General features: G+C 49.8%; 6 protein-coding genes, 1 long non-coding RNA gene and 1 pseudogene across 11 annotated transcripts; 5 read left to right on the top strand and 3 right to left on the bottom strand.

The window, feature by feature from the left end:
- Window positions 1-4,624: 4,624 nt before the first annotated feature.
- Window positions 4,625-20,309, top strand: LOC147090679 (uncharacterized). The gene is made up of 5 exons (XM_085977450.1): window positions 4,625-5,028; window positions 8,310-8,675; window positions 12,985-13,107; window positions 17,106-17,176; window positions 19,989-20,309. The coding sequence occupies exons 1-5, from the start codon at window positions 4,962-4,964 to the stop codon at window positions 20,184-20,186; spliced, it is 825 nt and encodes a 274-aa protein (XP_085833576.1). The 5' UTR covers window positions 4,625-4,961; the 3' UTR covers window positions 20,187-20,309.
- A 26,492-nt stretch (window positions 20,310-46,801) lies between these two features.
- On the bottom strand, window positions 46,802-50,668 carry LOC147090678 (uncharacterized; the record flags this gene model as incomplete). The annotated part of the gene is made up of 3 exons (XM_085977154.1): window positions 46,802-47,566; window positions 49,083-49,522; window positions 50,182-50,668. Coding segments are annotated over 3 exons (1,692 nt in total), but the record flags the coding sequence as incomplete, so codon positions are not given.
- Window positions 50,669-51,625: 957 nt separating this feature from the next.
- Window positions 51,626-161,084, top strand: LOC147090674 (uncharacterized). The gene is made up of 2 exons (XR_015075355.1): window positions 51,626-52,058; window positions 159,185-161,084. It is a non-coding gene; the product is annotated as an uncharacterized LOC147090674 (long non-coding RNA).
- Window positions 55,552-87,410, bottom strand: LOC147090677 (prostaglandin F2 receptor negative regulator-like). 3 transcript variants are annotated; one of them, XM_085977444.1, is made up of 6 exons: window positions 87,238-87,409; window positions 82,412-82,780; window positions 81,379-81,747; window positions 75,720-75,833; window positions 62,223-62,290; window positions 55,552-59,159 (listed from the first exon to the last, which is right to left on the bottom strand). In XM_085977444.1, exons 1-6 carry the CDS (start codon window positions 87,299-87,301, stop codon window positions 59,007-59,009), a joined length of 1,137 nt encoding a protein of 378 aa, XP_085833570.1. In that variant the 5' UTR covers window positions 87,302-87,409; the 3' UTR covers window positions 55,552-59,006. The 3 variants fall into 3 exon arrangements, 2 of the variants coding, with proteins under 2 accessions (XP_085833570.1, XP_085833571.1); XR_015075354.1 differs by having other exon boundaries at window positions 59,074-59,159; window positions 61,880-62,290; window positions 87,238-87,410; XM_085977445.1 differs by lacking the exon at window positions 81,379-81,747 and having other exon boundaries at window positions 55,558-59,159.
- Window positions 94,426-97,482, bottom strand: LOC147090676 (uncharacterized; annotated as a pseudogene).
- LOC147090675 (leukocyte cell-derived chemotaxin-2-like) lies at window positions 136,965-159,160 on the top strand. The gene is made up of 5 exons (XM_085977448.1): window positions 136,965-137,161; window positions 139,222-139,278; window positions 144,328-144,424; window positions 149,230-149,375; window positions 156,954-159,160. Exons 1-5 carry the CDS (start codon window positions 137,029-137,031, stop codon window positions 157,121-157,123), a joined length of 603 nt encoding a protein of 200 aa, XP_085833574.1. The 5' UTR covers window positions 136,965-137,028; the 3' UTR covers window positions 157,124-159,160.
- A 7,848-nt stretch (window positions 161,085-168,932) lies between the features above and the next one.
- On the top strand, window positions 168,933-212,829 carry LOC147090673 (uncharacterized). The gene is made up of 8 exons (XM_085977446.1): window positions 168,933-169,625; window positions 176,228-176,584; window positions 182,826-182,879; window positions 185,897-185,950; window positions 186,497-186,550; window positions 190,872-190,925; window positions 207,181-207,234; window positions 211,545-212,829. Exons 1-8 carry the CDS (start codon window positions 169,568-169,570, stop codon window positions 211,919-211,921), a joined length of 1,062 nt encoding a protein of 353 aa, XP_085833572.1. The 5' UTR covers window positions 168,933-169,567; the 3' UTR covers window positions 211,922-212,829.
- Window positions 212,830-257,345: 44,516 nt separating this feature from the next.
- On the top strand, window positions 257,346-270,613 carry LOC147090672 (CD276 antigen-like). Of its 3 annotated transcripts, XM_085977440.1 has the most exons (5): window positions 257,346-257,654; window positions 259,590-259,660; window positions 263,062-263,155; window positions 264,901-265,266; window positions 267,534-270,613. In XM_085977440.1, exons 3-5 carry the CDS (start codon window positions 263,092-263,094, stop codon window positions 267,611-267,613), a joined length of 510 nt encoding a protein of 169 aa, XP_085833566.1. In that variant the 5' UTR covers window positions 257,346-257,654; window positions 259,590-259,660; window positions 263,062-263,091; the 3' UTR covers window positions 267,614-270,613. The 3 variants fall into 3 exon arrangements, with proteins under 3 accessions (XP_085833566.1, XP_085833567.1, XP_085833568.1); XM_085977441.1 differs by lacking the exon at window positions 259,590-259,660; XM_085977442.1 differs by lacking the exon at window positions 257,346-257,654 and having other exon boundaries at window positions 259,311-259,664.
- The last annotated feature ends 17,745 nt before the right edge of the window (window positions 270,614-288,358 follow it).

The following is a 288,358-nucleotide window of genomic DNA, read 5'->3' as shown; positions in this document are numbered from 1 at the left end:
TGTCACAAAACATATTTGAAAGTTCTCTATCTGAATGCACGTAGCATTCGTAACAAAATAGACGAGTTAATGGCACAAATAACTACATATGGGTATGATCTTGTGGCCATTACAGAAACATGGCTGCAGGGTGACAATGCCTGGGAATTAAACATACCAGGTTATTTAACGATCAGGAAGGACAGGCAGGAAGGAAGGGGAGGTGGGGTGGCTATGTTAATAAAGGAAGGAATCACTGTAATACAGAGAAATGATATTGGGTCAAAAGATCAGGATAATGAAACAGTTTGGGTGGAGATAAGGAATAATAAGGGGAAAAAAACACTAGTGGGCGTAGTCTATAGGCCTCCAAACAGTTGCAACTCTGTTGGACGGAGTATCAATCAGGAAATAATTGAGGCTTGTAATAAGGGAACATCTATAATTACGGGGGAATTTAACTATCATATTAATTGGACAAATCAAATTGGGCAGGGCTGCCTTGAGGATGAGTTCATTGAGTGTATTAGGGATGGGTTTCTTGAGCAGTATGTAACTGAACCGACCAGGGGGCAAGCAACCTTAGATCTGGTCCTGTGTAACGAGACAGGATTAATTAAAAATGTCCTAGTAAAGGATCCCCTTGGAATGAGTGACCATAACATGGTTGAATTCCATATTCAATTAGAGGGTGAGAAGGTTGGATCTCAAACAAGCGTGCTAAGCTTGAATAAAGGAGACTATGAAGGTATGAGAGCGGAATTGAGTAGAGTGGATTGGGAAAATAGATTAAAGGGTAAGACGATACATGATCAGTGGTGTACATTTAAGGAGTTATTTTACAACTTCCAAAAAATATATATTCCACTGAGAAGAAAAGGGTGTAAAAGAAAAGACAGCCATCTGTAGCTAAGTAAAGAAATTAAGGATAGTATTCGACTAAAAACAAGGGCATATAAGGTAGCCAAATCTAGTGGGAGGATAGAGGATTGGGAAAACTTTAAAAGACAGCAAAAAATAACAAAAAGATTAATTAAGAAAGGGAAGATAGATTATGAAAGTAAATTAGCAAAAAATATAAAAACAGATACAGGTACACTATCCCTTATCCGAAAGCCTTGGGACCAGCTGAGTTTCGGCTTTCGGAATTTTTTGGATTTCAGAAGGTATTATTATAAGACTGGGAAATTTGTATTTAATATAAATTTTAAAAGTTCAGGCTACCTCTTGCGACTGTTCCGTGTCTCATTCCCCTTCCTGCTTCTCTGGAAAGCCGGATATCGGCTGACTCCTACTAAGCTGGCCCGCAAATCAGGTCAAGTGGGGGGGGGGAGAAAAGAATATCGGACGGGCCGCAGTTCGGGGGGGGGTGGGGTCCGGGGTGGGGGTTCAGGGGGGAGAAAAGAATATCGGACGGGCCGCGGTTCAGGTCGGGTCGGGAGAAAATATCGGACGGGTCGGGTCGGGTGTGGGGGGGGAGAAAAGAATATCGGACTGGCCGCCGGTCGGGTCAGGGGAGAAAAGAATATCGGACGGGCCGCTGCAGCTATCGGACCGGCCGCTGTATTGTTGGGTTCACTCTCCCGGTACCTCCTTCACACTGCCCGGCTCGGCCTGCAATCTCCTACCCAGGAGAGAACTCTGTGACCCTCTGCCCTGCTCAGCGTAAGTCGTGCGCCACTCTGGTCATGTCGTGCGCACGACTTACGCTGAACGAAAAACATTTCGGTTTTTAGAGGTTTTCGGTTTTCGGAAGTTTGGATAAAGGATAGTCGACCTGTAGTAAGAGTTTTTATAGTTATATAAAAAGAAAAAGGGTGGCTAAAGTAAATGTTGGTCCCTTAGAGGATGAGACCGGGAAATTAATGGTGGGAAATATGGAGATGGCAAAAACACTGAATGAATATTTTGTATCAGTCTTTACAGTGGAAGACACTAAGAATATCCCAACACTGGACAAACAGGTGGCTATAGGGGGGAAGGAGCTAAACACGATCAAAATCACTAAGGAAGTGGTACTCGGTAAAATAATGGGACTCAAGGCGGATAAATCACCTGGACCGGATGGCTTACATCCTAGGGTCTTGAGGGAAGTGGCGGTAGGGATTGTGTATGCATTGGTAATAATTTTCCAAAACTCCCTGGACTCGGCAACGGTCCCGGCAGACTGGAAAACTGCTAATGTAACACCCTTATTTAAAAAGGGCAGTAGACAGAAGGCTGGAAACTATAGACCGGTTAGCCTAACATCTGTGGTAGGTAAAATTTTGGAGTCCGTTATTAAGGAGACAGTAACAGGACATTTGGATAATCATAATTTAATAGGACAAAGTCAGCATGGTTTTATGAAGGGGAAGTCATGTTTGACAAATTTGCTGGAGTTCTTTGAGGAAGTAACATATAGGGTGGATAAAGGGGAACCAGTGGATGTAGTGTATTTAGACTTCCAAAAGGCATTTGAGAAGGTGCCACACAAAAGATTATTGCTTAAGATAAAAAATCACGGGATTGGGGGTAATATTCTGGCATGGATAGAGGATTGGCTATCTAACAGAAGGCAGAGAGTTGGGATAAATGGTTCATTCTCAGACTGGCAATCAGTAACTAGTGGTGTTCCGCAGGGGTCAGTGCTGGGTCCCCAACTCTTTACAATCTATATTAACGATTTGGAGGAGGGGACCGAGTGTAACATATCAAAGTTTGCAGATGATACTAAGATGGGGGGGAAAGTAGTGAGTGAGGAGGACGTAAAAAACCTGCAAGGGGACATAGACAGGCTAAGTAAGTGGGCAGAGATTTGGCAGATGGAATACAATACTGGAAAGTGTGAGGTTATGCACTTTGGCAGGAAAAATCGCAGAGCAAGTTATTATCTTAATGGCAAGAAACTGGAAAGTACTGAAGTACAAAGGGATCTGGGGTTCCTGGTGCACGAAACTCAAAAGGTTAGTATACAGGTGCAGCAAGTGATTAAGAAGGCCAATGGAATGTTGGCTTTCATTGCTAGGGGGATAGAATATAAAAATAGGGAGGTATTGCTTCAGTTGTACAAGGTATTGGTGAGACCGCACCTGGAATACTGCATACAGTTTTGGTGTCCATACTTAAGAAAAGACATACTTGCTCTCGAGTCAGTACAAAGAAGGTACACTCGGTTAATCCCGGGGATGAGGGGATGGACATATGAGGAGAGGTTGAGTAGATTGGGACTCTACTCATTGGAGTTCAGAAGAATGAGAGGCGATCTTATTGAAACATATAAGATTGTGAAGGGGTTGGATTGGGTGGATGCGGGGAGGATGTTCCCGATGATGGGTGAAACTAGAACTAGGGGGCATAGGCTTAGAATAAGGGGCTGCTCTTTCAAAACTGAGATGAGGAGGAACTACTTCACTCAGAGGGTGGTAGGTCCATGGAATATGCTGCCCCAAAAAGCTGTAGAAGCTACATCATTACATAAATTTAAAACAGAAATAGACAGTTTCCTAGAAGTAAAGGGAATTAAGGGTTACGGGGAGCGGGCAGGAATTTGGACATGAGTCTAGGTTCGGATCGGTCATGGCCCTGTGGGTAGCGGAGCGGGCCCAGGGGCCGTGTAGCCTGATCCTGCTCCTATTTCGTGTGTCTAATTCTGTTAGATTCAGGAGATGGTTCTGTGATAGTGGATTGGCGGTTAGGATCAGATCGGCCATGATCTTATTGAATGGCGGAGCAGGCTCGAGGGGCCGATTGGCCTACTCCTGCTCCTGTTTCTTATGTTCTTATGTAAAATGCTTCCACTCGTGGGGAATCCAAAACTAGGGGCCATCAATATAAGACAGTCACTAATAAATCCAATCGGGAATTCAGGAGAAACTTCTTTACCCAGAGAGTGGTGAGAATGTGGAACTCGCTACCACAGAAGGCAGTTGAGGCCAATTCATTAAATATATTCAAGAAGGCGTTAGATATATTTCTTAAGGCTAAAGGGATATGGGGAGAAAGCAGGGACAGGTGTTCTTGCCATGGAGGGAGTACAGCGAAGATTCACCAAACTGATACCTGGGATGGCAGGAATGACGTATGAAGAGAGATTGGGCCGATTAGGCTTATATTCGCTAGAGTTTAGAAGAATGAGAGGGGATCTCATTGAAACTTATAAAATTCTAACAGGACTGGACAGACTAGACGCAGGAAGGATGTTCCCGATGGCGGGGGAGTCCAGAACCAGGGGTCACAGTCTAAGGATAAGGGGTAAGCCATTTAGGACTGAGATGAGGAGGAATTTCTTCACCCAGAGAGTGGTGAACCTGTGGAATTCTCTACCACACAAGGCAGTTGAGGCCAACTTATTAAATATATTCAAGAAGGAGTTAGATATATTTCTTAAGGCTAAAGGGATCAAGGGGTATGGGGAGAAAGCAGGGACAGGGTACTGAATTTGGATGGTCAGCTATGATCGCATTAAATGGCGGAGCAGGCTCGAGGGGCCGAATGGCCTACTCCTGCTCCTATCTTCTATGTTTCTATGTTATGTGAACACCAGCATGGAGCAGTTGGACCGAATGGCTTGTTTCTGTGCTATAACTACTATGTAATTCTATGTACTGTCACCTCCTGGTATGTAACCTCAGTGACCAATCCTTTTCTGTGAAACCAGGCAGAGACTGACCGGCAGTTCCAACCTCAAGCATATTACCTGGAGCTCGCGCCATCCGCCCCCTGCCTTCGAGCTGCTGATGGCTGTGGTGAAGTTCTGACCACACCTGTTCCGATCTCCCCCTCTCACAGCCTGAGACAGCAAGGAAAGTCTTGCTTCAAAAGAACCACAAACATCCTATAAGGCTGCAGGCGACGAAAGACGCAGGCGTTGGAAGACAGAGTCAGGGCTTTTAAACACTCTCCGCGACCTGGGGCAAGGAACGTAGAGATCCAACGACAGGGCGACAAAACAGGAGGTCAGGAAACAAGAGAAGCCATCCCTGCTCACCAGGCCAGGAGAGATGACCTGTGAGGCTGTCCTGCGGGCTTTCATCGCCCTGTTCAGCTGCTTAGCCCTCGATCCTCAAGGTAGGGATACGGTCTGATTCTAAATCGACTGCTCTCACATCCCCTCCCTGTTAAACAGTTTCACTAATCTCGATCTGTAAGACTTGCACCTTTTTTGTTTTAATCTGAATTTTAGCACTGCATTTGGAGTTTGTCGGGGGGCAGGAGGATTTACAGTGGGCAGCACTCTCATCTCTTGAGTCAGAAGGTTGTGGGTTCAAGCCCCACTCCAGAGACTTCAGCACAAAAAATCTAGGCTGATACTCCCAGTGCAGTACTGAGGGAGCGCCGCACTGTCGCAGGAGCAGTACTGAGGGAGCGCCGCGCTGTCGGCGAGGCAGTACTGAGGGAGCGCCGCACTGTCGGAGGGGCGGTAGAGGGAGCGCCGCACTGTCGGAGGGGCGGTAGAGGGAGTGTCGGAGGGGCGGTAGAGGGAGCGCCGCACTGTCGGAGGGGCAGTACTGAGGGAGTGCTGCGCTGTCGGAGGAGCAGTACTGAGGGAGCGCCGCACAGTCGGAGGGGCGGTAGAGGGAGCGCCGCACTATCAGAGGGGCAGTACTGAGGGAGCGCCGCGCTGTCGGAGGGGCAGTACTGAGGGAGTGCTGCGCTGTCGGAGGAGCAGTACTGAGGGAGCGCCGCACAGTCGGAGGGGCGGTAGAGGGAGCGCCGCACTGTCAGAGGGGCAGTACTGAGGGAGCGCCGCGCTGTTGGAGGGGCAGTACTGAGGGAGTGCTGCGCTGTCGGAGGAGCAGTACTGAGGGAGCGCCGCACAGTCGGAGGGGCGGTAGAGGGAGCGCCGCACTGTCGGAGGGGTGGTAGAGGGAGCGCCGCACTGTCGGAGGGGCGGTAGAGGGAGCGCCGCACTGTCGGAGGGGCAGTACTGAGGGAGCGCCGCGCTGTTGGAGGGGCAGTACTGAGGGAGTGCTGCGCTGTCGGAGGAGCAGTACTGAGGGAGCGCCGCACAGTCGGAGGGGCGGTAGAGGGAGCGCCGCACTGTCGGAGGGGCGGTAGAGGGAGCGCCGCACTGTCGGAGGGGCGGTAGAGGGAGCGCCGCACTGTCGGAGGGGCAGTACTGAGGGAGCGCCGCGCTGTCGGAGGGGCAGTACTGAGGGAGTGCTGCGCTGTCGGAGGAGCAGTACTGAGGGAGCACCACACAGTCGGAGGGGCGGTAGAGGGAGCGCCGCACTATCAGAGGGGCAGTACTGAGGGTGCTCCACACTGTCGGAGGGGCAGTACTGAGGGAGTGCTGCACTGTTGGAGGAGCAGTACTGAGGGAGCGCCGCACAGTCGGAGGAGCAGTACTGAGGGAGCGCCACACTGTCGGCGAGGCAGTACTGAGGGAGCGCCGCACTGTCGGAGGAGCAGTGCCGAGGGAGCGCTGTACTGTTGGAGGGGCAGTACTGAGGGAGCGCTGCGCTGTCGGAGGGGCAGTACTGAGGGAGCGCCGCACAGTCGGAGGGGCAATACTGAGGGAGCGCTGCACTGTCGGCGGGGCAGTACTGAGGGAGCGCCGCACTGTCGGAGGAGCAGTGCCGAGGGAGCGCTGTACTGTCGGAGGGTCAGTACTGAGTGAGCGCCTCACTGTCGGAGGGGCAGTACCGAGGGAGGGGCAGTACTGAGCATGCGCCGCACTGTCGGAGGGGCAGTACTGAGGGAGCGCCGCACTGTCGGAGGGTCAGTACTGAGGGAACGAAGGTGCTGTCTTTCGGATGAGATGTTAAACTGAGGCCCCCGCCTGCTCTCTCAGTACTAGATCCTCCACTGAGGCCTGTATATCCTTCCTGAGGTACGGTGCCCAGAACGGAATACAGTTACTCCAGATGGGTTCTGACCAAGGCTCTGTACAACTGAAGCATAACTTCCTCCCCTTTGTACTCTAGCCCCCTTGAATGGTTTCAACAACCAACCGCTACTGCACAACATGGTAATTTATGCCCGGGGGCCAAGTTGAAAATCTACCTCATGGTCTCAAAGTAAGGCTCCCCAGTGCATGATGGGAATCGGGCAAGGATCTTACCTTCTAGTAAGACTGGCCAATAAATCAATAGTTACTTGAACAGCAAAAATTATATATAGCGCCTTTAACGTAGCAAAACGTCCCAAGGTGCTTCACAGGAGAGCGTTATCAAACAAAATTTGACACCGAGCCATATAAGATGATCAGGCAGATGGCCAGAAACTTGGTTAACGAGGTTTTGAGGAGCATCTTAAAGGAAGAGAGAGAGGTTCAGTGAGGGAATTCCAGAGCTTAGGGCCCGGGCAGCTGAAGGCACGGCCGCCAATGGTGGAGCGATTAAAATGGAGGATGCTCAAGAGGCCAGTATTGGAGCAGCGCCGAGATCTCGGAGGGTTGTAGGGCTGGAGGAGGTTACAGAGATGGGGAGGGGAGGTGAGGACATGGAGGGATTTGAAAAGAAGGATGAGAATTTTGAAATCGAGGCGTTGCTTAACCGGGAGCCAATGTAGGTCGGCGAGCACAGGGGGCGATGGGCGAACGGGACTTGGTGCGAGTCAGGACACGGGCGGTAGAGTTTTGGATGAGCTCTTGCCTAAGTTCATAAGAACATAAGAAATAGGAGCAGGAGTAGGCCAGTCGGCCCCTCGAGCCTGCTCCGCCATTCAATAAGATCATGGCTGATCTGATCCTAACCGCCAATCTACTATCACAGAACCATCTCCTGAATCTAACAGAATTAGACACACAAAATAGGAGCAGGATCAGGCTACACGGCCCCTGGGCCCGCTCCGCTACCCGCAGGGCCATGTCCGATCCGATCCGAGACTCATGTCCAAATTCCTGCCCGCTCCCCGTAACCCTTAATTCCCTTTACTTCTAGGAAACTGTCTATTTCTGTTTTAAATTTATGTAATGATGTAGCTTCTACAGCTTTTTGGGGCAGCATATTCCATGGACCTACCACCCTCTGAGTGAAGTAGTTCCTCCTCATCTCAGTTTTGAAAGAGCAGCCCCTTATTCTAAGACTATGCCCCCTAGTTCTAGTTTCACCCATCATCGGGAACATCCTCCCCGCATCCACCCGATCCAACCCCTTCACAATCTTATATGTTTCAATAAGATCGCCTCTCATTCTTCTGAACTCCAATGAGCAGAGTCCCAATCTACTCAACCTCTCCTCATATGTCCATCCCCTCATCCCCGGGATTAACCGAGTGAACCTTCTTTGTACTGACTCGAGAGCAAGTATGTCTTTTCTTAAGTATGGACACCAAAACTGTGTGCAGTATTCTAGGTGCGGTCTCACCAATACCTTGACAGAAAACTTTTACTTTTGCTGTTTCAGGTGCCCAGGCCGAGTTCTCGGTCTCACAATCGCCCCCATCTCTCACCGTCAAGCCAGGGGCAGATGTGATTGTAAGCTGCAGCTTTAATATCCCAGTCAACTCGGAAGAAGTGTTCATCGAATGGAAAAATGAAAGTGCCACACTCTTTCGCTGTGAGATCATAGAAGCGGAGAATTGCTCCCAGGTTACCGCAGAGCGCAGGTTTAACATCAGCATCAATCGGAAAACTCCATCCTCCACTTTACAGATCAGAAACAGCGAGCTGCAGGACAACGGGACTTATTACTGTCACCTGCAGGTAGAAAAGCCGCCTCCAATCCAACGTATACAGGGTACTGGGACAATCCTTATCATCGACTCACCAGGTATTATCGCTCTTCCGTAATTCTAGCCACAAACAAGGGCAAAGGAAGAAGGGAAGGGAAGGGAATATAGCACCTTTCATGATCCAGTATGATTTGGACAGGTTGGGCGATTGGGCAGAAGCATGGCAGATGCTGTATAATGTGGATAAATGCGAGGTTATCCACTTTGGTGGCAAAAACAGGAAGGCAGGTTATTAGCTGAATGGCAATAGACTGGGAGAAGGGGAAGTGCAATGAGACCTGGGTGTCCTTGTGCACCAGTCGCTGAAGGTAAGCATGCAGGTGCAGCAGGCGGTTAAGAAGGCAAATGGTATGTTGGCCTTCGTAGCGAGAGGGTTCGAGTACAGGAACAAGGATGTCTTGCTACAGTTGTACAGGGCCTTGGTGAGACCACACCTTGAGTATTGTGTGCAGTTTTGGTCGCCTTATCTGAGGAAGGATATTCTTGCCATGGAGCGAGTGCAGCGAAGATTCACCAGACTGATACCTGGGATGGCAGGAATGACGTATGAGGAGAGATTGTGTCGATTGGGCTTGTACTCGCTGGAGTTTAGAAGAATGAGAGGGGATCTCATTGAAACTTATAAAATTCTAACAGGACTAGACAGACTAGATGCAGGAAGGATGTTCCCGATGGCGGGGGAGTCCAGAACCAGGGGTCACAGTCTAAGGATAAGGGGTAAGCCATTTAGGACAGAGATGAGGAGGAATTTCTTCACCCAGAGAGTGGTGAACCTGTGGAATTCTCTACCACAGAAGGCAGTTGAGTCCAATTCATTAAATATATTCAAAAAGGAGTTAGATATATTTCTTAAGGCTAAAGGGATCAAGGGATATGGGGAGAAGGCAGGAACAGGGTACTGAATTTGAATGATCAGCCATGATCGCATTGAATGGCGGAGCAGGCTCGAGGGGCCGAATGGCCTACTCCTGCTCCTATCTTCTATGTTTCTAAAGCCCTTTACAGCCAACAAAGTTATTTTGAAGTGTTGTACTGTAGGAAACGCGGCAGCCCATTTGAGCACCGCAAGCTCCCACAAACAGCAGTGAGATAAATGACCAGATAATTTATTTTACCGAAGCTGGTTGTGCGATTAAATGTCGGGCCAGGACACCGGGGAGAACTCCCCTGTTCTTGGCTTAACGGCCCGAATGTTCCGATGCCGACGGTTGTGTACGAGCTGTGTACATACCCATAGGGACATCGCAAATGCCGGTCTCGGGTACGCCAAGCGTGTGCGCTGGAAACCGGCATTTCCGATCTGTCAAGAATGCTCTTGACAGATCGGACGCCTGCCCTTGAGAAGGGCCTCTGCGGGGGGGGCGGGGATTCCGCTTTCTGCACAACTTCCACCCACTGAAGACCCTTAGAAATCTCACAACTAGTACAAGCAGGTTGAAAAAAGTTTTTAAAAATGTTTTCACTCGTTTATAATTAAAAAATACTTTAAGAAAACTTAAGTTTATTTTTAGCCCTTTAAAAAACTTTAATTTTGTTCAAAAAGTTTAATTTTTGTTTAACATATTTAATTTATTGTAATTTTAACTCACTTTAAAAACGTGACGGTTTTTTAAAAATGTATTTATTGTTTTAGCGTGTTTTTGAGGTGATCTCCATTCAGTTTTCTGTTCCCGCCATGGCCTCGCCTCTCCCTATCTCCGTACACAGTCTAAGGATAAGGGGTCAGCCATTTAGGACTGAGATGAGGAGGAATTTCTTCACCCAGAGAGTGGCGAACCTGTGGAATTCTCTACCACACAAGGCAGTGGAGGCCAATTCATTAAATATATTCAAGAAGGAGTTGGATATATTTCTTAAGGCTAAAGGGATCAAGGGGTATGGGGAGAAAGCAGGGACAGGGTACTGAATTTGGATGATCAGCCATGATCTCATTGAATGTCGGAGCAGGCTCAAGGGGCCGAATGGCCTACTCCTGCTCCAATCTTCTATGTTTCTATATTTTTGACAGGTCTATCTGTCAAAAGTATGAAGGGAGATTCCCTTCTCCTATTGGCTGGCCTGGCCCACGTGATCCCAGGGACGCTTGCGAACCGCCTGTGATACCTGGGCCCTGTGCCTTTCGACTGTGAAGGGGCCCAGGAGCGGAAGTGTCCGCAGCTCTGGAGCCCTCGGGTAGGTTCGTAGGATGCAGGAAGCCTCCTATCGGAAATTACGGGCCAACGTCTCTTCCGAAAGACGGCACCTCTGACAGTGCGGCGCTCCCTCAGCGCTGCACTGGGAGTGTCGGCCTGGGTTTTTAGTGCTCAAGTCTCTGGAGTGGGATTCGAACCCACGACCTTCTGACTCAGAGGGGAGAGAGTGCGACCCACTGAGCCGTGACTGGCAGCTCAGGCGTCTGGGTTTGGCATGAATCAGCAATCGATGTTTCCACTCAGATGGAATACAATACTGGAAAGTGTGAGGTTATGCACTTTGGCAGGAAAAATCGTCGAGCAAGTTATTATCTTAATGGCAAGAAACTGGAAAGTACTGAAGTACAAAGGGATCTGGGGGTCCTGGTGCACGAAACTCAAAAGGTTAGTATGCAGGTGCAGCAAGTGATTAAGAAGGCCAATGGAATGTTGGCTTTCATTGCTAGGGGGATAGAATATAAAAATAGGGAGGTATTGCTTCAGTTGTACAAGGTATTGGTGAGACCGCACCTGGAATACTGCGTACAGTTTTGGTGTCCATACTTAAGAAAGGACATACTTGCTCTCGAGTCAGTACAAAGAAGGTTCACTCGGTTAATCCCGGGGATGAGGGGATGGACATATGAGGAGAGGTTGAGTAGATTGGGACTCTACTCATTGGAGTTCAGAAGAATGAGAAGCGATCTTATTGAAACATATAAGATTGTGAAGGGGTTGGATCGGGTGGATGCGGGGAGGATGTTCCCGATGATGGGTGAAACTAGAACTAGGGGGCATAGTCTTAGAATAAGGGGCTGCTCTTTCAAAACTGAGATGAGGAGGAACTACTTCACTCAGAGGGTGGTAGGTCCATGGAATATGCTGCCCCAAAAAGCTGTAGAAGCTACATCATTACATAAATTTACAACAGAAATAGACAGTTTCCTAGAAGTAAAGGGAATTAAGGGTTACGGGGAGCGGGCAGGAATTTGGACATGAGTCTAGGTTCGGATCGGTCATGGCCCTGTGGTTAGCGGAGTGGGCCCAGGGGCCGTGTAGCCTGATCCTGCTCCTATTTCGTGTGTCTAATTCTGTTAGATTCAGGAGATGGTTCTGTGATAGTAGATTGGCGGTTAGGATCAGATCAGCCATGATCTTATTGAATGGCGGAGCAGGCTCGAGGGGCCGATTGGCCTACTCCTGCTCCTATTTCTTATGTTCTAGCCAGCCTTTCGCTTTTTCCCTTCCCACACCTCCCCCAACATGCTCTCCAGATTGAGAGTGCCAGTAGGATTGTTAACCGATCAGGACTTGGTTGAACTGAAGGGGGCGGGAGGTGAGCTACATTACTCTGTGAATCTTAAGCCCGTATCCTAACTCGCACCAAGTCCCGTTCACCCATCAACCCCCTGTCCCTCGCTAACCTACACTGGCTCCCGGCCCAACAACGCCTCAATTTTAAACTCTTCAGCCTTAATTTCTGTTCCCATCACAGCCTCGCTTCTCCCTACCTCTGTAACCTCCTCCAGCCCTGCAGACCCCTCAGAATAAGGGGGCGGCCATTTTGGACTGAGATGAGGAGAAATTTCTTCACTCAGAGGGTGGCGAATCTTTGGAATTCTCTGCCCCAGAGGGCTGTGGAGGCTCCGTCATTGAGTATATTCAAGACTGAGATCGATAGATATTTGCATGTTAAGGGATATGGGGATAGTGCGGGAAAGTGGAGATGAGGTAGAAGGTCAGCCTTGATCTTATTGAATGGCGGAGCAGGCTCGAGGGGTCAAATGGCCAACTCCTGCTCCTGTTTCTTATGTTCTTATGTACAACCCTCCAAGATCTCTGCGCTCCTCCTAATCTGGCCTCTTGCACATCCTCGATTTTAGTCGCTCCACCATTGGTGGCCTGGGCCGTAAGCTCTGGAATTCCCTCCCTAAACCGCTCCACCTCTCTACCTCTCTCTCCTCCGTTAAGATGCTCCTTAAACCCTACCTCAGACCGAGCATCTGGTCATCTTCCCTGACATCTCCTTCTGTGGCTTGGTGTCAAATACCTTTTTACTGATCACGCTCTAGTTGAGCGCTTTGGAGCGTTTTGCTACATTAAAGGCGTTATAGAAATGCAAGTTGTTGTTGTTGACGTGAATTGTCATTTAACGCAAAGATTCTGTCTCTTTCAGATGAAAGATCACCTGATCTTTCCAGGAATACGTACTGGAGACTGTCAGCTCTGCTCATCCCTGGGATCCTCCTGTGCATGTCGTGTATAATGTGGCTCCTGGTTAAAGGCAACAGGCCACCTGGTGTGTAAAGCCCGCCAGTAAATGGTTGTACAATTGTCACATTACTTACGGACGTCAGTGCCCAGGGTCCATTCCTGGTTTGTGCTCAATAGGTTTCTCTCAATTTGGCCATAGTTCGGTATTCGACAATTACCCTCAGGACACTTGGGTGTGAAACGAGCAAAAATTAGCAGGGGTTCTTGCTCCTGAGACTCTCCAATCAAACACTCCCAGGGCAGGTACAGCACGGGTTAGATACAGAGTAAAGCTCCCTCTACACTGTCCCATCAAACGCTCCCAGGGCAGGTACAGCACGGGTTAGATACAGAGTAAAGCTCCCTCTACACTGTCCCATCAAACACTCCCAGGGCAGGTACAGCACGGGTTAGATACAGAGTAAAGCTCCCTCTACACTGTCCCATCAAACACTCCCAGGGCAGGTACAGCACGGGTTAGATACAGAGTAAAGCTCCCTCTACACTGTCCCATCAAACACTCCCAGGGCAGGTACAGCACGGGTTAGATACAGAGTAAACCTCCCTCTACACTGTCCCATCAAACACTCCCAGGGCAGGTACAGCACGGGTTAGATACAGAGTAAAGCTCCCTCTACACTGTCCCATCAAACACTCCCAGGGCAGGTACAGCACGGGATAGATACAGAGTAAAGCTCCCTCTACACTGTCCCATCAAACACACCCAGGGCAGGTACAGCACAGGTTAGATACAGAGTAAAGCTCCCTCTACGCTGTCCCATCAAACACACCCAGGGCAGGTACAGCACGGGTTAGATACAGAGTAAAGCTCCCTCTCCACTGGCCCATCAAACACTCCCAGGGCAGGTACAGCACGGGTTAGATACAGAGTAAAGCTCCCTCTACACTGGCCCATCAAACACTCCCAGGGCAGGTACAGCACGGGTTAGATACCGAGTAAAGCTCCCTCTACGCTGTCCCATCAAACACTCCCAGGGCAGGTACAGCACGGGTTAGATACAGAGTAAAGCTCCCTCTGCACTGTCCCATCAAACACTCCCAGGACAGGTACAGCAGCGGTTAGATACAGAGTAAAGCTCCCTCTACGCTGTCCCATCAAACACTCCCAGGGCAGGTACAGCACGGGATAGATACAGAGTAAAGCTCCCTCTACACTGTCCCATCAAACACACCCAGGGCAGGTACAGCACGGGTTAGATACAGAGTAAAGCTCCCTCTACACTGGCCCATCAAACACTCCCAGGGCAGGTACAGCACGGGTTAGATACAGAGTAAAGCTCCCTCTACACTGGCCCATCAAACACTCCCAGGGCAGGTACAGCACGGGTTAGATACCGAGTAAAGCTCCCTCTACACTGTCCCATCAAACACTCCCAGGGCAGGTACAGCACGGGTTAGATACAGAGTAATGCTCCCTCTACACTGTCCCATCAAACACTCCCAGGGCAGGTACAGCACGGGTTAGATACAGAGTAAACCTCCCTCTACACTGTCCCATCAAACACTCCCAGGGCAGGTACAGCACGGGTTAGATACAGAGTAAAGCTCCCTCTACACTGTCCCATCAAACACTCCCAGGGCAGGTACAGCACGGGTTAGATACAGAGTAAAGCTCCCTCTACACTGTCCCATCAAACACTCCCAGGGCAGGTACAGCACGGGTTAGATACAGAGTAAAGCTCCCTCTACACTGTCCCACCAAACACTCCCAGGGCAGGTACAGCACGGGTTAGATACAGAGTAAAGCTCCCTCTACACTGTCCCATCAAACACTCCCAGGGCAGGTACAGCACGGGTTAGATACAGATTAAAGCTCCCTCGACACTGTCCCATCAAACACTCCCAGGGCAAGTACAGCACGGGTTAGATACAGAGTAAAGCTCGCTCCACACTGTCCCATCAAACACTCCCAGGGCAGGTACAGCACGGGTTAGATACAGAGTAAAGCTCCCTCTACACTGTCCCGTCAAACACTCCCAGGGCAGGTACAGCACGGGTTAGATACAGAGTAAAGCTCCCTCTACACTGTCCCATCAAACACTCCCAGGGCAGGTACAGCACAGGTTAGATACAGAGTAAAGCTCCCTCTACACTGTCCCGTCAAACACTCCCAGGGCAGGTACAGCACAGGTTAGATACAGAGTAAAGCTCCCTCTACACTGTCCCATCAAACACTCCCAGGGCAGGTACAGCACAGGTTAGATACAGAGTAAAGCTCCCTCTACACTGGCCCATCAAACACTCCCAGGGCAGGTACAGCACGGGTTAGATACAGAGTAAAGCTCCCTCTACACTGGCCCATCAAACACTCCCAGGGCAGGTACAGCACGGGTTAGATACCGAGTAAAGCTCCCTCTACACTGTCCCATCAAACACTCCCAGGGCAGGTACAGCACGGGTTAGATACAGAGTAAAGCTCCCTCTACACTGTCCCATCAAACACTCCCAGGGCAGGTACAGCACGGGTTAGATGCAGAGTAAACCTCCCTCTACACTGTCCCATCAAACACTCCCAGGGCAGGTACAGCACGGGTTAGATACAGAGTAAAGCTCCCTCTACACTGTCCCATCAAACACTCCCAGGGCAGGTACAGCACGGGTTAGATACAGAGTAAAGCTCCCTCTACACTGTCCCATCAAACACTCCCAGGGCAGGTACAGCACGGGTTAGATACAGAGTAAAGCTCCCTCTACACTGTCCCATCAAACACTCCCAGGGCAGGTACAGCACGGGCTAGATACAGAGTAAAGCTCCCTCTACGCTGTCCCATCAAACACTCCCAGGGCAGGTACAGCACGGGTTAGATACAGAGTAAAGCTCCCTCTGCACTGTCCCATCAAACACTCCCAGGACAGGTACAGCAGCGGTTAGATACAGAGTAAAGCTCCCTCTACACTGTCCCATCAAACACTCCCAGGGCAGGAACAGCACAGGTTAGATACAGAGTAAAGGTCCCTCTACACTGCCCCATCAAACACTCCCAGGGCAGGTACAGCACGGGTTAGATACAAAGTAAAGCTCCCTCTACGCTGTCCCATCAAACACTCCTAGGGCAGGTACAGCACGGGTTAGATACAGAGTAAAGCTCCCTCTACACTGTCCCGTCAAACACTCCCAGGGCAGGTACAGCACGGGTTAGATACAGAGTAAACCTCCCTCTACACTGTCCCATCAAACACTGCCAGGGCAGGCACAGCACGGGTTAGATACAGAGTAAAGCTCCCTCTACACTGTCCCATCAAACACTCCCGGGGCAGGTACTGCACAGGTTAGATACAGAGTAAAGCTCCCTCTGCAGTGTCCTCCAATCCCAACCTCAGGTGGAAGTGATGTCAATAATTTAGCTGTTAGAACCAAGGTGCTGGATCCAATTTCTGCAGCCCGTATCTCTGCTCCAACAGGCTGCGTTCTCTCTCTCTTTTATATTGACACTCCTGAGATCAGTCCCTCTCTGAATCTTCCACTCTTGTTGCTCCTGAACTCCAGATATCACGCCAATCATTGTACGCACTCTCCGTGCTCCTTCCATCCTCAAGGTGTTGAAGGTAAAGACTCACTGACCTGTCGCTGACTCGTTCTACCCCAGCGGTCCTCCCCTTCCTTTCTATGTTTCTATAAACACAAAAGGCATCAAGGGGTATGGGGAGAGAGCGGGATTATGGTATTGAGATAGAGGATCAGCCATGATCATATTGAATGGCGGAGCAGGCTGGAAGGGCTGAATGGCCTACTCCTGCTTCTATGTTTCTAACCTATGGGCCTTTTAGGCCAGATACAGACCTGCCATGATCGAATTGACTCGAGGGGCTGAATGGCCTCCTCCTGTTCCAAAACTCATGCTGCCACGCCATTGCTTCTTCTGTCCAGCCCTACGCTGAGTTAGGGAAGATTCGGGAGCTGTTGAAACTGTGCGGGACTTTGTTTTAAGGGGCGGATGCGAAGACCCCCCCTCAATGGCCTTTGCCTCCTCCCCCCACCCTTGCGTTCATTCCTGTCTACTGATATTTTTACAATTCTTGCAGGAGTGAGATCAGAATCGCAGGACGCTGGAGAAGCTGATGAACATTGCGCCCGACCATTGCCGAAGAACAAGGCAAGTTTGTCTTCCTGTTTACAGAGGGCTGTTCAGGTACAGGTGAAGGGCTTTTGCTCCTAGTTTGCAGACGACACAAAGCTGGGTGGGCGTGTGTGCTGTGAGGAGGATGCAGAGAAACTCCAGTATGATTTGGACAGGTTGAGCGATTAGGCAGATGCAGAATAATGTGAATAAATGCGAGGTTATCCACTTTGGTGACAAAAACAGGAAGGTAAATTACTATCTGAACGGCAATAGATTGGGAGAAGGGGAAGTGCAACGAGTCCTGGGTGTCCTTGTGCACCAGTCGCTGAAGGTAAGCATGCAGGTGCAGCAGGTGGTTAAGAAGGCAAATGGTATGTTGGCCTTCGTAGCGAGAGGGTTCAAGTACAGGAGCAAGGATGTCTTGCTGCAGTTGTACAGGGCCTTGGTGAGACCACACCTTGAGTATTGTGTGCAGTTTTGGTCGCCTTATCTGAGGAAGGATGTTCTTGCCATGGAGGCAGTGCAGCGAAGATTCACCAGACTGATCCTGGGATGGCAGGAATGACGTATGAGGAGAGATTGAGTCGATTAGGCTTATATTCTCTGAGTTTAGAAGAATGAGAGGGGATCTCATTGAAACTTATAAAATTCTAACAGGTCTGGACAGACTAGGTGCAGGAAGGCTGTTCCCGATGATGGGGGAGTCCAGAACCAGGGGTCACAGTCTAAGGATAAGGGGTAATCCATTTAGGACAGAGATGAGGAGGAATTTCTTCACCCAGAGAGTGGTGAACCTGTGGAATTCTCTACCACAGAAGGCAGTGGAGGCCAATTCATTAAATATATTCAAGAAGCAGTTAGATATATTTCTTAAGGCTAAGGGGATCAAGGGATATGGGGAGAAGGCAGGGACAGGGTACTGAATGTGGATGATCAGCCATGATCTCATTAAATGGCGGAGCAGACTCGAGGGGCCGAATGGCCTACTCCTGCTCCTATCTTCTGTGTTTCTATGTAGAAGCCTATTCAGATATAGATTGATCTCTCCCCCACCCTCTCGACCAATTTTTACCATTTGCTTCAATGCTCTTCACTGATCATTTATTTCAGGCGATACATTTCCTGAGATCCTGGAGCCAGCAGTTTATTTCTTTGCAGCCCTTGTATCATAAGTGCTGTTGTTTGGGATTTGGGGATATCTCCGGTTGTTTTTCTGTCTCCGAGCCCTATTTACATGGCGGGGAAGGGCGTGTGTTGAGAGATTCCGTTGAATCAGCGTTTGCAGCCATTCGAAATTCAAGGAATGACAGACACAGGGAGAGACAGAGAAGTAGAAAGTACGGGGCGAGATGCACATAGACAGACAGACAGACTCGCCAAGGCTTCTTCGGCAGCACCTCCCAAACTCGTGGCCTCCGCCACCTAGAAGGACAAGGGCAGCAGGCGCAGCGGAACACCACCACCTCCAGGTTCACCTCCAACTCACACACCATCCTGACTTGGAAATATATCACCGATCCTTCATCGTCGCTGGGTCAATATCCTGGAACTCCTCCCCCCCCCCCCCCCCCCCCCCCTGAACTGGACTGTGGGAGCACCTTCACCACACGGACTGCAGTCGTTCAAGGAGAAGGCGGCTCACCACCACCTTCTCGAGGGCAACTAGGGATGGGCAATAAATGCTGGCCTTGCCAGCGACGCCCACATCCCATGAACGAATAAACAAAAAATGATATATACCAGTTCGATACAGAGTAAAGCTCGCTCTACACTGTCCCATCAAACACTCCCAGGGCAGGTACAGCACGGGTTAGATACAGAGTAAAGCTCCCTCTACACTGTCCCATCAAACACTCCCAGGGCAGGTACAGCACTGGTTAGATACAGAGTAAAGCTCCCTCTACACTGTCCCATCAAACACTCCCAGGGCAGGTACAGCACGGGTTAGATACAGAGTAAAGCTCCCTCTACACTGTCCCATCAAACACTCCCAGGGCAGGTACAGCACGGGTTAGATACAGAGTAATGCTCCCTCTACACTGGCCCATCAAACACTCCCAGGGCAGGTACAGCACTGGTTAGATACAGAGTAAAGCTCCCTCTACACTGTCCCATCAAACACTCCCAGGGCAGGAACAGCACAGGTTAGATACAGAGTAAAGCTCCCTCTGCACTGTCCCATCAAACACTCCCAGGGCAGGTACAGCATGGGTTAGATACCGAGTAAAGCTCCCTCTACACTGTCCCATCACACACTCCCAGGGCTGGTACAGCACGTGTTAGATACAGAGTAAAGCTCCCTCTACACTGTCCCATCACACACTCCCAGGGCTGGTATAGCACGGGTTAGATACAGAGTAAAGCTCCCTCTACTCTGTCCCATCAAACACTCCCAGGGCAGGTACAGCATGGGTTAGATACAGAGTAAAGCTCCCTCTACATTGTCCCATCAAACACTCCCAGCACAGGTACAGCACGGGTTAGATACAGAGTAAAGCTCCCTCTACACTGTCCCATCAAACACTCCCGGGGCAGGTGCAGATAGACAGACAGTGATAAAGACAGAGAGAGAGGTAGAGATGGACAGAAAGGGACGAGCCTGAGTTTGACTGTAAAAGCTCAGGGTCTAACTGTCCCAGCTGTCTGTTGCTGTGATAGTTAGTGCATTACTTGCTCTGCCTTCCTGTTCAGGGAACAGCTCCTATCTGAGGTCTGCTCACCTGCACTGACGTGAGACCTTTGCTGTCTCTGTGGCTAAGTGATAACATTCTCACGCTGCAGCATCGGAGTAGGCAGCTTGTAAACATGCGTGATTAACCATTTAACGCCTGCGCGATCTGCCCAGCTTCTCAGGGTGAACCGGTGCCAGGCCGATGAGGCAAGGGGGTCTGGCACACCGTCGTGCAGTGAGTACGCAGTGCCCCCGGACAATTCGGCCTCCGCTCAATGCCTAGCGGAATCTGGGAGTCGCGAGATCTACTCGATGATCCGTCACAGTCCGTCAGAGTGCGGTCAAGATTTCTACACACTAATTGGCTCCTAATAAAAAGAAAAGGAGAAAGGAACTGAAGTTCGGCTCCAGTTCATGGGATTCGCCCGCCTGCTGGGTAACATTAAGGACCACACCCAGTCCGAGCATTCAGAGCAAGGGCTAACTCCGTAACGTGGGCAATTATTGCCATCATCGTGTGCAAAAACAAACCTCCGTGCTTCTCAAAACACTTCACGACCATTAAAGTACCTTTTAAGCGCAGCCAGTATTTTATTTTTGTGGGCAAACGCGACCACCAATTTTGCACACCGCAAGATCCCACCAAACGACAGATTGCGATGTTTTTTTTTTTGGGGTGTTGCTGGTTGAATGAGGAAGGACAGCCTGGACATTGAGAGATCTCCACCACTCTTCCACCAACTAGTGCCGTGGGAATAACAGCACAAAATGCTGGAAAAACTCAGCAGGCCAGGCAGCATCCATGGAGAGTGAAGAGATCGCAAAGTCTCTGTTTGAAGAATGGACTCCGTCGAGAATATTTTTGTGGACTTTATGGGCTGAGGGTGTTTTCCCTGTGGTGGGATCGCCCTGTGCAAATGCGTGGGGGACTGGTTCGTTAAAACTCCAGAGAACGCATGGCAGTTGGCTGTGACAAAAGAACTGTCAGTCATCCAGAATGTATGGGTTCGCCCGACAGTCCTGGAAAAAGGAAGGGGGGCCATTGAACTCTAAGCCACTCTAATATGCAAAAGCACTTCTCACCTCTATCTCAGAAGAGAAGCAGAACAAAGAACCCACTGGCCTCAGCCAGCCGAAGAGGAGCCAGTTTTTTTCCCCCCAACACAAAGACCGAAAGATATGTCCCAGACTTAGGGCCATTAATCCAATACTCATGGGTCCGAGGACGACCCATCACTGATTGAAGCACCAGAGTGCTTAGAAACAAAAGGATTTTAAAGATTGACGAGAAAGATAGGGGTAGCCAGACTCCTATAAAGATAGACTCTTTTCCACCATTCTTTCTCTCACTCGCTCCCGGCTCCAACAAGATCAAACTAACAAGAAGTAACAGAGAAGCCGACGAGCGGAGCGATCGAAACCGACCGCGTGTGGGGGTAAGCACAGTCTCGAGTGTCCCAAGCCGGTAACCCGTGAGCTGTAAGGGGCTCAGAGTTTTCTCAGAAGTGAAGTTTTTGGGCTATTCCGAGGGTGGGAGCTTCGTTTGGTTCAGCCAGGCGAAGGGCTTTATGCGACTGGGTAATTCGTTGGTAGGGGTGGAGTTAGAGCCCACCATAGCAACAAGGGAATTACTGCTTGTTATAGTCCCCAGTTTTGTACTGTATGTATGTTGTTTGTAATCTGAATTTTATTCTCCACAGAGACAGTGATTTCGTTTAGTAGTGCATGTTTTAGCCAGTGTATATTAGACAAAATAAATATAAGTCTGATTTTTCACCAAAGCATTCCTGTCCGTGACTTATTCCATTTACACTCTGAATAATAATTCCCGGGTATAGAACTTTCGTAAGGCGGGGGCGATTCGAACTGTCCGTCTAGCAATTGGGCAAGGATCAAAAACCGCTTGCAAGAGAGAAACAGAGTTAACGTTTCAGGTCGAAGACCTTAGAAACATAGAAGCATAGAAGATAGGAGCAGGAGTAGGCCATTCGGCCCCTCGAGCCTGCTCCGCCATTCAATGAGATCATGGCTGATCATCCAAATTCAGTACCCTGTCCCTGCCTTCTCCCCATATCCCTTGATCCCTTTAGCCTTAAGAAATATATCTAACTCCTTCTTGAATATATTTAATGAATTGGCCTCTACTGCCTTCTGTGGTAGAGAATTCCACAGGTTCACCACTCTCTGGGTGAAGAAATTCCTCCTCATCTCTGTCCTAAATGGCTTACCCCTTATCCTTAGACTGTGACCCCTGGTTCTGGACTCCCCCGCCATTGGGAACATCCTTCCAGCATCTAGTCTGTCTAGTCCTGTTAGAATTTTATAAGTTTCAATGAGATCCCCTCTCATTCTTCTAAACTCCAGCGAGTATAAGCCCAATCGACCCAATCTCTCCTCATACATCATTCCTGCCATCCCAGGTATCAGCCTGGTGAATCTTCACTGCACTCCCTCCATGGCAAGAACATCCTTCCTCAGATAAGGCGACCAAAACTGCACACAATGCTCAAGGTGCGGTCTCACCAAGGCCCTGTACAACTGCAGCAAGACATCCTTGTTCCTGTACTCAAACCCTCTCGCTACGAAGGCCAGCATACCATAGCGAGAGGGTTTGAGTACAGGAACAAGGATGTCTTGCTGCAGTTGTACAGGGCCTTGGTGAGGCCACATCTTGAGTATTCGTCAGAACTGGGCGAAAAAAGCAGGAAATGAAATAGATTTTAAAGCAGGTTTGGGGGCAGGGGAAAGGGGGAGGGGATGAAGGAACAAAAGGGAAGGTCAGTGATAGGATAGAAAGCAGGAGAGATTAAGAGACATTGAGAGACATTAAGAGATATTCAAGGCAAGAGGAGGTGGAAATGGGGCAGGTTAAGGAACAAAGGATGGCTCTAGATGGGGTGTGAATTGTGCTGGCAGAATGAAGGACAGCTGCCACGTGGGGGAGAAGAAATAAGGCCAAACAAAAGTGTGGATAAAAAAAATATATATAGATACAGGAAACTGGTTTATCCGGAGGTTGTATGGCCGGAATCTTTGCTCTAACGGCAGAAATCAGCAGCCGTTTTGGTTAGTTTTTTTTTCACCTCCTAGCATTCTTTTAACAGGCAGGCTCTGGAAAGCGTCTTTGTAGCTTAGCAACAGCTTCAGAGACGCTTCAAGGTACGGGCCGAGCGTTTACGAGCTGTTGCTGAGCAACAGTGTTTGTTGTCAAATACGGAGATTTTCCTCTCCGTATGCTTCAACATTGACTTTGCCTGTCCGGCAATTTTGATATATCGGCAACCCGTCGGTGCCGGATATCAGAACTTTTCCTGTAGATATATAGATATAGATGCCGAGGTTATGATCTGAAATTGTTGAAATCTATGTTGAGCCCAGAGGGCTTGTGGGACTTTTGATACGGACGGGATCAGAGTCTTGGGCCCAGAAATTCGGGTCGGGGGCTTCCCGCGGGTGCAAGCCCCCGACCTGCACTTGCCTACCGCACCGGTCGTTGAGCTGTGGGCCCCCGTGGGATTCTGATCCTGGGCCTCCTCCAACTGCCGGCGCGCAGTGCTTGCGTATCCCGGGGGCGCAGTTAGTTCGAAGTGTCCCCTGGGATCACGTGGGCCATGGAGAGCCAATGGTAGCAGGGAATGCTTCATTCATAAGTTTGACAGGAAGACCTGTCAAACCTATAAATACTATAAGCCCCAAAACATCACTAAAACTTCAAATTATTTTTTTTTTAAACATATAATAACTATAAATTACATGAAATAACTTTTAAACAATAATTTAAATTTCTGAAAAAATTAATTACATTTTCTAACGGGACTAAAAATAAACTTACCTTTCTTTAAAGTATTTAAAAATAATAAGCCTGTGGGAAAATGTTTTAATTTTAATTAATTCACCACTTACCTTGTTAAAAGCAGGCCTTGCGACTGCTTTTTACATGTCTAACTTCTGGAGACTTACCCTCCCGGGAAAACCTGGAAAAAAAACGTAAGTTCGATGCGCACGCGCTGCCTCTCCCGCGCACGCATTCCACCTCTGAACCCCTTTCAGGGGAATGGAAGTGCCGGTTTCCCGCGCATGCACAGTGCATGCAGGAAACCGGCACTTCCGTTGGGCCTACGGGTGAGTACCCCGTGCGTACTCACCCGTGGAGACCCGAATTTCTGGGCCACGGTTTAACATCGCTTCCAGCAAGCCGGCGCTTTCGACGTTGCAGACGCTGTCTGTATTGTATGAGACGATAAGCCCGGACTGTGCGCCCAACCTCCGCAACAGGGCTCGGACCCAGGACTTCTTGACACAGAGGCGAGAGGTTTAACCTGTGAGCTAACCTTGAGCAAGGAGCAGCTGAATAAAGTCCCTCTGGAAAACCCACATGCAATTGTTTTCTTGAAATTAAATGGAGAGGGTATCTCATTAATCTCATGGGGGAGGGAGTTATCTCAGGAAGCTGGATAAACAAATGAGGGAGAAAGGAATAGAAGGAAATGTTGACGGTTTTAGATGGACAAGGGTACTAGGAGGAGGATCGTGTGGAGCGTAAACATAGACCTTAAGGGGCCAAATGGCCTGTTTCTGTGCTGTAAATTCTATATAATCTTATTGGTTGGTGGGGGGGGGTGTTGGGAATCTCATGGGGGTCTCAGTGATCACGGGTGGGGGGGGTGTCAGTGATCACGCTGTTGATGTACAGAGAGACCTGGGTGTACTTGTACACCAGTCACTGAAAGCAAACACAGGTGCAGCAAGCAGTTAGGAAGGCAAATGGTATGTTGGCCTTCATTGCAAGATTTCCTGCATGTGGGAGCCACTGGCCCAATGAGTCTTTTCATACAGAAAGTCGCCTACGACGGCGTCATCAATGCTGTTGGATTTAAGGCTTGATTCTTCTGGAGACTGCAAAGGCTCTGCAATTTATATGAAGGAGTTGAATTGTGGAAAATGTCAACGATCAAGCAAAAGTGTGCTCCTCGGTTTGATGAGCCCTCCCTCCAAGCTCTGGTGTACGGAGCCAGCTGTAATAAGGAGGTGCTGTTCCCTTCCTCGGGGAGAAAAAAGCCACCCCAGCAGACAAAAGCTGTGTGGCTACAAGTGGTCGAGGAGGTCAACTCCATTTCAATGAGCCACAGAACCTGGCTGCAATGCAGGAAGAGGTTTCATGACCTTCTCCGTACCGGAAAAGTGAGTATGACTTTCCCATCACCCCCAATCTGATCCCCATCGCCTCTCCTCACCAGCACTCTGCTTTGCCAACCTCTTCCTCCACATCCCACTTGACACTTACATCCCTGCACCCTTACCCATTCCCTCTCTATGGTCACATTCACTTAACTATTCGACCATGCAGCCCTCACACTTCCTATCACTGTGATGCCATGACAACAACTACTTACAACACACAGGGAGGGTCCTTTGTATCCTTCTAAGCATCTTTCTATGCATTCACTACACTCCTTCCATGGAGGAGCTTAGTCGCAAGAGTATTGAAAACATGGTCATTGTTCAGAATAGAATGACCTCTCCTGAGGAGCGATGGTCAGCTATTGGGGAAACAAAGGATTCTGTAGGTTGTTCTCCATTGTCGATGATCTGGTAAGAAGGAGTGAGACTAAAGTGTTTGATTGTGCAGGCTAAGCAAATCTGGCCAGGATGAGTGCGTCCCTTGCATCCCGGGCAGCAATGTAGTCGCGCGCTGGCGCCTTCTGGCCTGTGCATCTTCAGGTGGGTGACTAGCAGCTTGGCGCTCCTATTGACGTTCCTGCTGTCGGTGCTGCTGCCGCGGCTGGTCTTCATCCGAATCTGATGTCCAGTAGGAAAGGAATTAAATGTTCACCATGCTTCTGGTATATGCCTCAGTTGAGGAAGCGCTCAGTCAAAGTGGGGAGAGGGGTTTCCCAGGAGGTCACACTGGAGGTGGGTGTCAGGCTCCAAACTTCCACAACACTGAGTAGGCCTGCTAAAAATTCCCCCAGACCTGAAACAACAAAGTTCTGCCACCTGCAAATGATCATCGGTGAAAACTCCTTTGTAATGGTGGAGCTGCAGCTGTTCGTAAGCAATCCACCAGTGAGGCCGCCAGGATTACCTGGCGTGTTCCAGAGGAAGCGTGTAGGATGGGGGAAATGTGTTAAAATCAGAAAGGCCTCTCAAAATGGGATTATAGAGGCAATTAAGTGGTTGTTAAGGGCCTATCCCGCCTCTTGGAGGCTGGATGGAAAGCGGGTCAGAAAACACGCACTTGGGAAAATTGCATGGAGGCGGGATCGGGCCTGCCCGCCAGTTTTGGCGATTTTAACAACTCGCATGCCTCCAAACCTGCCTGGGAAAATCGAGCCCTATGACTCTATGACTCTGGGTTCTATCAACCAATTACATATCGTTACAGAGTCCTATTATCTCAGAGTTTCATTTCCTACACAAACTTGGACAGTCCAAGTTCCGAACACCTATGTTTTTTTTTAATGCACTTTCCAGACAGTGCATCTTTCAGCTCTCCAAGTCCCAGCCTTTCAGTAACACCCCTCTACTTCTCTTAGTGGGTGCCTAAGTTCTACTTGCCTTCGATGGGGTGCCACAAATGCTCACTAAAAAGAAAAGAAAAGACTTGCATTTCTATAGCGCCTTTCATGACCAGCGGACGTCCCAAAGCGCTTTACAGCCAATTGTTTTGAAGTGTAGCCACTGTTGTAATGTAGGAAACGCGGCAGTCAATTTGTGCACAGCAAGCTCCCACACACAGCGACATGATTACATAGGATATACGGCACCGAAACAGGCCATTCAGCTCAACCAGTCCATGCCGGCATTTATGCTCCACTCGAGCCTCCTGTCTTTCCTCATCTAACTCTATCAGCATAACCCTCTATTCCCTTCTTCCTCATGTGCTTATCTAGCCTCCCCTTAAATGCATCGATACTATTCGCTTCAATCACTCCCTGTGGTGGCGAGTTCCACATTCTCACCACTCTCTGGGTAAAGAAGTTTCTCCTGAATTCCCTATTGGATTTCTTGGTGACTATCTTATATTGATGGCCTCTAGTTTTGCTCTTCCCCACAAGTGGAAACACTCTCTCTGTATCCACTCTATCAAAGCCTTTTATAATTTTAAAGACCACTATTAGGTCACCCCTCAGCCTTCTTTTTTCAAGAGAAAAGAGACCCAGCCTGTTCATCCTTTCCTGATAGGTATACCCTCGCATTTCTGGTATCATCCTTGTAAATCTTCTCTGCACCCTCTCCAGTGCCTCTATATCCTTTTTATAATATGGCGACCAGAACTGTACACAGTACTCCAAGTGTGGTCTAACCAAGGTTCGGTACAGGTTTAGCATAACTTCCTACTTCTCAATTCTATCCCTCTAGGAATAAACCCTAGTGCTTGGTTTGCTTTTTTTATGGCCTTGTAAACCTGTGTCGCAACTTTTAGTGATTTGTGTATTTGTACTCTGAGATCCCTTTGTTCCTCTACCCCACCTAGACTCGCACCCTCCAAGTGATAAGTGACCTCCCTATTCTTCCTACCAAAATATAACACCTCACATTTGTCTGTGTTGAACTTCATTTGTCAAATATTTGCCCATTCTGCAAGTTTATTAATGTCCTCCTGTAACTTGTTGCAGTCCTCCTCAGTATTGACTATCCCCCCCAATTTGGTATCATCTGCAAATTTCTAAATTGTGTTTTTGACTCCAAGGTCTAAATCATTACTGTAAATTGTGAACAGCAGTGGTCCCAGCACTGACCCTTGTGGAACATCACTACCCACCTTCTGCCACTGTGAATAGCTACCCTTTACCCCTACTCTCTGCTTTCTGACTTGAAGCCAGCCAGAAATCCATTCTGCTACTTGTCCCCTGACTCCGCATTCTCTGACCCTGTTCATCAGTCTATTATGGAGTACCTTATCGAAGGCCTTTTGAAAATGTAGATAATGACCAGATAATCTGTTTTAGTGATGTTGATTGAGGGATAAATATTGGCCTAGAACAGCAGGGAGAATCTCCTGCTCTTCTTCGAAATAGTGGCCGTGGGATCTTTTACATCCACCTGAGGGAGCAGACAGGGCTTCAGTTTAACGTTTCATCCGAAAGACTAGATTCATTCCTGGGATAGCGGGATTGTCCTATAAGGAGAGATTGAGTAGATTGGGCCTATACTCTCTGGAGTTTCAAAGAATGAGAGGTGATCTCTTTGAAAAATATAAAATTCTTAGAGGGCTTGACAGGGTAGATGCAGGGAGGATGTTTCCCCTGGCTGGGGGGTCTAGAACCAGGGGTCACAGTCTCAGAATAAGGGGTCGGCCATTTAGGACTGAGATGAGGAGAAATTTCTTCACTCAGAGGGTGGTGAATCTTTGGAATTCTCTACCCCAGAGGGCTGTGGAGGCTCAGTCATTGGGTATATTCAAGACAGAGATCGTTAGATTTTTGAATATTAAGGGAATCAAGGGATACAGGGATAGTGCAGGAAAGTGGAGATGAGGTAGAAGATCAGCCGTGATCTTATTGAATGGCGGAGCAGGCTCGAAGGGCCAAATGGCCGACTCCTGCTCCTATTTCTTTTGTTCTTATGTTCCCGGAAGGTTTTGACCTCCCGCCCCTCCCTCTCGCTCTCCGCCCCCTCTCCCTCTCCCCATTCCCCCTTTCCTTTCCCGCTCTCCCTACCCGTCCCCCCTCACTCCCCGTCCCCCTCTCACTCCCCCACCCCTCCTCTCTTCCTGCCTCCTCCATGCCCCCTCCCCCCTTCCTGTCCCCCTCTCCCTCCCCCTCCGTCCCTCTGCCCCACCCCATCCGCCTTCCCTCTCCCTCTTTGAAGAGCTCAGACACACACCGACACATACATTGTCCAGCTGGGGTCCTTGGGTGGTGATCAGGAGCAGGAACCGTGGCTGATCTTTCCATTGCTTGATTCAGGGTGCTGAGGGCAATTGGAGCGCCCTCCTGCCGCCCCCCCCCCCCCCAGGTGAGCTCAGTTGAATTAGCACAAAGCGGGGGCTGGAAGCTGGGCCTCCCTGATCTCTCAGGTTATGTTATACATTGAGCAATGCCTTCAGCAGCTCAGCCCTGTGGCCATGCGGACACGGACAGGTGTGAGTGAAAGAAGGAGGCCAAAAGACCCCTGCTCTGGCCTCCTTCGCCTTACTGATAGACAAGAGACCAGCAGCTTTCCCCACACTCAGAGCTGCCAATCTCAGGAAGAAAGAGTAACTAACATTCAACAACAATAACTTGCATTTATACAGCGCCTTTAACGTAGTAAAACGTCCCAGGGCGCTTCACAGGAGCGATTATCAAACAAAATTTAACACCGAGCCGCACAAGGAGATATTAGGACAGGTGGCAATAACCTTGGTCAAAGAGGGAGGTTTTAAGGCGCATCCTAAAGGAGGAGAGAGAGGCGGAGAGGTTTAGGGAGGGAATCCCAGAACTTAGGGCCCCAATGCTGGAGAGATGGAAATGGGGGGATGCTCAAGAGGCCAGAATTGGAGGAGTGCCTAAGAGGGCGCTAATGGGGCGCAAAGCAACTAGCGCCCGGGCGTGGCGATGTTTGCACCGCTCGCGAAATTGACCACACATTTTGCGGCGGCACTAAACACTACCGCCACGATCTCCTGCGCCCGCAGATCGTGACATCAGTCGAGCGTGCAGCGCCCTGAACCGGATACTGAGTGGCGCCCCCTGCCTTACCACCTGCCACTAGCAATGACAGGTTGAGGGGAATGTTTTGCAGTCGGGAAGGGACTGGGGGAGCGCTATTTAAAGGCGGCCGCCTCCTGCCTTTTTTTGTCGGCGACATTTTTGCACCACGCATTCTGAGAGAGAGAGAGACTTCTGGAGAGATTCAACGCTGTGTGAAGGAGTTTTGGATACTGAGCAGCACTTTGCAGGTTCATTTTGATTTGCCCTTCCTTGCATCGATTTAGAAGAGACGGTGGGGGCTGCACTCTGAGCTCTTTCCCTGGGCCTCTCCATTGTTCTTTCCAGCAGATTTGATGTACAGGTCTCTCCAGGCCGAGATTCAAGGCTGCAATGAGCAGGGTGTGGATGGAGAGTGTCGAAATCTCGACTCCGAGTAAGACTCTAGACACCGGGTTCCGTCAGAAAAGTAACACTTTAATGTTTTTACTTGCACAAGGGAAGCGTGTCTCAGACAATGGCTGAGGCGACAACTCCAACGAGCACGCATTCGGGCTCTATATTTATACAGTGAAGTAAACAACTCCTGATTGACGCATCATTATCATACATCAAACCGTTTCATGCACAAGAACAATGAATAGAACATCTTGTCACATTCCTGTACGTTCATAAGTTAATTATTGCCATATACACAAAGACATCTGTTACCATAGGCTTACTCCTATTCCTCTTACATTGTTCAGTTACAGGCTGCACCTTGGGAGCGGTTTTGGTACCTAGCACATCCTGTTCTGGCCGTGTTCCAATAGTCTTGCATCAGCTAAACCAATACTTAAACTTTAAACCCCTGTCAACTCACAGAATCACAGAAACCCCACAGTGCAGATAGAGGCCATTTCGGCCCATCGAGCCTGCACCGACACATATCCCACCCGATCCCCGTAACCCCTACACCAACACATATCCCACCCTATCCCTGTAACCCCACGTATTTAATCCCCCTAACACTAAGGGTCAATTTATCATAGCCAATCAACCTAACCCGCACATCTTTGGACTGTGGGAGGAAACCGGAGCACCCGGAGAAAACCCACGCAAACACGGGGAGAATGTGCAAACTCCACACAGACAGTCGCCCGAGGCCGGATTCGAACCCGGGTCTCTGGTGCTGTGAGGCAACAGTGCTAACCACTATGCCACCGTGCTGTATCCCATCATACTTTGCAAGACTGACACAAAACTATACAGGATATTTTATATTTCCACAAGAGCAAGGTCGATCCTCCCCTTTAAGAACTGGCCGGCGCCAGTGTGTCTGTGTTCCATTGTTGACTGACATCACATGAGCTTCACCAGCGCTCTGAGGTAGCGCCTCGCTCCTCGGCGTTAGCGCCTTAAGAGAGGTGTGCAGCGCCTGATTTAGTGCTCCAATCACCTCCAGGAGCGATAGAAGCCAAGTTTGCAGTCTGAGGCGATAATTAGCGCCAGCTGCTAAACTTTGCTGCCGGCCGATAATTGCGTCCCAAACGGGGCGATACCGAATTTCTCCCCCATAGAATTTTCAGCCATTCGGCCCAACTGGTCCGTGCCGGTGTTCATGCTCCACACGAACCTCCTCCCACTCCTCATCTCACCCTATCAGCATATCCCTCTATTCCATCCTCCCTCATGTGTTTATCTAGCTTCCCCTTAAATGTATCTCTGCGATTCACCTCAACCACTCCCTGTGGGAGTGAGTTCCACATTCCCACAGTCTCTGGGTAAAGAGGTTTCTCCTGGATTCCTTGGATTCATGAGTGACTGTCTTATATTTATGACTTCTGGTTCTGGTCTCCCCCACAAGTGGAAACATCTTCTCTATGTCTACCCTATCGAACCCCTTCATTATTTGAAATACTTCTATCAGGTCACCCCCCTCTGTCTAATGTTTTTCACAGAAAAGAGCCCCAGCCTGTTCAGTCTTTCCTGATAGGTATAACCTCTCACTTCTGGTATCATCCTTTGCTGCACCTTCTCCAGTGCCTCTATATTGCTTTAATGACATGGGGACCAGAACTGTGCACAGAGCTCCAGGTGTGGCGTAACCAAGGTTCTAGACAAGTTTAGTTCCACAGACACTGACTCTCACTGGGGTACAGTTCCACAGACATTGACTCTCACTGGGGGACAGTTCCACAGACACTGACTCTCACTGGGGTATTGTTCCACAGACACTGACTCTCACTGGGGTTCAGTTCCACAGACACTGACTCTCACTGGGGTACAGTTCCACAGACACTGACTCTCACTGGGGTACAGTTCCACAGACACTGACTCTCACTGGGGTACAGTTCCACCGGCACTGACTCTCACTGGGGTACAGTTCCACAGACACTGACTCTCACTGGGGTACAGTTCCACAGACACTGACTCTCACTGGGGTACAGTTCCACAGACACTGACTCTCACTGGGGTACAGTTCCACAGACACTGACTCTCACTGGGGTACAGTTCCACCGGCACTGACTCTCACTGGGGTACAGTTCCACAGACACTGACTCTCACTGGGGTACAGTTCCACAGACACTGACTCTCACTGGGGTACAGTTCCACAGAGACTGACTCTCACTGGGGTACAGTTCCACAGGCACTGACTCCCACTGGGGTACAGTTCCACAGACACTGACTCTCACTGGGGTACAGTTCCACAGAGACTGACTCTCACTGGGGTACAGTTCCACAGAGACTGACTCCCACTGGGGTACAGTTCCACAGACACTGACTCTCACTGGGGTACAGTTCCACAGACACTGACTCTCACTGGGGTACAGTTCCACAGACACTGACTCTCACTGGGGTACAGTTCCACAGAGATTGACTCTCACTGGGGTACAGTTCCACAGAGACTGACTCCCACTGGGGTACAGTTCCACAGACACTGACTCTCACTGGGGTACAGTTCCACAGACACTGACTCTCACTGGGGTACAGTTCGACAGAGACTGACTCTCACTGGGGTACAGTTCCACAGACACTGACTCTCACTGGGGTACAGTTCCACAGACACTGACTCTCACTGGGGTACAGTTCCACAGACACTGACTCTCACTGGGGTACAGTTCCACAGACACTGACTCTCACTGGGGTACAGTTCCACAGACACTGACTCTCACTGGGATACAGTTCCACAGACACTGATTCTCACTGGGGTACAGTTCCACAGACACTGACTCTCACTGGGGTACAGTTCCACAGACACTGACTCTCACTGGGGTACAGTTCCACAGACACTGACTCTCACTGGGGTACAGTTCCACAGACACTGACTCTCACTGGGATACAGTTCCACAGACACTGACTCTCACTGGGGTACAGTTCCACAGACACTGATTCTCACTGGGGTACAGTTCCACAGACACTGACTCTCACTGGGGTACAGTTCCACAGACACTGACTCTCACTGTGGTACAGTTCCACAGACACTGACTCTCAGTGGGGTACAGTTCCACAGACACTGACTCTCACTGGGGTACAGTTCCACAGACACTGATTCTCACTGGGGTACAGTTCCGCGGGCACTGACTCTCACTGGGGTACAGTTCCACAGACACTGACTCTCAGTGGGGTACGGGTTCCACAGACACTGGCCTAGAAATTGGGTTTTGGCGCAGCGACGGCTTTAGCGCCGGAAGTTAGTGCCGGAGCTAAGTCGCGCTGGGCGGGCCAAAAATTCACTACTTCTGCGCCCAAACGGCTGCCGGCGCTGCTGAAAGCTGTTAGCGCCTGAAAACTGGCGCTATGCGCTGAATTTCGGCGCTATTCCGGCGCTGCGGCGCCCGCTGCGGTGCGGCAGATTCGGGAAGTGCAGGCCTCCTCCTTCCCTTAAGGAGGAGCTGCCTGCACCCGGCCGCGGCCCGCGATAATCTTTTTAAAAATGAGCCCGGCACCTCGGACAAGTGCCGGGCTTGCTTCTGTTCCGGGGGGGGGGGGGGGGGGGGGAAGTCCGGGGAGGGAGCTGCGGCCAGGCGGGCGGCGGGAAAGCGGCCGGCCGCCGCGGGGCCTTTAATGCGCCGGCGCAACGTTCTGTAAGGCACCTCTGCCAGAACGTTGCTTGCGGCTGCCACGGGCGAGGCGGCCGCAACTCAATTTCCGAGTTCGGGCGGGTTACCATGGCAACCGGGACGCTGCGCACACCGATGACGTCATCGGTGCCGGCGCAGCGCTACCGGCCTAACGCCGATTTAGGGCCCCTGTCAATTTCAAAACTGGCCATAACTTCGCCGCTAGGCCCTCTAGCGCCTCAAAAGCGGCGCTAAGGCCAGTGAATTTCTAGGCCACTGACTCTCACTGGGGTACAGTTCCACAGACACTGACTCTCAGTGGGGTACAGTTCCACAGACACTGACTCTCAGTGGGGTACAGTTCCACAGACACTGACTCTCAGTGGGGTACAGTTCCACAGACACTGACTCTTAGTGGGGTACAGTTCCACAGACACTGACTCTCAGTGGGGTACAGTTCCACAGACACTGACTCTCACTGTGGTACAGTTCCACAGACACTGACTCTCACTGGGGTACAGTTCCACAGACACTGACTCTCAGTGGGGTACAGTTCCACAGACACTGACTCTTAGTGGGGTACAGTTCCACAGACACTGACTCTCACTGGGGTACAGTTCCACAGACACTGACTCTCAGTGGGGTACAGTTCCACTGACTCTCACTGTGGTACAGTTCCACAGACACTGACTCTCACTGGGGTACAGTTCCACAGACACTGACTCTCACTGGGGTACAGTTCCACAGACACTGACTCTCAGTGGGGTACAGTTCCACAGACACTGACTCTCACTGGGGTACAGTTCCACAGACACTGACTCTCACTGTGGTACAGTTCCACAGACACTGACTCTCACTGGGGTACAGTTCCACAGACACTGACTCTCACTGTGGTACAGTTCCACAGACACTGACTCTCACTGGGGTACAGTTCCACAGACACTGACTCTCACTGGGGTACAGTTCCACAGACACTGACTCTCACTGGGGTACAGTTCCACAGACACTGACTCTCACTGGGGTGCAGTTCCACAGACACTGACTCTCACTGGGAAACTGTTCCACAGACACTGACTCTCACTGGGGTAAGGTTCCACAGACACTGACTCTCACTGGGGTACAGTTCCACAGACACTGACTCTCAGTGGGGTACAGTTCCACAGACACTGACTCTCACTGGGGTACAGTTCCACAGACACTGAATCTCACTGGGGTACAGTTCCACAGGCACAGACTCTCACTGGGGCACAGTTCCACAGGCACAGACTCTCACTGGGGCACAGTTCCACAGAAACTGACTCTCACTGGGGTACAGTTCCACAGACACTGACTTACACTCGGGTACAGTTCCACAGACACTGACTCTCACTGGGGTACAGTTCCACTGACACTGACTCTCACTGGGGTACAGTCCCGCGGGCACTGACTCTTACTGGGGTACAGTTCCACAGACACTGACTCTCACTGGGGTACAGTCCCGCGGGCACTGACTCTTACTGGGGTACAGTTCCACAGACACTGACTCTCACTGGGGTACAGTTCCACAGACACTGACTCTCACTGGGGTACAGTTCCACAGACACTGACCCTTACTGGGGTACAGTTCCACAGACACTGACTCTCACTGGGGTACAGTTCCACAGACACTGACTCTCACTGGGGTACAGTTCCACAGACACTGACTCTCACTGGGGTACAGTTCCACAGGCACTGACTCTCACTGGGGTACAGTTCCACAGACACTGACTCTCACTGGGGTACAGTTCCACAGACTCTGACTCTCACTGGGGTACAGTTCCACAGACACTGACTCTCACTGGGGTACAGTTCCACAGACACTGACTCTCACTGGGGTACAGTTCCACAGACACTGACCCTTACTGGGGTACAGTTCCACAGACACTGACTCTCACTGGGGTACAGTTCCACAGACACTGACTCTCACTGGGGTACAGTTCCACAGACACTGACTCTCACTGGGGTACAGTTCCACAGACACTGACTCTCACTGGGGTACAGTTCCACAGACACTGACTCTCACTGGGGTACAGTTCCACAGACACTGACTCTCACTGGGGTACAGTTCCACAGACACTGACTCTCACTGGGGTACAGTTCCACAGACACTGACTCTCACTGGGGTACAGTTCCACAGACACTGACTCTCACTGGGGTACAGTTCCACAGACACTGACTCTCACTGGGGTACAGTTCCACAGACACTGACTCTCACTGGGGTACAGTTCCACAGACACTGACTCTCACTGGGGTACAGTTCCACAGACACTGACTCTCACTGGGGTACAGTTCCACAGACACTGACTCTCACTGGGGTACAGTTCCACAGACACTGACTCTCACTGGGGTACAGATCCACAGACACTGACCCTTACTGGGGTACAGTTCCACAGACACTGACTCTCACTGGGGTACAGTTCCACAGACACTGACTCTCACTGGGGTACAGTTCCACAGACACTGACTCTCACTGGGGTACAGTTCCACAGACACTGACTCTCACTGGGGTACAGTTCCACAGACACTGACTCTCACTGGGGTACAGTTCCACAGACACTGACCCTTACTGGGGTACAGTTCCACAGACACTGACCCTCACTGGGGTACAGTTCCACAGACACTGACTCTCACTGGGGTACAGTTCCACAGACACTGACTCTCACTGGGGTACAGTTCCACAGACACTGACTCTCACTGGGGTACAGTTCCACAGACACTGACTCTCACTGGGGTACAGTTCCACAGACACTGACTCTCACTGGGGTACAGTTCCACAGACACTGACTCTCACTGGGGTACAGTTCCACAGACACTGACTCTCACTGGGGTACAGTTCCACAGACACTGACTCTCACTGGGGTACAGTTCCACAGACACTGACTCTCACTGGGGTACAGTTCCACAGACACTGACTCTCACTGGTGTACAGTTCCACAGACACTGACTCTCACTGGGGTACAGTTCCACAGACACTGACTCTCACTGGGGTACAGTTCCACAGACACTGACTCTCACTGGGGTACAGTTCCACAGACACTGACTCTCACTGGGGTACAGTTCCACAGACACTGACTCTCACTGGGGTACAGTTCCACAGACACTGACTCTCACTGGGGTACAGTTCCACAGACACTGACTCTCACTGGGGTACAGTTCCACAGACACTGACTCTCACTGGGGTACAGTTCCACAGACACTGACTCTCACTGGGGTACAGTTCCACAGACACTGACTCTCACTGGGGTACAGTTCCACAGACACTGACTCTCACTGGGGTACAGTTCCACAGACACTGACTCTCACTGGGGTACAGTTCCACAGTCACTGACTCTCACTGGGGTACAGTTCCGCGGGCACTGACTCTCACTGGGGTACAGTTCCACAGTCACTGACTCTCACTGGGGCACAGTTCCACAGACACTGACTCTCACTGGGGTACAGTTCCGCGGGCACTGACTCTCACTGGGGTACAGTTCCACAGACACTGACTCTCACTGGGGTACAGTTCCGCGGGCACTGACTCTCACTGGGGTACAGTTCCGCGGGCACTGACTCTCACTGGGGTACAGTTCCGCGGGCACTGACTCTCAGTGGTGGACTCTGAGTTATGATCTGACACACTGGGTAATTTCAATAATAGATGCGTGAGGTCTTTCATAGCAAGGTATTACAAGTCTTTATTAAAACAATGCACAAAGATAGCACAGTATGCAAAGATATCGCCTGATCACAGATTCGCTACCAGATTGCCAAGTGATCAGTCTCTGGATTCTTGCTAAGCACTCCATTTCGGCTCCGAGAACAGCACCGCCTGCCTGTCCTGTCCTTTATACACATTGAGAAACAACTTGGGGTAGCAAGAGCCTCCTTGAGCCCATGAGTCTTCTTATCGCGAGGCCTTGGGAATCCTGCTATTGTTTTTCCTTAGCTAAACCTATGTCTGGTGTCGCTTTGCAACCGGTCTGAAGGGCAGGAGGCAGGCGGGACGCAGGTGGTTCTAACCTTGCGATGCGTTCGACACCTTGGGTCCCAGGTAAGAATTATCTCAACTGCTCGCAAACTAAAAGAACCTTTCGAAAGGTCTTCGCCCTGAAACGTTAATTCTTGTTTCTCTCTCCACCGATGCTGCCTGACCTGCTGAGTGCTTCCAGCATTTTCTGGTTTTTATTCCAGATATCCAGCTGTATTTTGCCTGTCGTAATCTATGTTAATAATGCTGGATGAGGGATAAATATTGGCCAGGATAAGGGTTTTTCCATAGACACCAAAACTCAACCGAGGAACACTGCCCACCAACCAGCAACCCCCAGCAATGTTCCTGTGAATTTTATGGCAGGAATGACGTATGAGGAGAGATTGGGTCGATTGGGCTTATACTCGCTGGAGTTTAGAAGAATGAGAGGGGATCTCATTGAAACTTACAAAATTCTGACAGGACTGGACAGACTAGATGCAGGAAGGATGTTCCCGATAGTCGGGGAGTCCAGAACCAGGGGTCACAGTCTAAGGATAAGGGGTAGGCCATTTAGGACAGAAATGAGGAGGAATTTTTTCACCAGAGAGTGGTGAACCTGTGGAATTCTCTACCACAGAAGGCGGTAGAGGCCAGTTCATTAAATATATTCAAGAAGGAGTTGGATATATTTCTTAAGGCTAAAGGGATCAAGGGGTATGGGGAGAAGGCAGGGACCGGGTACTGAATTTGGATGATCAGCCATGATCGCATTGAATGGCGGAGCAGGCTCGAGGGGCCGAATGGCCTCCTCCTGCTCCTATCTTTTATGTTTAGCTATGCGGCCCATTCAATATCTCGGGCACCCGCGGTTATTTCGATTGTAAAACCATCGAGCAGCCTGCACAGGACCTCCAGACCGTAGCTTAACGGAAACAACGGCCCGTATTTTCCAATCCCTACGGGTGTGTGTACGCGCTGTGTGCACACACCCGTAGGGATCTCGCAAGCGCCGGTCTCGGGCATGCGGAGCGCGTGCGCTGAAAACCGGCATTCCCGATCTGTCAAGAATCCTCTTGACAGATCGGACGCCTGTCCTGGAGAAGGGCCTCTGCGGGGGGGAGAGATCCACTTTCTGCACAACCTCCGCCCACTGAAAAAACTTAGAAATCTTGCAACTGGTACAAGCAGGCAGAAGGCATGCTTTAACAGCATGAGTTGAAAAAATTTTAAAAAAAAATTCAATCATTTATAATTTAAAAATACTTTTTAAAAAAGGTAAGTTTATTTTTAGCCCTGTAAAAAAACTTTTTTTTTCAAAAAATTACATTTTTGTTTAAAATATTTATTTTAATGTAATTTTAACTAATTTTAAAAATGTGATTTTTAAAAAACAAATTATTTGATGTTTTGATGTCTTTTCAGAGTGATCTCCATTCATACTTTTGACAGGTCGAAGCTGTCAAAAGTATGAAGGGGGATTCCCTTCTCCCATTGGCGCCCCATGGCCCACCTGATCCCAGGGACGCCTGCGAACTGCCTGCGCCCCTCGGATACGTGGGCCCTGCGCATTTCGTCGTGGAGAGGCCCAGGAGTGGAAATGGCCGGACCTCGGGAGCCCTCGGGTGAGGGCGTAGATTTTTTCCCAGACGGGAGGCTGCCGTGCGTAGGAAGCCTTTGATCGGAAAATATGGGCCATTGTTCCCCCATTCCCCCGGTGAAAACCAGGGCTGCTGGATCACCTGTTCGCAAAAATCCCCTCAGCCCCTAAGATCGGGAAACATTAATACGAAGAATTGTGTGATTTAAATTGTCTCTGGGTTGGACAATGCTTTAAAACATACCCAAAACTGCAAAAAGGCTGCATTGAAAAGCTCATAGGCAGAGCGGCACTTGGACACTGGAATCAAAGAACTGTGTGAAAATTGCACACTTTGAGAGGAAAATCATTTTATTAAAAGATGGAGTTTTGTACTGTTTTAATATTCCAGGGCATAAAATGGCTGTCAGACTGCATGGCAGGAGACAGTAGCAGCTTGTAAGTGTGTCTGTGAGAAAGACCTGCCAATCAAATGGGGGTTTCTGTTAGCATTTGAAGGAACCGGGCTGTCAGTCACCCTGTAGCATGGGCGGGTCCGGTCAGGGGGGGGGAGTTCCCCCGCCCTCCCAATACAATCGATGTGTTTACAGATACTGATCAAACCACTTAAAGCTGTCCACAGGAAATGGCTTTGTTTACTATAGACGCCCAAGCTGTTTACACAGTAATTCAACTCCATTCAAAGCCATTCATAGACAAGGGGGGAACAGTTTAAAAGAATGGGTAATCCATCCAAACCCATGCCAGACAATGGGAGCAGTTTGGCCACTGGGAAATAGCCCATTTGAATCAGCCAATCATCGGACAGCAAGCACAATTGGGTTGATTACACACATCCATTCACTGAAATTGACTCTACTACGTGATGTCTCATGTATGAATGGAGGAAGTTCATGGCCTTTTTCTTGTGTATTCGAACTTTTCGGCGCGAATTTGCACACAGACCTTTTCAGCGCCAAAACAGCAGGAGCTCCCAGGATATAAAGATAGCTTCTCAGAAGCATATCTCTCACTTTTTCCTTGGACTGCAGGGAGCTCCTCTCTTACTCTTTGGACCACAGGTGAGCAGGTTTCTGACTCCTCAGCAAGGCACTCCAGTAAGGAGTTAGAGGGGTGGTAATTTAAGGGAAATTGCTAAGATTGTAAGACTTACATTGTAGCCATTTATCCCTCGTTTTTGCCATCTGCCTTCCCCTGTTAAGCAATTTTAACTGTTGTACTAAAATCGTGTGGTGCAGTTTATAGTTAATAAAATTTGACTTTCTCACATCCAGATCATTTGACCGTTATTAATATATCATTAATTATAAGTTCCTCCAGTCAGAACTGGAAGGGTGGGTTTAGCGATTCAAAACCGCTGTTTGGTATTGGTCTCAGTGCAGTGCAAAAAAGGGCTGCTTGACCAGGTAAATTACCGTAAACCAGGTAAAGGAAGGTAAATGACCGTAAACCAGGTTAAAGATGCCCCCCTACACCTGGCCTTGCCCAGAGTCGGCGAGATGGCGGCTCGAGAGCTTCTGTCAGTCTGACTGAGGGGGGAGCTATCCCAGGTGGAAACTTGCACCTTCCAGGTTTGAGCAGCTCAGTCACTCCCTGGACATAAACCGACTGTATCTTCGGCGCTGCCCCTTCTCCCCGCCACCCCTCCTCTCTCCCCCTCACCCCATCCTTCCGCTCGCTGACAGACAGGGTTTAGATTTGTCCGGTCAATGTTTCTGAGGTTCATTTCTCCTCATTTCCCATTTGGACAGGTTCCTGCTTCCTGCAATGAGTGAAACAGAAAGAATCCATTTAATTAATTCAGCGACAACAACGTGCATTTATATAGCACCTTTAATGCAGTAAAACGTCCCAAGGTGCTTCACAGGAGCGATTATCCAACAAAATTTGACACCGAGCCACAAAAGGAGATGTCAGGATGCCTTCATAGCGAGAGGGTTCAAGTACAGGAGCAAGGATGTCTTGCTGCAGTTGTACAGGGCCTTGGTGAGACCACATCTTGAGTATTGTGTGCAGTTTTGGTCGCCTTATCTGAGGAAGGATGTCCTTGCCATGGAGGGAGTGCAGCGAAGATTCACCAGACATACCTGAGATGGCAGGAATGACGTACGAGGAGAGATTGGGTCGATTGGGCTTATTATACTCGCTAGAGTTTAGAAGAATGAAGGGATCTCATTGAAACTTATAAAATTCTAACAGGACTAGACAGACTAGATGCAGGAAGGATGTTCCCGATGGCAGGGGAGTCCAGAACCAGGGGTCACAGTCTAAGGATAAGGGGTAAGCCATTTAGGACTGAGATGAGGAGGAATTTCTTCACCCAGAGAGTGGTGAACCTGTGGAATTCTCTACCACAGAAGGCAGTGGAGGCCAATTCACTAAATATATTCAAGAAGGAGTTAGAGATATATCTTAAGGCTCAAGGGATATGGGGAGAAGGCAGGGACAGGGTACTGAATTTGGATGATCAGCCATGATCGCATTGAATGGCGGAGCAGGCTCGAGGGGCCGAATGGCCTACTCCTGCTCCTATCTTCCATGTTTATTTGTAGAGAAGCAGAGGTTCAGGGAGGGAATTCCAGAGCTTGGGGCCTTGGCAGATGAAGGCACAGCCGCCAATGGTGGAGCGATTAAAATCAAGAGGCCAGAATTAGAGGAGCACAGATATCTCGGGGGGGTTGTGGGGCTGGAGGAGATTACAGAGATAGGGAGGGGCGAGGCCATGGAGGGATTTGAAAACAAGAAAGAAAAAAAAATGATATAATACTGAGCAAAGTTGTGGTTTAGTTAGTGGCCCATCTTCTATCGCTGGTCTGTCCAAACCATTGATGTTCACAGTTGTCCCAGAACAGAACCCCGTGGGACACTGCCACCCACTTCCAACCACTTTGAGAAACCTCCCTCAACTCTGACTCTCTGCTCCTTCTCTCTAACCAATTTTCAGTTCAATTTGCCATCTTCCTTCTAATGATGAACCCCTTAATATTCTTCAGTAATGGTACCTTCTCAAAGTCTCTCCCGCTCACACTCATGTTGCCATACTCACAAACTCACACTGGCAGTCATATCACCAACTCTCGCAGCCGTGCTCACATTCCCACACTCACACACTGACTCTTAACTCCCCATTTTAACTCAGGGTGGGAATCGGAGTGGGAGGGGCGGGGAGAACCAGCAGACCTGATGGTGTCACCAGCGTGAGGCCCCGAGGGGATTTTAACTCCCATTCTCCCATTTCAATCTGGTTGACGGGGCTGGCCGCCCGATCGCGTGATGGACCGGGGTCGCACGGCGATATTCCCATTGCGATTTCCAGTGGGCCGGGTTCAAATCGGGATGTGCCTCTTCAGGCGAGGTGACGTCCCCTGCTATCATGTTTCGCTGGAACAGTGAGGACAGAATTCTGCTGGCAGTGGCGAGTTGCTGGGCAGATCTCCCTGGAGATCCTGGGCAAGGAGGGAGGTACTGTTCCCCAGCATTTGTGGAAATGTTCTCAAGGCCAGTCCAGCCAGCCTGGATTAAGTTGCCTAACACTTACACACACACTCACCTTCTCACTCTGACACTTACATTCATACTCTTACACTCAAACTCACCATCTTACACTGAAACTCATAACTGTTAACATTCAACTGTTAGTCGACCTCTTGCCTCCCCTGGTTCCCAACGACGTGTTTCAAGTAAGTACGAGACACTCATAAACAACAACTTGTATTTATATAGCACCTTTAACATAGTAAAACATCCCAAGGTGCTTCACAGGAGTATTTTAAGGCAAAACATTTGACACCGATCCACATAAGGATAAATTAGGGCAGGTGACCAAACGCTTGGTCAAAGAGGTAGGTTTGGTCAAAGGAGCGTCTTAAAGGAGGTAGAGAGGCGGAGAGGTTTAGGCAGGGAATTCCCGAGCTGAGGGCCCAGGCAACAGAAGGCACGGCCACCAATGGTGGAGCGATTATAATCAGGAATGCTCAAGTGGGCAGAATTAGAGGAGCGCAGATATCTCGGGGAGGTTGTGGGGCTGAAGGAGATTACAGAGATAGGAAGGAGGCGAGGCCATGGAGGGATTTGAAAACAAGGATGAGAATTTTGAAATTGAGGCGCTGCTTAACCAGGAGCCACTGTAGGTCAGCGAGCACAAGGGTGATGGGTGAGCGGGGCTTGGTGCGAGTTAGGACACGGGCAGCCGAGTTTTGGATGAGCTCAAGTTTACGTAGGGTGGAATGTGGGAGGCCAGCCAGGAGTGCGTTGGAATAGTCAAGTCTAGAGGTTGCAAAGGCACGGATGTGGGTTTCAGCAGCGGATGAGCTGAGGCAATGGCGGAGACGGGCGATGTTACAGAGGTGGAAGTAGGCGGTCTTTGTTATGCTGCGGATATGTGAACAATATTCTCAGCCACGCTCTGAAGGAGATGTTTTGTTACCTGTCCTTTCTCTCTTCCAGATAGAGATCATGATGGATGTGGTCACCACAAATAGGAGCAGGGTTATAAAGCGCAACGCTAAGAACAGTACACTCACTGAAGAGACATCTGCAACACCTGGCCCACCATCTAGAAACAAAGCTCAAGGTTATAAGAGTGGTAGAGGCCCGATTACCGGGCAGAATAACACATTTCCCTTCTGCCCACCCCCTACCCGACCCACCTGCTTGGAGCAGCTAACAGCAGCAGAGAAGGTTCAGGGGAGATTTAATCGGTGTGTTCCAAATTATAAAGAGCTTTTGATAGTGGAAATGGAGAAACTGTTTCCACTGGCAGGAGGGTCGGTAACCAGAGGACACAGATTGAAGATCAATGGTGGAAGCACCAGAGGTGACATGAGGAGAACTTCTTTTACGCAGCGAGTGGTTGTGATCTGGAATGCGCTGCCTGAAAGGGCGGTGGAAGCAGATTCAACAGTAACTTTCAAAAGGGGAATTGGAGAAATACTTGAAAAGGAAGAAATTTGCAGGGCTACGGGGAAAGAGACAAATTGGAGAGCTCTTTCAAAGATGGGCCGAATGGCATGATGGGCCGAATGGCCCCCTTCTGTGCTGTATCATTCCATGAGGTCTGCCTGTATCAGTGAATGGGACTGGTGCTGATCCCATTCTTTCCAGGGGCGGGAGACTCACCAGTGATAATTTCTCTCTCTTATCACCTCACCGCCTGTCCCGGATTTTAAGGAGCGCCTTGAAGGAGAAGAGAGAGGCGGAGAGGTTTAGGGAGGGAATTCCAGAGCTTAGGGCCAAGGCGGCTGATGGTGGAGCGATTAAAATCAGGGATGTTCAAGAGGCCTTCAACCAAGGCTCCACTCTTGACTTGTTAGACACACTAAACAGATGTACACATGCACATAGTGTGTGTGAGTGTGTTGCCAAGATTAGTGGTAGGCCAGAGGATTGGGAAATTTTTAGAAACCAACAAAGGATGACTAAAAAAATAATAAAGAGGGAGAAGATAGATTATGAGAGTAAACTAGCTAAAAATATAAAAACAGACAGTGTGGGGGAAAAATTCAGTTGCTTTGCGCCTCCCGCTAGCGCCCTAAGAGGGCACTAATGGGGTGCAAAGCAACTAGCGCCTGGGTGCGGTAATGTTTGCGCCACTCGCGAAATTGACCAGACATTTTGCGGCCGCGCTAAACACTACCGCCACGATCTCCTGCGCCCGCAGATTGTGACATCAGTCGAGCGTGCAACGCCCCGGACCGGATGTTGAGTGGTACTCCCTGCCTTACCGCCTGCCACTAGCAACGACAGGTAGCGGGGAATGTTTTGCAGTCGGGAAGGGACTGGGGGAGCGCTATTTAAAGGCGGCCGCTTCCTGCCTTTTTTTGTCGGCGACATTTTTGCACCACGCATTTTGAGAGAGAGAGAGACTTCTGGAGAGATTCAACGCTGTGTGAAGGAGTTTTGGGTTCTGAGCAGCACTTTGCAGGTTCATTTTGATTTGACCTTCCTTGCATCGATTTAGAGGAGACTGTGGGGGCTGCACTCTGAGCTCTTTCCCTGGGCCTCTCCATTGTTCTTTCCAGCAGATTTGATGTACAGGACTCTCCAGGCCGAGATTCAAGACTGCAATGAGCAGGGTGTGGATGGAGAGCAAGATCGACCCTCCCCTTTAAGAACTGGCCGGCGCCAGTGTGTCTGTGTTCCATTGCTGACTGACATCACCTGAGCTTCGCCAGTGCTCTGAGGTAGCGCCTCGCTCCTCGGCGTTAGTGCCTTAAGACAGGTATGTAACACCTGATTTCGCGCTCCAATCACCTCCAGGGGCGATAGAAGCCAAGTTTGCAGTCAGACGCGATAATTAGCGCCAGGCGCTAAACTTTGCGCCTGGCCAATAATTGCGTCCCAAATGGGGCGATACCGAAATTCTCCCCCTAAGAGCTTCTACAGGTATATAAAAAGGAAGAAATTAGCTAAAGTAAACATTGGTCCCTTAGAGGATGAGACTAGGGAATTAATAATGGGAAACAGGGAAATGGCAGAGACTTTGAACAAATATTATGTATCAGTCTTCGCGGTAGAAGACACTAAAAGCACCAATATTAATTGATAATCAAGGGGCTATAGGGAGGGAGGAACTTAAAACACTCACTATCACTAGAGAAAAAGTACTAGGCAAAATAATGCGACTAAAGGTTGACAAGTCCCCTGAACCTGATGGCCTGAATCCTAGGGTCTTAAAAGAAGTGGCTGCAGAGATAGTGGATGCATTGGTTGTAAGCTATCAAAATTCCCTGGATTCTGGAGAGGTCCCAGCGGATTGGAAAACCGCAAATGTAACTCCCCTATTCAAGAAAGGTGGGAGCCAGAAAGCAGGAAACTATAGACCAGTTAGCCTAACATCTGTCATTGGGAAAATGCTGGAATCCATTATTAAGGAGGTAATAGCAGGACATTTAGAAAATCATAATACAATCAATCAGTCAACATGGTTTTATGAAAGGGAAATCATGTTTGACAACTTTACTAGAGTTCTTTGAGGATGTAACGGGCAGGGTGGATAAAGGGGAACCAGTAGATGTAGTGTATTTGGATTTCCAGAAGGCATTCTGCACTGTGGGGATTCTGTGAAGGTGCCGCATAAAAGGTTACTGCACAAGATAAGAGCTCACAGTGTTGGGGGTAATATATTAGACTGGATAGAGGATTGGCTAACTGACAGAAAACAGAGCGTTGGAATAAATGGGTCATTTTCCAGTTGGCAAACTGTAACTAGTGGGGTGCCACAGGGATCGGTGCTGGGGCCTCAACTATTTACAATCTATATTAATGACTTGGATGAAGGGACCGAGTGTACTGTAGCCAAATTTGCTGACGATACAAAGATAGGTGGGAAAGCAAGTTGTGAGGAGGACACAAGCAGTCTGCAAAGAGGTATAGAGAGGTTAAGTGAGTGGGCAAAAATTTGGCAGCTGGATTATAATGAGGGAACGTGTGAGGTTATCCACTTTGCTAGGAAGAATGAAGAAGCAAAATATTTAAATGGAGGGAGACTACAGAATGCTATGGCACAGAGGGATCTGGGTGTCCTCGTACATGAAACACAAAGGGTGCGATTTTGCCAATCCTAGGGAGGTGGGTATGGAGGCGGGACTGCAGGGAAAATGGCAGACCACTCCACTCCCTCTATCTATCTCTCCACTTTTCCTCTCACTCTACTCCCTCTATCTGGGAGTCTGCAAGGCCCAGAGCTCAGGCTGCACCAAGGCCCAGAGCTCACGCTGCACCAAGGCCCAGAGCTCAGGCTACACCAAGGCCCAGAGCTCAGGCTGCACCAAGGCCCAGAGCTCAGGCTGCACCAAGGCCCAGAGCTCAGGCTGCACCAAGGCCCAGAGCTCACGCTGCACCAAGGCCCAGAGCTCAGGCTGCACCAAGGCCCAGAGCTCAGGCTGCACCAAGGCCCAGAGCTCAGGCTGCACCAAGGCCCAGAGCTCAGGCTGCACCAAGGCCCAGAGCTCAGGCTGCACCAAGGCCCAGAGCTCACGCTGCACCAAGGCCCAGAGCTCACGCTGCACCAAGGCCCAGAGCTCAGGCTGCACCAAGGCCCAGAGCTCAGGCTGCACCAAGGCCCAGAGCTCAGGCTGCACCAAGGCCCAGAGCTCAGGCTGCACCAAGGCCCAGAGCTCAGGCTGCACCAAGGCCCAGAGCTCACGCTGCACCAAGGCCCAGAGCTCAGGCTGCACCAAGGCCCAGAGCTCAGGCTGCACCAAGGCCCAGAGCTCAGGCTGCACCAAGGCCCAGAGCTCAGGCTGCACCAAGGCCCAGAGCTCAGGCTGCACCAAGGCCCAGAGCTCAGGCTGCACCAAGGCCCAGAGCTCAGGCTGCACCAAGGCCCAGAGCTCAGGCTGCACCAAGGCCCAGAGCTCAGGCTGCACCAAGGCCCAGAGCTCAGGCTGCACCAAGGCGCAGAGCTCAGGCTGCAAGGCCCAGAACTCTGGCTTCACCAAGGCCCAGAGCTCAGGCTGCACCAAGGCCCAGAACTCAGGCTGCACCAAGGCGCAGAGCTCAGGCTGCAAGGCCCAGAGCTCAGACACACATACTCACAGACACGTACACACACACACACAGGCATAGACATGCACATACACATGAACAGACTGACACACAGATGGACACGTGTGTGTAAGCATGCACGCACACAGACGCACACAAATGCACAATCACCATTGGATAGTCTTCAGCTCTAATACACTTACCCTGTACCAGCACCATTACCGAGAGAGAGGAGGGGGACTGGGAAACTAAGCTTTCCATCGGTCCAGGTGCTGGATAAAAGGACACAAGGCTCACGAAATGGTCACTGGAGATTAAGAGCAGTTAAGAAGGCAAATGGTATGTTGGCCTTCATAGCGAGAGGATTCGAGTACAGGAACAAGGATGTCTTGCTGCAGTTGTACAGGGCCTTGATGAGACCACACAGTATTGTGTGCGGTTTTGGTCACCTTATCTGAGGAAGGATGTTCTTGCCATGGAAGGAGTGCAGCGAAGATTCACCAGACTGATACCTGGGATGGCAGGAATGACGTCTGAGGAGAGATTGGGTCGATTGGGCTTATACTCGCTGGAGTTTAGAAGAATGAGAGAGGATCCCATTGAAACGTATAAAATTCTGACAGGACTGGACAGACTAGATGCAGGAAGGATGTTCCCGATGGTCGGAGAGTCCAGAACCAGGGGTCACAGTCTAAAGATAAGGGGTAAGCCATTTAGGACAGAAATTAGGAGGAATTTCTTCACCCAGAGAGTGGTGAACCTGTGGAATTCTCTACCACAGAAAGCAGTAGAGGCCAATTCATTAAATATATTCAAGAAGGAGTTGGATACATTTCTTAAGGCTAAAGGGATCAAGGGGTATGGGGAGAAAGCAGGGACAGGCTACTGAATTTGGATGATCAGCCATGATCGCATTGAATGGTGGAGCAGGCTTGAGGGGCCGAATGTCCTACTCCTGCTCCTATCTTCTATGTTTCTATGTTTCTATGACATAGTCACAGCTTCAGAATGAGCAAATATTCAAACACCATTGAAGAGGAAAACTCAAGCCTCACGCATAAGATTCTTGAGCCACTTAGAAGGGAAGAGTCTCTGAGGTACTTTCCCATCGCCTTACTCATGGATTTTATCTTCGCAATATCTTCTCTTAGAGGGGTTGCAATCAATGCTAAAGAGTGCCAACTACTCCTACACAGGCTGCTATCTGGTGCCTCTCGAAAGCAAGCACTACCCATCCAAATGGGATCTCTGCCCTATTCTACCAAGAGACAGTGATGGCCTTAAAGATAGCAAACTCTGCGCAGTCCTGTCATTAGGCACTTTCTCTTTCTCTTCTCCTGGAGTGGGGGCAGTTGGCTGGGAGGGAGTGGGACTGCTCCTTAAAACAGCCCCCTCCCCTAACCACCCCACCCCACCACCACCTGACATTGAGCAGGTAGCTGGGTGGAAAATCCAGCTCGCAAACTATCAGAAAGAGACCTAAACAGCAATGGTGGGAAATGGGCAGATAAGTGGCAGACGCAGTTTAAATACAGGAAAAAAATGTGACAGTATATTTTGGGAAGAAAGATAAAGAATGGAAAAATAGCCGAAATGGTACCTACCCTGTACCAGCACCATGGAGCCATTTCCATGAAGGATCCGGATTGGGGCGGGATTGACAATCTTGACTCGACACCTATAGGTACCATTGTCCTTTTGAGATGTTCGGGTGATCCTTAAGACTGAGGATTTAGTTGGTAAGTGAGCGGTCGCAGAGACTCTTGGATCAGAACTATTACACTGCGACGATTCGGAAACGTGGTCCTTTACAGGGCAGGACACCTCAGTACTCTCCCCGGTCCAGGTGAAGTTGAGCTCTTCTAGGTCCATGGCTCTTGTCTGTAAGGTGCAGGTCAGATTGAGGTCTTCTCCTTCTGTTACTGAGAGAGAGGAGGGGGACTGGGATACAAAGTCTTCCGGTGGTCCGGGCACTGGATAAAAGGGACACAAACCTCAAGAAATGGTCACTGGAAATAGTCACAGCTTCAGAATGAGCGAATATTCAAACACCATTGAAGAGGAAAACTCAAGCCTCACACATACGATTCTTGAACCACTTAGAAGGGAAGAGTCACTGAGGTGGTTTCCCTTTGCCTTCCTTATGATTTTTATCTTCGCAATATCTTCTCTGAGAGGAGTTGCAACCCAAGCTAAAGAGTGCCAACTACTCCTTCACAGGCTGCTACCTGGTCCCTCTCCAAAGCAACCTCTACCCATCCAAATGGGATCTCTGCCCTATTCTATCAAGAGACACAGTGATGACCCTAAAAAAGATCAACATGCGCTCTATCTGTCAGTGAGGGCACTTTTACCTTCTCTTCCCACAACAGTGGGGCATTTGGCTGGAAGTAGGTGGGACAGCTTCCTAAAACAGCTCCCTCCCCTAACCAGCCCCACCACCTGAAATCGGGCAATAACTGGGTGGAAAATCCAGCTCGCAAGCTATAAGGAAGAGACTACAGGAGGACATAAACAGGAATGGGGGGAAATGGGCAGATAAGTGGCAGATGCAGTTTAATACAGAAAAAATGTGACCATACATTTTGGATAGAAAGATACAGAATGGAAATATACCTTAAACGGTACCTACCCTGTATCAGCACAATGGAGCCATGTCCATGAAATGTTCTGATTGGAGGGGGATTGAGAATGCTGACCTGACATCTATAGGTACCATTGTCCTTTAGAGATGCTCGGGTGATCCTTAAGACTGAGGATTTAGTTGGTAAATCAGCTGTGGCGGAGAACCTGAGGTCAAAATTATTACACTGCGATGGTTTAGGTATGTCAGCTTCTACAGGACAGATCACCTCCGTACTCTCCCCGGTCCAGGTGAAACTGAGCTCCGTTAGGTTTACGGCTGTTGTCTGTAAGGTGCAGATCAGATTGATGGCTTCTCCTTCCGTTACCGAGAGAAAGGAGGGGGACTGGGAGACAAAGTATTTCACCGGTCCAGAGGCTGGATAAAAGGACACAAGGCTCAGGAAATGGTCATTGAAACTGTACCGAAAGAGCGAAGACGGTTGAGGAGGCAGTGGGTGCCTGGATCCTCTCCGAGGGGCCCGGTTTATCCGACACTCTCACATCTGCAGCGTTTTGCTTCCTTTCAAATGGAACGACTCTCCCTCAGCATGCGCCTCACTGCACCTCCAGGCCCTCCGCACACTTCCTGTTCGTTCAGTCTGACTGTTTAACCCAGGGTAAAATGCACTAGCTTGATGTGTACCCCTCAGCCTCAAATTTACAGCGAATCTACAGCACAGAAACAGACTGTATGGCCCACAGGTCCGTGCCGATGTTTATGCTCCACACCAGCCTCCTCCCGCCCCTCTTCATCTCGCCCTGTCAACATATCCTTCTATACCTTTCTCCCTCATGTGTTTATCCAGCTTCCCCTTAAATGCATCGATGCTAGTCACTTCAACCACTCCCTGTGGTAGCGAGTTCCACATTCTCACACAATAGCAAAATACTGCGGATGCTGGAAATCTGAAATAACAACAGGAAACGCTGGAAAAACTCAGCAGGCCAGGGCAACATCCGTGGAGAGCGAAACAGAGTCAACGTTTCAGGTCGAAACCCTTCGTCAAAACTGAGAAAAAAGCAGGAAATGAAACTGATTCGGGGGGCTGGGAAATGGGGGAGGGGATGAAAGAACAAAAGGAACAAAAGAGAGGTAAAGAGACATTGAGATATTCAAGGCGAGACGAGATGGTAATAGGGCAGGTAAAGAAATAAAAGATGGCTCTAGATGAAGTGTGAAATGCGCTGGCAGAATGAAAGACAGCTCCACATTCTCACCACTCTCTGGGTAAAGAAGTTTCTCCTGAATTCACGATTGGATTTATTAGTGACTGTCTAATGTTGATGGCCCCTAGTTTCGCACTCCCCCCACAAGTGGAAACATCACTTGATAGAAACATAGAAGATAGGAGCAGGAGTAGGCCATTCGGCCCCTCGAGCCTGCTCCACCATTCAATGAGATCATGGCTGATCATCCAAACTCAGTACCCTGTCCCTGCTTTCTCCCCATATCCCTTGATCCCTTTAGCCTTAAGAAATATATCCAACTCCTTCTTGAATATATTTAATGAATTGGCCTCCACTGCCTTTTGTGGTAGAGAATTCCACAGGTTCACCACTCTCTGGGTGAAGAAATTCCTCCTCTGTCCTAAATGGCCTACCCCTTATCCTTAGACTGTGACCCCTGGTTCTGGACTCCCCCGCCATCGGGAACATCCTTCCTGCATCCAGTCTGTCCAGTCCTGTTAGAATTTTATAAGTTTCAATGAGATCCCCTCTCATTCTTCTAAACTCCAGCGAGTATAAGCCCAATCGACCCAATCTCTCCTCATACGTCATTCCTGCCATCCCAGGTATCAGTCTGGTGAATCTTCGCTGCACTCCCTCCATGGCAAGAACATCCTTCCTCAGATAAGGCGACCAAAACTGCACACAATACTCAAGGTGTGGTCTCACCAAGGCCCTGTACAATTGCAGCAAGACATCCTTGTTCTTGTACTCGAACCCTCTTGCTACGAAGGCCAACATACCATTTGCCTTCTTAACCGTCTGCTGCACCTGCATGCTTACCTTCAGCGACTGGTGCACAAGGACACCCAGGTCTCGTTGCACTTTCCCTTCTCCCAATCTACTGCCGTTCAGATAATAATCTGCCTTCCTGTTTTTGCCACCAAAGTGGATAACCTCGCATTTATCCACATTATACTGCATCTGCCATGCTTCTACCCAATCACCCAACCTGTCCAGATCATACTGGAGTTTCTTGGCATCCTCCTCACAGCACACACGCCCACCCAGCTTTGTGTCATCTGCAATCTTGGAGATATTACATCTAGTTCCCTCGTCTAGATCATTTATATATATTGTGAATAGCTGGGGTCCTAGGACCGATTCCTGCGGTACCCCACTAGTCACTGCCTGCCACTCGGAAAAAGACCCATTTATTCCAACACTTTGCTTCCTGTCTGCCAACCAGTTCTTTATCCAAGTCAGTACCTTGCTCCCAATCCCATGTGCCTTAACTTTACACGCTAATCTCTTATGCGGGACTTTATCGAAAGCCTTCTGAAAGTCCAAATACACCACATCGACTGGTTCTCCCTTATCTATTCTACCAGTTACCTCCTCAAAAAATTCCAGTAGATTAGGAGCGACATACCTGTGAGAAGCAGGCTGGAAGCGTAGAGCAGACTGAGCAGCTGATATTTGGAGACTGGGGGCATCATGTTCAGAAGGGACTGGTGTAAGTAGGGCTCGTCATGCGATCTGCGCTTCAATCCAGGATGTGGCTGTGGGGTGTCTTCCTCTTTCTGTTTTAGTACACGAGCTTTACACCACATCGTGGCTTTGGACTTGCCACTGTCCGAACTCAGAGACTCTCCCTCAGTGCATGGGTGGGGCGGGGAGAAGTAGTGACTGGAGAGCACATCACCATAAGCAACTTGCATTTATATAGCGCCTTTAATGTAGTAAAACATTCCCAGTGCGCTTCACAGGAGTGCTAATCAGACAAAATTTGACACCGAGCCACATGAGATATTCGGGCAGGTGACCAAAAGCTTGGTCAAAGAGGTAGGTTTTAAGGAGCTTCTTAAAGGAGGAAAGAGAGGCGGAGAGGTTCAGGGAGGGAATCCCAGTGCTTGGGGCCCAGGCAGCTGAAGGCACGGCCACCAATGGTGGAGCGATTAAAATCGGGGATGCTCAAGAGGCCAGAATTGGAGGAGCGCAATGATCTCGGAGGGTTCTAGTGCTGGAAGAGGCTCCAGAGATAGGGAGGGGTGAAACCATGGAGGGATTTGAACAGAAGGATGAGAATTTTGAAATCGAGGCGTTGCTGAATCGGAAGCCAATGTAGGTCAGCGAGCACAGGCGGGTGATGGGTGAACGGAACTTGGTGCGAGTTAGGACACGGGGCAGCAGAGATTTGGATGATCTCAAGTTTAAGTAAGTGCGAGATGGGAGTTTGGCTTGGAGAGCGTTGGAGTAGTCAAGTAGAATGTGCCATGGGACTCGTTGCATTTGTTTTTCTCCCAGTATTCTCTCCCGTTACCCCTCCTCACCTGACTCCTAATGGAGGTGGCTGCAGGAGGCCTTGGCCGGGCTATGACCATGGAGTGTATCACAGCTGAGCTCAATGCTGCCCTCGCCCACAAGCCAGGGTGACTGCACACTGATCGGAAGCTGGGACTCTGGCTGGTGTGACGTTCGTTCCTCAGCCCAGGGTTCCTGAGCCCAGTTATAGCCCAGAATGAGATCCGCGAGCCCAGCACGGCCAACAATGTCACCTGGGGCCGCCTGTCGTGAGGTCTCCAGCTTGGAGAGGCCTGCCCCACGCATAGAAGTGGAACAGGCAATGAGGTCTGATAGGGACAGAGGTTGAAAGGAGTGTTGCTTCTGTCTCCTTCCCTGTTCCCTCGACTCCTCCAAATCTCGGAGGCAGCAAATGGACTCTGCAGTGAAGGCACAATCATCTTCATGGTAGCAAGTTTGGTCCCAAAGTCTTCACCAACTCTGACTATGGGCTTTATTACAGCCTGAGCTCTGGGCCTTGCAGCCTGAGCTCTGGGCCTTGGTGCAGTCTGAGCTCTGGGCCTTGGTGCAGCCTGAGCTCTGGGCCTTGGTACAGCCTGAACTCTGGGCCTTGGTAGAGCCGGAGTTCTGGGCCTTGGTAGAGCCTGAGCTCTGGGCCTTGGTGCAGCCTGAGCTCTGGGCCTGAGCTCTGGGCCTTGGTGCAGCCTGAGCTCTGGGCCTTGGGGCTGCCTGAGCTCTGGGCCTTGCAGCCTGAGCTCTGGGCCTTGGTGCAGCCTGAGCTCTGGGCCTTGGTGCAGCCTGAGCTCTGGGCCTTGGGGCTGCCTGAGCTCTGGGCCTTGGGGCTGCCTGAGCTCTGGGCCTTGGTGCAGCCTGAGCTCTGGGTCTTGGTGCAGCCTGAGCTCTGGGCCTTGGAGCAGCCTGAGCTCTGGGCCTTGGTGCAGCCTGAGCTCTGGGCCTTGATGCAGCCTGAGCTCTAGGCCTTGGTGCAGCCTGAGCTCTGGGCCTTGGTGCAGCCTGAGCTCTGGGCCTTGGTGCAGCCTGAGCTCTGGGCCTTGGAGCCGCCTGAGCTCTGGGCCTTGGTGCAGCCTGAGCTCTGGGCCTTGGTGCAGCCTGAGCTCTGGGCCTTGGTGCAGCCTGAGCTCTGGGCCTTGGTGCAGCCTGAGCTCTGGGCCTTGGAGCAGCCTGAGCTCTGGGCCTTGGTGCAGCCTGAGCTCTGGGCCTTGGTGCAGCCTGAGCTCTGGGCCTTGGAGCAGCCTGAGCTCTGGGCCTTGGTGCAGCCTGAGCTCTGGGCCTTGGAGCAGCCTGAGCTCTGGGCCTTGGTGCAGCCTGAGCTCTGGGCCTTGGTGCAGCCTGAGCTCTGGTCCTTGGTGCAGCCTGAGCTCTGGGCCTTGGAGCAGCCTGAGCTCTGGGCCTTGGTGCAGCCTGAGCTCTGGGCCTTGGTGCAGCCTGAGCTCTGGGCCTTGGAGCAGCCTGAGCTCTGGGCCTTGGTGCAGCCTGAGCTCTGGGCCTTGGAGCAGCCTGAGCTCTGGGCCTTGGTGCAGCCTGAGCTCTGGGCCTTGGTGCAGCCTGAGCTCTGGTCCTTGGTGCAGCCTGAGCTCTGGGCCTTGGAGCAGCCTGAGCTCTGGGCCTTGGAACAGTCTGAGCTCTGGGCCTTGGTGCAGCCTGAGCTCTGGGCCTTGGTGCAGCCTGAGCTCTGGGCCTTGGAGCAGTCTGAGCTCTGGGCCTTGGTGCAGCCTGAGCTCTGGGCCCTGCAGTCTGAGCTCTGGGCCTTGGTGCAGCCTGAGCTCTGGGCCTTGGTGCAGCCTGAGTTGTGGTCTTTGTCCCTTTACTGAAATTTCTATGAAACAGGAAAGGCAGCTTGCTGCTCATCGATTGGAAGGAGCATGGTGTTAAAGGTGGGACAGCAACACAGGAAGCACAGGAGCCAGAAACTGCAAAACATAGTGTTGTTGCCAACTTTATTTAAAGTACATTGAGAAATGAGTGCCTAACCCCTCGGTAGCCCTCCTGGCCTACTGCCCCCACCCGCACCCCACCCCCAGCACTTGGTATGGTCTCCGCGGGCACCAGGTGTGTTCTCTTACCTCTGGGGGTGAGATTGAGGGTCAGAGTGAGGGTCAAAGTAAGTGTCAGGGTGAGGGTCAGAGAGAGGGTCAGTGTGAGTGTCAGAGGGTCAGAGTGAGGGTCAGAGTGAGTGTCAGGGTGAGGGTCAGAGTGAGGGTCAGAGTGAGTGTCAGGGTGAGGGTCCGAGTGAGGGTCAGAGGGTCAGAGTGAGGGTCAGTGTGAGGGTTAGAGTGAGGGTCAGTGTGAGGGTCACAGTGAGGGTCAGAGTGAGGGTCAGAGTGATGGTCGGAGTGAGGGTCAGAGTGTCAGGGTGAGGGCCAGAGTGAGGGTCAGTGTGAGTGTCAGAGGGTCACAGTGAGGGTCAGAGTGATAGTCAGTGAGAGGGTCAGAGTGAGGGTCAGAGGGCCAGAGTGAGGGTCAGAGGGTCAGAGTGAGGGTCAGTGTGATGGTCAGAGTGAGGGTCAGAGTGAGGGTCAGAGGGTCAGTGTTAGGGTCAGAGTGAGGGTCAAAGTGATGGTCAGAGGTTCACAGTGAGGGTCAGAGGGTTAGAGTGAGGGTCAGAGGGTCAGTGTTAGGGTCACAGTGAGGGTCAGAGGGTCAGTGTTAGGGTCACAGTGAGGGTCAGAGGTTCACAGTGAGGGTCAGAGGGTTAGAGTGAGGGTCAGAGGTTCAGTGTTAGGGTCAGAGTGAGGGTCAGAGGTTCACAGAGAGGGTCAGAGTGTCAGTGTTATGGTCAGAGTGAGGGTCAGAGGTTCACAGAGAGGGTCAGAGTGTCAGTGTTATGGTCAGAGTGAGGGTCAGAGGTTCACAGTGAGGGTCAGAGGGTCAGTGTGAGGGTCAGAGTGAGGATCAGTGTGAGGGTCAGAGGGTCAGTGTGAGGGTCAGAGTGAGGATCAGTGTGAGGGTCAGAGTGAGGGTCATTGTGAGGGTCAGAGGTTCACAGTGAGGGTCAGTGTGAGGGTCAGAGTGAGGGTCAGGGTCAGAGTGAGGGTCGGAGTGAGGGTCAGAGTAAGTGTCAGAGTGAGGGTCAGTGTGAGGGTCAGTGTGAGGGTCAGAGTGAGGGTCAGAGGGTCAGAGTGAGGGTCAGTGTGAGGGTCTGATTGAGGGCTGAGTGAGGGTCAGAGTGAGGGTCAGAGGGTCAGAGTGAGGGTCAGAGGTTCACAGTGAGGGTCAGGGTTAGAGTGAGGGTCAGAGGGTCAGAGTGAGGGTCAGTGTGAGGGTCAGAGTGAGGGTCAGAGGTTCACAGTGAGGGTCAGAGGGTTAGGGTGAGGGTCAGAGTGTCAGTGTTATGGTCAGAGTGAGGGTCAGAGGTTCAAAGTGAGGGTCAGAGTGAGGGTCAGAGGTTCACAGTGAGGGTCAGAGGGTTAGAGTGAGGGTCAGAGTGAGGGTCAGAGGTTCAAAGTGAGGGTCAGAGTGAGGGTCAGAGGTTCACAGTGAGGGTCAGAGGGTTAGAGTGAGGGTCACAGTGAGGGTCAGAGGTTCACAGTGAGGGTCAGTGTTAGGGTCAGAGTGAGGGTCAAAGGTTCACAGAGAGGGTCAGAGTGTCAGTGTTATGGTCAGAGTGAGGGTCAGAGGTTCACAGTGAGGGTCAGAGGGTCAGAGTGAGGGTCAGTGTGAGGGTCAGAGTGAGGGTCAGAGGTTCACAGTGAGGGTCAGAGGGTAAGTGTGAGGGTCAGAGTGAGGGTCAGTGTGAGGGTCAGAGTGCGGGTCAGAGTGAGGGTCAGGGTGAGGGTCAGAGTGAGGGTCAGTGTGAGGGTCAGTGTGAGGGTCAGAGTGAGGGTCAGAGTGAGGGTCAGAGTGAGGGTCAGAGGTTCACAGAGAGGGTCAGAGTGTCAGTGTTATGGTCAGAGTGAGGGTCAGAGGTTCACAGTGAGGGTCAGAGTGAGGGTCAGAGGTTCACAGTGAGGGTCAGAGGGTTAGAGTGAGGGTCACAGTGAGGGTCAGTGTTAGGGTCAGAGTGAGGGTCAGAGGTTCACAGTGAGGGTCAGCGGGTCAGTGTGAGGGTCAGAGTGAGGGTCAGAGTGAGGGTCAGAGTGAAGGTCAGTGTGAGGGTCAGATTGTCAGAGTGAGGGTCAGAAGGTTAGAGTGAGGGTCAGTGTGAGGGTCAGAGTGAGGGTCAGAGTGAGGGTCAGAGTGAGGGTCAGTGTGAGGGTCACAGTGAGGGTCAGAGTGAGGGTCAGAGGGTCAGAGTGAGGGTCAGTGTGAGGGTCAGAGGGTCAGTGTGAGGGTCACAGTGAGGGTCAGAGTGAGGGTCAGAGAGAGGGTCAGAGTGAGGGTCAGTGTGAGGGTCAGAGTGAGGGTCAGAGGGTCAGTGTGAGTGTCACAGTGAGGGTCAGAGGTTCACAGTGAGGGTCAGAGGGTCAGTGTTATGGTCAGAGTGAGGGTCAGAGGGTCAGTGTGAGGGTCAGAGTGAGGTCAGAGGGTCAGTGTGAGGGTCACAGTGAGGGTCAGAGGTTCACAGTGAGGGTCAGAGGTTCACAGTGAGGGTCAGAGTAAGGGTCAGAGTGAGGGTCAGAGGGTCAGAGTGAGGGTCAGTGTGAGGGTCAGAGGGTTAGAGTGAGGGTCAGAGTGAGGGCCAGAGGTTCACAGTGAGGGTCAGAGAGTTAGAGTGAGTGTCAGTGTTAGGGTCAGAGTGAGGGTCAGAGTGAGGGTCAGTGTGCGGGTCAGAGTGAGGGTCAGTTTGAGGGTCACAGTGAGGGTCAGTGTGAGGGTCAGAGTGAGGGTCAGAGTGAGGGTCAAAAGTACACAGTGAGGGTCAGAGTGTGTGTCCGATCAGGACGGTCAGCTGGTTGGAGGACATCAGATGGAGTGGGGGTGTCCTCTTCATTCCTGGGACAAGCACCCCTCTCCCACCCCCAGAGATAATACCGAAGCCCCGCCTGCTCTCTCAGGTGGGTGTAAAAGATCCCACGGCCACCATTTCGAAGAAGAGCGGAGGAGTTCTCCCCGGTGTCCTGGGGCCAATATTTATTCCTCAACCAACATCACTAAAAAACAGATTTTCCGGCCATTGCCGTTTGTGGGATCTTGCTGTGCGCCAATTGGCTGCCGCGTTTCCGACATTACAACGGTGACTACACTTCAAAAAGCCCGTCAGTGGCTGTAAAAGCGCTTTGGCACGTCCTGTGATTGGGGAAATACAAATTCCAGTGTTTCCCACGGAGGCCATAACTCTCACTCACAAACTCTCCAGATCGCGGAGGACTCGTCTCGGCCGGCTTGCTGGAATCTCCTGGGGCTCTTGGAAGCTCGGCCGCTGCGACCCCAGCTTCTGGCCAGCTCACTGCTCCGTCACCGTCACACCACAGCGTACACCGTTCCGCCCCACTCTCTGGGAGAACTTTCCCCCTCGGACAGATTGATTTCAACGTACGCTGGCTCCTCACTCTGTTGGGCCTGGAGAACGGCAGCGGGATCTTGAATCATCGAATATATCAGCTCTGGCGAATGCTGCACCGGGAGAAAAAGACATTACCTAACTAGCAAGCCTCTCGTGCACAGAAATAATCAGACATTTAATGCGTGAGACACCAGTCAGTGTAGAGATATCTCCCTGAGAGGGACTGAGAGACACCAGTCAGTGTACAGATATCTCCCTGAGGGAGAGGGACTGAGAGACTCCAGTCAGTGTGCAGATATCTCCCTGAGGGAGAGGGACTGAGAGACACCAGTCAGTGTACAGATATCTCCCTGAGGGGGCGCGGCTGAGAGACACCAGTCAGTGTACAGATATCTCCCTGAGAGAGAGGGACTGAGAGACCCCAGTCAGTGTACAGATATCTCCCTGAGAGAGAGAGAGACTGAGAGACCCCAGTCAGTATACAGATATCTCCCTGAGAGAGCGGGACCCCAGTCAGTGTACAGATATCTTCCTGAGAGAGAGAGACTGAGAGGCCCCAGTCAGTGTACAGATATCTCCCTGAGAGAGAGAGACTGAGAGACTCAGGTCAGTGTACAGATATCTCGCTGAGAGAGAGAGACTGAGAGACCCCAGTCAGTGTACAGATATCTCCCTGAGAGAGAGAGAGACTGAGAGACCCCAGTCAGTGTACAGATATCTTCCTGAGAGAGAGGGACTGAGACCCCAGTCAGTGTACAGATATCTCCCTGAGAGAGAGGGACTGAGAGACCCCAGTCAGTGTACAGATATCTCCCTGAGAGAGAGGGACTGAGAGACACCAGTCAGTGTACAGATATCTCCCTGAGAGAGTGGGACTGAGAGACACCAGACAGTGTACAGATATCTCCCTGAGAGAGAGGGACTGAGAGACACCAGTCAGTGTACAGATATCTCCCTGAGAGAGTGGGACTGAGAGACACCAGACAGTGTACAGATATCTCCCTGAGCGAGAGAGACTGAGAGACCCCAGTCAGTGTAGAGATATCTCCCTGAGAGAGAGGGACTGAGAGACCCCAGTCTGTGTACAGTGGCCAGAGCCAATCTAAGTTTGTTCCCTCCTACCCCTAGTTGTTCTTTACCAGCCTAGAGGTGCTGCAGTAACTGGCCCCTAGTGTAGGTTGGATGGGATCTCAAGGAATGGGGGGGGAGTGGAGTACCATTCGACCCCATCTCGCAAGTGATAGAGCCGGTCTGGGGGGGTTTGGGGAAGGATCACACCAGAGCTAGCCCACAGTTGGAAGCAGCGAGTCATTAGATGGTGATGGGACCTCTGTGGGATCTCACCGTTTCTCGTGGGCGAGCCGAGGCTATTCAACTGTGGACTGCATCACAGCCGAGCCGGATCCCGCCCTCGGCTGACGCTCAGGCCTCTGCAGTTTCCGGCAGGGTGTGTCACTTGTAGTGGTGGCCTGGGTTTTAATTAAGCGCACCCCCTTCCTCCGCCAGCCACCCTTCTAACCGCTGCTGCAGCTGTGAGACCACGTCATTCCAGCTCGCCCCATGAATCAGAGATTATAGAACGATACTGCACAGAAGGAGGCCATTCGGCCCATCGTGCCTGTGCTGGCCCTTTGAAAGAACTATCCAATTTGTCCCACTCCCCTCTGCTCTTTCCCCGTAGCCCTGCAAATTTTTCCCGTTTCTAGTATTTGTCCAATTCCATTTTGAAAGTTACTGTTGAATCTGCTCCCACCGCCCTTTCAGGCAGCGCGTTCCAGATCACAACCACTGAAAAGGGGGAGAAATTGGCCTCCTGTGCACCTCCTGTTAGGGCCTCTGGGGGGCGATAACGGGGTGCTCCCGGCTTTGCAACCGGGCGCAGCCAGTGTACCGACACCCGCGAACGTCCCCTGCAGCTTGGCGGTGGCGGTACACCCAAACACCACGAACTCCCGCGGCCCGGAGATCGTGACGTCATCCGGGGCGTAGCGCCCGGGACGCGGACCTGCAGCATCGCCGGGCCCTCAACACCGGCAGCTGCAGAGGCGATGTCACCGTGGCTGGCCGCTCGGGGGGTGGTGCGGCAGTCGAGAAATGTTTCCTCGAGCCTTTTTTTCGGCTGTTTTTCAGGTGTCGCGCTCGGTCAGCCCTGTGCTCTGTTAGCGCGCTTTGGGCTGACCGACGCCGATGGGAGGTGCCGTCGGCAATTCGTTTGCTTGCCGAGCCGGCAGCGACAGCCCTTCCCTTTACGGGAGGGGAGGAGCCTTCCAACGCGGTGGTGTTGCACGGTCCATGTTGCAGCGCTGATCACCTACTAGATGCAGGAAGGATGGTCCCGATGGCGGGGGAGTCCAGAACCAGGGGTCACAGTCTAAGGATAAGGGGTAAGCCATTTAGGACTGAGATGAGGAGGAATTTCTTCACCCAGAGAGTGGGGAACCTGTGGAATTCTCTACCACAGAAGGCAGTGGAGGCCAATTCATTAAATATATTCAAGAAGGAGTTAGATATATTTCTTAAGGCTAAAGGGATCAAGGGATATGGGGAGAAGGCAGGGACAGGGTACTGAATTTGGGTGATCAGCCATGATCTCATTGAATGGTGGAGCAGGCTTGAGGGGCCGAATGGCCTACTCCTGCTCCTATCTTCCATGTTTCTATGCCCCGCCTGCTGCCTGTTGCACCCCAGGAATGAAGTGGAGGGCTTGATTTAGTGCTCCACCTCCCTCCTGGAGCGCAAAACCAAATTTTTTAAAAGTTGAAAAGCATGGCGCTAATTTTTTCAACTTTTAAAAGTTAGCGCCCAAATGGGCCTATAACGAATTTCTCACCCAGAAAGATTCTCCTCGTCTTCCCTCTGGTTCTTTTGCCAGTTATCTTAAATCTGTGTCCTCTGGTTCCTGGCCCTCCTGCCAGTGCAAACACTTCCTCCGTTTTTGCTCTATCGAAACCCTTCATCATGATTTTGAATGCCTCTGTCAAATCTCCCCTTAGCCTTCTCTGCTCCAAAGGAGAACAACCCCAGCTTCTCCAGTCTGGCCACGTGACTGAAGTCCCTCATCCGCCCCTCCCGATGGGGGTCTCCTCCTGCTCCGTTGGGCCCGGGGTCACGCGGGCTCGCCGCCTGTATTGACTCGGCCTTCGGGGCTGGTTCGGAGGCCAAGGTCCACCCACCTGCTCGTTAGATTCCTGTTCCCACCGAGTCTCCCTGACTCGCCCAGGTGCCCTGTTCGGAGTTTGCCCTGTGGAGCAAGGTTGCAGCGATGAGCCCAGAATATTAAACGCACGCAGTCGTGTAGAAGCACAGCCAGGGTAGATACTTTTGTAATGTAGGGAAACCAAGTTGCGCACAGCACGATCCCACAAGCAGCACTGTGATTATGACTAGATCATCTGTTTTTTAAGCACTGGATAAATATTGGCCCAGGAAGGGAATACACAATAAATAGTAGGATACTGAGAATTGTAGAGTAGCAAAGGGACCTTGGAGTGCATGCCCACAGATCCCTGAAGGTAGCAGGACAGGTAGATAAGGCAGTTAAGAAGACATACGGAAGGCTTGCCCTTTATTAGCCATGGCATAGAATACAAGAGCAGGGAGGTTATGCTTGAACTGTACAAAACTCTAGTTAGGCTGCAGCTAGAGTACTGCGTACAGTTCTGGTCACCACATTACAGGAAGGATGTGATTGCACTAGAGAGGGTGCAGAGGAGATTTACAAGGATGTTGCTGGGCTGGGGAATTTTAGCAATGAGGAAAGACTGGATAGGCTGGGTTTGTTTTCTTTGGAACAGAGGAGGCTGAGGGGAGACCTTATTGAGGTGTATAAAATTGAAAGGGGCCTAGATAGAGTGGACAGGAAGGACCTATTTCCCTTAGCAGAGGGTCACGAGAAATTGGGGTGTGTACGAGAGTGTGGAATGGGTACGAGAGAGAGGGGCAGGTACGAAAGAGTGCAACAGGTACGAGAGTGCGGGGTGTGTATAAGAATGTGGGGCGGGTACGAGAGAGTGGGACGGGTACAAGAGAGTGGGACGGGTACGAGAGAGTGGGGCGGGTACGAGAGTGTGGGATGGGTACGAGAGAGTGGGACGGGTACGAGAGTGTGGGGCGGGTACGAGAGAGTGGGTCGGGTACGAGAGTGTGGGTCAGGTACGAGAGTGTGGGATGGGTACAAGAGTGTGGATAGGGTACGAGAGTGTGGGTCGGGTACGAGAGTGTGGGTCGGGTACGAGAGTGTGGGTCGGGTACGAGAGTGCGGGGCGGGTATGAGAGTATGGATCGGGTACGAGAGTGTGGGTCGGGTACGAGAGAGTGGGGCGGGTACGAGAGTGTGGGGCGGGTATGAGAGTGTGGGGCAGGTACGAGAGTGTGGGGCGGGTACGAGACTGGAGCGGGTACGAGAGTGTGGGTCATATACGAGAGTGTGGGTCATGTACTAGAGTGTGGGTCATGTGCGAGAGTGTGGGACAGGTACGAGAGTGTGGGACAGGTACGAGAGTGTGGGTCAGGTACGAGAGTGTGGGTCATGTGCGAGAGTGTGGGACAGGTACGAGAGTGTGGGTCAGGTACGAGAGCGTGGGTCAGGTACGAGAGTGTGGGGCGGGTACGAGAGCGTGGGTTGGGTACGAGAGCGTGGGTCGGGTACGAGAATGTGGGGCGGGTACGAGAGTGTGGGACGGGTACGAGAGTGTGGGGCGGGTACGAGAGCGTAGGTCGGGTACGAGACTGTGGGTCGGGTACGAGAGTGTGGGGCGGGTACGAGAGTGGGGCGGGTACGAGAGCGTGGGTCGGGTACGAGAGCGTGGGTCGGGTACGAGAGTGTGGGTCGGGTACGAGAGTGTGGGTCGGGTACGAGAGCGTGGGTCGGGTACGAGAGCGTGGGTCGGGTACGAGAGTGCGGGGCGGCTACGAGAGCGTGGGTCGGGTATGAGAGTGCGGGGCGGCTACGAGAGTGTGGGTCGGGTACGAGAGTGTGGCGCGAGTACGAGATTGGGGCGGGTACGAGATTGGGGCAGAGCGAGTCAGCGCATCCCATTATACATCTGTTTGCCTGATAATTGTGTTTAGGTGTAGATGAATCAACTATAACATATGCAATCTCAAGGACTCTTTTTGGCACCAGTCCCTGTTGACAATGATCTCATCCCCTCCGTCTCCATGGGGACGTCCAACCGGGGTCACCAGAGATCAGGCAGCGAGAAGCCCGTTTGATTTTCACTGTCATGTCACCCGACCTATTGAATGAGCCCAGTTGTTGCACTAACTAAGACCAACCATCTGGGGGTAGAGCTGGGATCGAACCTTCTGGATTGCACAGCTCAGAACCACGCCACGTACTGAATTGACTCGACATCTTCCTTCCAATAACAGCAACTTGCCTTTATATAACGCCTTTAATGTAGTGAAATGTCCCAAGGCGCTTCACAGGAGCATTAATCAGCCACAATTTGACCCCCAGCCACGTGAGGAGATTCTAGGACAAGTGACCAAAAGCTTGGTCAAAGAGGTCGGTTTTAACAAGCGTCTTAAAGGAAGAGAGAGGGGCGGAGAGGTTTTGGGAGGGGATTCCAGAGTTTAGGGCTCAGGCGGCGGAAAACAATTTCAGATCTGGGATCATTATTTCACAATTTAGTGCCCTAATTCCTGGACACATGAAGACATCTGGAGACCGAGCCAAACGGGAACTGAAACTAAGAAAGTCCAACAGCTTCCAGCTCTCATTAGCAGGGAAACAACTAGCTAACTGCAAATATATCGACAATGGGCAGCCCTGAGGAACAGGAACTTGTGAACAGCTCACGGCCTTTGTGCCTTTGAGTTTGGTGTCACGAGAGTGTGAGGAAAAAAAGATGGGCCCATCTATCTCATTCCTTCTGCAGCTCATCCAGCCTGTCATGGGCTCGACCCACACATATACTCTCGTTCCACATGCTATGTACACTCTACCGTGTCATGAACTCTACCCATCTATTTAATCGACTCCCACAGCCAATGTACAAGTTACCCTATCATGGACTCAGCCTGCCCATTTTAACTCCTTCCACAGGCCATGTACACTATAGAAACATAGAAGATAGGAGCAGGAGTAGGCCATTCGGCCCTTCGAGCCTGCTCCGCCATTCAATGAGATCATGGCTGATCATCCAAATTCAGTACCCTGTCCCTGCCTTCTCCCCATATCCCTTGATCCCTTTAGCCTTAAGAAATATATCCAACTCTTTCTTCAATATACTTAATGAACTGGCCTCCACTGCCCTCTGTGGCAGAGAATTCCACAGGTTCACCACTCTCTCGGTGAAGAAATTCCTCCTAATTTCAGTCCTAAATGGCTTACCCCTTATCCTTAGACTATGACCCCTGGTTCTGGACTCCCCGGCCATCAGAAACATCCTTCCTGCATCTAGTCTGTCCAGGCCTGACAGAATTTTATAGGTTTCGATGAGATCCCCTCTCAATCTTCTAAACTCCAGTGAGTATAAGCCCAATCAACACAATCTCTCCTCATACGTCATTCCTGCCATCCCAGGTATCAGCCTGGTGAATCTTCGCTGCACTCCTTCCATGGCAAGAACGTCCTTCCTCAGGTAAGGCGACCAAAACGGCACACAATACTCAAGGTGCGGTCTCACCAAGGCCCTGTACAACTGCAGCAAGACATCCTTGTTCTTGTACTCGAACCCTCTTGCTATGAAGGCCAACATACCATTTGCCTTCTTAACCGCCTGCTGCACCTGTATGCTTACCTTCAGCGACTGGTGCACAAGAACACCCAGGTCTCTTTGCACTTCCCCTTCTCCCAATCTATTGCCATTCAAATAATAATCTGCCTTCCTGTTTTTGCCACCAAAGTGGATAACCTCACATTTATCCACATTATAGTGCATTTGCCATGTTTCTGCCCAATCACCCAACCTGTCCAAATCATACTGGAGTTTCACGACATCCTCCTCACAGCATACCCTCCCACCCAGCTTTGTGTCGTCTGCAAATTTGGAGATATTACATCCAATTCCTTCGTCCAGATCATTAATATATATTGTGAACAGCTGGGGTCCCAGGACCGATCCTTGCGGTACCCCACTAGTCACTGCCTGCCACTCGGAAAACGACCCGTTTATTCCAACTCTGCTTTCTGTCCGCCAACCAGTTCTCTATCCAAGTCAATACCTTGCCCCCAATCCCATGTGCCTTAATTTTGCACGCTAATCTCTTATGCGGGACCTTATCGAAAGCCTTCTGAAAGTCCAAATACACCACATCCACTGGTTCTCCCTTATCTATTTTACCAGTTACATCCTCAAAAAATTCCAGTAGATTAGTCAAGCATGATTTACCTTTTGTAAATCCATGTTGACTTTGTCCGATCCAGTCACTGCTTTCCAAGTGCTCTGCTATTACATCTTTTATAATGGACTCTAGCATTTTCCCCACTACCGATGTCAAACTTACTGGTCTATAATTCCCCGCCTTTTCTCTACCACCCTTTTTGAATAGTGGGGTAACATTAGCTACCCGCCAATCCATGGGTACCGTTCCAGAGTCTATCGAGTTCTGGACGATGACCAGCAATGCATCTACTATTTCTAGGGCCACTTCCTTAAGTACCCTGGGATGTAGATTATCAGGCCCTGGGGATTTACCGGCCTTCCCTTGACCAACACCAGTTTGCCTATCGTGCAAACAGATTAACGGAGGATGCAATCACAACTGCTCTACACTCTGCACTGAATCACTTAGATGGTAAAGAGACCTACATCAGAATGCTGTTCATAGACTACAGCTCAGCATTCAACACTATTGTCCCCAACAAGCTGGCCACCAAACTCCACACTCTTGGCCTGAACACTTCCCTCTGCAACTGGACCCTGGACTTCCTAACAAACAGACCCCAGTCTGTCAAATTAGGTAACCACACCTCCCCCCCCAACCCTGAACACGGGGGCCCCACAAGGATGTGTGCTGAGCCCTCTCCTCTACTCCCTCTTCACCCACGACTGTGTGGCTGTTCATGGTTCCAACACCATCATCAAGTTTGCGGATGATACCACGGTAGTAGGCCAGATCACCAACAACGATGAGTCAGCCTACAGGGAGGAGGTCCAGCATCTCGTGAAGTGGTGTGCCAATAACAACCTGGCCCTTAACATCAAGAAAACCAAAGAAATCATTGTGGACTTCAGGAAGTCTAAAGGCGGAAGTCACACCCCCATCCACATCCATGGGGCTGTGGTGGAAAGGGTGGATAGCTTTAAGTTCCTCGGAGTCCACATCACGGAAGACCTCTCCTGGTCCCTTAATACCTCCTCTCTGTTGAAGAAGGCCCAGCAGCGCCTATATTTCCTAAGGAGGCTGAAGGGATGTAACCTGTCACCCCTGATCCTCTCTAACTTTTACCGCTACACAATAGAGAGCATCCTGACGAACTGTATCACAGTATGGTATGGCAGCTGTAGTTACTATGACCGGAATGCCCTGCAGCGGGTAGTCAAAACTGCCCAACGCATTACCGGCACCCGGCTACCGACCATAGAGCACATATACCAGAAACGCTGTTTACGGAGGTCACGGACCATCATCAAAGACCCTACGCACCCCAGCCGCAGTCTGTTCGCCCTCCTGCCATCTGGGAGACGCTACAGATGCATTCGCACCCGTACGACCAGATTTAGGAACAGCTTCTTTCCCAGGGCTGTCATCCTACTGAACTCCACAAATAAACTCTAAAGCCTGCACATCTGCCGATGCACTTTATTATGGTTATGTTTATGTTAATGTATTACAAGCCAAATGAATGTTGAATGTTTAAATGTCTCAATCTAAATGTACACTCTCGGGAACCGCAAGCCTACATTTCGTTGCACTGCACTTGTGCACTAACAATGACAATAAAGTTGATTATGATTATGATTATGATCAATTTTCCTAACACCATTTCCCTACAAATACTGATTTCTTTCAGTTCCACCCTTTCATCAGACCCTATGTTTCCCGGCATCTCTGGGAGGTTATTTGTGTCCTCCTTTGTGAAGACAGAACCAAAATATGTATTTAGTTGGTCTGCCATTTCTTTGTTCCCCATTATAAATTCCCCCGATTCTGACTGCAAGGGACCTACGCTTGACTTCACCAATCTTTTTCTCTTCACATATCTGTAAAAGCTTTTACAGTCAGTTTTTATGTTCCCCGCAAGCTTACTCTCATATTCTATTTTCCCTTTCTTAATTAATCCCTTTGTCCTCCTTTGTTGAATCCTAAACTGCTCCCAATCCTCAGGATTATTGCTTTTTCTGGCCAATTTATATGCCCTCTACTTGGACCTTATGCTATCCCTAATTTCCCTTGTTAGCCACGGTTGGGTCACCTTTTTTGTTTTATTTTTATGCCAAACTGAGATGAACAAATTCTGTAGTTCATCCATTCGGTCTTTGAATGTTTGCCATTGCCTATCCACCGTCAACCCTTTGAGTGCCATTCCCCAATCAATCCTACCCAACTCACTCCTCAGACCATCGTAGTTTCCTTTATTTAAATTGAGGACCCTAGTCTCCGAGTCAACTACTTCATTCTCCATCTTAATGAAGAATTCGATCATATTATGATCGCTCTGACCCAAGGGGCCTCGGACAACAAGATTGCCAATTAATCCTTCCTCGTTACATAATACCCAGCCTAAGATGGCCTGATCTCTGGTTGGTTCCTCAACATATTGGTCCAGGAAACCATCCCATAAACACTCCAGGAATTCCTCCTCCACAGTATTGTTACTAATTTGGTTGGCCCAATCTATATGTAGATTAAAGTCACCCATGATGACTGCTGTGCCCTTATTGCACGCTTCTTTAATTTCCCTTTTAATGCCATCCCCAACCTCCGCCTTACTGTTTGGAGGTCTATAAACCACTCCCACTAACGTTTTTTTCCCCTTAGTATTTCTCAATTCTACCCATACAGATTCCACCTCATCAGAGCTAATATCCTTCATTACAATTGTGTTAATCCCTTCTTTAACCAGTAATGCTACCCCACCTCCCTTTCCTTTTTGCCTTTCTTTCCTGAATATCGAATACCCCTGGATGTTGAGTTCCCAGTCCTGGCCTTCCTTGAGCCACGTTTCCGTAATCCCAACCAAATCGTATTTGTTTACTTCTATTTGCGCAGCCAATTCATCCACCTTATTACAAATGCTCCTCGCATTAAGACACAAAGCCTGCAGGCTTGTTTTTTTAATGCTCTTAGACCTATTAGAATTATTATTTACTGTGGCCATGTTTGATTTAAACCGTTGATTTCTCTGACTGCCACTTTTGTTTTTCTCCTTCCTATCTTTTGCTTTTATCCTTGTTTCCCTTTCCTCTGTCTCCCTGCTCAGGTTCCCAACCCCCTGCCATTTTAGTTTAAACCCTCTCCCACAGCACTAGCAAACACTCCCCCTAATCAGTCATGGACTCTCCCGCTCTACAATTGCATTGTACCTGCCCTGGGAGGGTTTGATGGGACAGGGTAGAGGGAGCTTTACTCTGTATCTAACCTGTGCTGCACCTGTCCTGGGGGTGTTTGATGTGCCAGTGTAGAGGGAACTTTACTCTGTATCTAACCTGTGCTGTATCAACCCGGGGAGTGTTTGATGGGACAGTGTAGAGAGAGCTTTACTCTGTATCTAGCCCGTGCTGTACCTGCCCTGGGAGTGTTTGATGGGGCTGTGTAGAAGGAGCTTTACTCTCTATCTAACCCGTGCTGTACCTGTGCTGGGAGTGTCTGATGGGATAATGTAGAGGGAGCTTTACTTTGTATCTAACCTGTGCTGTACCTGTCCTGGGAGTGTTTGATGGGCCAGTGTAGAGGGAGCTTTACTTTGTATCGAACTCATGCTGTACCTACAGTGGGAGTGTGTGATGGGACAGTGTAGAGGGAGCTTTACTCTGTATCTAACCCGTGCTGTACCTGTCCTGGGAGTGTTTGATGGGCCAGTGTAGAGGGAGCTTTACTTTGTATCGAACTCATGCTGTACCTGCAGTGGGAGTGTGATGGGACAGTGTAGAGGGAGCTTTACTCTGTATCTAACCCGTGCTGTACCTGCCCTGGGAGTGTTTGATGGGACAGTGTAGAGGGAGTTTTACTCTGTATCTAACCTGTGCTGTACCTGCCCTGGGAGTGTTTGATGGGACAGTGTACAGGGAGCTTTACTCTGTATCTAACCTGTGCTGTGCCTGTCCTGGGAGTGTGTGATGGGACAGTGTGGAGGGAGCTTTACTCTGTATCTAACCCGTGCTGTACCTGCCCTGGGAGTGTTTGATGGGACAGTGTAGAGGGAGTTTTACTCTGTACCTGCCCTGGGAGTGTTTGATGGGACAGTGTACAGGGAGCTTTACTCTGTATCTAACCCGTGCTGTACCTGTCCTGGGAGTGTTTGATGGGACAGTGTAGAGGGAGCTTTACTCTGTGTCTAACCTGTGCTGTACCTGCCATGGGAGTGTTTGATGGGTCAGTGTAGAGGGAGCTTTTCTCTGTATCTAACCCATGCTGTACCTGCAGTGGGAGTGTGTGATGGGACAGTGTAGAGGGAGCTTTACTCTGTATCTAACCTGTGCTGTACCTGCCATGGGAGTGTTTGATGGGACAGTGTGGAGGGAGCTTTACTCTGTATCTAACCCATGCTGTACCTGCAGTGGGAGTGTGTGATGGGACAGTGTAGAGGGAGCTTTACTCTGTATCTAACCTGTGCTGTACCTGCCCTGGGAGTGTTTGATGGGTCAGTGTAGAGGGCGCTTTTCTCTGTATCTAACCCGTACTGTACCTGCCATGGGAGTGTTTGATGGGCCAGTGTAGAGGGAGCTTTACTCTGTATCTAACCCATGCTGTAGCTGCCCTGGGAGTGTTTGATGGGACAGTGTAGAGGGAGCTTTACTCTGTATCTAATTCGTGCTGTACCTTGCCTTGGAGTGTTTGATGGGACAATGTAGAGGGAGCTTTACTCTGTATCTAATTCGTGCTGTACCTTGCCTTGGAGTGTGTGGTAAACCACTGTTAACCTGTACAAGTCCAGGCATGTCTCAGCCCCTGGCTCCACCCCTAAGCCCGGGTATAAAGGTGACTCACCACCCTTCCCCCGGGAGCTCTTAGGATGGATTCACTAGCGGAGGCATGCTCTAGTTCTTAGTCAATAAAAGCCTGCTTCATATAAGTCCATTTCGTAGTCTTTGGTATTGCTGATAGCGCATCAATTTTATTGACTAATTTTCAACATGGAGCAAATCTTGAAGCCGGAATGTTTAGACCTGGATCCTCAAGCAGCAGATGCAGCCAATAACTTTGAACACTGGCTGAGCTGTTTCGAAGCCTTCCTGGAGGCCTCCAGCACTACTGTCACTACAGATGACGCGAAACGGCTTGTCTTGAACTCACGGGTGAGCCACCGAGTCTACTCGATCATCCGAGACGCCACTACTTATGCGGCCGCCATCGCGACGCTAAAGGAACAATACGTGAGGCCTGTTAACGAGTTCTACACCAGACACCTCCTGGCTACCCGAAAACAGCGCCCCGGGGAATCGAGCGCTGAATATTTACTGGCACTGAGAGTCCTCGGCCGGGACTGTAATTGCAAAGCGGTGACGGCCAAGGAATGCACGGAAGACCTGATCCGAGACACCTACGTAGCCGGCATCAGGTCCAACTATACTCGGCAGAGGCTGCTGGAACAGAGGGGGCTCGACCTGCAGAAGACGGTGGCCCTCGCTAACTCGTTAGACGTGGCCCTCCAGAACATGGGCGCCTACCCCCCTGACCGGATGGCCACGTGGATGCCACGGGAGCAGCCAACTTGGGACCCGGTAAGGCCACAAGCCGCCAGCAGCCCAACTACAGCTGCAATGACCAGAGGCCAGAAATGCTACTTCTGCGGCCAGGCCAAGCACCCCAGACAGCAATGCCCAGCAAAGGACGCGACCTGCTCCAAATGCGGCAAGAAAGGCCACTACGCGAGTGTGTGCAAGGCGAAATCGACCCCCAATTCCAGCAGCGCCGCGTGTGAACCGTACAGGCCGCCATTTTGGACCCCACCAACCACGTGTGAGCCGTGCAGGCCGCCATTTTGGACACCACCAGCCGAGGGGGAGCCGCCATCTTGGACACCATCTCGGGACCAGGCCCTCGGCGCGGGCGAATACTACAGCGACCCACCGACCTCGACGATGGCCTCCATCACCCTGGACCAATCTAGGCTCCATCAACTAGCCAGGTCCATGATGAACGTAAAGGTAAATGGCCATGCCACAAATTGCCTTTTCGACTGCGGAAGCACGGAGAGCTTCATCCACCCCGACACGGTGCGACGCTACTCCCTATCGGTTATGCGCACACGCCACCAGGTCTTTATGGCCTCAAAGTCCCATACGGCGGACGTCGGCGGCTACTGTGCAGCGACTCTGACAGTGAACGGCGTGGAGTACAGAGAGTTTAAATTCCTCGTCCTGCCACAGCTCTGCGCTCCCGTACTGCTAGGATTAGACTTCCAGTGCCATCTGGAGAGCGTCACGATGGCATATGGCGGGCCCCTGCCCCCACTTACAGTCTGCAGCGAGCAGAATTTAAACACGGCGCCACGCAAAGTATGCAGCCTGTCCACCCTGAAGGTCAAACCCCCCCCGTTGTTCGCTAACCTCGCCAAAGACTGCAAGCCAATTGCTACTAAAAGCAGGCGGTACAGTGCCGGGGATAGGAGCTTTATTAAATCAGAAGTACAAAGACTCCTGAGGGAAGGGATTATCGAGGGCAGCACCAGCCCATGGCGAGCCCAAGTGGTGGTAGTAAAGACCGGCGAAAAACAGCGCCTGGTTATTGATTACAGCCAGACGATCAATCGATACACGCAATTAGACGCATACCCACTTCCCCGCATATCTGACATGGTCAACCAGATAGCACAATACCGGGTATTCTCGACGATTGATCTGAAGTCGGCATACCACCAGCTCCCCATCAGGCCTGAGGACCGCCAGTACACGGCCTTCGAGGCTGACGGTCGCCTCTACCACTTCCTCCGAGTCCCCTTCCGCGTCACCAACGGGGTCTCGGTCTTCCAAAGGGAGATGGACCGGATGGTTGACCAGAACGTGCTGCAGGCCACCTTCCCCTATCTAGACAACGTCACCATCTGCGGCCATGACCGGCAGGACCACGACGCCAACCTAGAAAAATTCCTCCGTACGGCCCAACAGCTGAATCTGACATACAACAGAGAAAAATGTATGTTCCGCACTGCGCGCCTCGCTATTCTTGGCTGCGTAGTGGAAAACGGAGTCATCGGCCCCGACCCCGACCGAATGCGCTCCCCCCTGGAACTACCCCCCCCCACTGCCTAAAAGCCCTGAAGAGATGCCTAGGGTTCTTCTCTTACTACGCCCAGTGGGTGCCCAACTATGCAGACAAAGCCCGGCCCCTCATCAAGTCATCCTCCTTCCCCCTGACGGCAGAGGCCCGTGCGGCCTTCACCCTCATAAAAGAGGACATTGCGAAGGCCACAATGCACGCAGTGGATGAGTCCATCCCTTTCCAAGTGGAGAGCGATGCATCCGACTTCGCCCTAGCCGCAACCCTTAACCAGGCGGGGAGACCCGTGGCCTTCTTTTCACGGACCCTCCAGGGCCCCGAAATTCGACACTCCTCAGTCGAGAAGGAGGCCCAGGCGATAGTGGAGGCTGTACAGCACTGGAGGCATTACCTGGCCGGTAAACGTTTCACCCTGCTCACTGACCAACGGTCAGTAGCATTTATGTTTAACAACAGACAAAGGGGGAAAATCAAAAATGATAAGATATTGCGGTGGAGGATCGAGTTATCCACCTACAACTATGATATCTTATACCAGCCCGGGAAACTTAATGAGCCCCCAGACGCCCTATCCCGTGGGACATGTGCCAACGCACAAGTCGATAGGCTACGGACCCTCCACAATGATCTCTGCCACCCGGGGGTCACCAGGTTCTTCCACTTTATTAAAGCTCACAACCTGCCTTACTCCATTGAGGAGGTCAGGACCATGACCAGGAACTGCCAGGTCTGCGCCAAATGCAAACCGCATTTTTATAGGCCAGACAGGGCACACCTGATTAAAGCCACCCGCCCCTTCGAACATCTCAGCGTCGATTTCAAGGGGCCCCTTCCCTCCTCTGACCACAACACGTACTTCCTCAATATTATTGACGAGTACTCCTGTTTCCCCTTCGCCATCCCCTGCCCGGACATGACCAGCGCCACAGTCATCAGGTGCCTCCATGACCTGTTCGCCATATTTGGCTTCCCCAATTACATCCACAGCGACAGGGGCTCGTCGTTCATGAGCGACGAGCTGTGCCAGTACCTGCTCGAGAAGGGCATAGCCACGAGCAGGACTACCAGCTACAACCCCCGGGGTAACGGACAGGTAGAGAGGGAGAACGCAACGGTGTGGAAGACCGCCATGCTCGCCCTAAAATCCAAGGGCCTCCCAATCTCCCGCTGGCAAGATGTCCTCCCCGATGCGCTCCACTCCATACGATCACTGCTCTGTACTGCCACAAACGCCACCCCTCACGAGAAGATGTTCGTCTTCCCCAGGAAATCCACCTCAGGGACATCACTACTGCCATGGCTGACGTCTCCGGGACCCGTCCTGCTCAGGAAACACGTGAGGAGCCATAAGATGGACCCCCTGGTCGAAAAGGTTCACCTCCTCCACGCCAACCCACAGTACGCCTACGTGGCGTATCCTGACGGGCGGGAGGACACGGTCTCAATTCGAGACCTCGCACCCTCAGGTACCACCCGAAACACCATCGATCACCATCCACTACCTCCACCCACCACCACTTCCCACGACGCACCACCGGGGTGTCTACCACGAGCTGACGACATGCCGGTGCCATTCCTACCCCGAGAGGACGACACGCCAGTGCTCCGTCCCACGCGAGAAGCGGCCGCGGGCAAAGAACCGCCGCAACCGGCACCACAAAGGTTATTACGGCAGACAAGACCCCTGGAGAGACTTTCGTATACGAACTTTTGAAACACTTCACCCCGCCGGACTCTTTTTTAAACGAGGGGTGAATGTGGTAAACCACTGTTAACCTGTACATGCCTGTGTGGTAAGCCACTGTTAACCCTGTACAAGTCCAGGCATGTCTCAGCCCCTGGCTCCACCCCCAAGCCCGGGTATAAAGGTGACTCACCACCCTTCCCCCGGGAGCTCTTAGGATGGATTCACTAGCAGAGGCATGCTCTAGTTCTTAGTCAATAAAAGCCTACTTCATATAAGTCCATTTCGTAGTCTTTGGTATTGTTGATAGCGCATCAGAGTGTTTGATGGGACAGTGTAGAGGGAGCTTTACTCTGTATCTAACCCGTGCTGTACCTGCCCTGGACGTGTTTGATGGGACAGTGTAGAGGGAGCTTTACTCTGTATCTAACCCGTGCTGTACCTGCCCTGGACGTGTTTGATGGGACAGTGTAGAGGGAGCTTTACTCTGTATCTAACCCATGCTGTAACTGAACTGCCAGACACCGGGAGCTTGTCTTGAGCCAGCACTAACATCCTTTACCTTTAACGAGCTCAACATTTGCAGAAAAATGAATCAAAAAATAAATGACGGCATGCAAAATATTCTCAGAAAAATAAGTGGACATCAATTTACCTTTCTTACGTTTCTTCACCAAGAAGTAGATCAAATACACCAATGGAAAGATGAGCAGAACCACTGAAATTGCAGCCAACGACTGGTTGAAGGCCGGAGGTGGGTTCATCCTTGCTGAAAGAGAAGTTCCATTATCTGCACTTTGTCAAATGAACATCTGATACGGGGGCCCCATCAGCCCCGGGCAGAGAGGGGTCACATTCCCCATGGACCCTGGGCATGAACAGAGGAGATACAGGCTCACCACCAACTTCTCAAGGGCAATTTGGGATGGTCAAAAAATGCTGGCCTTGCCAGTGACGCCCACATCCCATGAACGAATAAAAAACAGCCTAACGTCTAAAGATAAGGGGTAAGCCGTTTAGGACAGAGATGAGGAGGAATTTCTTCACCCAGAGAGTGGTGAACCTGTGGAATTCTCTACCACAGAAGGCAGTTGAGGCCAATTCATTAAATATATTCAAGAAGGAGTTAGATATATTTTTTAAGGCTAAAGGGATCAAGGGATATGGAGAGAAGGCAGGGACAGGGTCCTGAATTTGGATGATCAGCCATGATCTCATTGAATGGCGGAGCAGGCTCGAGGGGCCGAATGGCCTACTCCTGCTCCTATCTTCTATGTTTCTGTGTTAGGTCCAGCCTGTTTGACTTTCAGGCACTCAAGGCTGTTCTGTTGCCCACTTTTGGGGTGCGGGGGGGGGAGGCCAGAACTAGGGGCCATCAATATAAGACAGTCATTGATACATCCAATAGGGAGTTCAGGAGCAACAACTTTACTCTAGAGAAAAGAGCCCCAGCTAGTTCAGTCTTTCCTGATAATTGTACCCTCTCAGTTCTGCTATTATCCTTGTGAATCTAAGTCTCAGACGGATGGTGCCCCAGTGTATTGAAGCAGGTTCGTGAGGAGGTTGCTATTAGGACTGCATTCTTCAGAGGTGTAAGTGATGCCAGTGGACAGGAGAGTGGCAGAAGGAGGAAAGGATTCAACCAGGCAACTATCAACTGGTCCACCTTACGTCAGCAATAGCAAAATTACTAGGGAGCTTAATTGAAAATATAACAGGAATATAGAGAAAGGCGTGAACTGATTAGGGACAGTCAACATGGAGCTGTGAAGTGAGGGATGTGGTAGGTGGAATCTGCATAGACTTCCAGGAACTGTTGGATAAAGTTCTGCCTCAGAGGTTGGAGAAGGAAGTTAGAAGGGATACAAGGGGAAGCATTGGAATGGACAGAGACATGGGCGGACGTGTTCGCCATTTACTGTCACCTCCAGCTGGAGTGGTTTAGGCGCTGGGAAATAGCACCCTAACCCATCTAACTCCTTCTTGAATATATTTAATGAATTGGCCTCAACTGCCTTGTGTGGTAGAGAATTCCACAGGTTCACCACTCTCTGGGTGAAGAAATTCCTCCTCATCTCTGTCCTAAATGGCTTACCCCTTATCTTTAGACTGTGACCCCTGGTTCTGGACTCCCCCACCATCGGGAACATCCTTCCTGCATCTAGTCTGTCTAGTCATGTTAGAATTTTATAAGTTTCAATGAGATCCCCTCTCATTCTTCTAAACTACAGGAGGATATAAACAGGCAACGTGAAAATGGGCAGAGAAGTGGCAGCTGCAGTTTATTACAGAAAAATATGGCATTTGGTAAGAAAATGTAAGACAGGATCACAGTCTGTAATGAGTTAATACTGGCTCGACCAAAATTACCAGCATGACTTGAGAAGCTGAGAGCAGTGTTCATGGGTAAACCGCTTTAAACTTGCTGATCTGAAACATTCTGAGAATAACCTTGTTATTTTACACTGACTAATAAGACCAGATAATGACATCAGGCTGAGTGGAGGCCACAGTGCTACAATCAAGACATCTGTGTCTGGAAATGAGGAAACAAAACGTTAATTAACGAATCTGTGTACAATGCGCAAAGTGACCACATCTTTCGATTAGGCACTTTACAGCCCTCTGGACTCAACATTGAGTTCAACAATTTCAAACTATAACCCCTGGCCCCATTTTTCATGCTGTATGATTTTGCCATTCCCATTTGCAACATTTTATCTTTCCTGCCTCTTACAAAAACACAGATTGCTCCTTCAATTCCTCCACCCCCGCCCCCGCCCCTGTCTCTGCACCTGCTTAATATCTGTTACATCTCCAGCTTTTTCCAGTTCTGATGAAGGGTCCTGATGTAAAACCCTTGGTTTGAATATAAAACAAGGCTTTAATCAACTGTTTCAAAACCATGAGATTTCTAGTTACATCACTAGTTCCTGGTTACAGAAACATCCTGAGCAAGCTGGGCCCACGCCCGAGTATTTATACTCCTTGGACGACGCCACCAGCTGGCCGCCCAGTGTTACTTCATGAGTCATGATAAGATTCATGACAGGTCCCAGACCTGAAACGTTAACTCTGTTTCTCTCTCTCCACCGATGCTGCCTGGCCTGCTGAGTTTTTCCAGCGTTTCCTGTTGTTATTACAGATTTTCAGCATCCGCCCGTATTTTGCTATTGTGCAAAGTGACCTAACGGTTTGCTGATCACGTCTGCAAAATTTGTAACCCTCTCAGACATTGTTTCAGTGACTTCAAACATCTATTAAGGGGATAAGGAAAAGAACAGCTGACAATAGCTGGGTGGACTCAGGATGCGTACACAATGGAAGAATGTCAACTCGACCAACTCTGACCACATGCCGGAGAAAAGACAGCACGCCCCCTTTCCAGCACCCAGAGTGATAGAGATTTACTGTAAAGAACTCGAACTGTGTAAAAGGCGGTGACTGTGAAATATCAGCACTCCAGTCGGAAGAGGTGGCCTGGTCAGTTACCTCGCCTACGAGGACCTACAATCAACGACGAACTGATCATGCGTGGGTGGTTGCATCCATACTCTCTTGTGACATTGTTGCTGTATTACTCAAGCTGTAGTTTTACATAGAAACATAGAAGATAGGAGCAGGAGTAGGCCATTCGGCCCCTCGAGCCTGCTCCGCCATTCAATGAGATCATGGCTGATCATCCAAATTCAGTAACCTGTCCCTCCCTTCTCCCCATATCCCTTGATCCCTTTAGCCTTAAGAAATATATCTAACTCCTTCTTGAATATATTTAATGAATTGGCCTCAACTGCTTTTTGTGGTAGAGAATTTCACAGGTTCACCACTCTCTGGGTGAAGAAATTCCTCCTCATCTCAGTCCTAAATGGCTTACCCCTTATCCTTAGACTGTGACCCCTGGTTCTGGACTCCTCTGCCATTGGGAACATCCTTCCTGCATCTAGTCTGTCTAGTCCTGTTAGAATTTTATAAGTTTCAATGAGATCCCCTCTCATTCTTCTAAACTTCAGCGAGTATAAGCCCAATCGACCCAATCTCTCTTCATATGTCATTCCTGCCATCCCAGGTATCAGTCTGGTGAATCTTCGCTGCACTCCCCCCATGGCAAGAACATCCTTCCTCAGATAAGGCGACCAAAACTGCACACAATACTCAAGATGTGGCCTCACCAAGGCCCTGTACAACTGCAGCAAGACATCCTTGTTCCTATACTCAAACCCTCTCGCTACAAAGGCCAACATACCATTTGTCTTCCTAACCACCTGCTGCACCTGCTTATAGTAAAGTAACTCTTTAAGTGGAGCTCGTGTGTTGTTGCCACACTCGAAAAATCTCAGGTTCGAATCTTAAAACTGCAAGGTCCAGTGGTGACGTCTTACAAAAGATAAAGAATTGAAATATACCTTAAACAGTACCTACCCTGTACCAGCACCATGGAGACATTTCCATGAAGTATCCGGATTGGGGCGGGATTGACAATCTTGACCCGACACCTATAGGTACTGTCATGAATTTTATCATGACTCATGAAGTAACACTGGGCCGCCAGCTGGTGGCGCCGTCCAAGGTGTATAAATACTCGGGCGTGGACCCAGCTTGCTTAGGACGTTTTGTAACCAGGAACAAGTGATGTAACTAGAATCTCATGATTGTGAAACAGTTGATTAAAGCCTTGTTTTATACTCAAACCAAGTGCTTAGTAGTGTTTTTACATCAGGTACCATTGTCCTTTCGAGATGCTCGGGTGATCCTTAAGACTGAGGATTTAGTTGGTAAGTGAGCGGTGGCAGAGACTCTGGGATCAGGACTATCACGCTGCGACAATTCAGAAATATTAACCTTTACACGGCAGGACCCCTCAGTACTCTCTCCGGACCAGGAGAAGGTGAGCAGGTCAGAGTGACGTCTTCTCCTTCCATTACCGAGAGAGAGGAGGGGGACTGGGAGACTAAGCTTTCCATCAGTCCAGGTGCTGGATAAAAGGACACAAGGCTCAGGAAATGGTCACTGGAGATTAAGAGCAGTTAAGAAGGCAAATGGTAGGTTGGCCTTCGTAGCGAGAGGGTTCGAGTACAGGAACAAGGATGTCTTGCTGCAGTTGTACAGGGCCTTAGTGAGACCACACCTTGAGTATTGTGTGCAGTTTTGGTCGCCTTATCTGAGGAAGGATGTTCTTGCCATGGAAGGAGTTCAGCGAAGATTCACCAGGCTGATACCTGGGATGGCAGGAATGACGTATGAGGAGAAATTGGGTCGATTGGGCTTATATTCGCTGGAGTTTAGAAGAATGAGGGGGGATCCCATTGAAACTTATAAAATTCTGACAGGACTGGACAGACTAGATGCAGGAAGGATGTTCCCGATGGTCAGAGAGTCCAGAACCAGGGGTCACAGTCTAAGGATAAGGGGTAAGCCATTTAGGACAGAAATGAGGAGGAATTTCTTCACCGAGAGAGTGGTGAACCAGTGGAATTCTCTACCACAGAAGGCAGTAGAGGCCAATTCAGTAAATATATTCAAGAAGGAATTGGATATATTTGTTAAGGCTAAAGGGATCAAGTGGTATGGGGAGAAAGCAGGGACAGGGTACTGAATTTGGATGATCAGCCATGATCGCATTGAATGGTGGAGCAGGCTCGAGGGGCCGAATGGCCTACTCCTGCTCCTATCTTCTATGTTTCTATGTTTCTATGAGATAGTCACAGCTTCAGAATGAGCAAATATTCAAACACCATTGAAGAGGAAAACTCAAGTCTCATGCATAAGATTCTTGAGCCACTTAGAAGGGAAGAGTCTCTGAGGTACTTTCCCATCGCCTTCCTCGTGGATTTTATCTTTGCAATATCTTCTCTTAGAGGGGTTGCAATCAATGCTAAAGAGTGCCAACTACTCCTACACAGGCTGCTATCTGGTGCCTCTCGAAAGCAACCACTACCCATCCAAATGGGATCTCTGCCCTATTCTGCCAAGAGACACAGTGACGGCCGTAAAGATACCAAACACTTTGCAGTCCTGTCATTGAAGGCACTTTCTCCTTCTCTTCTCCCGGAGTGGGCTCAGTTGGCTGGGAGGGAGTGGGACTGCTCCTTAAAACAGCCCCCTCCCCTAACCACCCCCACCCCACCACCACCTGACATTGAGCAGGTAGCTGGGTGGAAAATCCAACTCGCAAACTATCAGAAAGAGACCTAAACAGCAATGGTGGGAAATGGGCAGATAAGTGGCAGACGCAGTTTAAATACAGAAAAAAAAATGTGACAGTATATTTTGGGAAGAAAGATAAAGAATGGAAAAATAGCCGAAATGGTACCTACCCTGTACCAGCACCATGGAGCCATTTCCATGAAGGATCCGGATTGGAGCAAGATTGACAATCTTGACCCGACACCTATAGGTACCATTGTCCTTTTGAGATACTCGGGTGATCCTTAAGACTGAGGATTTAGTTGTTAAGTGAGCGGTGGCAGAGACTCTTGGATCAGAACTATTACACTGCGATGATTCGGAAACGTGGTACTTTACAGAGCAGGACACCTCAGTACTCTCCCCGGTCCAGGTGAAGTCGAGCTCTTCTAGGCCTATGGCTTGTGTCTGTAAGGTGCAGGCCAGATTGAGGTCTTCTCCTTCTGTTACTGAGAGAGAGGAGGGGGACTGGGAAACGAAGTCTTCCGGTGGTACGGGCACTGGATAAAAGGGACACAAGCCTCAAGAAATGGTCACTAAATGGTCACTGGAAATAGTCACAGCTTCAGAATGAGCGAATATTCAAACACCATTGAAGAGGAAAACTCAAACCTCACACATACGATTCTTGAGCCACTTAGAAGGGAAGAGTCACTGAGGTGGTTTCCCTTTGCCTTCCTTATGATTTTTATCTTCGCAATATCTTCTCTGAGAGGGGTTGCAACCCATGCTAAAGAGCGCCAACTACTCCTTCACAGGCTGCTAACTGGTTCCTCTCCAAAGCAACCTCTACCCATCCAAATGGGATCTCTGCCCTATTCTATCAAGAGACACAGTGATGACCCTAAAAAAGATCAACATGCGCTCTATCTGTCAGTGAGGGCACTTTTACCTTCTCTACCCACAACAGTGGGGCAGTTGGCTGGAAGTAGGCGGGACAGCTTCCTGAAACAGCTCCCTCCCCTAACCACCCCCACCACCTGAAATCGGGCAATAACTGGGTGGAAAATCCAGCTCACAAGCTATAAGGAAGAGACTACAGGAGGACATAAACAGGGGGAAATGGGCAGATAAGTGGCAGATGCAGTTTAATACAGAAAAAATGTGACAATACATTTTGGATAGAAAGATACAGAATGGAAATATACCTTAAACGGTACCTACCCTGTACCAGCACAATGGAGCCATTTCCACGAAATGTTCTGATTGGAGGGGGATTGAGAATGCTGACCTGACATCTATAGGTACCATTGTCCTTTAGAGATGCTCGGGTGATCCTTAAGACTGAAGATTTAGTTGATAAATCAGCTGTGGCGGAGACTCTGGGATCAGAATTATTGCACTGCGATGGTACAGAAATGTCAGCTTCTACAGGACAGATCACCTTCGTACTCTTCCCGGTCCAGTTGAAACTGAGCTCCATTAGGCTTACGGCTGTTGTCTGTAAGGTGCAGGCCAGATTGATGGCTTCTCCTTCCGTTACCGAGAGAAAGGAGGGGGACTGGGAGACGAAGTATTCTGCCAGTCCAGAGGCTGGATAAAAGGACACACAGCTCATTAACATGCCAGGTGAAAAGACGAGGAAACGATCTAACTAATACAGTGAACGCTGATCTGGAGTTTAGGAACCATAAAAAGCACCTGGAGATTTCACCGCCCCAGAATGAGTGAATATTCAAACACCATTGAAGAGGAAATCCAAAAGTACCTTCTTGTGTGATACAAGACATAAGGTGCCAGATTAGGTCCCATCTGTACCAAGTAATGCGATCTCAGCCAGGACAGGAAATGGGGGTGGGCACGGGCGACAATTAGCTTCAGAACTCTTGGCCCTTCGAGGAGTAAAATGAGCCATACGACCCACCTCTGATCACAATCCAGTGACCCCTGTTGGTGGCAAAGATGTGCTGCAACAAGCCTTGGATGGATGATGGGGAATAGCCAAACCGTACAGGTTAAAACAACAGTTCAAATTTATTTACACATCAGTTATATACAGAAGCAAAAGTACATGGTACGTAAAATGTAGTAAAAGCAACATGTGTTTATATAGTGGCCCAGAAATTCGGGTCTCCACGGGTGAGTACGCACGGGGTACTCACCCGTAGGCCCAATGGAAGTGCTGGTTTCCTGCATGCACTGCGCATGCGCGGGAAACCGGCACTTCCGTTCCCCTGAAAAAGGGGTTCAGAGGTGGAACGCGTGCGCCAGAGAGGCAGCGCGTGCGCATCGAACTTACATTTTTTTCGCAGGTTTTCCCAGGAGGGTAAGTCTCCAGGAGTTACACATATAAAAAGCAGTTGCAAGGCCTGCTTTTTACAAGGTAAGTGGTGCATTAATTAAAATTAAAACACTTTTTCCACAGGTTTATTATTTTTAAATACTTTAAAGAAAGGTAAGTTTATTTTTAGCCCCGTTAGAAAATAAAATTATTTTTTTCAAAAATTTTAATTATTGTTTAAAATAGTTATTTCATGTAATTTATAGTTTATTTAAAAAATGTGATTTAAAAAAAATTTATTTGAAGATTTAGTGATGTTTTGGGGCTTATAGTATTTATAGGTTTGACAGCCCTTCCTGTCAAACTTATGAATGAAGCATTCCCTGCTGCCATTGGCTCTCCATGGCCCACGTGATCCCAGGGGACGCATCGAACTAACTGCGCCCCTGGGATACGCAAGCACTGCGCGCCGGCAGTTGGAGGAGGCCCAGGATCGCAATTCCACGGGGGCCCACAGCTCAATGGCTGGCACGCTAGGTAAGTGCAGGTCGGGGGCTTGCACCCGCGGGAAGCCCCTGATCCGAATTTCTGGGCCATTGTCTTTTACATAAGATGGAAAATTGCTCAAGGTGCCCAATAGTCTATCTGTCCTTAGGAGAGGTCATAAATGAAGTCTCACACATGGGAGGAAATTGCAGAGTCTCTGACCATCATTTTTCAATCCTCTCTGGCTACAGGTGTGGTGCCAGAGGACTGGAGGACTGCTAAAATTGTAACGTTGTTTAAAAAGGGAGAAACAGATAGACCGAGTAATTACAGGCCAGTCAGCCTAACCTCGGTGGTGGGCAAATTATTGGAAAAAAAATTCTGAGGGTCAGGGTAACTCATCATTTAGAAAGGCACGGATTAATCAAAGACAGTCCGGATGGATTTGTTTAGGGAAGGTCGTGTCTGACTAACTTGATTGCACTTTTTGAGGAGGTAACAAGGAGGGTCGATGAAGGTAGCGCATTTGAGGTAGTCTACATGGATTTTAGCAAGGCCGTTGACAAGGTCCCACAAGGCAGACTGGTCAGAAAAATAAAAGCCCATATGATCCAAGGGAAAGTGGCAAGTTGAATGCGAAGTTGGCTCAGTGGCAGGAAGCAAAGGGTAATGCTGAACTGGTGTTTTTGTGACTGGAAAGCTGTTACCAGTGGGGTTTCACAGCGCTTTTCGTGGTATATGTCAATGATTTAGACTTCAATGTAGAGGGCATGATTAAGAAGTTTGCAAGTGATACAAAAATTGGTCGTGCGGTTGACAGTGAGGAAGAAAGCTGCAGACTGCAGGAAGATATCAATGGATGGTCAGGTGGGCAGAATAGTGGCAAATGAAATTCAATCCGGAGAAGTGTGAGGTAATGCATTTATGGAGGGCTAACAAGGCAAGGGAATACACTATAAATAGTAGGACACTGAGAAGTGTAGAGGAACAGAGGGACCTTGGAGTGCAGGTCCACAGATCCATGAAGGTAGCAGGACAAGTAGATAAGGTGGTTAAGAAGGCATATGGGCTACTTGCCTCTATTAGCTGAGACATAGAATACAAGAGCAGGGGGGTTATGCTTGAACTGTATAAAACACTAATTAGGCTGCAGCTAGAGTACTGCGTGCAGTTCTGGTCACCACATTACAGGAAGGATGTGACCGCACTAGAGAGGGTGCAGAGGGGATTTACGAGAATGTTGCCTAGGCTGGGGAATTCTAGCAATGAGGAAAAACAAGTCAAAAAGGGACGCAGAGCTCAGAGGGGTGCGGTGACCGTCAGGAACTGGTGGTGAGAAGGAAAGAGAAGGGAGAGAGAGAGAAAGAGGAGCGAGAAAGAGAGAGAAGGGAGGGAGAGAGAGAAAGAGGAGCGAGAAAGAGAGAGAAGGGAGGGAGAGAGAGAGAATGAGAGAGAAGGGGGACAGAGAGAAAGAGGAGAGATAGAAAAAGAGACAGAGAAAGAGGAGGGGGAGAGATTGGATAGGCTGGGGTTGTTTCCTTTGGAACAGAGGAGGCGGAGGAGAGATTTAATTGAGGTGTATAAAACTATGAGGGGCCTAGATAGAGTGGATAGGAAGGGCCTATTTCCTTAGCAGAGAGGTCAATAACCAGGGGGCATAGATTGAAAGTAATTGGTAGAAGGATTAGAGGGGAGTTGAGGAGAACTTTTTTCACCCAGAGGGTGGTGGGAGTCTGGAACTCACTGCCTGAAAGGGTGGTAGAGGCAGAAACCCTCGTTACATTTAAAAAGTACTTGGATGTGCACTTGAAGTGCCGTAATCTCCAGGGCTACGGACCAAGAGCTGGAATGTGGGATTAGGCTGGATCGCTCTTTGTCGGCCGGCACGGACACTATGGGCCGAATGGCCTCCTTCTGTGCTGTAAATTTCCATGATTCGATGAGATACTTGAGCCACTTACTAGGGAACAGTAACTTCTCATTGCCTCCCTCAAGGTTTTTATCTTTGGAGTAGCTTCCTCTGATAGGAGGTGCAGCCATTGCTGAAGAGCCCTTACAATGTGCCATTGGCTCCATGCCCATTGGATCCGAGTACCAGCCCTTGATGTCAACCCAATATTCAGAGCCAGTGCTCCAGTCTCGTGCTCACCAGGACTGTTTGGAGTGGGAGCCACACCCAACCCTTCTGACTCAGAGATGAGAATACAGCCACTGAGCCAGTGGTCACTCTCTCTGGGTGCAAGTTACCCCACTGTCAAACCCCAGCTTTCAGGGAGTGCTATTCTGGTCTGCACTCACCAGGGCTGCCTGGAGCAGTGATCGAACCCTTCGCCTTGAGACTCAAAGGTGGGGAATGTCACCACTGTGACAAAGGCTCGCTTCCTGTCAGACATTTCATTAGTAATAACAACAACCAGTTCACCAGTTGGATGCGATCAGGCTAGACTGTCAGTCAGGACAAGCCCACTCCTTGACAGGCTGCTACCTGGCCCCTCTCCAAAGTGACCTCTACCACTACCCATCCAAATGGGGTCTCTGCCCTATTCTACCAAGAGACATCGTGACGGCCCTAAAGATACCAAACTCTGCTCAGTCCTGTCACTGACGACACTTTCTCTTCCTTTTCTCTCTCTCTCTCTCTTTCCTCTTTCTTTCTCGTTCTCTGTTCATCTCACTCTCCGTTTCTCTGTCCCTTCCCTTTCTCTCTCTCGCTTCTCTCTCTCTTTCTCTCTTGTTCTCTCTCTCCTTCCTCTTTCTCTCTGTCTCCCTTTCTCTGTCTCCCTTCCTTTTCTCTCTTCCTCTCTTCTCTCTCTCTCTTTCTCTCTTCTCTCTCTCTCTTTCTCTTTCTCCCTCCTCTTTCTCTGTCTCTCTTTCTCTCTCTCTCTCCTTTTCTTTTCTCTCTATCTCTCTCCCTTCTCTCTTTCTCTCTCTCTCCCCCTCCTCTTTCTCTGTCTCTTTTTCTATCTCTCCTCTTTTCTCTCTTTCTCTCTGTCCCCCTTCTCTCTCATTCTCTCTCTCTCTTCTCTCCCTCCCTTCTCTCTCTTGCTCCTCTTTCTCTCTCTCTCTCTCCCTTCTCTTTCCTTCTCCCCACCAGTTCCTGACGATCACCGCACCCCTCTGAGCTCTGCGTCCCTTTCTGACTTGTTAGATCAACAGGAAAGTTGCTATTTCTGAGTTAAAATCTGCTGAACCTCTAATCATCGCTGTCAGCAGGCTGGCTTCCTGGACAGTGTAAATGGAGACATTTAAAAAACAGCGGGGATCACAGCTCACCCCACCTTACCAGTAACAAGCAGAGTGATGCAGCACGTCCAGGTACAGAGAGGAGCGAGGGGTCTCAGAGCCATAGCCAGAGGCTGAGCGATCTTGACTTTGCCGGGGCGAGGTTTCTTTGTATGCCTCGATCCACAACTGCCCACGATATGATCTCGGTACAGCTCGCAGTTCTAACAGCACACGTACACTTCCTTAAACCACACATTGCACATCCGGCCTCATAGGAACAACTGCTTTCTTATAACAGGCAGAGTGCCAGTCACAGCATCCAATCTGCCCTGTGGGTGCAGCATGTACGACAACAACCTGCATTTAAATCGCACATTTCGTGCAGTAAAAACATCCCAAGGCGCTTCACAGGGGCGATTTTCCAACAAATTTGACACTGAGCCACATAAGGAGACATTAGGACAGGTGACCTAAAGCTTGGTCAACGAGGGAAGTTTTAAGGAGCGTCTTACAGGAGGAGAGAGAGAAGCGGAGAGATTTAGGGAGGGAATTCCAGAGCTTAGGGCCCAGGCCGCCAATGGTGGAGTGATTCAAATAGGGGATGTGCAAGAGGCCAGAATTGGAGGAGTGCAGGGATCTCGGAGGGTTGTGGGCAACGCTCCCTCTCATTTTCTTTGGCCTGCGTGGCCCCTTTAAAATTCCACCCACGTGCATTTTTTCTATTTAAAAGCCGGCTGCGCAGGACCTTCAAAGATTCCCCCACCTCCAGCCCTACAACCCTCCCAGATCCCTGCGCTCCTCCAATTCTGGCCTCTTGTACATCCCCGATTTGAATTGGCGGCCGTTCCTTCAGCTGCCTCGGCCCTAAGCTCTGGACTTTCCTCCCTAAACCTCTCTGCCTCTCCACCCTGTTGAGTGTTGAGTCCAGCACGACTTCTGGCTCCCTTTAGATTGCATTCTTAAGTATTTATAGTAATCTGGGATGTAATGTTTAAGTTATCCACCAGATGGAGCCAAATATTAAGGGTTCACATTCACCAGTATTTAAGGTAATGGGTCATGTATTCAATGTCCTGGTACACCAGTTTATATGGTAATGTGGCATTGCATTATGGGTATGACTCAGAGGTTCATCCTCCATCTTGGCTCGTGCAGTAAGAATTGTGTGCCTGCCTCCAGCTTGTAAGAGCTATGTCTCTCTGCTACACCGTGTAAATAAACAGTTGGGTTTTGTTCCTAATATCTCGCTTCTCTCAGTTTCTGACCTTACCACTCGGATATCACATATTGGTGACGAGGATCAACAGATCACATCGTGACGGAGAAAAAAAAATAAAGGAGCACTGAATAACGGATCATGGCTGCTACGGTAGGAAAGAGCTCTGCTTTTGATGTTCGGATGCAGACCTGGGATGAATACTGCGAGGTGTTGATGCATTTCTTTGAAGCAAATGATATAGATGATGTCGGAAAAAGGAGAGCTATTTTGCTCACTTCCGTGGGAAGTCAAACGTATAGTTTAATGAGAAACTTATGCAGTCCTCAAAAGCCTGGAGACAGATCATTTGCTAACTTAGTGGCCTTGCTGAAGGTCCATTTCAATCCCAGACTGAGTGAGATTGTACAGCGTTTCAAATTTAATTCACGGAGCAGAAAACCGGGAGAGACTGTATTGGATTATGTAGCGGTGTTGAGGAAATTGGCACACGATTGCAATTATGGCAACAACCTGAAAGACATGCTGAGAGATAGGCTAGTTTGCGGGATAATGGATGATCGAATGCAGCGGAGATTATTGTCCGAGACTGGGCTTACATATGAAAAAGTGTTGGAACTTGCTCAAGCCATAGAGACAGCAAACCGAGATGTAAAAGAAATACAAGGTTCAGACTGGGCTACTACAAAGCAAGTTGGAGGTCAGGTTATTGTGCACAAGTTAAACATGCGTCAGAAACCACAACGTGACCATGTGAAGGCGTGTTATAGATGCAATGGTGATCACCTGGTGAGGGAATGCAGGTTTCTGGAGGAAAAGTGCCACAAGTGTGGGAAAAAAGGACATATAAAACGTGCATGCAGGGCAAAAGCAACCATGGAGGAATACAAACCAAAAGGGGGAGAAAAGCAGAACCTAGGAAGAGAAGTGAAAAAACAGGGAGCACATCACATCAGCGGAGAAGCTGAGAAAGAAGACGACATGTTCATAATGCATAGTATGGTAGAGAACATTCCAAAAGTGGATCCTATCACTTTGCAACTGACAGTAAATGACTCTAAGGTCAACTTTGAAGTGGATACAGGATGCGGCATAACCATAATGAACAGGGAGGAGTACTCAAAATTGTGGAACCGTGCAAAAGTTCCAGAGTTAAAGTCTTGCTCTATGCAGCTTAAAACATATACCGGTGAGCGAGTGGCGACATTGGGTACAGCTACTGTAACTGTGCAACACAAGGAAACCGTGGAACAGCTACCTGTAGTTGTAGTATCAGGTTCCGGACCAAACCTGTTAGGTCGGGGCTGGATACAAGAACTTAAATTAGATTGGGGAGCAATAAATCAAATAGAGAGAGGCAAACAATTGTCTTTGCAAGAAGTGTTGATTGAACATGAGAACGTGTTCAAGGAAGAACTTGGCACATTTAATGGCCCCCCAGCTAAGATTTATGTAGACAAGGAGGCACTGCCAAGGTTTTTTAAACAACGACCTGTGCCGTATGCCATGAAACCGAAGGTAGAGGTTGAGCTTGATCGTCTTTTGAGAGAGAACATACTGGAACCCGTGAAATGTTCAGAATGGGCAGCTCCCATTGTACCTGTTTTAAAACCGGACAATTCGATAAGACTCTGTAGAGATTATAAATTAGCAGTAAATAGGGTGTCTAAACTAGAACAGTATCTTATTCCCAAAACAGAGGATCTCTTTGCGAACCTGGCTGGAGGGAAGAAATTCACAAAGCTGGATATGAGTCATGCATACTTGCAGATTACACTAGATGAGGAATCCAAGAAGTATGTAACCATAAATACACACAAGGGTTTGTTTACCTATAACCGCTTACCATTTGGTGTCTCATCTAGTCCAGCTATTTTCCAGAGGACTATTGAGGGTGTACTGCAAGGGATCCCACATGTTTCAATCTATCTGGATGACATTCTGGTGACGGGAACAACCGACCAGGAGCATCTGAGCACTCTGAGAGAGGTACTACAAAGATTGGAGAAGGCTGGGTTAAGGCTCAAGAGGAGTAAGTGCACTTTCCTGGGGAATGAGGCTGTGTTCCTGGGACACAGAGTGGACGCCACCGGGCTCCATCCAATCAAGGAGAAGGTACAAGCACTGCAGGAGGCCCCAGCTCCTACCAATGTGACTGAGTTAAAAGCTTACCTGGGACTGCTAAACTATTATAACAGATTTTTACCAAACTTGGCAACAGTGTTAGCACCTCTTCACAAACTTCTGCGTAAGGAGACACAGTGGCAGTGGGAAGAGGAACAGAGGGTTTCATTTGAACAGTCCAAGAAACTGATGCTGTCCTCGGATGTGCTGGTTCACTACAATGCAGAAAAAGACATCATTATCTCTTGTGATGCTTCACCTTACGGGGTGGGGGCGGTTCTTTCACACAGCTTGGAAGATGGAACAGAAAGACCAATAGGGTTTATGTCTCAAACTCTGACACCAGCGGAAAAAAACTTCCCAGTTAGATAAAGAGGGGTTAGCAGTAATATTTGGGTTACAGAGGTTTCACAAGTACATATATGGCAGGAAATTCACCATATGCACCGATCATAAACCTCTCCTATCTCTTTTTAATGAAATGAAAGCAGTACCACAGATGATGTCACCCCGGGTCCAGAGGTGGGCAGTGACGTTGAGGGCATATGAGCATGTCATTGTTTACAAGGTGGGCAAGTACCATGGGAACGCAGATGCCTTGAGCCATCTTCCACTGCCAGGTACACCTATCCATGCAGCTCCAGAGGACAGAGTTTTGATGTTGGAGGACACGGACACGGTAATTGTGACCGCAGAACAAGTAAGGACATGGGCCGGTAAAGATCCAGTACTGTCTAGAGTCCGAGAATATGTGATGAGGGGTTGGCCACAGCATCCGGAAGGGACTGAATTCACACCTTACAGTGTCAGGAAGACAGAGCTGAGTGTGCAGGATGGTTGTGTGTTGTGGGGAGCACGAGTGATTATTCCACAGCCAGCACGACAGTCTATCCTAGGGCAACTACATCAGTGTCATCCTGGAGTTTCACGTATGAAAGCCTTGGCAAGGAGTTACTTGTGGTGGCCAAAGCTAGATGAGGAGATAGAAAATCTAGTCAAGACATGCAGCACTTGTCAAGTACACAGGAAGGCACCAGCAGCGGCTCCTCTCCACCCCTGGGAGTGGCCGGATAAACCATGGAGAAGATTACATGTAGATTATGCGGGTCCATTCATGGGGAAGATGTTCCTCATAATCATTGATGCCCATTCCAAATGGATGGATGTTTATCCTGTAAATTCTGCTTCATCTACTGTTACTATAGACTGCCTGCATCGGAGTTTTAGTAATCAAGGGCTACCGGAGATCGTAGTAAGTGACAATGCCACGTGTTTTGTGAGTACAGAAACAAAAGAGTTCATGAGAAACAATGGCATAGTGCACGTGACCTCAGCTCCATATCATCCGTCTTCAAATGGCCTTGCGGAGAGAGCCGTACAAACATTTAAGAAGATGATGAAAAAAAGTGCAGAAGGGAGTTTGGCAGCCAAGGTGTCACGAGTTCTGTTCAGCTACAGAATAACACCTCAATCTACCACAGGACTCTCTCCTGCTGAGCTGTTGTTAGGACATCGACTACGCTCCACTCTTGACCTGGTTCACCCAGACCTAAAAATGAAGGGGGAAAACCGACAAATCAAACAAAAGGAGAACCATGACAGAAGGACAAGGAGCCGCAGTTTTGGAGAAGGAGATGCGGTCCTTACCAGGAATTTCAGTTATGGTCCAAAATGGATTCCTGGCATCAAAGACTCAATGACCGGTCCAGTATCATATACGGTCATGGTGGGAACTGGTCAGGTAGTACGCAGACATGTAGATCAGATACTGACCAGACAAGGGGAAATCGAAATGGAGGTTCCAGAGGAGATGTTGGAGGACAAGTTGGCCCCCAGTTATCCAAATGCATCGGTGGTACCACCACCATGAACAGAGCCAGTTCCACCTGGACACCTTCGTCAAGAGGAAACCATCGTAGCAGAGTCAGATACTCTGAGTACTGCTCAGGAGCAGCAGGTGGCTCTACCACAACCAAGCAGGGACTTGACTGTAAGATGTTCACCAAGGTCTCACAAGCCACCAGAGAGATTGATAACGACCTGCTAGATTCGTTCAGTATGGACTAACGTTAAAGGAGTTTCCTTATGGGACTTTTTAAGAATGTTGTTAAGAAATTAATGTGCAACTTAAGAGGGGAGGGATATAGTAATCTGGGATGTAATGTTTAAGTTATCCACCAGATGGAGCCAAATATTAAGGGTTCACATTCACCAGTATTTAAGGTAATGGGTCAGGTATTCAATGTCCTGGTACACCAGTTTATACGGTAATGTGGCATTGCATTATGGGTATGACTCAGAGGTTCATCCTCCATCTTGGCTCGTGCAGTAAGAATTGTGTGCCTGCCAGCTTGTAAGAGCTATGTCTCTCTGCTACACTGTGTAAATAAACAGTTGGGTTTTGTTCCTAATATCTCGCTTCTCTCAGTTTCTGACCTTACCACTCGGATATCACAGTATTTCAACATCATTCATGGAGTATGTGTGTCAGCCATTTCTCCTTCCTATCTTCTTCTTAGGCAGTCCCTCGGAACCGAGGATGACTTGCTTCCACATTAAAAATGAGTTCTCAGGTGACTGATGAGTCCAATGCGGGACCTGCAGTCTCTGTCACAGGTGGGGCAGACGGTGGTTGAAGGGGCGGGCGGGTGGGGTGCTTGGGTTGACGTGCGGTCCTTCTGCTGTTTGCGCTTGGCTTCTGCTTGCTCCCAGCAAAGAGACTCGGGGCGTTAGGCGCCATCCTGGATGCTTCTCCTCCACTTTGTGCGGTCTTGGGCCAGGGATTCCCAGGTGTCGGTGGGGATGTTACACTTTTTCAAGGAAGCTTTGAGGGTGTCCTTGAAGCATTTCCTCTGCCCACTTGGGGCTCTCTTGCCGTGTCCGAGCTCTGAGTAGAGCGCTTGTTTTGGGAGTCTCATATCAGGCATGCGGATGATGTGACCCATCCATCGGAGCTGATCGAGCGTAGTCAAAGCTTCGATGCTGGGGATGTTGGCCTGAGCGAGAACACTGACGTTGGTGCGCCTATCCTGCCAATGAATCTGCAGGATCTTGCGGAGGCAGCGTTGGTGGTACCTCTCCAGTGCTTTGAGATGCCTGCTGTCTATGGTCCATGTCTTTGAAGCATACAGGAGGGCGGGTATCACTGCTGCCCTGTATTTGGGACACCTAGCGATTTGCATCAGGTATCCCTTTTTCTGAAGATGTTCCTTAATTTCAAAATGGTCACTGTATGTACTCCTAGCCCACCTCGCATCTTCCACCCTTCATAAACTTGAGCTCATCCAAAACACTGCTGCCCCGTGTCCTAACTCGCACTAAGTCCCGTTCACCCATCACCCTCCTGTGCTCGCTGATGTACATTGGATCCCAGTTGAGCAGCACCTCGATTTTAAAAGTTTGCAAATCCCTCCAAGGCCTCGCGCCTCCCTATCTCTGCGACCTCCTCCAGCCCTACAACCCTCCAAGATCTCTGCGCTCCTCCAATTCCGGCCTCTTTCGCATCCCCGATTTTAATCGCTCCACCATTGGCGGCCGTGCCTTCAGCTGCCTGGGCACTAAGCTATGGAATTCCCTCCCTGAACCTCTCTGCCTCTCTTTCCTCCTTTAAGACGCTCCTTAAAACCTAACCTCTTTGACCAAGCTTTTTGTCACCGACCCTAATATCTCATAGAAACATAGAAACATAGAAGGTAGGAGCAGGAGTAGGCCATTCGGCCCCTTGAGCCAGCTCCACCATTCAATGAGATCATGGCTGATCATCCAAATTCAATACCCTGCCCCTGTCTTCTCCCCATATCCCTTGATCCCCTTAGCCTTATGTGGTGAGGCGTCTAATTTTGTTTGATGGCTGTAAGTGAGGAAAATCTGGAAGAACTAACAGACTCAGGTGTTACCTAGATCAATAGTTTTATTACGAGTGCACACGGGAGAACTATCTCAGCTACCCTTAGCTAGAGACATCATTCTCAAGGGAAAAAGTGGCAATACAGCTTAGTTTATACAGTTTATTAGACAATACCCACTTATTACTAATGGGGGTGTATACATGAGAATATTGATGCTTCATTGGTTTACATGATTAATCAATCAACTATTAGGCCTGTCCTTTGAACTTGAGTACCCTCTGGATATGTCAGTAAAAAGCTTATCGACTGTAGAGGCTTCATATTCATGAGCTATCTCTTACTCTTGTTATCGGTATGGGAAAGTATTTTCCAGCAGAGACGTGGCTGGGTGAATACAAAGCCATATTGAATTATGCAGCTGGCTGACTACTCTTCAAGGCCTTATTTGCTGCTATTCATTAATCGTGCCTTTGTACTCTTATCTCTTCCAAGAACAGGCTCTTTCTAAACAGTTACCACCAAGTTGTAATTACAAGCAACACTTCAGAATGTCTTTGGTCAGCTAAATTTATTTATGTTAGTTTAAAAAGGGTTAATATAGCCAAGTATCCCATGGTGCTTTGTGTTTGTTTTCCAGCCTAACAAGACTGAATGGTACCTTTCAGACATATTATACCGGTCAAATATTGAGGCCCACCCCTTTATATCCCCTAAGCCAAATTTTATCCTAACAATCCCCCCTTTTGGCCCTTGGCTAAGCTCAAGGTAGCCAACCCTTATCCGTCACCCATGGTTGCCCATAGGTATGCCCCGCTTGGTGTTGCCCTCTTGCAAACACCTAAGCATCCCCTGGATATTTACATATGTAAGATGCTGTACCTCATCTTAACCAGGTTCCCTTCATGGTGGCCACCAGTCCGGGTGGAAGCGAGGCAGAACATCTGATGGTTCTATCAAACTATGATTGTCTCCCCTTCTATATGCACCTTACCCCATTAGATACTCCTCCCGGTACCACTCAGATGTGTTCTTTGTTGAGATAAAAGAGACACTGGGGACATTCCCACCCAGGCTGTTTTACTGCCTTTGCCAACCTTTTCATCCTCTGCCTACGACATTTATTACAGGCCATGAAAATCAAGAAGCACATTACAACAAACTGCACTACTACTAATACATGTGAGATTAATCTAATCCAAGGATGGCTCTGTATATTTAGTCCCCAACTCCAGAGGTCATCCCACCAAGTGGTGACTTTAATTTGATCAATGTTATACAATGTTTTTATTGCTCTGTTGTAGGTTATAATAAACCTTCTGGGAGAGGCGTATCTCCATTCGCAATACTTTCAAGTGTTCAGGCAACGGGGGTATCGGATACCCAAATGTGTTCTGATAGTCCTTTAAGTCTTTCTTGATATCTTCAGAAACTTGTAAGGTGGTGAGGTTATGCTGGTGTATCTCCACCAATTCCTCATGTCCAATCCGTACCGGGATTTCAGGAGTGAAGCAGAACTCTGAACTTGGAATATCACAAGTTAGATTGGCATATTTAAACATTTTCAAATTAGTTGTAATGCAATATTCACCCTTTCCGGCATATGGTGGGTGGGTTTTAAATCCGCCTCTAGAGCCTCCATGGTACAGTTAATATCCTGATTGGTACCAGTATTGTTAAACCCACACTGTGCTTCTGGACTGTGTCCAATACTATGTAGACATACAGTGATAGCATGTCTAGTAACACATCCCTCCAATTTCGTTCCAGCCAAATTTCCTTTAATCTTTACAGCATATGGTAACACATTGTGATGGGATATTTGCATTCCGTCCTTCACTACCCCAATATTCTGGATTCAGTACACCTCTCGTCCTTGGGCTTCGGGTGCCATCGCCGGTATTACCAATACCAACCCGAGGAGCCCTCCCCCGTCAGGTTTACACTCGACTTGTGTGGGGTACACCCGCACCATTGCTCTCAACTGGCAATCCATCAAGCTCCTGCCTGCCAACATCCGTTTAGAGGTACCGTCCCCCTTGTGCCCACCGGTCAGGTTCGCCCTCAATTGTTGATTCGTTAACCATAAGGGTACTTCCCCTGCCTGTATCTGGGCCAGCTTTTCTCTGGTTTGTTCCACAATCCAGTTACCATATGTGCTACATATGTCATTAGCAGCCGCCTGCTGAGATGCATTGTATTCTTCCTTTATTAATTTATTAATGGTTTGGGAGTGTGTTTCTAGCACTGTAGCAATCCTTTGCAAATGTATGGTCAACGTTTGATCCTCAGATAATTCCTTATCCGTATTCTCATTTGTTTTTTGTAATACAGCTTTAATGCGAGACCCTATGTCTCTAACCTTTTGATCCAGTGTCGCCAAATCAATAGTACTAACAACTGAGGTAACAACAGAAAATGCTGGAAAAACTCAGCAGGCCAGGCAACATCTGTGGAGAGAAAAAAGAATCAACGTTTCGGGTCGTACCCTTTGTCAACAACTGAGATACCCACATTAAAGGCAGTTGCTGCGACATTTATCACAGACCTTTTACGTCTCCATATTTGTTTATCTCTTTTACTGTGCCCACCACCACTCCATGTCACGCCTTGTTTTAACACTTGAGTTAGAAGGTGTTGATATAATTGTTGAGTTTTCTTAGAACACCACGTAGGTAAGGACGTATCTGTCAAATCTAGCACTATCGGTACAAGCTCATGTTACACATTATCATAGCTTCATCAAAGGCCTAAGAGCGTTAAAAAAACAAGCCTGAAGGCTTTGTGTCTTAATGCGAGGAGCAGTCGTAATAAGGAGGATAAATTAGCTGCGCAAATAGAGGTAAACGAATATGATATGATTGGGATTATGGAAACATGGCTCCAGGGTGACCAAGGCTGGGAACTCAACATCCAGGGGTATTCAATATTCAGGAAAGATAGGCAAAAAGGAAATGGAGGTGGGGTAGCATTGCTGGTTAAAGAGGGGATTGACACAATTGTAAGGAAGGATATTAGCTCTGATGATGTGGAATCTGTATGGGTGGAACTGAGAAATACCAAGGGGCGGAAAACGTTAGTGAGAGTGGTATATAGACCCCCAAACAGTAATGCGGAGGTTGGGGATGGCATCAAAAGGGAAATTAGAGAAGCGTGCAATAAGGGCACAGCAGTTATCATGGGTGACTTTAATCTACATATAGATTGGGCTAACCAAATTAGCAACAATACTGTGGAGGAGGAATTCCTGGAGTGTATACGGGATGGTTTCCTGGACCAATATGTCAAGGAACCAACTAGAGATCAGGTCATCTTAGACTGGGTATTATGTAATGAGAAAGGATTAATGAGCAATCTTGTTGTGCGAGGCCCCTTGGGTCAGAGCAATCATAATATGATAGAATTCTTCATTAAGATGGAGAGTGAAGTAGTTGACTCAGAGACTAGGGTCCTGAATTTAAATAAAGGAAACTACGATGGTATGAGGCGCGAGTTGGGTAGGATTGATTGGGGAATGTCACTCAAAGGGTTGACGGTGGATAGGCAATGGCAAACATTCAAAGATCGCATGGATGAACTACAGAATTTGTTCATCCCAGTTTGGCATAGAAATAAAACAAAAAGGTGACTCAACCGTGGCTAACAAGGGAAATGAGGGATAGCATAAGATCCAAGGAGAGGACATATAAATTGGCCAGAAAAAGCAGTAAACCTGAGGATTGGGAGCAGTTTAAGATTCAGCAAAGGGGGACAAAGGGATTAATTAAGAGGGGGAAAATAGAGTATGAGAGTAAGCTTTCAGAGAACATAAAAACTGACTGTAAAAGCTGTTATAGATATGTGAAGAGAAAAAGAATGGTGAAGTCAAGCGTAGGTCCCTTGCAGTCAGAATCAGGTGAATTTATAATGGGGAACAAAGAAATGGCAGACCAATTTAATACATACTTTGGTTCTGTCTTCACAAAGGAGGATACAAATAACCTCCCAGAGATGTCGGGGAACATAGGGTCTAATGAGAGGGAGGAACTGAATGAAATCAGTATTTGTAGGGAAATGGTGCTGGGAAATTGACGGGATTGAAGGCCGATAAATCCCCAGGGCCTGATAATCTATATCCTAGGGTACTTAAGGAAGTGGCCCTAGAAATAGTAGATGCATTGCTGGTCATCTTCTAAAATTCGATAGACTCTGGAACAGTACCCATGGATTAGAGGGTAGCTAATGTTACCCCAATATTCAAAAAAGGTGGTAGAGGGAAAACAGGGAATTACAGACTGACATCGGTAGTGGGGAAAATGCTAGAGTCCATTATAAAAGATGTAATAGCAGAGCACTTGGAAAATAGTGACAGGATCAGACAAAGTCAACATGGATTTACAAAAGGTAAATCGTGCTTGACTAATCTACTGGAATTTTTGGAGGATGTAACTGGTAGAATAGATAAGGGAGAACCAGTGGATGTGGTGTATTTGGACTTTCAGAAGGCTTTTGATAGGGTCCCACATAAGAGATTAGCGTGTAAAGTTAAGGCACATGGGATTGGGGGCAAAGTATTGACTTGGATAGAGAACTGGCTGGCAGACAGAAAGCAAAGAGTTGGAATAAACGGGTCTTTTTCTGAGTGGCAGGCAGTGACTAGTGGGGTACCGCAGGGATCGGTCCTAGGACCCCAGCTATTCACAATATATATTAATGATCTAGATGAGGGAACTCGATGTACGGATCAGCCATGATCCTATTGAATGGCGGAACAGGCCCGAGGGGCCGTAGGGCCTACTCCTGCTCCTACTTATGTTCTTATGTAATATCTCCAAGTTTGCAGACGACACAAAGTTGGGTGGGCGTGTGTGCTGTGAGGAGAATGCCGAGAAACTCCAGTATGATTTGGACAGGTTGGGTGATTGGGCAGAAGCATGGCAGATGCAATATAATGTGGATAAATGTGAGGTTATCCACTTTGGTGTCAAAAACAGGAAGGCAGATTATTATCTGAATGGCAATAGATTGGGAGAAGGGGAAGTGCAACGAGACCTGGGTGTCCTTGTGCACCAGCCGCTGAAGGTAAGCATGCAGGTGCAGCAGGCGGTTAAGAAGGCAAATGGTATTTTGGCCTTCGTAGCGAGAGGGTTCGAGTACAGGAACAAGGATGTCTTGCTGCAGTTGTACAGGGCCTTGGTGAGACCACATCTTGAGTATTGTGTGCAGTTTTGATCGCGTTATCTGAGGAAGGATATTCTTGCCATGGAGGGAGTGCAGCGAAGATTCACCAGACTGATACCTGGGATGGCAGGAATGACGTATGAGGAGAGATTGTGTCGATTGGGCTTATACTCGCTGGAGTTTAGAAGAATGAGAGGGGATCTCATTGAAACTTATAAAATTCTAACAGGACTGGACAGACTAGATGCAGGAAGGATGTTCCCGATGGCCGGGGACTCCAGAACCAGGGGTCATAGTCTAAGGATAAGGGGTAAGCCATTTAGGTCAGAGATGAGGAGGAATTTCTTCACCCAGAGAGTGGTGAACCTGTGGAATTCTCTGCCACAGAAGGCAGTGGAGGCCAATTCATTAAATATATTCAAGAAGGAGTTAGATATATTTCTTAAGGCTAAAGGGATCAAGGGACATGGAGAGAAGGCAAGGATAGGGTACTGAGTTTGGACGATCAGCCATGATCTCATTGAATGGCGGAGCAGGCTCGAGGGGCCGAATGGCCTACTCCTGCTCCTATCTTCTATGTTTCTATAAAGGGATGTACGGCTGCCTATCCTTTCCCTGTTTCTTGGATTGCTTTAATCAGAGCATGCTTTAATGTACGGTTCATGCATTCCACCATGCCCGAACTTTGCGGACGATAAGGTATGGGGAACTTTTGTTTAATTCCCATTAGTTTACACATATCCTTCATTATTTTGCCCGTGAAGTGCATTCCTTGGTCGGAATCTATTTGTAAGGGTGCCCCCCCATCTAGGTATGACCTCCTCCGCCAGGATCCGCGCTACTGTCCCTGCGGAATAATCTCGGGTAGCAAAGGCTTCCACTTACCTAGTAAACTGATCAATGATTACAAGGCAGTGCTTCTTCCCTTGTGATTGAGTCAATGGTCCTGTAAAATCAATCTGCAGATTCTCCCATTGTCCCTTTGGCCGTGGTTGATGGCGCATTTTTTTATTTTAATGGTTCCTCCTGGGTTACACTGCACACACACCATACAGTCGTGGCAATGTTTATCGATGGCATTATTCAGTCCTTGTCACCACCAGCATCGTTCTATCATGTGCTGCATGGTTTTGGGGCTTGCGTGATCAATGCCATGGTACAGTCGCAAAAGGGTTTCCTGTATACAGCTGGGGGTGATAACTTTCCCATGGTTCCGCCACAGTCCATCTATATGACTTTCTTTACCCTCCTTTGCTCTCCACCCTTGCTTTTCTTCCTCAGGGGTACCTTGGTACAGCTGATACAAATTAACCTCAACTATGGGGGTGCAGGTGGCCATTGGACATTTGTCACATTGACATATTTCTTTATAACATAGGGGTGTTTCCTCATCCTCCTGTTCTGCAGTGGCCCGTGCCGTTGCATCCGCCCATGCATTCCCCTGCCGCTCCTTATTTGCTATCTTCTGGTGCGCTTTGATTTTATTTACGGAGGCTGCAGTAGATGTCTCGGCGGCTTCTACTAACGTTCGTACTATTGCTTCATTCTGGATGGTATCTCCACCAGAGGTCATGTAACCCCTTCTACTCCAGGGTCCCGCATAATCATGCACTACCCCCGAATGCATATCTACTATCGGTGTGGATGTTCACCCATTTCCCTATTGTGTGGCAGAGCCACCAAGAGACTCTTGCAGTAATGTATATAATTGCCTTTAACAGGGGTTCGTTACCTTTAATTGGTTGCTTTGTATAAATAGCGTGGGTTCGGTAAAATGTCGATCCAGCGCGATGACGTCATCATGCAGGTCACGTGACATTCCCAATGGCAGGAAACGTGATGACGTCATGATGTCAGAGGGGGGAGGCGTTCTCTCTCAGTCCTCGTGGAACCAGTTTGAGTACAGACCTGTTTAGAGTTTCTCCTGCGTTTTTGTTTGTAACTTTTACCAGTTTGCATTAAACCTCATTTGGTTAGCTGATAGTTTCAATCTCAGTGCTTTCGTTAGGAATTTGACCATTCCTACAATTGCATATTTTAGTGCCTCTGCTATTGTTACTGATTCTGCCACTTGTGCGGATAGGTGACCTGCCAATTTGCTTCTCCGGACTACCGTCCCGTCTCCATTTACTACTTCCCAACCTGTACGTGCTACTCCATCAGTTACTTTCCTTGACCCATCTACATACAGGGTTAAATCTACTTGCTCCATTGGTTCTTCCCCAATTCGTCCTACGTTTTCATTTTCTTCCGTATCCGCACACTTGTGGTCTTCTCCCTCAGTGACCACCCATTCGGCCGGATTGGTCTTAATGTCCCTAACTATTTTTACGGATTTATCCTTGGGCAGTGATATTGCTTCCCATTTGGCCCTTCTCCCGTCCAAGAGAGTTTTCAGTCTTCCTGTATTTAGCAGCTCTACAATGGTGTGGGGAGTAGGCAGTACTGCTTCCCCCATCACAGTAATAGGTTCACTGATTCTGATTGCCCATGCCGGGCAATCAAGGGCTTGCAGGCAATGGCTAAAGCCAGCCGCTACTGGGTCTATTTTAGCAGAATAGTATGCTACCAGTCTTTGCTTATCCCTGTGGTCCTGTGTTACCACCGCTGTGTCATGCCCCCCATGGTTGTGGCAATGGACGTGAAAAGGTTTCCTCATATATGGCAATCCCAATGCGGGTGCCGATGTAAGGGCTTGTTTCACTTTACAAAAGCTGTTTCTTGGTCGGGGCCCCAGTCCACCAGCTCCTGGGATGGTTTTCCCCCTTTGATCAAATCCTGTATAGGCTGGGCCATTTCTGCATATTCTGGGATAAAGTTCTGGCAATAATTAAATAGCCCTAATACCTGATTGACCCCCTCCCCTCTCTGGCGCGGTCCCTTCCTGCTGCCATCTCTAGCTGCTTGTAAGTACGGGACTGTGAGAAATCAAAGCACGCAGCCAGTGGTTGCGTGCTGCTTCTGCTAGCTTTCCTCTTGGTCCTAGTGCCCCTCCCATCTGTCTTCGGGCATTTGTCTCTTCCCTTGTGTTATGTATCCTAGGTAGATTACTTCGTCCTTCCCTACCTGTACTTTTTTAGGGTTTACTTTTAGTCCTGCATTCTGTAGGGCTCCCAGTACCGTAGTCAATCAAATATTGTAGAGGGACCTGCCACTATCGGATGTTCTTGCGGAGCAGAGTTATCTTATTCAATTTGGACTACATCAATTTACGCCACAATGAAAGTCTGGTTTTAATAGGTTAATTTACCTCATAACTCCAATTTAATCCAGTTCAATTTTTTTTAAGTAACCAGTATCACTTGGAAAAGAAAGCAGGAAGCCATTTTAACAAAGAAACAATCACTCATGCCTTGTAAACATTCACATTCAAATTGATTTTCTTCCAGGCACACTGGCAACTATAACGTCAAGGCTGAAGCTTATCTTTTGTAAAATAATGAACAGATAAAACAAAACAAAATAGCACATTCTTGCAGAAAACAGTAAATTACGTCATATTTCTTATTGTCCTTTCTTCAGATGTCTTTCCAAAATACTGTAAAAACATTGAATATAACTGGAGAAAATTAGTTTTTCAACATTTAAACAAATCATATCAAACTGCTTTGGAAGATTTCCCCATAGCAACTGCAACTCCAAGGTTAAATCTTAGACTGAAACTTAATTTTTTGTTAAACAAATTGTTTTTGTTCTTCAGTTTTTTTTTACACACCAGCTTAATTTAAATTAGTTCAAAGTTTTTTCAATTCTGGGGGCACAATCTTATTCGCACATTCTTAAAACTTCCAAAATCCAAGACAAAAGGGTTAAATGCTTTTTTAAACACAGAGAAGTGGGTGGAGCTAAAACACACAACAGACATTTTTCGTTTTTTTAAGGACAGACTTTCAGACAAGGGAATATTGTAACTTCTTAAACATTCATAGTCAGGAAAACATTCACACTTTAACACACAATTTCATACAACCTGAAATTCCAGCATAATTTTAAGGTACCTTTCACTCAGCTAATCTTGGGGGGAAAATTGGGTGAGTAGCGCCACCTGTTAGCGCCTAAAGAGGCAGTCAGTGGCTGTAGCGCCACTGGCTGCACCTCCCGTGATATTCAGCAGGGGCGCTAATGGTGGCGTTAGCCATTTGCGCTGTGCCGCCACCGATGACGTCATCGGTGTGCGCAGCGCCCCATTCATGCCCCGTTCACGGTTCACGGGGCCTTGCTGTGCTGGCAGCGGCACAAGTTAAGGTGGAGGTGCGGGGCGGCCGCCTTTTTCGGTGGCCGCCTGCCAGCACCTCCGTCTCCGGCCGCCTGACCCCCCCCCCCCCCACCGCGGCATTGCCGGCTGTTTCCCGAGAGCCTGGCACTTCTCCTTGGTGCCGGGCTCGTTTGCTGGCACTCGTGAGCGGGGATCGCGCTGTTGCAGGCCCCTCCCCCTTAACAATGGGAGGAAGGCCTGCAGTACCACAGCGTGCCGTGCCGCAGCGTGTGGCGCTGCGGCACTTTGCGCTGCGATATTCAGTTTCAGCGCCCTAAGAGGGATGCGGAGCGCCTCGAGCCTCGCCCCGTCTCCCTCTAGGGGCAATGAAACTGAATATCTGACGATCGCTAAAGCCTCGAACGCTGCGCTAAATCCAGCGCTCAGGCGACTTTGGCGCCACTTTGGTGCCCCAACCCAATTTCTAGGCCAAGGCTTGTGTTTTATTTGTCTCAGCACAGATGTTAATAACTTCCATGTTGGTAAAGCTTTAAGTTTATCTTTTTTTCCTTTTTAAATCGGTGACTCAGCAGCTTTTCCTGGCTTTCCAAATCCCTGTTTTTTTTCCTTCCTTTGCTGAGTTTTTAAATTGGTTAGCCTGCAAATTAGATCTTTTTCCTTCTTTATCTCTCCCTTCTGTTTTGATTCCTTATATTGTTTCTGGTAACAAGCTAAGATTACCATTCCCCCTTTTCCCTCTTTATCTTTGGTTTGCCCCCTCCACCAAGCCCTTTGGCTCTCTGCACTGTCTTCGGGATCCCATCCTTTCTTTTTCATAGTTTCGATAAGTTTTTGATCTTTGTCCGCTAAATAGCGGGTGACAGAGTCGGGATCTCCTCCTTTATTTCTGCATCCTTTTTAGGCATTCTATCTAACTTCCGACTTACTTCTCAATGGTTCTTATGTTACTCTATCATTCACCCACACACACTTATTTTGCGCACACTCACTCGTCACGGGATCACGATCCTGTGGTGTTTATAGTTCCCGACACCTACTTGATCCTGGCCGTTACGTGGGACTACGTCCTCTTAATTTGGGCTCAGGCTAGGTGTTTGAGATAGACAACCACCGTTGTCCGTGTTGATCACCCCATGACTCTCAAGGATCCAATCTTATACTTTATCGGAACAACGACACAAAACTTACACTCTAAACAGACAAAAACTTATACTCTAAACAGACAAACACTTATACTCTAAACACCCTTTAACTTGAATCCCTTCGGATCGTCACCCAGTATTTCCGTATTCTGGGTTTCTAAACCCTTTAGTGCTTTCCCACCTGGGTTTCTAGACCCTTTAGTGCTTTCCCACCTGGGTTTCTAGACCCTTTAGTGCTTTCCCACCTGGGTTTCTAAACCCTTTAGTGCTTTCCCACCTGGGTTTCTAGACCCTTTGGTGCTTTCCCACCTGGGTTTCTAGACCCTTTAGTGCTTTCCCACCTGGGTTTCTAAACCCTTTTATACCTTAAAACGCGTCCTATTGGTCCACACCTGAAGCCTGTTGCTCCTTCACTCGCTGTTCTTTATACCACCGCTACCCCGATCTGCCTCGCGGACTTCCACGTTAAGGGTGAATATTGCTACTCACCCTTCCGTGTAGGTCATTGTGGAGGATCGATCAGCAGTCCGGCGGTATCCCACTTCTGACACCAAGCTGTAAGCGAGGAAAATCTGGAAGGTAAAACAGAACTAACAGACTCAGGTGTTACCCAGATCAATAGTTTTATTACGAGTGCACACGGGAGAACTATCTCAGCTACCCTTAGCTAGAGACATCGTTCTCAAGGGAAAAAGTGGCAACACAGCTTAGTTTATGCAGTTTATTAGACAATACCCACTTATTACTAATGGGGGTGTATACATGAGAATATTGATGCTTCATTGGTTTACATGATTAATCAATCAATGATTAGGCCTGTCCTTTGAACTCGAGTACCCTCTGGATATGTCAGTAAAAAGCTTATCGACTGTAGAGGCTTCATATTCATGAGCTATCTCTTACTCTTGTTATCGGTATGGGAAAGTATTTTCCAGCAGAGACGTGGCTGGGTGAATACAGAGCCACATTGAATTGTGCAGCTGGCTGACTACTCTTCAAGGCCTTATTTGCTGCTATTCATTAATCGTGCCTTTGTACTCTTATCTCTTCCAAGAACAGGTTCTTTCTAAACAGTTACCACCAAGTTGTAATTACAAGCAACACTTCAGAATGTCTTTGGTCAGCTAAATTTATTTATGTTAGTTTAAAAAGGGTTAATATAGCCAAGTATCCCATGGTGCTTTGTGTTTGTTTTCCAGCCTAACAAGACTGAATGGTACCTTTCAGACATATTATACCGGTCAAATATTGAGGCCCACCCCTTTATATCCCCTAAGCCAAATTTTATCCTAACAATGACGCTCCTGTGAAGTGCCTTGGGACTTATTCTATAAATACAAGTTGTTATCGTTGACGTTATGTACTGTAAAAATTGTCCCTACAATCTTGAGGAACCAGCTGAGATTGTGACCAGTATCTAATCTGCTGCAAATCTTGTGGTTTCAGAGATGCCTCTTGTGTATTTCAAAATGTAAGTTACTTGGCTCACTCAGTAAGTGCCTTTTTTCTGAGTGTCTGTTTATACAGGTTCCACTGTACTTTATATTCCTGCGTTAGTTTCATTAATTCACGACCCACCGACATTATTCCGTGCTCCCCATTCGGTACTTTCTAGGCTTCCCCCTCCAATTCCAATGCTCCCTCTCGTTTGGTATCATCAGCGATCCCCCTAACAGGTTTCTATGTTTCAATGAGATCACCTCTTATATTCTTATATAAACGAGGCGTGTAAGATCGCAAAGGCTAGGGAAAAGGTTCCTCTCTGGCTACAGGTGTGGTGCCGGAGGACTGGAGGACTGCTAGCGTGGTACCATTGTTTAAAAAGGGAGAAAGGGATAGACTGAGTTGTTACAGGCCTGTCAGCCTAACCTCAGTGGTGGGAAAATTATTGGAAAAATTTGAGGGACAGGATAAATCATCATTTCGAAAGACGCAGATTAATCAGGGACAGTCAGCATGGATTTGTTAAGGGAAGGTCGTGTCTGACTAACTTGATTGACTTTTTTGAGGTGGTAACAAGGAGGGTCGATGAGGGTGGTGCATTTGATGTAGTCTATATGGATTTTAGCAAAGCTTTTGACAAGGTCCCACATGGCAGATTGGTCACAAAAGTAAAAGCCCATGGGATCCAAGGCAAAGTGGCAAGTTGGATCCGACATTGGCTCAGAGGCAGGAAGGGTAATGGTTGAAGGGTGTTTTTGTGACTGGAAGGCTGTTTCCAGTGGGGTTCCGCAGGGCTCAGTACTGGGTCCTTTGCTTTTTGTGGTACATACCAATGATTTGGACTTGAATGTAGAAAGTATGATTAAGAAGTTTGCAGATGTTACAAAAAGTTGGCCGTGTGGTTGATAATGAAGAAGAAAGCTGTAGACTGCAGGAAGATATCAATGGACTGGTGGGCAGAATAGTGGCAAGTGGAATTCAATCTGGAGAAGTGTGAGGTAATGCATTTGGGGAGGGCAAGCAAGGCAAGGGAATACACAATAAATGGTAGGACATTGAGAAGTGCAGAGGATCAGAGGGACCTTGGAGTGCATGTCCACAGATCCCTGAAGGTAGCAGGCCAGGTAGATAAGGTGGTTAAGAAGGCATACGGGATACTTGCCTTTATTAGTCGAGGCATAGAATAGAAGAGCAGGGAGGTTATGCTTGAACTGTATAAAATACTAGTTAGGGCACAGCTAGAGTACTGCGTGCAGTTCTGGTCACCACATTACAGGAAGGATGTGATCGCACTGGAGAGGGTACAGAGGAGATTTACGAGGAAGTTGCCTGGGCTGGGGAATTTTAGCTAGGAGGAAAGATCGGATAGGCTGGGGTTGTTTTCTTTGGAACAGAGGAGGCTGAGGGGAGATTTAATTGAGGTGTATAAAATTATGAGGGGCCTAGATAGAGTGGATAGGAAGGACCTATTTCCCTCAGCAGAGAGGTCAATAACCAGGCAGCATAGGATTAAAGTAATTGGTGGAAGGTTGAGAGGGGATTTGATGAGAAATCTTTTCACCCAGAGGGTGGTGGGGGCCTGGAACTCACTGCCTGAAAGGGTGGTAGAGGCAGAAACCCTCATCACATTTAAAAAGTACTTGGATATGCACTTGAAGCGCCGTAACCTGCAGGGCTACGGACCAAGAGCTGGAAAGTGGGATTAGTGTGGATAGCTCTTTGTCAGCCGGCACGGACAAGATGGGCCTCCTCTCTACTGTAAATTTCTATGATTCTGTGATTCATCCAGAACACTATTTAGGAATTGATGGGCAAAAATCATAGAATCATAGAATTATAGTATGTTTAGAGCACAGAAGGAGGCCATTCAGCCTGTCGAGCCCGTGCCGGCTCTCTGCAAGGGCACTTCAGCTAGTCCCACTCCCCCGCCCTTTCTTCGTAGCCTTAGACATTTTTTTACTTTAGGTACTTATCCAGCTCCCTTTTGAAAGCCATGATTGAATCTGCCTCCACCACCCTTTCAGGCAGTGAATTCCAGATCCTAACCACTCGCTGAGTAGAAAAGCTTTTCCTCATGTCGCCTTTGGATCTTCTGCCAATCACCTTAAATCTGTGTCCTCTGGTTCTCGACCCTTCTGCCAATGGGAACAGTTTATCTCTATCTACTCTGTCTAGGCCCCGCATGATTTTGAACACCTCTATCAAATCTCCTCTCAACCTTCTCTGCTCCAAGGAGAACAACCCCAGCTTCTCCAGTCTATCCACGTAACTGAAGTCTCTCATCCCTGGAATCATTCTTGTAAATCTTTTCTGCACCCTCCCTAAGGCCTTGACATCCTTCCTAAAGTGCGGTGCCCAGAACTGGACACAATGCTCCAGTTCCGGCCGAACCAGTGTTTTATACAGGTTCATCATAACTTCCTTGCTTTTGTACTCTATGCCTCTCTTTATAAAGCCCGTATGCTTTATTGAACCGCTTTCTCAACTTGTCCTCCTGTTCACCTTCAACGATTTGTGGACATATACCCCCAGGTATCTCTGTTCCTGCACCCCCTTTAGAATTGAGAATAAGAATCCAAGATCCATCTAGATTCCCCTTCCGCCATCCTGACTGTCACATGATACTTCAAACGAAACTATGAGAGTGGAGGGCACGGGTTCAGATCAATGAAAGTCAAATGTAGAACTGATATCAGGAGGTTCCTCGCACAAGGAATGTTCAAAATCTGGATGGACTTCCAGATAGAGTAGGACAGGCAGAAACTCTGGGATCATTTAAGGACCAATTGGATGTGATAATGGGCAGAGGGGGTGGGGAACATCATAGACTAATAGAGTGACACAGCACTAAAAGGAGTCCATTTGGCCCATCATGCCTGTGCCGGCTCTTTGAAAGAGCTCTCCAATTAGTCCCACTCCCCCCTGCTCCTTCCCCATAGCCCTGCTAATTTTCCCTCTTCAAGTATTTATCCAAATCCCTTTTGAAAGTTACTATTGAACCGGCTTCCACCGTCCTTTTCAGGCAGCGCGTTCCAGATCGCAACAAATGCAGTGTTTTTCTGAATGGAATGATGTTAGATGGGCCAAATGGTCTCCCTCATCCGCAATTGTCACCCGATCTTGCTTTGAGCTTATTTTTTAGGCTAGTCCGTCTAAGACTTGAATACTGCTTCCCGGTCTGGGAAGAGTCATCAAACGCCCCCTCACTCTCCTGGGAATCGAGAAAAAACTTGTCACCATATCTTCCTACAACCTCTCTCTCTCCTTCTCTCACTCTCACACCTGTACTTCTTATTCTATTTTATCAATGCCACTATAGTCAGTGCTCATTTCTTTAAATTAATTCTCTGGATCTGGGCGTCGCTGGCGAGGCCAGCATTTATTGTCCATCCCTAATTGCCCCTGAGAAGGTGGTGGTGAACTTTCCTCCCATGTCCCTCTTAAGCTCCAAATGCCCCCCTCTTGCATTTCCTCCTCCTTGCGCTCTCACTGTGTTGAAGTGAAGAATCATGCCCAGCCTCCTATTTTAACTCATTATAGGGGGCAATTTTAGCTTAATTCGCTGAGCGGGACTCCCACGGGATTGGATGGAGCGCCAGTTTCACACCCTGCCCGATATCGCTCTCCACTGCAACATCCCGCCAGTTTCCCGATGGGTGCGTTAGATTGAAATTGCCCCCACATTGTCTCCCAGGATCTCAAACCGCTCGAGCGCCTCCCCTTCCCTCGCTATCCCATTCTACAATCTACAGGCTTTCAAATCCCAAGCTCATTCTCAGCTAATCGTTACTACCTCATCTTACCTCAACTTCTTGTTGGACATCCTGGAGCGACGTATGTTGGCCATCTTGGGAAGTTCAAAGTTCAAGAGTCGAACTTCTTTGTATCTGAAAGCAACAGGTTTTCCTGGAAGTGTCGTAAAAGGAATGCTTTGTCAGGCTAAACAGTATGACACTGAAGTCTCAGGTAAGGCATTGCTTATTTTCTGAAATGTAAAGTGCTTGAGTAAGGGAATAAGTGTTAGTGACGAAATCACCCAAGAATGGTTAATGTTTAGTTTCAGGGTAATAAACAAGGGAAACATAGAAACATAGAAGATAGGAGCAGGAGTCGGCCAATCGGACCATCAAGCCTGTTCCACCATTTAATGAGATCATGGCTGATCACCCAAATTCAGTACCCTGTCCCTGCTTTCGCCCCATTTCCCTTGATCCCTTTAGCCTTAAGAAATATATCTAACTCCTTCTTGAATATATTTAATGAATTGGCCTCAACTGCCTTCTGTGGTAGAGAATTCCACAGGCTCACCACTCTCTGGGTGAAGAAATTCCTCCTCATCTCAGTCCTGAATGGCTTACCCCTTATCCTTAGACTCTGACCCTTGGTTCTGGACTCCCCGGCCATCGGGAACATCCTTCCTGCATCTAGTCTGTCTAGTCCTGTTAGAATTTTATAAGTTTCAATGAGATCCCCTCTCATTCTTCTAAACTCCAGCAAAAACAAGCCCAATCAACCCAATCTCTCTTCATACGTCATTCCTGCCATCCCAGTCTGGTGAATCTTCGCTGCACTCCCTCCATGGCAAGAACATCCTTCCTCAGATAAGGCAACCAAAACTGCACACAATACTCAATAATACACAATAATGCAAGTAGGTATCCATTAGAGACAGATAACAGTTGGGCAAAGATGCTAGAAAATGTTACACCAGGAAGTCTCGTTTAAGAGAAATGGTTCCGAGGTAAACAATTGCAAACTGTTTACATCGATAGTCTGTTTTCCGAGGATTTGGGAAAGAGAGACATCATTTTGACATTTTCCTTTGATGTAGTCAAAATATAATATTATTATTATGGTGTATAAAGGAGCACAGTTTTCAACAGTTTGTCAGAAAGATACAGTACTCGAAAAATATAGAAGCCGGTAAAGCCACTCTCCGTATGCAGTTAATACTGATCACCTTTACAGTACATCAATAAAGTCTGTTCTGCATACTCCACTACGAAGCCTCGGCCTTACTTGAAACATGTTGTTCTGAACCAGAGGAGTAAGGAGGTTGCTCAACACTTCTCACCTGCTGTTTTCAGCCTTATAGTGTCAGCCGTGTAGGACGTGTGGAAATACCCCTCACCCCATCCAATAGGTTATAGAGTTCGGCCTTGAGACTGAGGAGAAATTACACCAGAACTTTTATTGATCCTGAGAGGGATTCAAAACCCCCAACCACTATTCGAGTGCTTGCTGTTTCGGAAATTGGCATTCGCATTTCCTACATTTCAAAAGCACTTCATTGTCATTGGCTGTGAAGAGCTTTGGGATGTGCTGAGTGACATGAATCAGTCATTCATGAAAGAAAGACTTATGAAATAACACTGAGCAGCCTGCGGCACGGGCCCAGCTTGCGCAGGACATTCTTAACAGGAACTAGTGAAGGACACAACTAGACCGCCATGTTGAAAAACAGTTGATTAAAGCTTCGTTTAACGCTTAGACCAAGTGCCTAGTAGTTTTCTTACATCACTGAGGCCGTGAAAGGCGCTATATAAATGCAAGTCTTTCTTTTTTGATGCGGCCCTGTATTTTAGGCCATCGGGTCTTCATCTGCTGCCTTGATTTGGTCCATACGGGAAGTGTTAAATACAGCATCTTCATAGAATCATAGAATGATACAGCACAGAAGGAGGCCATTCGGCCCATCGTGACTGTGCTGGAGCATTTCGTCAAAGCAATAGACGAATAGAGCTAAATACAGGCTGACCACCAAAAATTGGAGGGGGCAGAATGAGAGAAATTTATATCCTAACTCCACCTGTAACTCCTTCTTTGACCGAGATTGCCTCCAGGGATATAAATTCATAGTCTAAAATGATTATTGTATATTGTTCACATAGCACTCCATCACTCTGAGATGTACTGCTGCCCAAGCTCACTGCCTGAGCTCAACCCATCGAGTTAATCCTTGAAGAGAAGAGTTCACAAGGGATTGGAACCAAAGCCGTGCCGCATCAGTTAGTGACCCGAACGATATTACCTGTTCCGTGGGTCATTCACCAGTAACTCCTGTCATTCAGCATTTAGCAGGAAATCATACAGCATGGAAGGAGGCCATTCGGCCCATTGTGCCTGCGCTGCCTCTTAGAAAGAGCTCTCTGATTAGTCCCATTCCATCTTGCTCTTTCCCCAGCACGGGTTAGATACAGAGTAAAGCTCCCTCTACACTGTCCCATCAAACACTCCCAGGGCAGGTACAGCACGCGTTAGATACAGAGTAAAGCTTCCTCTACACTGTCCCATCAAACACTCCCAGGGCAGGTACAGCACAGGTTAGATACAGAGTAAAGCTCCCTCTACACTGCCCCATCAAACACTCCCAGGGCAGGTACAGCGCGGGTTAGATACAGAGTAAAGCTCCCTCTACACTGTCCCATCAAACACTCCCAGGGCAGGTACAGCACGGGTTAGATACAAAGTAAAGCTCCCTCTACACTGTCCCATCAAACACTCCCAGGGCAGGTACAGCGCGGGTTAGATACAGAGTAAAGCACCCTCTACACTGCCCCATCAAACACTCCCAGGGCAGATACAGCACGGGTTAGATACAGAGTAAAGCTCCCTCTACACTGTCCCATCAAACACTCCCAGGGCAGGTACAGCACAGGTTAGATACAGAGTAAAGCTCCCTCTACACTGCCCCATCAAACACTCCCAGGGCAGGTACAGCGCGGGTTAGATACAGAGTAAAGCTCCCTCTACACTGTCCCATCAAACACTCCCAGGGCAGGTACAGCATGCGTCAGATACAGAGTAAAGCTTCCTCTACACTGTCCCATCAAACACTCCCAGGGCAGGTACAGCACAGGTTAGATACAGAGTAAAGCTCCCTCTACACTGTCCTATCAAACACTCCCAGGGCAGGTACAGCACGGGTTAGATACAGTGTAAAGCTCCCTCTACACTGTCCCATCAAACACTCCCAGGGCAGGTACAGCACGGGTTAGATACAGAGTAAAGCTCCCTCTACACTGTCCCATCAAACACTCCCAGGGCAGGTACAGCACAGGTTAGATACAGAGTAAAGCTCCCTCTACACTGCCCCATCAAACACTCCCAGGGCAGGTACAGCACAGGTTAGATACAGAGTAAAGCTCCCTCTACACTGTCCCATCAAACACTCCCAGGGCAGGTACAGCACAGGTTAGATACAGAGTAAAGCTCCCTCTACACTGTCCCATCAAACACTCCCAGGGCAGGTACAGCACGGGTTAGATACAGAGTAAAGCTCCCTCTACACTGTCCCATCAAACACTCCCAGGGCAGGTACAGCATGGGTTAGATACAGAGTAAAGCTCCCTCTACACTGTCCCATCAAACACTCCCTGGGCTGGTACAGCACGGGTTAGATACAGAGTAAAGCTCCCTCTGCACTGTCCCATCAAACACTCCCAGGGCAGGTACAGCACGGGTTAGATACAGAGTAAAGCTCCCTCTACACTGTCCCATCAAACACTCCCAGGGCAGGTACAGCACGGGTTAGATACAGAGTAAAGCTCCCTCTGCACTGTCCCATCAAACACTCCCAGGGCAGGTACAGCACGGGTTAGATACAGAGTAAAGCTCCCTCTGCACTGTCCCATCAAACACTCCCAGGGCAGGTACAGCACGGGTTAGATACAGAGTAAAGCTCCCTCTACACTGTCCCATCAAACACTCCCAGGGCAGGTACAGCACGGGTTAGATACAGAGTAAAGCTCCCTCTACACTGTCCCATCAAACACTCCCAGGGCAGGTACAGCACGGGTTAGATACAGAGTAAAGCTCCCTCTACACTGTCCCATCAAACACTCCCAGGGCAGGTACAGCACGGGTTAGATACAGAGTAAAGCTCCCTCTACATTGTCCCATCAAACACTCCCAGGGCAGGTACAGCACGGGTTAGATACAGAGTAAAGCTCACTCTACACTGTCCCATCAAACACTCCCAGGGCAGGTACAGCACGAGTGAGATACAGAGTAAAACCCCGGTGTAATTTTTTCCCCTTCAAGTATTTATCCAATTCCCTTTTCAAAGTTACTATTGAATCTGCTTCCACCGCCCTTTCAGGCAGCGCATTCCAGATCACAACAACTCGCTGCGTTAAAAAAATGTCTCCTCATCTCCCCTCTATTCTGCCAGTTACCTTCAACCTCTCTTTACTGACCCTCCCACTAGTGGAAACAGTTTCTCTGCATTTACTCTGTCAAAACCCCTCTGATGTACTCTCGGGCGTATCTTCACGCTGGAGCACAAATTTAAAAGTTGGATTTTTATTACTGGTTACCTTCTCGGAGATGGGGGTTGGGGGCAGGTGGTGGGACACTGGTGGGTTAGATACAGGCCATTCACCTTTGCAACCAGGTTCCAAAACCAGCCCAGACCGGCTGACTGCAAGTTTCCTCGCTCTGTTGGACAGTCACAATCGTGCTCCCATAGTGAGTATGGTCTTTATATATGTGAATCTTTGGGATTGTAGCAAAATGTGTTTTGCGGGTTCCCATAGCCATTTCTGCCACGTCCAGCATGATCCGAGCACCAAACACATCTTCCCCTCACCCCCCCTTTCAGCATTCTGAAGGGACCGCTCCCTCCGCGACGCCCTGGTCCACTCCTCTATCACCCCCAACACCCCTTCCCCTTCGCCTGGCACCTTCCCGTGCAAGCGCAGGAGATGCAACACCTGCCCATATATCTCCCCCCTTCCCACTATCCAGGGCCCCAGCACCCCTTCCAGGTGAAACAGCGATTTACTTGCACTTCTTGCAATCTAGTATTCGCTGCTCACGATGTGGTCTCCTCTACATTGGGGAGACCAAACGCAGATTGGGTGACCGCTTTGCGGAACACCTCCGTTCAGTCCGTAAGTGTGACCCCGAGCTTCCGGTGGCCTGTCACTTTAATTCACCGCTCCATTCCCACTCGGACCTCACCGTCCTTGGCCTCTTGTATTGTTCCACTGAAGCTCAGCGTAAGCTCGAGGAACAGCACCTCATCTTTCGATTAGGTACTTTACAGCCTTCTGGACTCAACATAGAGTTCAACAATTTCAGACCAGAACCTCGGCCCCTAACTTATATATATTTTTTATCCACGCCTTTTGTTTGTGTCTTCTTTTCTTTTCTCCCACATGGCAGCTGTCTTTCATTCTGCCAGCGCAATTTACACTTCATCTAGAGCCATCCTTTGTTTCTGAACCTGTCCCATTACCACCTCCTTTTGCCTTGAATATCTCTCAATGTCTCTTAACCTCTCCTGCCTTCTATCCTATCACAGACCTTCCCTTTTGTTCTTTCACCCCTCCCCCCTTTCCCAGCCCCTACACTTGCTTAAAAATCTGTTCCATTTCCTGCTTTTTTCCAGTTCTGACGAAATGTCATCGACCTGAAACGTTAACTCTGTTTCTCTCTTCACAGATGCTGCCTGACCTGCTGAATATCTCCAGCATTTTCTGTTTTTATTTTTGCTGATTAAGATTGGCTGGGCATTCTGCTTGACCGAAGGCTGAGTTGCTGGGTAAATTCCGTAATCAACAATCGAACTTTTGCGGCTACAAACTATTTGCAGGTTAAGAAATGAACGATTAGGTGTTACAAAGCTACCATCAAGACTTCCTGAAAGGAGGCCTGCAAGACAGAACACCAGCCAACGACCGTCGCGCAATGCAAATTGTGCTGCTGATCACCTCTGCAAACCCTTTGCAACCCTCTCAGATATTGTTCAAGTGCCCTCGAGTCTGATAAGGAGATAAAGACGTTAATAGCTGACAATAGCCAGCGGACTCGGGTACACAATGGAAGAATGCCAACTCGACCAACTCCTCCCACATACTGGAGACAGAAGGGAACGCCCCTTTTGCAGCACCCACGGTGATTTTCTGAGCAGAATAAAAGACAACAACCAAAAATGTATCTTCACTGCAGTCGGAAGGAGGTGGTTTGGTCGGTCATCTCGCCTACCAGGATAGGGCTGCAGTCGGAAGAGGGGTGTGACTTGGTCAGTCGACCCGAAGAACCTACATTGAGCATGGACTGACCATCAGTGGGTGATGGTATGTCTTCTTCTTAGGCAGTCCCTCGGAACCGAGGATGATTTGCTTCCACATTAAAAATGAGTTTGCAGGTGACTGATGAGTCCAATGCGGGACCTACAGTCTCTGTCACAGGTGGGGCAGACGGTGGTTGAAGGGGCGGGTGGGTGGGGTGCTTGGGTTGACGTGCGCTCCTTGCGCTGCCTGCGCTTGGCTTCTGCTTCCTCCCGGCGAAGAGACTCGAGGTGTTCGGTGCCTTCCCAGATGCTTCTCCTCCACTTTGTGCGGTCTTGGGCCATGGATTCCCAGGTGTCGGTGGGGATGTTACACTTTTTCAAGGAGGCTTTGACGGTGTCCTTGAAGCGTTTCCTCTGCCCACCTGGGGCTCTCTTGCCGTGCCGGAGCTCCGAATAAAGCACTTGTTTTGGGAGTCTCATATCGGGCATGCGGACAATGTGACCTGTCCATCGGAGCTGATTGAGCGTGGTCAGAGCTTCGATGCTGGGGATGTTGGCCTGAGCAAGAACACTGACGTTGGTGCGCCTATCCTGCCAATGGATTGGCAGGATCTTGCGGAGGCAGCACTAGTGGTACCTCTCCAGTGCTTTGAGGTGCCTGCTGTACATGGTCCATGTCTCTGAGGCATACAGCAGGGCAGGTATGCTGTATGCCTCAGAGACATGGACCATGATGGTATGTAAATCCTATCCGCAACATATGTTAGTGGTGACGGGCATTGCATTGCATTGCAACAAGTTTGACATTGTATTGTACCCTTTGACCTCTGACGTCTCAATAAAGTTAAGTCGGAATCCGCGTTTGTGTCGATTACTCACTTATAATTCTCAGGTCCGAGCCTTAAACCTGTGACATCCTGAAAGGAAACATCTTACACCCCAGAGGGCTGTGGATGCTCAGTGGTTGAGCTTACCCAAGGCTGAGACCGCTAGATTTTGGGAGTCTAAGGGAGTCAAGGGATCGGGCGTGAAAGTGGAGTTAAGGCCGAAGATCAGCCATGATCTTGTTGAATGGCGGAGCAGGCTCGAGGGGCCGTACGGCTGACTCCTGCACTTGATTCTTATCTTCGTATGGTCCCACAGCAAAAGAATCTACCTCAAATCAGGCAAGTGCATCGAGTCCGAGGTCTGGCGCCTAACTGGAACATACCGCATGGGTATAGGGTGAGTCTGAGAGATATTTGGACTGAATTTTCCCCTAAAAAAAGGGGTGGGTTTGGAGCGTGGGGACAGTAAAATGGTAAAAAAAAAATGTGATTCCGGATCCGGCCTCCAACCTGCCCACTTCCGGTTTCTGCGGGGGCGGGGCGGGTGGATGGTGACCAATCCGCTGCCAAGGGCCGGCACCTCAATTTAAATATTGTAATGAGGCTGGAAGTGTTAAGTCTGTGTGTTATAATGAGAATTACTACACAGACCACAAGAGTAAAATTTAACAGATCTTTACTAGTCGAAGGTCAGGACGGAACTGCCCAATAAATCATTACACAGCACTTATATACCGGTGTGGTCACCACCGGTATTACAGTATACAGCAGCCAAGATAAAGTAGTGCAACTCTTAAAATAGTTCTCTTAAAGGTGGAACGGTTACATACACCACAGGAAGCCTCTATTTCCCCCTCCATTTTGAATTTAGCTGCCTGGGCACGGGTTTCACACAATTCGGGAAACCCGGCAGCTAAACCGAGGCAGGGGCTGCTGCATCCAGGAGGTAAGTGGGTTTATAGCGACCTCCTGGATCTAGGGTCCCTGCCTAACCCACCCCCCCGCGATCAGAGAGCCCCTCACGAGGCCTCCGATCATGTTCCCAGTCCTCCAAACCCCTCCACCCACCCCCTGGCCTCCTCCCACCCAACGATGGCGATGAGGCTGGCCAAGATCCTCCGGTGGCTGGACCCTATCCTCCGACCCGTCGCGTGATCCCCGTTACCCTCCCCAACATTAACCCTAATCCCACCCTCGCTCACCGACCCCCATTCCCCCGATTGGTGAACCCCCCTCCCACCGTGATCCTCGACACACCCCCCCACCACCGCGATTCCAGACCCCGTCCTGGCGATCCTCGACCTCCCCCACCCGCCCAGCCCAGTGATCCCAACCCCTCTCCCATGATCCCGGGCCCACGATCCTAACTGAGGCCTACCTTATGTTGTAGATTTATGTCTTCATTACCCATGGCCTTTATGGCCTTCTTGAAGGTCTGGACAAACCTTTCAGCTAATCCATTGGTGGCGGGATGGTATGGGGCGGACGTGTAGTGCTTAACCCCATTGTTTTTTAAGAACTTCCTGAATTCTTCGGACACAAATTGCGGTCCATTATCAGAACAGATCTGTTCCGGCAGCCCATTCCTGGCAAATATGGTCCTTAATACTGTGATGGTTTTTTCCGTGGTGGTGGAGGACATCTTTATTACCTCCGGCCACTTGGAGTGTGCATCCACCACGATTAAGAACATTGAGTCCATAAATGGACCAGCAAAATCGATATGTACCCTTTGCCATGGAGATGAGGGCCACTCCCATGGATGTAGAGGAGCTTGTGGTGGGGCGTTTTGGACCTTCTGGCATCCTAGACAGCTCTTGGTCATTTCTTCGATGTCTCCATCGATACCTGGCCACCACACAAACGCTTTGGCTAGGTTCTTCATTTTTACTCCACCCAGATGCCCCTCGTGAAGCTCCTTTAGCACTTTATGCTGGAGTTTGGGTGGAATCACCACTCTGGATCTACACATCAAAGTTCCTCGGCGCACTGACAGCTGCTCTCTTCTTTGCGAGAATGCTGGCAACAGTGGTTCGCCATGTGCTGGCCATCCCTTCACCGTTAAATCGTAGACTCGTGAGAGAGTCGGGTCATTTCTCGTTTCCTTTTCGATGGTAGAATTTGTTACTGGTAGACATTCCACTATGGTTGAGTGGAACATCTCCACTGGGTCCACTGTAGGCGCCTCTTCTATCGTTGGCAACGGTAGGCGCGATAACCCGTCAGCATTGCCATGCTGTTTTGATCCTTTGTATTCTATGTCATATTGGTGTGCCCCTAGGAAAAGGGACCACCTCTGTAGCCTTTGTGCTGCCATAATGGAAACGCCCTTTTTAGGGTTGAATATGGATACCAACAGTCTGTCAGCAGTGTAAACTTCTGGCCCTGCAGGTAATGATTAAACTTCTTTACTCCCCACACCAGGCTGAGAGCCTCCCTATCTATCTGAGCATAGTTGCGCTCAGCGGAGGTCAATGATCTGGATGCAAATGCGACTGGCCTTTCCGAGCCATTTGGCAACTTGTGTGAGAGTACTGCTCCAATACCATAAGGAGAAGCATCACAAGCTAAACGAATAGGTAGCGTTGGGTTGAAGTGAGCCAACACTTCCTCTGAGGTGATCAATGCCTTGCTTTTGCGAAAGGCCTTCTTACAGTCCTCGCTCCACTTCCATGGTACTTCTTTCTGCAAAAGAGCATTCAGCGGGTGCAGCACTGTGGATAGATTTGGCAGAAACTTATGGTAATAGTTAATCAACCCTAGGAATGACCTCAACTGGGATACATTTTCCGGAGCGGGAGCCTTCACAACAGCTTCGATCTTGTCAGGTGACTTGTGCAGGCCCTCCTGGTCAATGACTTGACCACAGTACGAGATCCGTTTCTGAAAGAACTCACATTTCTGGTGATTAACTCGAAGGCCATATTCCTTCAACCTGGTGAGCACCAGTTTCAAATTTGCAAGGTGTTCCTCATCGTCATCTCCTGTAATCAGGATATCATCCAAGTAACATTGAGTGCTTGGAATTCCCTGTAATATCTGCTCCATGGCCCTCTGCCAAATTGCTGGAGCCGAAGCCACTCCAAAAACCAGTCTATTATATTGATACAAGCCTCTGTGCGTGTTGATTGTGAGATACTGGCGCGACTCTTCCTCAACTTCCATCTGTAAGTACGCTTGCGCCAGGTCTATCTTGGTGAAGTGTTTCCCACCAGACAATGAAGCAAAGATGTCCTCAATCCGCGGAAGCGGATATTGCACCGTGTGAAGCACCGGATTAACTGTGATCTTGAAGTCTCCACAGATGCGGACCTTCCCCGGTTCTCCTGGCTTGTTACTCGATGAACACTTCATGACGGGAACAATGGGCGTGGCCCACTCACTCCAGTCCACCTTAGACAGTACTCCTGAACGTTCAAGCCCTTCCAGCTCAGCTTCCACAGCAGGTCGTATCGCATAAGGTACCGGTCTGGCTTTGAAAAATTTTGGGTTTGCATGTTCTGCAATCTTGATTTTTGCCTTAATTCCTCTCAGTGTTCCCAGTCCCTGTTGGAACACCTCTTTAGCCTCATCCAATATTCTGGACAATCGTTCAGGTTTGACATCTTTTTTTCCGGAATCTACCGTTATTGCTTTTAGGGAGTGCCAGTCCATATTTATTTTCCTGATCCACTCCCGTCCCAGAAGTGGTGGACCTCCCTCAGGTAGTACATATATGTCCATTCCTTGGTGTTCTTTGCCCTTGTGTACCACCTTGACTTTTATCTTTCCGATGGGGTATACTTTTTGCCCCGTGTATGTCTGCAATACTATCTCCGTATCCCGTAGGGGAATATGTGTGAATAACCTTTTGTAATCTTGCTTATTCATGACCGTCAACGCCGATCTGGTGTCCAATTCCATCTTCACTTGGACTCCTGCTATCTGAAGTGTGACCCAGATAGTTTGTCGGTCAGCTTCCTTACTCACATTGTGAATTCTCAGACTACCCAGTTCCTTGCTGTTGGAGTCTGAATCCGAATTCTGTTCATCCGAACTCTTCTCAGCCACCTTATGTACCTTTCTGCACTTTTCCTGCGGTGACTTTTTGTTGCTGGTCTTCTTTCCTGACCGGCATACTTTAGCTATGTGACCAAGCTTGCCACATTTTCTACATTCCTGGTTTTTAAACCAGCATTGGTTCTGATCGTGTGTTGTCTTTCCACAACGATAACATTTTGTTGTACCCAAAGCCATTTGATCTACGCTGAGTACCGCTGCCTTCAGCTGCATTTCCGCAGTGCCTCTCGCTGCGGCTTCGTGCGATGCTGCAATAGTGACAGCCTTATCAAGTGTAAGATCATTCTCTTCAAGCAGCCGCTTTTGTGTTCCTTCTTTCGACAATCCACACACGAATTTGTCTCTCAGTGCCTCTGTCAGACTTTCCCCAAACTGACAGTATTTCGCTAGCTTACGCAGTTCAATTAAATACTCCGCGTTGCTTTCCTCTTTCAGTTGCGTTCTCGCATAAAATTTAAATCGTTCCGCTAACATCAGCGGTGTGGGGTTCAAATGATTTTTCAGGACAGCAACAATTTTAGCGAAAGTCTGATCCGCCGGTTTAGCTGGTGATAGAAGATGCTTCAATAGCCCGTATGTCTTCGCACCCATTGAGTTTAGTAAGGTTAGTGCTTTATCTTCATCTGATATTTTATTTGCCTTACAATATATCTCTATGCGTTCTACATACGTGGCCCAATCTTCAACATCGGGATCGAAATCGTTGATGTTACCACGCTTAGGCATCCTCGCAATCTTCTTGAGAAACAAAAAGAAATTTTTCTTTTAATTTTTTTTTTCAAAATGGCGGTTTCCCGCGCTTGTCTTCTTCCCCCGCCTATGAAAATGGCGACTTCCCGCGTTTGCCTTTCTCCCCCGCTGGCTGTAATGGTGATTGCCGTATTGCTGCGTTCGCCCTCCCCAGCGGTTTTCAAATCGTGCCTCCCAGCCCCTCTTGCAGTCCGGTCCTTTCCTCTGGCTGCGGCTGAGTTCCCCTCGGTTTTTTTTATTTTCTCCCGCGCCTTACGCTGACCCGGTCGCTGCGCCTTGCGGCCTCGGTAGCTGCCCGGCCTTTTTCCCCGGTCGCGGTCGAGCTCTCTCTCGACGCTGTTGCATCTCCCAGCCCGCTTGCAGCCCGGTCTTTTACACCGGCTGCGTTTGCATTCACCGCGGCTCCCGTGCCTTACACTGCCCCAGTCTCAGCGCCTCTGGCCCCAACTTCTGTCCGGCTCTTTTCCCCGGCCGTGGTCGAGTTCTCCGCCCTTATATCCTCCGTTTTTCCCTCCCCTACTTCACAGCCAACGTGGCCGACTTGCTGCTCGTCGCTGATCGGCTTACCCACCACCGTGATAGAAGGGATGATCACTGCCTGTTGCTGATGGAAGGCTTCATGTCAGAATTCTTCCTTTGCTCTGTAGACCCGAGTCTTCTCTCAGCAGAATGATGAGGGCGGATGCCTCCTCTCGACGCCCGTTAAACTGCCTTGGATGTATCTCTGCCGCAGGGTAAGATCGAACTCGTCGCCACTGTTAAGTCTGTGTGTTATAGTGAGAATTACTACACAGACCACAAGAGTAAATTTTAACAGGTCTTTACTAGTCGAAGGTCAGGGCGGAACTGCCCAATAAATCATTACACAGCACTTATATACCGGTGTGATCACCACCGGTATTACAGTATACAGCAGCCAAGATAAAGTAGTGCAACTCTTAAAATAGTTCTCTTAAAGGTGGAACGGTTACATACACCACAGGAAGCCTCTATTTCCCCCTCCATTTTGAATTTAGCTGCCTGGGCACGGGTTTCACACAATTCGGGAAACCCGGCAGCTAAACCGAGGCAGGGGCTGCTGCATCCAGGAGGTAAGTGGGTTTATAGCGACCTCCTGGATCTAGGGTCCCTGCCTAACCCACCCCCCGCGATCAGAGAGCCCCTCACGAGGCCTCCGATCATGTTCCCAGTCCTCCAAACCCCTCCACCCACCCCCTGGCCTCCTCCCACCCAACGATGGCGATGAGGCTGGCCAAGATCCTCCGGTGGCTGGACCCTATCCTCCGACCCGTCGCGTGATCCCCGTTACCCTCCCCAACATTAACCCTAATCCCACCCTCGCTCACCGAACCCCCTCCCACCGTGATCCTCGACACCCCCCCCCCACCACCGCGATTCCAGACCCCGTCCTGGCGATCCTCGACCTCCCCCACCCGCCCAGCCCAGTGATCCCAACCCCTCTCCCATGATCCCGGGCCCACGATCCTAACTGAGGCCTATCCGCCCACGGCGAGCCAGCCTCTGAAGCTGGCTGGCTGCCCGATGGGAACTCGAGGCCTCACACTCAAATCAGGCCCTGTCAGTAAAGTCAGCAGGGCCTGTGGGAAACCCGGCCTCCCATGTTTCCCGCCCGCCTTGAATTGCCTCCGACCCGCCTACCTGCCAAAAATTCCGGCCATTGTTTGGGACAGTGTGGAGGGAGCTTTAATCTGTTACAGGAACGGTAGCATAGTGGCACTGTCACTGGCGCTCGTAATCGCCGAGGCCTGGACTAATGATCCACGAGACTCGGGACTGGATTTTGATACTGGAGGCGTGTAGGAGGCGGGACTACAACTTTCGGGGTTGTAGTCCCGCCTCCATCGAGTTGTGGCCAACCCACGCGATTTTCACTTGATTGACCTTGTTGAGCCCGCCCAGCAGGCTCAGCAGGCCAATTAAGGGCCACCCAGCAACAGGTGACATCACAGATTGACATTTCATCTGTCAAGAGCTTTCAAACACTGACAATCTGTACTCCAAGTTAATTCCTTCCTCTCAGGCTGATTTAGAGATCTCTCCGGAACAGAAAGCTGAATGCTGCAACTTTGGACAGCTCGTGGCCATTCTGCTTTCTGTGCCGGTGAGATGAGGGACTCCCGAGACCTGAAGGAAGGAAGGCTGTAAAGGTAAGTAAAGGTAATTAAACTTCTTTAAACACTTTACACACACCAAACACACTTACCTCTGCACTCATGCACCCATCACTCACCTGAACACCGGACATCTCGACCCCTCCAAGCCCTTCAGCCCGACGGTCCGTCTCACTAACTTGTGGTGGTTTGGCGCTATCCGGAATCCCACACTTCAGGAATAAAAATAGGGATTAGGCTAAAAACTGCCTGTTAACTACCTGTTAACAGGCAGTTAATTGGCACTAATCCCCTTCCCGCCTCGGGGAGGCGGCTCCCAGCACAGGTCGGGTATCCGCCTTCTTTGAAACTGGCATGGAGGCGGGTTGGGGGCGAGATGGGTTTCGCAATTTCACAATTTTAACCCCCCACACACCTCCAATCCCGCCTCAACGGCCCAATAAAAATCCTGTCCTAGGCCTGTATTCACTAGTGTTTAAAAGAATGAGAGGGGATCTCATTGAAATGTATAAAATTCTGACAGGGCTAGACAGACTGGATGCAGGGAGGATGTTTCCCCTGGCTGGGGGGGTCTAGAACGAGGGGTCACAGACTCAGGATACGGGGTAGGACATTTAGGGCTGAGATGAGGAGAAATGTCTTCTCTCAGAGGGTGGTGAACCTGTGGAATTCTCTACCACAGAAGGCTGTGGAGGCCAAGTCACTGAATATATTTAAGAAGGAGATCGATAGATTTCTAGACACAAAAGGCATCAAGGGGTATGGGGAGAGAGCCGGAATATGGTATTGAGATAGAGGATCAGCCATGATCATATTGAATGGCGGAGCAGGCTCGAAGGGCCGTATGGCCGACTCCTGCAACTATGTTTCTATGTTTTTTTTTCTATGTTTCTAAGAGACGTGAGTTCAAATCCCACCACGGCAGCTGGGGAATTTAAATTCAGTTAATTAAATAAATTTGGAATAAAAAGTTAGCATCAGCAATGGTGGCCATGAAACTATCGGATTGTCATTAAAACCCATCTGGTTCACTAATGTCCTTTAGGGAAGGAAATCTGTCGCCCTTACCCGGTCTGGCCTATATGTGACTGAAATGGCCTAGCAAGCCACTCAGTTGTAACAAACCACTACAAAACACAATAATAATAAGAATGAAACCGGATGGACCACCTGGCACCGGCTACGGACACGGCAACGACACATCCAGCCCAGTCGACCCTGCAAAGTCCTCCTCACCAACATCTGGGGACTTGTGCCAAAATTGGGAGAGCTGTCCCACAGACTAGTCAAGCAACAGCCTGACACAGTCATACTCACAGAATCATACCTTTCAGCCAATGTCCCAGACTCCTCCTTCACCATCCCTGGGTATGTCCTGTCCCACCAGGGGTGGCGGCACAATGGTATACAGTCGGGAGGGAGTCCTCACCATTGACTCTAGACCGCATGATATCTCATGGCTTCATGTCAAGCATGGGCAAGGAAACCTCCTGCAGATTACCAACTACCGCCCTCCCTCAGCTGGTGAATCAGTACTCCTCCATTGTGAACACCACTTGGAAGAAGCACTGCGAGTAGCAAGGGCACAGAACGTACTCTGGGTGGGGGACTTCAATGTCCATCACCAAGAGTGGCTCGGTAGCACCACTACTGACTGAGCTGGGTCTGCGACAGGTGGTGAGAGAACCAACATGAGGGAAAAACCTACTTACATAGAAACATAGAAACATAGAAGATATATTCAGTGACTTGGCCTCCACAGCCTGCTGTGGTAGAGAATTCCATAGGTTCACCACCCTCTGAGTGAAGAAATTTCTCCTCATCTCAGTCCTAAACATAGAAGACCTCGTCCTCACCCATCTACCTATCGTAGATGCAGCTGTCCATGACAGTATTGGTAGCAGTAACCAGCGCACAGTCATTGTGGAGACGAAGTCCCGTCTTCACACTGAGGACACCCTCCATCGTGTTGTGTGGCACTACCACCATGCTAAATGGGATAGATTCAGAACAGATCTAGCAGCTCAAAACTGGGCATCCATGAGGCACTGTGGGCCATCAGCAGCAACAGAATTGTATTCCACCACAATCTGTAACCTCATGGCCCGGCATATCCCTCACTCTACCATTACCATCAAGCCAGGAGACCAACCCTGGTTCAATAAGGAGTGTAGAAGAGCATGCCAGGAGCAGCACTAGGTGTACCTAAAAATGAGGTGCCAACCTGGGGAAGCAGCAACACAGGACTACATGCATGCTAAAAAGCAGAAGCAGCATGATATAGAAGGGGCTGAGCGATCCCACAATCAACAGATCAGATCAAAGCTCTGAAGCCCTGCCACATCCAGTCGTGGATGGTGGTGGACCATTAAACAACTCCGTGAATATCCCCATCCTCAATGATGGTGGAGCCCAGCACGTGAGTATTTTTAAAGTTGTTTTTATGGGATTTGGGCGTCATTTATTGCCCATCCCTAATTGCCCTTGAGAAGGTGGTGGTGCGCCGCCTTCTTGAACCGCTGAAGTCCGTGTGGTAAAGGCACTCCCACAGTGCTGTTAGGGAGGGTGTTCCAGGATATTGACCCAGCGACGATGAAGGATCGGCAAAAGACAAGGCTGAAGCGTTTGCAACTATCAACAGTGCGGCAGCGGTGGGAACCTGAGCGGCGGCAGTATAAAAGGTAAGCCCGAGGCGCGGGTAAGCTTCAGTGTGGCAGCGGCGGGAACCCAAGCGGTGGCAGTATAAAAGGTAAGCCCGAGCGCGGGTAGCCGTACTAATCTCCAATCTCCAATCTCAGGGAGGGAGAGAAGTAAAAAGTAATCGAGGTGTGACGTTACCACAAAGCAGGTAAGTGATTGGTTGGGAGTATTTCTCTCTTTTTTAAAACTTTAACTCTGTGGTTTATACTTTTTAAGGTCTCTGTGGTGTAGCGGGGACAGTTTGTAAACCAGGGCCCTTAAATATATCATTTAACTGTAGTGAAATTGGTGGGATTCATTTGTTTAATTTAATTGCAATTAATTAAAGGGTAAGTCATGGCAGGACAGCCCGGTGCCGTGGTATGCTCCTCCTGCGCTATGTGGGAACTCAGGGACACTTCCTGTGTCCCTGACAACCATGTGTGCAGGAAGTGTGTCCAGCTGCAGCTATTGGCAGACCGCATTGCGGTGCTGGAGCAGCGATTGGATACATACTGGACCATTCGTGATTCTGAGGACGTTGTGAATAGCACGTTTAATCAGTTGGTCACACCGCAGGTAAAGGTGGCACAGCCAGAGAGGGAATGGGTGACCAACAGGCAGAGTAGTAGGCGCAGGCAGGTAGTGCAGGGGTCCCCTGTGGCCATCCCCCTCTCAAACAGATATACTGCTTTGGACACTGATGGGGGGGATGGCTTACCAGGGGAAGGCAACAGCAGCCAACTTCCTGGCACCAGGGGTGGTTCTGCTGCACAGGACGGGAGGAAAAAGACTGGGAGAGCTATAGTGATAGGGGATTCTATTGTAAGGGGAATAGATAGGCGTTTCTGCGGCCGCAAACGAGACTCCAGGATGGAGTGTTGCCTCCCTGGTGCAAGGGTCAAGGATGTCTCAGAGCGGCTGCAGAACTTTTTGGAAGGGGAGGGTGAACAGCCAGTTGTCGTGGTGCATATAGGTACCAACGATATAGGTAAAAACCGGGATGAGGTCCTAAAAGCTGAATATAGGGAGTTTGGAGGTAAATTAAAAAATAGGACCTCAAAGGTAGTAATCTCAGGATTGCTACCAGTGCCACGTGCTAGTCAGAGTAGAAATAGAAAGATATTTCAGATGAATACATGGCTAGAGGAATGGTGCAAGGGGGAGGGATTCAAATTTCTGGGACATTGGAACCGGTTCTGGGGGAGGTGGGACCAGTACAAAACGGACGGTTTGCACCTAGGCAGGGCCGGGACTGATGTCCTAGGGGGAGTGTTTGCTTATGCTCTGGAGGAGGGTTTAAACTAAAATGGCAGGGGGTTGGGAACCTGAGCAGGGAGACAGAGGAAAGGGAAACAAGGATAAAAGCAAAAGACAGGAAGGAGAAAAACAAAAGTGACAGGCAGAGAAATCAAGGGTTTAAATCAAACATGGCCACAGTAAATAATAATTCTAAAAGATCTAAGAGCGTTAAAAAAACAAGCCTGAAGGCTTTGTGTCTTAATGCAAGGAGCATTCGTAATAAGGTGGATGAATTAGCTGCGCAAATAGAGGTTAACAAATATGGTATGATTGGGATTACGGAAACATGGCTCCAGGGTGACCAAGGCTGGGAACTCAATATCCCGGGGTATTCAATATTCAGGAAAGATAGGCAAAAAGGAAAAGGAGGTGGGGTAGCATTGCTGGTTAAAGAGGGGATTAACACAATTGAAAGGAAGGATATTAGCTCTGATGATGTGGAATCTGTATGGGTAGAACTGAAAAATACCAAGGGGCAGAAAACGTTAGTGGGAGTGGTATATAGACCTCCAAACAGTAATGCGGAGGTCGGGTTTGGCAATAAATGGGAAATTAGAGAAGTGTGCAATAAGGGCACAGCAGTTATCATGGGTGACTTTAATCTACATATAGATTGGGCAAACCAAATTAGTAACAATACTGTGGAGGAGGAATTCCTGGAGTGTATCTGGGATGGTTGCCTGGACCAATATGTCGAGGAACCAACTAGAGATCAGGCCATCTTAGACTGGGTATTATGTAATGAGAAAGGATTAATTAGCAATCTTGTTGTGCGAAGCCCCTTGGGTCAGAGCGATCATAAAATGATAGAATTCTTCATTAAGATGGAGAGTGAAATATTTGACTCAGAGACTGGCATCATGAATTTAAATAAAGGGGACTACGATAGTATGCGGTGCGAGTTGGGTATGATTGATTGGGGAATGACACTCAAAGGGTTGACGGTGGATGGGCAATGGCAAACATTCAAAGATTGCATGGATGAACTACAGAATTTGTTCATCCCAATTTGGCATAAAAATAAAACTAAAAAGGTGACTCAACCATGGCTAACAAGGGAAATAAGATCCAAGGAGAGGACATATAAATTGGCCAGAAAAAGCAGTAAACCTGAGGATTGGGAGCAGTTTAGGATTCAACAAAGGATGAAAAAGGAATTAATTAAGAGGGGGAAAATAGAGTATGAGAGTAAGCTTTCAGGGAACATAAAAACTGACTGTAAAAGCTTTTATAGATATGTGAAGAGAAAAAGATTGGTGAAGTCAAGCGTAGGTCCCTTGCAGTCAGAATCAGGGGAATTTATAATGGGGAACAAAGAAATGGCTGACCAATTAAATACATATTTTGGTTCTGTCTTCACAAAGGAGGACACAAATAACCTCGCAAAGATGTCAGGGAACATCGGGACTAATGACAGGGAGGAACTGATAGAAATCAGTATTTGTAGGGAAATGGTGTTAGGGAAATTGATGGGATTGAGGGCCGATAAATCTCCAGTGCCTGATAATCTACATCCTAGGGTACTTAAGGAAGTGGCCCTAGAAATAGTAGATGCATTGCTGGTCATCTTCCAAAATTCGATAGACTCTGGAACAGTACCCATGGATTGGCGGGTAGCTAATGTTACCCCACTGTTCAAAAAGGGTGGTAGAGAGAAAACGGGGAATTACAGACCGGTAAGCCTGACATCGGTAGTGGGGAAAATGCTAGAGTCCATTATAAAGGATGTAATAGCAGAGCAATTGGAAAAAAGTGACCGGATCGGACAAAGTCAACATGGATTTACAAAAAGTAAATCGTGCTTGACTAATCTACTGGAATTTTTTGAGGATGTAACTGATAAAATAGAAAAGGGAGAACCAGTGGATGTGGTGTATTTGGATTTTCAAAAGGCTTTCGATAAGGTCTCGCATAAGAGATTAGCGTGTAAAATTAAGGCACATGGGATTGGTGGCAAGGTATTGACTTGGATAGAGAACTGGTTGGCAGACAGAAAGCAAAGAGTTGGAATAAACGGGTCTTTTTCCGAGTGGCAGGCAGTGACTAGTGGGGTACCGCAGGGATCGGTCCTTGGACCCCGGCTATTCACAATATATATTAATGATCTGGATGAGGGAACTAGATATAATATCTCCAAGTTTGCAGATGACACAAAGCTGGGTGGGCGTGTGTGCTGTGAGGAGGATACCGAGAAACTCCAGTATGATTTGGACAGGTTGGGTGATTGGGCAGAAGCATGGCAGATGCAATATAACGTGGATAAATGCGAGGTTATACACTTTGGTGTCAAAAACAGGAGGGCAGATTATTATCTGAATGGCAATAGATTGGGAGAAGGGGAAGTGCAACGAGACCTGGGCATCCTTGTGCACCAGTCGCTGAAAGTAAGCATGCAGATGCAGCAGGCGGTTAAGAAGGCAAATGGTATGTGGCCTTCGTAGCGAGAGGGTTTGAGTACAGGAACAAGGATGTCTTGCTGCAGTTGTACAGGGCCTTGGTGAGACCACATCTGGAGTATTGTGTGCAGTTTTGGTCGCCTTATCTGAGGAAGGATGTTCTTGCCATGGAAGGAGTGCAGCGAAGATTCACCAGGCTGATACCTGGGATGGCAGGAATGACGTATGAGGAGAGATTGGGTCGATTGGGCCTGTACTCGCTGGAGTTTAGAAGAGTGAGAGGGGATCTCATTGAAACTTATAAAATTCTAACAGGACTAGACAGACTAGATGCAGGAAGGATGTTCCCGGTGGCGGGGGAGTCCAGAACCAGGGGTCACAGTCTAAGGATAAGGGGTAAGCCATTTAGGACAGAGACGAGGAGGAATTTCTTCACCCAGAGAGTGGTGAACCTGTGGAATTCTCTACCACAGAAGGCAGTAGAGGCCAATTCATTAAATATATTCAAGAAGGAGTTGGATATATTTCTTAAGGTTAAAGGGATCATGGGATATGGGGAGAAAGCACGGACAGGGTACTGAATTTGGATGATCAACCATGATCGCATTGAATGGCGGAGCAGGCTCGAGGGGCCGAATGGCCTACTCCTGCTCCTATCTTCTATGTTTCTGTTTCTATGTTTCTATCTTCAGCCAGAAGTGCCAAGTGGCTGATACATATCGGCCTACTCCTGAGGTCCCCAACATCACAGAAGCCAGTCTTCAGCCAATTCCATTCACTCCACGTGATATCAAGAAACGGCTGAGTGCACTGGATACAGCAAAGGCTGTGGGCCCTGACAACATCCCGGCTATCGTGCTAAAGACTTGTGTTCCAGAACTAGCCACGCATCTAGCCAAGCTGTTCCAGTACAGCTACAACACTGGCATCTATCCGACAATGTGGAAAACTGCCCAGGTATGTCCTGTCCACAAAAAGCAGGACAAATCCAATTACTGCCCCATCTGTCTACTCTCAATCATCAGCAAAGTGATGGAAGGCGTCATCAACAGTGCTATCAAGCGGCACTTATTCACCAATAACCTGCTCACTGAAACCCAGTTTGGGTTCCGCCAAGACCACTCAGCACCCGACCTCATTACAGCCTTGGTCCAAACATGGACAAAGGAGCTGAATTCCAGAGGTGAGGTGAGAGTGACTGCCCTTGACATCAAGGCAGCATTTGACCGAGTCTGGCATCAAGGAGCCCTAGTAAAACTGAAGTCAATGGGAATCGGGGGGAAACACTCCACTGACTGGAGTCATATCTAGCACAAAGGAAGATGGTTGTGGTGGTTGAAGGTCAATCATCACAGCCCCAGGACATCGCTGCAGTAGTTCCTCAGGGCAGTGTCCCAGATCCAACCATCTTCAGCTGCTTCATCATTGGCCTTCCCTCCAACATAAGGTCAGAAATGGAGATGTTCGCTAATGACTGCACAGTGTTCAGCGCCATTCACAATATCTCAGTTAATGAAGCCGTCTATGCCCGCATGCAACAAGACCTGGACGGCGTTCAGACTTGGGCTGATAAGTGACAGGCAATGACTATCTCCAAGCGAGAGTCTAACCACTGCTCCTTGACATTCAACGGCATTACCATTGCCGAATCCCCCACCATCAACATCCTGGGGGGTCACCATTGACCAGAAACTCATCTGGACCAGCCACATAAATACTGTGGCAACAGGAGCAGGTCAGAGGCTAGGTATTCTGTGGTGAGTGTCTCACCTCCTTGTAATGATCAATAACATGTCATTCTATAGTGGACACTAGGTGGAGCCGTAGAGCTGTGTATAGCTGTATATAAGACTACACTACCCAGCTGTATGTGTTTAAGACTACATTACCCATGAGGCACTAGGCCACCCACAAGGCAGCAGTCAAGATGGAAGCCTCTACAGATACAGTACCTAGTCCACATGTGCTCAATAAAGTAACTAGCAAAAGCTAGCTGTGTTCATAATAAGAATGTCTATTTATTAATGAACATAAGATGGTACCAGGATGGTGAAGATCTGCTGAAAATTGTGAAAAGCGACATGGAGAATTTGAAGCCACCAGAGCGTTTGAAACTCACAGAAAAAATCGACTACAATTGGCAGACATTTAAACAACAATTCGAACTCTACATTGCAGCCATCGGATTCGGTACGAAGCCAGACGCAAGGAAGATAGCATTGCTGCTCACGGTTGCAGGCCCACAGGCGATAGAGGCATTTAATACATTTGTATTTAATCCAGCAGAGAACAGAGACAAATTAGACGATGTGCTACAAAAATTTGATGCATATTGTTTTCCCAAAAAGAATGAGACCTATGAAAGATACATGTTCTGTTCAAGGACACAGCAGCAAAATGAGACTTTTGATATCTTTATAACTGATCTGAAACTGAAAGCACAGACGTGTAATTTCTCTGAGCTGAAATCATCCATGATTCGTGACCAGATTGTGTTTGGTATTCGTGATAAAAAAGTCAGGGAACGTCTGTTGAGAGAAACCAAACTAAATTTGGAAAATGCAGTGAAAATATGCCAAGCCAGCGAGCTAGCTCGAAAGCACGCAAAGACTTTCAGTGAAATCAATAATGATGCGATTGTAATGAATGATAATGCTGCTGTCAGTGCTGTGTCCTACAAGGGGAAGAAACGTGGGCAGAACAGAAATGAAAAGCAATCGGAGGATGACATTTTTAATTGTAAACGCTGTGGTTACAAACACCAGTTAAGACAATGCCCAGCGTTTGGAAAAATGTGCAAAAATGTAATGGAAAGAATCACTTTGCCAAACAATGCTTTTCAAAAGTACAAACTAAGAAAGGGCAACGAGTTAATGTAATTGAGGACACTGATTTAAGTGAGACATTTTTTGTAGGAATGGTGTCATGTGACGATATCAAAAATGATACAGAAAATGTGCAGCCCTCAGAAATGGACAATGTTGAACATAAAGTCGATGCAGTAAAAGTGGACAAATGGATGATCCCACTGCAGATAAATGGAGCATTAGTTACATTGAAACTGGACACTGGGGCAAAAGCAAACTTAATCAGTATGAGTGACATAAAAAATATGAAAGAAAAGCCCAAAATACAGAAAAAGTCAGTACTACTGAAGAGCTATAATGGACAGAAAATAGATAGCTTAGGTGTATGCAGACTTAAAGTGACAGTCAAAGACAAAGTGCATCATCTCATGTTTTCTGTTGTGGCTGAAAGACTTGATTCGATACTAGGTGACAAAGCTTGTGAGGACTTAGAACTGGTCAAGAGAGTCTACCATATAAACTGTGCCATAAGCAGACCAGATGACTCAGGTGATGAAGCAGAGAGCCCATCAAGGATGAAAAGGCCAAAGGGTATCCATGTCTTCAAAAAGCCTAGTTTCTCCAAGAAGAAAGAAAAAGACTTTAAGGTCAAAGAGAAGCCAAAGGAAGAAAAGCACAAAGAGTAAAAACACAAGGAGAAATAGTCCAAAGATATAACCGCAGCAGATGTTGTTAAGCAGTGGAAAGAGAAAAAGAAAAAGAAGAAGCCTGCACCAGAGCAGGAAGCAGTTCCGGTGGATACTCCTTCTTCCCTCAGGCCAATCTTTGGTGTTCCATTAGCCGAGGCTGCTGAGAGGACTATGCTGTATGATGGGATCCAGCTGCCAGCAGTTTTTCGAGAGTGCATTGACTACATTGAGAGTTATGGCATGAAGAGTGAAGGAAACACTGAAACCCTCTCCAAGCAAAGATCGCAAGGAGACCTCGATCTATACAAGAGCAGATCGATGACAATGCCGCAACTGCATCTTGTCATTCACCGCCAGAACAATCTCATGAAGACACATCAGACTTACCCGTGTTGAGAAGATCCACACGTGAAGTAAAAAAATCCTGATAGACTTAATCTTTGAGTACAATGTAAAGCTTTGAAAATGTGTTGACTGTTTTGAAAATGTTTATGTTTATAGAGCACTAACAAAAGTGTTACTGATATTATCTTTATTGTTTTCTTGAAAGTTGATTGATATTGATTTTGTTAAACCTCAAAGAAAGAGGGATGTAATGATCAATAACATGTCATTCTATAGTGGACACTAGGTGGAGCCATAGAGCTGTGTATAGCTGTATGTATAAGGCTACACTACCCAGCTGTATGTGTTTAAGACTACATTACATTACCCATGAGGCACTAGGCCACCCACAAGGCAGCAGTCAAGATGGAAGCCTCTACAGATACAGTACCTAGTTCACATGTGCTCAATAAAGTAACTAGCAAAAGCTAGCTGTGTTCATAATAAGAATGTCTATTTATTAATGAACATAAGACTCCTGACTCCCCAAAGCATTTCCACCATCTACAAGGCACAAGTAAGGAGTGTGATGGAATACTCTCCACTTGCCTGGATGAGTGTAGCTCCAACAACACTCAAGAAGCTCAACACTGTCCAGGACAAAGCAGCTTACTTGCTTGGCACCCCATCCACCACTTTAAACATTCACTCGCTCCACCACCGGCGCACCGTGGCTGCAGTCTGAACCATCTACAAGATGCACTGCAGCAACTCACCAAGGCTTCTTCGGCAGCACCTCCCAAACCCGTGACCTCTACCATCTAGAAGGACAAGGGCAGCAGACACATGGGAACACCAGCACCTCCAAGTTCCCCTCCAAGTCACACACCATCCTGACTCAGAAGTATATCGCCGATCCTTCATCGTCGCTGGGTCAAAATCCTGGAACTCCCTACCTAACTGTGGGAGTAACTTCACCACACGGACTGCAGCGGTTCAAGAAGGTGGCTCACCACCACCTTCTTAAGGGCAACTAGGGATGGGCAATAAATGCTGGATTTGCCTTTGATGGGACAGTGTAGAGGGAGCTTTACTCTGTATCTAACCCGTGCTGTACCTGCCCTGGGAGTGTTTGACGGGACAGTGTAGAGAGAGCTTTACTCTGTATCTAACCCGTGCTGTACCTGCCCTGGAAGTGTTTGATGGGATAGTGCAGAGGGAGCTTTACTCTGTATCTAACCCATGCTGTACCTGCCCTGGAAGTGTTTGATGGGACAATGTAGAGGGAGCTTTACTCTGTATCTAACTCGTGCTGTCTCTGACCTGGGAGTCTTTGATTGGACAGTGTAGAGGGAGCTTTACTCTGTATCTAACCCATGCTGTACCTGCCCTGGGAGTGTTTGATGGGACAGTGTAGAGGGAGCTTTACTCTGTATCTAACCCGTGCTGTACCTGCCCTGGAAGTGTTTGATGGGACAGTGCAGAGGGAGCTTTACTCTGTATCTAACTCGTGCTGTATCTGACCTGGGAGTCTTTGATGGGACAGTGTAGAGGGAGCTTTACTCTGTATCTAACCCGTGCTGTACCTGCCCTGGGAGTGTTTGATGGGACAGTGTAGAGGGAGCTTTACTCTGTATCTAACCCGTGCTGTACCTGCCCTGGGAGTGTTTGATGGGACAGTGTAGAGGGAGCTTTACTCTGTATCTAACCCATGCTGTAGCTGCCCTGGGAGTGTTTGATGGGGCAGTGTAGAGGGAGCTTTACTCTGTATCTAACCCATGTTGTCCCTGCCCTGGGAGTGTTTGATGGGACAGTGTAGAGGGAGCTTTACTCTGTATCTAACCCGTGCTGTACCTGCCCTGGGAGTGTTTGATGGGACAGTGTAGAGGGAGCTTTCCTCTGTATCTAACCCATGCTGTAGCTGCCCTGGGAGTGTTTGATGGGGCAGTGTAGAGGGAGCTTTACTCTGTATCTAACCCGTGCTGTACCTGCCCTGGGAGTGTTTGATGGGACAGTGTAGAGGGAGCTTTACTCTGTATCTAACCTGTGCTGTAGCTGCCCTGGGAGTGTTTGATGGGACAGTGTAGAGGGAGCTTTGTTTTGTATCGAACCCGCACTGTGCTGTACCATCCTGGAGGTGCATGTTCCCTCTCCTTCTCTCCACAGGGCACCGACTCTTCTCTTAAATTCCAGGACCAGGCTCTCTCCAGTTCATCGTTCGATTGGCCTTTCATCTGCACGTTCAAACAGTCGATGTCAGCAGGAAATTTCACCTCAGCCTGATCCTGTCCTCATCTGACATTCACCCCGGACCTACGGCAGTTACTGGCCAATGTGCATTAGCAGAAACCTTCCAGGTCAGGGGCCCTGAGACCATTCGTAAAAGTCTGGACTGCACCCAATACTGAAAGCAGCTAATTCAGCAGAGGCCAAGGAATGACCCTGGGGCTTCAATAGCATGCAAGGCCTTGGCTGGTCACCGCAGTAACCAACTGACCTCTGAACCCAGGAACACTCTTGTGCCGAAAGTGCTTCCTCGATCTAACACGTGTTCATTATTATCCGCCTCAGATTTTCCGCAGCTTCGCCAGCAGAATCATCACCAAGGGAAAAGAGCTAAAAGGTGATTGCATCCTGTTCGGTTCCCTGTGATTAACAAGCATTGCTCAGTACAATAGCAAAATACTGCAGATGTTGGAAATCCGAAATAACAACAGAAAATGCTGGAAAAACTCAGCAGGCCAGGCAACATCCGAGGAGAGAAAATAGAGTCAACGTTTCAGGTCAAACCCTTTGTCAAGACTGAAGGCCAGGCTGGGAGAGAACAAAAGAGAAGTGAAGAGACATTAAGAGGTATTCAAAACGAGACGAGATGGTGATAGGACTAGTGGAGACAAAAGACGGCTCTAGATTAGGTGTGAAATGCGCTGGCAGAATGGGAGACAGGTGCCATGTGGCTGAGCATTGCTCAGTGTTAGCCGTGGCTCGGTGGGTAGCACACTCGCCTCGGAGTCAGAAGGTTGTGGGTTCATAGTCCCACCCCAGGAGACTTGAGCACAAAATTCTAGGCTCTCACTGTAGGGCAGTACTGAGGGAGCGCTGCACTGTCGGAGGTGCCGTCTTTCAGATGAGATGCTAAGCTGAAGCCCCGTCTGCTCTCTCAGGTGGACGTAAAAGACCCCATGGCCACCATTTCAAAGAAGAGCAGGGGAGTTCTCCCCGGTGTCCTGGGGCCAATATTTAGTTGAGTTCCAGCCACAGGGATTAATCATTGAAGGGAAGTCAACAAAGGATCAGAGCCAGAGTTGCGTCATGTTGGTTAATGACCATCTCGACGGTGGCCTTGGCAAGTGTTCAGCTATCGTAAGCGACTGAGTTCATGGGGTATCAGTTATCAACTGTCCTTAAATATCCCCTAGTTATCCCCACTTATTGGTCAACATTTCTCAACCAGCTCTGCTGCACGCGCATGGCTTTTCAGTAAACAGTAAACGTTGGTAAATAGCAACGTGAGAAAAAACCTGAAGCCCCTTCAGATAGAGGACATGGAGCAGAAGTCGGGGGGTGGGGAGGGGGGCGAGATCCTAAGTTTGGCTGCTCTAATTGGCCAGCCAGGTAGTGATTTTCCCGCCTCCTCCAGCCTCTTGTCACTAAAACACATTGCCCCCAACTCAGTGTGTTGACTCCAGACGCAGCAGTGAGTGAGTGTCGCTACGTGCTGGGGTAAGAGCCATGTCTGTTGAAATAATTTACGTCTAATCTCACTTTTTGGTGAATGAACCTTATCCTGAGCCGAGCATGTCATGAAAGACCAAGGCTTCCCGGCTGCTCTGCGCTAAGTTAACTGGTCTCATTTGGTGCTTTTTTCGGGGGGTGGGGGGTGGGGTTGGGGGGTGGAGGTGGGCAGGAGATGTTGCAACTCGCTGGCAGAAGAAGAATCAGTCAAGGGTTCATGCCTCTGATCTCCAGCCGGTGAATCCCTGTTGAAAAGCCCCTCCATTGTATCCGATTCTGGACACCACACTTTAGGAAGGATGTCAAGGCATGAGAGAGGGACAAGAGACGATTGATCAGAATGGTACCAGGGATGAGGGACTTCAGTTATGTGGAGAGACTGGAGAAGCTGGGGTTGTTCTCCTCAGAGCAGAGAAGGTTAAGGGGAGATTGACCAGAATGGTACCAGGGGATGAGGGACTTCAGTTACATGGAGAGACTGGAGAAGCTGGGGTTGTTCTCGTTAGAGCAGAGAAGGTTAAGGGGAGATTGACCAGAATGGTACCAGGGGATGAGGGACTTTAGTTACATGGAGAGACTGGAGAAGCTGGGGTTGTTCTCCTTAGAGCAGAGAAGGTTGAGGGGAGATTTAATAGAGGTGGTCAAACTCATGAAGAGGTTTGAGAGAGCAAATAAGGAGAAACTATTCCACTGAAGGGTCGGTAACCAGAGGACACAGATTTAAGGTGATTGGCAAAAGGTGAGATGAGGAGATATTATTTTTATGCAGCGAGTTGTGATCTGGAATGCGCTGCCTGAAAGGGCGGTGGAAGCAGATTCAAATAACAAATTAGATAAAAACTTGAAGGGGTAAAAAATTGCAGGGCTATGGGGAAGGGGCAGGGGGAGTGTGGGACTAATTGGAGAGCTCTCTCAAAGAGCCGGCACAGGGACGATGGGCCGAATGACCTCCTTCTGTGCTGTAAGATTCTATGTGGCTGCAGGAAGGCAGAATGGGGTTATAGAATGAGCCCCTTTAACCACTCACAGCCCCTTTAACCACTCACTGCTTCGAAAACCACACACAGCAGACTCAGGGTTAAAGCTGTGGATGGAGGTGGGCCGAATGTGTTGAGAATGTTTGAGCTGATGATCCGTTTGGGAAGCGAATCCAATAATAAATGTAGCTTTCTCCCCAGATATTGAAGCCTTCGTCATGCTGAGGGGACTCATCCTCTTCACTCTATTCGCTCAGGGTAAGTCAGCATGAGCCCAGTGTGGGCGGAGGTGATGCTGGAGAATTATTTGGGATTTACGAAGCAGTTTGTTGGTCAAAATGTTTAAAGAGGCAGGTTCAGAATGGCCAAATACGCAGGAACTGAAATAAGAGGATTCCTTTTCTCGATCATGCTCCATCAGTGGATTTGTTCTCTGAGGTCCCTCTGAGTACTTTACACAGATCCCTGAAGGTAGCAGGCCAGGTAGATAAGGTGGTTAAGAAGGCATACAGAATACTTGCCTTTATTAGCTGTGGCATAGAATACAAGAGCAGGGGGGTTATGCTTCAACTGTATAAAACTCTAGTTAGGCCTCAGCTAGAGTACTGCGTGCAGTTCTGGTCACCACGTTACAGGAAAGATGTGATTGCACTAGAGAGGGTACAGAGGAGATTTACAAGGATGTTGCCGGGAGTGGAGAATCTTAGCTATGAGGAAAGACTGGATAGGCTGGGTCTGTTTTCCTTGGAACAGAGGAGGCTGAGGGGGGACCTTATTGAGGTGTATAAAATTATGAGGGGCCTAGATAAAGTGGATAGAAAGGACCTATTTGCCTTAGCAGAGGGGTCAAAAACCAGGGGGCACAGATTTAAAGTAATTGGCGGAAGGTTTAGAGGGGATTTGAGGAGAAATGTCTTCACCCAGAGGGTTGTGGGGGTCTGGAACTCACTGCCTGAAAGGGTGGTAGAGGCAGAAACCCGAACCACATTTAAAAAGTACTTGGATGTGCACTTGGGATGCTCTAACCTGCAGGGCTAAGGACCAAGAGCTGGGAGGTGGGATTAGGCTGGATATCTCTTTGTTGGCCGGCGCGGACACAATGGGCCGAAATGGCCTCCTTCTGTGCTGTAACTTTCTATGATTCTATTCTATGATTTAAGGTGCCCTTCAGCCCTTTCCATTATTCATCATCCCTGCTGAAATGACTCGATCCAGTGACTGCAATTTGCAGCTTTGTCTGACAGGCCCGGAATCCCATCCCATCCCATCTCTAATTCAATCTCCCGAGGGAGGTTTGTTGGGCCGATCGGGAGGGGGCACCATCTCTTCCACAGGGACATACGCTGAACCAGAGAGTTTGGGCACAGGCTGCCGGAGACCGGCTCAAGGTCACCGAGCTGCGTGTTGAGATCCTGCTGGAGGTTAACCAGCTAAACCGGAAGAGCGCTGGTAAACATCCCACTGCTTCTCCAGCTGGGAGCCGCCTGCACACTGGGCCATTTCCGGACAGGGTAATCTGGAGCCAAGTGGGAGTAGTCCCACCCGGTCAAATCCCACTCTCCTGCTCACTCCCCATACCCTTTAATATCCCACCCAGTCTAATCCCACTCTTCCCTCACTCCACCCACCCTTTAATATCCCACCCAGTCTAACCCCACTCTCCCCCTCACTCCCCATACCCTTTAATATCCCACCCAGTCTAATCCCACTCTCCCCCTCACTCCCCATACCCTTTAATATCCCACCCAGTCTAATCCCACTCTCCCCCTCACTCCCCATACCCTTTAATATCCCACCCAGTCTAATCCCACTCTCCCCCATCACTCCCCATACCTTTTAATATCCCACCCAGTCTAATCCCACTCTCCTGCTCACTCCCCATACCCTTTAATAACCCACCCAGTCTAATCCCACTCTCCTGCTCACTCCCCATACCCTTTAATATCCCACCCAGTCTAATCCCACTCTCCCGCTCACTCCCTGTAGCCTTTAATATCCCACCCAGTCTAATCCCACTCTCCCCCTCACTCCCCATACCCTTTAATATCCCACCCAGTCTAATCCCACTCTCCCCCATCACTCCCCATACCTTTTAATATCCCACCCAGTCTAATCCCACTCTCCTGCTCACTCCCCATACCCTTTAATAACCCACCCAGTCTAATCCCACTCTCCTGCTCACTCCCCATACCCTTTAATAACCCACCCAGTCTAATCCCACTCTCCTGCTCACTCCCCATACCCTTTAATAACCCACCCAGTCGAATCCCACTCTCCTGCTCACTCCCCACACCCTTTAATATCCCACCCAGTCTAATCCCACTCTCCCGCTCACTCCCTGTAGCCTTTAATATCCCACCCAGTCTATTCCCACTCTCCCGCTCAATTCCCAGACCCTTTAATATCCCACCCAGTCTAATCCCACTCTCCTGCTCACTCCCCATACACTTTAATATCCCACCTAGTCTAATCCCACTCTCCCGCTCATTCCCCATACCCTTTAATATCCCACCCAGTCTATTCCCACTCTCCCGCTCAATTCCCATACCCTTTAATATCCCACCCAGTCTAATCCCACTCTCCCGCTCATTCCCCATTCCCTTTAATATCCCATCCAGTCTAATCCCACTCTCCCGCTTACTCCCCATACCCTTTAATATCCCACCCAGTCTAATCCCACTCTCCCCCTCACTCCCCATACCCTTTCATATCCCACCCAGTCTAATCCCACTCTCCCGCTCACTCCCCATACCCTTTAATATCCCACCCAGTCTAATCCCACTCTCTCCCCTCACTCCCCATACCTTTTAATATCCCACCCAGTCTAATCCCACTCTCCCGCTCAATTCCCATACCCTTTAATATCCCACCCAGTCTAATCCCACTCTCCCCCTCACTCCCCGTACCCTTTAATATCCCACCCAGTCTAATCCCGCTCTCCCGCTCACTCCCCGTACCCTTTAATATCCCACCCAGTCTAATCCCACTCTCCTGCTCACTCCCCATACCCTTTAATATCCCACCCAGTCTAATCCCACTCTCCCGCTCACTCCCTGTAGCCTTTAATATCCCACCCAGTCTATTCCCACTCTCCCGCTCAATTCCCAGACCCTTTAATATCCCACCCAGTCTAATCCCACTCTCCTGCTCACTCCCCATACACTTTAATATCCCACCTAGTCTAATCCCACTCTCCCGCTCATTCCCCATACCCTTTAATATCCCACCCAGTCTATTCCCACTCTCCCGCTCAATTCCCATACCCTTTAATATCCCACCCAGTCTAATCCCACTCTCCCGCTCATTCCTCATACCCTTTAATATCCCATCCAGTCTAATCCCACTCTCCCGCTCACTCCCCATACCCTTTAATATCCCACCCAGTCTAATCCCACTCTCCCGCTCACTCTCCGTACCATTTAATATCCCACCCAGTCTATTCCCACTTTCCCACTCACTCCCCATACCCTTTAACATCCCACCCAGTCTAATGCCACTCTCCCGCTCACTCCCCATACATTTAATATCCCATCCAGTCTATTCCCACTCTCCCGCTCACCCCCCACACCCTATAATATCCCACCCAGTCTAATCACACTCTCCCGCTCACTCCCTCTCCCTTTAATATCCCACTCAGTCTAATCCCACTTTCCTGCTCACTCCCCATACCCTTTACTATCCCATCCAGTCTAACCCCTCTCCCCCTCACTCCCCATAACATTTAATATCCCACCCAGTCTAATCCCACTTTCCTGCTCACTCCCCATACCCTTTAATATCCCACCCAGTCTATTCCTACTCTCCCGCTCAATTCCCATACCCTTTAATATCCCACCCAGTCTAATCCCACTCTCCTGCTCACTCCCCATACACTTTAATATCCCTCCCATTCTAATCCCACTCTCCCGCTCACTTCCCATACCCTTTAATATCTCACCTAGTCTAATCCCTCTCTCCTGCTCACCCCCCACACCCTATAATATCCCACCCAGTCTAATCCCACTCTCCCACTAACTCCCCATACCTGTTAATATCCCACCCATTCTAATCCCACTCTCCCACTAACTCCCCATACCTGTTAATATCCCACCCATTCTACTCCCACTCTCCTGCTCACTTCCCATACCTGTTAATATCCCACCCATTCTAATCCCACTCTCCCACTAACTCCCCGTACCTGTTAATGTCCCACCCAGTCTAATCCCACTTTCCTGCTCACTCCCCATACCCTTTAATATCCCACCCAGTCTATTCCCACTCTCCCACTCACTCCCCATACCCTTTAATATCCCACCCAGTCTAATCCCACTCTCCCACTAACTCCCCACACCGTATAATATCCCACCCAGTCTAATCCCACTAACTCCCCATACCTGTTAATATCCCACCCAGTCTAATCCCACTCTCCCCCTCACTCCCCATACCCTTTAATATCCCACCCATTCTAATCCCACTCTCCCACTAACTCCCCATACCTGTTAATATCCCACCCAGTCTAATCCCACTCTCCCCCTCACTCCCCATACCCTTTAATATCCCACCCAGTCTAATCCCACTCTCCCACTAACTCCCCATACCCTTTAATATCCCACCCAGTCTAATCCCACTCTCCCACTAACTCCCCATACCCTTTAATATCCCACCCAGTCTAATCCCACTCTCCCACTAACTCCCCATACCCTTTAATATCCCACCCAGTCTAATCCCACTCTCCGACTAACTCCCCATACCTGTTAATATCCCACCCAGTCTAACCCACTCTCCCACTAACTCCCCATACCTGTTAATATCCCACCCAGTCTATTCCCACTCTCCCACTAACTCCCCATACCTGTTAATATCCCACCCAGTCTAATCCCACTCTCCCCCTCACTCCCCATACCCTTTAATATCCCACCCATTCTAATCCCACTCTCCCACTAACTCCCCATACCTGTTAATATCCCACCCAGTCTAATCCCACTCTCCCCCTCACTCCCCATACCCTTTAATATCCCACCCAGTCTAATCCCACTCTCCCACTAACTCCCCATACCCTTTAATATCCCACCCAGTCTAATCCCACTCTCCCACTAACTCCCCGTACCCTTTACTATTCCTCTATCTAAAAACTGTCTGATTGCTGTTGAAATGAATTTGCAGACCCTGCTTCACCTTCAGCTTGTGACAGAGAATTCCTCATTCTGACCACCCTCTGTGCAAAAAAAGAAAGAGGTGCCTTTCTATCGTGCCTTGCAATCTTAGAATCTGTACCCACAACAGCAAGTGAACCTCTCCCTGTTCTGTGTTAATTTCTATCTCGTACAGTTACAGCTGGCAGCTGGGGGAAGCTGTGTGCCGGGAATCCAACGAACAGAGTGAGAGGAACCGACATCTATGGCAGTGGAGCTTATGGTGCTCCCAGGTAATGGTCACATTGTCGTTACTGATGCAGTTGTGCCTTCCTTCAGCAACAGCACAAGAACAATTTGCATTTATATAGCACCTTTAATGTAGTTAAACATCCCATGGCTCTTCGCAGGAGCATCATCAAACAAAATTAGACACCGAGCCACATATTAGGGCAGGTGACCAAAAGCTTGGTCAAAGAGGTAGGTTTTAAGGAGCATCTTAAAGGAGGAGAGAGAGGCGGAGAGGTTTAGGGAGCAAATTCAGGAAAGGGATTGGGGTAAGGATAACCAGATTGTGTCAGGAAGGACAGAGTGGACAAACAAAGGAGTGCACTAACAAATAGAGTTTGGGTAAGAGAAAATGGTAATAAGACAAATAGGGCCATAGTCCAAAAAAATGTTAAGATGTCTAAAAATGTTAAAAAGACAAATCTAAAGGCACTGTATCTGAATGCATGAATAAGGTAGATGAATTAACAGTGCAAATAGATGTAAACGGATACAATATAATTGCGATGGCTGCAGGGTGACCAAGGCTGGGAGCTGAATATCCAAGGATATTCGATATTTAGGAAGGACAGACAAAAAGGAAAAGGAGGTGGGGTGGCGTTGTTAGTAAAGGATGAAATCAGAGCAATAGTGAGAAAGGATATTGGCTCAGAAAATCAAGATGTAGAATCAGCCTGGGTGGAGCTAAGAAGCACCATGGGGCAGAAAACATTGGTGGGAGTTGTTTATAGGCCTCCAAACAGTAGTGGTAATGTAGGGGATGGCATCAATCAGGAAATTAGAGATGCATGTAACAAGGGTACTACAGTAATCATGGGTGACTTTAATCTACATATAGACTGGCCAAACCAAATTAGCAATAATACTGTGGAGGATGAATTCCTGGAGTGTGTACAAGATGGTTTTTTAGACCAGTACATTGAGGAGCCAACTAGAGAACAGGCTATCCTAGATTGGGTATTGTGCAATGAGAAGGGGTTAATTGATAATCTTGTTGTGTGGGGTCCTTTAGGGAAGAGTGACCATAACATGATGGAATTCTTCACTAAGATGGAAAGTGAAGAAGTCCAATCTGAAATTAGGGTCTTAAATCTAAACAAAGGAAACTACAAAGGTATGAGAAGTGAGTTGGCTATGATAGATTGGGGAGCTTAATTAAAAGGCATGACGATGGATAGGCAATGGCTAACATTTAAGGAACGAATGCATGAATTGCAACAGTTATACATTCCTTTCTGGCGCAAAAACACAAAAGGAAAAGCGGCCCAACCATGGCTAACAAAAGAAATTAAGGATAGTATTAGATCCAAAGTGGAGTCATATACAGTTGCCAGAAAAAGTAGCAAGCCTGAGGATTGGGAGCAGTTTAGAGTTCAGCAATAAAGGACCAAGAGATTGATTAGGAGGGGGAAAATAGAATATGAGAGTAAACTCGCAAGGAACATAAAAGCGGACTGTAAAAGCTTCTACAAGTATGTAAAAAAAAAGATTAGTGAAGACAAATGTAGGTCCCTTACAGTCAGAAACGGGAGGATTTATAATGGGGAACAAGGAAATGGCATAACAATTAAACAAATACTTTGGTTCTGTCTTCATGGAAGAGGACACAAATAACTTCCCAGAAATGCTAGGGAACGAAGGGTCTAGTGAGAAGGAGGAAATAAAGGAAATTAGTATAAGTAAAAAGATAGTGCTGGAGAAATTAATGGGACTGAAAGCCGATAAATCCCCAGGGCCTGATAATCTGCATTCCTGAGTATTAAAAGTGGTAGCCATGGAAATAGTGGATGCATTGGTTGTCATCTTCGAAAATTCTATAGATTATGGAACAGTTCCTGCAGATTAGAGGGTGACAAATGTAACCCCACTATTTAAAAAAGGAGGGAGAGAGAAAACAGGGAACTACAGACCGGTTAGCCTAACATCAGTAGTAGGGAACATGCTAGAGTCTATTATAAAGGATGTGATAACAGGACACTTAGAAAATATCAAAGGGATTAGACAAAGTCAACATGGATTTATGAAAGGGAAATTGTGTTTGACAAACCTACTGGAGTTTTTTGAGGATGTAACTGATAGAATAGATAAGGGAGAACCAGTGGATGTGGTGTATTTGGATTTTCAGAAAGCCTTTGATAAAGTCACACATAAGAGGTTAATGAGCAAAATTAAAGCACATGGAATTGGGGGTAATATACTGGCATGGATTGAAAATTGGTTAACAGACAGGAAACAGAGAGTAGGAATGAATGGGTCTTTTTCGGGGTAGCAGGCGGTGACTAGTGAGGTACCACAGGGATCAATGTTTGGGCCCCAGCTATTCACAATATACATCAATGATTTGGATGAGGGAGCCAAATGTAATATTTCCAAGTTTGCTGACGGCATGAAACTAGGTGGGATTGTGAGTTGTGTGGAGGATGCAAAGAGGCTTCAAGGCGATTTAGACAAGTTGACGAGTTGGTAGAAAAAGCAGAAAGGCAGAGTATTTCCTAAATGGTGAAAGATTGGGGAATGCAGATGTTCAAAGGGACCTGGGTGTCCTTGTACATGAGTCACTGAAAGTGAATGTGCAGGTGCAGCAAGCCATCAGGAAGGCAAATGGTATGCTGGCCTTCATTACAAGAGGATTTGAGTACAGGAGTAAAGAAGTCTTACTCCAATTATATAGGGCCTTGGTGAGACCACACCTGGAGTACTGTGTCCAATTTTAATCTCCTTACCTAAGGAAGGATATACTTGCCATAGAGGGAGTGCAACGAATGTTCACGAGATTGATTCCTGGGATGGCGGGACTGTCGTATGAGAAGAGATTGAGTTAACTAGGCCTGTATTCTCTTGAATTCAGAAGAATGAGAGGGGATCTCATAGAAGCATACAAAATTATTACAGGGCTTGATAGGATGGATGCTGGGAGAATGTTTCCCCTGGCTGGGGAGTCTAGAACCAGGGGCCACAGCCTCAGGATAAAGGGTAGGCCATTCTGGACTGAGAGGAGAAGAAATTTCTTCACACAGAGGGTGGTGAATCTTTGGAATTCTCTACCCCAGAGGGCTGTGGAGGCTCAGTCATTGGGTATGTTCAAAACAGAAGTCGATAGATTTCTGACGAGTAAGGGCATCAAGGGATATGGCGATAGGGCCGGTGAATGGAGTTGAGGTAGAAGATAAGCCATGATCACGTGGAATGGCAGAGCAGGCTAGAAGGGCCGAATGGCCTACTCCTGCTCCTATTTCTTATGTTCTTATGGGCAAATACATGGTAGATGCAGCATAACGTGGATAAATGTGAAGTTATCCACTTCTGTAGGAAAAACAGAAAGGCAGAGTATTATTTAAATGGTGATAGATTGGGAAATGTTGATGTACAGAGGGACTTGGGTGTCCTTGTACACCAGTCAATGAAAGCAAACATGGAGGTACAGCAAGCAGTTAGGAAGGCAAATGGTATGTTGGCCTTCATTGCAAGAGGATTTGAGTACAGGAGCAAGGATGTCTTACAACAGTTATACAGGGCCTTGGTGAGACCACGCCTGGAGTAGTGTGTGCAGCTTTGGTCGTCTTACCTAAGAAAGGATATACTTGCCATAGAGGGAGTGCAGCGAAGGTTCACCAGACTGATTCCTGGGGTGGCAGAACTGTTGTATGAGGAGAGATTGGGTCAACTAGGCCTGTATTCACTAGAGTTTAGAAGAATGAGAGGGGATCTCATTGAAACGCATAAAATTCTGAAAGGGCTAGACAGACTGGATGCAGGGAGAATGTTTCCCCTGGCTGGGGAGGTCTAGAACGAGGGGTCACAGTCTCAGGATATGGGGTAGGATATTTAGGACTGAGATGAGGAGAAATGTCTTCCCTCAGAGGGTGTTGAACCTGTGGAATTCTCTACCACAGAAGGCTGTGGAGGCCAAGTCACTGAATATATTTAAGAAGGGGATAGATAGATTTCTAGACACAAAAGGCATCAAGGGGTATGGGGAGAGAGTGGGAATATGGTATTGAGATAGAGGATCAGCCATGATCATATTGAATGGTGGAGCAGGCTCGAAGGGCCAAATGGCCTAATCTTGCTCCTATTTTTCTATGTTTCTATGTTTCTATTCCAGAGCTTAGAGCCTTGGCAGCTGAAGGCACGGCCTCCAATGGTGGAGTGATTAAAATCGGGGATGCGCATGAGGCCAGAATTGGAGGAGCGCAGGGATCTTGGAGGGTTGTAGGGGCTGGAGGAGGTTACAGAGATAGGAAGGGGGCAAGGCCGTGGAGGGATTTGAAAACAAAGATGAGAATTTTGAAAATCGAGTCGTTGCTTAACCGGGAGCCAATGTAGGTCAGCGGACACAGGGAGGGAGGAAGTATCTGAGGAGAGAATCGCCCCACTCCCTCTCCCCGCCCCCAGCTTTGGTGGCCCTGACCACCGCCATGTGCTTGTTACATGGGACATTGGTGGCAGACTCGGAGCCTGTAGTACAGGTGCCAAGGGCTGGCAGGCTGAAGGGGAAGAACATTTCCATAAATTCTACAACACAGGATGTCTGGCCATCTATTTTTCTTATCAATAATACATCAAAAGACTCGCCTGTAGAGCGCACTTCTTGTAAGCGTCACTGTTATTTCCTGTCACACTTCAGACGTCACACACTGATGGCGAGCAATGCCACGGGAGAGTCACTGGTACTTTTCTAACGCGAGATCTCAGTGCTGAGGCTGCTGTGGAAAATTGTAGGTGAAGTAACGGTCGAATCCATCGGACATTGTGAATAGTCTATGGAGAGAGTGGAATGGAGAGATGATCGTTGCTCTGTTGTGTTCAGGAATTGGACCACACACAAGGGGGTCGACGTGGTTTGCACAGATGGATCGACAGTTTACGCCCCATTCAACGGCAGGCTGATAAGACGGGCGAACCCATACAGTGAAAGAAATGCGATTAACAATGGAGTCATGATGTCGGGATCAGGTGAGAAGGGGTTCCATTCCATTCAAGTGCAGCCTGTCGGCTCCTCGTTAACCTGTCTCCACATCTCACCACAAAACCTCAGCCTCTTCAGCCACGCAGATATTGTCAGAGTATTGCAATTCACAGCTCCACAAGGGTCGAGGAAGTAATGGCACAGGCACGAGGGGCCGAATGGCTTCCTCTTGCGCTGTCTCATTCTATGATTCAAATGGGAAGGCTCCCCCAGTAATGACTTGCCCTCTGAGTTACTGGGCATGTTCACTTTTGGTAATTGTCTCTCACTGTTGGGTTCAGAGCTGAAATCTGTTAAAATACATCCGTAAAGTCCTGTTCTATAATGTAAGGAGGAAACATAGAAACATAGAAGATAGGTGCAGGAGTAGTCAATTCGGCCCCTCGAGCCTGCTCCGCCATTCAATGAGATCATGGCCGATCATCCAAATTCAGTACCCTGTCCCTGCCTTCTCCCCATATCCCTTGATCCCTTTAGCCTTAAGAAATATATCTAACTCCTTCTTGAATATATTTAATGAATTGACCTCTACTGCCTTCTGTGGTAGAGAATTCCACAGGTTCACCACTCTCTGGGTGAAGAAATTCCTCCTCATCTCTGTCCTAAATGGCTTACCGCTTATCCTTAGACTGTGACCCCTGGTTCTGGACTCCCCCGCCATCGGGAACATCCTTCCTGCATCTAGTCTGTCTAGTCCTGTTAGAATTTTATAAGTTTCAATGAGATCCCCTCTCATTCTTCTAAACTCCAGCGAGTATAAGCCCAATCGACCCAATCTCTCCTCATGCGCCATTCCTGCCATCCCAGGTATCAGTCTGGTGAATCTTCACTGCACTCCCTCCATGGCAAGAACATCCTTCCTCAGATAAGGTGACCAAAACTGCACACAATACTCAAGGTGTGGTCTGACCAAGGCCCTGTACAACTGCAGCAAGACATCCTTGTTCCTGTACTCGAACCCTCTCGCTACGAAGGCCAACATACCATTTGCCTTCGGTTTTAAATCCCTCCCCACATAGGGACTCGTCCATTTTGAATTCCTAGATCCTTCCTACATACATAAATTGAGATCGACCTGCCTTCAAATCGAACCTTGTCACATAAGAACACACGAATAATGACGGACAGGTAAAGACCCTCTGGTCCGTCGAACCTGTCCCACACAATTGCAATACCTGTGCATCACACTATATACTCCCCACCCCACCTGAAACCATGTGATCTCCTGCGGGAGGCAAAAACCAGATGATAAACCCAGGCCAATTTGGGGGGGATGGGAGAAAATCTGGGAACTTCCTCCCTGTCCATCTAGGCGATCGAAACTAGTCCAGGGTATCACATTGGCCCGGAATTCCCGGCAGTACCCATCCTTCTGTAAGAGGAGATCTCCGCCCCAGCTGAAAACAGGTCCAGCTCTCGCTTGAAGGAATTCAGTGAGTCCGCGTGCACCACACGAGATGGCAACCTGTTCCCGAGGTCCGCTAGTCTCTGGGGAAAGAACCACCTCCTGACATCTAATCGAGATCTGGCCTTGTACAACTTCAATTTGTGACCCCTGGTCCCGTCCTAACCTATTTAATTGGAACAAACTGCCAGCTGCAACACAATCTGTTCCCTTCCTTATCTTATAAACCTCAATCAGATCACCTTTAAGTCTACGCTTCTCTAAAGTGTAGAGTCCCAACTCGTTCAGCCTATCTTGATAAGTCAGATTCTTTAAACTGGGAATTATTTTAGTGAATTGGTCACATCTCTCAGTAACTTCTCACACCATCTCATATGCAATGTGACGTAATAAAACTCACTACGCACTTGGTTGGAGCATAAAGCAAGGCTTTAATCAACTTGTTTCAGAACATGGAGGTCTAGTTGTACTTCACTAGCTCCTTGTCTTTACAAAATGTCCCTGGCAAGCTGGGGACAACGCCCGAGTATTTATACTCTTTGGACGGCGCCACCAGCTAGCCGTCCAGTGTTATAAGAGCATAAGAACATAAGAAATAGGAGCAGGAGTAGGCCAATCGGCCCCTCGAGCCTGCTCTGCCATTCAATAAGATCATGGCTGATCTGATCCTAACCGCCAATCCACTATGACAGGACTATCTCCTGAATCTAACAGAATTAGACACACGAAATAGGAGCAGGATCAGGCTACACGGCCCCTGGGCCCGCTCCGCTACCCACAGGGCCATGACCGATCCGAACCTAGACTCATGTCCAAATTCCTGCCCGCTCCCCGTAACCCTTAATTCCCTTTTCTTCTAGGAAACTGTCTATTTCTGTTTTAAATTTATGTAATGATGTAGCTTCGACAGCTTTTTGGGGCAGCATATTCCATGGACCTACCACCCTCTAAGTGAAGTAGTTCCTCCTCATCTCAGATTTGAAAGAGCAGCCCCTTATTCTAAGACTATGCCCCCTAGTTCTAGTTTCACCCATCATCGGGAACATCCTCCCCGCATCCACCCGATCCAAACCCCTCACAATCTTATATGTTTCAATAAGATCGCCTCTCATTCTTCTGAACTCCAATGAGTAGAGTCCCAATCTACTCAACCTCTCCTCATATGTCCATCCCCTCATCCCTGGGATTAACCGAGTGAACCTTCTTTGTACTGACTCGAGAGCAAGTATGTCTTTTCTTAAGTATGGACACCAAAGCTGTATGCAGTATTCCAGGTGCGGTTTCACCAATACCTCGTACAACTGAAGCAATACCTCCCTATTTTTATATTCTATCCCCCTAGCAATGAAAGCCAACATTCCATTGGCCTTCTTAATCACTTGCTGCACCTGCATACTAACCTTTTGAGTTTCGTGCACCAGGACCCCCAGATCCCTTTGTACTTCAGTACTTTCCAGTTTCTTGCCATTAAGATAATAACTTGCTCTACGATTTTTCCTGCCAAAGTGCATAACCTCACACTTTCCAGTATTGTATTCCATCTGCCAAATCTCTGCCCACTTACTTAGCCTGTCTACGTCCCTTTGCAGGTTTTTTATGCCCTCCTCACTCACTACTTTCCCTCCCATCTTAGTATCATCTGCAAACTTTGATATGTTACACTCGGTCCCCTCCTCCAAATCGTTAATATAGATTGTAAAGAGTTGGGGACCCAGCACTGACCCCTGCGGAACACCACTGGTTACTGATTGCCAGTCTGAGAATGAACCATTTATCCCAACTCTCTGCCTTCTGTTAGATAGCCAATCCTCTATCCATGCCAGAATATTACCCCCAATCCCGTGATTTTTTATCTTAAGCAATAATCATCTGTGTGGCACCTTGTCAAATGCCTTTTGGAAGTCTAAATACACTACGTCCACTGGTTCACCTTTATCCACCCTATATGTTACTTCCTCAAAGAACTCCAGCAAATTTGTCAAACATGACTTCCCCTTCATAAAACCATACTGACTTTGTCTTATTAAATTATGATTATCCAAATGTCCTGTTACTGTCTCCTTAATAATGGACTCCAAAATTTTACCTACCACAGATGTTAGGCTAACTGGTCTATAGTTTCCAGCCTTCTGTCTACTGCCCTTTTTAAATAAGGGTGTTACATTAGCAGTTTTCCAGTCTGCCGGGACCTTTGCTGAGTCCAGGGAGTTTTGGAAGATTATTACCAATGCATCCACAATCCCTACCGCCACTTCCCTCAAGACCCTAGGATGTAATCCATCAGGTCCAGGCGATTTATCCGCCTTGAGTCCCATTATTTTACCGAGTACCACTTCCTTAGTGATTTTGATCGTGTTTATCTCCTCCCCGCCTATAGCCCCCTGCTTGTCCAGTGTTGGGATATTCTTGGTGTCCTCTACTGTAAAGACTGATACAAAATATTCATTCAGTGTTTTTGCCATCTCCATATTTCCCACCATTAATTTCCCGGTCTCATCCTCTAAGGGACCAACATTTACTTGAGCCACCCTTTTTCTTTTTATATAACTATAAAAACTCTTACTATCTGTTTTTATATTTTTTGCTAATTTACTTTCATAATCTATCTTCCCTTTCTTAATCAATATTTTTGTTATTTTTTGCTGTCTTTTAAAGTTTTCCCAATCATCTATCCTCCCACTAGATTTGGCTACCTTATATCCCCTTGTTTTTAGTCGAATACTATCCTTAATTTCTTTACTTAGCCACGGATGGCTGTCTTTTCTATTACACCCTTTTCTTCTCAGTGGAATATATATTTTTTGGAAGTTGTAAAATAACTCCTTAAATGTACACCACTGATCATGTATCGTGTTACCCTTTAATCTATTTTCCCAATCCACTTTACTCAATTCCGCTCTCATACCTTCATAGTCTCCTTTATTCAAGCTTAGCACGCTTGTTTGAGATCCAACCTCCTCACCCTCTAATTGAATATGGAATTCAACCATGTTATGGTCACTCATTCCAAGGGGATCCTTTACTAGGACATTTTTAATTAATCCTGTCTTGTTACACAGGACCAGATCTAAGGTTGCTTGCCCCCTGGTCGGTTCAGTTACATACTGCTCAAGAAACCCATCCCTAATACACTCAATGAACTCATCCTCAAGGCAGCCCTGCCCAATTTGATTTGTCCAATTAATATGATAGTTAAAATCCCCCATAATTATAGATGTTCCCTTATTACAAGCCTCAACTACTTCCTGATTGATATTCCGTCCAACCGAGTTGCAACTGTTCGGAGGCCTATAGACTACGCCCACTAGTGTTTTTTTCCCCTTATTATTCCTTATCTCCACCCAAACTGTTTCATTATCCTGATCTTTTGACCCAGTATCATTTCTCTGTATTACAGTGATTCCTTCCTTTATTAACATAGCCACCCCACCTCCCCTTCCTTCCTGCCTGTCCTTCCTGATCGTTAAATAACCTGGTATGTTTAATTCCCAGGCATTGTCACCTTGCAGCCATGTTTCTGTAATGGCCACAAGATCATACCCATATGTAGCTATTTGTGCCATTAACTCGTCTATTTTGTTACGAATGCTACGTGCATTCAGATAGAGAACTTTCAAATGTGTTTTGTGACACTTAGTTCCTGCTTTTGCCCTTTTTATTACTTTACCTTTTACTCCATACCTTCTGCCCCTTCCTGACACGCTCTGGTTTTTAATTTCCCCACTGCTACCTAAGTCTATGACCTTCTCTGTTGTCATTTTTATTATTTGCTCTCCAGGAACCTCCCCTCCACTAGTTAGTTTAAAGCCCTCTCTACAGCCCTAGTTATATGATCCGCCAGGACTCTAGTCCCAGAACTGGCCAAGTGAAGCCCGTCCCAACAGAACAGCTCCCTCCTGCCCCAGTACTGGTGCCAGTGTCCCAGGAAGCAAAACCCATTTCTCCCACACCAGTCTTTGAGCCACACATTTAACTCTCTTATTTTATTTGTCCTAGCCAAATTCACTCATGGCTCAGGTAATAATCCAGAGATTATTACCCTTGAGGTTCTGTTTTTTAATTTGACCCCTAGCTGCTCATACTCCTTTAACAGAACCGGCTTCCTAGTCCTATCTATGTCGTTTGTACCAACATGGACCACGACGACTGGATCCACCCCCCCCCACTGCAAGTTTCTTTCCAGCCCAGAGGAGATGTCCTTAACCCTGGCCCCGGGTAAGCAACACAGCCTACGGGACTCTCGCTCTTGGCTGCAGAGAACTCTATCTAGCCCTCTAATAATACTATCCCCTACCACTACAACATTTCTATTTACTCCCCCCTCTTGAATGGCCCCCCGTTCCACGGTGCTGTGGCCAGGTTGCTCATCCTCCCTGCAGTCCCTGCTCCTGTCCACACAGGGAGTAAGAACCTTGAACCTGTTGGCCAAGAGCAAGGGCTGCGGCTCCTCCAACACTACCTCCTGGATCCCCGTACCTGCCTCGTTCGTAGTCACACCGTCCTGGCCCTGGCCATGTGCTACATCTGAATTAATTAACTTCATAGGTGTGACCACCTTCTGGTACACTGAGTCCAGGTACTTCTCCCCCTCCCTGATGTGTCGCAGTGTCTGAAGCTCAGACTCCAGCTCATCAACACGGAGCTGGAGATCCTGTAGCAGCAGACACTTGTCACAGATATAATCACCGTTTGCCTCAATGGGGTCTACCGGCTACCACATCTCGCAACAGTAACACATCACCTGCTCCATTCTATGTAATTAATTACATTTTTTATTGTTAGTTATGGACACCCTCTACCCGATTATAGATGCTAGTATCCCCTTTAATTAATTGGATTTAAATTGAATCAATCCCTCTAATTACACCAGTTTCATAGGTAGTTTCTCGATGATGAGATTTATGACACAATGCGTTGCTCAAATGAGTGAGTATTGCTTGTGGAAACGCAGCAACCAGTTTGTGCACAGTGAGATCCCACTGGCAGCAATAAAATGAATGACCAGTGGTGTTGGCTGAGGGAGGGATGTTGGTCCAGCAAGCCAGGAGAGCTCTTCTTTCGATATTGCCGTGGGATGCTTCGCGTCCGTCTGCACAGTGAGTTCCCGGGGCGGTGGTGGGGGGCCTCTGTTGAATGCCCCACCTGAAGGGCGGCACCTCCAACCCAAACCCGCGACCTCTTCCACCTGGAAGGACAAGGGCAGCAGGCGCATGGGAGCGCCACCACCTCCAAGTTCCCCTCCAAGTCACACACACCATCCTGACTTGGAAATATATCGGCCGTTCCTTCATCGTCGCTGGGTCAGAATCCTGGAACTCCCTCCCGAACAGCACTGTGGGAGCACCGTCACCACACGGACTGCAGCCTTTCAAGAAGGCGGCTCACCACCACTTTCTCAAGGGCAATTAGGGATGGGCAATAAATGCCGGCCTTGCCAGCGACGCCCAGGAACGAATTTTTTAAAATGTAGCTCTCCTTCAGTACAGCCTCTCGTGCCAGCCTAAGTATATGCGTTCAAGGCCTGGCGTGGGCTTGAACCCCAATTTTCTGCTACCCACTGAGCCAAACTGACAATGGAAGCCGAGAGGTAGATTCCTAAAGGTGTCCATGCCGTTCCCTTGTCCTGTGCCTCTCACATGTGGTAAGCCGACTGTGAGTAAGTGAAAACCCTTCTTCAATGACTGACTGACTCAAGTGATTGAGTCAGAGCCAAAGCTCGGTCTCCCTGATGGCTTAGCGTGTAAGGCACCCAGTGCGGGGTGTGTGGTACTGGGCTACGCAGAGCAAAAGGTGCCAAGCCCGATCCCTGATCAAAGTGTTGAGTTCAAGGTCTCTGAGGGGTGGCCGTGATCCAACCCTGGGGGATAGAATAAAATCACCCGGCTCTTTTTGTGGGAAGTTTTGCTTCCCTCCTCCTATGGCAGTTAGAAAGAGGGGCCTAAACCAGCTTGGCTCAATGGTCGTCCTCTTACCTGTGAGCCAGGAAGATCAATGGTTCAAGTCCCACGCCAGCCCTTATAGCACATAATCTAGGCTGTCACTCCAGTGCAGTATTGGGTGACTGCTGCATTGTCAGAGGCGTGGACACAGTATTACAGAAATAGACCCCTCTGTGTGGAATTAGTTTACCTTTAATATCCATCTCTCTCTCTAATTCCAGGTTACTGCGTTAAGATTTTCTACGTCGCCCCAGACAGTTACTCTGGGGATGTTAAGAAAGGCCGTAAGATCGGAAAGTTGCTGAAAATCCAAAGCGTTTACCCCGGGATGACCTCCCACGTCCACATCCAGATGTGCGACACGTCCATCAACCCCACACCTTACCTGTAACTCCGGGGTGAAGGAAATCGGCCAACGGACAAACCCCGAATCTCACCAGAATCACTTGGAATTCCGGTCTAGTTAAAGCCGTTCAGTGAGACTCAGCACCAATATCGGGGTTGGGCGGTGTTGGGGGGTGGGGGGAAGTTTGTCATTGAACCCCAATGGGAAGCCCTCGTGTAATGCCAGAGTCCGGGTCCCTCCCAGGGCCTCAGTCGGTATTTGCTGTGCCTGGTGAGGTCCTGAGTCACACAGGCCTGGATGGACCCGGGTCCGACCCCTGCCTCGGTGCTGAGTTCACTGAACTCAGCGAGCGAGAGGGGCGGACAGTACACTTGCCCTCAGTGCCCCTTGGGGCGGGGAGGGGGGTTGTTCAGTCTGGACTCCAACAATCCCTCTCAACCGCCCCCCGTTTCATTGAGACGTCCCGAATAGGCTGGTCAGTTTTGACACTCTGCCAACTTCACATCAACAGGCCTCAATTTTACAACCTGCCCCTCTTTGCCCCAAGTCTCCTTGAAGGCTTGTCCAGGTCTCTCCTCCACATCCAGAGCTCCTGACAGTCTCAGCCCTCACGTGTTGTAGCAGTCTGGATCCCTGAGAGTTCTTTGTGGAGTGACAGGCTGTATGGGGACAGAGTCCGGCCCCAACAGTTCTACAATCTCCTCCTATTTCAGGCGACTCTTTGGCTTGTTAAGCAACACCTCACTTTTAAAATTCTCCTCCTTTTTTGCAAATCCCTCCATGGCCTCGCCTGCCTCCCTATCTCTATTATCTTCTCCAGCCCTACAACCCTCCCAGATATCTGCGCTCCTCCAATTCTGGCCTCGTTGCGCATCTCCAGTTTTAATCGCTCCACCATTGGCGGCCGTGCCGTTTCTAACTGAAACTTATAAAATTCTAACGGGACTGGACAGACTAGATGCAGGAAGGATGTTCCCGATGGTCGGGGAGTCCAGAACCAGGGGTCACAGTCTAAGGATAAGGGGTAAGCCATTTAGGACTGAGATGAGGAGGAATTTCTTCACCCAGAGAGTGGTGAACCTGTGGAATTCTCTGCCACAGAAGGCAGTGGAGGCCAATTCATTAAATATATTCAAGAAGTAGTTAGATGTATTTCTTAAGACTAAAGGGATCAAGGGATATGGGGAGAAAGCAGGGACAGGGTACTGAATTTGGATGATCAGCCATGATCTCATTAAATGGCGGAACAGGCTCAAGGGGCCGAATGGCCTACTCCTGCTCCTATCTTCTATGTTTCTATGACCTGGAACTCACTGCCGACGGAAGTGGTGGAAGTGGAGACACTCAATGTTTTCAAGGGGAGACTGGATAGGCACTTGAGGGAAATAAACTTGCAGGGCTACGGGGATAGAGCCTGGTAATGGGACTGACTGGATTGCTCTACAGAGAGCTGGCACGGATTCGATGGGCCGAATGGCCTCCTTCTGTGCCGTTATGACTCTGTGACTCCATGGGGGAAAAATTGGGTTGCTTTACGCCTCCCGTTTGCATCCTAAGATGGCGCTAACAGGACGCAAAGCACCTCACCTTTAAATTGCGCCTCCCTGGCCGCAGGTAGGCCCCCCTGACCCCGTCGGACATAGCGTCCGGCGGAAAGTCAGGGGGCGCTACCGAAGATTGCGGCCGGGGCGCGAGCAGGGCGCTGTGCGCGGCGATGATGTCATCGATGGCAGCGCAGTGCCACGGGGTGCTACCGGGAAGCGCCGCCGCTAAACTCCCACTGAATTTCACGGGAGGCGTGGGCGGTGCCACGCCCGGGCGCTAGTTGCTTTACCCCTTAGCCTTAGACTGTGACCCCTGGTTCTGGACTCCCCCGCCATCAGGAACATCCTTTCTGCATCTAGTCTGTCTAGTCCTGTTAGAATTTTATAAGTTTCAATGAGATCCCCTCTCATTCTTCTAAACTCTAGCTAATATAAGCCCAATCGACCCATTCTCTACTCATATGTCATTCCTGCTGTCCCAGGTATCAGTCTGGTGAATCTTCGCTGCACTCCCTCCATGGCAAGAACATCCTTCCTCAGAAAACTGCACACAATACTCAAGATGTGGTCTCACAAGGCCCTGTACAACTGCAGCAAGACATCCTTGTTCCTGTACTCGAACCCTCTCACTACGAAGGCCAACATACCATTTGCCTTCTTAACCGCCTGCTGCACCTGCATGCTTACCTTCAGCGACTGGTGCACAAGGACACCCAGGTCTCGTTGCACTTCCTCTTCTCCCAATCTATTGCCATTCAGATAATAATCTGCCTTCCTGCTTTTGCCACCAAAATGGATAACCTCGCATTTATCCACATTACACTGCATCTGCCATGCATCTGCCCAATCACCCAACCTGTCCAAATCATACTAGAGTTTCTCGGCATCCTCCTCACAGCACACATGCCCACCCACCTTTGTGTCGTCTGCAAACATGGAGATATTACATCTAGTTCCCTCGTCTGGATCATTAATATATATTGTGAATAACTGGGGTCCCAGCACCGATCCCTGCGCTACCCCACTAGTCACTGCCTGCCACTCGGAAAAAGACCCGTTTATTCCAACTCTTTGCTTCCTCTCTGCCAACCAGTTCTTTATCCAAGTCAGTACCTTACCCCCAATCCCATATGCTTTAACTTTACACGCTAATCTCTTATGCAGGACCTTATCGAAAGCCTTCTGAAAGTCCAAATACACCACATCCACTGGTTCTCCCTTATCTATTCTACCAGTTACATCCTCAAAAAATTCCAGTAGATTAGTCAAGCACGATTTACCTTTTGTAATTCCATGTTGACTTTGTCCGATCCTGTCACTGTTTTCCAAGTGCTCTGCTATTGCATCTTTTATAATGGACTCTAGCATTTGCCCCACTACCGATGTCAGGCTTACCGGTCTATAATTCCCCATTTTCTCTCTACCACCTTTTTTGAATAGTGGGGTTACATTAGCGACCCTCCAATCCATGGGAACTGTTCCAGAGTTTATAGAATTTTGGAAGATGACCAGCAATGCATCTATTATTTCTAGGGCCATTTCCTTAAGTACTCTAGGATGTAGATTATCAGGCCCTGGGGATTTATCGGCCTTCAATCCCGTCAATTTCCCAAACACCATTTCCCTACAAATATTGATTTCATTCAGTTCCTCCCTCTCATTAGACACTATGTTCCCCGACATCGAAGGGAGGTCCTCACCACTCGCTGCATAAAAAAGTTTTTCCTCACGTCCTCCCTGTACCTCTTGTCCAAAACCTTAAATCTGTCTCCCTAGTCCTTGTACCATCAACTAGTGGGAACAGCCTTTCCCCGTCTAGCCTATCCAAACCCGTCATAATCTTGTACACCTCGATCAAATCACCCCTCAACCTCCTTTGCTCTAATGAAAACAAATCCAGCTTCTCCAACCTGCCCTTGTAGCTAAGATCCCCCATCCCCGGAACCATCCTGGTAAATCTCCTCTGCACCCTCTCAAGGGCCTTCACATCCTTCCTAAAGTGTGGTGACCAGATCTGGATGCAATACTCCAGTTGTGGCCTAACCAGCGCTTTATAAAGGTTCAGCAGAACTTCTCTACTTTTGTACTCAACACCTCGTTGTTGCTGTATGGGCGCTCGGATAACTGGGCCTCACCACCCCATCCCCTGGTCTACCTTTAGGTGGAACAAGGAGAGGGACCAAATCCCCGAATCCCAGGTCAGTCGACATCACCCAACTGGGCCGACCGTGAACAGAGGCCCAGAGATATGGAGCAGCAGGTGGGCCGAGGGTCACGGATGGGAAGGGGAGCCATGCTCCAAGGGCCCCCAGGTCCTATTCTGAGAATCCCAGCTCCACAATGGAACCACCGCCAACTGGGAAACCCCCTCAGTTATTAACAATGCTGGTGCTGCTGTTTTGTACTTTTAATGTGTAGATGATAAATTAAAGAATAAATCAATTGGTGAGAAGTGAAACTGCTCTCCGCCTCCGAACTCCCTCTTTGGACACCACCCTGTCTTGTTAATGTTACTGATGTGAGTCGGAGTCTCGATCTCCAGCACAGTCCCACACACGGCACTGCCCATGGCACTGACACCCAGCAACACCTGACAGGATACAAGGAAACATCACCGTAACATCACCCACCGTGACATCACTGACTGTGACATCACCCACCGTGACATCACCCACCGTGACACCACTGACTGTGAGATTACACACCGTGGGCTCAGCGACTGTGACATCACTGACTGCGACATCACCCACCGTGCGATCACTGACTGTGACCTCACCCACCATGAGATCACCGACTGTGACATCACTGACTGTGACATCACCGACTGTGGCATCACCCACCGTGATATCACCCACCGTGGGCTCAGCGACTGTGACATCACTGACTGTGACATCACCCACCGTGAGATCACTGACTGTGACATCACCCGCCGTGACATCACCGACTGTGACATCACTGACTGTGACATCACCTGTCATCTGAGAGGACACTCGCTCACCACCAGATTCCGAATCTCTCGCTCTCTCCCCATCACATCTCCTATCTCTCAAATTACTGCTTTGCTCCAGCTAACTGTCTTCTTTCTCTTCTAAATTGCAACTTGACTGAGTGTCTCACTCTTCGCCCCCCCCCCCCCCACCCAGTGTGCAGATCAAAACATATAGCCTCGTCTCATACTCCAGCAGTGTCAGCCATGGCTCAGTGGGTAGCACTTTCGCCTCTGAGTCACAGGGTTGTGGGTTCAAGTCCCACTCCAGGGACTTGAGCACAAAATCTAGGCGAACACTCCAGTGCAGTACTGAGGGAGCGCTGCACTGTCGGAGGGGCAGTACTGAGGGAACGTCGCACTGTTGGAGGGGCAGTACTGAGGGAGCGCCGCACTGTCGGAGGGGCAGTACTGAGGGAGCTCCGCTGCACTGTCGGAGGGGCAGTACTGAGGGAGCGCCGCACTGTCGGAGGGGCGGCACTGAGGGAGCGTCGCACTGTTGGAGGGGCAGTACTGAGGGACTGTCGGAGGGGCGGTACTGAGGGAGCGACGCACTGTCGGATGGGCGGTACTGAGGGAGCGTCGCACTGTTGGAGGGGCGGTACTGAGGGAGCGTCGCACTGTCGGAGAGGCGGTACTGAGGGAGCGTCGCACTGTCGGAGGGGCAGTAATGAGCGGGCGCCGCACTGTCGGAGGGGCGGTAATGAGGGAGCGACGCACTGTCGGAGGGGCGGTACTGAGGGAGCGTCGCACTGTCGGAGGGGCAGTACTGAGGGAGTGTCGCACTGTCGGAGGGGCAGTACTGAGGGAGCGTCGTACTGAGGGAGCGTCGCACTGTCAGAGAGGCAGTACTGAGGGAGCGTCGCACTGTCGGAGGGGCGGTACTGAAGGAGCGCTGCACTGTTGGAGGGGCAGTACTGAGGGACTGTCGGAGGGGCAGTACTGAGGGAGCGTCGCACTGTCGGAGGGGCAGTACTGAGGGAGAGTCGCACTGTCGGAGAGGCAGTACAGAGGGAGTGTCGCACTGTCGGAGAGGCGGTACTGAGGGAGCGTCGCACTGTTGGAGGGGCAGTACTGAGGGAGCGTCGCACTGTTGGAGGGGCAGTACTGAGGGAGTGTCGCACTGTCGGAGGGGCAGTACTGAGGGAGCGCCGCACTGTCGGAGGGGCAGTACTGAGGGAGCGCCGCACTGTCGGAGGGGCAGTACTGAGGGAGCGCCGCACTGTCGGAGGGGCAGTACTGAGGGAGCGGTGCACTGTCGGAGGGGCAGTACTGAGGGAGTGTCGCACTGTCGGAGGGGCAGTACTGAGGGAGCGTCGCACTGTCGGAGGGGCAGTACTGAGGGAGCGACGCACTGTCAGAGGGGCAGTACTGAGGGAGCGCCGCAATGTCGGAGGAGCAGTACTGAGAGAGTGTTGCACTGTCGGAAGGTTGTACTGAGGGAGCGCCGCACTGTCAGAGGGGCAGTACTGCGGGAGCGACGCACTGTCAGAGGGGCAGTACTGAGGGAGCGCCGCAATGTCGGAGGAGCAGTACTGAGAGAGTGTTGCACTGTCGGAAGGTTGTACTGAGGGAGCGCCGCACTGTCGGAGGGGCAGTACTGAGGGAGCGCCGCACTGTCGGAGGGGCAGTACTGAGGGAGCGGGGCAGTACTGAGGGAGCGTCGCACTGTTGGAGGGGCAGTACTGAGGGAGCGCCACACTGTCGGAGGGGCAGTACTGAGGGAGCGTCGCACTGTTGGAGGGGCAGTACTGAGGGAGTGTCGGAGGGGCGGGTACTGAGGGAGTGTCGCACTGTCGGAGGGGCAGTACTGAGGGAGCGTCGCACTGTCGGAGGGGCAGTACTGAGGGAGCGACGCACTGTCAGAGGGGCAGTACTGAGGGAGCACCGCAATGTCGGAGGAGCAGTACTGAGAGAGTGCTGCACTGTCGGAAGGTTGTACTGAGGGAGTGCCGCACTGTCGGAGGAGCAGTACTGAGGGAGCGCCGCGTTGTCGGAGGGTTGTACTGAGGGAGCACCGCACTGTCGGAGGGTGAGTTCGGAGGGGCAGTACTGAGGGAGCGCCGCACTGTCGGAGGAGCAGTACTGAGGGAGCGCCGCGTTGTCGGAGGGTTGTACTGAGGGAGCACCGCACTGTCGGAGGGTGAGTTCGGAGGGGCAGTACTGAGGGAGCGCCGCACTGTCGGAGGGGCAGTACTGAGGGAGCGCAGTACTGAGGGAAGGGCAGTACCGAGGGAGCGCCGCACTGTCAGAGGGGCAGTACTGAGGGAGCGCCGCACTGTCGGAGGGGCAGTACTGAGGGAGTGCAGCACTGTCGGAGGGGCAGTACTGAGGGAGTGCCGCACTGTCGGAGGGGCAGTACTGAGGGAGCGCCGCACTGTCGGAGGGGCAGTACTGAGGGAGCGCCGCACTGTCGGAGGGGCAGTACTGAGGGAGCGCCACACTGTTGGAGGGGCAGTACTGAGGGAGTGCTGCACTGTCCGAGGGGCAGTACTGAGGGAGCGCCGCACTGTCGGAGGGGCAGTACTGAGGGAGCGCCGCACTGTCGGAGGGGCAGTACTGAGGGAGTGCTGCACTGTCCGAGGGGCAGTACTGAGGGAGCGCCGCAGTGTCGGAGGGGCAGTACTGAGGGAGCGCCGCACTGTCGGAGGGGCAGTACTGAGGGAGTGCTGCACTGTCCGAGGGGCAGTACTGAGGGAGCGCAGCAGAGACATTAAATCAAGGCCCCATCTTCTCTCAGGTGGATGCAAAAGATCCAACAACACTATTTGAAGAAGAGCAGGAGAGTTTCCCTGGTGTCCCGGCCAATATTTTTCCCTCAAACAACATCACTCTGGTCATAGAAGAAGAAAAAATACATAGAAATTTTACAGCGCAGAAGGAGGCCATTCAGCCTATCATGTCCGTGCCGGCCGACAAAGAGCTATCCAGCCTTATCCCACTTTCCAGCTCTTGGTCCGTAGCCCTGCAGGTTACGGCACTTCAAGTGCATATCCAAGTACTTTTTAAATGCGAGGGTTTCTGCCTCTACCACCCTTTCAAGGCAGTGAGTTCTAGACCTCCACCACCCTCTGGGTGAAGAAATTTCCCCTCAAATCCCCTCTGAACTTCCGACAAATTACTTTAAATCTGTGTCCCCTGGTTATTGACCTCACTGCTAAGAGAAATAGGTCCTTCCTATCCACTCTATCTAGGCCCCTCATAATTTTATACACCTCAATTAGATCTCCCCTCAGCCTCCTCTGTTCCAAAGAAAACAACCCCAGCCTATCCAATCTTTCCTCGGAGCTAAAATTCCCCAGCCCAGCAACATCCTCGTAAATCTCCTCTGCACCCTCTCTCGTGCGGTCACATCCTTCCTGTAATGTGGTGACCAGAACTGCACGCAGTACTCTAGCTGAGGCCTAACTGGTGTTTTGTACAGTTCAAGCATAACCTCCCTGCTCTTCTATTCTATGCCTCGGCTAATAAAGGCAAGCACTCCGTATGCCTTCTTAACCACCTTATCTACCTGGCCTGCCACCTTCAGGGATCTGTGGACATGCACTCCAAGGTCCCTCTGATCCTCTGCTCTTCTCAGTGTCCTACCATTTAATGTGTATTCCCTTTCCTTGTTAGCCCTCCCCAAATGCATTACCTCACACTTCTCCAGATTGAATTCCATTTGCCACTGTTCTGCCCACCTGACCAGTCCATTGATATCTTCCTGCAGTCAGCAGCCTTCTTCGTCATTATCAACCACACGGCCAATTTTTGTATCATCTGCAAATTTTTTAATCATTCTTCCTACATTCAAGACTAAATCATTGATATATGCCACAAAAATGTAATTACATTGCATTTTGTGGGAGCTTGCTGTGCACAAATTGAATGCCGCGTTTCATAATTTACAACAGTGAGTGACTACACTTCAAAAGTACTTCATTGGCTGTAAACCACTTTGGGAGGTCCTGAGGTGGTGAGAGGTGCTATATAAATGCAAGTCTTTCTTTCCCAGGAACTCAACACTGAAACTCTTCACCTCCCTCAGCCTCTCCATCCTCCTACAGTCCACGGGCTTTCAAATCACAAAGGTGTTTTTCAGGTAGAGCGTTCCAAATAGAGTGTTCCAGATCCCAACAACTCTCTGAGTGAAGACATTTCTCCTCATCTCGCCTCTAGATCCTTTTCCAATGATTTTGAATCTAGTTATTGACCCACTCACATAGAAACATAGAAACATAGAAGATAGGAGCAGGAGTAGGCCATTTGCCCCCTCGAGACTGCTCCGCCATTCAATGAGATCATGGCTGATCATCCAAATTCAGTACCCTGTCCCTGTCTTCTCCCCATATCCCTTGATCCCGTTAGCCTTAAGAAATATATCCAACTCCTTCTTGAATATATTTAATGAACTGGCCTCTACTGCCTTCTGTGGTAGAGAATTCCACAGGTTCACCACTCTCTAGGTGAAGAAATTCCTCCTCATCTCTGTCCTAAATGGCTTACCCCTTATCCTTAGACTGTGACCCCTGGTTCTGGACTCTCTGACCATCGGGAACATCCTTCCTGCATCTAGTCTGTCCAGTCCTGTCAGAATTTTATAAGTTTCAATGAGATCCCCTCTCATTCTTCTAAACTCCAGCGAGTATACGCCCAATCGACCCAATCTCTCCTCATATGTCATTCCTGCCGTCCCAGGTATCGGCCTGGTGAATCTTCGCTGCACTCCCTCCATGGCAAGAACATCCTTCCTCAGATAAGGCGACCAAAACTGCACACAATACTCAAGATGTGGTCTCACCAAGGCCCTGTACAACTGCAGCAAGACATCCTTGTTCCTGTACTCAAACCCTCTCGCTACGAAGGCCAACATACCATTTGCCTTCATAACCGCCTGCTGCACCTGCATGCTTACCTTCAGCGACTGGTGCACAAGGACACCCAGGTCTCGTTGCACTTCCCCTTTTCCCAATCTATTGCCGTTCAGATAATAATCTGCCTTCCTGTTTTTGACACCAAAGTGGATAACCTTGCATTTATATTGCATCTGCCATGCTTCTGGCCAATCACCCAACCTGTCCAAATCATACTGGAGTTTCTCGGCATCCTCCTCACAGCACACACGCCCACCCAGCTTTGTGTCGTCTGCAAACTTGGAGATATTACATCTAGTTCCCTCATCTGGATCACCTGTTCGATCTGCTCCTCCTCCTCCTCCTCTCCACACCGGGATTGTCAGGACATTTCCAGCACATTGCCCCTTGGTCTCCGACAAGGATTAAATGCTGACTGACCGTACTACAGGAAACTCTTTTTGATCCGGCACCGACGGGATCGGCGTGGTGCCGGTTTATCAAAAAGTCCGGATTACAGAGAGGTATAGTAAAAGGTACGAGAGCTCCGTACACAGCAACAAATCCAGGCTTCCCTGTTGCTTAGCAACATGTGCAGGAACTCCAGCCACAGACCAAGCATCCCTGTTGCCTAGCAACAAGTGCAGGAACCCCGGTTACACAGCCACAGATCCAGGAACGGCCACTAATATGAAGTAAAACTTACCTGAACCTACTCCTGAATTTTGCCGGTTAACAGAGATTTCCGGTTATTTAGGCGCAGGTAAATCAAGAGTTTCCTGTACTACTAAACATCAACCCTGAGGGCACTTCACAGTGACTCCTGCCCCTGGGTGAGTCGAAAGTCACGGGCTCCTTCGCCCCTTTCGCTCCCATGTTACCCCCTTTGAATGCCCGCCTGTCAGACACCGGCTCACGCTAGGGTCGCTACCCCATGGTCCGAGACTCTCTTGCTCTTGTGCGTGTTTGCACGGTGAGTCGCTGCAGTCTGTCGGAGGAGGGGGTATCACGGGAGAGAATGGGAGGGAAGGCAACCCCAGCGTGGGGTGAAAGGTCAATGACCCAGTCAGACAACCACACAGCGATACTAAAAAGAGGATTTAGTGAGACGGCCACGCAGCAGTTCCTTCTTCATTTCTACTTTCTGTGCCTGTTTTCTGTGTGTTTGTTCCTGAGCAGAGAGTTCGACAGTCTGTGTCCTCAACTTTATGGCACCATTGATCCTCCTCCCAATACAGCTCGTTTACACAGCTTTGAAAAAAAACCAAAACCTCTTCCTATTTCTATCCCGTCCTCCCCTAAAGGCCTGGATGCTCGCTAGAGTTCGGTTCCACTTCTCATATGTCAACTTGGACATTGGGTGTCAGGAGGTTATTCGACCGCATGGGGCATCACAGCAAAGCCCCACTTTCTCCTCTCTTGACTTTGACCGATGGACATGATCCAGCTGGTGTGAGGGTCAGGTGTCGAGCTGGGATAAAGGTTTGGGATATGGAGGTGGGATGTAGAGCTGGGTTGTAGGGTTGAGGTGGAGCGTTGGGATGTAGAGTTCGGATGTAGGGCTGGGTATTCTTTTATTTATTCATTCACGGGATGTGGGCGTCGCTGGCAAGGCTGACATTTATTGCCCATCCCTAATTGCCCCTTGAGAAGGTGGTGGTGAGCCGCCTTCTTGAACCGCTGCAGTCCCGTGTGGTGAAGGTACTCCCACAATGCTGTTAGGGAGGGAGTTCCAGGATTTTGACCCAGCGACGATGAAGGAATGGCTGATATATTTCCACGTCAGGGTGCTGCGTGACGTGGAGTGGAACTTGGGGGTGGTGGTGTTCCCATGCGCCTGCTGCCCTTGTCCTTCTAGGTGGAAGAGGTCGCAGGTTTGGGAGGTGCTGCCGAAGAAGCCTTGACGAGTTGCTGCAGTGCATCTTGTAGATGGTACACGCTGCAGCCACGGTGCGCCGGTGGTGGAGGGAGTGAATGTTTAAAGTGGTGGATGGGGTGCCAATCAAGTGGACAGCTTTGTCCTGGATGGTATCGAGCTTCTTAAGTGTTCTTGGAGCTGCACTCATCCAGGCAAGTGGAGATTATTCCATCACACTCCTGACTTGTGCCTTGTAGATGGTGGAAAGGCTTTGGGCAGTCACTCACCGCAGAATACCCAGCCTCTGACCTAGTAGCCATAGCATTTATGTGGTTAGTCCAGTTAAGTTTCTGGTCAATGGTGACCACCAGGACATTGATGGCGGGGGTCTCAATGATGGTGATGCCTTTGAATGTCAAGGAGAGGTGGTTAGACTCTCATTTGTTGGAGATGGTCATTGCCTGGCACTTGTGTGGTGCGAATGTTACTTGCCATTTATCAACCCAATCTGGATGTTGTCCAGGTCTTGCTGCACTGGGATGTAGGGTTGGGATATAGAGCAGGAATGTAGGGTGGGGATGTAGAGCTGTGATGTGGAGTTGGGACGTAGGGTTGGGATGTAGGGTTTGGATGAAGGAGTGAGTTGTAGAGCTGGGATCGAGGGCTGTGATATAGAGCTGGGATGTTGGATTGTGCTGTAGGGCTGAAGAAGCTCACAGAGGGGCACTGGGGTGAAGGGAATGGAATGCCTTGGAGATGAGAACTAGGATATAAAGTTCTTGCGCTGAGAGCAGGGACCCAATGGGTTAAGAAAAGAAGTTAATGGTGGAAGTGTGAGACTGTGTGTGATAGGAGAGTCCTGGATGAGCAATCAGCAGTGAACTACAAGAACAAGCCTTCACTGTGACCTGGCACTGATGGTCTTGACTGTTGTGTAATTTGTCTCGGAGCCACTCAAGGAACTGAGTGAGGGTAAAAGTTGAATCTCGCGCTGTGGCGACAGGGCTGAAAGACAATGAGTCAGAATAAAACTGCTGCAGCATGCATGACCTCTCAATCCTGCAAAGGGCAATTCATGTCATGTTGAGGCAAAGGACACTTGCACACTTCACGTTCTGATGGGGCTACGAGCTGAGGTCTCTCTGCACAGGGCTCAGCTGCAGTCTCTCTCCTGAGGGTGATGCGTTCAAGGTTATTTAACGTGAGATCTCAAAAGCCAAGAACCTCCTTCAAGCCCAAGATTGTTTAACAGCGACTGGTGTGGACATGAACCTGAAGTTCTCCAGTGTCATCCTGATCAGCATCTCTTTGTTATTAATTAAAGGTACGTCAATGGAACATCAACACGGCAGATCCTCCTCCGGTCTTCTTTAACTTGACTGTCCATCTATCTCTATCCATCTATCCATCTATCTATCTATCCTTCTATCTATCTATCTATCTATCTATCTATCTATCTATCTATCTATCTATCTATCTATCTATCCTTCTATCTATCTATCCATCTATCTATCCATCTATCTATCTATCCATCTATCTATCTATCCTTCTATCTATCTATCTATCTATCCTTTTATCTATGTATCTATCTATCCATCTATCTATCTATCTATCTATCCTTCTATCTATCTATCCTTTTATCTATCTATCTATCTATTAATCTAACGATATATCCTTCTATCTATCTATCTATCTATCTATCCTTTTATCTATCTATCTATCTATCTATCTATCTATCTATCTATCTATCTATCTATTTATCTAACTATCTATCCTTCTATCTATCTATCTATCTATCTATCTCTATCTATCTATCTATCTATCCTTCTATCTTTCTATCTATAGAATCTTAGAATTTTACAGCATAGAAAGAGACATTCAACCCACTGTACCGGAACCCTCACTCAGAAAGAGCTCCCTCTTTAATCCCCATTCCCCCATCCTTTCCCCATTCAGCCCACCGTACCAGAACCCTTGCTCAGAAAGAACTCCCTCCTTAGACCCCATTCACATGCCTTTTTCCCATAAAACAAAAATTCTGCAAATATTTACTCGCTTCCTTTTTAAAACCTGTTTTGGATTCTAATTCCTGCACTGTTTCTGGTCACACATTCCATGTCCTAACAACCCACTGCTGTGAACAAAGATTTCTCCCATTCGCTCCTTTATTTGACACCGTGGTAATCTTAAATTTCCCCCCTCTAATTATCAACTCACTGGCCAGCGCAAATAGGTTTCTTGCCCGATTTACCTCATCAAAACCTCTCACAATTTTCAACATCTTTATCGAATCTCCTCTTCACCTTCTCCATTCTGGTGAAAACAGCACTGGTCTCACTTGCCTCCCCTCACAGCTGAAGGCTCTCGTCCTTAGGAAATCTCTTGTACACACTCTTTGTGGCCTTGGGATCCATCAGAAAATAGGGTGCCCATCATCGGTTCGAGTTTCATGTTACCTCTTTGCTTCTGTACTCAGTGACCTGATTGTAAAACTCAGAATCCTGCATTATTCAACATTATCAACTTGCCCTTCTACTTTTGATCTACCTGTCTATTTATACATCCAACCCTCTCTATTACTAACTATTTAAATTTATCTCTCTCAAATTATATCTCTATTTAGCTATCTCTATCTAGCTCTCAATCTTTCTCCATTTACCTCTCTCTTTATATATCCATCTATCCATCTATCCAGATTACATAGGATATACGGCAAACAGGCCAGTCCACGCCAGGCATTGATGCTCCACACAAGCCTCCTCCCGTCTTTCCTCATCTAACTCTATCAGCATAACCCTCTATTCCCTTCTCCCTCACATGCTTGTCCAGCCTCCCCTTAAATGCATCGATACTATTCGCTTCAACCACTCCCTGTGGTAGCGAGTTCCAAATTCTCACCACTCTCTGGGTAAAGAAGTTTCTCCTGAATTCCCGATTGGAATTCTTGGTGACTACCTAATATAGATGGCCTCTCATTATGCTCTTCCCCACAAGTGGAAACATTCTCTCTGTATCCACTCTATCAAAACCTTTCATAATTTTAAAGACTTCTATTAGGTCACCCCTCAGCCTTCTCTTTTCAAGAGAAAAGAGACCCAGCCTATTCATCCTTTCCTGATATGTATACCCTCGCATTTCTGGTATCATCCTTGCAAATCTTCCATATATATATATATATATATATACTTACTATATCTATTTCTATCTCTCTCTCTATGTATCGATCTATCTTGTTATTTCCCTATCATTCCATCGCTATATATTTATCTATCTCTGTATCAATCTCTCTCGATATATATCTATTGATCTCTCTATATGTCTAGCTATCTATCTATCTCTATATATCTAAGTTCTCTCTCTCTCTCTCTTTATTTCCCTAAGTACATCTCTTTCTATTCTCTGTGTCCTCTGTTTGACTGCTCTGTCCACAAACTGTTGACACAATTCCGCGCGATTATAAGAATTAAGGCAAATAAAGATTGTAGAGCGAGTGACTTATTTTCTAACTGTTCAAACATGTCTTTTGATGAGATATGTAAGGCGGACGTCTTCTTAACATGTAATGGGCAACGTGCTCAGTAAACCTGGCCCTCTCCTGTGATACATGATCATCTCACAAGTACCAACTGTGAAAATGATCCCCCAACCTCCAGATTTCATGACAGTGATCGCATCCTCAAACAAGGTATGAGGTCCAAAATATGTCTTAGATTCACTGAATAATTAATGTTAAGAAAAGCACAAAAATGCATAACTATCCCTGTAACCCGCGCTGTACCTGCCCTGGGAGTGATTGATGGGACAGTGTAGAGGGAGCTTTACTCTGTATATAACCCGTGCTGTACCTGCCCTGAGAGTGTTTGATAGGACAGTGTAGAGGGAGCTTTACTCTGTATCTAACCCGTGCTGTACCTGCCCTGGGAGTGTTTGATGGGACAGAGTAGAGGGAGCTTTACTCTGTATCTAACCCGTGCTGTACCTGCCCTGGGAGTGTTTGATGACACAGTGTAGATGGAGCTTTACTCTGTATCTAACCCATGCTGTACCTGCCCTGAGAGTGTTTGATGGGACAGTGTAGAGGGAGCTTTACTCTGTATCTAACCCGTTCTGTATTAGCCCTGGGAGTGTTTGATGGGGCAGTGTAGAGGGAGCTTCACTCTGTATCTAACCCGTGCTGTACCTGCCCTGGGAGTGTGTGATGGGGCAGTGTAGAGGGAGCTTTACTCTGTATCTAATCCGTGCTGTCCCTGCCCTGGGACTGTTTGATGGGGCAGTGTAGAGGGAGCTTTACTCTGTATCTAACCCGTGCTGTACCGGCCCTGGGAGTGTTTGATGGGACAGTGTGGAGGGAGCTTTACTCTCTATCTAATCCGTGCTGTACCGGCCCTGGGAGTGTTTGATGGGACAGTGTAGAGGGAGCTTTACTCTGTATCTAACCCGTTCTGTACTAGCCCTGGGAGTGTTTGATGGGACGGTGTAGAGGGAGATTTACTCTGTATCTAACCCGTGCTGTACCTGCCCTGGGAGTGTTTGATGGGACAGTGTAGAGGGAGCTTTACTCTGTATCTAACCCGTGCTGTACCTGCCCTGGGAGTGTTGGATGGGGCAGTGTAGAGGGAGCTTTACTCGGTATGTAACCCGTGCTGTACCTGCCCTGGGAGTGTTTGATGGGGCAGTGTAGAGGGAGCTTTACTCTGTATCTAACCTGTGCTGTACCTGCCCTGGGAGTGTTTGATGGGGCAGTGTAGAGGGAGCTTTACTCTGTATCTAACCCTGTGCTGTACCTGCCCTGGGAGTGTTTGATGGGGCAGTGTAGAGGGAGCTTTACTCTATTCTAACCCCGTGCTGTACCTGCCCTGGGAGTGTTTGATGGGGCAGTGTAGAGGGAGCTTTACTCTGTATCTAACCCATGCTGTACCTGTCCTGGGAGTGTTTGATGGGGCAGTGTAGAGGGAGCTTTACTCTGTATCTAACCTGTGCTGTACCTGCCCTGGGAGTGTTTGATGTGAGAGTGTAGAGGGAGCTTTACTCTGTATCTAACCCGTTCTGTACTAGCCCTGGGAGTGTTTGATGGGGCAGTGTAGAGGGAGCTTTACTCTGTATCTAACCCGTGCTGTACCTGCCCTGGGAGTGTTTGATGGGACAGTGTAGAGGGAGCTTTACTCTGTATCTAACCCTGTGCTGTACCAGCCCTGGGAGTGTTTGATGGGGCAGTGTAGAGGGAGCTTTACTCTGTATCTAACCCGTGTTGTACCAGCCCTGGGAGTGTTTGATGGGGCAGTGTAGAGGGAGCTTTACTCTGTAACCCGTGCTGTACCTGCCCTGGGAGTGTTTTATGGGACAGTGTAGAGGGAGCATTACTCTGGATATAACCCGTGCTGTACCTGCCCTGGGAGTGTTTGATGGGGCAGTGTAGAGGGAGCTTTACTCTGTATCTAACCCGTGATGTACCGGCCCTGGGAGTGTTTGATGGGACAGTGTAGAGGGAGCTTTACTCTGTATCTAATCCGTGCTGTACCGGCCCTGGGAGTGTTTGATGGGACAGTGTAGAGGGAGCTTTACTCTGTATCTAACCCGTTCTGTACTAGCCCTGGGACTGTTTGATGGGGCAGTGTAGAAGGAGCTTTACTTTGTATCTAACCCGTGCTGTACCGGCCCTGGGAGTGTTTGATGGGACAGTGTAGAGGGAGCTTTACTCTGTATCTAATCCGTGCTGTACCGGCCCTGGGAGTGTTTGATGGGACAGTGTAGAGGGAGCTTTACTCTGTATCTAACCCGTTCTGTACTAGCCCTGGGAGTGTTTGATGGGGCGGTGTAGAGGGAGATTTACTCTGTATCTAACCCGTGCTGTACCTGCCCTGGGAGTGTTGGATGGGGCAGTTTAGAGGGAGCTTTACTCGGTATGTAACCCGTGCTGTACCTGCCCTGGGACTGTTTGATGGGGCAGTGCAGAGGGAGCTTTACTCTGTATCTAACCCTGTGCTGTACCTGCCCTGGGAGTGTTTGATGGGGCAGTGTAGAGGGAGCTTTACTCTATTCTAACCCCGTGCTGTACCTGCCCTGGGAGTGTTTGATGGGGCAGTGTAGAGGGAGCTTTACTCTGTATCTAACCCATGCTGTACCTGTCCTGGGAGTGTTTGATGGGGCAGTGTAGAGGGAGCTTTACTCTGTATCTAACCTGTGCTGTACCTGCCCTGGGAGTGTTTGATGGGACAGTGTCGAGGGAGCTTTACTCTGTATCTAACCCGTTCCGTACTAGCCCTGGGAGTGTTTGATGGGGCAGTGTAGAGGGAGCTTTACTCTGTATCTAACCCGTACTGTACCTGCCCTGGGAGTGTTTGATGGGACAGTGTAGAGGGAGCATTACTCTGTATCTAACCCGTGCTGTACCTGCCCTGGGAGTGTTTGATGGGACAGTGTAGAGGGAGCTTTACTCTGTATCTAACCCTGTGCTGTACCAGCCCTGGGAGTGTTTGATGGGGCAGTGTAGAGGGAGCTTTACTCTGTATCTAACCCGTGTTGTACCAGCCCTGGGAGTGTTTGATGGGACAGTGTAGAGGGAGCTTTACTCTGTAACCCGTGCTGTACCTGCCCTGGGAGTGTTTGATGGGACAGTGTCGAGGGAGCATTACTCTGGATATAACCCGTGCTGTACCTGCCCTGGGAGTGTTTGATGGGGCAGTGTCGAGGGAGTTTTACTCTGTATCTAACCCGAGCTGCACCTGCCCTGGGAGTGTTTGAAGGGACAGTGTAGAGGGAGCTTTACTTTGTTTCTAACCCGTGCTGTACCAGACCTGGGAGTGTTTGATGGGGACAGCGATCTCCCATTCTATGTAATTAATTAAATTTATTACTATTATTTTTAAATACCCTCTGCCCCGATTCTAGATGATGAATATCGCACCTTTGAAACTATAAACCACAGAGTTTAAGCTTAAAAAAGAGAGAAATACTTACCAACCAATCACTTACCCGCTTTCTGGTGACATCACACTTGGATTACTTTTTACCTCTCTCCTTCCCTCCGAGTTCCGAGTTTGGAGACTGGTACGCCTTACCTGGTCTCTGGGGCCTTTTATAGCCCCGCTCTGCCACTCGAGGTTCCCGCCGACGCTGTGAGGCCTTACCTGGTCTCTGGGGCCTTTTATAGCCCCGCTCTGCCGCTCGAGTTTCCCACCGACGCTGTGAGGCCTTACCTGGTCTCTGGGGCCTTTTATAGCCCCGCTCTGCCGCTCGAGATTCCCGCCAACGCTGTGAGGCCTTACCTGGTCTCCGGGGCCTTTTATAGCCCCACTCTGCCGCTCGAGTTTCCCACTGATGCTGTGAGGTTTTACCTGGTCTCTGGGGCCTTTTATAGCCCCACTCTGCCGCTCAAGTTTCCCGCCGACGCTGTGAGGTCTTACCTGGTCTCTGGGGCCTTTTATAGCCCCGCTCTGCCGCTCGAGATTCCCGCTGACGCTGTGAGGCCTTACCTGGTCTCTGGGGCCTTTTATAGCCCCGTTCTGCCGCTCGAGTTTCCCGCCAATGACTCTATACTGCACATTTCTTGATTTTTTTATTTTTGTTTGTTAAAAATAGCCTCGGTAGATAACCCTCTCCGTCATCCAGAATTTTTAATCAACCGGCAACATGCCGGTCCCGTCGGTGCCGGATACCAAAGAGTTTCCTGTATAACAGATGATCTGGTCATTATCACATTGCTGTTTAGTGGGAGCTTGCTGTGCGCAAATGTGCTGCCGCGTTTCCTATGATACAACAGTGGCTATGCTTCAAAAAAATACTTCATTGGCTTTCTTTATATAATGTGCTCATGTCTCTAGAGTGGGACTCGAACCCACGACCTTCTGACTCAGAGGGCAAGAGAGTGCTACCGACTGAACCAGGGCTGGCGCTTCGAGCTAACCCCGATGGCTGGTCTTTTTGCAGGGGGTTCGGTACGAGGTGGTGTCCACCAGTTGCCGGCCTCAGTCGAGGCCCAAGAAGGCGATGCCGTGGAGTTGAGCTGCCGCTTCGACGAGCCCAGGAAAGCACCGCAGCTTGTCAGCTTCCAGTGGGACCTGCCCGATGGCGAGATTTACAGACTGGTGCCGGGCGGCCAGGCGGTGGGCAGGACGAGCCGGAGGATGACTCTCCACACGGACCTGCGGACACGGAGCAGCACGCTGCACATCAGCAACGCCACTGCGAGCGACAGCGGCCGCTACGTGTGTGTCATTCAACTCCTGGAGCCTCTGCCCATCATCCAGATGGAGGGGAGCGGGACGCAGCTCCAGATCGTACCAGGTACACAGATTCAAGCCTCCTTTTGTCTTCACCCCGCCCTCCTCCTTCGGAAGGAGATATTGGCCTTGGAGGGAGTGCAGTGTAGATTTACCAGAATGATACCCAGTCGCCAAGGGTTAAATTACGAGGAGAGATTACACAAACTAGGAATTTAGAGGGTTAAGGGGTGATTTGATCGAAGTTTCTAAGATATTAAGGGGAACTGATAGCGTAGATAGAGTGAAACTATTTCCATTGGTAGGGGAGTCTAGAACTAGCCTAAAAATTAGAGTGAAGTTAGGAAACACTTCTACACACAAAAGGTGGTAGGGCCTAGAAATTCGGTGGGCTGCACCACCAGTTAGCGCCCAAAGAGGTCACTTAGTGGCTTTAGCGCCACTGGCCACGACTCCCGTGAAATTCAGGTGGGCGCTAATGGCGGCGTTAGCCTGTAGCGCTGCGCCTCCACCGATGACGTCATCAATGTGCGCAGCGCCCCGCTACCACCCCGAATGCGATATTGGGTCGCGCCCCCCCCCTGTAGTGCCAGTCGCAATTTGTGACCGGTTAAGGGGGGCCTACTTGCGGCGGTAGTGGCGCTAATTAAAGGGGAGATGCGGGGCGGCCATTTTTTTGCTGGCCACCTGCCAGCACCTTTCCGCGCTGCCGTCCCCGGCCTCCTGAGCCCACCCCCCCTGGGCAGTGCTGGCTGTGTCCCAAGAGCCCGGCACTTCTCCTCGGTGCCGGGCTCTTTTGCCGGCACTCGCGATCAGAGATCGCGCTGGTGCAGGCCCCTGCCCTTTAAGAAGAGGAGGAAGGCCTGCAGTACCGCAGTGCGCAGTGCCATAGCGTGTGGCGCTGTGGCACGTTGCGCTGCGATATTCAGTTTCAGCGCCCCGCTTCCGTTTGGGGCGCTGACACTGAATATCGGGCTGGCGCAAGCGGCTCCGCCCGGAGCGGAAATTCCGGCGCCCAGTCGAGCTTGGCCCTAGAACTCTCTTCCAAATGGCAACTGATGCTAGATCAATTGTTAGTGTTAATTCTGAGATTGATAGGTTTTTGTTAACCAAAGGTATTAAGGAATATGGGCCAAAGGCGGGTATGTGGAGTTAGGTCACAGATCAGCCACGATCTTATTGAATGGCAGAACAGGCTCGAGGGGCTGAATGGCCTCCTCCTATGTTTATCTCTGGACCATGTTGAATGTTACTGGGAATAGCCACCATGACCATTGTCATAAATCTCATCATCGAGAAACTACCTATGAAATAACACTGGACGGCCAGCTGGTGGCGCCGTCCAAGGAGTATAAATACTCGGGCGTTGGCCCCAGCTTTCCAGGGACATTTTGTAAGACGACGAGCTAGTGAAGTACAACTAGACCTCCATGTTCTGAAACAAGTTGATTAAAGCCTTGCTTTATACTCAAACCAAGTGCGTAGTGAGTTTTATTATGTCAACCATATTCCGCCATCCCTCCTCACTCTCTGCAGCCTTTGATACGGTGGACCACGCCATCCTCCTCCAATGCTTCTCCTCTGTTGACCAGCCGGGTGGGACTTCCCTCACCTGGTTCCACTGTTACCTATCCCTCCTCATCTTTCTTGACCTCTCTGCAACCTTTGACATGGCCAAGAGACCATGCTCCTCCAATGCCTCTCCTCCACTGTGCAGCTCAATGCGACTGCTCTTGCTTGGTTCCACTCTTACCTGTCCGAGCTTAGCTAGAGAACCTCCGGCAATGGCTTTCCGTTCCGCCCTCGCGCTTCTGGAGTCCGCCAAGGATCTAACTTTGGCCCCTCCTCTTCCTCATCTACCCACTACCCCTTGACGGCATCACCCTCAGACATGGGATCAGCTTTCACACGTGCGCTGACGACACCCAGCTCTACCTCTCCACCACCTCTCTCGATCTGATCACTGGACCTGTGCTGTTAGATTGTTGGTCCGATCATCCGGTCTTGGATGAGCTGCAGTTTCCTCCACCTAAGGATTGGGAAGACCAAATCCATTGTCTTTGGCCCCTGCTACAAACTCCGTCCTTTCCCCAACCACTGTCCCCAGACTGAACCAGACCGTATGCAACCTCAGCGTGCTATTCAACCCTCGACTGGGCTTCTGATCCCATACCTTGTCAATAACAGAGACCACCTACTTCTACCTCCATTGCAACACCTGCCCCCGCCCCATCTCAGCCCATCAGACCTCATCCATTCATTTGTCACCTCCAGACTCGACTATTCCAATTCTCTCCCAGCCGGCCTCCCATCCCCCAGCCTCCTTAAACTTGAGTTCCTCCAAAACTCTGCAGCCCGTGTCCTAACTCGCACCAAGTCCCGTTCACCCGTCACCCTTTTGCTCGCTGACCTACATTGGGGCTCCCGTCCCCCCGCGCCTCCAATTTAAAATTCTCATCCTTGTTTTCAAATCCCTCCATTGGCTGGCCCCTCCCTGTCTCTGTAACCTCCTCCCACCCTCCACAAATGTTCCACTCTTCTGATCTTGGCCTCTTGTGCATGTCCCCTCTCCCTTCGCCCCCACCGTTGGCGACCGTGCCATCAGCTTTTCAGGCCCCACGCTCTGGAATTCCCTCCCCAACACCCCTCCATCTCCTTCTCCTTCTCCTCCTTAAATCCCACCTCTTTGACCAAGCATTTGGTCAGACCTCTGAATATCTCCTTCCTTGGCTCAATGTCCCTTTATCCTGATGCCTCTGTGGTTTGCCTTGGGGCTATCTTCTACATTAACTGTACGTTGTTGCAATTACGTGAACCCCTCAGATCCCCAGTGTCGTGCCCAAATGGCCATTCTTCGTGTCTGAGTCTCAGGCTTCGAGTATGGACAGGATATTCAAAAGCAGAGAGCGCATGACTACCGACACAAAGCTGGGTGGGCATGTGTGCTGTGAGGAGGATGCTGAGAAACTCCAGTATGATTTGGACAGGTTGGGTGATTGGGCAGAAGCATGGCAGATGCAGTATAATGTGGATAAATGCGAGGTTATCCACTTTGGTGTCAAAAACAGGAAGGCAGATTATTATCTGAACGGCAATAGATAGGGAGAAGGGAGAGTGCAATGAGACCTGGGTGTCCTTGTGCACTAGTCACTGAAGGTAAGCATGCTGGTGCAGCAAGCGGTTAAGAAGGCAAATGGTATGTTGGTCTTCGTAGCGAGAGGGTTCGAGTACAGGAACAAGGATGTCTTGCTGCAGTTGTACAGGGCCTTGGTGAGACCACATCTTGACCATTGTGTGCAGTTTTGGTCACCTCATCTGAGGAAGGATGTTCTTGCCATGGAGGGAGTGCAGCGAGGATTCACCAGGCTGACACCTGGGATGGCAGGAATGACGCATGAGGAGAGATTGGGTCGATTGGGCTTATACTCGCTGGAGTTTGGAAGAATGAGAGGGAATCTCATTGAAACTTATAAAATTCCAACAGGACTAGACAGACTAGATGCAGGAAGGATGTTCCCGATGGCGGGGGAGTCCAGAACCAGGGGTCAGTCTAAGGATAAGGGGTAAGCCATTTAGGACTGAGACGAGGAGGAATTTCTTCACCCAGAGAGAGGTGAACCTGTGGAATTCTCTACCACAGAAGGCAGTTGAGGCCAATTCATTAAATATATTCAAGAAGGAGTTGGATATATTTCTTAGGGCTAATGGGATCAAGGGATATGGGGAGAAGGCAGGGACAGGGTACTGAACTTGGATGATCAGCCATGATCTCATTGAATGGCGGAGCAGGCTCGAGGGGCCGAATGGCCTACTCCTGCTCCTATCTTCTATGTTTCTATGTTTCTATGATCCTAAGTCTCCGCGATGTCCTCCCAGGAGCACTTTCGAGCAGCAGTCACTGGACGGTCATTAGGAGCTCAAGCCCCAGCGAGCTTCTGTCCCCTCCCACCACTGTAAGAAATCGTGGATTGAAAGAAATAATAGTCTGTTATGGGTTCCCCAGATCAGCAGTTTGTCTAAGTTGATGGCGCAGAAAGATTCCAGTCATGTCGGAATAATAGGCCCAGCACCTGCAGGAATCCACCCAATCTGAGACCACCGTACTGCCTCGCCATCCGTCAGGTCATTTCAGAGAGTTGAATTACGAGGTCAGAACACAAAAACAGCCCTTCGAGTGAGCATAGCTGGGCCTGATAAGGGATGCAGCAAGGAGCTGTAGGATAAACAAGCTGTCTACGAGAGGGCAACAAGACCTTTAGAACAGAGATAAGGAGGAAAATGACCTCATGAGGCTGGGAGGGGACTTCTCCCTTGTAATTGGACAATGGGATGGGTAAAAATGATTAACACCAGGTATCAACCGGCCCACCGAAATAAGGTATAAAAACAGACGACCGAGAGAGGAAATCAGGCAGTCAGGGCCGAAGGCTTCCCTGAGGTGACTATGGCCTAACATCTTGGTCAAGTTTAGCTTCTGAGGTGGCTGATGGCCCAACACCTCCAACAGCTCGAGGGATGACCCAACGGAAGTGACCGCTGCCACAGACTGCAGGAATCCACCCAATCCAAGACCACCGTACTGCCTCACCGTCCGTCAGCTCGTTCCGTTCCAGGAAAATCTGGAACTCTCTCCCCCCCAAAAAAAGCGGTTGAGGTCAGGGGTTAATCGCAAATTTCAAAACAGATTGATATTTTGTTCGGCGAGGGTATTAAGGGTTACGGGACCAAGGTGAGTAGATGTGGCTAAGATAAAGATCAGCCATGATCTCAGGCTGAATGGCCTCCTCCTGTTCCTCTGTTCAACCAGCCAGGGGATTGCAGGCACACAGGCCCAAACTAGGACCTGGAGACTGCGGGTTCAAATGACACCAGAGCTGGTTGAGGCCTTTCAGATGCAGGCCGTACGGCTGTGACATTCACACAGGGCTAAAAGAACAAGGTTAAAAGTCTCACTCAAGACCCATTAAAATGTATTCTTAGAATCATGGAAATTTACGGCACAGAAGGAGGCCATTCGGCCCATCTTGTCCTTGCCGGCCGACAAAGAGCGATCCAGCCTAATCTCACTTTCCAGCTCTTGGTCCGTAGCCCTGTAGGTTACGGCACTTTAAGTGCATATCCAAGTACTTTTGAAATGTGATGAGGGTCTCTTTGCTCTACCACCCTTTCAGGCAGTGAGTTCCAGACCCCCACCACCCTCTGGGTGAAGAAATTTCCCCTCAAATCCCCTCTGAACCTCCGACAAATTACTTTAAATCTGTGCCCCCTGGTTATTGACCTCTCTGCTAAGGGAAGTACAGGAAACTCTTTTCTATCCGGCACCGACGGGACCGGCGTGGTGCCGGTTTATCAAAAAGTCCAGATTACAGAGAGGTATAGTAAAAGGTACGAGAGCTCTGTACACAGCAACAAATCCAGGCTTCCCTGTTGCTTAGCAACAGGTGCAGGAACCCCAGCCACAAGATCCAGGCATCCCTGTTGCTTAGCAACAGGTGCAGGAACCCTGGTTACACAGCCACAGATCCAGGAACGGCCACTAATATGAAGTAAAACTTACCTGAACCTACTCCTGAATTTTGCCGGTTAACAGAGATTTCCGGTTATTTTAGGTGCTGGTAAATCGAGAGTTTCCTGTAGGTCCTTTCTATCCACTCTATCTAGGCCCCTCATAATTTTATACACCTCAATAAGGTCTCCCCTCAGCCTTCTCTGTTCCACAGGAAACAAACCCAGCCTATCCAATCTTTCCTCATCGCCAAAATTCCCCAGCCCAGGGGAATTCCTCTCCCCTTTCACATATTCTGCTGGCCTTCTCGTTCTCCTTTTCTCTCTCCTATTCTGTATTTTACATTCTCTCGCCTGACTTGCGGATTTCCAGATGACTTTTTTCGTGCTTTTTTGCGCTTGACAGCGAGAGGTAACAAGAGCATCCTATGGCGGTTGAGATATGCCAGCACCCTTAGCAATGGCGAACGGCCACCTATTAAAATCGCAGGTCCGATCATTTTAGCAGGAGGCTTGCAGCGCTGCTCTGCGTGCTGGGATAGCTCCACCTCCATCTCCAGCTCCTCCAGTTGATGTTGAGCAGGTCCCTGAAAGAACTGAGGATAATTTCACAACAAGCTTGTTAGCCAATCGGAGTGCGGAATTTCCAACCGAACGAGAAATGCCCAAATTACAGCCACAATCCGAGCAGGCAAGAGGTTCAATTGCCACACAGGGAGCAATTCATTGTGAATCACCGTGGGTCATCCTGAGGATGTGAAAGGTGCCATAAAGGCAAATTCTTCCTTCTTAATTTCCAGGTAACGTGAAGCATCAAGAGACAAACAAGCCCAAAGCCGACGCAGATCTGTCCGGTGAGTTCTTGTAAACACACCTCTGGATAAAAAATAGCATAGAACCTCTTATAAGTAAAGGAAATAAGGAAATAAATATCATGAGACGGTCCTTGGATTAGAGTCATAGAGTTATACAGCACAGAACACGGCCCTTCGGCCCATCGTGTCCGCACCGGCCATCAAGCCCTGTCTATTCTAATCCCATTTTCCAGCACTTGGTCCGTAGCCTTGTATGCTATGGCATTTCACGTGCTCATCTAAATGCTTCTTGAATGTTATGAGGGTTGCTGCCTCTACCACCCTTTCAGGCAGTGAGTTCCAGATTCCAACCACGCTCTGGGTGAAAATGTTTTCCCTCAAATCCCCTCTAAACCTTCTGCCCCTTACCTTGAAACTAGCCCCCTGGTTAATGACCCCTCTACTAAGGGGAAAAGTTCCTTTCTATCTACCCTATTACCCCTCATAATTTTGTACACCTCAATCAGGTCCCACCTCAGCCTTCTCTGCTCTAAGGAAAACAACCCCAGCCTGTCCAGTCTCTCTTCATAGCTGAAACACTCCAGCCCAGGTAACATCCTGGTGAATCTCCTCTGCACCCTCTCCAATGCAATCACATCCTTCCTATAGTGTGGTGACCAGAACTGCACACAGTATTCCAGCTGTGGCCCAACTAGCGTTTTGTACAGCTCCATCATAACCTCCCTGCTCTTATATTCTATGTCTCGGCTAATGAAGGCAAGTATCCCATATGCCTTTTTAACCACCTTATCTACCTGTCCTGCTGCCTCCAGGGATCTATGTACATGCACACCAAGGTCCCTCTGATCGTCTGTCCTTCCTAGGGTCCTACCATTCATTGTGTATTCCCTTGCCTTGTTAGTCCTCCCAAAATGCATCACCTCACACTTTTCATTATAAGGGTATCCTTTCTTCGATGTAATAGCTCTCCCTTTGAAGGTTGTCCTCAGCGAACACACATCACACCAAACCATGCCCTCTCAGGTGGACCAAAAAACATCCCACGGGCACTATATCGAAGTGTTGTTTGTTGGATCTTGCTGTGCGCAAATTGGCCGCCGCGCTTCCTACGTTACAACAGTGACTGACATGAATCAGTCATTCCTGAAAGAAAGACTTATGAAATAATACTGAGCAGCCTACGGGTGGCATTGTCCAGGGAGAGTATAAATACTCGGGCACGGGCCCAGCTTGCTCGGGACATTCTTAACAGGAACTAGTGAAGGACACAACTAGACCTCCATGTTTTAAAACAGCTGATTAAAGCTTTGTTTAACGCTTAGACCAAGTGCCTAGTAGTTTTCTTACGTCAGTGACTACACTTCAAAAAGTACTTCATTGGCTGCAAAGCACTTTGGGAGTTCCTGAGGTCATCAAAGGCGCAAGATAAATGCAAGTTCTTTCTTTCTGTAATGGCCCAGGAATCAACCCATCCCTGTTGCCCTGTGCCAATGGTTATCAAATGCCCGATGGAAGGGGAAATCACCATGGGGTGGAGGAGCTGAGGTGGGGTGAGTCATATCCTGCTGTGAGAGGAGGTCCCTTCCTTTAACGTGGCAATAGCGGGTGCCAAACCCACTTGGGACCATCTCGGGTCCCATCCACAGGAGAGAGTGCAGCAAGCCAAGAATAGGTATGGCTGGTCAGGAGGGACACCTCAGAATCATCTTTACGCTGCCTGCCCCTACCCTTCCAGTGGCCCCTTTGGGAGGAGGCTGCATTGAAGAACAATTGTTTCGTTCAAATAAATTCCCTTTTGTTGTTCAGTTGTGACCAGGCCATGATCCCGGCCTTGACCCTAAAGTCTACCTCCCATCTCCGTACACAGGGATGGAGCTGCCTGGTCTCTACTAGCAGGAGAGCCCTGGAAGGACTGAAGATTTAGGTCCCCTTGTCGAACCAACTGAGATTCCAGTACCGAATGAGGCCATTCAACCCATCGTGTCCATGCCGGCTCTTTGCTAGAGCAATCCAAAGCTAGACAGTGAAAGAGTTAACGACCCCAAGTTTGCCAATTACCTCAGAATCGCGTTATGCCGCTCACGGGAGAACATGTCACATTCCCACCACGTTCTCCCATTCCTTTTAAGAGGCGGAAAATAACACATCACTGTGTCAATGCATGCACGTTAAAATCTTCAGATGGATTTATTTTCCGATGAAAGGTTATAAGGAAGTGAGGCACTGAAATATCACAATCATGAAAGTTTGGCCCAGGGCCAGCATTTTTACCTTTGAGTCGGAAGGTTGTGGGTTCGATCCTCACTCCAGCATTTGAGCACAATTACAGGAAACTCTTTTTTATCCGGCACCAACGGGACCGGCGTGCTGCCGGTTTATCAAAAAGTCCGGATTACAGAGAGGTATAGTAAAAGGTACGAGAGCTCCCGTACACAGCAACAAATCCAGACTTCCCTGTTGCTTAGCAACAGGTGCAGGAACCCTGGCCACAAGATCCAGGCATCCCTGTTGCTTAGCAACTGGTGCAGGAACCCCAGTTACACAGTCACAGATCCAGGAACGGCCACTAATATCAAGTAAAATTTACCTGAACCTACTCCTGAATTTTGCCGGTTAACAGAGATTTCCGGTTACTTAGGTGCCAGTAAATCAAGAGTTTCCTGTACTAGGCTGATACTCCAGTGCTGTGCTGAAGGAGTGCTCCATTGTTAGGACTGGCGTCCCCAAGATGCAATGTTAAACTGAGGCCCTGTCTGCCTGTTCAGGTGTAAGTAAAAGATTCCACGGCGCTACTTGAGTCTGAGCATTGACGTTTTCCCACTGTCCTGGCAAACGTTCCGCTCTCAGCCAACACCACTGAAAATAAACCAGATTGCTTGATCATCTATCTCATCTGTTGAATGTGGGATCTTGCTGTGTGTAAATTGCTTGTCACATTTGCATAGAAAGCAATTGTGAATGCATTTCAAGAGGACATCATAACGAGTCGCTTTGGGACATTCTAAGGCTGTGAAAGGCACTTTACAAAGACAATTTCTTCCTTCTAAATCTCCCAGGTTATGAGAAACATCAAGGGACAAACGAGTCCAAAGTCATCGCAGATCTGTCCGGTAAGCTCTCGAGACCATACCTTGGGGTTCTGCCACGTTCCCTCACCATGGCATTCTACGGAGGCTCAATTACCACACAGGGAGGGACAGTTAAGTAGGAGCTGGCGGGCCTCATACCAATTGATTGATGGAGAAGGGTGAGGGGCCAAGGTCCAAAGTGCCAGGACGCTATAGCTCAGGCTTCTTCCAAGTTCTTGCTCTCGAGCTCAAGTCTGATTGAGTCTGCTGCGAACTGAAACCTGTGTCCTTATTCACGGGCATGGAAGTTTTCGCAGCCCAGGTTTAACAATTCCCTCAGAATCACGGTATGCCGCTCAAGAGGAGGATATGTCGCATTCCCACCACATTCTCCCATTGACTTTAAGTGGCGGAGAATAGCATATCACGGAACCAATGCATGCAGGCTAAAAATAATAGTCAGATTTATTTTCTGATGTAAATTTATAAGGAAGTGAGACACTGAAGCAGCACGGTCATGAAAGTTTGACTGTGTCAGAAGTGAAAGACACTAAAAAAAAAGACAATTTCTTCCTTTTTATGTTCCAGGTAATATGAAATATGCAGAAACAAACGAGTCTAAAGTCATCGAAATTCTGCCTGGTAAGTTCTTGTGACCACGTCTCAGGATAAAAAATAACACAGAACCTTTTATAATAAAGGAAAGTGGAAGAGAAGGATTATGAGATGGAAGCTGGATTATCAGGGCATCCTTTCTGTAAAGTAATAGCTTTTACTTTGAAAATTGTATTTAACAACCACACATCACAACAAAACCCTGTGTTAATGGCCCAGAAAACAACACATCCCAGTGCTCCCCTGTCCTAATGGTAATCAAATTGGAAGATGAAATTGCCACATAGGCTGGGCGGGGGTGGGGTGCATCTAATCTCACTGCCCCGCTCTCTCCCCAGAGCCCAGTATCAATCCCAAACTAATCCCACTGCCCCGCTCTCCCCCCATAGCCCTGTATCAAACCCAAACTAATCCCACTGCCCCGCTCTCTCCCCATAGCCCTGTATCAATTCAAAACTAATCCCACTGCTCCACTCTCTCCCCGTAGCCTTGTATCAAACCAAAACTAATCCCACTGCCCTGCTGTCTCCCCATAGCCCTGTATCAATCCCAAACTAATCCCACTACCTCGCTCTCTCCCCATAGCCTTGTATCAATCCCAAACTATTCCCATTACCCCGCTCTCTCTCTCTGTCTCTGTCTCTCTGTCCTTCTCTCTGTCTCTCTCTCTGTCTCTCTCTCTCTGTCTCTCTCTCTCTGTCTCTCTCTCTCTCTCTCTCTCTGTCTCACACTCTCTCTGCCAGCTCTCTCTCTCTCTTTCTCTCTCTCTCAATTCAATTCAATTTTTCAATTCAAATGCTTTATTGGCATGAAAGTTTACAGGGAACCATATTGCCAAAGCTTACATAACAAAAAGTACAGTTTTCCAACATTCTGTAGGTGTCAAACAATTTTGACCTTCGTTGGGTACATACAATATTAGTTTAAACAATATTAATTTAAACAGTCGTTGAACATCGTTGGGTACATTCAGTATTAATTTTAAACAGTCCTCAGGTTGTGACATGTTGTTACATATTTGGCACCAAGGTATGGTCTGTCTCCTTCTCCCAGGACTAATCTTAATTTTGACAGGTCATCCAATTCTTTGAAATCTGGGGTTGTTTGGCTGAGCTTGTCAAATAATATGTTTCTTGTTGTGTTGAATTTTTCGCATTTTAGGAGGAAATGCATCTCTGTCTCAACCTCGCCGGCCAGACATTGATCACATATTCTATTCTCTCTAGGCTGCCAGGATTTCTTGTATCTTCCTTTTTCAATTGCCAGTTGGTGGTCGCTTAGTCTGTATCTGGTGAGGGTCTGTCTCTGTTTTGTGTCTGATGGTCGAGAGATAGTCTGCCAGTTTATATTCTCTTTTTAGGGCCCGGAAACATTCTAATCTGCTTTGGCTTTTGGTTATTTTGTTCCAATGTTCCAGGTAGGTTTCTTTGCATTGTTTAATGATTTGGTTCACTCGGATTGGTGTTTGGACGGCAGTGTTGGTCTGGGACTGGTCAGGGTCCGGCTGAGTAGGAGTACTTAGTTTCAGTAGCAGCTGACTCAGGGTCTCTCTCTCTGTCTCTGTCTCTCTCTCTCGGTCTCTCTGTCACCCTTTCTCTGTCTCTGTCTCTCTCTCTCTCACTCACTCTCTCTCTCTCGCTCTCTCTCTGTCCCTCTCTCTCTCTGTGTCTCTGTCTCTCTCTCTTTGTCTCTCTGTCTCTCTCGCTCCCTCTCTGTCTCTGTTTCACTCTCTCTCTGCCAACTCTCTCTCTCTTCCTCTCTCTCTGTCTCTCTGTCTGTCTGTCTCTCTCTCTCTCTGCCTCTCTCTTTATCTCTCTGTCTCTCTCGTTCTCTATCTCTCACTCTCTGTCTCTTTCTCTCTGTCCCTCTCTCTCTGTCTCTGTCTCTCTGTCTCTCTCGCTCCCTCTCTGTCTCTGTTTCACTCTCTCTCTGCCAGCTCTCTCTCTCTTTCTGTCTCTCTCTGTCTCTCTGTCTGTCTTTCACTCTCTCTGTCTCTCCCTCTCTATCTCTCTGTCTCTCTCGCTCTATCTCTCTCTCTCACTCTCTGTCTCTCTCTGTGTCCCTCTCTCTGTCTCTCTCACTCTCTTTGTCTCTCTGTCCCTCTCTCTCTGTCTCTCTGTGTGTCTCTCTCTCTCTCTGTCTCTCTCTCTGACTCTCTCACTCTCTGTCTCGCTCTCACTCTCACTCTCACTCTCACTCTCTGTCTCTCTGTCTCTTTCACTGTCACTCTATCTCCCTCTGTCTGTCTCTCTCTCTCCTTCTCTCTCACTGTCTCTCTCTCTCTGTCTCCCTCTCTCTCTCCATCTCTCTGTCTCCCTCCCCCTCTCTCTCTCTCTCTCTGTCTCTCCCTCCTCTCTCCGTCTCACTCTTCCCCTCTGTCTATCTCTCCATTTTTCTCCCTCTCCCTTCCTCCCTCCCTCTCTCTCCCTCTCTCTCTAAACCTCTGTCTCTGACTCACTCTCTCTCACAGACTCCCTCTGTTTCTTTTTCTACCTCTCTCTCTTTCCCTGTCTCTCTCTGTCTCTCTCACTCCCTCCCTCTGCCTCTCCCTCCCTCTGCCTCTCTCTCCCTCTGCCTCTCTCTCTCTCTCCCTCTGCCTCTCTCTCTCTCTCTCCCTCTGCCTCTCTCTCTCTCTCCCCCTCTGCCTCTCTCTCTCTCTCTGCCTCTCTGCCTCTCTCTCTCTCTCTCTGCCTCTCTCTCTCTCTCTGCCTCTCTCTCTCTCCCTCTGCCTCTCTCTCTCTCTCTGCCTCTCTCTCTCTCTCTCTGCCTCTCTCTCTCTCTCTCTGCCTCTCCAATTTTTCCAATTAAAATGCTTTATTGGCATGAAAGTTTACAGAGAACCATATTGCCAAAGCTTACATAGCAAAAAGGTACAGTTTTCCAACATTCTGTAGGTGTCAATCGATTTGACATTTGTTGGGTACATACAATATTACTTTTAAACAATATTAATTTTAAACAGTCTTTGTACTTCATTTGGTACGTTCAATATTAATTTTAAACAGTCTTAATTTTAAACAGTCCTCAGGTTGTGACATGTTGTTACATATTTGGCCCCAAGGTATGGTCTGTCTCCTTCTCCTAGGACTAATCTCAATTTTGACAGATCATCCAATTCCTTGAAATCTGGGGTTGTTTGGCTTAGCTTGTTGAATAATATGTTTCTTGATGTGTTGAATTTTTCGCATTTTAGGAGGAAATGCATTTCTGTTTCAACCTCGCCAGCCAGACATTGATCGCATATTCTATTCTCTCTAGGCTGCCAGGATTTCTTGTATCTGCCTTTTTCAATTTCCAGTTGGTGGTCGCTTAGTCTGTACCTGGTGAGGGTCTGTCTCTGTTTTGTGTCTCTGATGGTCGTGAGGTAGTCTGCCAGTTTATATTCTCTTTTTAGGGCCCGGTAACATTCTAATCTGCTTTGGCTTTCGGTTATTTTGTTCCAATGTTCCAGGTAGGTTTCTTTGCATTTTTTAATGATTTGGTTCACTCGGATTGGTGTTTGGGCGGCTGTGTTGGTCTGGGGCTGGTCAGGGTCCGGCTGAGTACTTAGTTTCCGTAGCAGCTGACTCAGGGGACTCTTTTCTGGGTTTAGCTCTTGGGTCTGAAAGGCTTTGAAATGAAGGGTGTCTGGGGAGCTAGATTTGAGGTGATTTAGGAAGTTTAGTGCTCGTTTTTGGATGTTTATTATCAGTGGGTATCTGCCTAGTTCGGCTCTGCATGCATTTGTTGGCGTTTTTCTTTGGGTGCGAAGGATGCTTCGGCAGAAGTCTCTCTCTCTCTGTGACTCTCTCTCTCTCTGTCTCTCTCTGTCTCTCTCTCTCTGTCTCTCTCTCTCTGTCTCTCTCTCTCAGTCTCTCTCTCTCTGTGCTCTCTCTCTCTGTCTCTCTCTCTCTCTGCCTCTCTCTCTCTCTCTGCGTCACTCTCTCTGTCTGCCTCTCTCTCTCTGTGTCTGTCTCCCTCTCTCTCTGTCTCTCTCTCTCTCTCTCTCTGCCTCTCTCTGTGTATCTCCCTTTCTATCTTTCTCTGTCTCTCTCACTGTCTCTCTCTCTGTCTCTCTATCTCTGTCTCTCTCTCTCTCTTTCTCTCTCTCTCTCTCTCTCTCTCTCTGTCTCTCTGCCTCTCTGTCTGTCTGTCTGTCTCTCTCTCTCTGTCTCTCTGTCTCTCTCACTCTGTGTGTGTCTCTCTCTCTGTCTCTCTCACTCTCCCTCTCGCTGGAAAAAAATTTCATATTTGCATAATTAACGATTGTGAATGCATTTCAAGAGGAAGTCCTGGTGAATCGCTTTGAGACATTCCGGGGAAGTGAAAGGCGCTATATAAAGACAATTTCTTCTTTCTTATGTTCCAGGTAATGTGAAATACCCAGAAACAAACGAGTCTAAAGTCATCGAAGTTCTGCCTGGTAAGTTCTCGTGACCACGTCTCGGGGTAAGAAACAACACAGTGTAGGAATTGACGAATTCCTAACTAAAAACTGAGGTCGACTCAGGAGATCAAACAAACAGGTCTTTAATGTAAAACTAAACGAGTTCAAACAGTTTGTTGAGATCGATACAGGAGAACCACGAAAACAGGTCTTAACAAGATGGAGCTTCCACGAGGACTGCCTGGGCAGTCACGTGGTTTGCGACATGACGTCATCGCGTTTGCCCGCGTTTTCCCGCGCTCTTAAAGGGGCCACGCCCCGTACATACAAGCACTATATACAAAACACAGTAATGTCTAACACAATGGTACAGGCTTAGACTGGTGTTAGAACATCGTTAAAGGGAATTATATAGAGCTGCCCAGAGTCATTCAGTGGCTCCGCCACATGCACCCCCCCAGAATTCGCTTTAACGGACAAAGTCAAGCGGTGAGGTGGTCTGATGAGCCTGTCAGGACGACTCCGGTACTCCTGAGGCGGAGGCTGCTGGGCGGCTGGAGGTCTGGCGGGCGGTTGCACGTGGTCTGCTGTAATGGCGATGGGTGGCCGACCTCGTCTCGGCGGTTATGCCATCTCGACGGGGCGGTCGAGGTCCAGATGCGCTGGCTTTAAACGATCGACCGAAATGTGGTCCGGTTTACCACCGACATCGACCGTGAAGGTTTTGTCCCCTGCCTCCAACACGCGGAAGGGACCAATATACGGGGCCTTGAGTGGATCACTATGAGCATTGCAGTGAATAAAAACGTATTCAGCCTTGTGAAGCTCCGTGGGAACGTGCAAACTCTGCAGCCCGTGGTTCGAAGTGGGCACCGGTGCGAAACATCTGGCTGCCTCCTGGTGACTAGTAAGCTGGTCAGACACGGACCATGGCTTCGTTGATGCTGGCAGGAAATCCCCCGGGACTCGCAGCGGCTGACCGTACACCAGCTCCGCTGATGAAGAGCGAAGGTCTTCTCTGGGGGCCGTGCGAAGGCCCAACAGGACCCACGGTAGCTTGTCTGCCCATCCAGTGTCCTGGAGGCTGGCCCTCAGGGCGGCTTTCAGTGATCAGTGAAAGCGTTCACAGAGGCCATTCGCCTGTGGGTAGTAGGCTGTGGTGCGGTGTAATTTGACACCGAGTCCTTGGGCCACTGCATTTCAGAGTTCAGAGGAAAACTGCGGTCCTCTGTCGGAAGAGATATCTGTGGGCACTCCGAAACAAGCGACCCAGGTGGAAATGAACGCCCTGGCCACGTCCGCCAAAGTGGTGGATGACAGGGGAACTGCCTCCGGCTATCTGGTGGTGCGGTCAACCATGGTCAGGACATGTGAAAAACCATGGGAGGGTGGGTGTGGTCCTACCAGGTCCACATTGACATGGTCAAAACGTTGCTCCGGAACTGTGAAGGTGGCCAACGGAGCTTTGACGTGGCGCTGTACTTTGGCCTTTTGGCAGACCACGCAGGTGTTGGCCCAATCACGGACATCCTTGTGCATGCCATGCCAGACGAATTTCGCTGACATCAGCTTCTGGGAGGCCTTCATTCCTGGGTGTGACAACCCATGTATGGCGTCGAACACTTTACGGCGTCAGACGACCGGCACGACCGGGTGAGGGTCCCGTACGGAGACGTCACACAACAGCGAGGTACCTGCCGAATGGAACTTGACGTCGGCCAACCGGAGGCCAATGACGGTCATTCTGCAGGCTTGGACTTCTGGGTCTGAGGCTTGGTCCACTGCCATGCGGGCGTAATCGATGCCCAAATGAACCGTATTGACGGTCGCGCGGGAGAGGCAGTCTGCCACCAGGTTGTCCTTACCGGCCACGTGCTGTATATCCGTGGTAAATTCGGATATGTAGGTCAGTTGACGTTGCTGTCGGGCTGACCACGGTTCAGCGGTCTTGGCCATGGCAAAAGTTAGTGGCTTATGATCCACAAAAGCGGTGAAAGGACGTCCTTCCAGGAGGAAGCGAAAATGGCAGATGGCCAGAAAAAGGTCGAGCAACTCCCGGTCGAACGTGCTGTATGCTCGCTCGTTCCGCCATAGTTGACGGCTGAAGAATGCTAACGGCTGCCATGTCCCGTTCACCCACTGCTCTTGCACGGTGCCGATTGCGTAGTCTGACGCATCGGTGGTGAGGGCGATGGTGGCTCCTGGCAGCGGGTGCGCCAGCATGGTTGCGTTAGCTAAGGCACTTTTGGTGTTGGCGAACGCTCGGGCCATGTCATCTGTCCAGTCTACCGGGTTCTTGCCAGTCTTGCCCTTCAGGGCCTCGTACAGTGGCTGCATGAATAGTGCTGCCTTAGGCATGAAACGGTGGTAGAAATTTACCGTGCCCAAGAATTCCTGCAGGGCCTTAATAGTTTGTGGGCTTGAAAAGGATGCCACCGCCGTTACCTTCACTTGTAAAGGAATCGCTCCCTCTGGGGTGATGCGATGTCCCAGGAAATCAATTTGTTGCAGGCCAAACTGACACTTGGCAGGGTTGATAATCAGGCCGTGTTGACTGAGGCGAAACAGGGTGCGTAGGTGACAGATATGTTCCTCTTTATCAGGGCTGGCAATGAGAATGTCATCCAAGTAGACGAAGAGGAACTTGAGGTCCCGCAGCACGGAGTCCATCAGGCGTTGGAAAGCCTGGGTGGCGTTCTTTAACCCAAACGGCATTCGCAAAAACTCAAAGAGGCCGAATGGGGTGATGACTGCGGTCTTCTGGACATCCTGTGGATGAACCGGGACCTGGTGGTAGCCCCGGACGAGGTCGACTTTCGAGAAGACGGTGTTCCCTGCCAAATGGGCAGAGAAATCCTAGATGTGGGGGATCGGGTACCGATCAGGAGTGGTGGCGACATTTAGGCGTTGATAGTCGCCGCATGTTCGCCATCCGCCGCCAGGCTTCGGGACGATGTGGAGGGGTGAAGACCAGGGACTATTCGACCGGCGAATAATCCCTAGCCGCTCCATGGTCGTGAACTCTGCCTTTGCGACCGCCAGCTTGCCAGGTTCCAGGCGCCGGGCTCGCGCGTAGACCGGGGGGCCGTTGGTGGTGATGTGGTGCTCAACACCATGTTTCGTGGCCGTGGAGGAGAACGTGGGCCTTGTCAGGTCGGGAAATTCGGCGAGTAGACGAGTGAACTCGTCAGGAGTCGGGAAAGCACAGGCGACGGTGCGCGACGTAGTGTTACTGCGGTAACAAGGGATAGAATTGAAAGTCGCCGCTTTGATCAACCGCCGGTTCTTCACGTCGACCAGGAGGCCGTTGGCGCACAGGAAAACCGCGCCGAGAATGGGTTGAGAAAACTTGGCCGTAATGAACTCCCAGTGAAAACGTTGCCCCCCGAAGCACAACTCCAATCGCCGCCTGCCAAAAGTCCGAATTGCACCGCCATTGGCCGCTTCGAGGGCGAGGCCGTGAGACCCTGCCTGCAAATCGAGGGCGGATGCGGGTAAAATGCTGCACTGCGCTCCGGTGTCACACAGAAAACGATGACTGGAGAGTGCGTCGGTGATGAAAAGCAACTTGCCCGCGTTGCCGATCGCCATGGCGGCCGCGGGGCGCCGGTTAGACCCGTTCCTCAGTAGTCGCAGTTGTTTTTTCTTGAGGAAAGCTGCAGGGAGGGCGGCAATGTCTCGCTTTTGCGCCGAACTGCACGTGGTAGGAACACAGCCCAGCAGGCTGATGAGCTGGGGCGGTGTCTGTGGGGGATGGGCGCCTCGTGGCGGTGCAGTACTGCTGCGTTACCGCGAAAATTTTGTCCGCCTCTGCCGCGAGTGCCGCGCAGTCTTCCACCTCGGATCTGGCCAGGGCAGCTTGCACCTGCTGAGGCAGCTGGCTGAGGAACAGTTCACGGAAGAGGAAGCATTCCGGTTCGGAGCTCAGGAGTGTGAGCATTTGCCTCATCAACTCCGAAGGCTTGGAGTCCCCGAGCCCGGGCATAGCGAGCAATCGACGGGCCCGCTCCGATTTGGTGAGCCCGAAAACTTGCAGCAACCGCGCCTTGAGGGTTTCATACTTGCGCTCCGTTGGAGGGTTCTCGAGGAGGCTGATCGTCCGTGAGGCGGTGGAGCTGTCGAGTGCGGAGACCACATAGAGATATTTGGTCTGAACCGCAACGATGTCCCGCAGGGTGAACTGGGCCTTGACCTGAATGAACCACGAGCTCGCTTGCTGCTCCCAGAACTGCGGTAGCTTCAGCGAAACGGCGTTGGCCTCCATGTCGTGTTCTTTTTGCGAAAAACTTTCACAAAAAACGGGGTCACCAATGTAGGAATTGACAAATTCCTAACTAAAAACTGAGGTCGACTCAGGAGATCAAACAAACAGTTCTTTACTGTAAAACTAAACGGGGTAGAAATTCGGTGGGTAGCGCCACCCGTTAGCGCCTAAAGAGGCAGTCAGTGGCTTTAGCGCCACTGGCCACGCCTCCCGCGATATTCAGCAGGGGCGCTAATGGTGGCGTTAGCCTGTTGCGCTGCACCACCACCGATGATGTCATCGGTGTGCGCAGCGCCCCATTAGCGCCCCGATCGCGATATTTGGTAGCGAACGCCGCTGTAGCGCCGTTCGCTATCCGCGCCCGGTTCACGGGGCCTTGCCGTGCCGGCAGAGGCGCAAGTTAAGGTGGAGGTGCGGGGCGGCTGCTTTTTTCGGCGGCCGCCTGCCAGCACCTCCGCCCCCGGCCTCCTGACAACCCCCCCACCGCGGCATTGCCGGCTGTTTCCCGAGAGCCCGGCACTTCTCCTTGGTGCCGGGCTCTTTTGCCGGCATTCGCGATCGCACATCACGCTGTTGCAGGCCCCTCCCCCTTAAGAATGGGAGGAAGGCCTGCAGTACCGCAGCGCGCCGTGCCGCAGCGTGTGGCACTGCAGCACGTTGCGCTGCGATATTCAGTTTCAGCGCCCGAAGAGGGACGTGGAGCGCCTCGCTCCTCGCCCCGTGTCACTCTTGGGGCACTCAAGATGAATTTGCGGCGATCGCTGCTGCTCCGAACGCAGCGCAAGACCTGGCGCCCAGCCGAGCTTGGCGCCCCGTTTGCCGCTCCACCCAATTTCTCCCCCAACGAGTTCAAACAGTTTGTTGAGATCGATACTGGAGAACCACGAAAACAGGTCTTAACAAGATGGTGCTTCCACAAGGACTGCCTGGGCAGTCACGTGGTTTGTGACGTGACGTCATCGTGTTTGCCCGCGTTCTTAAAGTGGCCACGCCCCGTACATACAAGCACTATATACAAAACACAGTAATGTCTAACACAATGGTACAGGCTTAGACTGGTGTTAGAACATCGTTAAAGGGAATTATGTACAGTTGTCCAGAGTCATTCAGTGGCTCCGCCACAATAGAACCTTTTATAAGAAAGGAAAGAGGAAGAGAAGGATTGTGAGATGGAAGCTCGATTATCAGGGCATCCTTTCTGTAATGTAATAGTTTTCACTTTGAAAATTGTATTTAACAAACACACATCACACCAACTTTATGTTAAAGACATAGAAAACAACTCATCCCAGTGCTCCCCTGTCCTAATAGTAATCAAACTGGAAGAGGAAATCACCACATGGACTGGGCGGGGGTGGGGTGCATCTAATCCCACTGCCCCGCTCTCTCCCAGAGCCCAGTATCAATCCCAAACTAATCCTACTGCCCCGCTCTCTCTCCATAGCCCTGTATCAATCCCAAACTAATCCCACTCCCCGGCTCTCTCCCCATAGCCCTGTATCAATCTCAAACTAATCCCACTGCCCCACTCTCTCCCAGAGCCCAGTATCAATCCCAAACTACTCCCACTGCCCCGCTTTCTCCCCAGAGCCCAGTATCAATCCCAAACTAATCCCACAACCCCGCTCGCTCCCCATAGCCCTGTATCAATCGCACCAACCCTCTGTGGAACATTGCTCCAAACCCTTCTCATTGTCTGAGTGACAATTTGAAGTTTATGACCCCTGACCCCCCAGCAGGAGTGAAGTTGGGGCAAATCAGAGTTTCTACCACCAGGGGGCAGTTGGGCTGAGATTCATTCCAAGTGGTGCCTTCGCCATCTCTCTCTCTCTCTCTCTCTCTCTCTGTCTCTCTCTCTCTCTGTCTCCCTCTGTCTCACTCTCTCTCTCTCTCTCTGTCTCCCTCTCTCTCTCTCTCTCTCTCTCTCTCCCTCTCTCTCACTGTCTCTCTCTCTCTCACTGTCTCTGAGTCTCTCACTGTCTCTGAGTCTCTCTCTATGTGACTCTATCTCTCTCTCTCTGTCTCTCTCTCTCTCTCTGTCTCTCTCTCTCTCTCTCTCTCTCTGTCTCTGTCTCTCTATCTGTCTGTTTCTCCCTCTCTCTCACTGTCTCTCCCTCTCTGTCTCTCTCTCTGTCTCTCTCTCTCTGTCTCTCTCTGTGGTGTATGTGCCTTTAAGAGCAATTGTGGTGTATGTGCCTTTAAGAGCCCCAGGTGTGCGTAATGCCGGTAATTGCCACTTGGGCTATATAAGCCTGTGTATTGTGTATATCCTTTAGAACCCCCCCCCCCCCTCCCCTCCCTCCCCCCTCCCTCCCCCCTCCCCCCTCCCTCCCCCCTCCCCCCTCCCTCCCCCCTCCCCCCTCCCTCCCCCCTCCCCCCTCCCTCCCCCCTCCCTCCCCCCTCCCTCCCCCCTCCCAGACTTGCTTAGTAAATACCTATGAACCAACTCCTGTCTTCAGTGTCTTTATCTACACACGGACACTACAGTGGCGACGAAGTGGAAACAGACTTACCTGCAATTCGGCAGCACCTCAAGGACATCGATTCCTCGGGCGTCCAGAAGACTCAAGGAAGTAATAGAAACTGTGGTTTCACCAGCTGGCCAAGCTGGTGGCAGGTACTGCGCTAATCCTTCCTGGGCGTCAGGCTGGGGCTCCAGCGGCGGGCTCTGCAGCTGAGACAGGCAGCGAAATCGGAGGCAAGCAATAACGGACTGGGAGGGTGCACTCGAGAGACGGCCGGCGCGGCAAGCAGGTCAGCGTTTAGACCTCCGTCGGGAACAAGTCTACAACAGTGAATAAACGGAAACCACAGTAAAACAGCGTTGTTATCGGTAGCAGCGGCGGGAAAGCGCAGGAAGCGCCATATCGTTGCTACAGAGAGAAAAAAAAAAGCGCGGGAAGCGCCATATTTTTTTTTTGAAATGCCTAAGTCTGGCAATATTGATGCTTTTGATAACGAAACAGAGCCTAACTGTGGTAAACCACTTTTATCGTTCACTATCGTTACACTATAGTTATCACTGTTATATTGTTCTCACTGTTCTCACTGTTGTATCACTATACGAGGTCGCCTCTTGTCACACTGTTATACCTGGGCTGACCATCACTGACTCCGCCCATGGCTCCACCTACCTGCCCAGGTATAAAGGTAGTCGACTGGCTGGTATTCCTCCTTGTTGGATCCGATCACCCATGAGGGTGGGCTCTGTTATTTAGTCAATAAAAACCTATAGTTACTTTCCTAACTCGTCGCTTTTCATTGGACGAATTGATAGGTATATCAATTTTCTTGACTAAATTTTAAGATGTCTCATCCAGACGCCCCGCCACAACAGCCACAGCAGCCTTCAGACGCCGAGCCGCAACAATCACAACAGCCGGCTTGGCTGCGAGCCCTCAGACCACCATACCTGGATCTAAATCCACGGGCAGCGAACGCAGCCCTCGACTTCGATCACTGGCTGGGCTGCTTTGAAGCCTACCTGGAAGAGTCCAACGTGCCTCAGAGATCCAAGCTAAGAGTTCTGAACGCCCAGCTGAGCCCTAAAGTATTCGCGCTCATCCGGGACCTTAAAACATACGAGGACGCCATCAACCGGCTGAAAAGACAGTACCAAACCCCGGTAAACCCCATGTATACCAGGCACCTCCTAAGGTCCCGCCCGCAACTGCCAGGGGAGCCGGTGGAGGAATTTTTATGGGTGCTACAAGCACTCGGCAGAGACTGTAACTTTAAAGCAGTAACGGCGGCAGAAAATACGGAAGACAACGTCCGCGATGCCTTCGTGAAAGGCCTACGGTCCGACTACTCACGGCAGCGATTACTGGAAGCAAAGGACCTCGACCTGGACAAAGCTGCAGCCCTTGCTCTCTCCCTGGAGGTGGCCCATCGGGACCAGGAGGCGTTCTCCAGGTACTGTTCGCGACCCTGGGACTCGGGCCCGACCCCTACCGCAATACCCTTCACCGCGCCGCCCCCGGGACCTACCTCAGCGTCGGCGTCCCGGACCCGATCGGGACCGCCACCCCCGGTACCGGCTCCGATATCGGACCCCCGCGGCTGCTTTTTCTGCGGCCAGGAGAAACACCCGAGGTCGCGCTGCCCAGCTAGGAACTCCACCTGCTCAACCTGCAGGAAGAAAGGCCACCTTGCTAAGGCCTGCAGAAGTGGATCTTCAGAGGCCAGCAGTGCCTCATGCGAACTGTGGGGGCGGCCATCTTCCTTCAAGGCAACAGAGGCCAGCATCCCCACACGTGAGTCATGGGGGCGGCCATCTTTGATCAAGGCAACCGACCCCAATAGTGCCTCATGTGAGTTATGGGGGCAGCCATTTTGTCCAACCTCGTGGGAGACGCCATTTTACCCACCACGCTCGACTGCCACCGTGCCTCCAGACCCGATGACCGCCTCACCCGCAGACGACAACGACTCGCTCAGCTACACACTAGCCTCCGTCACTCTGGATCAAGTCCGCCCGCATCACCTGTCCAAGTCGATGATGGACATCAAAGTAAACGGCCACGCCACGACCTGCCTGTTCGACAGCGGAAGCACGGAGAGCTTCATCCACCCAGACACGGTGAGCCACTACTCCCTCCCCGCCCTGCCAACGCACAACCGAATCTCGATGGCATCAAGGTCCCATGCCACGGACATCAGCGGCTACTGTGTTGTGACCCTGTCGGTTAAGGGTACGGAGTATAAAAACTTTAAACTCCTCGTCCTCCCCCAGCTCTGCGCTGCCGTCCTACTAGGGCTGGACTTCCAATCCCACCTCCAAAGTGTCACCCTAGCATACGGTGGACCCCTCCCCCCACTCACAGTCGACAACCAGCGGATGTTAAACCGCCCACCGCGTAACACCTGCAGCCTATCCACCCTCAAGGTCCCGCCACCTTCCCTGTTCGCTAGCCTAACCCCCGACTGCAAACCCGTCGCTACCAAGAGCAGGCGGTACAGCGCCGGGGACAGGGCCTTCATTAGCTATGAGGTGCGGCGCCTCCTGAAAGAGGGCATCATCGAGGGGAGCAGCAGCCCCTGGCGTGCCCAGGTCGTGGTCGTTAAGACTGGCGATAAAAATCGCTTGGTCATCGACTACAGCCAGACCATAAACAGGTACACCCAGCTGGACGCATACCCCCTTCCCCGCATATCTGACATGGTCAATCAGATTGCACAATACCGAGTATTCTCGACCATCGACCTTAAGTCGGCCTACCACCAACTCCCTATCAGCCCGGAGGACCACCAGTATACCGCCTTCGAGGCGAACGGGCGCCTCTACCACTTCCTTAGGGTCCCCTTCGGTGTCACCAACGGGGTGTCGGTCTTCCAAAGGGAGATGGACCGGATGGTCGACCAGAACGGACTGCAGGCCACGTTCCCTTATCTAGATAACGTCACCATCTGTGGCCGCGACCGGCAGGACCATGATGTGAATCTGGAGAAATTCCTCCGTACGGCCCAACGGCTGAACCTCACCTACAATAAGGAGAAATGTGTGTTTAACACCTCACGCCTTGCTATCCTCGGCTGTGTAGTAGAGAACGGAGTCATCGGCCCCGACCCCGAAAGAATGCGCCCCCTCATGGAGCTACCCCTCCCCCACTGTCCTAAGGCACTTAAGAGAACCCTGGGACTCTTCGCCTACTATGCCCAATGGGTGCCCAATTATGCGGACAAAGCCAGACCCCTCATGAAGTCCACATCCTTCCCCCTCACGGAGGAGGCGTGCGCGGCCTTCTCCCTCATTAAGGGAGACATAGCCAAAGCCACAATGCACGCAGTGGATGAGTCCATCCCCTTCCAAGTGGAGAGCGATGCATCCGACTTCGCCCTAGCCGCTACCCTTAACCAGGAGGGGAGGCCGGTGGCCTTCTTCTCAAGGACCCTACAGGGCCCTGAGATCCGACACTCGTCGGTCGAGAAGGAAGCCCAGGCGATCGTGGAGGCGGTACGACTCTGGAGGCATTACCTGGCAGGCAAACGATTTACCCTCCTCACCAACCAGCGTTCGGTCGCTTTCATGTTTAATAACAAGCTGAGGGGCAAAATCAAGAATGACAAGATCTTGAGGTGGAGAATCGAGCTATCCACCTACGATTATGAGATCTTGTGCCGGCCAGGTAAGCTGAACGAACCCCCTGATGCTCTTTCACGAATTACATGCGCCAGCGCGCATATTGATAGACTTCAGACCCTCCACAACGACCTCTGCCACCCCGGGGTCACCAGACTTTACCATTTCATTAAGGCCCGCAACCTGATCTACTCCATCGAGGAGGTCAGGACCATGACCAGGAACTGCCAGACCTGTGCCGAGTGCAAACCGCACTTCTATAGGCCGGACAAAGCAAGCCTGATCAAGGCCACCCGCCCCTTCGAGCGCCTGAGCATCGACTTTAAGGGGCCCCTACCGTCATCCGACCGTAATGTGTACTTCCTCAACATCGTTGATGAGTACTCCCGTTTCCCCTTTGCCTTCCCCTGCCCAGACATGACCAGTACCACGGTCATTAAATGCCTGAACGAACTCTTCGCCTTGTTCGGGTTCCCGAACTATATACATAGTGACCGGGGCTCCTCCTTCATGAGCGAGGAACTCCGCCAGTTCCTACTAGCGAGAGGTATTGCAGCAAGCAGGACCACCAGCTACAACCCCCGAGGGAACGGCCAGGTGGAAAGAGAGAACGCGACTGTCTGGAAGGCCGTCATCTTAGCCTTAAAGTCTAAGGGCCTCCCAACCTCCCGCTGGCAGGAAGTCCTCCCGACAGCGCTGCATTCCATCCGGTCACTACTTTGCACTGCCGTTAACGCCACCCCCCATGAACGAATGTTTGTTTTCCCCAGGAAGTCGACTACGGGAACCACTCTACCAACCTGGCTGACCTCTCCGGGGCCCGTCCTGCTGCGAAAGCACGTGAGGGCCCATAAAATGGACCCCCTGGTCGAGATGGTGAACCTCCTGCACGCCAACCCCCAGTATGCCTACGTGGCTTACCCAGATGGGCGGGAGGATACTGTCTCCTTACGAGACCTCGCACCCTCGGGCACTCCGGAGATACCACCTTTACCCCCCCCCACCACCCCCCCCAATTCCAGCCCAGGTAGACGGCATGCCGGAACCCCACGAGCCTTCGCCGACCACGCAGACACCAGCATTAACACCGGATAATGCAACACCGCCGCTGCGACGATCGGAGAGGCTTACGAGGCCTCCGGACAGACTGACATACCAGAACTGGTAGTACACTTCACCCCGCCGGACTCAAATCTAAAGAAGGGGTGAATGTGGTAAACCACTTTTATCGTTCACTATCGTTACACTATAGTTATCACTGTTATATTGTTATCACTGTTCTCACTGTTGTATCACTATACGAGGTCGCCTCTTGTCACACTGTTATACCTGGGCTGACCATCACTGACTCCGCCCATGGCTCCACCTACCTGCCCAGGCATAAAGGTAGTTGACTGGCTGGTATTCCTCCTTGTTGGATCCGATCACCCATGAGGGTGGGCTCTGTTATTTAGTCAATAAAAACCTATAGTTACTTTCCTAACTCGTCGCTTTTCATTGGACGAATTGATAGGTATATCACTAACTTTGGCAATATTGATGTTTTTGGTAACAAGATAGAGGATTGGACCACATATGTAGAAAGAGTGGAGGTGTTTTGCACCGCAAATGGAATAGAAGATGAAAAAAAAGCTTCAGTGCTTCTGGATCTAATGGGCGCAGAAACATACAAGCTGTTACGCAACTTAATCACTCCAGCCGAACCGATGGACAAGAATTTTGAGGAGATTGTTGATACCCTACACTGCCAATTCGAGGCAGGACTGGCAGATTCTCTGCAAGACAAATTCATCTGCGATCCCCTAAGTGTAGAAACACAAAAAAAGGTATCTTCTGGAAAAGATTTAACACTGGACAAGGCTTTCAGTGCAATAGGAGCGGCAAAGATACAGCAAAGGCCACAGGACTTCGGCACCCATGAAATGACACGGGGTTTCGAGAGATGTTATCGCTGCGGCAGATCCAACCATGACCAGAGGGATTGCTGGTTCAAAGAAAAAGCATGCAGGCGATGCGGAAAGATGGGACACATTCCACGTGTATGCCGATCTGAAAATAAAAAATCCACTAACGGGAAAAGAATCAATAAGGAAAAGCACAGAAAGGTACAAATGATGACGGACAGTAGCTCCAAAGACCAGAAGAGCGATAGCAACTCCGGGAACAAGAGACTAAGCCCTCTCAAATTACATAATGTAATTGCCAATGAAGATTACCAGACCATTTGGGTTACCCTCATAATACCAGGGTCCCCAGTTAAAATGGAGCTAGATACAGGATCAGCTCTAACCGTAATAAATCGACGAGATTACGAGAGGCTATTTTCGCATATACCTCTAAAAGACACATCCATTATCTTAAAAACATATACGGGGCAGAAAGTATACCCCAAAGGAAAAATAAAGGTGCCTGTGGTATACAACGGCAAAGAAATACAAAAGTTGTATTTATACATTCTACAAGATGGTGGTCCACCGTTGTTGGGATGTGAATGGATAAGGAAGATGCGTTTAGACTGGCACTCCATTCAGGCACTGACGGTGACCAGTAAGGAAAAAAACAATGATGACATCATACCTGAACGATTAAAAGACATCTTGGCCAACGCCAAAGAAGTGTTTCAAGAGAAACTAGGAACATTGAAAGGCATCACTGCCTCAATGAAAGTGGAAGATGCAGCAATTCCAAAATTTTTTAAGGCAAGACCGGTGCCATACGCAATACGTCCGGCAGTCGAGGCAGAGCTGGAGAATTTGGAAAAGGCAGGCGTATTATCCAAAATAGATTGGAGCGAATGGGCAACACCCATCGTTCCAGTCATGAAAAAAGCATTGAAAAATAACTCTGAGGAACAGAGAAAAATTCGCATCTGTGGGGACTTTAAGGTGACTGTAAACCCGGTCCTTCACACGGTACAGTGTCCTCTTCCGAGGATAGAAGATATTTTCGCCTCACGATCCGGAGGAAAACGTTTCACAAAAATTGACTTGGCACAGGCATATCTACAGATGGAGGTTGAGGAGACCTCTAAAAAGTATCTCACAATAAACACACACAAAGGCCTGTACCAGTACAATCGACTGGTTTTTGGAGTAGCATCAGCTCCAGCTATCTGGCAAAGAGCTATGGAGCAAGTCCTGCAAGGGATTCCGGGGACTCAGTGTTACCTAGACGACATCCTTATAACAGGAGAAAACGACAACGAGCACCTTGCCAATTTAGAGCAGGTGCTCACTAGGCTGAAAGAACGGGGCCGACGAGCAAATCGCCCCAAGTGCGAATTTTTCCAAAATCAGATATCATATTGTGGCCACATAATTAATAAGGAAGGGTTGCATAAGCCACCTGAAAAAATTGAAGCAGTTATAAAAGCCCCAGCACCTGAAAATGTTTCACAATTGAGGTCATTCCTGGGATTAATAAATTACTATCATAAATTTTTACCGAACTTATCAACTATTCTACACCCTCTTAATGATCTTCTACACACAGGAGTGATTTGGAAATAGAACGAAGACTGTAAACGTGCCTTCCATAAATGTAAAGACTTAATCACATCCGAGAAAGTTTTGGCTCATTACAACCCATCACTACCAATCAGACTGGCGTGCGATGCATCCCCTTACGGCATAGGAGCGGTATTGTCCCATAGATTCCCTGATGGCTCGGAACGGCCGATAGCTTTTGCATCACGCTCATTGAACTCAGCTGAGCGTAACTATTCCCAGATAGACAGGGAAGCACTCAGCCTGGTATGGGGAGTGAAGAAATTCAACCATTACCTACACGGACAAAAATTTACCTTGCTGACTGACCATCAACCCCTCATCTCCATATTCAACCCTAAGAAAGGTGTCCCCATTATGACGGCACAAAGACTACAGAGGTGGTCCCTTTTTCTAGGGGCACACCAATACAACATTGAATACAAAGGGTCAAAACAGCATGGGAATGCTGACGGTTTATCGCGCCTGCCGTTGCCAACGATAGAAGAGGCACCTACAGTAGACCCAGTAGAGATATTCCACTCTACCATAGTGGAATGTCTACCGGTGACAAATTCTGCCATTGAAAGGGAGACCAGAAATGACCCTACTCTCTCACGGGTCTACGATTTAACAATGAAGGGATGGCCAGCACATGGCGAACCACTGTTGCCAGCATTCTCACAAAGAAGAGAACAGCTGTCAGTGTGCCGAGGAACCTTGATGTGTGGATCCAGAGTGGTGATTCCACCCAAACTCCAGGATAAAGTGCTAAAGGAGCTTCACGAGGGGCATCTGGGTGGAGTGAAAATGAAGAACCTAGCTAGGGCGTTTGTATGGTGGCCAGGTATCGATGGAGACATCGAAGACATGACCAAGAGCTGCCTAGGATGCCAGAAGGTCCAAAATGCTCCGCCACAGGCCCCTCTACATCCATGGGAGTGGCCCTCATCTCCCTGGCAAAGGGTGCACATCGACTTTGCTGGTCCATTTATGGACTCAATGTTCTTAATCGCAGTTGATGCACACTCCAAGTGGCCGGAGGTAATAAAGATGTCCTCCACCACCACGGAAAAAACCATCACAGTATTAAGGACCATATTTGCCAGGAATGGGCTGCTGGAACAGATATGTTCTGATAATGGACCGCAATTTGTGTCTGAAGAATTCAGAAAGTTCTTAAAGAACAATGGGGTAAGGCACTACACGTCCGCCCCGTACCATCCCGCCACCAATGGATTGGCTGAAAGGTTTGTCCAGACCTTTAAGAAGGCCATAAAGGCCATGGGTAATGAAGATATAAAACTTCAGCACAAGGTGGATAACTTCTTATTTGCATATAGGAATGCAACACATATGGTTACACACCAAACTCCCGCCATGATGCTCTACAATAGAAACCTAAGATGCCGGCTGGATTTGGTCAAGCCCAACATCCGAAGGGACGTGGAGAACCGGCAGTTTCAGGGCATGAATGAAAGGCCAACTAGGGCCTTCCAGATAGGCCAACCGGTTTTGGCCCGGGACTACCGTACCGAGAAATGGCAGCCTGGAACTGTCTGCACACGACTAGGACCACTGATGTATACCGTGGACATCGGAGAAAGCATAATAAGGCGCAATGCTGACCAAATCATCAAGTCATCCGAAAAGGGACAACCTACACCACCACGCTATACATCTAACGATGAAGTGGAGATACCCATATCTACCTCCGATCCGGTGATACTGGAACCCGATGAACCCGACACTGGCCTTCAAGCCGAATCAGCCTTGCCAGAAGAACCTACTACACCACCAGAAACTACTGCACCCCCGAGGCGTTATCCGGACCGAGTCAGGAAGCCTCCTGAGAGACTAACTTATAATTAATTAATACAGCAATGTATATTATTTTGCATATAACATGTAATTAATAATTACTTAAAATATGATGTACTAGTTAGCTAGAAGGGGAGCAATTGTGGTGTATGTGCCTTTAAGAGCCCCAGGTGTGCGTAATGCCGGTAATTGCCACTTGGGCTATATAAGCCTGTGTATTGTGTATATCCTTTAGAACCCCCCCCGCCAGACTTGCTTAGTAAATACCTATGAACCAACTCCTGTCTTCAGTGTCTTTATCTACACACGGACACTACACTCTCTCTGTCTCGCTCTCTGTCTCTCTCTCTCTGTCTGTCTCTCTCTCTCTGTCTCTCTCCCTCTGTCTCTCTGTCTCTCTCTCTGTCTCTCTGTCTCGGTCTCTCGCTCTGTCTCTCTCTCTCTGTCTCTCTCTCTCTGTCTCTCTCTCTCTCTGTCTCTGTCTCTCTCACTCTCACTCTCTCTGGAAAATCTTTGTCATATTTGCATAAATAATAATTGTGAATGCATTTCAAGAGGAAGTCCTGGTGAATCGCGTTGGGACATTCTGGGGAAGTGAAAGGCACGATATAACGACAATTTATCCTTCTTATGTTCCAGGTAATGTGAAATATCCAGATACAAACGAGTCTAAAGTCATCGAAGTTCTGCCTGGTAAGTTCTTGTGACCACGTCTCGGGGTAAGAAATAACTCAGAACCTTTTATAATAAAGGGAATAGGAAGAGAAGGATTGTGAGATGGAAGCTGGATTATCAGGGCATCCTTTCTGTAAAGTAATAGTTTTCACTTTGAAAATTGTATTTAACAAACACACATGACCCCAACTTTATGTTAAAGTCCTAGAAAACAACTCATCCCAGTGCTTCCCTGTCCTAATGGTAATCAAAATGGAAGAGGAAATCACCACATGGACTGGGCGGGGGTGGGGTGCATCTAATCCCACTGCCCCGCTCTCTCCCAGAGCCCAGTATCAATCCCAAACTACTCCCACTGCCCTGCTCTCTCCCCATAGCCCTGTATCAATCCCAAACTACTCCCACTGCCCTGCTCTCTCCCCATAGCCCAGTATCAATCCCAAACAACTCCCACTGCCCTGCTCTCTCCCCATAGCCCAGTGTCAATCCCAAACTACTCCCACTGCCCCGCTCTCTCCCCATAGCCCAGTATCAATCCCAAACTACTCCCACTGCCCCGCTCTCTCCCCATAGCCCTGTTTCAATCCCAAAATAATCCCACTGCCCCGCTCTCTCCCAGAGCCCTGTATCAATCCCAAACTACTCCCACTGCCCTGCTCTCTCCCCATAGCCCAGTATCAATCCCAAACTACTCCCACTGCCCCGCTCTCTCCCCATAGCCCTGTATCAATCCCAAACTACTCCCACTGCCCTGCTCTCTCCCCATAGCCCTGTATCAATCCCAAACTAATCCCACTGCCCCGCTCTCTCCCCATAGCCCTGTATCAATCCCAAACTAATCCCACTGCCCCGCTCTCTCCCCATAGCTCTGTATCAATCCCAAACTAATCCCACTGCCCCGCTCTCTCCCCATAGTCCTGTATCAATCCCAAACTAATCCCACTGCCCTGCTTTCTCCCTATAGTCCTGTATCAATCCCAAACTAATCTCACTGCCCCGCTTTCTCCAGAGCCCTGTATCAATCCCAAACTAATCCCACTGCCCCGCTCTCTCCCAGAGCCCAGTATCAATCCCAAACTAATCCCACTGCCCCACTCTCTCCCAGAGCCCTGTATCAATCCCAAACTAATCCCACTGCCCCGCTCTCACCCAGAGCCCTGTATCAATCCCAAACTACTCCCACTTCCCCGCTCTCTCCCCAGAGCCCAGTATCAATCCCAAACTAATCCCACTGCCCCGCTCTCTCTCCATAGCCCTGTATCAATCCCAAACTAATCCCACTGCCCCGCACTCTCCCCATAGCCCTGTATCAATCCCAAACTAATCCCACTGCCCCGCTCTCTCTCCATAGCCCTGTATCAATCCCAAACTAATCCCACTGCCCCGCTCTCTCCCCAGAGCCCAGTATCAATCCCAAACTAATCCCACTGACCCGCTCTCTCCCCATAGCCCAGTATCAATCCCAAACTACTCCCACTGCCCCGCTCTCTCCCCATAGCCCTGTATCAATCCCAAACTACTCCCACTGCCCCGCTCTCTCCCCATAGCCCAGTATCAATCCCAAGCTACTCCCACTGCCCCGCTCTCTCCCCAGAGCCCAGTACCAATCCCAAACTAATCCCACTGACCCGTTCTCTCCCGGAGCCCAGTATCAATCCCCAAACTAATCCCACTGCCCCGCTCTCTCCCCATAGCCCTGTATCAATCCCAAGCTACTCCCACTGCCCCGCTCTCTCCCAGAGCCCAGTATCAATCCCCAAACTAATCCCACTGACCCACTCTCTCCCCATAGTCCTGTATCAATCCCAAACTAATCCCACTGCCCTGCTCTTTCCCCATAGCCCTGTATCAATCCCAAAATAATCCCACTGCCCCGCTCTCTCCCCATAGCCCAGTATCAATCCCAAACGAATCCCACTGACCCGCTCTCTCCCAGAGCCCAGTATCAATCCCAAACTAATCCCACTGCCCTGCTCTCTCCCCATAGCCCTGTATCAATCCCAAACTACTCCCACTGCCCCGCTCTCTCCCCATAGCCCTGTCTGAATCCCAAATTACGCCCACTGCCCCGCTCTCTCCCCATAGCCCTGTATCAATCCCAAACTAATCCCACTGCCCCGCTCTCTCCCCATAGCCCTGTATCAATCCAAAGCTAATCTCACTGCCCCGCTATCTCGCAGAGCTCTGTATCAATCCCAAACTACTCCCACTGCCCCGCTATCTCCCCATAGCCCTGTATCAATCCCAAACTAATCCCACTGCCCCGCTCTCTCCCCATAGCCCTGTATCAATCCCAACCTAATCCCACTGCCCCGCTCTCTCCCCATAGCCCTGTATCAATCCAAAGCTAATCCCACTGCCCCGCTATCTCGCAGAGCCCTGTATCAATCCCAAACTAATCCCACTCCCTGGCTCTCTCCCCATAGCCCTGTATCAATCCCAAACTAATCCCACTGCCCTGCTCTCTCCCCATAGCCCTGTATCAATCCCAAACTAATCCCACTGCCTCGCTCTATCCCCATATCCCTGTATCAATCCCAAACTAATCCCACTGCCCGGCTCTCTCCCCATAGCCCTGTATCAATTCCAAACTAATCCCACTGCCCTGCTGTCTCCCCAGAGCCCTGTATCAATTCCAACCTAATCCCACTGCCCCGCTCTCTCCCCATAGCCCTGTATCAACCCCAAACTAATCCCACTGCCCTGCTCTCTCCCCAGAGCCCTGTATCAATTCCAACCTAATCCCACTGCCCCACTCTCTCCCCATAGCCCTGTATCAATTCCAACCTAATCCCACTGCCCCGCTCTCTCCCCATAGCCCAGTATTAATCCCAAACTAATCCCACTGCCCCGCTCACTCCCCATAGGCCTGTATCAATCCCAAACTAATCCCACTGCCCCGCTCTCTCCCCATAGCCCAGTATTAATCCCAAACAAATCCCATTGCCCCGCTCTGTTCCTCATAGCCCTGTACCAATCACAACAACCCTCTGTGGAACATTGCACCAAACCCTTCTCATTGTCTGAGTGACTATTTGAAGTTCATGACCCCTGACCCCCCAGCAGGAGTGCAGTTGGGGCAAATCAAAGTTTCTACCACCAGGGGGCAGTTGGGCTGAGATTCACTCCAAGTGGTGCCTTCGCCATTTCTCTCTCTCTCTCTCTCTCTCTCTCTCCCTGTCTCTCTCTCTCTCTCTGTCTCTCTCTCTCTGTCCCTCTCTATCTCTGTCTCTCTCCCTCTCTCTGTCTCTCTCTCTCTGTCCCTCTCTATCTCTGTCTCTCTCCCTCTCTCTGTCTCTCTCTCTCTGCCTCTCTCTCTCTGTCTCTCTCCCTGTCTCTCTCCCTCTCTGTCTCTCTCTGTCTCTCTCTATCTCTCTCTCTGCCTCTCTCTGTCTCTCTCTCTCTGCCTCTCTCTCTCTGTCTCTCTCCCTGTCTCTCTCTCTCTCTGTCTCTCTCTCTGTCTCTCTGTCTCTGTCTCTCTGTCTCTCTCTCTCTCTCTCTCCCTCTCTGTCTCTGTCTCTCTCTCTGTCCCTCTCTCTATCTCTGTCTCTGTCTCTCTCTCTCTCCCTCTCTCTCTGTCTTTCTCTCTCTGTCCTCCTCTCTATCTCTCTCTCTATCTCTCTCTCTGCCTCTCTCTCTCTGTCTCTCTCTCTATCTCTCTCTCTATCTCTCTCTCTGCCTCTCTCTCTCTGTCTCTCTCTGTGTGTCCCTCTCTGTCTCTCTCTCTCTGTCTCTCTCTGTCTCTGTCTCTCTCTCTGTCTCTCTCTCTCTGTCTCTCTCTGTGTGTCCCTCTCTGTCTCTCTCTCTGTCCCTCTCTCTCCCTGTCTCTCTCTCTCTCTACCTCTCTCTCTCTCTGTCTCTCTTTGTTTCTCTCTTTGTTTTTCTCTCTCTCTCTGTCTCTTGCTGTCTTTCACTTCATCTTTCCCTGTATCTCTCTCTTCCACTGCCTATCTCTTTCAGTCTCTCATTTGCCCAACTATATGAGGTGACCCCATTCAGCCAAGGCCCCTTGGGTCAGTGGGGGAGGGGTAGGTCAAAAGGCCATTGTCCTTGGTCCCGGTCACGACCCAGTGACGCCGACCGTCGCCGAGGACAGGGACAGGCTCAGCTGCAATGCCGGCCATGCCATCCTGCTGACACTGTGCTGAACTGGGCTCAGAGGTGGAGAGCGGGTCCCTTAGGTGAGGCTCTGCTGGTGGCCGCGGGACTGACCCTCCGGCAGGGGCGGGCCTGGGGGGGGTGGAGGGGTTGGAGGTTGGAATCGTCTACCGGTCACGACAAGCAGACGGGGGCTTCAGTAACGGCTGTGTGGCTCATCTTCCCCACAGTGAGCCGCATGCCCGCAGCTGTGAGGAACACGATGGAACTCTGGTGCTTCGCCTCGCTGCTTTGTGTCGTCGGCGCAACCCTGATCGGAGGCCTCGGATTCTCCCTCTGGACGACGTGCACTTTCTCCGTGATGGGCCCAGGAGATGATGGCGAGTGTTGCAAGGGGATGGTCCGCCAGCCTTGGAGACTCTCAACGCCAGCTACCCGCAGGCACATGGCGGGCTGGGCGAAGCCTGATCCATCTTCAGTAGAAAGCAAAGTATCTTCGCTTGGGTCAGCCAGGCCCCTGCCCCTCGCTCCTCACTCTGCCCCGCTATCCCCTCACTTCGCTCACTCTACCCGGTCTGCAGACACATTAACAGAGCTGTGCGTTTAATTTCTGTGTTTTTAGTCGCTTCACCAGTGCAGTCGGCAGCGCAACCCAGCCTGGCATTGCCCAGGGGGCAGAGACTTGTTTTTGATTCCTGGATGTGGGCATCGCTGGCAAGGCCAGTGATGTAAGAAAACTACTAGGCACTTGGTCTGAATATTAAACAAGGCTTTAATCAACTGTTTTTCAACATGGAGATCTAGTTGTGTCCTTCATTAGTTCCTGTTAACGAATGTCCTGAGCAAGCTGGGCCCAAGCCCGAGTATTTATACTCTCCCTGGACAGCGCCATCAGCAGGCCACCCAGTATTATTTCATAAGTCATTTCCACATGAATGACAAGGTTCATGTCAGCCAGCATTTATTGCCCCTCCCTAAATGACCCTGAGAAGGTGAGCCGCCTTCTTCAACCGTTGCAGTCCTTGTGGGTGGGGGCCAGCTTCGGACTATAAATTTCAGGCTAAAAACCTTGAATTTAGTTTTTTCATAAGACATAAGTCTATACCAAAAAAAATGGGCCCACTTGACGGACTCCCACCCGGTGGTACGGTGGGAGAACCACAAACGTAACCTGTAAATGTGGCCCTTGTGCATTGATCCGTGACGTAAGAAAACTACTAGGCACTTGGTCTAAGCGTTAAACAAAGCTTTAATCAACTGTTTTACAACATGGAGGTCTAGTTGTGTCCTTCACTAGTTCCTGTTAAGAATGTCCTGCGCAAGCTGGGCCCGTGCCTGAGTATTTATACTCTCCCTGGACAGCGCCACCCGTAGGCCGCTCAGTATTATTTCATAAGTCTTTCCTTCATGATTGACTAATTCATGTCAATCCCGCTGCCATGTGTTGGCTATTCTGCCTGTAATGTGTCAGGTACAAACTGCCTGATTCTTAAATAAACCAAAACCCTGATGGCGTGTTTGTCGTTGTGTCATTTATCGGAGCCGAGACTGTTTAGGTGGCTCAGTGGGCAGCACTCTCACCTCTGAGTCAGAAGGTTGTGGGTTCAAGTCCCACTCAAGGGACATGAGCACATAATCCAGGCTGACACACCCGGTGTAATACTGAGGGAGTGCTGCACTGTCGGAGGTGCCGTCTTTCAGATGAGACGTTAAACTGAGGCCCTGTCTGCTCTCTCAAGTGGACGTAAAAGATCCCATGGCACTATTTTGAAGCAGAGCAGGGGAGATCTGGAGGTCCTGGAGGCAATATTTATCCCTCAATCAATATCACTAAAAAATCAGTTTATCTGGTCATTGTCACGTTGATGTTTGTGGGATCTTGCAGTGCCCAAATTGTCTGCCGCAAGTCCTGCATTCCAACAGTGACTGCACTTCAAAATGCTTCATTGGCTGCAATGCGTTTTTGTACATGCTGAGGTCCTTCTAGATGGTAAAGGACATGTCAGGGTCTCAGCTACACGTTCCTCTGCTGGCCACCAGAGGGCAGTTTAGGTTGCCTCAGTACACTGCAGCCATGTCCTCTTTTGATTGGACCAAGTAAATTAAACAAATAGACTGTAATTAAAACTGTAAAACTTTAAATAAACCTTAGCAAATCAAATTAAAATTTGGTTGTCCAAATCAATTATGCACTCCAGTCCCCGCAGCGCCCACCGGTCACGGAAGTACTTGAGCGCGCCGGCGGACACCGCATGCTTCATCTCCAGGGCCACCCGGGCGCGAACATGGCCGCGGAAGAGAGGGAGGACTGCAGCCATGTCCCTCTTTTGATAGGACCAATCAAAAATAAACAAATAAACTGTAACTAATAGAACTTTACATAACCGTTAATAAATCAAATTAGAATTTGGTTATCCAAATTAATTATGCACTCCAGTCCCCGCGGCGCCCACCGGTCACGGAAGTCCTCGAGCGTGCCGGCAGACACCGCGTGCTCCATCTCCAGGGCCACCCGGGCGTGAACATGGCCGCGGAAAAGAGGGAGGCAATCTGGCTGGACGACCCCCTCGCCCGCCCGCTGCCTGGTCCAATTGATGGCTTTCTTAGCCAGGCCCAGGAGCAGACCCACGAGGAGGTCCTCCAACCTGCCCGCTCCCCTCCGCACCGGGTGACCGTAGATCAAGAGCGTGGGACTGAAGTGCAACCAAAAATCGAGGAGCAGCCCCTTCAAATAATGGAAGAGGGGCTGCAACCTCTCACACTCCGTGTAAATGTGAAAAACGGACTCCTCCAGGCCGCAGAACAAACAGGCGACCTGGGAGTCCGTGAACCTACTTAAAAATATATTGCACGGGACTGCTCCGTGCAACACCCTCCAGGCCAAGTCCCCAATAGAACAAGGGAGGACTCCCACATAGAGAGCCCTCCATTGGGGACCTCCGCCTCCGCTGGAAGGCAACTGCAGCCATGTCACTCTTTTTAAATGGACCAAGTAAATTAAACAAATAAACTGTAATTAAACTCTAAAACTTTAAATAAACCTTAGCAAATCAAATAAAAATTTGGCTGCCCAATCCAATTATGCACTCCAGTCCCCGCGGCACCCACCGGTCACGGAAGTGCTCGAGCGTGCCGGCGGACACAGCGTGCTCCATCTCCAGGGCCACCCGGGCGCGAACGTGGCCGCGGAAGAGAGGGAGGCAATCTGGCTGGACGACCCCCTCGACCGCCCGCTGCCTGTACCAAGTGATAGCTTTTTTAGCCAGGCCCAGGAGCAGACCCACGAGGAGGTCCTCCAACCTGCCCGCTCCCCTCCGCACCGGGTGACCGTAGATCAAGAGCGTGGGACTGAAGTGCAACCAAAAATCGAGGAGCAGCCCCTTCAAATAATGAAAGAGGGGCTGCAACCTCTCACATTCTGCATAAATATGAAAAACGGACTCCTCCAGGCCGCAGAACAAACAGGCGGCCTGGGAGTCCGTGAACCTACTTAAAAATATATTGCACGGGAGTGCTCCGTGCAACACCCTCCAGGCCAAGTCCCCAATAGAACAAGGGAGGAGTCCCGCATAGAGAGCCCTCCATTGGGGACCTCCGCCTCCGCCGGAAGGCAACTGCAGCCATGTCCCTCTTTTGATCGGACCAATCAAAAATAAACAAATAAACTGTAACTAATAGAACTTTACATAACCGTTAATAAATCAAATTAGAATTTGGTTATCCAAATTAATTATGCACTCCAGTCCCCGCGGCGCCCACCGGTCACGGAAGTCCTCGAGCGTGCCGGCGGACACCGCGTGCTCCATCTCCAGGGCCACCCGGGCGCGAACATGGCCGCGGAAGAGAGGGAGGCAATCTGGCTGGACGGCCCCCTCGACCGCCCGCTGCCTGGACCAATTGATGGCTTTCTTAGCCAGGCCCAGGAGCAGACCCACGAGGAGGTCCTCCAACCTGCCCGCTCCCCTCCGCACCAGGTGACCGTAGATCAAGAGCGTGGGACTGAAGTGCAACCAAAAATCGAGGAGCAGCCCCTTCAAATAATGGAAGAGGGACTGCAACCTCTCACACTCCGTGTAAATGTGAAAAACGGACTCCTCCAGGCCGCAGAACAAACAGGCAGCCTGGGAGTCTGTGAACATGCTTAAAAATATATTGCACGGGACTGCTCCGTGCAACACCCTCCAGGCCAAGTCCCCAATAGAACAAGGGAGGACTCCCACATAGAGAGCCCTCCATTGGGGACCTCCGCCTCTGCCGGAAGGCAACTGCAGCCATGTCCCTCTTTTGATAGGACCAATCAAAAATAAACAAATAAACTGTAACTAATAGAACTTTACATAACCGTTAATAAATCAAATTAGAATTTGGTTATCCAAATTAATTATGCACTCCAGTCCCCGCGGTGCCACCGGTCACGGAAGTCCTCGAGCGTGCCGGCGGACACCGCATGCTCCATCTCCAGGGCCACCCGGGCGCGAACATGGCCGCGGAAGAGAGGGAGGCAATCTGGCTGGACGACCCCCTCGACCGCCCGCTGCCTGGACCAATTGATGGCTTTCTTAGCCAGGCCCAGGAGCAGACCCACGAGGAGGTCCTCCAACCTACCTGCTCCCCTCCGCACCGGGTGACCATAGATCAAGAGCGTGGGACTGAAGTGCAACCAAAAATCGAGGAGCAGCCCCTTCAATTAATGGAAGAGGGGCTGCAACCTCTCCCATTCCGTGTAAATGTGAAAAACGGACTCCTCCAGGCCGCAGAACAAACAGGCGGCCTGGGAGTCCGTGAACATACTTAAAAATATATTGCACGGGACTGCTCCGTGCAACACCCTCCAGGCCAAGTCCCCAATAGAACAAGGGAGGACTCCCGCATAGAGAGCCCTCCATTGGGGACCTCCGCCTCCGCCGGAAGGCAACTGCAGCCATGTCCTCTTTTAATTGGACCAAGTAAATTAAACAAATAGACTGTAATTAAAACTGTAAGGGCTAAAAATTCAGTTGGGCGCCGTTTGGGGCGCCAAGCTCGCCTGGGCGCCGGAATTACCGCTGCGAGCAGAGCCACTTGCGCCATCCCGATATTCAGTTTCTGCCTGCACCCCAAATGGAAGCGGGCCGCTACTCGAGGCTCCCCGCGCCCCGCTTGGGGCGCTCACCCTGAATATCGGCGCGCTAAGGGCCGCAGTGCCACATGCTGCGGCACGGCACGCTGCGGTACTGCAGGCCTTCCTCCGACTGTTAAGGGGGAGGTGCCTGCAACAGCGCGATCCCCGCTCGCGAGTGCCGGCAAATGAGCCCGGCACCAAGGAGAAGTGCCGGGCTCTCAGGAAACAGCCGGCAATGCCACGGGGGAGGGGGGGGTGTAGGAGGCCGGGGACGGAGGTGCGGGCAGGCGGCCGCCCCGCACCTCTACCTTAACTAGCGCCACTACCACCACAGGTAGGCCCTGTGAACCGGTCGCGATTTGCGACCGGCGTTAAAGAGGCGGGCGCGACCAAATATGGTCATCGGGGCGGGAGCGGGGCGCTGCGCACACCGATGACATCATCGGTGGCGACGCAGCGCTACAGGCTAACGCCCCCATTAGCGCCCCGCTAAATATCGCGGGAGGTGTGGCCAGTGGCGCTAAAGCCACTGAGTGCCCTCTTTGGGCGCAAACTGGTGGCGCAGCCCACTGAATTTCTAGGCCTAAAACTTTAAATAAACCTTAGCAAATCAAATTAAAATTTGGTTGTCCAAATCAATTATGCACTCCAGTCCCCGCGGCGCCCACCGGTCACGGAAGTACTCGAGCGTGCTGGCGGACACCGCGTGCTCCATCTCCAGGGCCACCCGGGCGTGAACATGGCCGCGGAAGAGAGGGAGGCAATCTGGCTGGACGACCCCCTCGACCGCTCGCTGCCTGGACCAATTGGTGGCTTTTTTAGCCAGGCCAAGGAGCAGACCCACGAGGAGGTCCTCCAACCTGCCCGCTCCCCTCCGCACCGGATGACCATAGATCAAGAGCGTGGGACTGAAGTGCAACCAAAAATCGAGGAGCAGCCCCTTCAAATAATGGAAGAGGGGCTGCAACCTCTCACATTCTACATATATATGAAAAACGGACTCCTCCAGGCCGCAGAACAAACAGGCGGCCTGGGAGTCCGTGAACCTACTTAAAAATATATTGCACGGGAGTGCTCCGTGCAACACCCTCCAGACCAAGTCCCCAATAGAACAAGGGAGGAGTCCCGCATAGAGAGCCCTCCATTGGGGACCTCCGCCTCTGCCGGAAGGCAACTGCAGCCATGTCCCTCTTTTGTCCCTCTTTTGGTAGGACGAAACAATAAACAAGTAAACTTTAACTAATAAACCTTTACAAAAACGTTAATAAATCAAATTAGAATTTGGTTATCCAAATTAATTATGCACTCCAGCTGCAGCCATGTCCCTCTTTTGGTAGGACGAAAAAATAAACAAGTAAACTTTAACTAATAAACCTTTACAAAAACGTTAATAAATCAAATTAGAATTTGGTTATCCAAATTAATTATGCACTCCAGCTGCAGCCATGTCCCTCTTTTGTCCCTCTTTTGGTAGGACCAAAAAAATAAACAAGTAAACTTTAACTAATAAACCTTTACAAAAACGTTAATAAATCAAATTAGAATTTGGTTATCCAAATTAATTATGCACTCCAGCTGCAGCCATGTCCCTCTTTTGGTAGGACCAGAAAATAAACAAGTAAACTTTAACTAATAAACCTTTACATAAACGTTAATAAATCAAATTAGAATTTGGTTATCCAAATTAATTATGCACTCCAGCTGCAGCCATGTCTCTGCACCTCTCTCTTCACCCGTGTCTCATTAGAGTAATTGTGTCATCTGACTAATCAGGCCTGTTTCCAGCCCCAGGGGCTCAGTCTTGGGTTCTCCTGCCTGCAAGTCACAGGTCAGTTAGTAGACCTCCCCCTGCGTTTGGTATTCTCGCTTTTGTTTCTTTGAATTATGCTTTGAGAGTTTGTTTGGGTAAGTTCTCTGTACCTCCTGTATTTGAGGAGCCCTTGGTCTTGTGAAGCATCTCTCGAGTTTTACTCCATCTCAAGCCCTTGGCTGGCTGCCTGCACTTGGGTCCTCGACCGCACCCATAACAGCAAGACTGAGCCATCAACGTGGACCCAGCAGAAACCAGCCAACGAATGGAGGAGATTTATTAACTGCGCTCTGCCCTGATGAGCCAGGGAGCCACGATCGGCAGGCTGGACCGCCGAACCCTCCCGCTCTCCTGGGCTCTCACTGTGTTTAGTACCGCCGAACTCTCCTGGGCTCTCACTGTGTTTAGTACCGCCGAACTCTCTCGCTCTCCTGGGCTCCTGCTGTGTTAGGGACAAAGGAATCTCCTGGACGTGTTTCAATTGCCTAGGTGGGTTGGAGAGGAATTTCCCAGATTTTTTCTCCCTAATTGGCCATTGGGTTTTATCTGGTTTTTCACCTCTCCCTGGAGATCACTTTGGTTTCGGGTGGGGTTTACTAACTCCGAACTCTCTAGTCTCCTGGGCCCCCGCTATGTTTTCTCCTGGGCTCTGGCTGTTTTGTGGAAAAAAAAGGCCTCGGCTGCCGCCGTTTTACTAGCTGCGAGCCTGGGTTCCTGCTGTTTTTGTAAAACAATAATTCTCGAGTCTCCTGGGCCTCCGCTGTGTTAAATTCTAGAGTCTCCTGGGCCTCCGCTGTGTTAAACTCTCGAGTCTCCTGGGCCTCCGCTGTGTTAAATTCTCGAGTTTCCTGGGCCCCCGCTGTGTTAAACTCTCGAGTCTCCTGGGCCCCCGCTGTGTTTAAATTCTCAAGTCTCCTGGGCCCCCCGCTATGTTTTCTCCTGGGCTCTGGCTGTTTTGTGTTTAAAAAAAAACTAAGGCCTGGGCTGCCGCTGTTGATTTGCTCCGGAACTCTCGCACTCCTGGGCCCCTGCTGTTTTAGTAATAAAGGAAAAAAAAAAGAAAAAGAAAAAACTAACGCCTGTTGTCTCCGATTTGTTGTCTCCGAGCTCTCGCTCTCCTGGACATCCTGGATCCTGGGGTTATCCGGGAGTTCCACCGGCGCCAGCTAGAGGCTACTGTGGGTACGTCAGGTGCTATCCCTAGGGGAGGGGGTACTGTCATGGTCCCAGCTTCACGTTCCTCTGCCGGCCGCCAGAGGGTGGTTTAGGTTGCCTCAGTACACTGCTGCCATGTTTCTGCACCTCTCTCCTCACCTGTGTCTCATTAGAGTAATTGGGTCATCTGACTCATCAGGCCTGTTACTTAAGCTGACTGTTTCCGGCCCCCGGGGCTCAGTCTTGGGTTCTCCTGCCTGCAAGTCACAGGTCAGGTTGCAGCCCTCCCCCTGCGTTTGGTATTCTCGCTTTTGTTTCTTTGAATTATGCTTTGAGAGTTTGTTTGGGGAGTTCTCTGTACCTCCTGTATTTGAGGAGCCCTTGGTCTTGTGAAGCATCTCTTGAGTTTTACTCCATCTCAAGCCCTTGGCTGGCTGCCTGCACTTGGGTCCTCGACCGCACCCGTAACAGGACAAGGGCAGCAGGCGAATGGGAGCACCACCACCTCCAACTCCCCCTCCAAGTTACACACCGCCTTGACTTGGAAATATATTGGCCGTTTCTTCATCATTGCGGGGTTAAAATCCTGGAACTCCCTCCCTAACAGCACTGTGGAAGTACCACCACCACACGGACTGCAGCGGTTCAAGAAGGAGGCTCACCACCACCTTCTCAAGGGCAATTAGGGATGGGCAATAAATGCAGGCTTTGCCAGCGACACCCACATCCCGTCAATGAATAAAAAAAATCACTGGGGTACAGTTCCACAGACACCGACTCTCACTGGGGTACAGTTCCACAGACAATGACTCTCACTGGGGTACAGTTCCACAGACACCGACTCTCACTAGGGTACAATTCCACAGACACTGACTCTCACTGGGGTACCGTTCCACAGACACTGACTCTCACTGGGGTACAGTTCCACAGACACTGACTCTCACTGGGGTACAGTTCCACAGACACTGACTCTCACTGGGGTACAGTTCCACAGACACTGACTCTCACTGGGGTACAGTTCCACAGACACTGACTCTCACTGGGGTACAGTTCCACAGACACTGACTCTCACTGGGGTACAGTTCCACAGGCACTGCATCTCACTGGGGTACATTTCCATAGACACTGACTCTCACTGGGGTACAGTTCCACAGACACTGACTCTCACTGGGGTACAATTCCACAGACACTGACTCTCACTGGGGTACAGTTCCAAAAACACTGACTCTCACTGGGGTACAGTTCCACAGACACTGACTCTCACTGGGGTACAGTTCCACAGGCACGGACTCTCACTGGGGTGCAGCTCCACAGACACTGACTCTCACTGGGGTACAGTACCACAGACACTGACTCTCACTGGGGTACAGTTCCACAGACACTGACTCTCACTGGGGTACAGTTCCACAGACACTGACTCTCACTGGGGTACAGTTCCACAGACACTGACTCACTGGGGTACAGTTCCACAGACACTGACTCTCTGGGGTACGGTTCCACAGACACTAACTCTCACTGGGGTACAGTTCCACAGGCACTGACTCTCACTGGGGTACAGTTCCACAGGCACTGACTCTCACTGGGGTACAGTTCCACAGACACTGACTCTCACTGGGGCACAGTTCCACAGACACTGACTCTCACTGGGGTACAGTTCCACAGACACTGACTCTCACTGGGATAAAGTTCCACAGACACTGAGGGCTCGATTTTGCCAGGTCCGAGGAGGCGGGAATGGAGGCGTGTGCTGTGTTAAAATCGCAAAAACTGGCGGGCGGGCCCGATCCCACCTCCATTCCGCCTCCGAGCAATTTTCCCACATGCGAGTTTTCTGACCCCGACTCCATCCCCCCTCCAAGAGGCGGGATAGGCTCTTAAGGCCCTTACCAACCAGTTAAATGCCTCTATAATCCCATTTTGTGGGTCCTTTGAGATTTTAACTGTTTTCCCTGTGCTGCACGCCTCCTCTGATACACGCCAGTTAATCCTGGCGGCCTCACAAGTGGATTGCTTACTAACAGCTGCAGCTCCACCATTAAAAAGGAGATTTCACCAGTCATCATTTGCAGGTGGCAGAACTTTGTTGTCTCATGCCTGGGGGAATTTTTAACAGGCCTAGTCATTGTGGTGGAAGTTTGGAGCCTGACACCCATCTCCAGTGTGACCCCCTGGGAAACCCCTCTCCCCACTTTGAATGAACGCTTCCTCAACTGAGGTATAAAGCAGAAGAATGGGAACCATTTATTTCCTTTCCTCCTGGACATCAGATTCGGACGAAGACCAGTCACGGCAGCAGCAGAACCCTGAGCAGCAGCAGCACCAACAGCAGGAGCAACAGCAGGAGCGCCAAGCTGCTGCTCACCCACCTGAAGCTGCACAGGCCAGAGGGCACCAGCGCATGGAAGCACGTCGCCGCAGGAGATACCCCCCAAACAGGATCTACAGACAGAGGATCAGCTACCTCAACATGACTGAGCAGCAGTGCCAAAGGAGGCTGAGACTTTCGCGAGAGGTAGTGGGTGACATCTGCGCAATGCTGCAACAAGACCTGGAGCTCAGAGGAGCGGGTGGACACCCCTTACCTGTGGCCGTCAAAGTCACCACCGCACTCAACTTTTTTTGCTTCAGGCTCATTCCAGGGATCAGCAGCAGACATCAGCAGCGTCTCCCAGGCGGCCGCACACACAAGCAGGTAACCGATGCCCTCTTTGCCATCGCTCACAATTACATCCATTTCACCAAGGATCAAGCCAGTGTGTCTGCGCGTGCGGTTGGGTTTGACAATCTGGCAGGCTTTCCAAGGGTGCAGGGCGTCATTGACTGCACACATGTGGATCTTAAGGCACCCCAGCACAATCCAGGTACTTTTGTCAACCGCAAGGGATTCCAGTCCCTCAACGTACAGCTGCTGTGTGACCACAAGAAGAACATTTTGCATGTTTGTGCCAAGTACCCTGGCAGTTGCCATCCTGCGCCAGTCTAGTGTTCCTCCGCTCTTCAGTCCACCAGACCAACATAACGGATGGCTACTTGGAGACAAGGGCTATCCCCTGAAGACGTGGCTAATGATGCCGTTGAGGAGCCCATCCAACGAAGCTGAGGAGAGACATAACTCCAGCCACATGTCCACCAGAGAGATAATCGAGCAAACCATTGGCTTGCTGAAGATGCGCTTCAGATGCCTGGATAGATCAGGTGGAGCCCTGCAGTACTCAGCAGCCAGGGTCTCCAGAATCGTCGTGGTTTGCTGTCCCACAGACACTGACTCTCACTGGGGTACAGTTCCACAGACACTGACTCTCACTGGGGTACAGTCCCACAGACACTGACTCTCACTGGGGTACAGTTCCACAGACACTGACTCTCACTGGGGTACAGTTCCACAAACACTGACTCTCACTGGGGTACAGTTCCACAGACACTGACTCTCACTGGGGTACAGTTCAACAGACACTGACTCTCACTGGGGTACAGTTCCACAGACACTGACTCTCACTGGGGTACAGTTCCACAGACACTGACACTCACTGGGGTACAGTTCCACAGACACTGACTCTCACTGGGGTACAGTTCCACAGACACTGACTCTCACTGGGGTACAGTTCCACAGACACTGACTCTCACTGGGGTACAGTCCCACAGACACTGACTCTCACTGGGGTACAGTTCCACAGACACTGACTCTCACTGGGGTACAGTTCCACAGACACTGACTCTCACTGGGGCACAGTTCCACAGACACTGACTCTCACTGGGGCACAGTTCCACAGACACTGACTCTCACTGGGGTACAGTTCCACAGACAATGACTCTCAGTGGGGTACAGTCCCACAGACAATGACTCTCACTGGGGTACAGTTCCACAGACACTGACTCTCACTGGGGTACAGTTCCACAGACACTGACTCTCACTCGGGTACAGTCCCACAGACACTGACTCTCACTGGGTTACAGTCCCACAGACACTGACTCTCACTGGGGTACAGTTCCACAGACACTGACTCTCACTGGGGTACAGTTCCACAGACACTGACACTCACTGGGGTACAGTTCCACAGACACTGACACTCACTGGGGTACATTTCCACAGACACTGACTCTCACTGGGGTACAGTTCCACAGACACTGACTCTCACTGGGGTACAGTTCCACAGACAATGACTCTCACTGGGGTACAGTTCCACAGACACTGACTCTCACTGGGGTACAGTTCCACAGACACTGACTCTCACTGGGGTACAGTTCCACGGACACTGACTCTCACTGGGCTACAGTTCCACAGACACTGACTCTCACTGGGGTACAGTTCCACAGACACTGATTATCACTGGGGTACAGTTCCACAGACACTGACTCTCACTGGGGTACAGTTCCACAGACACTGACACTCACTGGGGTACAGTTCTACAGACACTGACATTCACTGGGGTACAGTTCCACAGACACTGACTCTCACTTGTGTACAGTTCCACAGACACTGGCATCTACTGGGGTGCAGTTCCACAGACATTGACTCTCACTGGGGTACAGTTCCACAGACACTGACTCTCACTGGGGTACAGTTCCACAGACACTGATTCTCACTGGGTTACAGTTCCACAGACATTGACTCTCACTCCGGGTACAGTTCCACAGGCACTGACTCTCACTGGTTTACATTTCCACAGACACTGACTCTCACTGGGGTACAGTTCCACAGACACTGACTCTCACTGGGGTACAGTTCCACAGACACTGACACTCACTTGGGTACAGTTACACAGACACTGACTCTCACTGGGGTACAGTTCCACAGACACTGACACTCACTTGGGTACAGTTCCACAGACACTGACTCTCACTGGGGTACAGTGACACTGACTCTCACTGGGGTACAGTTCCACAGACACTGACTCTCATTGGGGTACAGTGACACTGACTCTCACTGGGGTACAGTTCCACAGACACTGACTCTCACTGATGTACAGTTCGACAGACACTGACTCTCACTGGGGTACAGTTACATGGACATTGACTCTCACTGTGGTACAGTTCCACAGACATTGACTCTCACTGGGGTACAGTTCCACAGACACTGACTCTTACTGGAGTACAGTTCCACAGACACTGACACTCACTGGGGTACATTTCTACAGACACTGACTCTCACTGGGGTACAGTTCCATGGACACTGACTCTCACTGGGGTACAGTTCCACAGACATTGACTCTCACTGGGGTACAGTTCCACAGACACTGACTATCACTGGGGTACAGTGCCACAGACACTGACTCTCACGGGGTACAGTTCCTCAGATACTGACTCTCACTGGGGTACAGTTCCACAGACACTGACACTCACTGGGGTACAGTTCCACAGACACTGACTCTCACTTGGGTACAGTTCCACAGACACTGACTCTCACTGGGGTACAGTTCCACAGACACTGACACTCACTGGTGTACAGTTCCACAGAGACTGACTCTCACTTGGGTACAGTTCCGCAGACACTGACTCTCATTGGGGTACAGTTCCACAGACACTGACTCTCACTGGGGTACCGTTCCACAGACACTGACACTCACTGGGGTACAGTTCCACAGACACTGACTCTCACTCGGGTACAGTCCCACAGACACTGACTCTCACTGGGGTACAGTTCCACAGACACTGACTCTCACTGGGGTAAAGTTCCACAGACACTGACACTCACTGGGGTACATTTCCACAGACACTGACTCTCACTGGGGTACAGTTCCACAGATACTGACTATCACTGGGGTACAGTTCCACAGACAATGACTCTCACTGGGGTACAGTTCCACAGACACTGACTCTCACTGGGGTACAGTTCCACAGACACTGACTCTCACTGGGGTACAGTTCCACGGACACTGACTCTCACTGGGCTACAGTTCCACAGACACTGACTCTCACTGAGGTACAGTTCCACAGACACTGACTATCACTGGGGTACAGTTCCACAGACACTGACTCTCACTGGGGTACAGTTCCACAGACACTGACTCTCACTGGGGTACAGTTCCACAGACACTGACACTCACTGGGGTACAGTTCTACAGACACTGACATTCACTGGGGTACAGTTCCACAGACACTGACTCTCACTTGTGTACAGTTCCACAGACACTGGCTTCCACTGGGGTGCAGTTCCACAGACATTGACTCTCACTGGGGTACAGTTCCACAGACACTGACTCTTACTGGGGTACAGTTCCACAGACACTGATTCTCACTGGGTTACAGTTCCACAGACATTGACTCTCACTCCGGGTACAGTTCCACAGGCACTGACTCTCACTGGTTTACAGTTCCACAGACACTGACTCTCACTGGGGTACAGTTCCACAGACACTGACTCTCACTGGGGTACAGTTCCACAGACACTGACACTCACTTGGGTACAGTTACACAGACACTGACTCTCACTGGGGTACAGTTCCACAGACACTGACACTCACTTGGGTACAGTTCCACAGACACTGACTCTCACTGGGGTACAGTGACACTGACTCTCACTGGGGTACAGTTCCACAGACACTGACTCTCATTGGGGTACAGTGACACTGACTCTCACTGGGGTACAGTTCCACAGACACTGACTCTCACTGATGTACAGTTCGACAGACACTGACTCTCACTGGGGTACAGTTACATGGACATTGACTCTCACTGTGGTACAGTTCCACAGACATTGACTCTCACTGGGGTACAGTTCCACAGACACTGACTCTTACTGGAGTACAGTTCCACAGACACTGACACTCACTGGGGTACATTTCTACAGACACTGACTCTCACTGGGGTACAGTTCCACAGACACTGACTATCACTGGGGTACATTTCTACAGACACTGACTCTCACTGGGGTACAGATCCACAGAAACTGACTCTCACTGGGGTACAGTTACATGGACATTGACTCTCACTGTGGTACAGTTCCACAGACATTGACTCTCACTGGGGTACAGTTCCACAGACACTGACTCTCACTGGAGTACAGTTCTACAGACACTGACTCTCACTGGGGTACAGTTCCATGGACACTGACTCTCACTGGGGTACAGTTCCACAGACACTGACTCTCACTGGGGTACAGTTCCACAGACATTGACTCTCACTGGGGTACAGTTCCACAGACACTGACTCTCACTGGAGTACAGTTCTACAGACACTGACTCTCACTGGGGTACAGTTCCATGGACACTGACTCTCACTGGGGTACAGTTCCACAGACATTGACTCTCACTGGGGTACAGTTCCACAGACACTGACTCTCACTGGAGTACAGTTCTACAGACACTGACTCTCACTGGGGTACAGTTCCATGGACACTGACTCTCACTGGGGTACAGTTCCACAGACACTGACTCTCACTGGGGTACAGTTCCATGGACACTGACTCTCACTGGGGTACAGTTCCACAGACACTGACTCTCACTTGGGTACAGTTCCACAGACACTGACTCTCACTGGTGTACAGTTCCACAGACACTGACTCTCACTGGGGTACAGTTCCACAGACACTGACTCTCACTGGGATACAGTTCCACAGACACTGACTCTCACTGGGGTACAGTTCCACAGACACTGACTCTCACTGGGGTACAGTTCCACAGACACTGACTATCACTGGGGTACATTTCCACAGACAATGACTCTCACTGGGGTACAGTTCCACAGACACTGACTCTCACTGGGGTACAGTTCCACAGACACTGACTCTCACTGGGGTACAGTTCCACGGACACTGACTCTCACTGGGCTACAGTTCCACAGACACTGACTCTCACTGAGGTACAGTTCCACAGACACTGACTATCACTGGGGTACAGTTCCACAGACACTGACTCTCACTGGGGTACAGTTCCACAGACACTGACTCTCACTGGGGTACAGTTCCACAGACACTGACACTCACTGGGGTACAGTTCTACAGACACTGACATTCACTGGGGTACAGTTCCACAGACACTGACTCTCACTTGTGTACAGTTCCACAGACACTGGCTTCCACTGGGGTGCAGTTCCACAGACATTGACTCTCACTGGGGTACAGTTCCACAGACACTGACTCTTACTGGGGTACAGTTCCACAGACACTGATTCTCACTGGGTTACAGTTCCACAGACATTGACTCTCACTCCGGGTACAGTTCCACAGGCACTGACTCTCACTGGTTTACAGTTCCACAGACACTGACTCTCACTGGGGTACAGTTCCACAGACACTGACTCTCACTGGGGTACAGTTCCACAGACACTGACACTCACTTGGGTACAGTTACACAGACACTGACTCTCACTGGGGTACAGTTCCACAGACACTGACTCTCACTGGGGTACAGTTCCACAGACACTGACTCTCACTGGGGTACAGTGACACTGACTCTCACTGGGGTACAGTTCCACAGACACTGACTCTCATTGGGGTACAGTGACACTGACTCTCACTGGGGTACAGTTCCACAGACACTGACTCTCACTGATGTACAGTTCGACAGACACTGACTCTCACTGGGGTACAGTTACATGGACATTGACTCTCACTGTGGTACAGTTCCACAGACATTGACTCTCACTGGGGTACAGTTCCACAGACACTGACTCTTACTGGAGTACAGTTCCACAGACACTGACACTCACTGGGGTACATTTCTACAGACACTGACTCTCACTGGGGTACAATTCCACAGACACTGACTATCACTGGGGTACATTTCTACAGACACTGACTCTCACTGGGGTACAGATCCACAGAAACTGACTCTCACTGGGGTACAGTTACATGGACATTGACTCTCACTGTGGTACAGTTCCACAGACATTGACTCTCACTGGGGTACAGTTCCACAGACACTGACTCTCACTGGAGTACAGTTCTACAGACACTGACTCTCACTGGGGTACAGTTCCATGGACACTGACTCTCACTGGGGTACAGTTCCACAGACACTGACTCTCACTGGGGTACAGTTCCACAGACATTGACTCTCACTGGGGTACAGTTCCACAGACACTGACTCTCACTGGAGTACAGTTCTACAGACACTGACTCTCACTGGGGTACAGTTCCATGGACACTGACTCTCACTGGGGTACAGTTCCACAGACATTGACTCTCACTGGGGTACAGTTCCACAGACACTGACTCTCACTGGAGTACAGTTCTACAGACACTGACTCTCACTGGGGTACAGTTCCATGGACACTGACTCTCACTGGGGTACAGTTCCACAGACACTGACTCTCACTGGGGTACAGTTCCATGGACACTGACTCTCACTGGGGTACAGTTCCACAGACACTGACTCTCACTGGGGTACAGTTCCACAGACACTGACTCTCACTGGGGTACAGTTCCATGGACACTGACTCTCACTGGGGTACAGTTCCACAGACACTGACTCTCACTTGGGTACAGTTCCACAGACACTGACTCTCACTGGTGTACAGTTCCACAGACACTGACTCTCACTGGTGTACAGTTCCACAGACACTGACTCTCACTGGGGTACAGTTCCACAGACACTGACTCTCACTGGGATACAGTTCCACAGACATTGGGGCAGTAATTCCTCCCCAAACGCGTGAGTACGGAAGGGGTACTCACGCGTCTGGCCGGAGGAAATGCCGGTTTTCAGCATGCACAGCGCATGCGCTGAAAACCGGCATTTCCTCTCCTCTAACCCAAGAGGTGAAGAGGCTAGCGTGTGCGCTGTAGGGGGCAGCGCGTGCGTCTTGGATTTCCTCTGTTTTGCGGGATTTGCGCATGTCTAAAGGCCTCCGGTCTTTACGCTTGTAAAAAGCACACGTATTTATTTTTACAGGTAAGTGGTGTTTTAGTGCAATTTAGATTTTTTTTTCCCACAGGTTTATTATTTTAAAGAATGTACAATAAGGTAAGTTTAGTTTTAGACCCATTTTATTAAAAATTTATTTTTTTCAAATTTTTTTTTTATTGTTTAAATTATTTGCTTAAACTTATTAATACTTAATTTAATGATTAGGATGTTTTTTAAAATTTTATTTAAAGTTTATGTAGTGTTTTGGGGTGCAGTACTTCTCATGAGTTTGACAGTTCTTACTCTCAAACTTATGAATGAAGTTTCCCCTCCCCTGATTGGCTGAACAGTGCTCACCTGATCCCAGCCGGCACATCGCACTAACTACGCCGCTGGGTCAGGTTAGCACAGCGCGCCGACATCAGAACCTGGCCACTGACAGGAAATCCACTGCGGGCCAGGTTTCAGATGTCGGCACGCAGGGGAGTGCACATCGGGGCTTGCACGCGCGGCAAGCCCCCGACACCAAGTTCTGGGCCATTGACTCTCACTGGTGTACAGTTCCACAGACACTGACTCTCACTTGTGTACAGTTCCACAGACACTGACTCTCACTGGTGTACAGTTCCACAGACACTGACTTTCACTGGGGTACAGCTCCACAGACACTGACTCTCACTGGGGTACAGTTCCACAGACACTGACTCTCACTGGGGTACAGTTCCACAGACACTGACTCTCACTTGGGTACAGTTCCACAGACACTGACTTTCACTGGGGTACAGTTCCACAGGCACTGACTCTCACTGGGGTACAGTTCCACAGACACTGACTCTCACTGGGGTACAGTTCCACAGACACTGACTCTCACTGGGATACAGTTCCACAGACACTGACTCTCACTTGGGTACAGTTCCACAGACACTGACTCTCACTGGGGTACAGTTCCACAGACACTGACTCTCACTGGGGTACAGTTCCACAGACACTGACACTCACTGGTGTACAGTTCCACAGACACTGACTCTCACTTGGGTACAGTACCACAGACACTGATTCTCACTGGGGTACAGTTCCACAGTCACTGACTCTCACTGGGGTACAGTTCCACAGACACTGACTCTCACTGGGGTACAGTTCCACACACAGTGACTCTCACTGGGGTACAGTTCCACAGACACTGACTCTCTCCGTGGTACAGTACCACAGACACTGACTTACACTGGGGTACAGTTCCACAGACACTGACTCTCACTGGGGTACAGTTCCACAGACACTGACTCTCACTGGGGTACAGTTCCACAGGCACTGACTCTCACTGGGGTACAGTTCCACAGACACTGACTCTCACTGGGGTACAGTTCCACAGATACTGACTCTCACCGGGGTACAGTTCCACAGACACTGAATCTCACTCGGGTACGGTTCCACAGACACTGACTCTCACTGGGGTACAGTTCCACAGACACTGACTCTCACTGGGGTACAGTTCCACAGACACTGACTCTCACTGGGGTACAGTTCCACAGACACTGACACTCACTGGGGTACAGTTCCACAGACACTGACTCTCACTGGGGTACAGTTCCACAGGCACTGACTCTCACTGGGGTACAGTTCCACAGACACTGACTCTCACTGGGGTACAGTTCCACAGACACTGACTCTCACTGTGGTACAGTTCCACGGATTCTGACTCTCACTGGGGTACAGTTCCACAGATACTGACTCTCACCGGGTTACAGTTCCACAGACACTGACTCTCACTGATGTACAGTTCGACAGACACTGACTCTCACTGGGGTACAGTTACATGGACGTTGACTCTCACTGTGGTACAGTTCCACAGACATTGACTCTCACTGGGGTACAGTTCCACAGACACTGACTCTTACTGGAGTACAGTTCCACAGACACTGACACTCACTGGGGTACATTTCTACAGACTCTGACTCTCACTGGGGTACAGTTCCATGGGCACTGACTCTCACTGGGGTACAGTTCCACAGACATTGACTCTCACTGGGGTACAGTTCCACAGACACTGACTATCACTGGGGTACAGCGCCACAGACACTGACTCTCACGGGGTACAGTTCCTCAGATACTGACTCTCACTGGGGTACAGTTCCACAGACACTGACACTCACTGGGGTACAGTTCCACAGACACTGACTCTCACTTGGGTACAGTTCCACAGACACTGACTCTCACTGGGGTACAGTTCCACAGACACTGACACTCACTGGTGTACAGTTCCACAGAGACTGACTCTCACTTGGGTACAGTTCCGCAGACACTGACTCTCACTGGGGTACAGTTCCACAGACACTGACTCTCACTGGGGTACCGTTCCACAGACACTGACACTCACTGGGGTACAGTTCCACAGACACTGACTCTCACTCGGGTACAGTCCCACAGACACTGACTCTCACTGGGTTACAGTCCCACAGACACTGACTCTCACTGGGGTACAGTTCCACAGACACTGACTCTCACTGGGGTACAGTTCCACAGACACTGACTCTCACTGGGGTAAAGTTCCACAGACACTGACACTCACTGGGGTACATTTCCACAGACACTGACTCTCACTGGGGTACAGTTCCACAGACACTGACTATCACTGGGGTACAGTTCCACAGACAATGACTCTCACTGGGGTACAGTTCCACAGACACTGACTCTCACTGGGGTACAGTTCCACAGACACTGACTCTCACTGGGGTACAGTTCCACGGACACTGACTCTCACTGGGCTACAGTTCCACAGACACTGACTCTCACTGGGGTACAGTTCCACAGACACTGACTATCACTGGGGTACAGTTCCACAGACACTGACTCTCACTGGGGTACAGTTCCACAGACACTGACTCTCACTGGGGTACAGTTCCACAGACACTGACACTCACTGGGGTACAGTTCTACAGACACTGACATTCACTGGGGTACAGTTCCACAGACACTGACTCTCACTTGTGTACAGTTCCACAGACACTGACTCTCACTGGGGTACAGTTCCACAGACACTGACACTCACTTGGGTACAGTTACACAGACACTGACTCTCACTGGGGTACAGTTCCACAGACACTGACATTCACTTGGGTACAGTTCCACAGACACTGACTCTCACTGGGGTACAGTGACACTGACTCTCACTGGGGTACAGTTCCACAGACACTGACTCTCATTGGGGTACAGTGACACTGACTCTCACTGGGGTACAGTTCCACAGACACTGACTCTCACTGATGTACAGTTCGACAGACACTGACTCTCACTGGGGTACAGTTACATGGACATTGACTCTCACTGTGGTACAGTTCCACAGACATTGACTCTCACTGGGGTACAGTTCCACAGACACTGACTCTTACTGGAGTACAGTTCCACAGACACTGACACTCACTGGGGTACATTTCTACAGACACTGACTCTCACTGGGGTACAGTTCCACAGACACTGACTATCACTGGGGTACATTTCTACAGACACTGACTCTCACTGGGGTACAGATCCACAGAAACTGACTCTCACTGGGGTACAGTTACATGGACATTGACTCTCACTGTGGTACAGTTCCACAGACATTGACTCTCACTGGGGTACAGTTCCACAGACACTGACTCTTACTGGAGTACAGTTCTACAGACACTGACTCTCACTGGGGTACAGTTCCATGGACACTGACTCTCACTGGGGTACAGTTCCATGGACACTGACTCTCACTGGGGTACAGTTCCACAGACACTGACTCTCACTTGGGTACAGTTCCACAGACACTGACTCTCACTGGTGTACAGTTCCACAGACACTGACTCTCACTGGGGTACAGTTCCACAGACACTGACTCTCACTGGGATACAGTTCCACAGACACTGACTCTCACTGGGGTACAGTTCCACAGACACTGACTCTCACTGGGGTACAGTTCCACAGACACTGACTATCACTGGGGTACATTTCCACAGACAATGACTCTCACTGGGGTACAGTTCCACAGACACTGACTCTCACTGGGGTACAGTTCCACAGACACTGACTCTCACTGGGGTACAGTTCCACGGACACTGACTCTCACTGGGCTACAGTTCCACAGACACTGACTCTCACTGAGGTACAGTTCCACAGACACTGACTATCACTGGGGTACAGTTCCACAGACACTGACTCTCACTGGGGTACAGTTCCACAGACACTGACTCTCACTGGGGTACAGTTCCACAGACACTGACACTCACTGGGGTACAGTTCTACAGACACTGACATTCACTGGGGTACAGTTCCACAGACACTGACTCTCACTTGTGTACAGTTCCACAGACACTGGCTTCCACTGGGGTGCAGTTCCACAGACATTGACTCTCACTGGGGTACAGTTCCACAGACACTGACTCTTACTGGGGTACAGTTCCACAGACACTGATTCTCACTGGGTTACAGTTCCACAGACATTGACTCTCACTCCGGGTACAGTTCCACAGGCACTGACTCTCACTGGTTTACAGTTCCACAGACACTGACTCTCACTGGGGTACAGTTCCACAGACACTGACTCTCACTGGGGTACAGTTCCACAGACACTGACACTCACTTGGGTACAGTTACACAGACACTGACTCTCACTGGGGTACAGTTCCACAGACACTGACTCTTACTGGGGTACAGTTCCACAGACACTGACTCTCACTGGGGTACAGTGACACTGACTCTCACTGGGGTACAGTTCCACAGACACTGACTCTCATTGGGGTACAGTGACACTGACTCTCACTGGGGTACAGTTCCACAGACACTGACTCTCACTGATGTACAGTTCGACAGACACTGACTCTCACTGGGGTACAGTTACATGGACATTGACTCTCACTGTGGTACAGTTCCACAGACATTGACTCTCACTGGGGTACAGTTCCACAGACACTGACTCTTACTGGAGTACAGTTCCACAGACACTGACACTCACTGGGGTACATTTCTACAGACACTGACTCTCACTGGGGTACAATTCCACAGACACTGACTATCACTGGGGTACATTTCTACAGACACTGACTCTCACTGGGGTACAGATCCACAGAAACTGACTCTCACTGGGGTACAGTTACATGGACATTGACTCTCACTGTGGTACAGTTCCACAGACATTGACTCTCACTGGGGTACATTTCCACAGACACTGACTCTCACTGGAGTACAGTTCTACAGACACTGACTCTCACTGGGGTACAGTTCCATGGACACTGACTCTCACTGGGGTACAGTTCCACAGACACTGACTCTCACTGGGGTACAGTTCCACAGACATTGACTCTCACTGGGGTACAGTTCCACAGACACTGACTCTCACTGGAGTACAGTTCTACAGACACTGACTCTCACTGGGGTACAGTTCCATGGACACTGACTCTCACTGGGGTACAGTTCCACAGACATTGACTCTCACTGGGGTACAGTTCCACAGACACTGACTCTCACTGGAGTACAGTTCTACAGACACTGACTCTCACTGGGGTACAGTTCCATGGACACTGACTCTCACTGGGGTACAGTTCCACAGACACTGACTCTCACTGGGGTACAGTTCCATGGACACTGACTCTCACTGGGGTACAGTTCCACAGACACTGACTCTCACTGGGGTACAGTTCCACAGACACTGACTCTCACTGGGGTACAGTTCCATGGACACTGACTCTCACTGGGGTACAGTTCCACAGACACTGACTCTCACTTGGGTACAGTTCCACAGACACTGACTCTCACTGGTGTACAGTTCCACAGACACTGACTCTCACTGGTGTACAGTTCCACAGACACTGACTCTCACTGGGGTACAGTTCCACAGACACTGACTCTCACTGGGATACAGTTCCACAGACATTGGGGCAGTAATTCCTCCCCAAACGCGTGAGTACGGAAGGGGTACTCACGCGTCTGGCCGGAGGAAATGCCGGTTTTCAGCATGCACAGCGCATGCGCTGAAAACCGGCATTTCCTCTCCTCTAACCCAAGAGGTGAAGAGGCTAGCGTGTGCGCTGTAGGGGGCAGCGCGTGCGTCTTGGATTTCCTCTGTTTTGCGGGATTTGCGCATGTCTAAAGGCCTCCGGTCTTTACGCTTGTAAAAAGCACACGTATTTATTTTTACAGGTAAGTGGTGTTTTAGTGCAATTTAGATTTTTTTTTCCCACAGGTTTATTATTTTAAAGAATGTACAATAAGGTAAGTTTAGTTTTAGACCCATTTTATTAAAAATTTATTTTTTTCAAATTTTTTTTTTATTGTTTAAATTATTTGCTTAAACTTATTAATACTTAATTTAATGATTAGGATGTTTTTTAAAATTTTATTTAAAGTTTATGTAGTGTTTTGGGGTGCAGTACTTCTCATGAGTTTGACAGTTCTTACTCTCAAACTTATGAATGAAGTTTCCCCTCCCCTGATTGGCTGAACAGTGCTCACCTGATCCCAGCCGGCACATCGCACTAACTACGCCGCTGGGTCAGGTTAGCACAGCGCGCCGACATCAGAACCTGGCCACTGACAGGAAATCCACTGCGGGCCAGGTTTCAGATGTCGGCACGCAGGGGAGTGCACATCGGGGCTTGCACGCGCGGCAAGCCCCCGACACCAAGTTCTGGGCCATTGACTCTCACTGGTGTACAGTTCCACAGACACTGACTCTCACTTGTGTACAGTTCCACAGACACTGACTCTCACTGGTGTACAGTTCCACAGACACTGACTTTCACTGGGGTACAGCTCCACAGACACTGACTCTCACTGGGGTACAGTTCCACAGACACTGACTCTCACTGGGGTACAGTTCCACAGACACTGACTCTCACTTGGGTACAGTTCCACAGACACTGACTTTCACTGGGGTACAGTTCCACAGGCACTGACTCTCACTGGGGTACAGTTCCACAGACACTGACTCTCACTGGGGTACAGTTCCACAGACACTGACTCTCACTGGGATACAGTTCCACAGACACTGACTCTCACTTGGGTACAGTTCCACAGACACTGACTCTCACTGGGGTACAGTTCCACAGACACTGACTCTCACTGGGGTACAGTTCCACAGACACTGACACTCACTGGTGTACAGTTCCACAGACACTGACTCTCACTTGGGTACAGTACCACAGACACTGATTCTCACTGGGGTACAGTTCCACAGTCACTGACTCTCACTGGGGTACAGTTCCACAGACACTGACTCTCACTGGGGTACAGTTCCACACACAGTGACTCTCACTGGGGTACAGTTCCACAGACACTGACTCTCTCCGTGGTACAGTACCACAGACACTGACTTACACTGGGGTACAGTTCCACAGACACTGACTCTCACTGGGGTACAGTTCCACAGACACTGACTCTCACTGGGGTACAGTTCCACAGGCACTGACTCTCACTGGGGTACAGTTCCACAGACACTGACTCTCACTGGGGTACAGTTCCACAGATACTGACTCTCACCGGGGTACAGTTCCACAGACACTGAATCTCACTCGGGTACGGTTCCACAGACACTGACTCTCACTGGGGTACAGTTCCACAGACACTGACTCTCACTGGGGTACAGTTCCACAGACACTGACTCTCACTGGGGTACAGTTCCACAGACACTGACACTCACTGGGGTACAGTTCCACAGACACTGACTCTCACTGGGGTACAGTTCCACAGGCACTGACTCTCACTGGGGTACAGTTCCACAGACACTGACTCTCACTGGGGTACAGTTCCACAGACACTGACTCTCACTGTGGTACAGTTCCACGGATTCTGACTCTCACTGGGGTACAGTTCCACAGATACTGACTCTCACCGGGTTACAGTTCCACAGACACTGACTCTCACTGATGTACAGTTCGACAGACACTGACTCTCACTGGGGTACAGTTACATGGACGTTGACTCTCACTGTGGTACAGTTCCACAGACATTGACTCTCACTGGGGTACAGTTCCACAGACACTGACTCTTACTGGAGTACAGTTCCACAGACACTGACACTCACTGGGGTACATTTCTACAGACTCTGACTCTCACTGGGGTACAGTTCCATGGGCACTGACTCTCACTGGGGTACAGTTCCACAGACATTGACTCTCACTGGGGTACAGTTCCACAGACACTGACTATCACTGGGGTACAGCGCCACAGACACTGACTCTCACGGGGTACAGTTCCTCAGATACTGACTCTCACTGGGGTACAGTTCCACAGACACTGACACTCACTGGGGTACAGTTCCACAGACACTGACTCTCACTTGGGTACAGTTCCACAGACACTGACTCTCACTGGGGTACAGTTCCACAGACACTGACACTCACTGGTGTACAGTTCCACAGAGACTGACTCTCACTTGGGTACAGTTCCGCAGACACTGACTCTCACTGGGGTACAGTTCCACAGACACTGACTCTCACTGGGGTACCGTTCCACAGACACTGACACTCACTGGGGTACAGTTCCACAGACACTGACTCTCACTCGGGTACAGTCCCACAGACACTGACTCTCACTGGGTTACAGTCCCACAGACACTGACTCTCACTGGGGTACAGTTCCACAGACACTGACTCTCACTGGGGTACAGTTCCACAGACACTGACTCTCACTGGGGTAAAGTTCCACAGACACTGACACTCACTGGGGTACATTTCCACAGACACTGACTCTCACTGGGGTACAGTTCCACAGACACTGACTATCACTGGGGTACAGTTCCACAGACAATGACTCTCACTGGGGTACAGTTCCACAGACACTGACTCTCACTGGGGTACAGTTCCACAGACACTGACTCTCACTGGGGTACAGTTCCACGGACACTGACTCTCACTGGGCTACAGTTCCACAGACACTGACTCTCACTGGGGTACAGTTCCACAGACACTGACTATCACTGGGGTACAGTTCCACAGACACTGACTCTCACTGGGGTACAGTTCCACAGACACTGACTCTCACTGGGGTACAGTTCCACAGACACTGACACTCACTGGGGTACAGTTCTACAGACACTGACATTCACTGGGGTACAGTTCCACAGACACTGACTCTCACTTGTGTACAGTTCCACAGACACTGACTCTCACTGGGGTACAGTTCCACAGACACTGACACTCACTTGGGTACAGTTACACAGACACTGACTCTCACTGGGGTACAGTTCCACAGACACTGACATTCACTTGGGTACAGTTCCACAGACACTGACTCTCACTGGGGTACAGTGACACTGACTCTCACTGGGGTACAGTTCCACAGACACTGACTCTCATTGGGGTACAGTGACACTGACTCTCACTGGGGTACAGTTCCACAGACACTGACTCTCACTGATGTACAGTTCGACAGACACTGACTCTCACTGGGGTACAGTTACATGGACATTGACTCTCACTGTGGTACAGTTCCACAGACATTGACTCTCACTGGGGTACAGTTCCACAGACACTGACTCTTACTGGAGTACAGTTCCACAGACACTGACACTCACTGGGGTACATTTCTACAGACACTGACTCTCACTGGGGTACAGTTCCACAGACACTGACTATCACTGGGGTACATTTCTACAGACACTGACTCTCACTGGGGTACAGATCCACAGAAACTGACTCTCACTGGGGTACAGTTACATGGACATTGACTCTCACTGTGGTACAGTTCCACAGACATTGACTCTCACTGGGGTACAGTTCCACAGACACTGACTCTTACTGGAGTACAGTTCTACAGACACTGACTCTCACTGGGGTACAGTTCCATGGACACTGACTCTCACTGGGGTACAGTTCCACAGACACTGACTCTCACTGGGGTACAGTTCCATGGACACTGACTCTCACTGGGGTACAGTTCCACAGACACTGACTCTCACTTGGGTACAGTTCCACAGACACTGACTCTCACTGGTGTACAGTTCCACAGACACTGACTCTCACTGGGGTACAGTTCCACTGACACTGACTCTCTCCGTGGTACAGTACCACAGACACTGACTTACACTGGGGTACAGTTCCACAGACACTGACTCTCACTGGGGTACAGTTCCACAGACACTGACTCTCACAGAGGTACAGTTCCACAGGCACTGACTCTCACTGGGGTACAGTTCCACAGACACTGACTCTCACTGGGGTACAGTTCCACAGACACTGACTCTCACCGGGGTACAGTTCCACAGACACTGAATCTCACTGGGGTACAGTTCCACAGACACTGACTCTCACTGGGGTACAGTTCCACAGGCACTGACTCTCACTGGGGTACAGTTCCACAGACACTGACTCTCACTGGGGTACAGTTCCACAGACACTGACTCTCACTGTGGTACAGTTCCACGGATTCTGACTCTCACTGGGGTACAGTTCCACAGATACTGACTCTCACCGGGTTACAGTTCCACAGACACTGACTCTCACTCGAGTACGGTTCCACAGACACTGACTCTCACTGGGATACAGTTCCACAGACACTGACTCTCACTGGGGTACAGTTCCACAGACACTGACTCTCACTGGGTTACAGTTCCACAGACACTGACTCTCACTGGGGTACAGTTCCACAGACACTGACACTCACTGGGGTACATTTCCACAGACACTGACTCTCACTGGGGTACAGTTCCACAGACACTGACTCTCACTGGGGTACAGTTCCACAGACACTGACTCTCACTGGGGTACTGTTCCACAGACACTGACTCTCACTGGGGTACAGTTCCACAGACGCTGACTCTCACTGGGGTACACTTCCACAGACACTGACTCTCACTGGGGTACAGTTCCACAGACAGTGACCCTCACTGGGGTACAGTTCCACTGACACTGACTCTCACTGGGGTACAGTTCCACAGACACTGACTCTCACTGGGGTACAGTTCCACATCCACTGACTCTCACTGGGGTACAGTTCCACAGACACTGACTCTCACTGGGGTACAGTTCCACAGACACTGACTCTCACTGGGCTACAGTTCCACAGACACTGACTCTCACTGGGGTACAGTTCCACAGACACTGACTCTCACTGGTGTACAGTTCCACAGACACTGACTCTCACTGGTGTACAGTTCCACAGACAATGACTCTCACTGGTGTACAGTTCCACAGACACTCACTCTCACTGGGGTACAGTTCCACAGACACTGACTCTCACTGGGCTACAGTTCCACAGACACTGACTCTCACTGGGGTACAGTTCCACATACACTGACTCTCACTGGTGTACAGTTCCACAGACACTGACTCTCACTGGGGTACAGTTCCACAGACACTGACTCTCACTGGGGTACAGTTCCACAGACACTCACTCTCACTGGGGTACAGTTCCACAGACACTGACTCTCACTGGGGTACAGTTCCACAGACACTGACTCTCACTGGGGTACAGTTCCACTGAAATATGAGGTCTAGTGTATACAGTTCTATAAATAATCCAATTGAAGTTAAAATTTGTTGCGATTACATGAAATCTGCTCAGACCACAGATGCTGAGTCACACCGCATCCAAAGTGAAGCTGAAGAAAATCACATGGTTTATTGAAACAGTTCACTACCTCATAACTTCCCCATCCTCCACTGTGCGTCAACATTAGCTTCTCTTTTAACCTTACGAAAAGCTTCCTTCTTTATTGACGTGTCTGTTTCAGTTATTGGAATCCCCTCAAGAAATACCGACCCTGTATAATGGCCAATGTTCCAACTCGTTTTTTGTTGTTGCGCGGCCCCTTCAAGTCTCCACGCATGCGCAGTTTTTTTACATAGGACAAAATAGGGTTACATAGGATATACGGCAGAGAAACAGGCCATTCGGCCCAACCAGTCTATGCTGGCATTTATGCTCCACTCGAGCCTCCTCCCGTCTTTCCTCATCTAACTATCAGCATAACCCTCTATTTCCTTCGCCCTCATGTGCTTGGCTAGCCTCCCCTTAAATGCATCCATACTATTCGCTTCAACCACTCCCTGTGGTGGCGAGTTCCACATTCTCACCACTCGCTGGGTAAAGAAGTTTCTCCTGAATTCCCTATTGGATTTCTTGGTGACTATTGTCATGAATCTTAATATTCATGAAGAAATTACTCATGAAGTAACACTGGGCGGCCAGCTGGTGGCGCCGTCCAAGGAAAGTATAAATGCTCGTGCGTGGGCCCAGCTTGCCCAGGACATTTCTGTAACCAGGAACTAGTGATGTAACTAGAATCTCATGCTTGTGAAAGAGTTGATTAAAGCCTTGTTTTACACTCAAACCAAGTGCTCAGTCGTCTTTTTACATCAACTATCTTATATTGATGGCCTCTAGTTTTGCTCTTCCCCACAAGTGGAAACATTCTCTCTGTATCCACTCTATCAAAACCTTTCATAATTTTAAAGACCTCTGTTAGGTCTCCCCTCAGCCTTCTCTATTCAAGTGAAAAGAGACCCAGCCAGTTCATCCTTTCCTGATATGTATACCCTCGCATTTCTGGTATCATCTTCTCTGCCCCGTCTCCAGTGCCTCGATACCCTTTGTATAATATGGCGACCATCTTTGTAAAGGCGCTGAGCAGCTTGCTCGTGACCTCCAGACCGCTGCGCGTCTTGACGGGAACATTGATAATGAGTCACACTATCAACTCTCTCTGAGATACCACTCCCTCCCATACAGACCTATATAAATAGCCCCTGTAGAACACGCCCCTCACTGTATCACTATCTGATATCCCACTTCCTCCAATAGAGACCCATGTAGACTGTGCTCGTGTGTACAATGTACAGGGTGCACCGCAGCGACTCACCAAACATCCATTGACAGCACTTCCCTCCTCTGTGACCTCCACAAGAGCAGCAATGTCATGGGAACACCATCACCACAAAGTTCCTCTCTATGCCGGCCACCATCCTGACTTGGACATTTAATTGGCACTTCTTCATCAACACTGGGACAATATCCTGGAATTCCCCGCCTAATGCCATCGTAGGAGCTCCATCACCACATGGACTGCTGTGGTTCAAGAAGACAGCTCACCACCACCTTCTAGATGCTGGAACAGTTCCCATGGATTGGATGGTAGCTAATGTAACCCCACTATTTAAAAAAGGTGGTAGAGAAAAAAAACAGGGAATTATAGACCGGTAAGCCTGACATCGGTAGTGAGGAAAATACTAGAGTCCATTATAAAAGATGTAATAGCAGAGCACTTGGTTAGCAGTGACCGGATTGGACAAAGTCAACATGGATTTACAAAAGGTAAATCATGCTTGACAAATCTACTGGAATTTTTTGAGGATGTAACTGGTAGAATAGATAAGGGAGAACCAGTGGATGTGGTGTATTTGGACTTTCAGAAGGCTTTCAATAAGGTCCCGCATAAGAGACTAGTGTGCAAAGTTAAAGCACATGGGATTGGGGGTAAGGTACTGACTTGGATAGAAAACTGGTTGGCAGACAGTGTAGGGGGTTTTTTCCTGCTCTCTTGCCCGTTCTGGCCTCCTGCCAGGCTTCGTGCAAGAATTACCCTTGAGTGGTTCGACCCACTCCCCCTACGGTTCTAGACCTTGGACTTAGATGCAGAGAACAGTAGTGCAGAGAAAAGGACTCAATAGACCAGGCTGAATAGCACGAAATGGATGCTTTTATTTTTGAACAGTTTGAAGCATTACAAAATACATGTCATAGGCACAGATTAAAGTAACTACAATCATGCACAAATTTATGAACTTGACTCTATGGAAATGGGGAACACACGGCACATCGTAAAAGGGGAAACACATTACGATTTCCCTTAACTCCCTCCCCTATACCTAAACTAAGTTTCGACCTGGGGAACTTGGGATCATGCTCACCACTCTCGAAATCGCGAAAAGGGGTTCGCAGCCCTTTTGACACCGCTTCCCGTCGTCACGTGGATTGGAAGCTTCTGGCGCAGTCGATATTCTCTCCTCCCTCGAGGCGGTGGGGTAGACCCAGCCTCGATGAGTGCTCGTCAAGGTTGAGATCCACAATCGTGGATTTGGGTTCATGGAGTAGACCTAGATGCAGGTTATGCACATGGGAGAATCTTGTGGCATTGATCGCCGGTTCTCCAGAGGGTTTCTTCTCCGTCAGCCTGGGTCGTCGATGATCTCCCGACCCCAGTACCCGGGCCACCCTTGTCGTCTTCTCATCGTGGCCGAGCCTTGTTTGGCTGAACACCGGCCACGTTGTCCTTTTTCCGAAACCGTCCGTCTTTAAAAGGACGAAAATGTTTTCATCGATCTGCCGAAGTGGAAGAGGCGCCGATCCGGGCACCGTCCGCCCTTTGTTCGTTCCTCGTAGAAGAAAGTTCTTGAAGAAATGGAAGCCTGAAGTCGCCCAACAAGAAGCCGTAGCAGTGAAGAAGTTCGAAGTTGTCCAAGTAACTTAGATGGACTTTCAATCCATAGTTATACTCTTTTGGGACAGTCTTATCTCCCGCCAAATCATAGTCCTGTCTTTGTATTAATTTTGGCGGGCAGAGATCTCTGCAGGGGCGCTTTGTCTTGTAACGGAGCCGGTGATAACTTGAACTGGCCTTCCTGGCCGATAATGTCTGTTAATGTCCTTTGCATTGTCACCGCGGCTCGGTTCGCATATTGATCGGTCCGGACATTTTCCTTGATGGCTGCTAAACGGTTTTTCCTTTGTACAATAAATGGGTATAAGTGTTTTTACATTGTCCGCCCATATCTTGATGGGCCCCATCCTGTACTTATAATCCATTGAATATGTATGCTGTTGCTCTGAGTTTCGGTTCCCAGATACTGGCTTTCGCGGGTTTACTGTCTTCAATCCACAAGCCTGTCTAACTTGCAGTAACAGAAATAAACTGGTTCAGAAACTGATCACGGGGCCTGGCGGCCATTTTGTATGCCCTTTTATCAAAGGTTTTTCTGTGCAAGCTTACTTTGGTCAATAAACAGTCTTATTTTATCCAGTTTTCTTGCGTGATTTTTGCTGAAAATTTTCGAATCTTACAACAGGAAGCAAAGAATTGGAATAAATGGGTCTTTTTCCAAGTGGAAGGCAGTGACTAGTGGGGTACCGCAGGGATCGGTGCTAGGACCCCAGTTATTCACAGTATATATTAATGATCTAGACGAGGGAACTAGATGTAATATCTCCAAGTTTGCAGATGACACAAAGCTGGGTGGGCGTGTGTGCAGTGAGGAGGATGCAGAGAAACTCCAATACGATTTGAACAGGTTGGGCGATTGGGCAGATGCATGGCAGATGCGGTATAATGTGGATAAATGCGAGGTTGTCCACTTTGGTGGCAAAAACAGGAAGGCAGATTATTATCTGAACGGCAATAGATTGGGAAAACGGGAAGTGCAACGAGACCTGGGTGTCCTTGTGCACCAGTCGCTGAAGGTAAGCATGCAGGTGCAGCAGATGGTTAAGAAGGCAAGTGGTATGCTGGCCTTCATAGCGAGAGGTTTCGAGTACAGGAGCAAGTATGTCTTGCTGCAGTTGTACAAGGCCTTGGTGAGACCACACCTTGTGTATTGTGTGCAGTTATGGTCACCTTATCTGAGGAAGGATGTTCTTGCCATGGAGGGAGTGCAGCGACGATTCACCAGACTGATACCTGGGATGGCAGGAATGACGTATGAGGAGAGATTGGGTTGATTGGGCTTATATTCGCTAGAGTTTAGAAGAATGAGAGGGGATCTCATTGAAACTTATAAAATTCTAACAGGGCTAGACAGACTATATGCAGGAAGGATGTTCCCAATGGCGGGGGAGTCCAGAACTAGGGGTCACAGTCTAAGGATAAGGGGTAAGCCATTTAGGACTGAGATGAGGAGGAATTTCTTCACCCAGAGAGTGGTGAACCTGTGGAATTCTCTACCACAGAAGGCAGTTGAGGCCAAATTATTATTAGATATATTCAAGAAGGAGTTGGATATATTTCTTAAGGCTAAAGGGATCAAGGGATATGGGGAGAAGGCAGGGACAGGGTACTGAGTTTGGATGATCAGCCATGATCTCATTGAATGGCGGAGCAGGCTCGAGGGGCCGAATGGCCTACTCCTGCTCCTATCTTCTATGTTTCTATGTTTCTAGGTACACAGCAACAGGAGGAGGCCATTCAGCCCCTCGAGTCTGTTCCGCCAGTCAATTAGATCATGGATGATCTGTATCTCACAAAAATCTATCAATCTCAGTTTAGAAAATTTCAATTGATTCCCCCAACCCCCCCAGCCTCAAAAGCTTTTTGGGGGGAGAGAGTTCCAGATTTCCACGATCAGATGGTCAATAAATGTGGCCTAGTCAGCGACACTTTTATTTTTAATTCATTCATGGGATGTGGACATCGCTGGCAGTGCCAGTATTTATTGCCCGTCCCTAGTTGCCCTTGAGAAGGTGGTGGTGAGCCGCCTTCTTGAACCGCTGCAGTCCGTGTGGTGAAGGTGCTCCCACAGTGCTGTTAGCGAGGAAGTTCCAGGATTTTGACCCAGCGATGATGAAGGAACGACCGATATATTTCCAAGTCGGTATGATGTGTGACTTGGATGGGATCTTGGAGGTGGTGGTGTTCCCATGCGCCTGCTGCCCTTGTCCTTCTAGGTGGAAGAGGTCGCGGGTTTGGGGGGTGCTGTTGAAGGAGCTTTGGCGGGTTGCTGCAGTGCATCTTGTAGACGGTACACACTGCAGCCACGGTGCACCGGTGGTGGAGGGAGTGACTGTTTAAGGTGGTGGATGGGGTGCCAATCAAGCCGGCTGCTTTGTCCTGGATGGTGTTGAGCTTCTTGAGTGTTGTTGGAGCTGCACTCATCCAGGCAAGTGGAGCGTATTCCACCACACTCCTGACTTGTGCCTTGTAGATGGTGGAAAGGCTTTGGGGAGTCAGGAGGTGAGACACTCACCGCAGAATACCTAGACTCCGGGTTGCTCTTGTAGTCACAGTATTTATGTGGCTGGTCCAGTTAAATTTCTGGTCCCAAGAAGAATTTATTTTATCACGTTGAAAAGCAGGCATCCTTTCAATAAACTCACAATTCTACCTGGGGTTCAGTGCTCAATTGTTAATGAAAGCAAACCTTGGGGGTATTGGACAGTGAGTTGCAACACTAGCATAGGAGCCATTTTTCTGCACTGGAGCAGGCAGGGAGCACAGTGGGGGGGGGGTGGCGCCAACTCTCCAGGATTGCCCTGGAGTCTCCAGGAATTGAAAATAAATCTCCAGGAAGGACACTGCTGCGAGCAAGACCCAAGAGAAAAATCATACGGGGCGTTAAACACATTTCTTTAATTGCTTCAAACATTTAGTGATGACAATGTTGGAGATAGGGAGGAAAAAGGGCTGATTCGCTAACAGTCAAGATGAATCCAATTGGCTAACAGAGTCTGTTCCCTTTCCAATTGGCCGCGGGATGGCAGTGCGTGTGTGGAGGGTGGACCAATGGTGGGAGTGAGTGAGGGGGTGGGGGCAGGGCGCGGCAGGAGGTCACGCGATGAACCCTCCCGGAATACAGACAGCTGACGTCGCAGCCCGAAGCCTGCACTGACTGTCGAGCAAGGCATGTTGGGGGATGAGCAGTGATGACCTTGTCCAAAACGACCCTCTCTCGGGATGGGGAATCAGATGTCGCGTTACCTCAGGGAGGCTGCGGCGAGTGACGTAATACAACTCACTACGCACTTGGTTTGAATATAAAGCAAGGCTTTAATCAACTTGTTTCAAAACATGGAGGTCTAGTTGTACTTCACTAGTTCCTGTCTTACAAAATGTCCCTGGGGAAGCTGGGCCCACGCCCGAGTATTTATACTCCTTGGACGGCGCCACCAGCTGGCCGTCCAGCGTTATTTCATGAGTAGTTTCTTGATGATGATGAGATTTATAACAGCGAGCTTGTCTGGCTTCCATTCCCCCCCCACCTCCTCCCCCCCCCACCACCTCCCCCCGCCGGCTGTGTTGAGGCTCGGCGAGAAAGCGCCCCATTTCGCGGGACTCGTCGCCACAGAATCCGTGGCAAAAAAAAATAAATAAAAGTCCTCCGCACACCGGCTGAGATGACGAAATAAAAAAAATTGCGCCCCTCGTTTTTCCCCCCCACCATGACTTGCTCCCGAACGGGGCGACAGTGAGATTCAGCCTCAAGGCTCGGACTACCCGCTGGCTGTGGGGTGGGCACTGACTGCGAGATGCTAAACAGGGGACTGACTGGTTGATGGTGCAGTATTTTGAGAATGCGGGGGGTGGCGGGTGGCGCAGTATCACGGAAAGAACAAAGAGGTTGCTCGGAGCAGTGTTCCGGAGGTTAATCTTCAATTCCTGGAGACTCCACTTGCATAAAGTACCTTTCACAGCAACCCAAAGGTGCTTTCCAGCCAATTAAGTACTTTCGAAGTGTGGTCGCTGTTGTGGAAACACGGCAGCTAATTTGCGCACAGCAAGTTCCCACAAACAGCAATCAGGACAACCAGATCATCTGTTTTGGTGATGTTGATTGAGGGATAAATATTGGCCCCAGGACACCGGGGAGAACTCCCCTGTTCTTCTTCAAATTATCGCCTTGGGATCTTTTCCGTCCACCTGAGAAAGGGCAGACGGAGCCTCAGTTTAACATCTCACCCGAAAGACGGCACCTCTGACAGTCCCTGGAGTGGGGCTTAAACCCACAACCCTCTGCCTCGTAGGTGAAGCGTGCTACCCACTGAGCCACGGCTGACACCATGGGGGAGAAATTGAACCACGCCCCCTTTGGGGCGCTAACTTCGCCGGCGCGCTACTTTTAGCGCCCGGAAAGATTAGCACCCCCCGCGGCCAAAATTGAGTGGTAGCGCCCCAAGAGGGAAGGGGGGTGCTACTGGAAGCACCCTGTCTCCCTCTTGGGGCGCTGCAAGGGAATATCGTGGTGTTACATGCTGCAGTATCGCTAGCAACAAAATTGGCACCTCGCCTTTAAATAGCGCCGCCCCGGCCGCAGGTAGGCTCCCCTGACCCCGTCGGACATAGCGTCCGGCGGTAAGTCAGGGGGCGCTCCCGAAGATCACGGCCGGGGTGCGATCGGGGCCCTGCACACGGCGATGACATCATCGCCGGCGGCGCAGCGCCGCAGGCCGCTAACGGTTAGCAACCTCCCGCTGTATTTCGCGGGAGGCGTCGGCGGCGCCGTGCCCGGGCGCTAGTTGCTTTGCGCCCCCGTTAGCGCCCTCTCAGGTCGCCATCCAGCCCCGATCGTTGGGAACAAAGTCGCCTTCCTGAGTCCAAAGTGAAACCTAACAATAGTGAAATTAAAAATGTGGCATAATAATCTCAGAAAATGTTTTTTCTCACGCAAAACGATTGCGCAAAATGGTCACACATGGCTTGGCCAATCTGATACTGCTTGTCACACTTCCTGCCACTCAGTGTTTAGTGATTCAGCGACAGGCTGTGGTCAGACATATGCTCCTCTTCTTTTTAATAAAACAGATCATCATTCGAGCAGCCTCGCAAAGCAAAACATTCCCACCCAGCTCACTTCCTCGAATATCATTATCAGTCTCCTGATCGCAGATTGTTTTTAATCCTCAGTGACGTGTGGCATTCTCGCCTCTGAGTCAAAAGGTCATGTGTGCCAATCCCAGTCACGAGACTTGAGCCCAGAATCCAGGCTGACAATCCCAGCACAGTGTTGAGGAAAGAAAACTTGCGTTTTACAGTGTAGTCACTGTTGTAATGCAGAAAATATGGCTGCCAATTTGCGCACAGCAAGCTCCCACAAACTGCCATATGACAATGACCAGATATTCTGTTTTGATGATGCTGTTTGAGGGATAAATATTGGCCCAGGGCACCGGGGAGAACGCTGCTGCTCGTTCCAAATAATGCCATGGAAACTTTTACATTAATCGGAAAGAGCAGACGGGGCCTCAGTTTAACATCTCATCTGAAAGACAGCAGCTCGGACAGTGCGGTGCTCCCTCAGTACTGCCCCTCTGACAGTGCGGCGCTCCCTCAGTACTGCCCCTCTGACAGTGCGGCGCTCCCTCAGTACCGCCCCTCCGACAGTGCGGCGCTCCCTCAGTACTGACCCTCCGACAGTGTGGTGCTCCCTCAGTACTGCCCCTCTGATAGTGCGGCGCTCCCTCAGTACCGCCCCTCCGACAGTGCGGCGCTCCCTCAGTACTGACCCTCCGACAGTGTGGTGCTCCCTCAATACTGCCCCTCTGATAGTGCGGCGCTCCCTCAGTACCGCCCCTCCGACAGTGCGGCGCTTCCTCAGTACTGCCCCTCCGACAGTGTGGCGCTCCCTCAGGACTGCCCCTCCGACAGTGCGGCGCTCCCTCAGCACTGCCCCTTCGACAGTGCGGCGCTTCCACAGTACTGCCCCTCCGACAGTGCGGCGCTCCCTCAGTACCGCCCCTCCGACAGTGTGGCGCTCCCTCAGTATTGCCCCTCCGACAGTGCGGCGCTCCCTCATTGCCCCTCCGACAGTGCGGCATTCCTTCAGTACTGCCCCTCCCACAATGCAGCGCTCCTTCAGTACTGCCCCACAACAGTGCGGCGCTCCCTCAGTACTGCCCCTCCGACAGTGCGGCGCTCCCTCAGCACTGCCCCTCCGACAGTGCGGCGCGCCCTCAGTACTGCCCCTCCCACAGTGCAGTGCTCCCTCAGTACTACCCTCTGACAATGCGGCGCTCCATCAGTACTACCCCTCCGACAGAGCGGCACTCCCTCAGTACTGCCTCTCCAACAATGCGGCGCTCCCTCAGTACTGCCCCTCTGGCGGGGGTATAATGGGCGTGGGTTATAACGGGCAGGGGTATAACGGGCGGGGGTATAACGGACGGGGTATAACGGTCGGGGGTATAATGGGCAGGGGTTTAACGGGCAGGTGTACAATGGGCGGGAGTATAACGGGTGCGGGTATAACGGGCGCGGGTATAACGGGCAGGGGTAATAACGGGCAGGGGCATTACAGGCGCGAGTATAATGGGCGGGAGTATAATGGGCGTGGGTGTAACGGGCAGGGGTATAACGGGCAGGGGTATTACGGGCGGGGTGTATAACAGGCGGGGCTATAACGGGCGGGTTTATAATGGGCGGGGGTATAGCAAGCGAGCGGATATAACGGGCGGGGATATAACTGTTGCGTTTATAAGGGGCGGGGGTATAGCAAGTGAGCGGTTATAATGGGCGGGGGTATAACGGGTGGGGGTATAACGGGTGGGGGTATAATGGGCGGGGGTATAACGGGTGGGTTTATAATGGGCGGGGGTGTAGCAGGCGAGCGGATATAACGGGCTGGGGGGGTTTAACGGGTGGAGGGGTACAATGGACATGGGGATTTAAGGGGCGGCCGATCTGTTTTTGCCCGCTTTGCACCCCCTCCGAAGTTGATTTTCGCTCCCTACGTGCCTTAATTTTATCAACAAGCCTCCTATGTGCCAAGTTAACATCGACAGCCTTTCACAGAATCACAGGTGCAGATAGAGGCCATTTTGGCCCATCGAGCCTGCACCGACACATATCCCACCCTATCCCCATAACCCCACATATTTAATCCCCTAACACTAAGGGTCAATTTATCATAGCCAAATCAACCTAACCTGCACATCTTTGGACTGTGGGAGGAAACCGGAGCACCCGGAGGAAACCCACGCAGACACAGGGAGAATGTGCAAACTCCACACAGACAGTCGCCCGAGGCCAGATTTGAACCCGGGTCCCTGGCGCTGTGAGGCAACAGTGCTAACCACTATGCCACCGTGCCCCCCTTATCCCCCATAAAGTTCATTCCTTTATGAGTGAACTTCACCCGTAATCTCAAAGAACTCCATTAAGTTTGTCAGAAATTATTCTCACTGAGTCATTTCAAAGTTAACATTTACAATTAAATGCACATTTTGGACAAAAGGTACAAGACTTTTTGAGAAATGAAACTGCTGAAGGCACGATGGTGTGCTATCTGTGGTGTACTCTCAGATTCCTCTTTGTGGTCTACTTTTCTAAAAAATCGCTTTCAATAAGCCTCCTTGAAATTGGACAAAAATAGCCAGTGTTGTTTGCAAACTGACCCGATCGCTGCACTTTGGGCTGGTTGTGAGTCACACTGCGTTCAATTAAGTTGTCTCATATTAACTTATGTGGAGAGACTGGAGAATCTGGGGTTGTTCTCCTCAGAGCAGAGAAGGCTAAGAGGAGATTTAATGGAGGTGTTCAAAATCATGAAGGGTTTTGATAGGGTAAATAAGGAGAAACTGTTTCCCCTGGCAGGAGGGTCGCTAACCAGAGGGCACAGATTTAAGGTGATTGGCAAAAGAACAAGAGGGGGGGATAAGGAGACATTGTTTTACGCAGCGAGTTATGATCTGGAACGCGCTGCCTGAAAGGGCGGTGGAAGCAGATTCAACAGTAACTTTCAAAATGGAGTTGGATAAATACTTGAAGGGGAAAATTTGCAGGGCTATGGGGCAAGAGCAGGGGGTAGTGGGACTGATTGGAGAGCTCTTTTCAAAGAGCCGGCGCAGGCACGATGGGCCAAATGGCCTCCTTCTGTGCTGTGTCATTCTATGATTCTATATGCCAACTGGTTGCCCGACAGACATAACTTAGGTTTGACGTGAAGACAATTGCCTTTGTTTCTTAAGGAACTTCTCCGATATTTTGTTGACATTCTAATGGCATTGACCATCTCGAGCCCTTCTGTAACCCCCCGTCCCTGCTCCCTATCAGATACATAATCTCCCTTAGAGAGTCATCCTGCTATCACGGTTTCTTCAACAGGGCCACTCCCTTCGCCCTCTCCACCGCTGACCCTTGCTCCCTGATCCTTCTCTCTCTGGGACAATGGCACGTCTGCACCTATCTTGCTCCCTTCTGGTGTCTTTGTCTCCCCGCTCCCATCCTGCTGTCCCTTTAAGGCTCCTGCCTCTTGTACCCTCTCCTTGTCTTGCCCCCTCCTGCTCCCCGAGATGTCCAACTCCCCGTCTTACACTTACCCCGCACCCCGCCCCATCTCCTCTCCCCCCGCGGACACCAGATTCTTTAGGGAGAGCTGAACCGTATTACGGCTCGACTCTGCCCTTGACCCGTGCTAACCTCTGCTGCCTTTGTCCTTTTCCACCGTACTTGGTGTGTTTTCCACCATCTCCACCCTGTTCTCTGCTCCGCAATTTTCTGCCTCTTCCTGCGCTCTTTTCTCCTTCCATTCACCAGCTGTGTCCTCCGACTGCTCCACTCCTCCAGTCGCTCCACTCACATCTCTTGTCCCTTCTCCTTCTCCCATCTCCTCATCACTCAAGGGCCTTCCTTCTGCCTCACACTCACAGTGGGTGGGGCCTTTGTGACACAGCCCACAGCTCTCCACCTTGCAGCTCCGAACGATGTGTCCAGGCTCTCCGCAATTATAACAGTACAAGTCTGGACAGCTTCTTACAAGATGGCCATGTCCAAGACAATAATAACAAACCTACACCTGGTTATCATGCAGTACCCGGAAGTACTGCACTCCTTCCATTGTCTCAAATTTCATGCTGTACGGCAACGACTTCACCCCCTCTGGGAACTGCACCTTTACACAACTGGTTCCATCTGATGCCCACGTTCTTGCATAGTATCTCCTCTTTATTGCCGAGCAAATTTTGATGTCCCATGACTCCAACTTTTTGATTAGCACATCGTCCTCAATATAAACCAGCAGGTTTAAGAATGAAACCACCACCTCTTCCGAATACAGCAGAGATACCTCCAAGAACTGATCGCCAACCTTCCAACTCAGTAAGAGTCTTTCCACCTCCTCTCGGCCACTGACCATCACCTCGAACCCAACATTCGGCTTTGGCCAGCAGGCAAAGCAGCTTCCCTCGCCGCAGTCCCCAGGTACCGCCTGGATAATATCCCAAGCTCGTATCTTCTAATCCTCGCACTGAACCACCACTGTGTTTGCTTTTCCAAACCTCCTGGGGTCCCGGCCCAAATCTTTGGGCCTTTATTTCTCCCTTCCCCCAACATTTTCTCCCCTGATTAAATTCATCCTGGCAACACTGTCCACTGAGGGGCCGGCACTCTGGATCCATCAGCAGCCATCTGGCTGCTGTTTAAGGGCCAAAAAGGCACTAAAACCTGAAAAAAAAACCCACCACAAACTTTTTACAAACTCACTCCAACTCCCTGCAGCAATCTAGCATCCAGCAGCACCTGCTCACTCCTAGCCCCTCCCACTGAGAAAGTGTTACCCACTGGGCCACAGCTGGACTAGAACATGACTGCAGTTTGGGAGAGACACTTTGGAACAGTTGTGTTTTTGTGCCTTTTAGCCCCCTCCTTACTCTAGATATGTTGATTACTCTCAAAACTGAGGCCCAACTCCCAGTGACCTCAAACGTCTCTTCACGAACCCTGATATTCAGGAATATAAACAGAAACTGCTGGAGACGCTCAGAATGGTCAGGCAGCATCTGTGGAGAGAGAAACAGAGTTAGCGTTTCATGTCGGTGTCCTTTCATCCGGACGGTTCATCAGGATGTTCTGACGACAGGTCACCGACCTGAAACGTTAATTCTGTTTCTGTTTCCTCAGGTGCTGCCTGACCCGCTGAGCGTTTCCAGCATTGCCTGTTGTTATTTCAGCTTTCCAGCATCCGCAGTGTTCTGCTCCATCAAAATAGTTCCTCCAGCTCTGGCCTCTTGGCACCCGTGACAGTGCAGCACTCCTTCAGCGCTGCACTGCGATGTTGACTTGGATTTTGTGCTCAAATCACGAGTCGGGCTCGAACTTGGCCCTGTAACCCAGGGATGAGAGTGCTACCCACTGAGCCACGGCTGACACGCAGCACGACACAAATGATTTATTCTCAATGCTGTGCCGTAGCTGAAAGTGGTAAGCGCCATTTTACGCTAAGTTCTGATGCTGTGAGCGGTTTAGCTGCGAGACAGGAGCTCGAATGCAAAGATGTGGTCGAGGGAATCAAATGATTAGGCGCTGTTAATGTGTGTGTGTGGTTAGTCAGCTCAGCCACAACATCCAGCTTCTCCGCTCCACTTTGTTTACTACTGCACACCGAGGACTGGTGGAAAGGCCACTTCAATCCAATGTCTAACCTGCTTCACATAGCCTTTGTACCGCGACTCTCCACTCTGATCCACTCCCAGCACCAATACTTATTGTCCCCATTTTCAGTTCTCTTCTGAAGGCGCTGAGCCACGTTTCAGGGGCGCCCTCTGATGCCTCGCCAACATGGTTTTAGAAGCAGCCCCGAAGGCAATGTTGGCAGGCTATTCAACCGTGGAGTGATTAGCCTCCCAGGAGCTTACATGGCAGCAGGGCGGAGGTGCGGGGGTGGCGGGGGGGGGGTGGGTGGGTGGAAGTGGAGAAGGAAGTGTCTCGTCATGATGGCCCACGCATCATGGGCTAAAAATTGAGTAGCGCCCCCGCGCCGGAAATTGAGTGGTAGCGCCCCAAGAGGGAAGCGGGGAGCAGTGAGTCAATATCGCGGCACTACGTGCCGCAGCGTCACGTGCTGTGGCACGTCACGCCGCGGTATTACAGGCCTTCCTCCCCTTCTTAAAGGGGAGGGGCCTTGCACAGCATGGCACGGGACCCAGCTGGGCCCCCGGGGATCGGCAGTGCTGGCAAAAGATCCCAGCACTCAACAGAAGTGCCAGGCTCATGGAGCGCAGCCGGCACTCCGCGGGGGGGTGGGTGGGGGCATTCAGGAGGCCGGAGACGGGAGCGCAGGCAGGTGCTGGCAGGCGGCCAGCAACAAAAGTGGCCGCCCCGCACCTCGCCTTTAAATTGCACCTCCCCGGCCGCAGGTAGAGCCCCCTGACCCTGTCGGACATAGCATCCGGTGGTAAGTCAGGGGGCGCTCCCGAAGATCGCGGCCGGGGCGCGAGCGGGTCGCTGCACGCGGCGATGATGTCATCGTCGGCAGCGCAGGGCCACGGAGGGGGTTACCGGTTAACACCGCCGCTAACCTCCCACTGAATTTTGTGGGAGGCGTGGGCGGTGCCGCGCCCGGGTGCTAGTTGCTTTGCGCCCCGTTAGCGCCCTCTTAGAGCGTTAACGGGAGGCGCAAAGCAATCGAATTTTTACCCCAGTCTTGATGGACCAGTTGATCTTTTCCTGACCGTCATTTTGGTATACATTGAATCACAGCTGGGTCTGATTCTGTCCTCACCCGATATCTACACACCAGCACCAGATGCCTCTGGCCAGGGATTGCTGCTGCAATGTGCGAGGCAGTGCAAGGCTTCATGGATAGTGCGACTGACTCTCTGAACAGGCGCTCGACACTTTACATTTAAAGAAATCCTCCCCCATCTGTCCTGTATGATCGTTTGCCTTTTTATTGATTTCCTGACCCGTTAGTAATCAATTATTATGAAGTTACCCTGGGCAAGAAGTTGGGGGGGTGGGGGAGGAACCCAGAAATATCTTGTAATATCTTACATCACAGCTCGCCAGCAGGGGTGTGGGGGGACGGGTTGGAGCTGCTGACTTGGCCGGAGCGAGGGACCCGGCAGGATTTCAATGTGAGGTGTGTAGTGCATTGCCTTATTGCTTGTTGGTGTTAGGACTGGAGCTCTTTGTCTGCCAAGTGGAGTCCTTGCAGGCTTGCCAAAAGGGCAGAAAGGAGGACGATGTCGGTGAGAATAGGACAAAGGGAGAATGTGATCTCAGAATGGACCAATCCCCCATGGCGGGGGGTCTTCATGCCACCGGTGCAATCACCTGTGTGTCCTTGAAAGTCGAATTGTCACCTGGACCATGGGTGCATCATGGACTTGGGGTCATGATCTGTTGCGATGTCCAACACCCAATGGGCGATGGCTCATTCAGAGATAGAGTGGACCTTCACAAGAGGATGTGCACATGGACCTGACACTCACTGGTTCCTCTGCAACAATCTAACTGCCCCGCTCTCTCCCCATAGCCCTGTATCAAAACCAAACTAATCCCACCGACCCGCTCTCTCCCCATAGCCCTGTATCAATCCCAAACTAATCCCACTGCCCCGCTCTCTCCCCATAGCCCTGTATCAATCCCAAACTAATCCCACTGCCCTGCTCTCTCCCCATAGCCCTGTATCAATCCCAAACTGATCCCACTGCCCCGCTCTCTCCCCATAGCCCTGTATCAATCCCAAACTAATCTCACTGCCCCGCTCTCTCCCCAAAGCCCTGTATCAATCCCAAACTAATCCCACTGCCCCGCTCTCTCCCCATAGCCCCGTATCAATCCCAAACTAATCCCACTGCCCCACTCTCTCCCCATAGCCCTGTATCAATCACAAACTAATCACACTGACCCACTCTCTTCCCATAACCCTGTATCAAATCCAAACTAATCCCACTGCCCCACCCTCTCCTCATAGTCCTGTATCAATCGCAAACTAATCCCACTGTCCCGCTCTCTCCCCATAGTCCTGTATCAAAACCAAACTAATCCTACTGCCCCAGCCTCTCTCCATAGCCCTGTATCAATTCCAAACTAATCCCACTGACCCACTCTCTTCCCATAGCCTTGTATCAAATACAAACTAATCCCACTGCCCTGCTCTCTCTCCATAACCCTGTATCATTCCTAAACTAATCCCACTGCCCCGCTCTCTTCCCCCCCCATAGCCCTGTATCAATCCCAAACTAATTCCACTGCTCCGCTCTCTCCCCATAGCACTGTATCAATCACAAACTAATCCCACTGCCCCACTCTCTCCCCATAGCACTGTATCAATCACAAACTAATCCCACTGCCACGCTCTCTCCCCATAGCCCTGTATCAATCACAAACTAATTCCACTGCCCCACTCTCTCCCCATAGCACTGTATCAATCACAAACTAATCCCACTGCCACGCTCTCTCCCCATAGCCCTGTATCAATCACAAACTAATCCCACTGCCCCACTCTCTCCCCATAGCCCTGTATCAATCACAAACTAATCCCACTGCCACGCTCTCTCCCCATAGCCCTGTATCAATCCCAAACTGATCCCACTGCCCCGCTCTCCCCCATAGCCCTGTATCAATCTCAAACAAATCCCACTGCCCCGCTCTCTCCCTGGAGTCCTGGGCCATTCCCATATCTTCATAATGATATCATACTTTCCATGCTGAAAGGAAGCTGTCTAATTGAGTAGAAACATTTGATGAGTTACAAGCCTATGACAATTGTTACATTTCCATACTTAGTAATCATTCTTCCTCTCACGGGCACTGGTCAGGAAGGGGTTGCCTAAGGCTGAGAGTTCCCCCGCCTCCCCCCGTTCCCAGACACGAAAGAAACGCTGCACCTTGTGACCTCTGCCTTACTCTACCCACGGCTCAATAAATAAGCAGTCAGCAGTTCCCTTATTGCAGAGAGCGGCTGATGCTTCGTAGCGTTTGTTTCCTGCTGGTTTGAGCTTCATCGGGGGGCAAGCATTTGATCCTGTCTCACTTCACAGAACTTTTCCGAAAACTGCTTGAGGACGTTATTGACCGAAGGCTGATCTCTCCCCCAATCCGCTTTCTGGCGTAAGTATTGCTTGTCTGTCGGGGTGGGATATGGGGAGGGGGTGGGGGGCGGTTATCGTTTCCTTTTGTTGCTTCGGAGCTGTGATTGCCCTGAGTCTGGTTCAAAAGTTAAATCTGGGTCCCAACACTGTCTGTCGCATCAAGCTTCATTGAGAAGTGAACCACAAGAATCACCCAGTGTTCAGAAGCCCGTAGTCACTGCTCCGGTGAGAGAGCTGGGCGATGGAATAGAATAGTACAGCACAGAAAGAGGCCATTTGGCCCATCGAGTCTGCGCTGGCTCTTTCGAAGAGCAATCCAGTTACTCGCACTGCCCTCGCTCTCTCCCTATATCCCAGTATCAATCCAAAACTAATCCCACTGCCCCGCTCTCTTCCCAGAGCCCAGTATCAATCGCAAACTAATCCCACTGCCCTGCTCTCTCCCCATAGCCCTGTATCAATCCCCAAACTAATCCCACTGCCCTGCTCTCTCCCCATAGCCCTGTATCAATCCCCAAACTAACCTCACTGCCCCGCTCTCTCCCCATAGCCCTGTATCAATCCCCAAACTAATCCCACTGCCTCGCTCTCTCCCCATAGCCCTGTATCAATCCCCAAACTAATCCTACTGCCCTGCTCTCTCCCCATAGCCCTGTATCAATCCAAAACTAATCCCACTGCCCCGCTCTCTTCCCATAGCCCTGTATCAATCCCCAAACTAATCCCACTGCCCCGCTCTCTTCCCATAGCCCTGTATCAATCACAAACTAATCCCACTGCCCCGCTCTCTGCCCATTGCCCTGTATCAATCCCAAACTAATCCTACTGCCCCGCTCTCTCCCCATAGCCCTGTATCAATCCCAAACTAATGCCACTGACCCGCTCTCTCCCCATAGCCCTGCATCAATCCCAAACCAATCCCACTGCCCCGCTCTCTCCCCATAGCCCTGTATCAATCCCAAACCAATCCCACTGCCCCGCTCTCTCCCCATAGCCCTGTGTTAATCACAAACTAATTCCACTGCCCCACTCTCTCCCCATAGCCTTGTATCAATCCCAAACTGATCCCACTGACCCGCTCTCTCCCCATAGCCCTGTATCAATCACAAACTAATTCCACTGCCCCGCTCTCCCCATAGCCCTACATCAATCCCAAACTAATCCCACTGCCCTGCTCTCTTCCCATAGCCCTGTATCAATCACAAACTAATCCCACTGCCCTGCTCTCTCCCATAGCCCTGTGTTAATCACAAACTAATTCCACTGCCCCACTCTCTCCCCATAGCCTTGTATCAATCCCAAACTAATCCCACTGGCCCGCTCTCTCCCCATAGCCCTGTATCAATCCCAAACTAATCCCACTGCCCTGCTCTCTCCCATAGCCCTGTATCAATCACAAACTAATTCCACTGCCCCACTCTCTCCCCATAGCCCTGTATCAATCCCAAACTAATCCCACTGGCTCGCTCTCTCCCCATAGCCCTGTATCAATCCCAAACTATTCCCACTTCCCGCTCTCTCCCCATAGCTCTGTATCAACCCTAAACCAATCCCACTGCCCCGCTCTCTCCCTGGAGTCCTGGGCCATTCCCATATCTTCATAATGATATCATACTTTCCATGCTGAAAGGAAGCTGTCTAATTGAGTAGAAACATTTGATGAGTTACAAGCCTATGACAATTGTTACATTTCCATACTTAGTAATCATTCTTCCTCTCACGGGCACTGGTCAGGAAGGGGTTGCCTAAGGCTGAGAGTTCTCCTGCCTCCCCCGTTCCCAGGCACGAAAGAAATGCTGCACCTTGTGACCTCTGCCTTACTCTAGCCACGGCTCAATAAATAGCAGTCAGCGGTTCCCTTATTGCAGAGAGTGGCTGTTGCTTCGTGGCGTTTGTTTCCTGCTGGTTTGAGCTTCATCGGGGGCTGAGCGTTCGATCCTGTCTCACTTCACAGAACTTTTTCCGATACCTGCTTGAGGACGTTATTGACCGAAGGCTGATCTCTCCCCCAACCCGCTGTGTGCCGTAGGTATTGCTTGTCTGTCGGGGTGTGATGTGGGGAGGGGGTGGGGGGGTCGGGGTAGCTTTTCCTCTTGTTGCTTCGGAGCTGTGATTGCCCTGAGACTGGTTGAAAAGTTAAATCTGGGCCCCAACACTGTGTGTCGCATCAAGCTTCATTGAGAAGTGAGCCACAAGAATCATCCAGTGTTCAGAAGCCCGTAGTCACTGCTCCGGTGAGAGAGCTGGGCGATGGAATAGAATAGTACAGCACAGAAAGAGGCCATTTGGCCCATCGCGTCTGCGCTGGCTCTTTCGAAGAGCAATTCATTTACTCCAACTGCTCTCGCTCTCTCCCCATATCCCTGCTATTTTTCCTCCTTCAATTATTTACGCTAGCAAAGCTTGGGGTTAAATTGAAAAGGTAATTGAAAAACTTGCATTTCTCGAGCGCCTTTCATGACCACCAGATGTCCCAAAGCGCTTTACAGCCAATGAAGTACTTTTGAAGCGTAGTCACTTTTCTAACGTAGGGAAACGCGGCAACCAAACCTGTGCACAGCAAGCTCCCACAAACAGCAATGTGATAAACACCGGATCATCTGTTTACTAGTGATGTTGGTTGAGGGATAAACATTGGCCCAGGACACAGGGGGAGAACTCCCACTGCTCTTCTTCGAAATAGTACCACGCGGGATCTTTTACATCTACCTGAGAGGGCAGACGGGGCCTGGGTTTAATGTCTCATCCGAAAGACGGCACCTCCGACAGTGCAGCACTCCCTCAGTACTGCCCCTCCGACAATGCAGCGCTCCCTCTCTACTGTCCCTCTGACAGTGCGGCGCTCCCTCAGCACTGCTCTTCCGACAGTGCGGTGCTCCCTCAGCACTGCTCCTCCGACAGTGCGGCGCTCCCTCAGTACTGCCCCTCTGACAGTGCGGCGCTCCCTCAGTACTGCCCCTCCAACAGTGCGGTGCTCCCTCAACAGTGCGGCGCTCCCTCAGTGCTGCCCCTCCGACAGTGCGGCGCTCCCTCAATACTGCCCCTCTGACAGTGCGGCGCTCCCTCAGTACTGCTCCTCTGACAGTGCGGCGCTCCCTCAGTACTGCCCTTCCGACAGTGCGGCGCTCCCTCAGTACTGCCCCTCTGACAGTGCGGTGCTCCCTCAGTACTGCCCTTCCGACAGTGCGGCGCTCCCTCAGTACTGCCCCTCTGACAGTGCGGCGCTCCCTCAGTACTGCCCTTCTGACAGTGCGGCACTCCCTCAGTACTGCCCCTCTGACAGCGCAGCGCTCCCTCAGGACTGCCCCTCCGACAGTGCAGTACTCCCTCAGCACTGCCCCTCCAACAGTACGGCACTCCCTCAGTACTGCCCCTCCAACAGTGCGGCGCTCCCTCAGTACTGCCCCTCCGACAGTGCGGCACTCCCTCAGCACTGCCCCTCTGACAATGCAGCGCTCCCTCAGTATTGCTCCTCCGACAGTGCGGCACTCCCTCAGCAAAGCCCCTCCGACAATGTGGCACTCCCTCAGCACTACCCCTCCTACAATGCGGCACTCCCTCAATACTTCCCCTCTGACAATGTGGCGCTCCCTCAATACTGCCCCTCCGATAGTGCGGCGCCCCCTCAGTAACTGCACTGGGATTGTTAGCCTGGATTTTTTGTGCTCGAGTCTCTGGAGTGGTGACTTGAACCCACGACCTTCTGACTCAGTGGGTGAGAGAGTGCTACCCACTGAGCCAGGGCTGAGCCAATTGAAGCTTTGTGAAAGGTCGGAGGGACGAGACTGGGTCTGTGCGGGCAGTCTATTCGAACGAGGTAGGTTCGGGCCGGTGCGGCGGGTGGGGGGAAAAGGAGGGGTTGTATCCTTAAGCTACGCGAGCACAGAATTGGGTAAGGTGTCTGACGTAATAAAACTCACTACGCACTTGGTTTGAGTATAAAGCAAGGCTTTAATCAACTTGTTTCAGAACATGGAGATCTAGTTGTACTTCACTAGTTCCTTGTCTTACAAAATGTCCCTGGAAAGCTGGGCCCACACCCGCGTATTCATACTCCTTGGACGGCGCCACCAGCTGGCCGTCCAGCATTATTTCATGAGTAGTTTCTTATGATGATGAGATTTAGAACAGTGTCTAAGTCGGGAGGCATTTCCTGATGCAGGTGGCTGCGGACACTTGGAGCTAGTTAGCGGTTAATGTGGCGAACTCCTGCAACAGTTGATAACGGAGCTGAACGAGTTATCGGCTGATGGCGGCTATCATACAAACAACAGCAACTCGCATTTATATAGCGCCTTTAAAATTGCCTCATCCATGCCTTTGTTACCTCGAGACTTGACTATTCCAACGCACTCCTGGCTGGCCTCCCACATTCCACCCTACGTAAACTTGAGGTCATCCAAAACTCAGCTGCCCGTGTCCTAACCCGCACTGAGTCCCGTTCTCCCATCACCCCCTGTGCTCGTTGACCTACATTGGCTCCCGGTTAAGCAGCGCCTCGATTTCAAAATTCTCATCCTCGTTTTCAAATCCCTCCATGGCCCTCGCCCCCTCCCTATCTCTGTAATCTCCTTCAGCCCCACAAACCCCCCCGAGATATCTGCGCTCCTCCAATTCTACCCTCTTGAGTATCCCTGATTATAATCGTTCAACCTTTGGCGGCCGTGCCTTCTGTTGCCTGGGCCCTAAGCTCTGGAATTCCATGCCTAAACCTCTCCGCCTCGCTACCTCTCTCTCCTCCTTTAAGACGCTCCTTAAAACCGACCTCATTGACCAAGCTTTTGGTCACCTGCCCTAATTTATCCTTCTGTGGCTCAGTGTCAATTTTTTTATCTTAGAATACTCCTGTGCAGCGCCGTGGGACGTTTTACTCCGTTAAAGGCGCGATATAAATACAACTTGTTGTTGTTGTTGTAAACCATCCCAAAGCCCAGGGGCGTAATCAGGCAAAAAATTGAGACCGAGCCAAATAAGTAATTATTAGGACAGGACTTGGTCAAAGAGGTGGGTTTTAAGGAGCATCTTCAAGGAGAGAAGAGAGAGGCGGGAGGGAATTCCCGAGCTGATGACCTTGGCACAGTGCACGGTTCCGAAAGGGTGGTGCCCAGAATTGGGACATAAAACTCTAGCTGTGGTCCAACCGGTGATTTATAAAGGTTTAGCATAGCTTCCTTGCTTTTGTACTCTGTGCCTTTATTTATAGAAGCCAGATATGCTGTTTGAACAGCCTTTTCGACTATTCCTGACACTTTCATAGATTTGTGAATGTGAAACACCCAATGCGCCATTTCAGACTGTTAACTCAGTGGATGTGGTTGCTGAAAAATTCTGAAAATTTTTGTGTAATAGTTTGGGCCTCAACTCTGGCGCCTTTTAACGTGCCCTAGGGGATTAAAGCTGTACTGATGAATGTGTTTCCTTCTCAGTCTCCAGACAGATCTGCAGTGATTAAAGCGATGGACTCCACGTATTTGCGTGCGATTCTCGGCCTGCTCTTGCTTGCTGGATGTGCCCTCGCTGGTAAGACACAGCTGCTCTCTCCCACTACCCTCCCTGCAATGGTGACGTGTGCTCGGACAGTTCAAAGGTCGCGGTTTCGCCCCCCCCACCCCCGGCATTGAGTGCGAGCCTGGACTGCGGGGCAGTAATCAAGCGCAGGGCCCCTCCCAGGCCCGATCCCCGTAGACTTGCAGACACGCGCACTTGGCCGCTGGGTTGATGGGAAAGCACCATTTCTGATTTCTGAAACTCCCACCCCACTTCCCTACCCAGACCGGACGGGCTGAGACTAACTGTACTGCCGTGAGCAACGTCACTGAAATGAGTTTGCCAGTCTCCATCCAGTTCCCAGTGGGCGCAAGCCCATGACAACGGATTGGCACTAAATTGGCGTTCTCTCTCTGACACTCCATCTGGCTAGAGCGCGCAAAGTAGAGGGAGCTTTACTCTGTATCTAACCCATGCTGTTCCTGCCCTGGGAGTGTTTGATGGGACAGTGTAGAGGGAGCTTTACTCTGTATCTAACCCGTGCTGTACCTGCCCTGGGAGTGTTTGATGGGACAGTGTAGAGGGAGCTTTACTCTGTATCTAACCCGTGCTGTTCCTGCACTGGGAGTGTTTGATGGAACAGTGTAGAGGGAGCTTTACTCTGTATCTAACCCATGCTGTACCTACCCTGGAAGTGTTTGATGGGACAGTGTAGAGGGAGCTTTACTCTGTATCTAACCTGTGCTGTACCTGTCCTGGGAGTGTCTGATGAGACAGTGTAGAGGGAGCTTTACTCTGTATGTAACCTGTGCTGTACCTGCCCTGGGAGTGTTTGATGGGACAGTGTAGAGGGAGCTTTACTCTGTATCTAACCCATGCTGTACCTGCCCTGGGAGTGTTTGATGGGACAGTGTAGCGGGAGCTTTATCTGTATCTAACTCGTGCTGTGCCTGTCCCTGGGAGTGTTTGATGGGACAGTGTAGAGAGAGCTTTACTCTGTATCTAACCCGTGCTGTACCTGCCCTGGGAGTGTTTGATGGGACAGTGAACTCTTGAAATGGAATAGCATGCAGTTCCTCATGAACACAAGTAGCCAAGAAAAAGTATTAAAAAATAAGGTCTCATGGGGGGTTTGTCTGATTGAATATTTTTGTTAGTTATTCACAGAAGTACTGTGGCGTTGATTGATGGAGAGAATGAGAAATAGTGAGATAGAGAGAGGCAAAGTAAGATAAACAAAGCCTGATAAACAAGAGGAAGAAACAGAGAGAGGTAGAGACACGGACACAGAGTGAGACAGATAGAGAGATCAAGAGAGAGAGAGAGGCAGGCAGATAAAAACAGAAATAGAGAGACAGATAGAGATTGATATAGATACAACGATAGAGGCAAACAGAAACAGCGATACGATAGAAACAGAGATAAAGAGATACCAAGTGAGACTGAGCGGATTAGACAGAAAGGGAGTGACTGAAATAGAGAGAGTGATCAAGAGAGACTGACACTTGGAGACAGAGAAAGGGAGAGACAGAGATAGAGAGAGGGATCAAGTGAAGGTGAGACATGTAGAGAGAGACAGAGATAGGGAGAGGGATCAAGTGAAAGTGAGAAAGATAGTGAAAGAGAGAGATAGAGGTGGAGATAGATAGAGAGATTAGTCGATTGATAGCTAGTTAGGCAAGACAGAGGGACAGGTTTAATGAGCTGGGAAAGGTGAGTGTGTTTGGAACGGGTGCATGACTCCTGTACTGACTGGGTGTATCTGTCTCTTTTCCCAGGTCACATTCAGTGCAAGAAAAATCGGAAGCCTGTGGTGGCCGGTAGCAAGCAGACCATTTCATTGCCGTGTCACTTTGAGTACAGTGAAGGGCCCACGGCCCAGCTCTCAGTGACCTGGCAGGCGGAGTTCGGCACTGGGATTCCGGTCGTGGTGCACTCACAGAACCGCACGGCAGTGGGAACGGATTCGCAGGGGAAGCAGTTTCAAAATCGGACAGCCATGTCTCCCTTGTGGTATCGAACGGGGAACGCAACTCTGCAGATCACACAGGCGAAGAGAAACGATTCTGGGACCTACACCTGTTACATAAGAGCGGATGGGCGTGCCGCAACATGCGCCCAGCTGGAGCTGACCGTGAATTCAGGTAGGAAGGCAATTGTCCATTTGTTCCATCAAATGCTGCTTCCACCATCCAGTCAATGTCACCTCGGTCGGTGCTGAATTGGCCCAGTACAGCTGGGCTAACAACCTGGGGTGCTGCATCCTCAGGCCACAGTGCCCCTTGACCTTAGGAAAAAGGAAGACATCTATCACCTCTTTGCAGACCTCAGGACATCCCAAAGCACTTTACAGTACTTTTTAGAAGCGTGGTCACTGTTGTAATGTAGAAATCGCAGTAGCCAATTGGGGCACAGCTCCCACAAACAGCAATGTGATAATGACCAGATCATCTGTCTTTTTAGTGATGTTAGTCAAGGGATAAATATTGGCCACAGGACACCGGGAAGAACTCCCCTGCTCTTCTTCAAAGTAGGGCTGAGGGATTTTTTACGTCCACCTGAAGGAGCAGACGGTGCCTCGGTTTAACGTCTCATATCAAAGATGGCACCTCCGACAGTGCAGCTCTCCCTCAGCACTGCACCGGGAGTGTCGGCCTGGATTATGTGCTCAGATCTTTGGGGTGGGACTGCGAACCCACGACCTTCTGACTCTGAGGCGAGAGTGGCCACGGCTGACAGGCTGACACAAGAAGAGTGGCCTGTGGGGTGAGGCCTTGAGGGTGCATGCAGCTCCCAAGGGAGCGGGGAGGAACGAAAAGTAGGACAATCCATCCCATGGCATCGCTCCTCCCTAGCTCTGCGATCTCCTCCAGCCCTACAACCCTCCGAGAGGTCTGCAGTTCCTCCAAACCTGGCCCCTTGACCATTCCTGATTTCCTTCTCCTCGCCATTGGTGGCCGTGTCTTCAGCCATCTCAGCATTAAGCTCAGGAATTCACTCCCTTAAACCTCCTCTTTGACCAACTGCCTCCTTACGTGGCTCAGTGTCACGTTTTGCCTGGTTGCGCCCCTGTGAAGCACCTTGGGACGTTTTACTACATTATGTGGTAAAATAGATAAGGGAGAACCAGTGGATGTGGCGTATTTGGACTTTCAGAAGGCTTACGATAAGGTCCCGCATAAGAGATTAGCGTGTAAAGTTAAGGCATATGGGATTGGGGGTAAGGTACTGACTTGGATAGAGAACTGGTTGGCAGACAGGAAGCAAAGAGTTGGAATAAACGGGTCTTTTTCCGAGTGGCAGGCAGTGACTAGTGGGGTACCACAAGGATCGGTCCTTGGATCCCAGCTATTCACAATATATATAAATGATCTCGTCGAGGGAACTAGATGTAATATCTCCAAGTTTGCAGATAACACAAAGCTGGGTGGGCGTGTGTGCTGTGAGGAGGATGCTGAGAAACTCCAGTATGATTTGGACAGGTTGGGTGATTGGGCAGAAGCATGGCAGATGCAGTATAATGTGGATAAATGTGAGGTTATCCACTTTGGTGGCAAAAACAGGAAGGCAGATTATTATCTGAATGGCAATTGATTGGGAGAAGGGGAAGTGCAATGAGACCTGGGTGTCCTTGTGCACCAGTCGCTGAAGGTAAGCATGCAGGTGCAGCAGGTGGTTAAGAAGGCAAATGGTATGTTGGCCTTCGTAGCGAGAGGGTTCGAGTACAGGAGCAAGGATGTCTTGCTGCAGTTGTACAAGGCCTTGGTGAGACCACACCTTGAGTATTGTGTGCAGTTTTGGTTGCCTTATCTGAGGAAGGATGTTTTTGCCATGGAGGGAGTGCAGCGAAGATTCACCAGACTGATACCTGGGATGGCAGGAATGACGTATGAGGAGAGATTGGGTCGATTGGGCTTATACTCGCTGGAGTTTAGAAGAATGAGAGGGGATCTCATTGAAACTTATAAAATTCTAACAGGACTAGTCAGACTAGATGCAGGAAGGATGTTCCTGATGGCGGGGGAGTCCAGAACCAGGGGTCACAGTCTAAGGATAAGGGGTAAGCCATTTAGGACTGAGATGAGGAGGAATTTCTTCACCCAGAGAGTGGTGAACCTGTGGAATTCTCTACCACAGAAGGCAGTTGAGGCCAATTCATTAAATATATTCAAGAAGGAGTTAGATATATTTCTTAAGGCTAAGGGGATCAAGGGATATGGGGAGAAAGCAGGGACAGGGTACTTAATTTGGATGATCAGCCATGATCTCATTGAATGGCGGAGCAGGCTCGAGGGGCTGAATGACCTACTCCTGCTCCTATTTTCCATGTTTCTATATAACTGTAAGCTGTTCTTTTCATTGCACACTGATTCTAATTCACCGAATTTCTGTTTCCTTTTCATTCAAACAGCTGAGAACTTTCAACACGGTGGACATCCCTCTGTTTGGATCATGACCCTTCTGCTGCCACTGGCCAAGCTTCTAACTTGATTTACAATCCTGCTTTTTGGCGATTTTTTTTTTTTCCACAAGAGCCTCACTCCTTCAAGACAGCTGGAAAATTCATTGACATGTGTAAAATTATTTGGAGAGCTTGACAGGGTAGCTGCTGAGGGGGGGGGGGGTCACAGTTTCAGGATAAGGGGTTGGACATTTAGGACTGAGATGAGGAAGAATTTCTTCATTGAATCTTTGGAATTCTCTACCCCAGAGGGCCGTGAATGTTCTGTCATGGAGGATATTCAGGACTGAGATCGATCGATTTTTTGGCCATTACGGGAATCAAGGGATATGGGGAAAGGGCGGGACAGTGGAGTTTATAGGATGGGCCTTATTCCAACTGTGCTGGCGGGAAGGAAGGGAAATTGTACCCCAAAGTGTTAACAACATTTATTTCAAAGCAAGATCTACTCCATCTAATTTTCATAGTGAATTCAATGGACTGTGTATAAAAGATTCCAGAGCCAAAATAGGGACATTTGAGGCAAAAACCTGAACAGTTGCTTTGAATGGATGGAGTGGGGCAAGAGTGTAATTCATCACGCCCTGAAGTAGAAGGGACCATAGCCAGAATTGTATTTACAAGTTCCATAACAATTTATGGGTGACTGACTGTATTATATGCAAATATACAACTGAAGTACATAACGAGTGGGTTAAGCTGCTGTGTCCTCTGTTTTACGGGTTTAGTAAAGAACTTGACAACACAAATATGGATTTAGCAAGCACCAATGGATCTCCTGTGGCATTACTCTTGGTGCGTGCGCCTGGTATCTGAGTCGGCCATTTTAGTTCTCTGCTGCCTTTTCTTCAGTGCTGTTTTCTGCTTCTACCTCGTCTGCTTGACCCACCCCTCCTGCAAATCCACAGGCGGCCATGCACCGTGACTTTTTGGAAAGGACAAGTGTCTTTGGTGTTGATGCGGTGCCTTATCAGGCCTCCACAGAAAGACCTCGAAACTCTTCCTATCCAAAAGATTAGAAAGAAGGACTTGTGCTTCTCCAGCGCCTTTCACAACCTCAGGATGTCCCAAAGTGCTTTACAGCCAATGAAGTACTTTTTTTGTAGCATGGTCACTGTTGTAATGTAGGAAACTTGGCAGCCAAGGTGCGTACAGCAAGCTCCCACGAACAGCAATGCGATAGTGACCAGATAATCTGTTTTTAGTGATATTGATTGAGGAATAAATATTAACCCAGGACACCAGGAGAACGCACCAGCTCTCCCTCAAAATAGTGGCCATGGGATCTTTTACGTCCGCCTGACAGAGCAGACAGGGCCTCGGTTTAACATCTCATCCAATAGACGGCACCTCTGACACTCCCTCAGTACTGCCCCTCCGACAGTGCAGCGCTCCCCCAGTTCTGCCCCTCCGACAGTGCGGCGCTCCCCCAGTACTGCCCCTCCGACAGTGCGGTGCTCCCTCAGTACTGCCCCTCCGACAGTGCGGCGCTCCCTCAGTACTGCCCCTCCGACAGTGCGGCGCTCCCTCAGTACTGCCCCTCCAACAGTGCGGCGCTCCCTCAGTACTGCCCCTCTGACAGTGCGGCGCTCCCTCAGTACTGCCCCTCCGACAGTGCAGCGCTCCCTCAGCACTGCCCCTCCCACAGTGCAGCGCTCCCTCACTACTGCCCCTTCGACAGTGCGGCGCTCCCTCAGTACTGCCCCTCCCACAGTGCAGCGCTCCCTCACTACTGCTCCTCCGACAGTGCGACGCTCCCTCAGAACTCCGTACTGCCCCAACGACAGTGCGGCGCTCCCTCAGTACTACCTCTCCGACAGTGCGGCGCTCCCTCAGTACTGCCCCTCCAACAGTGCGGCGCTCCCTCAGTACTGCCCCTCCGACAGTGTGGTGCTCCCTCAGAACTCCGTACTGCCCCAACGACAGTGCGGCGCTCCCTCAGTACTACCTCTCTGACAGTGCGGCGCTCCCTCAGTACTGCCCCTCCAACAGTGCGGCGCTCCCTCAGTACTGCCCCTCCGACAGTGCAGCACACCCTCAGTACTGCCCCTCCGAAAGTGCAGCACTCCCTCAGTACTGCCCCTCCGACAGTGTGGTGCTCCCTCAGTACTGCCCCTCCGACAGTGCGGCGCTCCCTCAGTACTGCCCCTCCGACAGTGCGGCACTCTCTCAGTACTGCCCCTCCGACAGTGCGGTGCTCCCTCAGTACTACCTCTCCGACAGTGCGGCGCTCCCTCAGTACTACCTCTCCGACAGTGCAGCGCTCCCTCGGTACTGCCCCTCCGGCAGTGCAGCACTCCCCTGGAGTGTCAGCCTAGACTTTTGTGCTGAAGTCTCTGGAGTGGGACTGTGAACCCACAACCTTCTGACTCAGAAGTGAGGGTGCGACACACTGAGCCACGGATGACATAGTCCGAAGCGGCCTGTAATTATGTCGGCAGGTCCAGTGAAGGGCAGATGTTGAGCCAGGTGTGGCGGAGTTGCTTTGTGGTTGGGATGTTGGCCCAAGGTAGCCTCCATGCCATGCCATGTGATTGGGATGCCTTCTGAAGAGTCTGGCAAGGCCATCACGCGTATCTGCGCCATCGCGTCTGCTGCCACAACTGATCTTGAGGGTTGGGCTGCTCGCCCACACTGATCGCCGGCCCAAGCAGGGCCTTGTCAACTCTTATTTTGCAGATGTGGGTGTGTGGGTATTGGCGGGTGGGCACGAAGGACCTCTAGTGAGACCCAACCTAGCGGCACTGTGTCGGTAGTAGTCCTCCACCTCCTCCTCCTCCTGCTCCCTCCTCCCTTCTCCTCCTCCTCCTGCTCCCTCCTCCTCCTCCTGCTCCCTCCTCAAATCAAATCAAATCAAAAATCAAATCAACTTTTATTGCCATTGTTAGTGCACAAGTGCAGTACAACGAAATGCAGGCTTGCGGCACCCGAGAGTGTACATTTAGATTAAGACATTTAAACATTCAACATACATTTGGCTTGTAATACATTAACATAAACATAACCATAATAAAGTGCATTGGCAGGTGTGCAGGCTTTAGAGTTTATTTGTGGAGTTCAGTAGGATGACAGCCCTGGGAAAGAAGCTGTTCCTAAATCTGGTCGTACGGGTGCGAATGCACCTGTAGCATCTCCCAGATGGCAGGAGGGTGAACAGACTGTGGCTGGGGTGGGTAGGGCCTTTGATGGTGGACCGTGACCTCCGTAAACAGCCTTTCTGGTATATGTGCTCTATGGTCGGTAGCCGGGTGCCGGTAATGCGTTGGGCAGTTTTGACTACCCGCTGCAGGGCTTTCCGGTCATAGTAGCTACAGCTGCCATACCATACTGTGATACAGTTTGTCAGGATGCTCTCTATTGTGCAGTGGTAAAAGTTAGAGAGGATCAGGGGTGACGGGTTACATCCCTTCAGCCTCCTTAGGAAATATAGGTGCGGCTGGGCCTTCTTCGCCAGAGAGGAGGTATTGAGGGACCAGGAGAGGTCTTCCATGATGTGGACTCCGAGGAACTTAAAGCTGTCCACCCTTTCCACCACAGCCCCATTGATGTGGATGGGGGTGTGACTTCCGCCTTTAGACTTCCTGAAGTCCACAATGATTTCTTTGGTTTTCTTGATGTTAAGGGCCAGGTTTTTATCGGCGCACCACTTCACAAGATGCTGGACCTCCTCCCTGTAGGCTGACTCATCGTTGTTGGTGATCTGGCCTACTACCATGGTATCATCCGCAAACTTGATGATGGTGTTGGAACCATGAACAGCCACACAGTCGTGGGTGAAGAGGGAGTCGAGGAGGGGGCTCAGCACACATCCTTGTGGGGGCCCCCGTGTTCAGGGTTGCGGGGGGGAGGTGTGGTTACCTAATTTGACAGACTGGGGTCTGTTTGTTAGGAAGTCCAGGGTCCAGTTGCAGAGGGAAGTGTTCAGGCCAAGAGTTTGGAGTTTGGTGGCCAGCATGTTGGGGACGATAGTGTTGAATGCTGAGCTGTAGTCTATGAACAGCATTCTGATGTAGGTCTCCTCACCATCTAAGTGATTCAATGCCGAGTGTAGAGCAGTTGTGATTGCATCCTCCGTTGATCTGTTTGCACGATAGGCAAACTGGTGTTGGTCAAGAGAGGTGGGAACACTGGCTTTGATGTGAGCCAAGACCAGTCTTTCGAAACATTTCATTATGATGGGTGTGAGTGCGACAGGTCGATAGTCGTTCAGGCACGTCACAGCCGTTTGTTTTGGCACAGGAATAATGGTAGCGGTCTTGAAGCATGTAGGGACTACTGCCTGGGCCAATGACAGATTGAAGATGGCAGTGAAGACATCAGCCAGCTGATCAGCACATTCCTTGAGTACCCGTCCAGGGATGCTATCCGGTCCAGCAGCCTTTCGTGTGTTCACTCCGCGTAGAACACCCCTTACGTCGGAGGTCGACAGAGTGAGCAGCTGGTCTTCCGGGGGTGGCAAGGCTTTGGTAGCCGGCTCCCTGTTGTCCCTGTCGAAGTGAGCGTAGAAGTTGTTAAGCTCCTCCGGAAGGGAGGCATCGCTAACCGGGGGGCTGGTGTTTTTGCCTTTGTAGTCAGTGATGGACTGGATGCCTTGCCACATGCGCCGGGGGTCTGAGTTGTTGTGGAAGTGATCCTCTATCCGCAGTGTCTGTTTCCTTTTGGCAGTCCTGATACCCTTTTTTAGGTTGGTCCTAGCTGCACTGTAAGCCGCCGCATCGCCAGATTTAAAATTTAAATGCTGCGTCGCGTGCTTTCAACAGTGAGCGGACCTCTCCGTTCATCCAGGGTTTCTGGTTCGGGTATGTCCTGATATTTTTATGGGTCGTGACGACCTCGACGCAGCTGTTAATGTAGAATAGCACTGTGGATGCGTATTCCTCGATGTCATTATGGGCAAACATGCCCCAATCAGTGCGTTCGAAGCAATCCTGAAGCTCCGATACTGCCCCCTCGGGCCATACTTTCACTGCTCTCACTGATGTTCTCCCTCTTTTGATGAGCGGTTTGTATGCCGGGGCTAGAAACAGGGAGAGGTGGTCAGACTTCCCAAGGTGGGGGCAGGGAATGGCCTTATAAGCGTCTACAATGCTCGTGTAGACTTGATCCAGTGTGTTCTCCCCTCTTGTGGGGCAGGAAACATTCTGGTGGAATTTCGGTAGTACAGTTTTTAGGTTTATGTGATTGAAGTCCCCCGCGACGATAAAAGCTCCGTCTGGATGCACAGTTTGTTGTTCGCTGATGGCCCTGTAGAGGTCCTTCAGTGCTAGTTTGGCATTAGCGTGTGGTGGGATGTAGACCGCAGTGATGATAACAGCCGTGAAGTCCCGAGGCAGGTAGAAGGGTCTGCACCTTACCATGAGGAATTCCAAATCAGCCGAGCAGATCTATCGATTATGTCCGTGTTGGTGCACCAGGCATTGTTAGTGTAAATGCACAAACCGCCTCCCTTGCTCTTACCGGAGTCTGCAGTTCTGTTGGCGCGGAAGACCGTGCGTCCTTCTAGTTGGATGGTGGTGTCAGGGATGCCGTTGTTCAACCAGGTCTCTGTGAAGATCATGGCGCGGCATTCCTTTGTCCTTTTCTGTGAGGAGAGATCAAGTTTGATCTCATCCATTTTGTTTTCTAGTGACCTGACGTTGGCCAGGAAAATACTTGGGAGGGAGTGTTTGTGTGGGGCCCTCTTCAGCCTGTTTTGGATACCGGCCCTCTTACCCCGCTTCTGCTTGTGTTCCCTGCGCGGTCTGCGCCGACTTCCGGCTGGGGAAGGACGCCACACTGGTCCCGGGGGTCGGGCGATGTCGGGAGGCAGATCGATGTCGCCGAGTGTGAGCCGCACGCAGTCAGCCCCAATGTCTAGGAGCGTCTGCCGGCTGTACGGTTGGTCTGCCCTCAATTCCCTTATCAGTAGAGTCCAGAAGAGACTCAGAAGGAGGGTGAAAACGCTCAGTCTCGGGAGAGACAAAGCCGTTGCGTCCGTGCGTGCTGCCATTTTTTAATCCCTCCTCCTCCACCTCCTCCTCCCTTCTCCTGCTCCCTCCTCCTCCTCCTGCTCCCTCCTCCTCCTCCTCCTGCTCCCTCCTACACCTCCTGCTCCTCCTCCTCCTCCTGCTCCCTCCTCCTCCTCCTCCTGCTCCTCCTCCTCCTGCTCCCTCCTCCACCTCCTCCTCCTCCTCCTCCTGCTCCCTCCTCCTCCTCCTCCCTCCTCCCCCTCCTCCTGCTCCCTCCACCTCCTCCTCCTCCTCCTCCCTTCTCCTCCTCCTGCTCCCTCCTCCTCCTCCTCCTCCCTCCTCCCTTCTCCTCCTCCTCCTCCTGCTCCCTCCTCCTCCTCCTCCTGCTCCCTTCTACACCTCCTGCTCCCTCCTCCTCCTCCTCCTGCTCCTCCCTCCTCCTCCTCCTGCTCCTCCTCCTCCTGCTCCCTCCTACACCTCCTCCTCCTCCTCCTGCTCCCTCCTCCTCCTCCACCTCCTGCTCCCTCCTCCTCCTCCTCCTGCTTCCTCCTCCTCCTCTTCCTCCTGCTCCCTCCTCCTCCTCTTCCTCCTGCTCCCTCCTCCCTCCTCCTCCTCCTCCCTCCTCCTGCTCCCTCCTCCTCCTCCTCCTGCTCCCTCCTCCTCCTCCTCCTCCAAATCCCTCCTCCTCCTGCTCCCTCCTCCACCTCCTCCTCCTGCTCCCTCCTCCTCCTCCTCCTCCTGCTCCCTCCTCCTCCTCCTCCTGCTCCCTCCTCCTCCTCCTCCTGCTCCCTCATCCTGCTCCCTCCTCCTCCTCCTCCTGCTCCCTCCTCCTCCTGCTCCGTCCCCCCTCCTCCTCCTCCTGCTCCCTCCTCCTCCTCCTCCTCCTCCCTCCTCCTCCTCCTGCTCCCTCCTCCTCCTCCTCCTGCTCCCTCCTCCCTCCTCCTCCTCCTGCTCCCTCCTCCTCCTCCCTCCTCCTCCCATCTCCTCCTGCTCCCTCCTCCTGCTCCCTCCTCCTCCCTCCTCCTCCACCTCCTGCTCCCTCCTCCTCCTCCCTCCTCCCTCCTTCTCCTTCTTTTTCTTCTTCTTCTTCTTCTTCCTCCACTTCTTCTTCCCCCCTTCGGGAAAGCCAAGGGTCGTAGGCATACTGCGTGCTGATGGCCTCAAGAGCTGAGCAGCGATTGAGCGGAATCCCTTGAGCTTTCTTTACGGAGCACCGGTGTTTATGGGGGTGCTTAGATTGTGCTTTCAATAACATTCTGGGCTTTGGAGAAATGGTTCGTTTGAAAAGAACCTAGTTCATTCTCTGAAGGGAAAGTTGCATAGTTGCTTGCTCTCAGACATAAGGCATCAGTCACTTGCTTTATGCAGCGATGCATTGCAGATTGACTGATGCTCCTACTGGCCACCACAACGTGGAGCGATGTTTAATCCCATGTAACAACAATAGAAGGTAGGAAATTGATGTGCCAAATAACTGCCTGAATCCATGAGGTTAAAGCTTAAAACTAAAGGCTTTTATTAAGTAAGAACATGGCATCAAGTTAACACAGTCATCACCGACCCAGCCCTTGGTAGAACATTCCAGAAGAGGGGTGGGGCTAGGGAGGAGCATTAGTGGTTACACCGGTGGAACATTCCAGACATTAACAAGTACAACAACAACAACAATACAAATGCCAGAACACAGAGTTATTTCATCACATTCACCCCCTGATATAGATTCAGTCTGTCAGTAGGTCTGATAATCCTCTGGGAATGACATAACTCTTGCTGAGGCTCCTCCCAGAGTACTAACTCTGGTTCATTCGAATTCCCAGAATCATCAGTATTTTCCACACTGAGGGTTTGTGTCTCTGAAGGTCCAATACCACGATTGAAAACTCTACTCTCAGAGTTGAACTCTTTTCGAGCTCCAGCAGGTGCAAGATCTTTAATAGAGACCGCATCCTCTCACCCATCCGGATATTGAATGTACGCATACTGGGGATTAGCATAAGAAAGAACATAAGAAATAGGAGCAGGAGTAGGCCAATTGGCCCCTCGAGCCTGCTCCACCAGTGGATCAGTCTTGTGGCCTCTCACATGTCTGCGCAACAACACAGGGCCCGTGGTCGCCAACCATGTGGGTAACATTACTGCGTTAGTAGCTTTTCTTGGAAAACTAAACATCCTTTCATGAGGGGTGGCATTCGTCGCTGTACACAAAAGAGACCTTATGGAATGCAGCACATCTGGCAGGACTTCCTGCCAGCGAGAGGTCGGCAGGCCTCGCAACTTCAGAGACAGTATGATAGCCTTCTACACTGTCGCATTTTCTTTCTCGACCTGCCCATTACCACGAGGGTTATAGCTGGTAGTTCTACTCGTTGCAATCCCTTTCGATAGCAAAAACTGTCGCAATTCTTCGCTCATAAAGGAAGAACCCCCATCACTATGTATATAGTTAGGCATGCCAAACAAGGAAAACAGTTGGCAGAGGCATTTAATTACAACAGCACTAGTCACATCCGGACAGGGGATAACAAAAGGGAACCGAGAGTACTCATCTATAATATTAAGAAAATAAACATTACGGTCGCTTGATGGAAGGGGACCTTTAAAATCGAGACTCAAATGCTCAAATGGTCGAGTTGCTTTAATAAGATAAGCTGGTTCGGACGGCTTATAGAAGCGGGGTTTGCATTCAGCACAAACACGACAGGTTCTGGTCATTGTCCGGACCTCCTCAATAGAGTAGGGTAGATTGTGGGACTTAATGAAGTGGTTCATTCTGGTAACCCCAGGGTGGCAGAGTGCATCGTGGAGACTTTGAAGCTTATCTATACCTGGACTAGCACATACTCCTCATGACAAAGCATCCGATGGCTCATTAAATACTCCAGGCCTGTACTGAATATCATAGTCATATGTTGACAGTTCTATTCACCATCTTAAAATCTTATCATTTTTGATATTGCCACTCTGCTTAGTGTTGAACATAAAGGCCACGGACCGCTGGTCAGTAATGAGCGTAAAATGTTGGCCAGCGAGATAACGTCTCCAATACCTGACTGCTTCGATAATCGCCTGTGCCTCCTTTTCCACTGAAGAATGTCGAACTTCTGGTCCTTGCAATGTACGAGAGAAGAAAGCTACTGGTCTACCAGCTTGGTTAAGAGTTGCTGCCAATGCAAAATCAAATGCATCACTTTCCACTTGAAAAGGGATCTTCTCATTCACGGCACATACCACTGCCTTCTCAATGTCCCGTTTGATATTAAGGAAAGCCTCCTGAGCTTCCGCCGATAGCAGAAAAGACATCGACTTAATAAGAGGTTGGACTTTATCTGAGTAGTTAGCCACCCACTGGGCATATAACAAGAAGAATCCCAGACACCTTCTTAAAGCTTTTACAGTGTGAGGTAAAGGTAATTCCTTAAGTGGGCGTAATCTTTCAGGATCTGGCCTGATTACCCCATTCTTCACAACGCAACCAAGAATACACAAATGTGTAGTATTGAAGGTACACTTGTTTTCGTTATAGGTCAGGTTTAACCTCTTTGCAGTCTCTAGGAACTTCGCGAGATTTTGATCATGCTCCCGTTGGTCGCGCCCACAGATAGTAACATTGTCCAGGTACGGGAATGTTGCTTCCAATGTGTATTCATCCACCATATGATCCATCTCCCATTGGAAGACGGATACCCCATTCGTCACTCCAAAGGGCACCCTAAGGAATTGGTACAGGCGCCCATTAGCTTCGAAGGCCGTATAAGGTCGGTCTTCTATTTTAATGGGGAGTTGATGGTAGGCAGACTTTAAATCAATGGTGGAGAACACGCGGTACTGAGCTATCTGGTTCACCATCTCAGAAATACGAGGCAAAGGATAGGCGTCTAATTGGGTATACAAGTTTATAGTCTGGCTATAATCAACCACAAGTCTTTTCTTTTCATTAGTTTTAACCACCACCACCTGGGCACGCCATGGACTATTACTGTGTTCGATGATTCCCTTCCGTTGAAGCCTGTCCACTTCCTCTTTTATAAATGTTTTATCTTCTGAACTATACCGTCGACTCTTAGTCGCTATATGTCTACAATTAGGAGCAAGGTTCGCGAACAAAGAAGGCGGACTTACTTTTAAAATAGAAAGGCCGCAGACTGTGAATGGAGGCTGAGATCCACCATACTTAAGGGTAACGCTCTCATGCTGACACTGGAAGTCCAAGCCTAAAATTAAGTTCACACACAACTGAGGTAATATGAGGAGTTTAAAGTCCTTATACTCCGTATCCTTAATGGTCAATGTGACTTTACAATTAGATTGGCCACAAAAATAACACTTAGACCCATGGGGTACAGCCGCAACAATAGGATTAAGTGGAGGCTCCATTGGTGTTATGGATGCCTCCATACTCGGAACACACGAGGCTGAGAGAGACGCATGGGCTGATGCATACACTTCTAAATTCTTCTAGGCTACATCTAACGATCGAGCAGGAGCAACGACCGTTTTAAAAACTAACGAGTCGTTCTCGAGGAGTCTCTGTCTAATATAATTAGATCGGAGGCCAGATATGAAAGAATCGCAGAAGGCTTCTTCCTGATACACTATGGCAGAGACAGCCTTGTAGTTGCAATCCTTAGCCAAAGCCTTAAGGTCCTGCAGGAAATCATCCAGAGATTCCTCGGGTAATTGCCTGCGAGTAGACTAAAGATACCTGGCGTATACTCCGTTAACCGACTTAAGGTACTGGGCCTTAAGGGCTGCGAGGGCCTCTTCATATGTAGTAATATCTTCAATTATCGAGTAAGTTTGATGACTTACCAAGTTGGTTAGAAGACCCAACTTGTTAACCGTCGAATCGACCGATGCGATGAAGTGTTCAAAACATCGAAGTCAATGCGTAAATTTCTTCGACGCGCCTGCCGAATGGGGATCGATATCCAGACGCTCTGGTTTCAAAAATCGATCCATCTTCCAAAAGTTGTTACTTAATAAATTGATGAGCCAAATAACTGCCTGAATCCATGAGGTTAAAGCTTAAAACTAAAGGCATTTATTAAGTAAGAATACGGCATCAAGTTAACACAGTCATCACCAACCCAGCCCTTGGTAGAACATTCCAGAAGAGGGGCGGGGCTAGGGAGGAGCATTAGAGGTTACACCGGTGGAACATTCCAGACATTAACAATACAACAACAACAACAACAATACAAATGCCAGAACACAGAGTTATTTCATCACATTAATAACAACAGAAAACGCTGGAAATATTCAGCAGGCCAGGCAGCATCCGTGGCGAGAGAAACAGAGTTAACGTTTCAGGTCTGGGACCCTTCATCAGAACTGGAAAAAGCTGGAAATGTAACAGATATTAAGCAGGTGCAGAGACAGGGGTGGCGGGGGGAGGTTTAGGAGGGAAGGAAGGAATTAAAAGAACATATTGTGCTTATGTAAGAGGCAGGAAAGATAAAATGTTGCAAATGGGAGTGGCAAAATCATACCTAATTGAAAGATGAGGTGTTGTTCCTCGGGCCAACGTAAGCTCGAGGAACAGCACCTCATCATTCGATTAGGCACTTTACAGCCTTCAGGACTCAACATCGAGTTCAAAAATTTCAGATCATAACCTCTGCCCCCATTTTTCATGCTGTATGATTTTGCCATTCCCATTTGCAACATTTTATCTTTCCTGTCTCTTACATAAGCACAATATGTTCTTTCAATTCCTTCCTCCCCTCCTAAAGAGCCCCCCTGTCTCTACATCCAGGGTATTTGACTATTAGGAAGGACAGACAGGAAGGAAAGGGAGGTGGGGTGGCTATGTTAATAAAGGATAGAATCACTGCAATAGTGAGAAATGATATTGGGTCAAAGGATCAGGATAGTGAAACAGTTTGGGTGGAGATAAGAAATAATAAGGGGAAAAAGTCACTAGTGGGCATAGTCTATAGGCCTCCTAACAGTTGCAACTCTATTGGTCGGAGTATAAATCAGGAAATAATTGGGGCTTGTAATAAGGGAACAGCTATAATCATGGGAGATTTTAACTTTCATATTGACTGGACAAATCAAATTGGGCAGGGCAGCCTTGAGGAAGAATTCATAGAGTGCATTAGGGACAGGTTCCTTGAGCAGTATGTTACTGAACCAACCAGGGGGCAGGCAATCTTAGATCTGGTCCTGTGTAATGAGACAGGATTAATAAAAAATGTCCGAGTAAAGTTCCCCTTGGAATGAGTGACCATAACATGATTGAATTCCAAATTCAGTTGGAGGGTGAGAGATTTGGATCTCAAACCAGCATACTAAGCTTAAATAAAGGAGGCTATGAAGGTATGAGAGCAGAGTTGACTAAAGTGGACTGGGAAAATAGATTAAGGTGTAAGACAGTACAGGAGCAGTGGTGTACATTCAAGGAGCTATTTCACAACTTTCAAGAAAAATATATTCCACTGAGGAAAAAGGGGCGTAAAAGAAAAGACAGCCATCCGTGGCTAAGTAAAGTAATAAAGGATAGTATCCGACTGAAAACAAGGGCATATAAAGTAGCCAAATCTAGTGGGAGGATAGAAGATTGGGAAGCATTTACAAGTGAGCAAAGAATAACTAAAAGATTAATTAAGAAAGGGAAGATAGATTATGAAAGTAAACTAGCAAAAAATATAAAAACAGATAGCAAGAGTTTCTACAGTTATATAAAAAGAAAAAGGGTGGCTAAAGTGAATGTTGGTCCCTTAGAGGTCGAGACCGGGAAATTAGTAGTGGGGAACATGGAGATGGCAAATACGCTGAACAAATATTTTGTATCAGTCTTTACAGTAGAGGACAGTAAAAATATCCCAACACTGGACAAACAGGGGGCTATGGGGGGGAGGAGCTAAACACGATTAAAATCACTAAGGAGATGGTACTCGGTAAGATAATGGGACTTAAGGCGGATAAATCCCCTGGACCTGATGGTGTGGCGGTTCCACCTGGTGTCCCTTACATATATAATGTATATAATTCACTTTAACCTAACTTTACGTGTATTACTTACCTGTTTGGGCCATTGCCCCTTTAATTTACCTGTGGGGGCCATTGCCCCTTTAAGATGCGCCCTAGCACACTGACGTCACGTCACGCATTGCGTGACGTACGTGCGGCAGCCGCCGGCCCGTCTCGGCTTTCCAGGGCGGCCACCGGCACAGCCCGGCCTACCGCGACTTCGGCCGCATCGGCCGGCAGACATAAGCGACGCGATCCCCCGCTCGGCCTCCAGCTCCCGCTACCGGGGTCGCAACTTCAGCCTCAATGGCCAGCCTATGCACCGGGTGCACGCGCCGACATATCGGCGCGGGTCACGTGACCGCCCCAAGCGCGGGCCAACGCGCTAACGTCAGGATGCGGTCATGTGACACCTGAAGAGCAGGAAAACGCGACCGAGCGTGATGACATCATCACGCTCTCCCGAGAACTATGGACTCAGTCCTCGTGGAGTCCCTGTCGGGGTAAGACCTATCTCGCATTGCTCCTGTGTAAAGCCAGCTTACCTGTTGTATTTCGTCAGTTCCAATTAATAAACAACTTAGTGATTATTCATCCAAACTCGAACTAAATTATTTAGTAGTAATTTGTCCCGAGAGGTCAACACGAATACCTACAATGGCTTACATCCTAGGGTCTTGAGAACAGTAGCGGTAGGGATTGCGGATGCATTGGTGGTAATTTTCCAAAACTCCCTGGGTTCAGGAAAGGTCCCAGCAGATTGGAAAACTGCTAATGTAATGCCCTTATTTAAAAAGGGAGGTAGACAAAAGGCTGGAAACTATAGACCAGTTAGCCTAACATCTGTGGTTGGTAAAATGTTGGAGTCCATTATTAAGGAAGCAGTAACAGGACATTTGGATAAGCATAATTTAATCGGACAGAGTCAGCATGGTTTTATGAAGGGGAAGTCATGTTTGACAAATTTGCTCAAATTCTTTGAGGACGTAACAAACAGTGTGGATAAAGGGGACCCAGTGGATGTGGTGTATTTGGACTTCCAAAAGACATTTGACAAAGTGCCACCCAAAGATTACTGCACAAGATAAAAAATCACGGGATTGGGGGTAATATACTGGCATGGGTGGAAGATTGGCTATCTAACAGAAAAGAGAGAGTTGGGATAAATGGTTCATTCTCGGGTTGGCAATCAGTAACTAGTGGTGTTCCGCAGGGGTCAGTGCTGGGACCCCAACTCTCTACAATCTATATTAACGATTTGGAGTAGGGGACCAAGTGCAATGTATCCAAGTTTGCTGACGATACAACGATGGGAGGGAAAGCAGTGAGTGAGGAGGACATAAATAAGCTGCAAAAGGACATAGACAGGCTAAGTGAGTGGGCAGAAATTTGGCAGATAGAATATAATGTTGGAAAGTGTGAGGTTATGCACTTTGGCAGAAAAAATCAAAGAGCAAGTTATTATCTAAATGGAAAGAAACTGCAAAGTGCTACAGTACAAAGGGATCTGGGTGTCCTGGTGCATGAAACACAGAAGGTTAGTATGCAGGTACAGCAGTTGATCAGGAAGGCCAATGGAATCTTGGCTTTTATTGCAAGGGTGATGGAGTATAAAAACAGGGAAGTCTTGCTGCAGTTATACAGGGTACTGGTGAGGCCACACCTGGAATACTGCGTACAGTTTTGGTTTCCATATTTAAGAAAAGATATACTTGCTCTCAAGGCAGTTCAGAGAAGGTTCACTCGGTTGATTCTGGAGATGAGGGGGTTGACTTATGAGGAAAGGTTGAGTAGGTTGGGCCTCTACTCATTGGAATTCAGAAGAATGAGAGGCGATCTTATCGAAACATATAAGATTGTGAGGGGGCTTGATCGGGTGGATGCGGTGAGGATGTTTCCACTGATGGGTGAGACTAGAACTAGGGGGAATAATCTTAGAATAAGGGGCTGCCCTTTCAAAACTGAGATGAGGAGAAACTTCTTCACTCAGAGGGTAGTAAATCTATGGAATTTGCCACCCCAGAGAGCTGTGGAAGCTGCGATATTAAATAAATTTAAAACGGAGATAGACAGTGTCCTAGCAGATAAGGGAATTAGGGGTTACGGGGAGAGGGCAGGGAAGTGGATGTGAGTCTAGGTTCGGATCAGCCATGAACCTATTGAATGGCGGAGCAGGGCCGAGGGGCCGTATGGCCTACTCCTGCTCCTACTACTTATGTTCTTATATTTTTATTTCCAGCATCCGCAGTATTTTGCTATTGTAATAGAAGGTAGGACTTGGCTGTGAGGCTGGGCCATAACTGTAATAACAAAGGCTGAAGTCCCCTTAATAAAGCTAAGGAGAGAGATTGGGAGCTGTACTGATGGGAGAAGCTGTGTGTGACACAAAGGGGAGGAGACGGGAGTGGTGGTGAGGGGAGGAGATAGGATTTTGGGTAAGGGCTGGAGATAGGAGGTGGGGTAAGGGGAGGAGATGGGGGTGATACTGAGGGGAGGAGACAGGAGTGGTGGTGAGGGGAGGGTTTAGGAGTGGGGGATGAGGGGGTGAGATGGGAGTGGGGGATGAGGGGAGGAGATGGGAGTGAGGGAGAGGGCAGGGGTGGGAGTGAGGGAGAGGGCAGGGGATGGGAGTGAGGTAGAGGGTAGGGGTTGGGAATGAGGGAGAGGGCAGGGGTTGGAAGTAGAGTAAGGGGAAGCGATAGCAGAGGGGGAGGGGGAGATAGGATTGAGGGAAGTGGGAGATAGGAGTAGGGGAGGGGGGAGATAGGAGTGGGGGAGGGGGAGGGGGGAATATGGGAGGGGGAGATAGGAGTGGGGGAGGCGGAGGGGGAAGTAGGGGAGGGGGGGTGGGAGTGGGGGAGGGGGAGGGGGGAGGTAGGAGTGGGGGAGGGGGGCGATAGGATGGGAAGAGGAGATGGGAGTGGGGGGGTGATAGGGGTGGGGGAGGGAGGAGATAGGAGTGGGGGTGGGGGAGAGGGGAGTGGGGGAGCGGGGAGATGGGAGTGGGGGAGGGGGAGATGGGAGTGGGGGAGGGGGAGGGGGAAGTAGGGGAGGGGGGTGGGAGTGTGGGAGGGGGAGGGGGGAGGTAGGAGTGGGGGAGGGGGGAGATAGGATGGGAAGGGGAGATGGGAGTGGGGGGAGATAGGGGTCGGGGAGGGAGGAGATAGGAGTGGGGGTGGGGGAGAGGGGAGTGGGGGAGCGGGGAGATGGGAGTGGGGGAGGGGGAGATGGGAGTGGGGGAGGGGGAGATGGGAGTGGGGGAGGGGGAGATGGGAGTGGGGGAGGGGGGAGATGGGAGTGGGGGAGGGGGGAGATGGGAGTGGGGGAGGGGGAGATGGGAGTGGGGGAGGGGGGAGATGGGAGTGGGGGAGGGGGAGATGGGAGTGGGGGAGGGAGAGATGGGAGTGGGGAGGGGGGAGATGGGAGTGGGGAGGGGGGAGATGGGAGTGGGGGAGGGGGGAGATGGGAGTGGGGGAGGGGGTGATGGGAGTGGGGGAGGGGGAGATGGGAGTGGGGGAGGGGGAGATGGGAGTGGGGGAGGGGGAGATGGGAGTGGGGGAGGGGAAGATGGGAGTGGGGAGTGGGGGAGGGGGAGTTGGGAGTGGGGGAGGGGGAGTTGGGAGTGGGGGAGGGGGAAGATGGGAGCGGGGGAGGGGGAGGGGGAGGTGGGAGCGGGGAGGGGGAGATGGGAGATGGGGGAGGGGGGAGATGGAAGTGGGGGAGGGGGGAGATGGGAGTGGGGAGTGGGGGAGAGGGAGATGGGAGTGGGGGAGGGGGAGATGGGAGTGGGGAGGGGGGAGATGGGAGGGGGGAGGGGGGAGGTGGGGGTGGGGGAGGGGGGAGATGGGAGTGGGGGAGGGGGGAGATGGGAGTGGGGGAGGGGGGAGATGGGAGTGGGGAGGGGGGAGGTGGGGGTGGGGGAGGGGGAGGTGGGAGTGGGGGAGGGGGGAGATGGGAGTGGGGGAGGGGGGAGATGGGAGTGGGGGAGGGGGGAGATGGGAGTGGGGAGGGGGGGAGGGGGGAGGTGGGGGTGGGGGAGGGGGAGGTGGGAGTGCGGTAAGTAGAGGTGATAGGATTGAGGGTGGCGGGGAGGTGGGACTGGGGGAGACAGGGCTGATATCAATTACATTCAGGGGAAGAATGATTCCCTGCATCCTGGGAAGTGAGTCCCATCCCCCAAATGACCAATCCAACAGGATGAATAGCCTTTCTCATGTGTTGCTGGGTCTATCAGGTCTCAGTGGGCCGGAGATACAAGTCACGGAGAGCTCTGTGAAGTCTTATAGACCACAGATTCCCCCGGGACACCGGAGATCAAACACAGAGAGCGTGTGCTACAAACCCACAAGACATCCAGAAGCAGTCAAGCACGAGCGGCAGCTTCCACCTCGATTGCTTGAGGGAGTGTAGCCCGCAGTAAAAGCAGGGGAAAGTGAATCGTTGTCAACTAGTCAGAGCTTCCAACACCCACAGAAAATACATACTTAGCAGTTACAGCACAGAAACAGGACATTCGGCCCAAAAGGTCCACGCTGGAGCCTCTTCACACCTCACTTCATCTCACCCCATCAACATATCCTTCTACTCCTTCCTCCCTCATGTGTTTATCTAGCTTCCCCTTAAATGCATCTCTGCAATTCAACCACTCCCTGTGGAAGCAAGTTCCACATTCTCACCACTCTCTGGGTAAAGAAGTTTCTCCTGAATTCCCGATTGGATTTATTAGTGACTCTTATATTGATGGCCCCTAGTTCTTGTCCCCCCACGAGTGGAAACATCTCCTCTATGTCCACCCTATCAAACCCCTTCATAATTTTAAAGCCCTCTATCAGGTCACCCCTCAGCCTTCTCTTTTCTAGAGAAAAGAGCCCCAGCCTGATCAATCTTTCCTGATAGGTATAACCTAATAGGTAGATAAGGTGGTTAAAAATGCATATGGGATACTTACCTTCATTAGCCGAGGCATAGAATATAAGAGCAGGGAGGTTATGATGGAGCTGTACAAAACGCTAGTTAGGCCACAGCTGGAATACTGTGTGCAGTTCTGGGCGCCACACTATAGGAAGGATGTGATTGCTTTGGAGAGGGTGCAGAGGAGATTCACCCGGATGTTACCTGGGCTGGAGCGCTTCAGCTATGAAGAGAGACTGGACAGGCTGGGGTTATTTTCCTTAGAGCAGAGAAGGCTGAGGGGGGACCTGATTGAGGTGTACAAGATTATGAGGGACATAGATAGGGTAGATAGAAAGGAACTTTTCCCCTTAGTAGAGGTGTCAATAACCAGGGGGCATAGTTTCAAGGTAAGGGGCAGGAGGTTTAGAGGGGATTTGAGGAAAAACTTTTTCACCCAGAGGGTGGTTGGAATCTGGAACTCACTGCCTGAAAGGATGGTAGAGGCAGGAACCCTCACAACATTCAAGAAGTATTTAGATGAGCACTTGAAACGCCATAGCATACAAGGCTACGGACCAAGTGCTGGAAAATGGGAATAGAATAGACAGGGCTTGATGTCCGGCGCAGACACGATGGGCCAAAGGGCCTCTTTCTGTGCTGTATAATGACTCTATGACTCTCAGTTCTGATATCATTCAAGTAAATCTTTTTACACCTTCTCCAATAGCTCTATTTCCTTTTTAGAATATGCAGTGATGTAGCCTCCTTCATATGAGGAAGATCACGTGGCTCATTGATGTCAACACATTTCTGCTTGAATGGAGTCACACCCTGCTTTGAACTGCCGCTATCAGGTCACCACATCACAAGGAGTCATCCAGGAGCCCCAGAGCGATGGTTGGATTCCCCCATGTGCATTGGCACCAGGCTTCCTGTGGTGAAACCACATGACAGCTCCCGCCTTGTGATACTGTGACATGCATCAAATCCTCTCTTGTGTGTTTGTGTCAGGGCCCCAGGTTGCGTGATCACCCACTGCCACCTCTGACCCTCTGCTGTCGCTTCCAATCCACACAAAGGTGATTCCGGTTCCACAAACGATAAAGCACCTCTCTGTACGAAAGGCTGATATTTAAAGACATTTAGTAGATGAGAATCATATATGTATAACTTCAAGTGTAGCCATTGACCAAATAATATTACCCATAATTAATCCTGGGTCACTAAAAAGCTAAGACTTGTTCAAAATGTAGCTGCAAAGACAGTCAAAAGCAGTCTTGACTAAGCTTTGATAACAAACAGCCACAGACTGCGAGTGAAGGTTAAATCATTAAATAACATATTGGCCCAGAAATTCGGGTCTCCACGGGTGAGTACGCACGGGGTACTCACCCGTAGGCCCAATGGAAGTGCCGGTTTCGTGCATGCACTGCGCATGCGCGGGAAACCGGAACTTCCGTTCCCCTGAAAGAAGGGGTTAAGAGGTGGAACGCATGCGCCGGAGAGGCAGCGCGTGCGCATCGAACTTACGTTTTTTTTTAGCAGGTTTTCCCGGGAGGGTAAGTCTCCAGAAGTTAGACATGTAAAAAGCAGTCGCAAGGCCTGCCTTTTACAAGGTAAGTGGTGAATTCATTAAAATTAAAACATTTTTTCCACAGGTTTATTATTTTTAAATACTTTAAAGAAAGGTAAGTTGATTTTTAGCCCCGTTAGAAAATGTAATTAATTTTTTCAAAAATTTATTGTTTAAAATAGTTATTTCATGTAATTTATAGTTTATTTTAAAAATGTGATGTTTTTTAAAAAATTTATTTGAAGATTTAGTGATTTTTGGGGCTTATAGTATTTATAGGTTTGACAGCTCTTCCTGTCAAACTTATGAATGACGCATTCCCTGCTACCATTGGCTCTCCATGGCCCACATGATAAGAGGGGACGCATCGAACTAACTGCGCCCATGGGATACGCAAGCACTGCGCGCCGGCAGTTGCAGGAGGCCCAGGATCGGAATCCCACGCGGGCCCACAGCTCAATGGCCGGCGCGGTAGGTAAGAGCAGGTCGGGGGCTTGCACCCGCGGAAAGCCTCCGACCTGAATTTCTGGGCCATTTAATAAGTTGTGTGGGGATGTGAAGATGAAGTAAGATTGCCAAAGAGAGAATATGAGAGTAGAATGGCGGTTAACATAAAAGGGAAACCAAAAATCTTCTACCGGCATGTAAACAGTAAGCGGGTACTAAGAGGCAGGGTGGGGCCTATTAGAGACAAAGAAGGTGATATCTGCTTAGAGGCACAGGGCAAGGCTAGAATACTCAATGAGTACTTTGTATCAGTGTTTACTAAGGAGGTGGATGCTGACAAAATATCAGTAGCAGTGGAAAATGTAGAAACAATGGAAGGGGTGAAAATTGATAGACAGGATGTACAAGAAAGGCTGGGTATGCTTAGAGTGGATAAGTCGCCTGGTCCAGATGGCTTGCATCCCAGGTTGCTAAGGGAATTGAGGGAGGAGATAGCGGAAGGACTTGCCATAGTTTTCCAATCTAATTAAGGAGAACCAACATGGATTTGTAAAAGGCAGATTGTGTTTGACTAATCTAATTGAATTTTTTGATGAAGTAACGGACAGGATTGATGAAGGGAATGCAATGGATGTTGTCTACATGGATTTTCGGAAGGCGTTTGACAAAGTACCACATAGAAGGCTGTTTAACAAAATTGAGGCCCATGGAATAGGCGGGTCAGTGGCAGCTTGGATAAGGAATTGGCTTAAGGATAGAAAATAGCGAGTTGTGGAAATGGCTGTTTTTCAGACTGGAGGATAATAGACAGTGGTGTTGCCCAAGGGTCAGTGCTGGGGCCACTGCTTTTTTTGATATATATCTAAATTACCTGGATATTGGAATTCAAAGAAGAATTTCTAAATTTGCCGATGACACCAAACCTGGGGGCGTGGCAA

This window comes from Somniosus microcephalus, unplaced genomic scaffold (assembly GCF_052327205.1).
Source record: "Somniosus microcephalus isolate GS21.2 unplaced genomic scaffold, FLI_Smic_1.0 unresolved_chr4, whole genome shotgun sequence".
Classification (NCBI taxonomy): Eukaryota; Metazoa; Chordata; class Chondrichthyes; order Squaliformes; family Somniosidae; genus Somniosus; species Somniosus microcephalus.
The sequence above is the reverse complement of the archived record's forward strand: the minus strand, read 5'-3'. Positions and strand labels throughout refer to the sequence as shown.

Coding starts and splice junctions, on each gene's coding strand:
- LOC147090679 (XM_085977450.1), top strand. CDS start 4,962: ATGACCTGTGAGGCTGTCCTGCGGGCTTTCATCGCCCTGTTCAGCTGC. Junction 5,029..8,309: donor CTTAGCCCTCGATCCTCAAG/GTAGGGATACGG, acceptor TTGCTGTTTCAG/GTGCCCAGGCCGAGTTCTCG. Junction 13,108..17,105: donor TAAAGGCAACAGGCCACCTG/GTGTGTAAAGCC, acceptor CAATTCTTGCAG/GAGTGAGATCAGAATCGCAG.
- LOC147090677 (XM_085977444.1), bottom strand. CDS start 87,301: ATGGCTCTGAGACCCCTCGCTCCTCTCTGTACCTGGACGTGCTGCATC. Junction 82,781..87,237: donor CATCACTCTGCTTGTTACTG/GTAAGGTGGGGT, acceptor CCTTTTATCCAG/CCTCTGGACTGGCAGAATAC. Junction 62,291..75,719: donor GGTGAAGAAACGTAAGAAAG/GTAAATTGATGT, acceptor CTTGCTCCACAG/GGCAAACTCCGAACAGGGCA.
- LOC147090675 (XM_085977448.1), top strand. CDS start 137,029: ATGCTGGAAAAACTCAGCAGGCCAGGCAACATCCGAGGAGAGAAAATA. Junction 139,279..144,327: donor CTTCACTCTATTCGCTCAGG/GTAAGTCAGCAT, acceptor TATCTCGTACAG/TTACAGCTGGCAGCTGGGGG. Junction 149,376..156,953: donor AGTCATGATGTCGGGATCAG/GTGAGAAGGGGT, acceptor CTCTAATTCCAG/GTTACTGCGTTAAGATTTTC.
- LOC147090673 (XM_085977446.1), top strand. CDS start 169,568: ATGAACCTGAAGTTCTCCAGTGTCATCCTGATCAGCATCTCTTTGTTA. Junction 176,585..182,825: donor GCAGCTCCAGATCGTACCAG/GTACACAGATTC, acceptor CTTAATTTCCAG/GTAACGTGAAGCATCAAGAG. Junction 190,926..207,180: donor AGTCATCGAAGTTCTGCCTG/GTAAGTTCTCGT, acceptor CTTATGTTCCAG/GTAATGTGAAATATCCAGAT.
- LOC147090672 (XM_085977441.1), top strand. CDS start 263,092: ATGGACTCCACGTATTTGCGTGCGATTCTCGGCCTGCTCTTGCTTGCT. Junction 263,156..264,900: donor TGCTGGATGTGCCCTCGCTG/GTAAGACACAGC, acceptor CTCTTTTCCCAG/GTCACATTCAGTGCAAGAAA. Junction 265,267..267,533: donor GGAGCTGACCGTGAATTCAG/GTAGGAAGGCAA, acceptor TCATTCAAACAG/CTGAGAACTTTCAACACGGT.